General features: G+C 44.4%; 1 protein-coding gene across 2 annotated transcripts; it reads left to right on the forward strand.

The window, feature by feature from the left end:
• Positions 1-6,305: 6,305 nt before the first annotated feature.
• Positions 6,306-238,795, forward strand: FSTL4 (follistatin like 4). Of its 2 annotated transcripts, XM_075766567.1 has the most exons (16): positions 6,306-6,432; positions 11,652-11,787; positions 25,285-25,318; positions 79,798-80,046; positions 131,627-131,817; positions 135,457-135,577; positions 196,940-197,106; positions 209,862-209,982; positions 217,447-217,608; positions 218,635-218,769; positions 220,224-220,250; positions 225,520-225,638; positions 228,503-228,652; positions 228,961-229,068; positions 232,143-232,252; positions 235,317-238,795. In XM_075766567.1, exons 2-16 carry the CDS (start codon positions 11,659-11,661, stop codon positions 236,017-236,019), a joined length of 2,526 nt encoding a protein of 841 aa, XP_075622682.1. In that variant the 5' UTR covers positions 6,306-6,432; positions 11,652-11,658; the 3' UTR covers positions 236,020-238,795. The 2 variants fall into 2 exon arrangements, with proteins under 2 accessions (XP_075622682.1, XP_075622683.1); XM_075766568.1 differs by lacking the exon at positions 220,224-220,250.
• The last annotated feature ends 4,998 nt before the right edge of the window (positions 238,796-243,793 follow it).

Below are 243,793 nucleotides of genomic sequence, written 5' to 3' on the forward strand. Positions count from 1 at the left end.
TAAACCCTGCGTCGGAGCCTGCTCGTGCGGAGGGGACTGCGCGTAGCCAGTGACATTAATTTACCCTGAGGGGAAAATTCCAGAGTAAGTAAGTGGTCTCTACTGTGTATAAAACACTCAGTACCAGCGACATTTGCCTCTTCTCTTAGTGATAAAATATATTTATTTGTGAAGTAGATCTTAATCTATCTCAGAAAAGTGTTTTTAGTTTTTCACAGTAGCATTTATAATGATTGAAAGCGTAGGCTAGAGAGGACATCTTTCTGTAGCAATGAACAAAAATAAGAATAACTTTTCAGCATTACCGTATATCAATAGCCAATTATTTTTGTATGGATGGGTTCTGGCTCGCTGCTAATGGACTGACAATGAGATAAGTCTTCCAGGAGAGAAACCATCATTTTAAAGATGGAGTGGCTGGCCTTTTAATTTTAAGGTATTACCAAAATCACACCTTTCACCTTTAAAAATTGTAAATGATCACAGTCTTGTTCTAAATCATTTAATTGCTGTTTGAACCGAGCCTGACTCATGCTTTGCAGGGGTTTGTCTTTCTTAGCACTGATGGTGCCATTTACATTTCTTACTTTTTCTTGAAGAACGACGTCCTCCTTGCTTGTACTCTCCCTCCCAGCCTGCTTTCTGGCCATCTGTCTGCAGAGGAAATTTAAGGAATCTCTAGGCAATTCACCCTTGCTCATATGTATTTCTTGAACTTGATATACAGCGTAGATATGCACAGGCACAAAGTGAAACCTATTAAGTGATGAAATAAAACCCGAAGATGCTTTAGAAAACTTTTCTCAAATGCTTCAGATGAGGCAGGCTCACATTTCTTGCTGGTTTTTCTTCTGCTTTGGTGCATATTTTTTCCTCTTCACCTGTTTCCTTCATCTCCCTCTTCCTCTCCGATACAGGGAGTTTTGACGACGTGGATTAGGAGTCCCGTACCTCTGTCCGACTGCCTACTCGTCTGCTGTGCGGCCTGTGTCGGAACAGCTCTGCTAAAGCTCCTCACTTTAAACTTCCTCTTGAAACCAAGCTTGAAAGAAAGATCACCATATGCTCCAGAATACGCATCGAGACTTCCCTATGACTCGACTGTACGTACGAATAGCCAAGGAAAAAAAATCTAAACGCCGTATTATTCACTGTGCCCATGGATCAAAGTGCTTTCTTGTCTTCAGATAACCTCTGCCCACTGTCTCTGATGATCTGTGCTGTGCATCTGGGAGAAGAGATCAGCAAAATACGCAGAGATGGGTAAATTGAGGAAAACAGGCGCCATTCCCAAAGCGGCAAGTTCGGTCAGCGGCCACGGGACCTGCTCAGGCGGGTCCTGCCGTTAGCCCGACGGTTAGCCCTGCGCCTTTGGTGGCCTGGGGCAATGGAGGTGGAGGGAGCCGCGGAAAGCCGCCACAACAATTTTAATTCAGGTATCTGGGGCTATTTACTCGAACCCTCCGCATGTCCCCTACGCAGCAACAAGCCAGCTGCTCTGACAACTCCCAGGAAATAAGAAATGTGCCTTGAGTTCCTGTGACATTTTATATTCCAAACTTTGCCCAGTGGCTGATGGTTCCTTCCTCAAAGTGACATATTGATTGTGGGTACACGTAGGGCGAGTATGATTGTGTTCAGTATTTTGAGCTCATCATCTGTTATCCCATTCTCATTGTCATCCAAGGCCCAGACAGTATCAAATTGGAAGCAGTAGTGTAGAAAATTACGAACAAATCAAAAAAGACTACAGCTGTGAAATGAATCAAACCACTGTTTCTACATTTAGTATTTCCTTTGGTATAAAACATCTTTTACAATTTATTTTTTTATTATTTTTGGGCTTGCAGCTACGAAGGCAGGGACAAAGCCCCGCAATCCAGCACCCAGTGTTTGCGGGCCAGAGCAATCATTCCCTAGAACGTGATGAAGACGGAGGAGGATGGGTCACCAAGGGCAGCACCCACCTGGATCTGGGCCTCAACATATTTTGACCACCCAAAGGACATGCCACTGCTCATCCATAGACATCCCGTCGGGTAATGCCATGGGAGAACGGCACCTGCAAAAAACTCCTGCGCGTTTCCAGCTCTTGACCTTGGTCTTCTCCCTTTGTTGCATCTTAAACGGAGTGATGAGGTTAGAGAAGTTCAAGTCTGAGCTCCATGTCAGCTTTTCAGAGCAGCCCCTCGGGGTGCTGATGCTGTACCCTGAGAGCAGGCTCTAAATATGTGTGTGTTTGTATGAAGATGACCACATTAAATTTAAGCAGAAATAAATGGTAATTTAACTGGCACAGATACACAAGGCTGACACAATCTCTAAAGGTTTGAGGCTGCTATTAAATTTGTTCCTCCATATTAATTTGTGACCAAGAGGATAATGAAAAACTGGCAGCTCTAAAGTTGACATAAAAAGTAAGAGATATACAGTTGGCATGGATAATTTTATGCGCCGTCAAAGTGAAAAGCCTCTGCTAAATATATGTGGGCAAAGATACACACTGTCATCTTAATGAGCAATTAAAAGATGGACTCCTAATAATTGAATCATGACTCTTGTCACATTTGTATTTGTTTAATATCTCTAGTTTTGGTTGAATCTGGTTTCGAGTTCCTATTTTAATCAGGTCTGATTTAGGCTCTTGGTTCAAATAACTAAAAGTGATGAGCATGAATCTTGTTGTCCTATTACCTCCTCAGCTTCTTGTTTCCAGTGAATGCAATGTTCTTTTAAAAACTCGTGTTTAATTACTGCATTTAGATAGCAGGACTGGACAAGGGGTGGGTGGGTGATTCACTGTTGTTCAAAGTTTGAATTTTTAAAGACGAAACCTTAACTTCCTCTTCTGAACCTCGCTTAGTAGATTTTGGAAGTACTTCAGATGGCTCAGATGGTTACCAGTTAATTCCTTTGCTGTTAGAAATCAGGGAGTCTTGGCTATGTGCATTGCTCTGTTGTGGTGGTGTTTTGTTTTTTTTATTTAAAAAAAAAAAAAAAAGCCCAATAAAAGAAAACCATCTGTTCTTCAAAACTCTTTCCCTTAAACTAACTGCCACGGTCACCCTTGAATGCTATCGTATCTTCAGTGACACGGAGTTCTGCCTCGCCAATCTGTTGTTTAAAATTTCTCATCAAATTCCTGAAGTCGCATCAGTCAAAGCTGACAACAGGTTGCACATTTCCAGCTCCTCTCACCGAAGTACGCGAGACCGGGACTGGCCCAGGTCTCTCCTTCTTCACAGTCCTCGGATTTGCCTGCGTTATATTAAACATACTTCAGCAAGCTTCGACCCCTCCCAACTTCCAGGGTGCTGTTACTTGCTTGCTTGTTTTCTGGTTTTAATCTTTTTTTTTTTTTTTTTTTTAAACTGAGTGGAGGGGAGGATGCTTAATTCTCATTTCAGTGAACTGATTATCCTGTATTTTAAGAAAAAGAAAATTGAAAAATTGCAAACTTATTTTTCCCCTTCCTCTGCACAGGGATCTTCCCCTCCTCAAATCTGTCTTTAAAATAACTCATTTTTCTTTTCCTTCTAACACCAATCACTGTTTTTTTGGGCCTCTCCAATTCCCAGTTCAAAGGAAAGCAACACTTATTTTACTTCCTACTCATCCAGCCCTTTAGATAAGGAATTTATCAGTTTTTCATCGCCAGCCCACTCCGGAGCAAGCAGCAGTTTATTTCTGCAGCTCTGTAACAGAGCTGTTTGCTTTGCCCAGCGCGGGGGGGAACAGCAGCCAACCCCCCCCCCCAGCAAAGCTCCCACGGGTCCCTTTCCAAAACGGCCCTGGGGATGCGGCCAGGCTTCCACGGGGCTTTCAAAAGGCGTCAGGACAGATTGAAAGTGTTTGAAAAGGAGGGGGGATGGAGCTGGATGGAGGCTGAGGGTGCGAGGAGGGGTGCCTGCCAGTCGCTTTTTATAAACAGTATTTTCAAAACATCAAAAGATTTTGAACCAAAATATCAGAGAATCGCACAGGACCCAAGCGTGCGAGAGAAGACACTAAAAATGACTGTTGGTACCGAACTGTGCCAGCGGTGGGAAAGAGAAATCTGGGCATCCCGAGATAGCTGCGTGAGGAGCACGGGCACCGCGGGCACCCGATAAGCGATGGAGGAGCAGACGGGCGCTTTACACGGGCCGAACTGCCCATCGCACCCAGCGCGCAGGGTAAATGCTCTCCCCGTTCAGCCGCCAGGCTCGGGCACAGGCGTCAAAACGGCAGCGACCAGCGTCCCCCACGCAGGAGCTGGGTGAGCCCCGGGGACTCGACGCCGGGACCGGGGACCCCTCGCTGGGGATTCGGGGAGGGCGCGCACGGCTGACGGGCGCGGGGAGGTCGCAGCAGCCTTACGGCACTGCCACGCCGAGCTCGCCTCTTCGTCTCGGCTACAGGAGTCACGCAGGAGCCCAGCAGCTCCAGCCTGGGCGGTTAAAACTGCATCAGATGATGTAAAATGAGCAAAAACGTGTCTACCGCTACAAATGCGTGGTGGCAAGCGTCACCCGTGCAAGCTGCTGGTGGTGAAGAAACACGATCGCCTCCCGACTCTGCATCCTCAAGCATGTGTAGATATAAATAAATAGGGGCTGCGCGGGTACTTCAGATGTCTCCTAATGCATCTCGTGTTTATGTCGCTCTTTAACAGACACGGAGAAATTACTAAATTGACAGCACAAACATCTTTTCACAGAATAAATGATGTTGGTAACTGGGGAGACTTTTCTCCCTTCACTTCAGGAAACGGGGAAGAGTTGTCTCCATTGATATTATTTCCGATTTTTTTTCCCCTCAGGAAAAAGATCTCACTGAAGATAACATATTTGTCTCTGATTAGATTTCAGCTTTATTTTTTTAAAGCCTCAGACCTCTTAAACCTATAGGCCAGCTGTGGAATACGCACTCATTTCTTCCTTCAGGACACTCTGCGAAGCCCTGCTTTACATTGCCCGGGCACAGTTCGCAGTGGATACTCCCTGTTTTATTACATTTGTGATTTCTTTTTAATCCAAACCTTAAATCAGCAATTTCAGATCGTTCCCTTCCTGAAGAAGTCCCTACAAGCCGTTGTGCGCAGTTTGGGTAGAATAAGCTCCATTTTTTTTGTAAACACTGGAAGTATTTTGGAAGTGCTGCGTTTAACAGAGCAGAACTAAAGGTGTGAAAAATCTGGGAAAACAACCTGTCTGATCACTTGGTATTTCCTGCAAAGAAAGTCTCTTCTGGAACCTCGCGCCTAATTTTGTGGAATGATTTTTTTTTTTTAATAAGCGGATTTTCTTCCGGTCTAGACCCGGTTTCTGGGAGTAGCCTTGTGTCTTTTTAAACGTCTGAACTAATGGGTCCTGTCCTTTTCACGCCGAAGCCAATGACAAATCCAATTTAATTCAGCAGGATCCAGCTGTAAGAGTCTTTTCAGGAAGAAACACAAAACCTGGCATGTTTTATCAGGTCTTTCAGACCGCTCATCTCCTTCCGTTGTTAATTGTGGCCGTTACGACACCTTTGTGTCCAGTTTGTGCCTAATCCTCCTTGCAGCCTTTGAAACCAAACATCCTGAATCCCCCGGCAGTCCCGTTGTGCCGTCCTCTCCCGTAAACATCCAACCCTTTTTAAAAAATAAATGAGAAATGATTGTATTGATTTTTTTTATTTTTTTTATTTTTTTGAAACCAGACGCGATGGTGAAGAAGAGAATGAATGAATTTCAATGTTTGCCTTTCTGTAGAGCCACGGATCCGTGGAAATAGAAGGAGCGCTTCGCAAAACAGCGTGCTTCTGGGGTGCGCAGCGGAAGCTCGTGGCGGGTTTGCGGGGTCCCACCGGGGAAAACTGGGCGCCCCATAAGGACACCCCCGATTGATGGACGCATCGCAAGGGGTCAGGGGCCTCCTCTCGCCCAGCCCCGGAGCGGCCGGGGTCCCGCATTGCCCCGAGCGGCTCTCCCGGGGGTATCAGAGCAGGGGGTACCGGCAGCCGCACCCCGAGGCGCTGTCCACCGCCACGGGGGGGGGGGGGGGTCCCCCCGCCGTTTTGGCCCACCAACGGCCCCGTGCTTCCGGCACCCGCGCAGGGACGCCCCGAGAGCCCCCCCGGCCCCTCTCGCAGCCCCTCTCTGTGCCGCCAGGGGGGTCCCCGCTCCCGCCCCCCCCCGCTCCCCGCTCCCCGCCCCGGACCGCCCCGACGGGCGCCCCCCGCCCCCCCCCCGCCGCGTGCCCCGAGGGGGCGGTCCCTCCGTCCCCGCACAGGTGCCGGCGATTGGGTGGAATATGCAAATGCGGCGGTGACGTCAGGCGGCTCCGGCCCAGAGAGCAGAAATAGGGCCGGCCCGGCACGCGCCGCGTACTCGGCCGCCGCCGCTCCCGTCCCGGCTCTCCGCCCCCGGCCTGAGCCGCCTCCGCCGAGCCGCCCCGCTCCCCTCCCCAGGTGAGTGCCGCGGGGGAGCGCCCCGCAGCGGCTGCCCGCCCCGGGGTACTCGGTACCGCCCGCCCCGTACCGCGGGGTTCCCGCGCTGCCCCGCGTCTCTGCGCGCCCGGCGGAGCGCTGTCATCCCCGCCCGGGCTGAGGGGAGAGCCCGCGGGAGCCGCGCCGTTTCCCTTCGCGCGTCCGCTCCGCGGGGCGCGCTCGGGGCTGGGCACCTGCGGATGCCGCTACCCGCGGACCCCCCCCCCGCGTCCGCCCGCTCCGCGCCCCCGGGCTGGGCGCGGTAACAGGTGGGCGCCCGCAGCGGGGCTGGGAGCCGGCGGGGTGGGACGGGCTCGGGGGGTGTCGCCCCCCCTCCCCACGCCGCGTTCCGGAGCGTGGGGAGCAAGAGGGGGGGATTGCCGCCCGTGGGGCGGACGCGGCTCCCTCCCCTCGGACGCGGCGCGGGGCCCGCGGTTTCCCCCGTGCCGAGGCTGCGAAGCCGCCGCCGCCGTCGGTGGGGCGCGGGGCCGGGCGGCGTGTCCCGCCGCGGTCGCGAGTGGGGCCGGCGTTTCCTCCCGCGGCCCCTGGGTGGCGCCGGTGGCCGTTCGTCCCCGCGGAGCGCCCCGTCGGGGCCCGCTGCCTGCCCCGGGGCCCGGGCGCTGCCCGCGGGGCGGAGGGGAGGCAGCGGGGCGGGAGCCCCCCGTGCCCCGGGCGACCTTCAGCCTCCCGTGCCTCCGTGCGTGGCCGGCGGGTTGAGTTTGCAGGCGGCAGCGGGAGTGATGATTTTTTTTTATTATTTGTAAGAGCTCCTGGGCTCCCTTCCCGAGTTGTGTAAAACGCTCGTGTGCGGTGGAAGGCGGTGGCTCTCCGGTGGGGTTGGCGTTGGGTGCCCGGTTGGAGGGCGGATGGTACCGGGGCTTCTCCGAGCGTCACCTCAGAGCAAACCTGTGGCTGAGATGTACCGGAGAGTCACGGAGGCTGCCTGGAAAACAGAGGTTAAGCACCTTTTATGTGAGGTTTAGGAGCTTCTTGGTGGCCCTTCATCCCTGCTGGGCTGATGATGCTCCTCAAATTTCTTCTGGGAAACGCTGAAGGGTCTTGGAGGATTTAAAGATCAAACGAAATATTCTTACATGTGTTTTTGCTTAAATGAAACGTCTGGTTTGTACTGAAACATCACAGCTGATTCCTATGAGTTCTTAACGCATCAAAACTTTAGGTATTTATTTAAGATACTGTAGCTGACTGAAATTGTTATTTGGCTTCATTGTATCTTGCCAAAAGGTTATCTTGGAACAGATTTTCTCCTTAATTTTGTAGCACTTGTAGCACTCAACAAGGAATTATGGGCGTAAAAATTATTTTGCAGGCCATAGAAATGCTGTTTAGATAAGGCTGAAGCAATTGGAACAGTTGATGGCAGAGGAACTGATGACCAGATTCTTATCTGGTGTTAATAGAGTCAATTTATAGAGACGTAATGGTTTGGTCCAAATGCTTTCCTTTTGCTATAGCAACAGTCGTAACTTCAGGTAATTAAGTTCAACCTCTTTCTTCCTAATGCGAAGCTTGTTGGAGATTGTTAAAAGCTATTGTGAACTATTAATTTCTCAATACTTAAAAAAATAAGGTGCAGTTTAAGTAGCCCGGAAAACAAAACCAGTAACTGTTTTTGGCAAATTCTTTGGTCTTATTACAGTCACCATAATTGAATTCTTAAAGCTCCGGTGTTGTGGAGGAAAAAGTTGTGGGATCTCTGCAGCAATCTAGCTGTTCAGCTGCTTGTACTGCACGTCACAGAAGTACTTTAAACAATTTGTGGTGTTCTCCACTCAAATGGCCGGTGTGATTAGTCTGCTTCCTTTTTCAAGGTGACCCTTTTTGCTTGAGCAGCTCTAAAACCTGTGCTTGTATCTTTGGCTTGCCTCTCCTTGCTGTTACTCCTCTTCGGAGGCGTTGTACCAATTTTCTTGCGCGTTGAGAACTCTCCCTGTACGTTGGCGTCTGCAGGAACCCACCCGAGCTCGGGACGGGTTTGTGTTCTGCTATTGCCGGGGTTAGAGCAGCGCTTGCGGGGCTTGGCCACGGTGCATGATCCGGCCAGGCTGGGCACTGCACGCACGAGCGAGCCATCGTGTCTGAGCGTCTTCAAAGGACGGTGCGTAGCGTGGCACTGCTGTGCTGGTGGTAGTGTTTCTTGGTACAGCAATACCAGCTGTAAGGAAGGCTGTGATGCCGTTCTAGTTCAGAGGAAGAAACTGCAACCTGTAAGGTAAACTTTTAGGCTTTGCATGGTATCTTCTTTAACGTAAGAGCCAAAATTGCTTTGGAAGTAATTCACTGAAACCAAAGGAAATGCTGCAAATGGATGTGATGCTCGTCTTTGCTTGCTTTAGAACGGTTTGGTTTACCTCTAGCATCTGCATTCCAATGACTAATTTCTGCATTACACAGATTAAAGACTGTCTTGCTAAGACCAGGTGTGTGATGGACTCCCACCTCCACCCCCCCAGCTCTTGAGAGACTTCTAGTGTTAAGCCACAAATGTTGTTCACCTATTATTTTTTCTTTTGAGTACAACTGCTTGTTTGATGCAAGCTTTGATTTGATTTATCTGGGCAGTGGTGTCCATTTGGGCTCATATCGTGCAAATCTGTCGCTCATTCAAGTGAGGAAAGGAAATTGGTAGTAAAACTTGTCTGAGTTGACGCAGGTAGTCCAGATCTATTCAATCAATTTGAATTTTTTTCTGGTGACTTCAGGGAACTTTAGACTGCAATCCGGTAGCTGTATTGCATGATGCAGCTGCAGACCAGATTCTGCAAGGAGCCTTCTGCTTAGCTCAGGGTAAGGCGATGCTGAGCTGTGGTTTAGGACGCCAAGTGACATGAAAATGCTGTACGATTTCAGAGTTAACCCTCACTTGACATTTATGGTGCATATTTGTTGCTTGCTTTAGGCTATTCAGATATATAATGTGTATTAGTGTGTCCTCTTATTATGAGTGAGAGCAATTAGTGTACTGTCAGTCAGTATGCAATAAAAATAAGTAATTTCTAAACTGACTGGAGAAAGATGCTCTACAAATTCCATTTATAAAACAACCGGGGTTTCTAGCAGGTGGAGGCTGCCTCTTCAGTTTCATCACTGTTACAGGCATCGTAATCCAAACACCATCATGCTTCCTAGCAGTTATTTACTAAATATACATCAAACTAGCTAGTTGCCTGTTTTGCTGTAGGATTGTAATTTCAAGCAGCATATGAGTCAGAGGTCTCTAGAACTGCAAAGTGAAATAGTTGTATTTGCTGTGATGGTATCAACTGAGCATACGAAATACCTCTAGAAAAAAAGAAATGTGAGAAACAGTATTGCTGTGCAAGAGCAATTCATAATGTAACAATGTACTTGTCGCTTATTGATATAGTGACTTTGGTTTATTAAACATTTATTTGTAGCCCCAGTAACATTACATCTGAGGTTTCTAATTGGAATTTAGAAAGCCTAATAAATTTTGATTTCGTCCTGAGTGCTCTCAATTCAGGGTGTTTCCATTAGTGCGGAGAACAAGCAATGCCTGAACCGCACGGGCGCGCGGTGTGCGGCGGCCGCGGGCTGCGCTCGCTCCGTTGACGGGCTGCCGTCGGGCAGGTGAAATAGCTCAGTCCAAGTCAGCGCTGGTGGAAATGGTCACGGCTCCAAAATTAATAGCGACGCACCAAGGCGTGATATACCCTGCAGCAAGTACGTGGCATGAAAACGCTGTAAAATGAGTCCTGTCAAGACATGGTATGTCATGGTGACTTAATTCAGCGAGGCTTAATTTTGCCATTAGCAGGTAACTCGCCTTGCTAATGTATATTGCTCAAACCGAGCAGCAGCCTGTCACTTGCATGCTATAGAAATGCCATCGCTTGCCTCATTAAGTGGTCATTATGCTTCGTTATGGGTCTGTGTTAGCGTCCTCTGCAGCTGCCGTGAAAGGTCAGCACTTCCCTCAGCTGCCATGGAAATGGTACCAGGCCTGAAGACACCTTTGGTATTTTTAATGTGAAAAGTAGTGACACAATCCGGTGTCCTGTTCCCAAAAAAGTTCGGATGAAGAACAGAACCTTCCTGGCTGAGCTCCCAGGGCACCGGTGCGCGGCTACGCACGTATGCGACTCACGGGGGTTCCATCTGACAGCCCTTGCAGTAACTGCACTGGATTTACTTCAAAATTCGTTAAAAAATAAAACAAACGCAGAAGGCAAGAACTTCTGCTGAAAGTGAACGCTGTTGTGGTAGAAAGGTAGAAAAATCCTCGCTCGCATCTTCCCGGTGTCCTGCAGCCGGCGCGGGGCTGTGGTGGGGCACTGCCAGGGGATGGTGCTGCTGATGTAGGATGGGTCTGGGAGGGGTTGGAAGGGTCTCTCTCTCTCTTTGGGGCAGAGGCAAAGGAGTGGAGAAATCACAGCCCCAGGCAGGACTCACATTGTGCTTGGAGAAACACATCAGCCTTCTTCAGCGCAGAATTTGTTTCAGGTCTTGCAAGTTTTAGTGCGTTTGACCATCTGGGCCCACAGGGTGCCTTCATTGGGGGAAGAATGAGTGTTCCTGCGCTTTGGGTGTCAGCCGGCCGGCCCCACGAACTTGGCCGTAGCCTAAGGGGGTGGCAGTGGCTGTGTCTGCTCAAGGCAGCAGCATCCTCTGATTCTGAGGGGAATAATGATGTTTTCTGTCACGTTGCTGGAAGCCTCCAGTGGTCAGAGAAGTGAGTGTGGGTGTCTGGGGCTTTCCTGAAGATCTGCTGAGGGTACAAGTGCGCATCCCTGACGATGAGTGACCCTGTGCTGCCAGGTTGTCTGGAGGTGGGATAAAGCCACCCGTTGGTTTCTGCGGTACCATAATCCCATGTTTTGGTGTGGTTTGCTCTTGGCTGCAGTAGTTAAGATTTAGGAATCCCAGGGCTGTGGTTCTGCAGGAGCGGTGTGGGAACAGGCTGGGAATAGCGTGTCCTGTGGAGGGTGGTTCTGGGGTAAACGTTTCACAAAACTGCTGCCGCGTGGGAGTTCAGTGCCAATACACTGATGGGTGCAAAACAGGAAAATCGGTGTTTTGCCGCGGGAGTCTGCAGAGCTCCATCGGCACTGACCGCGCGTGGATCAGCACTGTCAGCTGAAGCTTCTGCCGTGCTATTGAATCTGAGCTGGGTTTTGTTGCGAGATGATGTTTTACGACTGTTCTCTTGTTTTCAACAGACGTGAAATGATGAAATCAAGAAGCTTTTGGTTATCTCTCGTATTGCTTGGGGTTTTCCCGTCAGTCACAAGGGGATGGATGGATGCAGACAGGAGCAGAAGGCTGTATTCGGATGCGGGGAGGTTGCATCAAGAGGTACTGTACACCGGCTGCTGCTGCGGCCACAACTCTTGTGTTTCTATTTTTGTGCTGTGTTCAGGCTCTCCATACTGTAAAAGCAGAAAACAAGCGAGGGCTTATCCATGTCTATTTATATTAAACACCTGCTGAGGAGGTCAGTGAAGAAACAGTGAGGCAGAAGCTCTTACACTTCTTGAGCGTACTGACACCCTTCTGGGACTGAAATTGTGCAGCTGGCTGTTGTGGAGGTGCTGTCTTTGCCCCAAAGACTTTATCGTATGCTCTGTCCTGGGGGTGCTGAGACCAATGAAATTACATTTAATAAGCAAATTTTGTCCTGGCTCTTCATTTGGGTCACTGGGCCTTCAACTGAAACCTGAAAAAAGTCCTTTTGGTGCTTAAAAAAAGGAAACCTGAGCCATACGAGGCTCTGAGAGAACCAGCAAAGTTACTGCCCGGAGCGTTTTCCTCCAACATTCTGACGTCAAACCCCTGTGAAGCACAAAGTAATCGGACAGGGACCAAGGGAGCACGGTGGCCATAGCGAGGGATGGTGATCCTGATCCGGCTGGAGAGGACCCCAGTGCCTGGTTTGGTGGGGAGGTGGGGACTCCTCATGCGTTGGTGCAGGGTAGCAGTGCGCTCTTCAGCGTTCAGTCCCTGGGCTTGTGGGAGTGGAGAAGCAGCCGGACCTGTTGTCCATGCTGAAGGTGACAGCGTTGGCTTCCGTGGCGGTGATGGGCAGTAAGCAGGTCCCTGTTCAGTGCAGGCCGTCCCAGCAGGGACGGTGGCTTTCTGGACCAGAGTGGGCTTGCTGCACAGATGTGGGTAGGCTCAGATTTTCACATGTCTGAGGCATGAGAATAAATCTAGAAATGGGACTTTTCGTGAAAAGAAAATGATGAATGCTGAAACAATTTTAGTTATTTAATTAGTTCCTGATTACCATAGGTTTGCTAAATAAGTGCTCAAAGTGGGAGATGATGGGGGAGGCAAGGGAAAAGAGACTTTGGTATTTTTTTAACTGCTGCTGCCTAGAACACTTATGTACGGGCAGACATGTGAGTCAGTGCCAGGCTAAGGATGAGCCCTTGATGGATTCATGCTGCAATTGGATCTGTTTAAGCCTCGGGATTCTGTTCGAGAATCCCATTTCTCCCAGTCACATCCCATCTACAAATACCCACAATCGTGTGCATTATTTCAATAAAGCAGTTTAAGCCAATTAAAAAGATGCTTTTTGTTGCTTTAGCAGGACTCAAAAATCATTTCAGTGGAGTTGGAGATTCTGCAGTTCTAAGTTCTGTCTCAGCTGTACTTTTTCCTTGAAGTATCCATCCTCTGTTCTGTAAAAGTGAAGAAAAGCAGTTCTTCTCCACACTGCCACTGTTCTGTACTGTGTAGACTCAGGTAGTAGTACACTGGCACGCTGTTAAATGTGTTCCTGTAATGTCTCAGATCACTTTTGCTTTCTATTAAAAATACTTAAATAGTTTGCATGCCTTTGCATTTAAAAAATTCTCATTCTTCATAATATGTATCAGTTTTGATTTTTTTTGAAAAAGTTACTCTGAGAAATTAAGTTCATTACTCAAATGATTTACTTTAACATAAATTGTAGCACTATTATACTACTTGAAAGAGATTAATTTGATCTTCCTCTAAACCTCATGAAGTTCTTGTACAAATTACTTGACCTTGCTTGAGGTAAAGGGATCTAAGCTAGGAATGTGTTTGTTCAGATTTGCCCAGAATTTAGCAGGTGTGAATATTAAAATTTTTAATGTACAAAGAATGCAGTTAAAGTAGCTTCAAGGGACGTAAGTTATAATGCAGATTTTTTTAAAAAAAATTAACTGTACAGAAAGCTTTTTCCACAAGAAAGAGTGTTTAAACAGTGTGGCACAAACACAAGATTAATCTGGGAGCCCTGAACATAGCTTTCAGGTGGCAGGTCAGTGAAGTTGAGATAACTGCTGTTTTCTCTCAAAAGGTGTTTATTTTATTTCAGAAAATAGTTTAGCCGTAATACCTTTTGGATAATAAAAATTACCTGAAATCCTCTTCTAGTGATATTGGGCTTTGCTCAGTTTGGAGCTCCTTATTCACAAGAAGTGTTTCAGTTACCATATTTGTGGTTTGATTAATATGTAATTCCATTAACACACATTTAAAACATTGAATCGCAACTAGAAAAGCTCCTAGCAATTCAGTAAAATCACTTAAAAATATGTAAAGGGTTAATTTACAGGTCAAATAATTCGAAGTGTGCTCTGATCTAAAATTCCTATGAATTTCATCAAAGCAAATACTTGGGTATGGGTCACTGACCTTCACTAATACTTGTTCTGATCTACATAGGAACAAGTTTACTGAATCAAAAACATTGCTTAATTTATGTTCAGATTGCTAAATTGATTTCTTCATGGTCTGTCGTAGAATTATTGCAGTTGTGCTTTGCATTTATAAAGGAAAAATAAGTCTTGAGGCCGTAGACTACAATATACAGCCCTTCTGCGTGAGGAATGGACTCTCTAACGCAGCAGTGGTGTATGTTTTCCTGATGCTCAGCCTTCCACCTCTCAAATTCGTGGTTGTTACTGAAGAGGTCTGTTTTCTGAAATATTTTTAGTCCTGATGAGAACAGTAATAAACATGCACACGCAGGCTGAAATTCCATGGGTGTAGAAGGAACTGAAATAGAAAACCTAGTTAAAAAAAGGACAATGTTAGTATTTAACAGAAAAGCTGCAAGTTGCCTGGTCTGTATTAATTTTGGAGGATACTGCTGTCACTTTTACGAAACTTCTCATAGGCTGGTTCCAGAGGGTGCTGGAAAGCTCTTGAAGCTTTTGGTTGCTGCACACGAACTTCTGTGGAAGTAAGAGGTGCAGCTTCCCGGGGTTGGACCATCATGGGACTAACTCCTACTGAGTGGAGTAGATGCCAAAATACCTAAATATAAAGAGCTCACTGCTCTGGGGTGATATTTTTGGACAGGTTTTGCTTCTGCCTTCAGCAAGGCTGATTCCATGCTAAAGGTGGATGTTTTAGAGGTGACCACATCTCATGGACAGCTCTGCGCTGGCTTAGAAGGGCTCTGAGTTGCCCATGAAGCACCAGGTGGTGCGAGCTGGGGTCACCTCTCCTTTCTTGAAAGGAGTTCTCAAAAAGGTACCTCTGCAAGTCGTTGCCACCAGCCGTGGCTGAAGGGAGGTTCCAGCAGGAGCATAGCAGGAGAGACAAAGAACCTGGATCCAAAATAACCCTGGAGTTCAGATGTGAAGGAGAACTTGGCCGGGAGATTCTGGTGGAAAGCCAGTGGTACTCGGTGTCTACAAGGTAATCGACACTAGTAGCTCAGGCTGGTTTTTCAACCTACTGGGGTATTTTACAAAGGCATCTCATTAGATATTGAAATGTGACAGCTAGTTTTCCTTCTCCTGCTCTCTGTGTGTGAGGGGCTGCTTCTCTGTATGTGCTGAAGCCAAGCTGGTTTTGCCATGGTTCTTGGGGCAAATTGCTCATCTCCTCAGCCCATGGTGCAGCAGAGCAGTGCTGCAGGTCTTCGTCGGCTCTTCCAGGAGCAGGGTTCCCATCTGCTGCAGGGAGCTCCTCAGACAAGTTGGCATAGCGTTGTGTCTCAAATGAAATTCTGTATTATGTTTTCTGGGGCACTGCTGGCAGGTAGCCTGAACAATGTTGTCCTAGCTGGGTAGTGTGAAAGTGGAGAATAATCCTGTGTTGGTACGTGTATAGTTGGTTTGTGCTGAATTGTTAATGGAAATGTTTGGATGTCACTGATAGCTCCTGAGCGGTCACAGTACAGGCTGGCAGGCTACACAACCAGAACTGCTCTGTGGTTTTGTAGAAATACTTAATTGCTTTCACTTGGCTTTCATGCCATGCTCTATTTTTGCCACCCACCCTCCTATTGAAGTCTGACGAGACACGTGTGCACAGCACCCCCCACTCCGGCGGAGAGGAGAGCTGTGTCCCTGGGGAGGCTCCTCCAGCACGGAGCTCCCAAGTGATGCTCCGAGTGCTCACGCAAGTACCAGTGGCTCTTGCAGATCCAAGCACTGGCACGTTTGCTTTTTCCCTGTTTGCTTTTCCCCTCTGTGCTGCAAGATGTTCACACGTCACTGATGCACCTTAACTGTCTGTTCCCCGTAAGGAGCAAGACACGGTTGGTGTGCAGTGGTATGTCTAATTTGGTCTGTGACAGCCCAGTTCAAGGGTAAACTAGACCAGCTGTGCCAATGTTATTTCAGTTCCTTGATAATTTTTACCCATTATGTTTGTTACCTCATCTGGCTTATGCCTTAAATTATATCACCAACCTCAAAGTATCATGTGTAGTTATAACAACACTTCTTTGTATGCTGATGAATGTAGCAAACATGCTCATTTCTTTAAGTACTGTAACTCTCTTACTGACATTTGGAAGGATATCCATGGTTTGACTTGTCCATTAGTTATTACTTGCATGGCACCTGAACTGCTTACAGTCTCCGAGTAATAAATGTCACCTTAACCTTCGTCATGACTGCAAGCGCTGGGTCGTACCAGCCCTTCAGTGCCATCCTGCACAGGATAAAGCATCCCTCTGGAGTCCACTCGTAGCCTCAACTGCACTTGTCCAAGGGTATCAATTACTGCTGAAACTTCTAATTACCTTCAGATTCTTAAATGCTGTTTCACTTACTGCTGCAGCTGAAGACCACGGTTGGTTATTCCAAGCAGCAGGGGAGTCATGGGGATGATTTTGTGCTCCTTCCCCCAGCAAAGTTGTATTTCCTAATCTGACTACAAAGGGAGTGCTTTGGGAAGTAAGGTTCAAAACTGCAAAGGCTTTTACCAAAGCTTTCGCTTATAATTCAAGTAGAGGCGTAATTTCAAAGCATGAGCTTGGAATAAGACAGGCACAGTGTATCAGTTTTATATGCAGTTGAAGATCTAATATCCTGGTATTATTTTAAGAATTATTATTGGTAATGTATTCTCTGCCGTGTGTGTGTTCTTCCTGCTTGTAAGTCAGTTTGGAGAAAGAAAGGAAAGAATCAAATTTGAATTAAAATCTATACTGGGCTACAGCCTGCTACTGTTTTAAACATTAATGACGGTAAAGAAGGATGACACCTAAATTTATTTTTGTATCATTTTGATACGTACTGATAATTCAGTCCTTGTTACCTGCATTTGTGGTACCTCTAACAAGCTGTAATTGCTGTTTGTAGACCATTCCAAATCTCAACTACTATATCATCCCTGTGGAGATGAGAAGCTTTTGCTCTGAGTGCTGGTTATCTGCAGTTCGAGGTGCTGTGGAACACTTTCATAATATTTGGATACGTGTGTTGGGGTCTTTCCTCTGCATCCCCAAACCCCACCTACCCCCTCCCATGTACCCCGAGGGTTTAATAAATGCTGTATCTTATGGGACAGTACCCAGGGGGTTAGTACATGCTATATCTCATGAGATGCTGTTATGCTTGAAGCCCTAGGAAATTTGAATGTTGGGTTACTGGGAACAAGGCAGGTACGGTATCCTTGAATAACAGCATAAAATTTGAAGAATTTTAGTTTACATAGATGCTTATTGTTCAATTGTGAGAGTGTCAGGGATTGTCAGGATGCATCTATAGCACGACTTAAAAGATGAAACCCTTGTGTATGCAGTCCCTTATAGAACCACAATCCCACTTCCTTTGTTTTTTTGCATTTCTGGTAAGATGCAGTGTGTTATACCTCTTGGTGGTCCTGTGCAGCCCAGCCTGCTGCGGGTTGTCACCTTCCAGCTAACCAGGACCACCAGCTGCCGCAGGGGTGCCCTCCCTGCGGCTTAAGTGGTGCCTTGGATACTAATGACCTTGAATTTCGGTGCTGTAGCTGAAGGTACCTAGTGCTTGGATGCTGTCCCCCAGGGAGCGGAGGGACTGTGGGCTTGGGGTGCCCAGCTCCGTGCTGAGCGGTGGCACAAACTGACCCCAGAAATCAAATTCCAGGAAGTTTTTCTTGTGTCACAGTTGAGCAACTGTGAAAAATTATACCTAGGTGGGGAAATGCTGGTATATTCCTGAAGCAGAGAATAAGACCAGTGAAATGTCTTGCAAATAAAAAATAATCTAAGGCAATTTTAACTTGGCTGTGAAGTGGCAGAGGGTTATGCTGATGTTCTGTTCAGATGCTACTTAACCTTGAAAGACTAAATATTGACTAATTTTTTTCCAAATGTAGCATATTCTCCCTTCAAAAAAAAAAAGGCTCTAGCAGTAGTTTTTAAAGGAAGACAGTTCTACCTCAAGTGCTTTCTACCATCAAGCAGGGGAATTCTCTGTTTTTTAGATTAGGAGGGGTACATCTGCAAATTTTGGGTTTCTAAACCAGGCATTCCGTGAGCTTCCCTATGACAATGTGGAAATTCATGGAGCTATACCTGGGTTTCTCATCTGAAGTCCAGAAATAGTAGTGAGTAAAATCAGAGATGCAGCAATTATCTCAATTAGCTACCGTATGGGTGAGCAGATGATGCTGTGTGATGTGAGACATCAGAGCTTCTCTCAATGTTTATACCAGACAGGACAAATCTAAATTGCCAGTGTCTGTCCCGATAGCAGGCTTTTTCTCTAAACAGTAGTGCGTGATTTATTTTTTTCCTCGTGCCTGGCTCAAAAAAAAAATAAAGTGGATGTTCTCTGCCTCATTAGCATCTTTTTTGAAAATATACTGTGTTCATGGTTGTAAACAGAAAATCCTGATTGTCCAACTAAGCCGTGTATTAGTCATAACCACTGCAAATGCTACAATCCGTATGCAGAGTGCCTCACCTAGCCCTGTGCTGGATGTCAGTGTAATCTTCTTGACCCCTCACTTGAGATAAGGAAAAGCATGCTCTGAAGGGGGGGAAAAAAATATCCCTGGGATGATAATCTATTAATAGGAACAGCCACTTCTTTATTAATTTGCTAAATGAGTCAGGGCTGTATATTTAGAAATTGTACAGCAGTTAGGCTGATCCTGAGAGCAGATCCCTGGAGACTTGGTGTGTGCGGAGGTAACACTAATTTAAGTGACAGACCCAGTGTGAGCCCAGCTGCATGTGCTGAATTTGATTTATCTCCTTGCACAAGCACTGCAGTCTCCTCCACAAAGTATCTGGTAAGAGGGTTGCTACAGTCCAGCAATACAAGCAACTTGCGGATCTGAAATGTGTTACCTGTTCTTCTGCATCTCTTCCATCTGCTACGTTAATTGGCTTTTGGCAAAGTTCCCTATGTTAACCTTTGCTTATGGTCATGAAAAAGGGACTCCTTTTGACTAAATCTACACCAGTATTAAAGGGCAGGAGAGTGAAAACCCTGCAGGGTTATCCTATGGATGGCTGTACTTGAGGGCGGTTGGTACCCACTTGGTACCCAACTTGGTGGCACGCGGTAAACATCGTATTTGTGGGATCAGAGGCTGCTGACAAAAAGATGGGAAATGTACAGTCATATATATGAGTCTCTGTAAATACTGGTCTGCAAGCGGAGGAAGTTGGGAAGGAGGACTACAAAGAGACACTGTACTATGAAGATTTGCACCTTAAAATACTACATTGAGCTACTGCTCAGTGATTCCTGCTTGTGATGTGTCTCTGCATGTCTGGATTCTAAACACTCATCCTCTGGTTTTAGTCAAAGGAAAACTAGGGAGAAATAACAGACAGGAACCTGTCTTTCCTGATTTCAAGCCTAATTGTGACTGTTTAATTACTAACCTTGCAAAGCGTGCTCACTTTTCTCTTCAAATTAGAATGCAGGAAATTGCATGTGGCCACATGTGGATGTGCAGGGACAAAAGGAAGAGCAACTGTTACAGAAAAATCAGGAAACAGTCCTCTTTCCCTCCCATTTGGTACATTGTCTGTGTGCATTGCATGTCATTACAAACCAAATATAAAGTACTACGTAGCTACTGTGACTTATAACCGTGCTAGGCTCTGCATGCATTTCAGAGCAGTATTTTAGGTCAGGGAGCCTTGTCCCACGCTCCATCTCTTGCTGTGCCTGGTCCGCAGCCCCACGGGGCAGTGCTGGGGTTGTCCAAATGCCCTGTGGGCAGGAGCACGTGGCACAAATACATCCCACCTAGTGTACGACAAAGCATGTGTGGCTGGGATTGTTGTCAAGCCATGGGCTATTTTAGCGTTGGGTTGGCATGTTTTTATGTAAAAGGCTGCTCAGGGTGTGTATTATACTCTGCACCTTAATGGCTGGTCCACAGTTGTAGGATCCAAGTTAACAGATTGGTTTTAATCATGCACAGCAGCTTCTGCTGATGTGATTTTATACATGCATCAAGCAATGATAAAGTCTAGGTACCTAATGATTGTTTTTAACTGGCTGTAGGTGGTTAAAGTCCAGCCTTTAGACAGGTAATATTTTCTGGAGTTGAGGAGAACTTCAAGAGCAGCTTGTTAGTGTGTCTGCATCTTGTCCCCAGTCCCACGAGTGTTTTCAAGCTTTGAAGCTGTGCTTCCTGCAGACAGTCCTGGATTAGCTTTGTTTCTGAATGACCTCCCCTTGCTCATGCTGCAATAATTATTTGGTGTAGTTAGAGCATCCACATGGCTGTTCTGCTCTGCTCGTTCCTTGGCTGGAGAGGATATGTGGATGTTATTAATAGAGACTGCCCTTGAGGTGTGGGAATTTGATTTCTGCATGACGAACAAGTCCCCACAGTTTGGCACAGCAATTGCTTGGGCTTCATAGATGGTTATTTTCCAAATCAGAAATTAGCCCTTCAGTGCATTTGTCTTGCCTGTAGTTATAAATCTGAGAGGAACAAGCATGTGGTCCTTCCTTGCCCACCTCCCTGCCCCGTTTACTGGAGTGCAGCTCTAACATGCAAAAATGATCGACTGCTGATTAGCATTGTTGTAATAAAGCTAATCTGAAGTGACGTTAACACAGAAATCAGTATTCTTAGTGTGGTGGTGGTGGTTCTACGTTTCCTGGGCTTCACTTGCTGAAGACATTCAAAAGCAGCACCTCGAAGGTACGCACAGACACCCCACGCGGCTGTCCAGCAAACCTGAGTTTGTTCAACCACAGGAGAGTCGAAGCCAAATCTTCCGTTATCCAAGAATGCAAACCCACCCAAGAATTCAGTGGAGACAGAAGTAAAATACAACATTGGAGAAAGAAAACCTTTGACTGTAAAGTGTTTTGGTGAAAGTGGGAGCCTGAACTTGGTGCTGTGGGATGGATGCCCCCCTCTTCCAGTGGGGTCAGGACATGAGGGGTCTCCTGCTTCAGCAGCAGCAGATGAGCAGAAGCTCACGTAGCCCGCGCTCCCTGCAGCAGGGATGTACAGGAAGAAGAGAGCGTTGCCTTGTGTAGCGCACGACTGGTCTCTGTGGGTATATAGGACAAATGTAGATTTGTTTTTTATATACAGAGGTGTTTAAAGGTTTTATTTACACTGCTACCAAACAACCTGAAAGTGGTTTTGCTGCTTGGATCCGTCAGTAAGGACTGTCGGTAAATCCATTTGCAGCACGCGGGCTCCCAAGCAGCGTGCTGTGTTGTGCATTCCCTCTGTGTAGTTGTATTTTAACTCTGCACAATGACGTTCGCCCCATCCCGTGTTTGTTCTGAACGAGGTCTGATTCTTCATTCCAGAAGTGCTCTGCTCATCCATGGGGCCATGATTCAGCATTAATCAGGAGCCTGTAACACAAACCGGCTATTATGTCTTGGCAGGACATCTAGATGCTGTCTTCTGAAAGACTGGCGTTCCCTTTTTGTAAGAGCAGAAAAGGGCTTTGTGCAAAACAGTTGTTAAATCGCGTAAGGTTCACGCAGGTGTTTGATGTGCAACGCACGGCAGCTACGGGGGAGCGGAGCCGTGTGACAGCAGGTGCCGAACTCTAGTTCTGATTTTTGCTTTTATTTTTGTCCCTCCTAATCCAGGTAGGATTGATAATCGTACTTGATGACATTATATCAGCTCCCATGTGCTGACACAGGGTCAGTTAGTCTTTTGGAGATGCGGGTTTTTTCCAGTAGCGACATATCTAGTGAAAAGCAATATCAGAGCAAACATACTACATTGATTTCCACATAACAATGATTAGGCACTTCAGATACAGAACAGAGGGACCTTTTATTCTGTGTTGAATTAACTAACATTAAAAAGGAGGAAAATAGGTGCCAGAAGTGAACCTTGACAAATAAAACTGTTGTATTGCATTAATGACATGCTATTTAAAATGGTATTCATGAAGAAGCTTTATAGGAGGAATGAGAAATCTGAAACAAATTTTTCCCTTCAAAGCATATGATTTATGCTGTGATAAAATTAGATTTTTAGTTAAAGAAATTTGCAGTCATTAAATGGTGTCCATGAAATAAGTCTCATTTATAACCATCTGCTTTATGGCTTCTGCAGAAAAGTATTCTTCCTCGGGCAATGCATCCGAGAACTTTAGTGTCATTTTTATCAAAATAGTTTGGTTCTCTACTAGTAACACTATTAAAACCTCTGTGTGATTTTTTTTTTTACTTGAGAGCAGTATCTTGCACTTCAAAGAAGGGGTGACTGCTGCTTTTTGTGAAGAGATTGCCCAAGTCACAGCGTGCACCACGGTGCTGTGCCCGTGGCCATTCTTGCTGGTAATGTCTTAGCGGTGTATGAGGTCACTAATAGAAAGGTCTTATGTTCAACATGCCCTCAAGGAAAAAAAATTAGCATCGTTTCTTCTTTTCTGTGCTACATAAGAGAAATGATTTAGCTGAGCCAAACTAAGAAGAATGAGAGTCCGTGCTATAGTTTCACTTTACTAGAGGGATGGAAACCACGGTTGGGTCTCTACTGGGAGCCTTTTTGTGGCTGCTCTTTAAGCCCTGCCGTGGTCGCCAGGTATTTTTCCCATTTATCTGAAATGTTGAGAGTTCTCAATGCCATTGGCCTTTCCTCCATGGAAGGGGATGTTTTGAGGGACATACCAAGTGCTGATACTCGCCCAGGTAATGAGCAGTGACGACTTGCAGCCTGACCTCGCGTTCTCCCATTGCGTTTCTAACAAGCTTTTCCTCTGAATCCTCCATCTGTTTTTTTGGGGTAGTTTACATTCATTAGAGATTATAATTATAAGGGGAACAGAGTGAAAGAAGGGAAACTTTGAAGACCATCCTTTGTTTTTCACGATGTCTATGCAGTTCTTTTCATGGAAATACCAAAAGGGTATTTAATATGAAGGAGCTGACACTTGATTTTTTTTATAGAGTGTGATTGTCTTTTTTCTTTTGATCAATGTAATAGTTGTAATTAGTTTTAGTGTTTCTAAGCTTTTGAACTGCAGAGAATTCAAACAGCTTGTTAAAGTGAGGGACTCCAGGGGAACTTTAAAAGTACTCTTTCCTTTTGCATATATTACATGTACATGGGCTTAATGATAGCAGGCTGTATCTGAATTTTTTTTATCCTGTGCCCCACCTCTCAAACTAATATTTTGAAAAGCTCAGAGAGGTCCCTGGAGTATAACCGTCTATGCAGCTCAGAGCTTTGCTGCCTGAAGAGGATAAATGCTTTGAAGTCTGTACTAATCCTGAATGCCATTTTACATATTTCTCAAGATCACTGAGGTAGCATCCTAGGGGGAATAATAATATTTTTATAAGCAAATACCCATTTTTTTGTTTACCCCCCTCAGTTGACTTGGGCACCGAGGAGACCGTTTCTGCTGTTCTGATCCTTCTCGGTTCTGGTGAAAGCTTTGTTCTTGAGAAAAAACAGCTTGCTGGTCACTTGTAGGAGAGAAGCAGCATCTCCTGCCTACACAACTGGTGACGATGAACAAAGTATAAACTGTCACCACGTTTGAGCAGAGCTGGGCCAGGAAACGTGTGATGTGGTGGGGTCCCCTGGGCTGGTGGAGCCCCTGTCTGGAGCTGGGTCCTCCCTGGGGTCCTGAGAGAGGGGCAGGAGGCAAAGACGCATTTCTGTAGGCAGTACATGGATAGCTATGGCACTGTAGCATGTGCTGTGTATAATATTACACCCTGGAATAAACCACCTCATTCTGCATTACCTGATGCTGTCTGATGTACTCAGGTGAGGGACGCAAGTCCTTCGGGAGTTAGCTGGGCAGGTATGGTTGTTACTTCCATAAGCTGATTTTTTCTTTTGTTTGTCTGTCCTCTTTCACTTTGAAAAGCGCTCTATTTTTTTATCGTGTGCTCCAGTGGCAGCTTTCCATATTTTCAATTACCCTGTGGCAGGGCAGACAGGGACTGTGGATATATTTCGTTAGATGTATGGCACTATATGTTACTTCCCTTCATCTAAACATGATCTGCAGGGAGGTACTTTATTTTTTAAAAAAAAATGAAAAAGTATAAATAAAACTATAAGCATCAGGTGGGCCAGAAAGCGCAGATGTCTGGGCTGTGTGTTATTTCCCTATCAAAAGGAGGAAAGAAACAAACCTTTTTGTTATTTCACTCCGATAAACAAAGGCCTGAGAACAGTGAGCACTAAGGGAATGAAATGAGGTTAAACAGGACACATCCACAAGAGTAAAAACCATACGAGGTTTTGGCAGGAGACTGGACCGCTTGCTCCTCTTCCCTGTGTCTGTGCCGTGGGGGGTACCATGGTGGAGATGGTGCTGGGGTCTGGTGCTGGTGGGTCTGCCGGGGTTGAGTTTGCACTGGAGTTTGCAGGGGTTAATCCTGCATCATCCCTCAGTGGGCGTTCTCCAGCTCAACGTGACTCTGGGCAAGATGGTCTTCTCCAGTCCTCTGTGATTGCACTGTTCTTCATACTGGTTGCAAGAAGTAACTGGAGTGATGGAGATTATAAGCATTTGTAATTAACCCATAAATAATGTTACTGCTTGGAATTAAATATTTATTCGTCTGGAGTCTCACCATTAGTATAAGTAGATAGTGCTGTCTGGGAATGCAATACCCTTTGAGACTTCATGCAGTGTCTTTTGGAAAGAAGTTTATTAGAGAAGATGGAGATGCCTTTCAAGAAATAGGGCAAATGATGTAGGTGTGCAAAGATTGAAATGAGCCCTCAGCTCTGAGCATGAGTAGTCCGGTTGCTTTGAGATTGTTCAGTTACTTGAACAAGTCTCTGCTAAAATTATCTGTAATGGCTCCTCCCTCCTTGATGCTAAATCCTTGGTCTAGTAGTAATAACTCTCCTAGCTGCTCCCTCTTAACATCAATAGAGGGGAAAAAAAAATCCATTTTAAAGGAAGATATTGTGCTCTACCATGTAACTTATCATGGAATGATGAATCGTTTTAGGTGATACATTGATCCATTAAATATCTGTGGACAAAGTGAAATGTATGCTTGTAACTACTGCTCAGTTATTGTGTAGAGTTTCATAGATGCTTCTCTGGGACAATGACTAATGTTTTTAGGGGTTTCTGTTCGTGCTGCCTTTGAACAATTCTTGTACTTAAAAAAAAAAAAAACAAACCACAAAAAATTCTCTTTTTCCTTCTAGGACTCCAGAAGGTTTGAAGTTACAAGAAGAAAAGGTAGGAAAAAAATACAGTTTTCTTTCAATGTGTGTATTGGTGTTGAATATTCTTGTAGTAACTTTTTTAAAACAAACATGAGTTTATACACTGGAAAGAGTGGACTGCTGTGGGATTTCAAAGAGAGTGCCTTCTAGCACTTGCCTGACAGTTCTTAGTGTTGCAAACTGTAGAGATTTTTTTCAATGAAAAGTTGCTGTTTCAGCATAGAACTGCATGATTGTATTGGGGATGGAAGTCAAGGTTTGTTGGCTGCTGGCAGGGGATCTAAACTCTGACCATGGAGTATTTCAGGGAGAAAAAGATCCAGACAAGGCTTTCCATGCATCAGCACATGGATGTGAATCCACCCAAAGGTGCAGCAGTGTTAAATGTGAGTGTGCCGTGAGCTCAGATCCTGCTGCTGTAAACTCTTCTGTGTTGGTAACTAGTTGGCTGCTGCTGTGAGTGGCTCTTTGAAGGTTCCCAGCAGCTGGAATCAGCCATCAAAGAGCTCATTCTGGTCATCATTAATGTTGATTTTGTTTAGCCGATGTTTTCTGGATCAGGCAGTTGCTTGCCTCATCTGTCTTGGTATAATGTGAAGCGGGTGGCACTCCTCTTCAACAGATTAATGCATTTGCCTTTTTTGTTCCAGTAGCTTCTTTAATTGCTTCAGGCATCCTGTATATTGGGAAGAAGTTGTAACTACTACTGTTTTACTGCATAAATGAAAAAGATCAGGTCCAAGGGTAACTTGTCATCTGGGAAAATAATCTCCTTTTGGTTTTTTTGTGTGTATTTTTTCTTTCTGTGAGTCTGAGGCAGCAGAGAATCTTGAATAAATTAACTATATGGCTGTTGATAAAGGTGAAATCTGTTTAGCTCAGGTTTCCAGCATATGCGTGTGTTTGGTCAAATTTCTGCCACTCCTTGAAGAAATCCAGTTTTATTGGACTTCCCTTGCTCTCAGACTGAGGAGGGCTCTTGGATGGTTCAAGGTTGCTTTGAGATGCAGAAGAGCATCTTGGCGTCCTGGATGTGGAGACCTTCCAGTCATGCTCTAGCTGTAATGTTTGTGGTGCGATTCATCATAGACACGGAGACTGAATCCAGTCTTCTGAAATTGGACCTCACGAATAAAATTTTGTGGAACTACCTCTAGTCCTTTTTCAGATAGAATTTGGATCTCCAAAGTTTACTTCCCAGTGAAAGTAACCAACACCTACAAGAACTTAAATACAATATAGTTAACTTCTCTGTTAGAAGGCTTCTTAGATTCAGGGACGGAGTGGAGAGAAGGGGATGGAATTTGGAGAGTTAAGGTCTATAGATAAATTTGGCTTATGCCCAGCAACGCAGTCTGAATAATCAAGTATGTCTGAAGAACTGCAAACTCCTCAGAAGTCAAGAAAATGCTAACAAACATGGTAAATACATCTCGGTCACAAAAGCCTGTGGATTTGCAGAGCTACCTGGGGGTTTTCAGCAATGATTAAATATCTTCCTCTCTGGAGTTAGTTCTTAATAGTGCCTATAAAATAATTCAACAAAAGCCTCCTTCAGAAACCTGTTCAGTATGAAAATGTGTGCAGAGCAGATACCACTCAGTGCTAGGAAAAAAAACCAGGAGGGTCAAAATGCTTGTTACTACAAATTTTGTGATACAGTATGATCTGATTTTAAGATTCAGGCCTTTTCCCTAAAATAGTAATTTTTTTGGATAATGTTTTTTACCTGAGGAAATTAGATGAGAGCTGCAGCAAACTTGCTCTGAGCCTGCTTTTATTATCCCATGCTCATGGATGAACTGGGATAATTAAAAAAGAGCTTTTGGTGAAAGGAGGGGCAATCCTGGCTTACACTTTTCAGAATTTTTCTTTTTTTTTTTTGGACAAAAGATTCGAGTCCTTTAGATTGAAAGCAGACACTTTTCTTTCAAAGGAAACAAAGCCTTGATTGTTGTCAAATGGTCCACGGGTAAATACTAAAGTGCCATACTTATTTCCTTCAACAAATAGTTCATTTAATAGACAGTTGATGGTCAGTTGTGCTGGGTTGTGTTTATATTAGATGAAAGGAGGAGATGTGAAAACACATTCTTTCTTTTTTAGCTGTGGATGAGTGTAGTTAAACTGGGAGGCTTTGGGCTTCCAGAGTGTCAGGACTATATATGCTGGAGAAATTTTGAAGCTGTTCCAAAAGCCATTTCAGTCGATGAATGGCTTTCCTTTGACTTCCGTGGGTGCTGGATCAACTGTAATTACATGATCTTTTAATTGCTGTGGTATGGAGGGGAGATGCTTCCCTGACTGCAGCTGGCAGCCATCTTCTGTGATGTATGAAGACTGATTTCCTTCTGAATTTAAATGGAAATGGCTGCGGATTCGTTTTGTTCCTGGGATGCCTAACTGGTGTTCAAATATTACCCTTTTTGACTAAAAATGATCTTTTAACCCAAAAAAAACCCTAATTCTGGTAGTTGATTAGAAGCTGCAAGAATATTTTCCTTAATTCAGTTTAAGCTCATTAAGTTGAAATTTTGCTCTCAGTGGGTCACACATATGACCCACTGCCATTTCCATCTGCATTGTGCTCTTGTAATGGCAAACAGAATATGATGTGAGGTGCCAGGAGTTTGTGGTGTTAGCTTAAAAAAAACCAAACCCAACACACCAAAACCAAATGACAAACCCAAACAAAACCCCACAAACTCAAGAAAACCCAGCATGTGGTAAATAAGCACAGGATTTGAATACCACCTCTTTGTATTGCTCTTAAACTAAAATCAGGGGGCAAGTTAGAGCAGGCAGACCTTCTTTCAGTTACCCAGTCTTCTCTTTTTTCCCCATTTCTATCTAAATACTTTTCCATTATTTACTCCATATGTTTATATACGGTTTCAGGTGTTAGCATTGCTGCTGGTTCCTATGTGTTACCTGCTCTTAGTGCACAGGAAAGGGAAACTGAGGAAAAAAGTTAACAAACCTGCACATTTACATCAGCTGCCCAGGACAATGAAATAGTGCAGGAGGACAGATGAGAAGAGCAAAACAGGAGGAGGGAGCTGGGAAAAGCAGAGGTTTGTGCAGATCAGGTGGATGTGACAGGCATTTAGTGAAAAGGATGGAGAATAGCATGCAGCAGAAAATTGGGTGCCTACAGGGTTTGTGGTAAATTGGAAGAAGCACTGGACCAAGGGAGTACCTGTGAGCATGTGGCTTGACAGTGGTAGGGCTTAATTTTAAAGATTTTTGAGTCTTCACTCTGTAATGAGTGTAGATGAATGTGTGATACTTATCTGTTGCTGTAAATTAGACCACAGAATTTATGTACGTAAAAGCCATATACATTCACATCCATGACATGCCCATGTCTAGCAGAACAGGACCTCCAGTGGCTTCCCCAACTAGTTCAGTTGCAAGAACGCAAGAACTAATGCTGCAACTCCTGGAGCTGACAAATGCTCCTGCTCCTGTTGGTGGTGTGGAGCTAAAGGATGCTCAGTACTAGAATAAATTTTCTGCTGAGTAAAACTCTATGCCTGAGTGTATGTATAGTCAGGTTAAGCATAAAGAGCCAAATCTTCAGTAGATACAAATCAGCAAAGCTGTGCGGAATTTAATGGACCACCTTTGCTTTTTTACTAGCTGAGGATCTAGCCCAAGCACTTAAAACTTTTAATTTGTTTTTGTTGCTCGCAATCATCCATTCAACAAATTAGTGTCAAAAGATGCTTTTGAAACCATTCAGCCAAGAAATGTTCAAGCAGATTGCTTCCACTCTGTTTGTCCATATAATCTTATTAAATGAGATGCAACTCCAGATTTACTCAGATGACATCACACTACCATAAAGATCTGAACTTTAACTATCTGTTTTGAATTTAAAGGCTGAAACCTCTCTGTATTCATAAGCTCTATATCGTGGATGTCCTCTTTGTATTTATATATATTAAGGACACACAATCCTCAGTGTGTTTCCTCATCGCAGTGAGGAGCAATAGAATAGAGCACACCCTGAGCTTTCCCAATTGCCATAGTTTTATTGAAAATCTCTGGGGCTGCATCAATTAGCAGTGGTGGAGGATCCAGCCAACAGCTTAAGAAATATTTCATTACTTGCCACTTGACATCAATTCTTATGCCCTAGATGAAAAACTGACTCATGGTTATAAAACAGTAATGCCCTTTAGAAATTCTATTTGCTTCATCCTTTCTTCTTGCACATTTCAAATTTCTACCTATCCATGGAAGATAAAAGGCTCTCAAAACTTGGCAGGAATGGCAAGTTTCTCTCAAACCCTTCACGAACACAATGAAGTGATCTGCTGTAATTATTTTTGTAGTAAATCACCCATTAATTTCCCATCCTGTTGTTCTTTTCCTATTGCTAGAGTCCAAGAAATCGGGTTTTATTTCTTATGACCTGGTCAAAACTCCCCAAAATCAGTAGCTGTGGCTGTATTGCTCTTTAGAAGCAGCTTAACTCCCAGGATCTTTGGCTATCCCAGTGACATCCAGATTAGATGATACTATACCCGATATGTATATCTGTAGGTATATGCTATGGACATACAGAGTTGGCACGTTCAGAAATACGCTGGATTTATCTTCAGCATATGCCTCAAGTTCAGAGGATGGGTTATACACTAAAAATACCTGGTTTGTGGGATCACAGGTAGGAATAATTTCCATGTTTATACTGATTTTAACAATTACTCAGCCTTTGCTGAAAGTAAAGGTTCATGTCTCTATCCATCTCAGCTGCTTAGTTTTCATAGAAATTTTTAGTATCTCTGGCTTTTCAGGGCATATGTTGTCAGTGAATGGCAATCTGTTACCTGGGGAAGGATGTTTGACTGGCTCAGAATATTAATCTGATGTTTAGCTCCTGCTTTTCTAAATTTGAGAAACTGCAGTCCCTCAGCATTTTTTGTACCTCCTCCCACTTGAACATTATTCTTCAACTACACGATGCAGTGGGGATGCCTAGTTTTGCAACGTTGGCAGGGGATTAGGTAGAAGTAATGAAGGTTAAAACATTTTCAAGGAGCTGCCAAAGGTATTTTTTAGCTTGGATTTTATTTTAGTCAGGCTAACCAAATTGAGGGGAGAAGGAACAAAGTTGTTCACTCCCACTTATTGATCAGCAGTGATGTTTAATTACAACTGGACATACTTTGTGGCTCTAAGTGACAAGAGTAAACAGAGGGAGTAAAACGATGTGGAGGGGGAAGAACCCCGAAAAACTCATTAGCCAGCGTTAGGTGCAGTAGTAAATTAAACAGTAATATGGGTACTCCTCGACGGTCTTAGTGTAGCTGTTGGTATTGCACACACGTGTGTGGGACTCTGGGCAAGGAGCTGCAAACACGGAGCAGTGAGTTGCAGCTCAGCCAGGGAGTTTCTGAGCAGTTTTCTAAACCAAACAGTGCTGGTTCTGGTGCTCACGTTGGGCTTCCAAATGACTGTTCATTCAGATGGATTACTTCTAAAAATATGAATGCTGTCATGGTTTAGCCCAGCTTTGCCAGCAGATATGGGAAACCCGTTGCGTGCCCGGCTCCTGCGTTGCTGGAAGCAGAAAGGTTTCGCAGGCTCTTGTAAATTGATCCATCAGTTTCTGCAGTTAAGTACTTTGGGGCAGGAGGAGGAATAAATTCTGTTCGTGGCAGAATGGGCATGAATGTTTAGTAAGTAAATACGCTATGTGGCTTTGCTAGAGCAGCAGATTGATGGACACAAAGGAGTTGAAGCAAAAACTTCTTGAGCAGCAGGAAACCAGGCAGCTGTTACCAGCAGCAAGTTGGAGGAAGGAGCTTGCAGACAAGATTAGGAAGTGGCCAGACTTCAGCTCCCTGGGTGGAGAGAGGGAGAAGATGGAGATAAGCCAGAAAACTATATGAGACTTTGAGGATTTACAGGGAGATGCAAAAAAATACATAAATGTATTCGATTCTACCATACTTCATAAATAGGTATCCCCAATGCAGAGTGCTGAGGCTGGATGTGCCTGAAGGCATCTCTCTTTCTCCATCTGAAAGCAGAATGAGCTGTACTGATTTGGCAGCTGAATAAGCCCCTTGTGCTGCCGGGGCTGGCTGCCCCATCGCGCTGCCCACTGCAGCCCTGCTTGGCTGTGGCCCACCTTAAAGAAGTCCCAGTTCCTAATTTGAGCATGTGGGGAACAGCTGGAGATCAGTCAAATTCACGGTATCTTGGCACACAAAGGGAAGCTACTAAAAAAGACCAAAAAAACCCCAGAAAAGGCAGGGTGCTACCACTGTCTGCATTCTTTGTATTTGGTATCCACGGGTGGATATTGCACAGCAATATCAGATCCTAAACCCAGACACGTAGAAATCTCAAACTGCAGTTAGCTCCACTGCAGGATAGTGGAAGGTGCTGGAGATGTCCCTCAGTGATGCTCATTTGCAGGAGGTACCACGGGGCACGAAGCCGTGTGCTGACCTGCAGCAATACAACGGCCTTATCTGCTGGCGTGGTCCAGGAGGCTCCTTGAACTGCTTCGTGTCTAGGAAGCTTGAATCACTTGAGATGCTTAGGGTTTTTTCACAACCAATTATATCACACATGAATTGCTGACTTGTGACCAAAATACACACCACGAAGCCAACTTCATCAGCAGAGCTTCTCGGAACAGTTAACAGCAAGGCAGAGTTTACTGAGCAGACTTTTGGCTTCAGGCTATGCAAGAATTTTAAGTCAAAAGCATGCAAAAAAAAAAAAAAAAAGGCTGTGTTGGGGGAGACAGCAGGAAGCATGTAGTGTCCAACCTGGAAGGTAAATCCCTCCTGCTCATCAGTTCACATTGTTTGGAAAGTTTGGAAGATAGATGAGCATATTTTCTGGAGTTAAAGGAGAGGGTTTTTTTCCTGGTACATGCCAAGCGCTCTGCCCCTCGGGGCACTGCTGGCAGTGTCTGCCCCATGCCTGTGTCCCCCAGCGTGGCATGTCAGGGGCTTCCTGGGGGGAGATCAGTCCCAACGGGTCGTGATGCTGTGCTGGTGGTGCTGCCTCTGCCAGCTCCTGCCTGAGATGGGTGACCTTGCCAGCTCAAACCCCAAATTTTGATGAAGACTTAAGAGATTAGTTTTATTCCACAGGGCAGTGTGTCTCTCTTTCTCACCTCTCCCTATAATATCTCTCTGCTCCAAGGCCTGTAAATTATTTGTCTCTCCCCAAGAGATAACCACTCTGACATTTCTCCCTTCCCTAACATCCCTTGACTCCGCAAGCTTCTCTACTTTTCCAAGCTGAGCAGTATTTTGGAAGATACCGCTTTGTCCTGGAAACCTTGTCTTGGCAGCATCCTCACCCCTAAAGCACTCATCTCCAGCTGACCTAGAGCAATAAAACAGGACTGGTTTGCACTGGTCTTTTAAGGCAACCTGTCTCTAAGAATAAGAAAATGAGAGATTTTCAGACAAACGGGCTTTTGTTAAGCATCCTTAGCAGCAGCCAGGTTGAAATTCCAAGTGAGATCTGAAGTTGTTCTGTGTGGTGCATTGCTATTCATGTGAAATACTACTTTTCTGTCCAGCCCTGTAATTCTGCTGAAATACTGTTGGTACAGAGCATTGCCTGATGTGGAAGCCTCTCTCAGATGGAGAGGGCGCATGCTGCTTGCACGTAATATTGAAAGGTGCAAATTCATTGAAAATCCAGAGTTTTCAGATGAGCTGTAAAAGAAACTTCTTTATAAGCATTGTATAAAAAAACTGGCAGCAGATGTTTGACAATGGCAGTATAATGTAATATACAAATACTCTTCAAGTCAGCTTATCCAGCATGTCTCGGAATTTAGCAAAATAAGAAACTCACATGTCAAGCCAGAAAACCTAAAGCCCAGGATTCCTTATGGGCTCAGGTTTTTGAGTCACAAATTTTGAAGGTGCTGCTAGTCTACTTAACGCATAAGACCGTGGTATATTTTCAATTACAGATTTATTAGATTCCAACATGCCATTTCTTCCTGAACTGAGCTTTAACCATAAGGCAGACCAATTAGGTTAATATTTTCAGAGCTTCAACTCGCTGCCCAAATAGGAGATAAAATAAGGCAGAAGTTGCCCTTTGTGCTCTCTTAGTTGAGGCATTTATAACCAGGTGGCCGCGGGCTCTCCCCATGGCAGATGCGATGTGTTGGGCGCTCAGCCTGGATTAGCCCAGCGTCGGTGGTCCTTGCAGTACTTACCTGGGGGTCCGTTACCTTCTACCACATCCAATTCTCACCAAACCCCGTGGGATGTGGAGACCGAACCGTTCAAGTGGTTGGTGCCATAGCCGCGTCCCTGGCTGCTGCCATAGCAAATACTCTGCTTAAATTAGTGGTTTTTCAGGGGGGTCTACTTTGTTTGTAAATGTTTCCTTTGGATTTTACATTTCCGAGCAAGATTTCAGCTTAGTAATTAGTGTGTGTCAGTATATTTCTTAATAAGAACTTATATGCCTGTGAAATGGTCCAGTTGTTCTTGGTGTTTGGGAAAGAAAAATCTACTGTGTGTAAGGTAATGTAATTACTTTTCTAAAGGAGTTTTTATTATGCACCTAACTGCACATTTACGGTACTTGATAGACCAAAATAAAACCAGAAGAGAATGAATAAGCCATTTTGGTCCATTGGGTAAATAAAACAGCTAAAGCGTTTATAAATATGTATTTAGTCAGCAGGGCTGATTGGCGACTCTGCGACTGCTCCAGTGCTGAGATAAGTAATCCAAGTTTAATAGCCTTCCATAAATATTTCCTTGTTTGTCACGAGGCAGTAGTTATTTATCCACATCATGCTGCTTGTTTGTTGTGTTTGATGAGATCTTTTGAAGAATATTAGAGAAGTTTGTTGTTTTGCATATAACAGAGGATGTTAGGTGTGTTTTATGAAGTAGTGTGAGAGTGGTCCTTGTATCTTGTCCCCCTCTTCTCCTTTCCACCCTTGTCTCTCCCTCGCCCGTGGCATGTCTTTTTGTCACTCTTTTTACTCTTTCAGTTTTGAGGAGGTTAAAACGTGCTGCCTTTCTGCTGAACTTCTAAATTCCGTCTGCTAAAGTGGCCCCAAAGATGTGACAATCAGTAGGGCTGAGTCTCAGCCCGGCTGCTTTTTCCAATTAAGTGTAAAACTACTTGACACATGTTCTGAAACTCACCTAGTAATGTGTTTTACCAGAATGAAATTAGTATGTGTGACAGGTGATTCTGGACCTATAGGACCTATAGACTTCAAAGCCTGTTCCTTCCAAAGGCATAAATTGGGTTCTGGCTTTTAGGTTTGTTCAGTGCGTTGGTCCGGGTCTGTGGAGGTGATCAGTAAGTGTCCGTTCCTGTAGGTGGTTGTGTGCAAGAGTTGGTGGAAAGGCCACGGCTGAAATCCACCTTGTGCAGCCGGCAGGTAATAGCATAAAGTTATGCTCTTGCTTGGAAAATAAAAAGTACAAGGAAAAAAAGTGCTGTGTTTTCCGTCTGCAGAATTGGAAGTTTTTCAAAATGTCACTTCTTACAAGATTTCAATTTAGTTTCTCATTGCAGCTGCAAAGCAGGTGACAATGGCATGCAGTGCCCCTTCTTCTATTTGTTTTGCTTCTCCTATTGAAATTCTATGATGTGAATTGCCTATAATGTTTTTTTCTTTGAAACATTCAAATATGAAAAGTAGAGATTAACTTTTCTCTCAGTTACTAGTTAGATTTTTTATTATCCTTTCTAAGTTGCCTGTTTTGTTTTCCATAGTATTCTTTCTTCTTTACCCATATTTATTTTTCCAAAATTATTAGTTTTCTTTATACAATAGTCATATTTAGGTTTTAGTTCCTAATGCCCATTAAATACACAAGCTCATCAACTGCTTTTAGCAGAATCAATGCTGTAGCAAACCTTATTCCCTGGGAACAGAGTCGGCGAAGCCAGAAATTGGAAGCAGCCCTATGCAGCTTCTCAGCTGTTATCAACACATCCAACTCCGCTGGCACCCGTGTCAGTGAGGCATGATCCATTGCCAGAGACGTTTGTACGGAAAAAACAACAGGTCGTGAAAACAGAGGGTTGTTGTAATTAGAGCGGATGTACCGCCGGGCGTGCGAGGTGACAGTTTCTGCACCCCGAGATGCTGATGGGACTTCCCCAGCGTGCAGGACTCGGGATCGGGGCTATAGCTCAACGCTGTCCAACAGTGAAATAACTGCACGACCCATGGAAAACCCTAATAAAGGAAGAACTATATTCTCCTAACTATATAATAAGACTTGAAACAGTGAACCTCAGCAGCAGCCAGTAACTGAGCGAAATCAGTGGATGAGCCCGTGAGCGGGTCGGGCTGATGGGAGAGCTCGTGGGCTCTCTGTGCCGTTACACGCTGCTCGGGTCGGGGGGGGGCTGGAGCGGTGTGCTGGGTTCCTGGTGCTGGGAGCTGGAGTGATGCGCAGCAGCCAGAGTCACAGAAGAGTTGGAGAGAAGGCTGATGCCATTCTTGTAAAAACAAGGCTGTTTTTGCCATCGTGACAGGGTGTATTGTCCATCCTGGGCTGCAAAATGTGTGCTGGATGCAGGACTGTCACAGCTCACGGTGGTCTGTTGGTCTCAAAACCAGTAAGTGGCAACTCCTTACGGAAAGGCACATCATGGGGAGTAAATCAAAGCCCTTACGAGTACGTTAAATTATCCTGGAAGCCCTGAGTGTTCCTCAGTACTACGAGGCATCTTAATTAGAGGGAAATCTCACATGGAGGTAGTGGTAAAGGAGCAGAGACAGCAGAAAGCCTTCTCTTTGCCTTTTGGAAATATAATAAATGCTTCCCACATTGAGGTTCACATTTGGATGACATCCCTAAATGTATTCAAAGCAGGTCAGCTGGAGTAGAGGCATTAAGTGAGCGTTTTTGGTAAGTCACAGAGTTTGCAGTTACCACTGGAACGTCCTGACGTGTGTCTGGGAAGCGTGGAGATGCTGCGGAGTAACGGGGCTTTGCGTGACCTTCAGAAAGATTTGTGTTTGAATGTGAGGCAATGCTGAAAAATTACTCCTTTACCACCTTTTAATGTTCGCCCAATGTAAATAACGTCACCAGAACAAATCGTTGCCGATCTGTGTATCGGGCTTTGCAATTCTCCCTTCGAAGGAAGGGTGTTCGTCAGGGCTTGTTTATTGTAGCTGAGCTGTGTTCCCTCTGATTAGATGACCCCATCATCTTTCGGACATCTTTAACTGAGCATCCTCTAGTATTTTAAACCAGAAATAATAATTACAGCTCTCTCCTTTCACCCCTCTGCCTTTCCAGCAGGCAGAAGCTCTAATGTGATTATTTCACAAGATGATGTTTGTTCACTGGAGGGTGAGAGAGGAGGCTCGTCGTGAGAACAGGGCTGCTGGCCTTGGGAGTGCCTGTGCACAAATGTGGACTTTTGCCATGGGTTTTCTCTGTTGGGGAAACCTGAAGGATTATTTTCAGTTTTACATACCGCAGCAATTAGTAGTGGGAATGACATAACTGAAACATTTTATTCTACTCGTTTAACAATGGGAATGTGATGAAAATCATTAAAAGTATCCAACTTGTTTTCCTTTGCATGGAGAAACTATTACTGACTCCGTACTGTCATGGTGGAGGTTCCATTTCACTCTCGTGGTTTTGTAGCAATAATTTTCAGCCCTTCCTTAAACCAAACCTGTTGTTCATCCTTTCAGTGTACTCCCGTGGGACAACAGGATTTCTGTCAAAGCAGCCATACCGTTCCTTTCAAGAAGCTAACGGGAAGCGGGGAAGAGAGAGCGGAGGGGGGAGCGCGGCTCCGTGCACGCGTGTCCCTTTTGCTGATGCGCTGATCAGCAAGCGGCTGATGTTAGTGCTGCTCTCCGGAGAGAGGCAGCTCTGCCGGGAGAGCCATTAATATCCAGCCACTCTGTCGGTGGGAGCTAAGCACAGCGCACTTATTTAATTTAGACATTAAATCTTTTTTTCTTAGCGCAAACAAATGCTCCTTTGCTAGCTTAAAATTCTCCTCTGCAGCTTTGGAGGCCGAGCTTTTTGTCTGCAAATCTGCTGTTTTGGGAAGGGCTCCGAGGAGGAGGTGACGGGTCCTTGCCTGCTCTCCTGAAGCCCTGCTGACCCGTGCTGGCCAGTCACTGCTGGGGCAAGGGGAAGGGACTGCGTGTCCGCGGTGGCTCCAAGGGCTTCAGGTCACTAAGTGGTTAAAGGTAGTTGGTGACAACTGCTCTGTTGAGTTTGCAATTGAAAACACGAGCAAACAAGGAAAAAAACCCAACCCCAAGCTAGATGTTTTTAGCTCACCCTCGCAAAATCCGATCTGCAACGTGTGAGGAGACACCCTGTAGCTTTGCTTAGAGCTAAAGGCCATATAAGCAAGCATAAAATGAACTAATAGAGCCAATAGTTATTAAAACTGGGACTTGTGCTGACTTAAATACAGCTAAGTTTTTTGTTTTATTTCTGGTGAGAAGGGATGAGTTCAGATTTTGCTTCTTCGTGAACAGAGATGAGGCTAACCATTGTGTAGATCCATAGTGAATCCTCATCATTTGATGCTACACATGCTGCTGTAGAAATAAATGGGTTATTTTCCACAAATACCACCTATGCTAGTATTGCTTTTTAATTATTAGAAAGACTGTTGATGCCACCACTGTTTTCTCAGACATGCTGTATGGCAAGATGATGATCTGAGATTTCCGGAATACGCCTATGAGTTCCTGGGAAAGTTATCTAAATCCAAAGGGTTAGGTTTCATTTAATAAGATTCAGTTAGTCCTTGGAGAGAACACACAAACTTTCTTTTCTAAATTCAGATAAAAATGTGTGTTTTCTGTGCCAGTTATTTATCAGGCACTAGAAAATGAAAGTCAGGGTTTGTAGGGAGAAGAGAGACCTTTTATTAGGGCGACTGAGATTGAAGGAGGCCAGGGAAGCTGTTGAGCACAGGAGCCGATTGTCAGGTCCAAACATTAGTGGTAATTGTCAGATACTGGATTCCCTCCCTTTAGTCTTGAACAGAATTTGCTGTTTTAAAGTTACTGCAAACACAGTCTTTTTACTTGCTATCAAAATCTAATTATATGTGTTTGCCAGCTGTTATGATAAAAAAGGCTTTCAGGTCTCCCATCCTTATCTCCCTTGTCTGTCTGATTTATTATTTTTTTTTAATCTTTTCTTTTTGGCTGAAAAAATGTTGATAATTTTGATGGAAGAGTTTAATGTGACGCCGACTGACTGTAGGACTTCAGATAAGATGGTGATCTGGCAGCAGTGGCTTTGGGGGCACACTGCTGGGGGGACATCAGTGGAGTCTCAGCCTGGCATATTTCTACTTTCTACTTTAATTATTTTATCTTTTAGAATTTAGACTTTTTGCTGTGGCGTGGTCAGGCCAGGGTTCACGCGTGTCTGTGGGTGATGTGTGCCGTAGGGAGCGGTGAGCGCTCGGACTTGTCGCGGGAAGCGGCACATGGGGGGATGCCAGCCTGGGGGCTGCAGTGGGGCAGCCGGCGGGTAGCAGGGTCCCTGCATTAGCTGTCTGGGGTATTATTTTGCCCAGAGTTAGATCTTATCTGAGAGTTAAGCTGTTAGAAATGAAAATTCACGGAGCAGATAGTGAAACCAGAATATCTTGATGTCTCGGGGGGTGATGCCGCGTTTGCGGATCCCAGCTCTGTTCTGCAGCCAGGCTGTCCCCCGCTGCCGGCTGGCACCAAGTGCAAGTGGTTTAGCTGCAATTCTTCACTTGTTTCTTGTCCTGAGACCTCATTCAGGATTTAATAGGAAATAATTCTGATAGAAGTTAAAAAGTAATAATCACTTCTTTAGTCATGCTCTTGAGTATTTTTTCCCCTAAGATTTTCTTCTTCTGCATCCCCTGTTAGGGAAACACGTGCAAACACGATTCACTGGAGTGTGAACATCGCCAAAGCTGGGAGGATTTCTGAGATAAAATCAACTTAAAACTAATCATCATAATATTTAACTACGTAATACTAGCACAAATGTCAATCTCATCCCATAGTCATGACGTGCCTGCCACGGTGGTGGCGAATCCTTTAGATTTTTGGTCAGGGTTTCGCTTGTTGCTGCCTGCCAGTGGCAGTCTGTTGTCTTTGCTGATCCAACCCTATTGACTTTGAGCTCCAAATAATTAAAATTGTGTGCGTCTACTAAGAAGAAAGGCAAGAAACTTAAGTAGCAGAATATCCTCCAAAACTGGAGTATAGCTTTTAGTATTTTCCCCTGTAATTGGGGTCACCTAGTTTTCAAGAAAGATGAGAGCCTCTGAGGGAGACGGGCTAGTATTAGTCAGAGTTGCAGTCTCACAATTATTTGTGTAATTATTTGTCTAAAAAAGGAAGGGTTATTTTACATGGCGTGAAGAAAGCTCTTCTCTCCAGGTGGGACTAATCTGTAGCATGTTCTTAGTGCATCCCCTGAAGGAAGACAATGCATAGGAAGGAGCCTCTGCTTCCATTTCTTGCTGCTGTTTGTGTTTTGGTTTTAAGATTAGGAGCACAGCGAAGTGGCTGATATGTTGAAGGCTGCGAGCCGTGACCTCGTCCCCGGCACGCTGTGTCTTTCCAAAGCTTTTGCAGAAGCAAACCAAAATGCCATGAATTGGACTCTGTTGGTGCCCGAGAGGCTCCATCTGTTCTGGAACTTCCAGTAGCAGAAGCAAAGAAGAAATTTATGAGAGCCGGTTCAAAATACTCCTTTTGATTCTTGGAGCTATATTAGTCTGAGTGATTTGGTACGCGTTACTTTCTCTGTGTGCAAACCTCATTCGGTTGCTATTTTGTGCCTTTGTCATGATTTTCAGTGAGGCGAGTTTAAAAGGAAAGTAGTATCAATTGATCTAATACAAGTCGTAAGTGGGAAAACAGGTATTGCTCTTGAAACAGCAGCAAGGACATGCTGGCTCCTCCGGGATGCTGGTGCTCCAACGCTTTGTCCTGTATCTGCACTACTTGTGCTGAACGTATGGATCTACTGGATTCGTGTTAGTTATTTCATCGATAAGTTGCTTTACGTTGGCTGTAACCAATAAGTAAACCCTATCGTTTGGTCTTAATGGGTTTGGAGGCCCTAAGATGTATCTTGACTATTATGAGCCTGATACCTATAGCTGAGCGTCTCGGATTTAGAAACCATTTGACTCCTATACACACAATTTTGAAAATAACTGGAATTAACAGGAATTCTTATGTTGACTATATGTATGTTCTCAGATGGATTTCAGTATTTTATATTGAATTTTATGACTATTGGGGTTTTACCCTAAAAGCTACTGCATTATCTTAATCGCAGCGAGTAACCTTTCTCATACGTGAAATGGGGATAACACTAAGTAAACTTAGAAACATTGCGTTGGGTGGTTGAAGTATTTTGGTACCTCTAAAATAAAGCTGTCAAAGAAACTGCGTGTGTGTGTGCGCCAGGGATACGCTTTGCTCTGGCAGGCAGCAGCTTTCTGCCCAGGTGACGCTGTGCGAGTAGGTGACAGATCGAGGCAGCTACCAAGCTGCTAAAGTTATTGATGGGTTGGGGACCACCACGATGGGTGGGTCAGAACTTGCCTGTCATTGATGTGTGGGGTTTGGATGTTCCTCGGCAGCATCACTTGCAATATCTGCAGGACATGTCTCTCTTGTTTAAGTTACTGGAACAGGAGGGGCTGGGCAGGCTCTCGCTGAGGCTGTTGTCCTCCACTGATGGAAGTGCAGAAGGAGATGGATGCAGGAGGACCGGGGCTTGCCTAAAGATGTTCTCTGCTCTGTGGGGAGCTCTGGACTTGGGGGACCAGGTGAGGGCAGTCAATTGCTGTGCTTCTCTGGTCCTTTGCCCAGCAGAGCTCCTCTCTCTGGCATAGATCCTCCATTTTATAGACTGAAGCATGCCTGATATTGTCAGGTATTAAATGTAAAATTATACAGAGACATTAGGTCTTTGGGAACCTAATTGATGTGAAAAAATGAGGCTGTTTATTTCTGGTCTTGTGTTGTACCCATCAATGGTGCTGGAGGGTGTTGGAGCTGGCCATGGCTGGGTCTGACCCACGCTGGAGCAGAGAGGTCTCCATGGGGGTCTGCCCTCAGCTGCACTTCATCTTCTGCAGAGCCTGACCCTTCAAAAGCACTGGTTCCTGCTGTGCTTGCACCGCAATATTGCATCAAACGCGGATGGGCAGAGAAAGTGATTCTTCAAGTCTGTTAAGAAAGAGCTTTAAGGCTTTCTTCTCTGGAAGTAAATTTATTGGCGAAAGGAAAGTTGAATGGCATCACTTGTGAAAGAGGAGCAGCAGCAGAATGAAAAGGCTGGTGGGGTGCAGGAGGGTCAGGGAGACACAATTTCTGCCCGTGGCAATTAGAAAGGGTGAGAGGGAGGATTGAGTGGAACAAAAGAGAATCAAATGATTTGAAAGAAAAAAGCCCCAGGTCTAGACTTACTGATCTAAATCTTGATTGAATTAGTCATTCATGGAGGTGAGGCAGTGACTGGAGCAGGCCAGGAGCCTAGGAGATGGATTTGCTCTCTGCAAAAGTTACTTACTGGGCAGCTGCTGGTGCTTATCGGTGCTTTCCACTGGTTTTCCTATGTGTGTATTTGGAGCAGGTGGTTTTCCTGTTGAACTCTATTGCAAAAGGAAGAAGCTTCACATCCTTAGGTGCGCTCATCAGAGTAAATCTAAAGGGAAGCCCAGGACATTTTAGCATTGGCATGCCATGGCAGATGTTGGCATCCCTTCAATGCTGAAAGATTGCTATGCGCTCCGCTCCGCAGGGTATTACCAGCTTCACTTCTGCATGGGAAACCCATCCTTCTGCCCCAAAGTCCCCTGGAAGATGTGGCCTCCTTCCCATCACCCTGCAGCATCGCTGTGGGCCAGACCTGCTGGAGGAGCCGCCTTTGCTCCCCCCAGCCCGTGCTGCTCGCTGTTGCGTCTCACCCCTCCGGCGGCAGCGGTGGGAGTTGCGTGCCTGCCTGCGTTTGCAAATTTGGCCTTTACCTGCTTGGTCTCCCGTTTTGTTGACGGCTGGAGAGATCATGCAGAACATACAGAAGGATGTGGATGTGTGCGATGAATAATTATTAAGTGCTTGGTTTGTGTTATTGCTTGAGCCAGGTTTGAGAGATCAACCTTCGTGGCGTTTGTGATACAGAGCCTCTCTCAGCGCAAGGGCAAGCTTAAAGAAAAAATGACAAAATTCAGCATCTCAGCTGGTACCTCCAGGACCAGCACCCTCCTGTCTGTTAGACATCATTGTGCGCCCTTCCCGCAACCCTCCCCGTATTTAATGAATAGCACCAAATATGCTGGAGGTGGAGTATCTTTAGAGGAGAACTCCGCTGTCAAAGTTGGTATGACTTTTCTGTTTAGCTGTGCTGAATTATTTTTGATAGATGTTTCTGTGGTACGGACCAGCCTCAAATGACTTTCCTCTGTACCTTGTTGTGATACACAGCTCTGTGAAATAGCTTCTTACAGCTCTCTCTGGGGAAGGCAGCGCTTTACATGGAGCGAGAGATGAGATTGCAAGGTCTGCACTTATCTTCCTTAAAAACAAATAAAAAACATTTCAACAGCCTGAGGTAACTAAGTGTTACCCTGGTATTTTGTAGCAACTTTTTTAAGTAGAGGGAGGCTTTGTTAATACCATAGTACTGGGGCAATACTCTACAGCTGACATCTGCAAAATCTCTTCAGTTTTGTATTTCATTATTTCAACAGATCTTACTCATCCCTAAAGGTTTTGGTGTAGTCTTAAGGAAAAGCAGTGGTGTGTACATGTGATCCGGAGTCATGAAAGGAGAATATGGGTATGCACACCTGCTTTTTTCTTATGAATAGCAGATCCAGACAGAGAAAAAAATAATCTGTCATTTCACAACCATCTGCACTCTTCCATTCAGTTAAGCCAAGGGACCCCAAATCCTGTGGGTGCAAGAGCCAGTGCACAGCGTGCCAGGGGTTGGGAGCTTGCACGCGTGTCTGCGCCTGGTGTGAATGCAGCAATGCTTAAGCCAGGAAGACGCAGCAGAAACCCACCTGCCCGTAATGTTTTCAGCACTGACCGTACAGGATTTTGCTCCTGGTTGCCCACCTGCGGGAGGTGGGAGAAAACTGAAGCCTCTACAGATTTGTGCGTGGTCACGGGGAACACGGGAAAGGGCATGCGGTGGCACGGGCAGGAACAGATCATGAGCACGACTCCTTATCTAGAGCTTGTGATGATTTTACCTCAAATAACTCATCCTGCTCTGTCCTTCCTATCTCTCCCTCAGCTTTGCAAAATGTATTTCACGTACGCAGTGTCTCCCTGCTTGAGCCAGTTATCTGGCTCTCAACAGCTACTTATTCTTTCAAAGTACTCTATTACTGCTAGAATTTGATTTTTATATATACACAATCATTTTGCTATTGTGGTGGTTGTGTGTGGCTGTGGATGCAGAAGCACCTTAGCTTCCTGCCTTCCCATATGCTCCATCTCTCACTGCAGTATTGGTATTTCTATACCTGGTGGTAAAATTAATTATGTTCTCTATTTATTAACTAGTTTATTGCTTTAATTATGTATTGCTATTGCAGCTGATTTGATTTAGGCAATATTTAGTTCTGTTTCAGTAACTTTTCATTTTAAAAACAAACTGGTTTGAATTCATTGGCATTAACAACCTGTTATTGATTAGTTTGGCCTCAAACTGTGTGATGGGGAAGGAATGGCTGTGTGCCATGCTAAGCCTTCAGACTTGAGCGTTAACAGCAAGTTAAACTATATTTTTCTGGGAGTAGTTCTTTGGAAAGTGTGTGAAGACTTGCAGGTGTCTAAGGAAGGTCAAAGCCCCTCAACAATTTCTGTGGCTTGAGCTTATCTTTATAGGAAAGAATAGAGTAATGGATGCAGAACTAAAAATCTGCAACACCTCCTCCCACTTTTGTACCTCAATCATGGCATTCAGGCATGCCCTTTACTAAGTTTTTTTTTGTTGTGAATTGGTAATAACACCTGTAGTGGTGAAATTCGTTCTGCTAGACTGTGTATCTCTTAAGGTCTGCTCTCCAATTTGAAGAGCTTAATTCAAAACCTATTAAAATCAATTGGAAGGTTTCCTCTTTCACTGGTACTTTATGTCATACCATATCTCCAATAATGACTTACTAGCTCTTCTCTGTGTCATTACTTTCTTCTGACTGTTCGTGATTTAAAAGACCGAGAGCTTCTCTTCCACCATCTCTGGTTACCTGCAAGAAAAGCTCAAGGGCTATACTTGAGAGCAGAAAACGAAGGTCTTGTTTGTAAATTATAGTTCAAGGTCATTGTGAAGAGTGTTTCTTGAGGGATTGGGGCTGGGGCTGATCCTTCTTTTCCATTCATACCACAGTGGCAGCCAGGTGGTCATCGTGGCCATGGCATTGGGTTTATGTTCGGCCAATATGAACTTGTGCCAAGTCCAAACCTCTCCTGGGGCCGAGCCGTCGTGGTGGTCAGAGCTCTGCTGCCCACCCACCGGAGGCTGCGGGCTCTGCCTGGCTGTGTGGTCCTTGCGTTGGGTCTGGCCAGCTGCAGTATCACGTCTTTGCCTCAAATGAAGCATATGCTTCCTGACGGATATAAAGTGCTGTAGGTCTCCTTGGTTCTCCTACCTCCCAGAGGTTGCAGGTGATATCTTTCTGTCCATGAGCTCTTTTATGGAAAAGTGAAAGGCTGAGGGAGGCTTTTCTGTAACCTCCTCCTTCCTCTGAGAAATATCCTTTATTTATTCCATACTACAGTGTGGTGTTTACAGCATATGCAGTGATATTAAACAGCTGCCACATCTCAAGCTGGAGGTAGCTGCAGCAATCCTGGAGTGCCCACGTAAGCTCATGTCGAATCCCCGGGGATGAAGGGCTCTATTAAAAATGTAAGATCATTATCACTAATCTTGAAAGTGGACCGATGCATTTAACATATAATTATAAACTTTCAAACAAGATGATTTCATCTGGTGGAGCATCTGGGAATTGTTTTTTCATTATCACGTTTCAGAGAGTGAAAAATCTTCCTATTCTCTCAGAGGATTTTGTGGGATTAGTTGCTGCTGTTTGCTGTTGCGTATTCCTGCAAATGTTTGTATAATTATGCACGTTTCTAATTCATTTTGCAGCCTTTTGGGGGGGTTTGCATTGCCTTCCCCAGTGATGTGCTGGGATGGTCCCTTTCAGATGGCAAGGAAAAAAAGGACAGGCTTTTCCCATGATCAATTTGAAAAACGGTCTGACAACGTGTGCAGGAGTTTACTGATGTGGCAAAGTACTTGCTAGCGCAATCAATTTGTGAATAACCGTACTGACTCAGAAAATCACCTGATAAAGTGATTTGCATGAATGATATTTTCAGCGTGAAATGCAATAGTAAACATATACTGATATTTTCATCCAAAGGTTGTCTAAATTCCCTTCTGAGGCCCTGAAAGCAGGTCACGCAGCTCTGACCGCTCGTTGGTGGAGGTAAGGTGTAAGAAGAGCTCTCTGTGGTCCTGGTGATTGAAAATTTTGCTTCGTGAAGGAAGCGCTTCCTCAGTAAGATTTTAAGATAAATGGTACAGACAGTCAAAAGTCACTATGAGAGTGTGTTTTTACCTGATAAGAACAGCTCATCCCAGTTTGGATTTTCAAAGTATAGGGCTATTGTGACAACAACTGATCTTAAACTTTTCTATTAGAATAACACTCAGTAAAGGCAAACCCAAGGCATGTATATTTTAAGTTAGCAAAGACTTAATTTCATCAATAGCCTTAATTCTCTCTCCCTCTAATACTAACTTTTATAGGGAAGGTTTTGACAGTGCTGGGGGAAAAGTTGGTGATGATGGCCCAGGAATATTCTCACAGTTGTTTAAAATCTAGTTCTTGGAGAAGCAGTGAGACAAATATTCATGAAAAAGGCAGGAAAAAAGGGGGAAGGTGTAGTTTGTGTGGTGCTTGCTTATAAGCCTGTTGCTTAAGAAACGTGAGTATCTCTGCCACACGCAACCTGACTGACATACGCCAGCGTTGGGTTTTTGAGGCAGGGTTTGTGCTCTCTGCTTAAGGACTGTTGGCATTGCAGCAGCAAGAACATCTGGCGAGTGAAGCCAGGCTCTTAGCGAAGGCAGTGGCAGGGAAAGGGAAAGAACGGCTTGGGAAGGAAAGCAGCCTTCCGAAGAGGAGGCTTGTTTTTGTTGCAGGTAGGATTTAGCCCATCGACTGAAGGTGGGCGATGCCATTGGGGTGAGCCCTTTTGATAAGATGCCCGTGGGGCTCTTGGTGAGGGAGCTTTAAATGGAGGAGACGGGAGAATCCTGGAACCTTATTGCTCTGAGATCCATTCTCCCAGACTTTTGATCTTTACAAAACTCGAAGGACATTAAGAGTTTAGAATGAATCCATCCTTTTCATGTCTTAATTCTTCTTAATGCAATTCCTGCATTGTATCAATAGATATCTTCAGCCAGACCGAAGGGGTTTTGTCTCTTGTTTAACTCTGAGTAAGGTACACAGTGATGGGTTGTTGGAATATCTTTGGTACACATAGCACTTGTAGGATTTGCCCCATTCTGTGTTTGTAACAGAGAATTCAATTGTAGGGCACCTCTTTCTTGTAAATAATATGACTTGTTTTTAAAGGTGATCTTGATCTTTGTTAGGTTTTAGGGTCCACAAAGTTATAAAGGTGCTGTTGGATTTCTCATTTGAATGCTAGTTCCTGCCAGAGATGCCGGCTTGCTCCTCTTCTTGCTCTGTAATTTCACTGTACATCCAGGAACTATGGGATGAGCAGGGACTTCAGAGGTCATATTTTCTGTTTAGCTGCCTGGTTATCACCCCTTACATTCAGGAACTTAACTAAAAAGGAGAAGAAGAGGTAAATAGTGTGGGGAAGGGAAGGGGGAGACGGGTGCAAATCTTAACGCTTGGCTGGGGTATTGAGCTGATGTGCCCACCAGGTAGAAGCTTTCTGGGAGTCGGAGCAAGCAAGTGTGAAAGTGGTGGAGATATCTGGTACTGAAGAATGCTTAAGTTCCTACTGAGGAAGGATCATGGCAGGTTTACCATTTTTTGCCAAAAGGGATCCACTTCTGGCCAGCCAAGCGTGTTTAAATTAGATCAGTGCATAAGGCTCTTAAATCACATTCTTCTATAGGATGTTCTAAGGGTATTACAAGTTTTTCTTGTGATACTGCTTTCCTGTTTCCAGAGGGTAGGACAGGAGATACTGATGGAGGAGCAGGCTTGCTTGGGAATAAGGGTACTCCAGAGAGTCTTAAAAGATACAAGTTAAATGGGAAATTTCTCCTTGTTCTTGCTAGGGAGGAAGATGCATTGCAGCTGCCTGCCAGGGGCAGAAACGTAGCTTGCCTGGCAGTTGGGGAAGCTCGAGGTTTCATACAGGAGGTTGATGAAAACCTGTGTCCCCCTCAGTACAGCGTTAGGAGCCAAAGGATTTTGTTAACAAAATGGAAGAACGTTTTTACTGGTGCAAAAATTATGGAAAACAGTTAAGTGTGTCTTTTAGGAGTCCCCTCTTACCCTCTGAGAAGACCACGCTAGCGGGGATTTTCAGTAGGATTTATTACCTTTTTTGGTAGAAGTGGTACAGCACCACAAGTGAAAATAGTGACGGAGAAAGAGAAACTTGCACATAATTTGAGCAATATGAGCTCACTGCTCAATATGTGACACTGCACAGTTCTTTGCCCACATTGGAAAGGTACGGCAGGGCTTGCTGGCTTTACAGCAAGGTCTCAACCAACCTGTGACCTTGGTGTCTTAAGTCTTAATGGTCTTTTCACAAACGAGATACGAGCAAAATAGTCTTTTCGTAGACTTGTAAGACTTAATTATTTTACAAGGGTAAACTTAATTAATAGAATTCATCGACACCTGCAGTTGAACTGGCTAACACATTCTCTTTCCTCAAATGTTTAACCACTAGTAATTAATACTATTTTGCAGTCTGCTAAAGCATCCCTACCTTTGTTCAGCCTTGGAGAAGCTGGGGGTTTCTTTTGTAAGAACGTAAGTGTAACACTGATTCCAACTGCCAAATCTCCACTTTTGCTTGGAGATGCTCAAGTTCCAGAGAAAGAAGGGCTTAAGATGCCTTTTTTTTTTCCTTTTTTTTAATGGGCTGGCATGGTTGCTCAGCCTGATGCCACAGAGCTCGTCTCTGCAGCTCCACATGGAGCCCATTCATTCCTCTAGAAACCCTTTCAAATAATTTCAAAGTTAGAAATTAGGAGTGGATATGCTTTGTGAAGTGATGCAATGATTTAACACTATTTAAAACAGAGGAACTGCTGTTATGCCTCTCTCTTCCCTTTGAAGCTTTTCCATCAAGAGCAGTTGAAATCAATGACTTAAACTCCTCTGTGCATCTACGTGTCTCATGGAAGGAGTGAGGTTGTTGCTGAAAATTTAAATAATGACTTTGGAAACCAATAGCAAGATGAAATGAGTACATCTGCCAGTCACTGCAGCCCCTGGGTGCAGCAGCAAAGGAAAAGTGGGCTTTAAAACCCACCTGGCACAACAGTGCCCTTACTGACATTGCACACGTAGTTACACTTCTTCCGATAAAGATAAATGTACGGTTTTTTCCAAAAGCACAAAACAAGCGATTAAAGTCAGGTTAAGTTTTGCATTTTTAGAGTGGCTTAATTATAACTTTAAAACATGATGGTTAATAAAAAGGATCAGAAGTAAAAGGGGATATTAATTTTACTTGGTCTGTAATATGGCGGCAGTTATGTTCAATCATTTGTAAGACAGAAGGTTGTAAAATACACCCAGTGATGAGGTTATAGTACAACTAAACATCATCATAAATAACAAAATTCAACTATTTATTTACTGATCTCTAAATAAGATGTGATTGGAGTAAATATGATGGGAGACATTTAATTAAACTGAATGAAGGAGTGTTGTAAACATCACAACATCGCCAATGAAACCAGAAAATTACTGTGTTGGCGGACCAAATAGTTAAGACTCTAAAATACATCTATAACTATGTCCTTTTGACAAATGTTTCATTACCTCTGTGAATGCTTTCAGATTGATTCAAGGACATCCAAGTGCCATAATATCTTGCCCAACCTCTCAGTCAGGGCTGTTGTGCTTCTTATTTTCAGTGAAAACATTGCAAGTAAGGAATATCTTCCGTAAGGATAAAACTGGCTAATACCCACAACTCTGTAAAATGAAGATACAGTTTGAATTTGAAGGATTGAGAAGTGTATTGTCACAGATGTCAAACTATTCTTCTCTTGGTAGTAGTAAATCTTTTTCTGTGAAGTGCCTCATTTCTCTTTTCGATATTTTCAGGAAAAACATCAAAATACATTTTAATTGATCCAATGTTTGCTGATATGATTCTGCTCCATTCTCCTGTTTTATTTTGGAATAGCTAGATCAAGAAAAGGAGGAGGGAGGAAGGGAGGAAACCTTGTGCACAGGGAGGAAACCTTGTCTAGGATGTGGCTTCTGCTAGAGATGTTATTTTGAATAGCTGATAAAATTCAGCCCAAAGTCTTCTGCTCTGCTGCAGTAGAGTTTATTTCTTGTCCCCCCCATACAAAACTGCTCTGCTGCCTCCATTTTGATCCCCTCTCCCTTTTTGTATCTTTTTTTTATTGTTTTTTGAGGGCAATCTAGTCAGTCATGCTCAGATTCCAGTTTCCCACTAGACAAGCTGTTGTTGTCCTTTTGCTTGTAGTATCGCCACGGGGGAGCTGCTCGGGGTACACTAATGAGTCCGACTCTCGAGTGCATCTGCCTTTCACAAAGTGAACAAAAGCAGCATCTCTAAGTTTCTTTGCTGCTTTTCGAACCAGACCGGTGCCTAATTCATGGGAAGCCGATGTGCAGTTTACACAGCTGTGTTCGCTCCATCAAAAATAAAATCAAAATTTCTTCCTGCATACAAAATAGATAGTAGGAGTTCATAGGAGAGGTGTCAGAACCACAAACTTACCAAGTTGGTAAGTACTGACTTTGTGCTTTTGGAGGACTTTCTCCATAAAACGAGGTGGAGAGGACTTGAGGTTAGAACACCAAGTACACTGCAGAGGCAGATGAAACCAGAGGCCATTAAGAGCCCTATCTCTTGAAGTGTGCTTTGTGATAGAAGTACATGAAAACCCCTCGCTGCAGGTCCCCGTCTGTAACGGTGCTAATAGAGCTTTGAATAACACAGTGCAGCATTGCTGCAGTCTCATGGTTTTATCATACATTTTCTATTATTTCTAGTTCTTCTATGGGAACCAGACTCATCCTTTGTATTCTTTCTATTTTTTTGGACATAAAATGTGCAGGACACTGCCAGGTGGGCATCCCTGCCAGGAAGATGGCAGCATTGCACTGTACCTGTGCAGGCACGTTGAATTGTCTCCTGCGGCTTTGCACGCTCCGTAGCACAGGTCTTGTGCCCAGCAATTAATTTCTGTTTCTGCTCTCTCTTCTTGCCCAGCTTTCCCTGGACCTGGGCTGAGGGGGATGTGCAGATCGCACCCCTGGGTGAGCTGGGAAGCATAACGACTTTTTTCCCTCCATGTGTATTTAAATGAGTTGGGAGTAGAGCCCCTGCACTTGACATTTTGTCAATACTGCCTTCATTAGAAGCTCACTTCTGTTCCTTAAAGTTCCCTTTTTAGATGTAATTTGTCACTTCCATTCAAGTGAGAGGGGTATGTGGATGAATGGTGTGGTTGCGTTATTTCTCGATGTAGATTCACAAAGAAATGGGCAGTATCAGCACGTTGTGTGCTGGAGTTGATTCAGGTCCAGGCTAAAACTCTACAGGTTTAAGACCCATCAGCAGTTTTGGCTGGAACCAGCCAGCTGAGCTTGAAACAGGAGTTTCACGGAGCCAAAACATCCTTCTCTTTCCTACCCGTGTCTTCCATTTGACTTGCTAGAGAGCAGCCAGGGACATCACCTCACCAAGGGCAGATTTCAAATTCAGTATGTATTTGTAGTGGTAGGTTTGTTTAGAGTCATGTTCTTTGCTTAAATCCAGTCTGTGAAACTTCACCTGATGATTCCTGTAGTGTCTTTTCTAATCTGGACATCAACATGATGACCCGTAGACTACTGAACTACAAAGGAAACTCTTAGGAATACATTCAGGCTTCATTAAAAGCTTCAGAAATGTTCAAAATAAGCTATATGTTTTTAGCTATAAAGGAAAACGTAGTTGCTTTTCCCTAAAAATGTACAATGGTCAAGCTGAATGTGGAAAATTGGATCGAAAGTCTCTTACCAATAAAAACTCTGATATTTGCAGTGCTCTAAGACTTCCCACTCCGTGCAACAATGAGCTGTTGGAGGTGCATCACAAAATGCAAAACTGAAATACCAAGTCCAAACTGCTGGTGTAGTGTGTGTACCTGAAGGAAGGACCCAGCGTAGCTTTCGCTGCTCCCTGAAGTGACTGTGCCTTGATTCATATTTATTAAGTTATGATAGGAAGGCTTGGTGGCTTCTTGAGGAAAAAAAAATACAACATTAATGTTGACAATTAACCCAGTTGTTCTACCGTGCAAAAAGGTGCAATTTTCCTCTTCATGAAAAATTAAGATCTGCTTTGATCATTTGGAAAGCGTAAAGTGAACTAATGAAGCAACTTCAGTACGTGAATTCCGATGTTCTTGGTAAGTAAATACGCAGCGTTGCTCCTCATAGGCCCAGAGGATCTAACTACAATCTCAAAACAGAAAACCACAGAAGAAATTGCAATTAAATTTGCAATGCATTCCAAGAGCTGAAAGGAGATGGTGTCACGCTTGAAAATGTATAATTTATTCTCTTTGGTAATGTGTACGGTTTTTTCCCATCTCCATCAGAGACAGCACCAGCTCTCCAAAGAAGTAGAGAAGCTGACACGCAGACACTTTCTTCCTCATTAATGAAGTCAAGTGTTTCGAGATGAGTCAAGATATTGATAGAGCAAACTGCAACGCGTGCAGGAGGGTGTCTGGGTGTGCGTTGTAGGAAGCAGAGTGGTGGTGGTCTTCTGCTGAAGAGCAAGACATGCCCACTGTCTGGATTCATCTGGTGAGAAGAAAAGCTTGCTGGGCCATGCTGTGTGGGATCTCCTAGGGTATCTGAGATAGGTGATGAGTTGGGCACTCAACCTACATTTTGGTTTGCCATAAAAGGTAATGCCCTTGAAAGGGAAAGGTGGATTTTTGATGCAAGGAGAAGTCTGGCAGAGCTGTTGGTCACGGTGCTGGCACGGAGCTGTGGCTCAGACAGCCTGCAAGCAGCTTCAGCAGGTGCTTCTTGGTGAGGGATTGCAGTTTGCCAAAATGCCTGAAGAAAAAGTCTGTCTCTGCCTTGTGTGGCTTAAATGACTCCTTCAGGAATATATCTGCTGCATCTGTTCAGGGAAAAAAGGATGGTAAATCACAATAGTGCCAACTGATGGCTATAGGAAAAGTTTATACCGCTTTCATTCTGTAAGTTAATGTTCAGTTCAACTACTGAAGTAGAACCAAGGTCTGCCAGAAACGAGGAACATTCATACCCATCAGCATTTGAGGACTGTGCTTATTTAAAAACCTTTCAGGAGATATAAAAATTATTGCTGCTGTGAACCTTGCAATAGAGCTGTGAATAACTTCTTTTTGAGCACTTACAGCTGCATCAAAATAGAATTAATAAGTGCATCCCACGGACGTGCTGGCACAGCAGAAAGCCTTACGGGCAGCTCCTGGTACACGTCCTCCTGCCTCATGACGAGCAGCAGCATTGGATGAAGCTGGGATGGGAGGACCTGTGGCACCCAGCCATGCTGGTGGTTGGACCTGAGGAACGATGTGACCAGGAGCCAGTCTGGGATGGAGGAGGTGCCCGTGCTGAAATAAATACTCCTCTCACTGAAGCTAGTGAGAAGACTCCCACTGATAGACATGCAAGCTTAACGTGACAAGATAGGACAGAGGAACAGAGCAAAGAGTACAGTTTGAAAAGGACAACTCATCCAAGGATGGTTTTGGTTTTTTATACTTCATTATATGCATCCATGTGTCTAATTGAAGGAGAAAAGTATTAATTGCGTTTAGAGAAAAGTGCCAAGATGTATTTTGAAAAGCATTCAAATATTTTGATAAGTTCTGGAGCACTTCAAGGGGTGGCTTGGGTTTTTTCGTAGCTTGACTTGATGTGATGATTATCTGCAATGTGAAAGGAAATTGTATCTTGAAAAGGCATCTAAGCTCACGTTGACTTGACTGTCATTTTCATGCTAATAGGTTATTAGAGGCTGAGTTAAACTGAAGACAGGAACCCTTTAGGGTCTGTTTAAGGCGTCATGAATATGAATACTGCTGTCTCGTCTTCATGCAACTCTGTTTTTATTAAGAAAAAAAAAGTAGGACCATCATTTTTCTTCTAAAGACCTTACTAAAAAGAAAGATTAGTATTTGAGTTTATTTTTTGATATTTTTTCCATTCTGAAAGTTTCCACACTCAGTAGTGTGGTCTTATCCTCTTTGGGCAGGCATGCTTATTTTGCACCAAGGTCGCTGACACAAATCTGATTTGATGGCAGCTGTGCTACACGAGGTCTGGCAGTGCACTGAGCTCCGGACAGCGGGGAAGGCTCTGCCTCGGCAATCCCCACCAGAACACCAGCAGGCAAGCTGTGCGCACCTTTTGCAGAAGGTTTCATTCGACCACCTTGCTTTGCATTGTCAGGACCCAGCAGCATCAGTTGACGTCTACCATCCACTGTCATTGGGCAGAGAGGAATTGGAAAGTAGGAAAACACATCTTTAGAGAAAGCTGAGTCTTACAGAATTAATAGAAAATTAGGTATGGCATTCATTCAGCTGGCAAGTCTTTTAGTTTACTTATAATCATTAAGATTTTTCTCTTGCTGCAACATGGAAAAAAAGCATATGAAGTCTGTGTGCTAGAATAGTTTGGGATGGGGAGAAGCAATCTACCTGTAATGCTTTGGATCGTGATTTCTAACCTCATCACTCTGCCAAGAATCCACTTGCTGTTGAGCGCTGTGTTTTGATAAGGTGTTCATGCACAAGGCTGGGAGATAAGTCCTTTCTCTCAAAAAATAAGTGCTGCACCTTGCCGTTGTCTGCATCTTGCTCCTCCACCTTTTTATGGCACAGTCCCGCACAACAGTTTTTAGGATATGGCTGGAAAACGTGAAGGGTTTAGCAGGATTTGTTCACTTTGCTTATGGAAACTTCTCTGCATCAAGGGTAACATTCATAACACCTACCGCATAGAGATTAAGCTAAGTAAGGGTAGTTAATATTTACGTGACACTTTGTAGGAGTATAGTGATAAATTTCCAGAGACAAACCTACCATGAAACCCATGCGTAAACAAGAAACAAGCCACAAACAAGACAAAGTGGATGGGTATCAGCATTTTGCATCCCCGGCCCTTCTGTCTGTCCTTCCCGCTCCTGCTGTGTTGCAAAGCAAAGGCAGTGGAAGTTGGGATTCTCCAGCAAGGAAAGTTTCTTATTCTTCACTCTGATTTCTTTACTCTGTACCGACCGCTCTGTCTTCTAGACTTTAGATCTGTAGTAATGGATGTTCATTCATTCTTCCGTAAATAGATCAGGTAGATAATAAGTAGTTATTTCAGAATGCAAGTCTACACACTCAGTAAAGCTAGATGTAAGGGAGACTTGCCAGAAGCAAAATCAATTGGTTAAACTTTGAATATTTCAAAGAGGTTCAGTGCTGCGTGCGAACAGAGATTAAAGATGCTGTAATGCACTTGAACCATTTTTCCCAGCTACAAAATCATATCTGATGGAAAAATAGCATTGCTCAAATTTGCAGAAGTAAACAATGCCAGGCAAAAATAAATTAGTAAAATGACTGGTCACAGTCCTGTAACAACCCAGTTCAGATGCAGAGCTTTGGTAATCTGTAAACTGTTGTAACGCGACTGGGCTGCAAAGAGAAGGGATCGATTAAAGCTTAGCCCCGCCTGAAACGCGTTCCCGATTGTCCGAATCAGTTGGGCATTGGCAGGGTACAGGCAGCGCCAACGTCGGCGCGGGTGCTGTGCTCCGGCACAGGACCTGCAGCCTGGCGGTGGGTTTCCACGGCGGATAATGTACGTGTCCCTGCCGTGGCACGAGTGAGCCCGCTGCTGTGGCGTTCAGCTCCTGCAGGGTCTCCAGCGTGGGTGGTTTCAGCAGGAGCAGGGCCCTGAGCATCGGTTTGATGCTGTCCCGTTGGGATGAGGCGCTGCGATTTGGCCAGAGGGATTCCCCTTAACGCACAGCCAAGCTGATGTGCTGTAAAGGTGGGATTGCTCCTGTGAAAATCTCAAGGACTTTTTATTATTTATTACTGCTTTCTTAAAGGCCCTTTAGGTGTGTTTTTTTGAGGATTTTTTTTTTACATTCTTCGGTACTTAAAGCTTATTAAATATCAGCATCTTTAAGGTCCACGATGTGCAGGCAAGAGCTATGAGCTCTGTCCTTGAGCAAATGTACTTCTGTTGTAGTCAAAGATATGTCCCTTTCTCTCTCCGAAGCATATTGCGGTTATACCCTGGTTAGAGTTTTAGGAGAGCTAACAGGGAGAATACGTTACTGTGGGTTTGTATTTTAATTTAAGTACGACAGACGGCCTTGGTCTGTAAATCTCCTCTGTCTTTTTATTGTCTTATGCAATGTTAAGTGCTCTTTTCAACAGTCTTTTTCAGTGTTTGTTACAAGTTCTTAGCTGTACAAACTTCTAGTAGTAAAATATATTTAAATTTTGGAAAAAAGGGACAAAGTAAGAAATTAATTTTATTCCTTATATTCTGCCACAGTCCTTCCAAATTTTGGTGGGAGAAGACATAAAATAATTTTGCAGATTTCTCTGAATTTCAGTGGGATAACATTTGCTAACAGAGCACCCTGGTTCTGGAGCTTTTCCATACTCAACTCTGCATACAGCTATGTACATTTTCTCCTTTTCCATATCCATTTCGTACTCGGCAGCAATGAATTAAATCTTTCCACTCACCTGACTTCTGTGGTTGCTGTCTCTAAATGCTTGAGGGTGATGCTTTGCCCCGTCCCTTTGGCTTACAGGATTCCCAGAGACCGACACATACAGCTTTTATAGCATCTGGAACGAAAAGCAGGTTTTAAAATGCAACTAAATACGTAAGGAATAGATGTGCATAAAACCTGTATGTTTTTTGCTGTACGTTTTTGAAGCTTGCTTGTAAGTGCAGTTGTATTCTTCTGAAGTTAAGCTGAAGATGAAAACGTTGCAAACAGTTCTCACCCATTAACCATACCCGATTAAAGAGTGGCGAACAGATACCAGAGGGGATCAGGTTTTTGAAGACGGTGGGAAGGTGGCTGCTGCATTTGTAAGAACGTGGATTTTATCTGGCAGCGCAACGTTGGGTTCTGGCTCGGTATTATTGCTTAGAAATGTCCTGATCTGGTGCAGAAAGCAGAGTCTCCCAGCTGGGCCCTCGGGATCATCTTAACCTGATGAGGAAACCAGTTCTTCATCCACAGTTGTGCTGTAAGGAAATCCCTGTTCTCAATGTGGGGAAAAATCTTCCTGTTCTTGTTTCCAGGGGCAGGAGCCCTGCCCAAATCACAGGGGAGGTACAGCACAAAAAATGTCCCAGGCAATTAATAATTTTTCTCATCCCTCTTAATCTCTTTTCCTTTTCTCATTCAGAAAATGCTACAGTTCTGGCAAAGGCTGATGCCTCTTTTGATGCTGATGGTGTCTGACACAGCATTAATGTGTAGTCAGACATGACAAACAATGCAAGTAGCATTGATTTGTTGTTTTCCAGGTTGGTTAAGTTCCTTCCTATTGAGGAAAGGGATTTAAATATAGCTTGGTAGGCTGGAAGGAACAAATACAACCAGGAGTTCTTGTTCTCACCAATATTAGTAGCAAAGTTCCCACTGCTTTCAGGGGATTCTGGATGGGACCCTTGTGATGCTTCCAGAAAAAAAGGGATTTTTAGTTTCTCTTTCATTGTGGTAGGTGTTAAATGCAGCATCTGCCATCCATGCTCACGCTTTGACTCCACTTTCATTAAATTCCGCAATACTGTACGTGGGACAAAATGCAGCTAAAGATGAGCAAAGGTACTAAATGCAGTCCTAGACAAGGAATGAGAATTACAGTTATTGGGTGTCACACTTCCCTCGGGATGAGACTGGACTATTCTCCTCCTGTGCTTCTTGTTGCGCTGTGAAGTTCTGCCCACGTGAGCTTTGCTCCTCTGCTCCAGTGATGACCCCAAGCCGAAACGTGTCGGCGGAGCTGGAGGGCCAAGGCGAGACACATCGCTGAAACATCGGTGGGATCTCTGTGGTTTAATGCTGACCCAATTTCCTTTACTTTGCTATTTTACGTATGTAGCAAACTGGTTTTGAAAACCCTACGTTTGTCCGAGGCGTGGAGGTGCTCGGCCGAGGATGTGGCGGCGGCTGCTCGTCCCTGATCTGCACAAACAGCCCTTTTTGTATCGACACTAGTTCTGGCGTTCTGGGGAGGCCAATGATAGTTTCTGGGGGTGGAAATTGGGAATTTAGCCATCAACGTAACACCGTGCAGACAGAACCATGATTTTCCCCAACCACAGTGAGAACATTTCACCACACTAATGGCTAAAGTAAATTAGATTCCCCCCTTCCCCAGCATGGTTATGTTCTTGCCATGCGAGGGATGAAATTTTACCGAGGATCAAATTCACAAATTCTCAGTGAGGTTTTGCAAATTAGTGTTTACAAAGCAAAAGCCAGTGGGGGCTGTTGGCTCCAAATACTCACGTTGCATTTGCAAAGTTTGTCTGGCGCTGCTTTTAATTAAAACTGGGAGCAGTCCGTCCGTCAAGCCTTAGCAATGGGAAGGCACTCCACTTCCTTCCTGAATTTTGTAAGGTTTTTTTTAGTCTTTTGTGTTACATTTCTGTCTGGGAGGTTTCTGGGTGTCTCTGTCCCTTAGGGATGTGTACTTCAGGGAATTGCTGATCTGTACAGTTTCTCAGCTGATCTGAAGATGTATCTGAGCCTTATACGTGATAGCAGAAGATCACAGCCTAATGTAAACTGTTTGTTTGCAATGCTTCATGTAATCTAAAACATATTTCTGAACTGGGAATGGACTTTTTAGTTGCCTGCGGATGTAGGCACTTCGTAAGACATTGCGTCACGTGCACCACTGGAAATGGGCCCTGGGTTTGCTGCTTTGGGTTTGAAACCATCATTTAAATTAGGAGGAGAGTCAACACAGGTTTTACCTGCGGAGTTGCAATGAGCTGAGCAATTAGAGCAGTCTCACTCTGTGTCTCAAAATTGAATATAAAAAAGCGTCAGCGTCAGAAGTCGGTGAAGATGTGAGTTTTCCGTGCAGCACCTTCTACCTAGTGCTGAAACAAACACCTTATATTTTAATCTTTCATGTGTTTTGAAAAGAGCATTGTTTTTGTGCTGAACAAGGGAACAGTCCAACTTCTCAACTCAATCCGCAGGGCTGAAGTGCAGACTTGTGCTGAATGTAATGGAGAATTTTCAACACGCTCCCGCTAACGGCGCGGCTGGTGCCGGTGCCCTGCTCTGCTGTGCACCGCTGTGGTTAGCCAAAATGTGGAGGCTCTGTGCCATGGGGCGCGGGTCGGTGCTATGGTGTTTTCAGCACACCTGAGCAGCAGCACTGAAGGTCTGTGATCCCCAGATGTTTTAAATGCAAAAGTCACTGCAAGGATCAGGAAGGGAAAATCTGTTCTGGGTGGTTCTGCAGGCAGCCTGTGTTAGTAGGAAGGGTCTCATGAGCAGAATCGCTTTGTCCTTAAAATGTTTTGGATTTAAAAACTGTGATTTTGACACTTCCAAAGCTTCATCTTTTGTGCTTCATTTGAAGTGAGGAATCCAGTTCTGCCGTGTAACCTGGCCACACGTTTGTTCCTAGGGACACAGGTGGCTTGTGTGAGCATGGTGGGGCTCAGGTGTGGTGGGAGCAGGAGGAGCAGGGTTGAATCTTGCTAATGCATCGCATCTGGTGGTGCTGACTGGGGAGGGGTGGGGAGCACCTTCAGTCCTGATAAATCCGGGCTCCCTCCAGTTGCTTCCTCACTGTTCCTCTGTGTAGTCATATCGAGTTGGCGTGGAAGAGGCTTGGGAATAACAAGCAGGAGGCAAAATACCAGGCAGAGGTGGGTGTCCCAGGTGAACAAGCTTCCAGTCCCGTACTGGTGCTTCCCCCCCAAGCGTGTGGCAGGAGGGTTGAGCGTGCGCTGGTGCCGTGCCCCGGGGGACAGACTGAATGCCGGAGTCCTTACGGCGGCAGAGGAAAATAGAAGTGGGATGCACGTGCTGGAAGGCGTTGTTCTTGCTCCCCCTCAAGTAGGAAAACAAAATAAGCCTCGGGCAGGTTCATGTTGGGTGATGGATGCTTCTAGCTGCTGGAGGAGCAGCTGCGTGCCCTGGGCTGTGCTCGTCTGCTCTCATCAGCTAGGTGAGGCAGAACCCGGCTCCTGCTTGGTGGGGCACATCCAAGTGCGATCAAAGTACTTCAAGGAGTAATTCTGACTTGCAATGTGAGACTTCTTCCCCCCCCCCCCCCCCCCCCCGGGTCAGTAAAGAAGTGCTTCTGCAGCAGGGGTGCTTTGTTCTCTCCTGAATGTAGTTTTGGATAACTCTTTACCATCCATAGCCCTCTGAGAGCTTACAGGGGTCACTGCAGCAGTGTCAGCCCCGTGCTGGACGTACCCTTCTGACCCTGCCGCTTACGCCAACCCTGACCTAAAACTTCCCTATCGATTAGTTTTGCTTGGGTTTGCTGTTTGTAGTGATGCATCCCTTGCTCTGCTTGTCTGCGTGGCTGTGGGATGACTTGGGAAAAACTTGGAGGGACCCTTCAGCAGAGAACAAGCTAAGGAACGTGTTGTAGCCTTCATGCAGAGATGCCCTTTGGTGCAAAAGGAGGCTGCAGAAGTCCTGCATTTGGTTGTTCAGGTTGGAGGATGGTATTTTGGTGGGGTTCCCCCTCCATGTTTTCATTACTCAGCTGTATGCTATCTAGCTCAGAGAGATTTTTATCAAGTCATTTATTTGCTTGAAATGTTTGCTGATTCCAGATGTGCCACTAATTGTAATGCTATGTCAGTATAAGGTGGCAGCAGGGACGCCGTATATTGTGTTTGTTAGTTGGGGATAACATAGTCCAGAGCTTTCACTGAACTTCACGGGTGCGTTGAGGTTGAGGTGTTCAGAGAAGCGCTGGAAATACCTGATTTAAATTCTGCTCCAGCTACTGGAAGAAAGAAGATAAATCATAAATAAACCTAAATTATGTTCTGCCTTCTTTGCGGATTTCTCTCCCCACCTCATGTAGTAGAAAAATGTGTGTTGTAAATCCCATGTGAAGCGCTTTACGCTGGCAGTTCGTGTGGCTGTGTTAAAAGGGATGCTCGCTGCCGTATTTCAACCTTGCACCTTTTATTTTCCACGCGCAAGTGTGCTCCTGGGTGCAACTGGGGGAGAAGGCGTGCAGTTTGTCTAGACAATGTGCTCTGCAAGTTCAGATAAGAATATTAGATCATGATCTAGAGAAAAGAAAAAAAAAAGGTGGGGGGGAAGCCCCTGTAGCTCAGGTGCCCTTGTTCCCTCAGGTCATACGGTGCACTGCACAGCACGCCTGGGGATGGAGACCCTTCTCCCTGGAAACAGAGAAAGTAAAAGGTACTGGTGCTGCTGGGGGGGGGGGGGGGGGGGGGGGAAGAGAGATTGAGGTCTTTTGGGGTTTGGGATTTTTTTAGGTGACTGGTTTCTGAGGCTTGAGTTCAGTTTAACTTCAATATTCTGCTCTGAAAGAGAAAAGGGAGCAGCTATGTCAGTGTTACCACTTCCCACCATACCTACTTTACTTCCCTGCTGAATCAGAGGGCGGAAAAATACCTTTTCTTGTTGCTATGTGCTCACCAAGTTTTGTGTTTCAAGAATAAACAGGGAAGTGTCTCATCATCTTTGTACCATGGAGATGCTGAATCTGCACACGGGATGTGGAAAAGAACTCTTTGACCACAGATTTGGGCTCTGTGCTGATGCTGAATTTTTTTTTTTTAATGCAGCTTAGTTATACTTGCCAGCTGAGCACAACACAAAGGGAGCAAAAAACCCTGCAAATCTGGTATTACAGCTTTAACTGCAGAAAAGTGGTATTTAGAGGGATAATGGTGTGATGGTGTCCTGATACATGCAGGGTGCTGTGAAACCAGGAGGATGATGGTGATTTTCATTAATTCCCTCGCTTTAGAGATCTCTCTCCCTCCAAGTTCTTGTGTAGTTTTTGCAAAATTCCTCCACTGAAAAGAGTTTGGGTCAAGAGCAGGGGCTGTGGATGGACTATAGGCTTGGGCTTTCTAGGTTTGGCATTCACCACATATAATTCTGCATTTGTGGACGGTATCAGGTATATTCTGCCTCTTCAGAGTCACCTCATGACTAATGGCAGAGTGATGAGGCAGAGAATGGATCGGTTGGAAAAGTTAACTTACAGGTGGGACTTCTGGCAGCCCCGTTCCCAGCACCTGACTTCACTGTTGGGTTCGTGTGATCCTTCATTTCTGGGGAGTTTGGGTTTTTCCCAGAATATATATGCTATGGATGAACCTGAGGATGGGTGGGAAGAAGCAGTCACTGTTCCAGCTTTCTCTTGTTTCAGTAAGAAATATTGACTAAAAGCTGGTTTAGATTGAACGATCAATTAATACCCCTCAGCGCACACACACACTGAATTAATTGGATAATCCCTTGTGTAAAGTCAGTGGAAAGAGGAATATTTTTTTGTTAGTTTACAACAGGAAGAAAGTGTATCCTCCAAAGGTAAATGTCACTATATTGATCAAAATTCAGAACAGCATGCATCTCCAAAACTTCGTGCCATTGCTGGCAGACTGGCCATATTTTCAGTAGAGATGCTGATAATTTTTTCCTTTCTTTCCTCCTTTTATTTTAAAGGTAGTGTCTTTCACAATTAATTGCATCACAAAACTTTTGAAGGTATGGGTGGTTTTTGCTTTTTTTTTTTCCTTTTTTTTCGGTAGGACCGAGTAGTTTGGGGTTTACTGGTCGTCCCTGGTGAAATCAAGCTGGCTGCTGGTGGGGCAGGGGTGGGGGGCTATGGAGCTAAGGGAGGGTTTGCTCTGTGCCGTAATGGAGCTAATGGCATTACGCTCAGGACAGCTGCGGGTACATCTGGTGTTAAACTACCGTTATTTAAACTTTATGATGCGAGAGACTGCCAGCTCTCCCACTTGCAGCATATAAATTATGTCAATTGCTCATGCACTTTTTTTAACCCTGATTTCTCTTGAATTATGGATGATAGACAGGGCCAGAATTTGCTTTTAGTGTTCCCTTGTGACCGTGTGTATGCTGAGTGCACTGAGCAGTCATAATCTCACTGTGTGCAGTCAGGGGATGCATCATGTAATTTGGGCTGCGACCATATAGCTTGTATCCTAACTATTAAGGGAGTTATAACATCTGAAACTCGGAGCTATTCCGGGGCAAGGTGGGTGCTTTGATGCCAGGTTTGTGCAAAAAGCCCCGCCGAGACTGGAAGGGTTCGTAGCCGTGAACTCCGTGTCCCAGATGGGTTTTTGAAAGCCGGCGTGATGTCCCCTTTCAAGAGAGCCCTCCGTTGTGGAGATCAGAGACCGTCAGGCTTCATTGTGGGGAGGGATAATAGCTCCTGCCATTAATGAAAATATTAGGATTGGCTTCCTTTGAAGTTTTCCAGCCCGTAGGGGTGATGGTGGAGCGTGGGCATCAAGCCGCGCACTTCGTTGAGCGAGCACTCCTGGGTGGGTGGGGGACAGGTTTGGCTGGTGCAAATTAAAGTAGTGTGTGCTGGAGCCGATGGGGACCCTGCCGAAGCCGCGGGTGTTGCTGTGATTTTTGACTACTAGTACTGCTCCTCAGAAAGGGAAACCTTTTAAAAAAAGATGTTAATGCAGTGTGTGGATATCACGGCGCTTTTGCAGAAGCGAGTCAAGGCACTGCCACTTCTAAGATAATTTCCGCAGCCATTTATTGAATAATGTGTGTTTTTAAGGTGCACTAACAGCAGGTGTTTGTAAATTATATAAAACAGCTATAGATGCTGACAAACAGTGTGTCTGCACTCCTGTTGTTGCATTTGAATGCTACATAAAATTTAAGACTTTTTTTTTTCCCCTTCCATGCTTAAATATGAAGAAAGCTTCACTCCCTAGCATATTGATTTTGCAAGCATTAGCTCTTTAATCAAACAGCCCTGAAGTTTTGCACTTCATTAACTGATCTTTAGGAGTAAAGTGCAAGCTATTGGCAATGGGCTGCCTGGGTGAAGTCTGTCCTAGCTGATAGCGATTGAAATGCTGGAAGATTTTAGGCAAAAGTTGTGCTTGGAGTGGAGACAGCAGAGGTTAGAGCTATGGAAATGACTGGGTGGAAGAAATGGGGAAGGTCAGGTGTAATGGCAAGTATTGCTCAGGGAAAAAACACAGCGCTTGGTAGAAAAAGTCTTCCAGGGCTGTGAAGCTGTATGGAAGTGAACCTCAGCTTGGCTCAGAGGAGATGGGGATGGGATGAAAAATCCTTTTTATGTGGCCAAATAAATCCCGATGCAGGTGCCGTGGTGCTGCTGTAGCCGGTCGTGCGTCGGGGCTGGCCAGCCTGGGCTGGTGCTGCTGCCTGCCCTGCCCGGCCCTGCCTGCACAGCGCCGCACGCCTGGCGGGCGGGTGCCCTTCAGCGGGTTGTATTTCTAACGCTGAGGGTGAACTGTTTGCACACGTAATTACGAGGGCTTATTAATACTAAGCGTTGTATAACGAACGCATTTCCAAATAACGGCTTCGTGATGTGGCCTAAATCATTGCTTTAAAAATGGCTAGAACATTACCTTATTAATGGTTTTTTGAAGTGTGCCATCAAAGCTTTATCTTCTATTTCCATTATTTTTCTGTTTCCTTATTTTTCTTTCTACATTGCTATTTTTGACATTCAGGCGTATCCAGATGGTCACCAGTAAGAGATATTAGCTAAAAATACTCTGGAATTTCTTCCAAAATATTGAGCTGTGTCTCTTCGCAGCCTGTCACTTCCAGGCACACGTGTAAAATACCGTGTTATGAGATGCGTTTAATGGCTGCAATTCATTAAAAGAGAACTGAGCGGTGGCCGCTCTTCACCACGGAGCTGCTCGGTCCCCAAGACGCTTTGCAAGCGCAGACCTCTCCGAAGGAAACCACTTAATCCTTGGGTGAGCAAATATGATGATAATGTTCTGTGCTTTGTTGTGTACTATGATCTAATTGAGATTTAATGCATTCTGCCTTGTCCCTGCTGTGGACTCCCTTTGGACCGTGCAGTACAAAGCTCGGTGTTAGCAGCTTGCTTTGCCGTATCCCAGCCGATGCAGTTGTGCTGGGAAAGATGCGCAAGAAGGGGAGAAACGAGGTCCTTGCTTTTCCTTTCAAAAAGCAATATTTGCTTTAAACAAGCGTATTGAATTATGACTCTTTCATTCTCCCAGCCCTCTGTTTAATAACTACGTATTTGCTACTAATTGTGTTAAATACATCTATGCGTCACGTGATGGTATCCAATCCCACAGCAAGATTTTACTATAAAATCAATTGAAATTGCCAGCACAAATGTGCCTAACAAACCCAGAGGGAGAAAGTCCCGGGCAGCTTTTGCAGCCGGGGTGGCCCCATACGGGGGTGTGAGCCCCCAAAGCCGCCTCGGGGATGCCGAGCCCCCAACTTGGGTGGCCCCCCTTCATTGTCGACCAGGGGCGTGCTTTGGGTTTTCACATTGCAAAACAAGAAAAAGGGTCTGTCTTCTCCCTGCTTCAACTCTGTTCCTGGGAATCTGAGTCCTGTTTCTAATGGAGAGGCATTTATAGGGGAAGAGAGCTTGTAATTTTTAATTTTTCATGCGTTTTATCCACTTAAGTGGCCGCTGTTGAGACAGTTACGACTTTAAATGTGAACTTTTGGGAAACTTGGTTTTGGTTCAGGATCGCTCCTGCCCTCACATGCTGACAGCACTTTGCTTTTTTCTTATTTTCTCTTTCTTCCCTCTCCCCTCCTCACCAGCTGGTGAGCTTCACTCCATTTCACGGTCAGACCCGAGGGATTTCTTTTCATTGACCATTTCAGACCTTTTTTGCCCCGAAACGGGCACTATGCGTGTTCTTCCACCTGAGTAACCTGGAGGCAGCCATTTAGTGCCTGCAAGTCGTGTTGGAGTCAGGAAATCACCCTCCGGGGTCCCGGTGGAGACCTGCTCTGCAAACACAACTCCCATTGGCATTGGTGAGGGTTATGAACGGGAAGAGTTTGCGCTTGAGCTAGAGACAAATATTTCCATTGAGACGTACAGCTTTTTAAGTCAAAGCTGCGCTACATTATTTAGTGCAGAAAATTTTCAAATAAAACTTTTTTTTTTCTCCTTCTTTTTCAAACATTTGCTGTATCTGCTGGACAATCCCAGCTTGCAGCAGCTACGAGGTTGTTTGAATCTCCCCACGCTGGGTGTTAATGGGAATGGGAGCGGTCGAACACATGCACATCAACAGGAGACTCGGAAGCATAAAAGTTGAATTCTCTCCCTGCTTTTTCCTTTCCTATGGAGAAAATAGGCCCCATTAGTACAGAAAGCTTTGGCAAGATGGTATTTGCGGTCCAAGGCTGGGAAGCAGCTGCCGTCTCCAGTGTGTTGTTCAGCAGAGGACTTCACTTTTCACTGCTGCCAGTAATCCTCTTTACCGCGAGCACAAAATACCAGCTGGGTTTTGCCTGCTGGATACGTTCTCCCATTACGAATGGGCTGAAGTGATTTTGTGCTGCAGTTGATCTGATGAGGTGGGGGAAGACGAGGATGCAAGGAGGGCTGCGTCGTCCGGCCGCGGCTCGGGGCTGCCGATGCTTTCTGAGCCACAGTGCGATGCGAGGAGCTACGCCGGGGGTGAACGAACGTGGGTTTTGTCTCTAAAGTAAATGTTCTTGAAAGTGAACTTTTCCCCAGGCCGTTCCAGTCATCCCTCTCTCGCCGCTCATGGGTTTCCTTTGCAAGCTGTCGGCTCCTGTATCACAACGTCGAGCTGCAAACTCCTTCTCCGCAGAGGAATTCATCCCTCGAGCTCTGTAAGCGTAGGGAAAAGGGCTGTGTCCTTAGCAGGGGACGTTCAGTGTTTGCTTAGCTCTGCTCCTCTTTCAATGAATCATACCTAGCCTGTTTGAAAAGCTTACTTTTTGAGGCTTTTTTAGCTTCCGAGACATTTTCTCCTGGATGAACTGGGAAGACTGCTTTTCTGCTGGCATAACTAAAGGTAGTACAAGCGATGGCTGTAATTTCACATACTGGTAGAAGTTGTTGGTATAGAGCCCAATACAGCGACTCTCACTTCTGTTTTCCGTTCTGGTCCAAAGCGACTGGGGAGAGCGCTGCCCCGCTGCATTTCTTTTGATCCAATTCCGCATCACGTCTTTCCCCCAAAGCTGCCCGAGGGCTGTGTGCACTAATCCAAAGGAGCCGGTCGTGATGCCAGAGACCAGCGAGTTTCTTCCATTGTCTCTCAATTTTAGAACAAGTAGATTTACTTAGTTTTTCTAAGGCACCGGGGATGGAATTTGAACGATAAGCTGGTGGAAAAGCCTGATGCCAGCCTCCAGTCTGAAATTGCCTGCCCGTTCTTGGCTCGCACCGCATGCTTCACGCCAGGCATCTCGTGTGTCTGCTTTTTAAACTGGTGGCACTGGTTTTCTGGGGCTCTGGTGACACTGGTCTGACCACTCGTGTAACTGCTGCCTTGGGCTCGTGGGTGTCTGCACACCTTGATTCGTACAGTCGTGACACATCCGTGCAGATCAGCTTAACATGTGAAATGTGCCCCGCACCAAAATGCATTTTATTCCATCGCCTTTTTTAAAAGAATAAAAAGCCCCATAATGCTGCTTTTACCCAATATACTCTGATGTTGATGACTGATGATTGCAGCTTATTCCTGCTTTTTATCCCAAGCTTTTCCTCTTCTGCTATTAAATGTGACCCTCTTGTTTTCATTTGGTGCCTTTGTGTTCAAAGGGAAACAATGTTTTGTTGATTTTATCAGTTGTTGCTTGTTTTTATTCCTTGTACAGAGCCCATTCAAGGGGAAGGCAGTGAATACATGGACTCTTTATTTATATCTACCCTTTCAGATTCAGCTCTCCGCTCTCCTGGTGTGAGTGAAGGAGGAGCGCTCCTGCTCCCTGCGTGCAGGCTGCTGTCTTCGTTTAGCAGCAGGATAAGTCCTCGATGGACTCTCGGTGTGGTTGTGGACCAGCACTGATGCCACGCAAGGGGATGGAGCTCCCGGGTTTCTGCCCCGCTGGGCGATTTTTCTGAACCAGCTACCCAGTAGTGCAAATTAACAAAATTCAGATTAAGTTCAAAACACATTCTGAAACAAAAATACATCCAACTGCAGGAAGCCTTAATTTGTTATTGATATTTTTACCTATTTTCAGCTCTTCTAGATTTTTCTTTTTACATCGTGAGTCTCAACCTGAGAAACTGGTGATGTTCCTAGTCCTTAGAATAATAAAAAAAAAGGCAGCTAATGTGTTTTAGCGCTGTTCCATTTCTGCATTGATACTCTCCAAGCCAGTTTTAACAGTATGTGAAGTTTAAAGGCTTTTTCCTTTCAAAATAGCTTTTTAGTAGGTTTTTCATTTTACCGTGTTATCCTTTCAATAGCCTATAACTCTTCCATCAGGCAAATGCATGTTAAAATGCTTCCTTTGGCACAGAGCAAATACAGAGGGAGTAAAAGGTTTGTAATGCAGTGGAAATGGCACTAAGTCTTCCGCCCCCCCCCCCCCCCCCCCCCCTCTTTTGTACAATAAGCACCGGGAGAAGTAACTGCTGGAGGGTAAGTGGGGATAAAAAAAGATGTCTTTTGTTTAATTTAGGAGCTTAAGATGCTGAGGCATATACTTCCCACCGCTTGGTGCAGGTCGGGGTGATGTGGCAGGGCTGGCGAGGGGGGTGGATGTGTGCTGGGGGGGGGTTACAGCAGGTGTAGGAAGAGATCTTGGAGCAGGATTGTTAGTCAAACTGTCTTAAGAGATAAATCTTCAATCCAAAGAGATAAATCTTCAATTACCGTTGGTGTAATTCCTTTATTGATGAGAAAGTACCATTGTCAGGAAGGGGGCGAGAAACAGATGTGTCCTGGGGACAGAGCCTCAAAGGGCTCGGTGTGAACCCCAGGCTCGTAGGTCTGGGGTGCGTTTGCTGACAGTGACCGTAAGATCAAGGTGTTGTCCTGGTGAAGGTTTCTGTGCGTTCCCACTGGCCCCAGGTGGAGCAGGCAGGGAAAGAAAATGCTGTGGCCGCAAAATCTGTGAGTGCTGGAGTATAACGTCCTAGAGTTAGACAACAAATAGAAAATTAAACCGGTGGAGAATTGCAACATTAGCATAAGGCACAGAAGAACTGGATGCGATTGCTTAGAAAATAGGGTTCCTCCTTATTTCTTGGTGTTGGAAAAGAACTTCATTAAAGATAACAGAGATGGGAAAGGGGAATGCAAATGGTTATTGATTGGAGTTGTGCTGTGGCGATGTTTCAGGCTGGCTTCAAGCTCATGGAGCATTTACTGCTCGCTCGCGCTGACCAGCACTCAATTAAAGCTTGAAGGCGCTGCGGTCTCTTGTACTAGGGGGAGGGGAGTTGCTAGGGCGTACCTATAGTCGGGGAATTTGGGGGATATGTCCTATTTTTTTAATGTTTTGGTGACATCCCAGTTAAAATTGGCTCACTCAGCCTGGCAGCGCATGCATCTGAATCCAGATTTCCCTACGTGTGTTCACTGGAGCAACAGTCTGAAAACATCCTCAGCCCACGGCCAATGCGACTTTGTTCAGCCTTTGAGCTGCCGAGCAGGTCACCGTCGCTGGGCAGCAACGTGTTCATTTAAGAGTTATTTGCAGTCCCCGTGAAACGTGTACGTTGGCCTTTTGCGACTGTCCCGCTGGCAGACGTTGGTTTTGTTTTGATCTGCTATAATTTGAAATCAAATGTACTTTGTTCCTGATAGAGTTTTTATGAACCTTATCTGAGAAGCATTGCATAATGTGTATAAAAATAATATTTGGAAGACACATCCTGTTCTTACTAATTTTAAAGGCAGTCCTCTGGTTTGGTGGGTTTTGTGGGTTGTTTTTTGGGTTTTTTTTTTTCAGTTTGCCTCTAACAACCAGCTAATTTTGAAAGCTTTCCTTTGGGCTCAAAAACCTGGGTGGGTTTTCAAGGAATGAAGCATTTGGCATAAGTTGTGGTGGCGGCCGGCTCCATGAAGCACTGGCTCTTTGCCTGTACGCCCCCCCCCCCCCGTCCCTCCCGAGGTGGGACGCAGTCCTGGACCCGCTTTTGAGCGGTGTACCCCACATGCCTGTGATGCACGGATCTCCTGTGCATCCCCGTTTGGTGCAAGCAAACTCCCAAGCTCCCCTTGCTCCTGTTTGTGCAGCAAATTGTAGTTTCTCTGGTGCAGAGTTTTTGGCAGCAGGTCTCCCAGCACGGGGTGTTAGGAGGAAAGATCTCGCCGCTAGCTTGGAGAAGGTGTGGGTGAGGCTGGGTCTTTGAAGTTCAAGTTTCTCTTTTGTTTTAGAGCAGCTGAAAAAAAATCATTTCAGCTGTGTGTGAGCCAGACCTGGGGGGGGCAGGTTTGAGTGGTGCCTTGCTCCATCTGATGAGACACTGCTTTTTGTATTCAGAGAGAGGTTTGAGTCATGTTTTGGTCAGAAGTGGTTGGGTCTTTTCCTGCAGTGGTTGTCTTTTAAAAAAAAAAACAAAACAAAACCAAAAACAACCCAAAACCCCGAATATAAGCACATAGACATACAGTTTTCTTTTAAAATGCATCCATGAGATTGTTCCAGCAGCTTCAAAGAAGCTTGAATTGGAGAATGGCCAAGTCATGGCTGGGGTGTCTGGTGGGGTTTGTGGTCCTGGTCCTGCCCCGGTGCCCTCTCTTGTGCCAGCACAGCCGGTCATTGGAAAATGCTCATCGCTTCCTCCTCACTGTCTCACTGACCTTCCCTGGAGTCCCTCTGAAGCCTTTTCAGGAGGAAATGTTTTCACAAGTTCAGGGATCACCATGGATGCGGTATACCAAAATGGTTTTTCTCCCTTTACCTCAAAGGACATCGCTCACCATATCAGCTGCTGCAGCATATGCCCAGGTCAAACTTCAGGTAAAGCCTTACTTAGCGGGATATTCTGCATCTTTTATGAGTCCTAGGGGTGATCCGCAGGCCACCTGTGATGCTCTTGGAGACCACAGAGGGATTGTAGACAACAGGTGGGACATCTGTCTGTTACACTGTACTGGCCAATGCCTCTTCAAACTGATAATCCCCAGAGCTTCACCTTTTCCCTAAGTTATTTTTGATTGCAAAGCTGAACCAGCGACGGAGAAGGTGGCTTTGGAGGCAGCAGCCAAGCTGCTGGTGATCCATCGCTGCAGGCTCCTTCTGTGGCTTTTGTCTCCTCAGACCATTTGTGTGCTGCAGTTTTCTCATAGACTGAAATTAAATGATTCATTAAGAATGAAAAGAGGGGATGTATGCAGATGAGCAAACAACTTAGATGGAGTCAGTAAGAAGGTCCCTCCACCAGTTATGTCCCTTTCTGAAGAATGTCTCAAAACTGATTTATAAAAACATCCTTTCCTCTGTGTCCCACCGCAGATGTAATACATCCTTGTTCAGTAGCTGCGTGATTGTAATTCTCCCCATAATGGACCTGTTTGGCTCAGCCTCCTGCTTCTGTTACGTGGTAATGCTCCTGCGCTTGTAATCTATGAGGCTCTAAGGCATCTAGTTGGGAAAACATAAATGAAATGTCTTGGGGGGGAAAAAAGTGAAAAGACACTGTGCAACCTCAACAGTTTCAAGCAGGAGGTTTATGCTGATTTAGATGTGATGCAGGAACGCGGCTAATCCAGTGCTGGGGCTGCCTCTTCAGTTGAGTAAAGTAGCCATGAGTCAAACATACATTACACTTCACCCAGAAATAAAACCCACCCACTCATCAAATGACCCCAGTCCCTAATTTTCACATGGCTGTCTGCCTTCGTTTATGCCTAGTACTAAACGACAGAAGTGTCACAAGTTGCACGTATGTGCAACTATTGATAGATTTCCTCTGGAAACCCTGAAAATCCTTGAAAATTAATCCTGTTGGGAGGAAGGGGCAGGAGAAGGGACAGTAAAAGACCCCGTAGATTTATTGTCTTAACAGACCAAATGGAGTTGTCCCTGGAGGTGGATTTGAAGGCTCATGCTCGCTTCCTTTCGAGGGTAAGAACTTTCCTTTGGTGAAGAAAAGCAGCTGGTTTGAGGATTTTGTTTCTGGCTGCTGAGGAGGTGTGATGGGTGTAGGGGCTCAGAGGGGCGGCTCTGCCGCGGATTCACGTGTTGAGTGTTTGTCCCCTCTGGTTCGCAGAGTTAAATGCCGCTGATGGTGGAGCAGAATCCGGCCCGTTCCTCCAAGTCACCAAGTGTTTCCGAGTAACGCTGATAGCCAGGTGGAGTATGGCAGTTACTGGAAGACCTGGTATTTAATTACTGCATATTTAGGTTGTACCCAGTGCCAGCCTCCGTCCTTTTCTAGCAGCAAGGGTGAAAGTCTGGTGGGTTTACCTCTTCTACATTTTTGGGCTGTGCCTTTACATAGCTTGAAAAATGTTTTTCAGGAATGCAACTTCATTTGTAATGTTCAAATGTGCAACGTGCACCTCTTAAAGAAAAGGAAACGCTAGTGGAAGTGCTGACGCAGGCATCGCTGTGATGATGCTGAGGTCTCTAATCAATCACGTTGAAACCTTGTGCAGTGGCACTTGTACAATTTGGTGCAAGTCAGATGATTTCTTTTTTTTACTAAGAGCAGAATTCAAGAGTAATGTAATAAGGAAAGCTGAATGGATATTAATTATAAGAGCTCGTTATCTATTCTTCTTCCAACCAAAAATAAATAATCAGAATAATGTTCTTTTTTTGAGACAAACATGATGATGAGCTGGCTTTCTGTTTCTGTTCTTTTTCCTCAATGAGCCTTATAAACTGATGCACTGAATGAGAAAATAAATAGGAAACTGAAAACATCTTTCTATCCAATCTGAAATAACATTTGGTTTGTGCATATGTAAGGGGAAAATAGGCATACAATAAACAAATGCAATGATTTTCTGATAAATGGTCTTCTTGCAAAGTAATGAGTCAAAAAAATAGAAAAATGAGAGATTTCTGTGAGACTGTAGAGTACCCCTCAGATGGAAACTTGGCATCTTTTGTTCTTGACCCGTTGCTGATATTGCAGGATGTTCTCCGCTTTGACATGGGCGTGATAAGCAATAGCCGTGCGCGTGTCCTTGCCACCGTGTGGGACAAGCAACCCTCGGGGGAAGCCTCGGATGGCGTGTCCGGGGGGAGAGGGGAGCGAGCAAAAGGCAACAGGCATGGACAGATTTAAAGCTTAGTAGCGCAGGCAAGTGGGACGATCTAGACTGTTCAGCTTGCCTCCAGCACCTCCACCGGTAACCTAATTGGAGAAATCGCCAGGAAAACAGGCAAGTCATCTATAGTTATAGTATTATTGGATTCTAACCTCCTCGTAGTCTCTGCCACGAGAACTTCATTGAAGGAATAGCAGAAAGATGCATGACACCATGTTATTGATTTCTTGTGTCTTTTATAGTAGCCCATAGAGTGCTAGGGCTTGCTGTGCTGGTCAAAGGATAAAAGGCTGCTGAAAACAAGGAGAGGAGTAAGGCAGGTCCTGAGAGTGAAGGGATGGGGCAGGCAGAAGATTGCTGAGCAAGATTAAAGGCAACAAGACTGATTTTGAGCGGTGACCTATGGGAATTTCATCACCTTCCTTCAGAAGAGCTTATTCTTCTGAAATGGAGTTTTACCAAAGAAGCCAAAGTATTAATGTGATCTGTTCCCTCCAGATCTGATACTGGAAAGTTTCTGCATTCTTCAGACTCTGCAATACTGAGATAATTAAATACACAATCAAGTAAAACACACGTGTGCGTGCCCGCACGCGCGTACACGCTCGCTGCTACCCAGCTCGCTGGGTTGCTCACGACACTGTAAATACGGGTGCCCAAGGAACACGAAACGAACTCCTGATCATTGCAGGCAATATACTGGTCATACACTAATGTTGCGATGTTTCTTGGCTAGCTGGTGGTGGGGACCTGCCTGGCAGCTTGCAGACACAGGATGAGGTGTGGTGCCACCAGGAGCTGTGCAGAACAGCAGTCCAACAGATAAAAGTAGATATCTTTGCTTGCTGCTCAGTGATAGTGTAATAAAATTGCCTTCAATATGTAGTACCTACGATAGGTAACTTTAAACATTTAATAAAGAGCAATTTTATGAATTGGTTTTTTTAGTAGCTCTTCCAAGAAGAGGACAGTCAAGCAAATTGTGCATGGTAGAGTTCCATGGCAAGGACCTAAATATGTATGGTCTCATATTGGCTGGTATTTCTTTCTCAGGAGTCTGCGTGTATGCTTTCCATGGGATCATAGAATTGTTTTGGTTGGAGAAGACCTTTAAGATCATCAAGTCCAACCATTACCCTAGCACTGCCAAGTCCAACCACTAAACCATGTCCCTAAGCACCACATCTACGTGTCTTTTAAATAGCCCCAGGGATGCTGACGATGGTGACGATTGCATAGTTGGGATCTTTTGATTTGTACATCTCTGTTGCCTCTTTTCATGTTAGTACCCTCATAAACCTCATGCTACTATCCAAAAATAATGCTTAATGAAGCTTTTGATCTCATAATGGCTGAAGGGATTTGAAATGGGGCAAAAATTAGGTTAATTACGCTAGGAATAGCGTAGTTACCTGAAATTTTCAAATGCCTTTTCATGGTATCAACTCTGATGGGTTTCACAGCCCTGACAGGTACAGAAAGTAACACTAAACCCCATTGGTTTCAGATGTGAGAATTGATGTAGAAAGTTTTCCTATGATTTTTGAGTACTTCCTTGCTGTTATTTGCAGAATATCTGCACATTGTTACTGAACTTTGGTTGAGCAGCTCCAATTTTTGTATTCGATTTTAAACTATGGACACAGATTAAGCGGTTCCCTCGGTGCTGGTGTCATCGGTGTAACTATCTGTTGCAGTACTCCTTTCCCGAGCGGATTTTCCGTTCCTTTTGGTGTTTGTTTTCTTTTTTTAAACTCTACAAGAGTTCTCCTGAAGTCATGTGGCCATCAGGGAAGGTTTGCTAGTTTTTGTTCTGAGGAGGCTTTCTGTGTTACCCTGTCTTTTGTTTCATGTTAGAGCATCTAAATTAGTAAAAGGGACTGATTTTTCTGTCCTTCCCTTCCGAGGCGGATGTGTCCCTCTCCGTCCTGCTCGAAGGTGTGCACGCACATACGCACATGCAGTTATCTCCTGCACCTTGAAAGAAAACAGTTTGCATCCGTAGCGAAATGTATGCTTGAAGCACATCTCATTTTCTATATTATTCCCCAGGATAAATCACCGGTTTTGCTTTATAAAAATAAATAAATCACAGCACCAAAGGCTAGTAACGGAGATAATGAATGCACTGTTGCCATGCCCTATTCCAGGTGATTTACCGTGGCTTTCCTGCCTCTCCACTTTCATAACAGGCGTGCAATGAAAAACCGAGAAACTCATAGAGCGGATTATTATGAAATTCCTGCTTTGTTTCCTTTCTTATTTTATTGCGGTAGTAACAACGTATGTAGCACACACATTTGCTAACCGAACGGAAGCCAGGTGCAGTAGTTGTGCGTCTGAACTGTTGTTACTTGCAGCCAGGAGTTATTCAAGATGTCGATTAAAGCTGCGCTGGGGAAGGAAGGTTTAAGGTGCCGTGCTGCAGCATCCGACTTCGTATCATCAGCAAAAGAGAAGTTGTGGGAAGGGTCCAGTAACGTGTAAACATGCGTGATCCCTGTATGTGAACAGATGTATGTAAATACATACTTGAACACACACACACCTGTCTGCATATGTGTGGTGTGTGCTGACAACCTATAGTTCTCAGCAGTAAATAGTGCTGGCAGGTGGGACATTTTACACTATCGAAGATTATTTAATGTGGGAAGGGAAAAATTTTGGAAAACCGATGTCAAGATGCTGGAGGAATAGCTCATGATGTGTTACCTCACTGGTTTACCTAATGGAAGTGACAAACTAAGGTTAGAGACTAAATATTTTTATCATGTTATAGAGGGTTTGATTTTATTTTATTACAACATTTGTAAGGTGCAGCATTGCCTTGAAGGACTTGGTGCAGAAACTTCTGGTTTCAGTTATACCAGTCTCCAGTGCCCCATAATTAAAGTTTCCAGTTTTGGCTTCGGTCCTGATATGACGTCTGAACTTTTTCCTTCAGCAATAAAACTGGATGTCCAGCTGCCTGCAGGAGCTCACTGTACTTGAAGGCAAACTGGCTTTTTACATGTAAATGCAGTAATTTACATTTCTGCAGTATATAAGCAACTTTTTATAGAGCTGTTTGGTTGTTTTTGGTTTTGCTGTGTGTGCGATGGGTTTGTCTGGTTGGTCTTAACTGAAGTCAGAGCTTGTTGTGAACCCAACCTTCCCCTGAACTCTTTGGGAGTTTTGCTGAAATGAGGAATAGGGTTGTAAGTGGGAGTTTAAAAAAAAAAAAAAAAAGTCGGTGAGGCTTAGTCTGATCTGTAACATATTTAGTGGCATGTAAAAGGTAGATGAGGTCTCTGTCTTTAGGAATTAATGAGCAGCCAGAGGATGCATTTCTTCAATGTGGCGATAACATCTTCATTTTCTCATAAAAGACTTGCTTTGAGATGAAGGCAGCCAGCTAAGCAGCCTTATGAAATTTCTGAACTCGGTTGTGTTACTGCCTGCACCAAGCTTTTCTTGGCTTTCCACTGAAATTCCACATTTCTCAGGGGCAGCCAGAAACCAATTTGAGAAGTGTTTTCCTGGGTGTATGCGAACGGGCTGCTTCTGTCCGTCCTGCTGGCTTCAATATGACAACTCAGACTTTAGCCATGTTGGGTAAACTTAATTAGTGTTGAAAAGTGGCTTGTTTTGCAAGATGGTAAATTTTTAACCTAAGGAAATGACTTTCTTTGCGACTAATAAATTAAATAAATTATGCCTTTTTCCATGCAGTACAGTGGGGCTCGTAAATACCGTGAGCAGTTAGTTGGTAGTTTCACTTGATTACCTTTCCCATTTCTGTTTTCAATAATCCTTGTAAGAGTGGGGAATTCAGTCACTTTTAATGATGTGACAAAACCCCAGCGATGGCAGGCGCGTTCCGTGCTGCTGAGCTGCCTGCCGGTGTCCTTCCCACTCGGATGCTGCCCGTGGGATCAACGGGAGCAGGAACTTCGGTGCAATCAAGGAAAGTCCCTTTCCCTGGTGCGTGGTGCTGCTCTGGATTAATTAATTACCTGGGTAAAGGCAGCAGTGCTGTTACAGTCAAATACCTTCTTTCCTCCTGGTTTCCAGTGGCTCCGTTCTGTTTCGCATCCCGTTACTGGGCGGAGGGTCTGTGGGTACGGCTGAGCGCGCTTCTGGGGAGCTTTAGTTCTTCAAAGGATTGTGCAAATAGTAATTGAATTAAAGAGCTGCTATCAACATGATCGGATTCTGGCAAAGACATCCCACGGTAACGCTCTGCTTGCAGGCACGAGGACTTGGACTAGTAGAAGCACATTGGAATTGCTGAGGACGGGAATGTTTCCTTCCTGGCTGTTTTGCGGGGTATCCTTCCTACCCCCTTACTCAGCTCAGGTGTGTGTAAACGGGAGTTCTCCGTCCGGGAACACAGAATAAACCAAACCGTGAGCAAAACGAATGAGGTATAAGTGCCGACAGCCTTTCTGCTGTTTCTCCATAGTAACCAGGGTGGAGGTAAAAAAGACAAAGTATTTTGTCTTTTTTTTTTTTTTTAATAAGTTGGTGCTTAACCAAATCCTGGCTATATCATTACAAACTTAAACCTTCTATTGCAATAGGAATAGTGGATTTTTTTTCTTACAATGCTTTGTTATATTAAAAATCAAAATACCAACAAAACTTGAGGCTGCAAAGAGGGTTTTTACTGCTGCTGTCGGGGCAGGGTGCAGCTCTGGGCTGTGACCCGATGCATTAAATCAGGGCAGCCCACTGCGAATGAGTAGGGAGAAATAACCTGCAACGAGATGCGTGGTGCAGTCCTCGGCTGGTGCTAGCTCTGAGAGATCAATTTTTAGCAATCAAGACAGCGCAGGAAGGACTTTGCTGTCATTGTATCTGAATTACATTTATATAGACAATAATAGCTCCTGAATCTTGATTTTTAAATATCTTTAGCATCAACAGCAATCTCCAAAACACATCTTTTGAGGCACGTGGCAACAGATAAGCCAGGTGCGGGTCCTGCCACCGAGAGGAGGAGGAACAGGATGCCTGGCCAGGGCTTCCTCAAGCCCTGATCCTTCGTGCTGCTCCGATCTACGGCAGACACCGTAAATGCAGGTGGCCTTGGCAGTGAGGTCTCCTGGCAGTCACAAAATTTGCATTCTTGAGGATGTTTTGCAGAAACTCTGGAACAATTAGTAAAGTAAATAAAGAATATTCAGATACTCCTTCCAGGGACTGTACTTTATGCACTGCTCAGAGATGCTTTGACCTTCTAGTTTATTACAAGTCAGGAAAAGTCAATATTTCTTAGCTTGCCAAGTTGAAGGAATTTTAATGAGTTATTGAGTCAAATAGTTAATCCTCCAATAACAGATTTTTTTTTCCCCTTTCAGATTTACAGTGATAAAAACAAAGGCTTAACAGGGACCGAGAAAAATGGGGTTTTGTGGAAACTTTTGCTTGTCTTTGTGCACACGCTTTAACTCCTTGATTGCTAGCAGATGAACGTAGCTTCAGTACTGAGGCGTTTCATACCAGCATAAGATGCTGGGTAAGCAGGGACCGTGTTGGCGTTATCGAGGTATTTAGCATGATGAAAAAGGATTGATGGATTGAAGTAGCTGGTGCCGATGCTCCACAGGTCTCCGTTACGTGTGATGACAGGGGGGTCTTTGGATGAGATCTGGTCTGCTCTCCTAGGCTGAATAGTTCTGCTACTTAAACCTTTGAAGGGCAGAGCCTTGGGTGCGTTTCGGAGCCTGCAGTCGCTGCAGGATTACTCCTGCTGGACGCTGGAGCAGTGCTTCCTCTGAAAGCTAGCGCACACGGAAACCTTGCCGTGAGCCAAACCGACATGTGGTAAATGTAGACAACGGGGATTTACTTCGAAACTGCCTCGCTGGTCCAGACCGGGTCCCTGGCGTGGGTGCAGCCGGAGGCTGCTGGAAGGCTGCGCAAGGCTGGCACGGGGCTGTGCGCTACGAAATGTTTATTCCTGCTTTAATTATGCCTTTTGCAGCTTCCCTTTGTAATTCTCAACTTTGTGTACTCCAATTAGCATAGAATAATCTAATTTCCTGAAACTCTCTTCATTGAGTATAATGGTAATTGTTGCTCTGAGTAGTGGCTTGTTTGGAAGTACCCTGTCCTGTATGAATTATAATAATGTTCTGTCGTGAGCCTTCCAGCGAGGAAACTTCAGAAGCAGAAAACATTAGAGCACAAGGGCAACTTCCTTAGCCTTTTAATAGTATCAAGCAGCAGATAGTCCAGTAATGGTCAGAACATTATATCCAACGAATTCTTAAAAGTTATTTTTCATTATAGGTTATTATTCAGAGCATAGGGACAGATACTGATGGTCACTTTTACAGCAAGAAGCATCTTCCTGTAATCTTCCCTTGACGTCACTGAAAGTCTTTCTTGGAGGTTGGTTGTTTTTTTTTTTTTTTTAAAAGCTCTCAGCAATTGTCTGTCTGAGCTTTCACTGAAACTCGTGTGAATTTTAGCCTTGGTGTTCTGCTTCTGGCTCGCAGGGTGGAAGTTAGACTCTGAATGCGGACACCGGTACAGAACCGGAGTGCCGGCAGTTAGGGCGCTTCGCTGCTGAAAATGAAGCTTCTCGTGGGCTCTCTGGCTGGAGGAGCGTAGGTTTTCAGAGATGCTTTCTGAATATAACTCACAGCCAAAGTTTGGGCACTGAAATGCTCTTGCCGGATTTTATTCTCGGGTCTAGTTTTGCAAAGGGTTAAAAGAACAAAACGCTCCGCGTCCTTTGCTTTTCATTAAAGCCCTCTCCTGTTTTGGTGAGCGAGAGCTGGAGCTCTGGGAGCACAGATGTGAAGACGTTCTCCAAAAACCACAGTTGTGCTGCTATTCCAAGGGACGTGCTTTTTCCCTCGGAAACCTTGTCGCTCCTGCAGTCGTTGTGCTGCTACGTCAGACGGGTGCGGGTGCGTAGGAAATACTGCTCACACGGACCTTTTCTGCTTTTCCCAGTGCTTTATGGGCAGGATGGCCTGCACGCGTCGTGTGAGAAGAAGTACTGCGGCCGGGGGAGTAAGTGTGTCGTGAACAAGGACACCGATCAGCCTGAGTGCAGGTGCGTAGAAGATTGCAAGTCCAGCTACATGCCCGTGTGCGGATCTGATGGCAAATTTTATGAAAATCACTGTCAACTGCATCGAGCCTCCTGTCTGCAGAGGAAGAAAATCTACATTATCCACAGCAAGGACTGTTTCTTCAAAGGTAGGGCATCATTAAAAATAAATACTTCTGTAGAAGTTTCATCACTCATCTTACCGTAATCCTGATAAATGGCCCAATGGTATATTTTATTTTGAAGAGATAAATTTTTCAAGGATGATTTATTCTAGGACACTGTAGAACATAACACAATGTTTTATGCAGCTAGTAAGCCCCTGAGTGTCATCACCACCCAAAATGTAATCAAACTGGGAACTGGTAAATAATTACCATCGCTGTATGCATTGTGTGCACTGTAGTTGTGCTGCTCAGTACTTTCAGCTGCCAGTGTAATAACTTTTTACAATCCAATTCATTTGGTAAGGCTTTGTACAAGACAAAGACATTAAGAAAAAGTAGATGGTATTACAAAAACTTTGTGGCAGAAATGAGAAACAAAAACCTACTTAGGCAAATGATACGGGCAAAGGAAAGGAGCTGTTTATGTGAAACGAGGAGTGGGAAGTGTACTGCTAGAACAGAGTTTTAAATAATTTTAAAGACAGTTCTGGTTACCAGTAGGATGCGTATCTCTTCAGCTGTTTTACTGGTTCAATAGCAAATTTCATTATCATCATTGCACCAGATCACCAAAGGGATGGAGCTCTCTGTCTCTTCCATTAATATTGTGTATGCCATGTACTGTCACAAATCAAGTGAGGCTGCAGGAGCGCGTGATAAAATGGCAGGGAGTGGAAGAAGTCGTAAATTATTTTACTTCTAATGAGAGGTCTTATAAAGGCCTCACTAGAGTGTATCTTGAAAACTCATTGCCAAATATGACTCCATATACCTACAGAAAGATTTGAGTGGGTTTTTGCAAATATATCCGGTGACATTTACGTGATCAAATACGAAAATAATTCCTTTATCTTCAGCTCACTGGGTGCTTGAGCCCCTGCGGAGCTCGGCTGTGTACAGAGCTATCCAGCACAGGTTCTCGGTTACTAACGTGATGCTCGAAGAGCCTATTTAAGAAACAGGAGCCCATTCGAAGAGTCTTATTAATATATCCTCGTGATACCCTTCGGAGATAGAAAAGCATTACTGTTCTTGTGCCTCGGAGGAAGCCTGGAGACCGAGACCAGCCCAAAATTTCCAGAGCTGTCCGGGCACCGCTTTGCCCAGCGTTGCAAAGTCCCGTTTGTTTTGGAGGTCTGGCTGTGGGTGGGACGGAGGAGCCGGTCGGAGTGTTGCCTCGGGGCCGGCTGAGCCGGGTTAGCTTGTCACAGGCACGCTCCGAACTTAGCGAAGCAGGTGGTTAGGTCTAGCATCGATAGACCTTGCACAAAGTTAATCACCTAAAGGCGTATTTGGAGGGACGGCACGTGAGCAGGTGAAGGTGAAGAGGGGTTTTTGTCACTTCATCTAAAATGGATGCCTGTGCCCTGCTCCTAGTGCTGGTGTTTCTGCCTCTGGGTGTCGAGTCGGACCAGGGCACGGATCTGGATGGGAACTGCCTCCGTCCCTGAATAAGATGCAGATGAAACTGCAGCATGAGAAACCTCCCAAAGAAAGGGGAAACCTTCATTTCAGAGGTGCTCAGCAGCCCCGACCCTACTTGATGCCGGGGGTTTTTCTTCCCCGACTCCCCCAAAAGTGTCCTCAGTTTTCTCATTCTCGTACGTCGCCCACCTTTTTACAACGATGCTTCTGGCCTGGGTTTTTATTAATTCCTTATCGCATATAGTGTTAAAGAAAATGAGTTCTCATTGCAGTAATCAGTGCTTCTGCGATGGCTGTATTATACCTAATGATACAATGTCACGCTTGAATGCTTTCCTGAACGCACCATGAAATGATGTCAGAAAGTAGTAGTTTTGTGTCCCAGTTTAAAGTAACCCTTAAACTCTTGCCATGGATCACTGCTTAAATCTGCTTTTCAGCAGAATAACAGCTTTATGGAAGGGAGGAAAGAAACAAACTCACTTTTCTTCCCGCATGAATAAATAAAAAAGTACTTCATGGCGCTGTCTGCGGAGATAAAATGTGGAAAAAAAAAAAGTTTACCTTAAGGGGGGAATAATCCCACAGAGTGGGGCTCCATAGGAATATTTGGCTTCAGCCCTTGTTTCTGCCATGCAGTCCCTGAGTAACGTTCCGCATATTTTTTTCATTTCTTTGTACTTTAGTATCCTATTTGTAAATCAAGAATAATAGTGTTTTCTTTTAAACAGAAATTTGTAGTAAGCAATTAAGCTGCAGGTTTGTAAGCAACATTATAAATGAAACATAAAGTGTAAGACTTTATGACTGGAGAAGAATGTTAAAGGTGCAGAACCTATTGTTTCGGCTGGATATTAGGTGTACGTCTCTCAGTAGGCGCATGCTTTCTATTTGTTTTCTCTCAAGTAGATAGTTTAATTATTTGAGTACAATTAGGCTGATGAGTGGGCTGTTTCATGGTCTTTTGTCCCAGTTGACTTGTTCAATTAAGACTTAAGTCCCCGCGCAGAGTTGAGAGACACCGCAGATTGCGTCTGTGTGCTCTCCCAGTTTACCCAGTTATCAGTGCCAAACTGGATGGCCTTAAACTGTGACAGAGGTCAAATACTCCGATTCCACGTCGGTGACTGGGCTAGGTCTACCCACGGTAAACTGATAACAAAGCAAACAGCAAAGATCTTGTTTTCTTTTGTGTGTTTTGGGAAAGGATTTTTTTTTTTGTCGGATAACACATTCATCGCCTGTGAAGTGCTTTGTAAATACTGGTGCATAGCAAACACTCGCGTGCGACTGGAAGCATCACTACCTCATCAGTGTTAGTATCAGGAAGAGCAGAAGAGAATTTGGCTCTGGGCAAATGACCGGTTTCTCCTTTGCCCACCTTAGAATGAAATGGCTCCTTGAAACCTTGAGAGTCCAAGAAGTCAAAAGAAACTTGTGTGCCTTCAGACATCCAGATTCCCCCATGGCATTGTTAAATTAACACATGTCTCTTTGAGATCAGTCTGGAAAATCACACAGATCTGCTGGGTGAGGGTGGGCCACACGGAGACGACAGCTCTGTGGTATCAGCAAACGTGGGTTGATTGCGTCAACGCTGTGTTCATGAAAGATTTCGTGGAGAGTGTCAGTCCTTGGTGTGCAGACTTTGGGCTGAGCTGGCCACCGTGCCCAAGGCTTGGTCCGGCTGGGCTGGAGAATGGACACGATGTCCAAGGTGGGAGCGTGTGGAAATGTGGGTGAAGCAATGAGAGGTCCCAGCAGGGGAGATCTCTCCAGGCTTCATCCTGCACCCTCTGGTGCAGCACAACTTCCCAGTGCTGCCATGCACAAAAATACAAATGCCATCCCTTTTTCTCAGTTGACCAAGCAAATGATAAATAGGTGGAAAACTTCACTTAGGAGTTTGGAGCCCGAAGGGAAATACTGCAAAGCATAAGTCCTACATCCAGAGATCTCTGGAGAAATGTCACTCCTACTCATAGCTGTTCAAATTCTCCTTGGTCTGGTTGTTTTCACTGGTACGAAACACAGTTTGGTTTTCCCATAGAAAAATGTTCTATTTAAGACTTACCTACTATGTGGTGTGGGTTTTTTTTGGTTTTCTGTATTTTCACTGTTTTGTGAGTTTCCATAGTCTTTTGATTTGAGTGTTGGTGATGAGGATAAAATGCTTTTGCTCTTTGCCAAAGAGAAGAAAGAAGTTCGTCTTCCCCCAAAGCGCTCCCAATACCCACAAAACCCAGAAAGATATCTCTGCTCATAATGACAATTGTCCCACAGATGTCCAAAATGAGCAGTTGGCCTGGAAATGTTCCTATTTGAATAAATGCCTTGGATAATGCAGCTATATCATTTTAGCATGGTGATTTGGACTGTGCTTTTCTTTCCTATAGCACTAGTCCCCTTTTTTCCACTTCTATTCATTTTTCTTTCCTTTTGACTTCTTACACCCACTTGGTCTCTTCACTCATTTTTCTCTTGTTGTTTTTGCCCAGCAAAAGCCACGCGTACGCCACTCAATCCAGTTTTTCTTCCCTCCTCATCGGAGCAGTGCGCTTCTCTAGCACCGTACATACATTAGAGAAATTCTTTCTTTTTAGATCTATGCTTTTCCATTTTCAGGATTTAGGAGTAATTTTTTCCCTTCTTTCTTTCCCTCCCTGCTCTTTTCTGCGAGATCAGCAATCCTAAAGCTCCCTTGCATCAGCCAAGCCCCTGTTATAGGAAGGCAGCAGCGTTGCTTGCCCGAGCTCATTCCTTATTTTCTCCGGTTCTGACATCCTCCCTTTATCCAGGTATATTGGGTTTTTTATAAAAAGCTCAGCTTTTCTTGCTGGGCTGTACAGCGGCTTTGTACTGCAGCTGGTCAGATGTAGTTTGTGCTCTGGCATGAATTCAATCCAACTCAGTTGACCAGATTCTTGAACTTTCCATTATGTAAATGCACTGTACCTGTACCAATCACTTTATTCATTTTTTTGATTCAATCCAACTTCTATTAAAGCTATAATTTTGAGATCTGACAGAATTTTATGTGGAGAGATGGAGCGCTATAAAGGCACAATCGTATCTGGTATTCCAGTTCTGTTCTCTTTCTTCTTCCAGTCTCTCCCGAAATGTCAGTAGTAATTTTTTTCAATAATCTCATTGCTTAAATTTTTATTATTTTTTTTCTTTTTAACAAATGCACAACAGTAATTTCCCGCCTCACACAAGGTCAGTTTTTGCCCCGTAATAAATCATATTTTTGTATAGATTTTGTACAGATTTTGGAAAGAAATCCCTATGGAAAAGCACTTGCCTTTCTCCTCCCCATCATACACGTGATCACACCGCTGGGTTTGAGCCTTTTGCTGTTGCTCAGACCAACATTTCATGGCATGAGCCTATATATAGTTTTTCAAAATGTACGTGCCTGTGTGCTGGGGCATGCGTGCATGTACACGTGTGTGTGCAAGTGTGTGTGCACGTTGAAAGAGCGAGAGTAACTTGTTACCTCCTGCCTTTTATGCACCTATAGCACAGAGGACCGAGCCCGGCTCCGCACGATGGAGGGAGAATGAGAAACAAAGGGGAAAAAGCTGAAACGAGAGGTTCAGCCTGGATGTAAGGAGATGGTTTTCCCATGAGGATGGTCAAGTGGTGGGACAGGCTGTGCAGGTGCTGCCACCATCTCTGGGGCTTTCAAGACCCGGCTGGGAACGGCCCTGAGCAACCCAGTGTGACCCTGCACTAAACGTTTAAATGCTGAGTTCTTTTCCAAGCCGTATCATCCCATCATCTCACCATTTCATGGCCTTAAGTGGCATCTTTCATTTCCAACTCCTCATCTATCTTTCCTCCAGTTCTCAGAAAGTTTCTTTCTAATTACAGAAAATGATAATCTTCTGCATGTTGACAGAAAAATTTCTATGCTTGAATGTAAATAAATTACAAACTTGGAAAAAACCGCCGAGCAGGCTAATAACTTGTGCGATGTATCGCTGCAGTAATCTCGAGCAGATATGAATTCAGCCTCAGGTGGTGGTGGTGGGTTATTTCCTCTGTACTTTATTTGTTGTCCATGTGTTAGTTCGGTGCTTTGTTACTTCCAGAAGTAATTTGTTCTAGAGAACAACGTTTCAAAACATCTCTGAGAAGGTGTTGAATGTTTTGCTCATTTAGTGGTTGCAAATCAGGCAAACCCGCTTCGTCGGCTGATTTGCAGACTGCAAAGAAATCTGCTCCATTTAACACTCTCTATCTTTCCAGCTGGAAAAAATCGGAGTGTGAACTAATGGCGTGTTTCCCAGCTGGCAATTAATATTTGCCGATTTAACTTTGCAGCGCTGCTGACAGGCCTCTTTGGTGGCGGCGAGATGGATGCGGAGCTGTTGGGAGGCATGCGATTAATCCCTCTCGGGAGGAATCTGGGGTCTTCGACATGTAGGTCTGGCCTATAATGATCTTTTCAGCGTCCAATGTAAATATATTAGGAGTTTACAATGTTGTAGAGAGAGATAGGTGCTATATATAATGGAGGGGTGTGTTTGCTCTCAGTAGAGCTAATACAGTTCTTGCTATGCTGAATATTCCTCTGAATACCAGGGGGATTCCTTACTATTCCCATACCTCTTTTTCAGCTTATTCCACTGAGTCTTTTGGGGAGGGATCAATTTTACCTGGCTTTTCAGGCTCTTAAATGTGATTGACAGCTTAATTCCTTATAAACAGACTGCATACATCTCTGGGGTGAATTATGGATGCTCCATTGATTTATCTGAGGTTGCAAACAGTCTGCTCCTACCTGTGGTAATAGGAAGTTTGTAGGAGTATGTCTGAGATCTTTATGAGTGTTTTCCATCCATTTTCATTTTAAAAGACCTTTGCTCACGCTACTGAAACTCATGGAAGGGAAATGTTGGCCCTCTAAGAGTCAGTTGTTAAACTATCCCTGATATGATTGGGCTTTCATTGGAAATTAAGTACTGATAACAGGAGAGCGTGTAAGGTTGGTGCATAAGAAAAAGAATGAAAATTACCAAAGTTCCCAAAGAAAGTCCCACAAGAAGAAATGCAAGAATTTAAAAAATTAATAATAATTTAAAAAAGCAAACAAACAAAACCCCAAAAAAACAAGTCTCTGAGACCTAACACGATAGGAAGCCTTTGAGGACCCCATGGCCATAGTGGTAACCCTGCAGGTTCAAAGGACAGCGGGACTGGAGAACTGGGACGGCCACTGCATTTGAAATAGTCAACCAAAAAGTGAATTATGTCTGCTGTAACTCCTCACACCGGTGCCACTACCTGCGTCTGCTTTGCCAGAAACAAATCTCTGTTTCCCTGATGCTCTGCGTAGACTGGTGACAGATTCAGCAGATGCTGTTGGTAAAGCTGAAATGAGGGAAAACGTACCACGGATGAAGCCAGTGGAAAAAGTGGTGTTATCTAAAGCGATCCCTCTCCAGCATTCCCGGTGTTTTTATAGCTCCAATTTGAGGCAATGGCCATTTGGGGAGTGCAGGAGTAACTGTAATGTGGCCTTTTGTTTTTAATAGGACATCGTGTAAAGTTTGTTTTTTACAACAGTCATGACTGGGGCCCCCGTGAACAGTTTTATTCGGTGACTGTTATCTGTTTCATCTTATTTAAGGACCAGTCTATTAATCTTCTCCAGTTTCCAGTCTTGATGTGTGTGGCCATAACATCTCCCATAAAACCAAACAGCTTCATATTACGTATCAACTAGTCAGCAAAGGAATTAAAGGATATTTCAGCAGCAGTATTAACATCTTTTTAAAAAAGAAAAGAAAAAATCAGAATTCTCCTAGTTTCTTTCCCCCTTATAATGTAGGGCGTACTGGTTGCACTGCAGTGACCGAAGCACACAGTTAATGAATTACGCAGCCTGTCCACCTTGCTGGAGGACCGTGCCAGCATCAAGCACTGTTTGGGAATCCCTGCTCTGCATGAACATAAAGGAGGGTATGATAGGTGATTATGAAATGGGGTTAAGGAACTGTTTGCACATTAAAAATAAAAAAGCTGAGCTTAAAACTCCGTGGCATGGAGGAAGACAACGGTAGCACGAGATGGTCTCAGTTTAAAGTTCCCGGCGTTGCAGGGTGATAGTGTTGAGGGCAGAGAAACGAGATGCAACTCGTTATTTTTTTAGCGTGGCATCTGCTCACCTGGCTCAAAGCCTGGCACTGGCGAATCGTCGCTGCAGCCGTTTCGGGAAAGCTGAGAGGTGATAATGAAATGTCTTTTGATGCGCAGCCTTAGCAGCTGTGATGGTGAATGAAAGCGGAGGATGAGGATGGAGAATCAAAGTAAAGGATGCGGGAAGAGACCCAGGGATGTGGCTTGCGTTTACTGGTTGGAGTTCCTATGCAAACTTAGGGATGGCAGGGGACGTTTGTCTTTTTCACCTATTTTTTTTTTTGTTCTTTGCATCTGACGCATGCTTGTCATGATTTGACAGCAGTCTGGACTCACTGTGTCCACCTCACTTTTCTTCTCTGCCAGTCAGGTTAATTATTGTACGTGCATTTGGGAGCTTAAACAATACTTAAATATTGAAAAGCCCTATGTAGGAAACCTTAAAGAAAACTTTTGCTTTTCCATTTGTGGAATTTAATATTAGCTCTCACTGTTCTATCAGCAATTTTCCAAACTGCTCTGGGTGGTGAATATGCTGGAGAAATGCCAGCAAAGTGGGGCACAGTAGTACAAAGCTGTGATTAAAAAGTGACACGTTTACTGAGCCTCTGCATTGCTGAATCTCTCATAGTCCAGAAAAGAGCTTGGATGCTGAAAAGTTACCTACTTTTTTCCCAAATGTTGTTAGTCTAATAAAAGATATTGCCTTTCTCTGTAATCTCTGTGCATATTTTAGTTCTTTGACCATTGTGGTTGCACCAATGCTACTACAACAGCATTATATTTTTTTTGTCTTATATTTTATTTATTTTTCAACTCTTCTGTTGCTTCTGCAGTGATTTGGAGGATTTCTAATGTGTCAAATGTTATGAAAATACAATGACATGAGGCTACAAATTTCAGAATGCAATTTCCTGAGAGGTGCTCGTGGGGAGGACTGTCCCTCACCCGGGGGTCACTCGGGGCATGTGCGCGGACAGTTTTTTGTGCAGCAAAATGCTGAGCTAGCCGAGCTGCTGGCAAAGCACCCGCTGCCGCCTGAGGTTTCCCGTTGATTCTGACTGGAGCTAATGGTAAAACTGGTGATCTGAGTATTGGGAAGGACCAAACCTATTTCTAGATACTCTATGGCCACGCTTAGCTTTGCATATAGACTCCTACTCAGTCTCTCTCCTAATGAAGCGATATTTAGATTAAAGTTTGATTTGGTTGAGTTTCTAGGGCATGTATCAAAAATTAATGGACTCAAACAAGTGTCTACATCCATGGTTTTCCCAGTGGAAGGGCAGGATAGCACGTGACATGTTATCCAAGTAATTTCAAGTGGAGTAAAAAGAATATTGCATAAAAACAGAGCAAATAGGTTTTTATACTTTCTTCACCGGCAGAGATCAAGAATTCCTATTGCTGTTTAATTCAAGTGTTTTTCTGTGTTGGAAAATCTTCAACTTTCAGTACTGAACTGCAGTAATTCAGCATTATCGGAACATTCTTTAAGTGCTTCCGCCTGGAAGAGCATCAGGTGGAAATTCAGGGTGCTGATTCAAGAGAGGGAGCATTTATGTACGTGCAAGGTGTCACCTATGGAGAACATGTCATAGAATGGTTTGGGTGGAAGGGACCTTACAGATCGTCCAGTTCCAACTCCCCTGCCATGGGTTGGAATATCCCATATTGTGATTTTTCTCCTAGGTCAGGGTTTCTCCCCAGGGACCGGTTGCCTTTCCCGGCAAACGCTGCAATTGTGGAAGAAACCAGGTCCCAGTTCCGCATGAAATTGCTGCTGCGAAAAAAGGCCAAGTAATTTGAACAGATTTCCTGTGAGCAATTGTTAGACTGAAAATTAAAACAACGACTGTTTTCTTTTCCCCTGGTAAAAAATGCTGGGAATATGCCCTAAAAATTTGGGTTCTTAATGGGTGACCACAGGAATCGGGAGCTGAGCTCTTCCATGCTCTCGTGACGCTTGTGAAGTTGCCTTCATTTCTCTAAAATTACATAAATTGTATTCAGAGAAAAATTACTGATGCAATTAAGGGCCTCACAAGTCACCTCTTGAGAGGTAGCGTGCAGTTTGGTGCCGGGCGATTCTCCGTGGGACACCTCCAGCTCTGTGCCGAGCCAGAGGCCAGGGAAAACCTTAATTAAAAAAACCCCAAACAACAAACCCTGAGAGAGACCAGGAGGTTGCTGTAAAAAGAAAACTGAAAAGGTTAAAAGGTAGAGATGAGTATTAAAGATTAAGATGGTTAGATTGTGGTAACGGGGGCTGGAAACTGAATGGAGGAAAAACAAATGTACAAAATGAATTTTAAGGCTGGGGGAGACTCAGGCGAGGAGATTTAGAAGTGCTTTAAAGATAAAAAGGACTGACACTTGAGAATAGTTGATTAAAAGCTATTCAGCACAAATGCTAATTTTTCTGGGTGCTCAGTATAAAAATCCATGGAGCAAATTGAAATTCTGAGTGCTGGGGAATACCAGCGGGCTGGATGCTGCGGATTCAATTAAGTGGCTGCAAGGAAAAAAGCCTCCGCAGCTTCCCCCAGCCCTCGCTCCTCCCCGCTCCAGGACTGAACAGCACGTTTTGCTAATATACTCGAGAGGGCTGAATCCTTCCGGAGGTGTCGTGAAGTCAGCGGAATACTATTTAAAATAAGCACTCCGCCAGAGCTTCGCAGCACGAGGTACTGATAAAGCCCGTTGTAATTCCCCGATTGCTTTTTTTTTTTTGCATATTGTATTGAAGCCGTGTTCTCGTTGGAGACACGCGACGCGACGTGACGTGCCGGCGGTGAGGTTATCTGCCTTCCCTCGCCGGTGTGAAATCAAACTGTTCCCACGAACACGAAAACTTGACGTAGCGAGCTAACGAATGATTTGCAGATTTGGACTATCTGCTACCGACTCAAAGGCATTTTGAGTAGAAATTTTTTTTTTTTTTGTAAAAAGCTGTGTCATGGAAAGGAAATTCAATCGTAAAGCACATGGTCAATTAGATGTGCAGCCGTTGCTGTTTGTGTAGGGATGGGTGCTGCGGAGGCGGGGGGGGGGTGGTTTGTGCCCCATCCCTTCGCCCAGCGCCGATTTGGGTGATCGCTGTGCAGTTCAGGGTTGCAGCATCCAACCGTGGCTCGCTGAGCTGCAGGTACTGGTCGCTACTTCACGTGAATTAACACCGACACCATCGCTGGCACCTTCCTGTGGGGTCTGCGTGTAAATCCCATTACCTCTAATTGAGCGGGGATCAGTCACAAATTAAGGAGTGAGAGGAAGGCTTCCAGGTGGGATTTAAATGGGAGTCTTTTACTGATAATATTTTGCATTTTCCATCAAAGTGTCCTAGAATGCTTTACAAAGATTAATGAATTAGACCTCGCAACACCCCTGCGTGCCAGGAAAATAGTAATTCTCCCATTGGAGAGGAGGAATTGCAGCCCAGAAGAGAGCCAGTTCTTTCCCAAGGTCATAGAAGTGACTATCAGAGCTCTTGCTGAATCACCCCAATTTTGGCTCCCTGGCACGTGAAGGATGGGCGCAGACTGGCGGGGGCTACTGAACGCAGAATCCCTGTGCCCAAGCAGAGGTGCAACAGGCGGCGGTCAGCAAAGGGGTGGTGGTGGTGCGGCACGCCTGTACGCGTGGGGTTGTGCTGCCCTTGGCACGCGGGACGGCAGGTCGTGAAACCCGTCCGGCTGCTGAGCTCGCATCGAGAGTTGCCCCGGGATCGGGTTTGGGGCTCTGGGAGGGAAAGGAAATATTGTGGTTTTGCAAGTGTAACCGCAGCCCCCTCATCTCGTAACGATCTTGCTGAACAAAAAAATCCCCACGGTAATGAACGTGTGCGATGGAGGAACCCACAGCTCATTCCTCTTCTGCTCTTTCGGTTAAAAATTCAGAGCAAAGAACCGCACAATGCGGAGCGAGGAACTTGCTCGCTTACAACTACATTTAAATGTACCCTTTGTAGTAAAAAGCCGATTGACGTGATGAGTCCAAAGGAAGACATTTGTTTTCCTTTTGGGTGAGGGTTGTTTTCACTGACAACAGCCTGATGGGCTAAACAAAAGTTCACGTGTAAGAGGTTTGCCACGTAAAATGCATGGGGTTTTCTCTTCCCGCAATGGTTGTGATCTCCTGCCAGGGTCTGTCAGAATTTTCCTCTTCCCTCCTTGCTTGCTTTTTGTCTGCCACACTGGCAATTTAGTTGAGGGTTTATCAAAAGCAGCGAAGAATTTTATTTTTTAAATTATTTCAGAGTAATACCTGAAACTTTAGTGGGGTTTTATTTATTTATCCTGCTCAGAGGGTTGGGATCAAGATGTAGAAAAGCTCCAAGGAAAGAATTTGAGCGCATCCAAAATATACGCGGGGCTTTTGCTTTGCCCTTAGAGCTCAGGCGGAGCTTTGCCGTAGCAGCATCGTCACGTCTCCGCTGCTCTGGCGCAGCATCTCGCCGGGGAGGTTCTGTGCTGGGCTTTGGCCGCGGTGTCGGTGCCCCGGCGCTGCCGCGGTTCCTCTCTGCAGGGTGAGGGCGCGTGGAAGGACCCCGCGGGACCAGCTCGATTCTCCAGCGCCGGCCGATCTCCTCACCAAAGGTTTTCCGGTGGAAGCCACGGTGCCGAATGGCAGGCGTCGTTATGGGAGGGCGGTTCCGTTAAATCTAGAGCAAGCCAAATGCTGTGAAAACATTTGCGGTGAATGTTTAGTTGTATTTTTGTATGTAATCACTCTGGCTGTGTCCGTGGCCCTTTAGTTTGCTATTCATGAATATTTTAGCAAACTGGTTTACTAACAGGAACATTGCCAGGAAGCAAACGTTCCTGAATATTTGTTTAAAAAAGCAAAACAAAACAGATTTAACTTTGTATTTGCTGTTACTTGCTGTGGAAGCCCCGTCTTAGTGCTCCTCTGGGAGGACTGACGTAGCCAATTAAAGCAAATCTTGTTTGGAAATGTGATTCTCAGATCCTGGCCGTGAAAAAACTCCATCAAAGACTGACAGACAGCTGGACCAGCTGTGGACAGTTACCCCTCACCATAGCATCTGGGTGCCTTGCAGGTAAACTGGTAGCAATAGCAAAATCTCTTGTGGGCTCGCAGGAACCTCTGATATTTGCCCCTTTTTTTGGATCAGAGCTGTGGTCGGGCTCTTCTGAGGGAAATACTTAGAAATAAATATTTTTGTTTGGGGTGTCCCATGTGATGTGAAGGTTTTTGAAGGGTAGCTGGGCTCTGGGTTCTGCTGCGTTCCTCTGGCTCGAGTTGTAAAACAGTCTAAAAGAAAATTGCCGCAGTGTTATTTTCATGTGGCCAGTGTTGGAGTATTTATACCGAATACTAGGACAGTGCAGAGGAGGGGAGTTGGGTGCTGTGACTTCCCGCTCAGCACCAGGGCTCCAAGCGAGCTGTGCCAAAGGCTGTGGCAGCGTGGGGCCGTGGGGTGGGCATCACGCTCGGGTCCTCCCGGGCGCAGGGGCTTCGGGGTGCTCCTGCACGGGGCTGGAGAGTTCTGTTCGCTCAGTGCGGAGGATCGTCTCCATCCCAAAGATCCCGTGGTTTAAGCTGTACAGAGGCATCACAGCGGCGCGTGGCGAGGGAGCGCTGCTTTCCCGCGGGCTCGGTGCCATTGCTGAGTCAGCGCTTGGGATGCCTGCTTGGGGGAAAGGAGGTTGGAATAAGGGATATTTACTATTCGGAGCATAAAATCCATGCAAACCACTAGAGCCAAGTGGTTTTGTTCGGTTCATGCACTCCGACAAGCACAGCCCTTGTTTGAGGGACAGGTTCGTGGCTGCTTCTGCTCCGCCGGGCTGGCATCGCCCTCCTGCGTTTGTCCGTTCTGTCCAAAGAACGGAGCAATCTGCGTTAACAAAACCTCAGGCTGCTGGAGCCCTTGATCATCTGCGGGTTTCTGACGCTGGATGCTTTTCCTGCTGGCTGGTACCTGGAGCGTGGGTGTGCAGTGGAGAAGGCGCGCTCGCGGTGCTGCACCTCTCTGTCCATGGGTTCCCATCGCTTTCCCATTTGGTCCATACAATGGTTATCATCAGACTTTCTTCTTCACCCTGCTGTAGGCATCTGAGATACATGGCTATTTTCCGGAGAAAATCATTCATAAGAATAGCTTCCCACAAGCAGAAACTCAGGGGTCAACCTATCTAAACGCAGCACGTACAACTCAGCATTTTGGAAGAGCTCCGCATCCCAAATGTATGTGGGATGCTGAGCACATCTGGAAAACATCTGTCTCGGGCTCATAATTTGGCATTGTCATTCTCAGAGTCACTGTAAAACAGGGCCTTGTGGAAAATGTTTAATGCTCCTGGACACATTGTGTTTTGGTTTAATGGTAAAACAGCTTGTTAGGTCCAAACAAACTGGCAGAAAAATCTTGCTGAAGCTGTGTGGTGTCGAGAAAGGCAAAGGCTGTTCAGGCAAAAACCTCAGTGCCTCTGAACCCCTGAGATTTTGGCTGCATTTTTGCTGGAGCAGAGCTGAAAGATAACTGACGGCATTTTGTGGCCCCACGCTGGCTTTCAGCTGGGTTTTATTTTACATAATGAGTCAGTGAAAGTCGGAGTGCGGTTACTTTGGGGTCACTTTAGGGACGTGAACAGGTTGCAGGTTTTGGGCTCATTGGTTATAGCTAATTCCTTTGGCTCTTTTAAAACTGAAAAGCTTCGTTTTCCTGCAGCGAAGTCAGGGGAGCCGTCGGAGCCCTTCTCCTCCCCAGCAGCCGCCTCCCGCGTCCCCTTTTTCTGGCCTGATGGCACTTTGGGCAGAGTTTTTAAAGTCAGATTTCACCACTTTCTTAAATTGATGGCAATTTCCTAATGGATGGAAATTATTCAAAGGGCTGCTTCTTGTGTTTTCAGTAATACTGCTGTCTTTTTTTTCTTTTTTCTTTTTTTCTAATGCTTTGGGCTAAGGTGTTTTTCATCATGTTATACGTACAGACATTTGGCTCAGATTTTTTTTTTATTATTATTATTTATTTCTTTTCAGTCTGGCTGCAGAGCTTGTGCTCTGGAGCAGAGGAGGCCACATTTATCTACTTAACACTTCCTTGCACTCACCATTGTTTTGCAGGCTTCAAAAAAGATCAAGAATTAGAGAAGGGTTTAAGAAATGCATCATTACCCTGTTCGATACTGTTTTGGCCATGAGAGTGGCTCTAGTGATGGCATCTGACCTGTACTGCCTTGTCTACACAACTGAAAGTCTTTGGTAACCAAAGATCTGGGAATGTAGTAATATAACTTATTTTTCCTGACTCCAACATACATAAAATACCAACAATTATCCCAAAAGAGCATGCCTTGAATCCCCAAATCTCGTCTCCTTGTTCCTCAGAAAGGCTCCAGGAGAAGCCATCGTCCCCAACGAGGAGCCAGAGAACTCTGACATTTCAAAGTAATCGGGTAGAATTACAGCATCTCTAGATATCTTTAACCTATTTACTGACATTTCATTCACATCGTCTCATAACGTTCATTGGATCAGAAAACAGCCTAGAGCCACATCTGCAAAATGCTTCATGAAGTGTTTTGATCTGGGAACACAAAATCTTTATATAAAGTTTCCTATGGAATGTCGTATTTCCTGTCTTTTTTTTTTTTTAACTTCTATGGCTTTCTCCATTTATTTATTTATTCTAATTTTCTCCTCCTTTTGGTCACCCAGCAAACCTTTACATACTCTTGGTGCCAGGCATAACTACCATGCTTTTTGGGGGAGCGATTTTCTTAACCAAGCACAAACTGGAGCCAGCCCATAAGAACTGCAGAGATCCTGACTTGGATATGTATTTTTTTTTTAAGCTGTATTTCAAACGTTGCCACTAGAGCCATTGCTGCCAGGCAGGAATGAGAAACCGCTGATGTAAATTGGGATAAAAACAATCAGTGCAGGGTCGCTCAGGCTCTTCCTCGGCTGTATCCCGCGGTATAAAACAAACCCACAGTGGCTTTGCCCAAGTTCAGAAGCGTACCTGATGGCAAAATATATCTGCAATCGATAAGTTAAAAGGAAATGTGAACAGGATTGGGGTTTTTTTTAAAAAAAGGAATATCAATATTTAGTTGAAATGCAGGAAGAGCATTTTGTAGGGGCGTCGAGAAGCGTGTTCCGACTCTGTTAGATGGCTGTGACTCGTGTCTTTTGGCAGCAGAAGGGATAATCTTTGTAGGCTGCTGTGGCTTTTGAATGATAGAGTTGGAAAACCTTCTAAAAACTCTTCTTCTAAGGAAGGTAAAAAGAAATCTAGCTTAGTGTGTTGAAGAAAATACTTTAAACTATTGTAGAAATAATGCTCTAACTTACAGTCTTGGGCTGAACGAGCTTTTGAGTGAGTAGGTGTTGTCTAAAGCTGAGCCAAGTGAGGTTTATCCCTACTGAGACATTTCAGATACTGAGTAAACAGGAGATTTATCTATGAATTAGTGTCTATGATAAGTCCTGCCTTTCTGTGCTGCATGAAGTTATGTGTGTTTCCAAGGTACCTCTTAGCACCTGAATTAATCTTTTTTTTAAAGGTTTAAAAACCCCCAACTCTTAGCATTGGCATCTATCTTCTGCTCCGAGATCAATGGTAAATAATGGGGAGTGAGGAAAGTCCTGAGCGCTTTGGAAGATGCTGGTCTTAATTTTTCTTTCGTTATTGTATTTGGCTTGGTACTTGTAACTTGAGTAGGAAAAAAACCAACCCCCTGAATGCTTCATAACAAAGAGCAGAGAGTAAGTAAGATACTAGCTATCGGTTTATTGCCATTGTATTTCCAGTGGCAGTTTATAGTTACCTTTGATGAGGAGAGCACAAGCTGGATGATGAAAATCACTTGTTGTCACTAGAGGCTGTTTGTAGGAATTTACCACCTGTAACAGGTAGAAACTGAAAGCTTTTTTTCCCCCCGCTCTGTGTCTTAGTACCACAAATTGTCCCCAAATTTTAATAGCAGCGAGGAGCCGTAAGGATGACGGATGACCCGAGCAGGTTTCTGTCAAGCCAGTGACACTTGCGTCGCAGCTCCCTGCTCACGCCGACTCTATAAAAAGTCACTTTGCCACAGTCTTCGCTCTGTGCTGCTGATCGATACAGCAAAAGGTGCAGATAAATGGAAAAATAGATTTTTGTTAGCGTAAAACAGGGAGGAGAATTGACATGCCCCTTTTTTTTTTTTTAGGGCTGATTTACGCTTTTCGGTATATTGTTCACGCAATAAGGGATCTTCTCAGCAGTTTCGATCCAAGGGATCCAGTCCAGGGATCTGGCTGCGGGACGGACGGCCTGGCAGGCAGGTGGCATCAGGCATGCAACGGAAAGCACAAAATAAAACCAAAATAGGCTGTTTATTTTCTGCCTGGGCATTATCGGCCCATTTTTAGCAGACTGTTTTGAAGAAGTTATGATTAATTGGGTATTAAAATTAGCTGCTAAATAGTTCCCTACTTGGCGAATTTAATTACTTTTTCTTTATTTCTGCTTTCTTTGTCCAAGGGAGAGCCTGTGTCAGTGCTGATTGCAGCCTCCCAGGGCTGCCTGCATCGCTGGAGAGCATCCGTGTGGGAAACGGGTTCTCCCTTCTGCTCCCGTATTTTTATTTTCAACTCTTTGTGTGGGTTTATGTACTTTAATTTTTTTTTCTTTGTAAATCTACTTATTACATGCATCAACTTGAAAAATGAGTTTCCCAGAGCTGAGTGGTGCAAGCCTTTGCACGCTGCCGTGTTTAAGCCTACCAGCAAGGCAGCAAAGGCTGATTGTGGGCAGGTTTTTATTCACTTTGCGCTCTGATGAAAGGGCTGAGGGCACCCAGGGACGTCTGTACTGTGGCTGGGTTTCTGTGGATGCTGTTCCCAGGTGTGGTGGTCAAATGCTCTAAACGGTCACCAGCACCAGGGGACAGGACGGAGTCTCCTTGCTTCTGCTGAGCCAAGGAAACACTGAGAAGGTGCTGTGCTTGGGTGGAAAACCGGTCAGAGTTGGGGGCAGGAGAAGAGGATGGAGTAGCATTTGAAGATCTGCTCCCTGTGCTCTTAGCAAATCACACTTCAGAGAGAACAGCGCAGTTATTCTTGGTCTTAAAAAGGCCTCGAGCCACCCACGGGAGGAATTTGAATGGCTGATCCAGGAGAAATCCGTCCGTGTGAAATGGGGGTTGGTGAATCGTGTTTTTGGAGACCATCACTCAACCCTGTGGCCCCAGCAGCACCATGTCACCCTGCCCTTCCTGCAGCATCCTCAAAACGGGCCGTGTCCCATCCTCCAGCGGCTGATGCTGTGATCCTGGGCAGAGACATCCAGCCGGGGGCAAGCCTGGAGAGGGGGAGGCAGAAAGCGGCATCCCGTCCCCAACCGGCCGTGAGCGCGGAGCAGTTTCAGCAGCACCTGCAAAGCACTTCAGCTGCTCACCTCTAGTTGTTAATATTACCAGGCAGGGGAGGAAGAAAGTCTGCGGAGAGCTCTCAGACAGGGAAGGCTGGGATTATAAAGCTTGTCTTGATATCTTCTGTGTATGAAAAATTAATTTAGATACTTACAGTCCTTCAGCTGAACTCTGTTCAATATGTTTTATGGTTTTATGTATCCTGGGGCAATCTAGAAGATGCTCTCCATCTCACTTTGCAGGTCCTTGCTCACCTCCAGACGTCTCCTCTGGCTCCACGCACTAGAGCTTTTTTTTTCTCTCAGAGCTATTAAGTCCGTTTTTCCAGATGGTCCAGTTTTAATACATCTGGAATGAAAATGCCAAACTCTTTGAATTCTCTGCATTAACATAGAAATTACTAAAGTAGCTGAGCACTGATCAATAACAACTGATACGGGGCGGTCATAGGCACGCCGTACTTAGCTATTACTGTCAGACAAGCGTTTTAATCCTTAACTAAACAGGGGATGGTTAGGAGATTTTACTGCTGGGAGACTGTATTCAGGTGAGGTACTGACGTTCAGAATTTCAATAAAGTATTAAATCCCTTTTAAGCCATTAAAAATGAAAAAGTTTATGAAGGAGAGTAACTCATACCTTTTAATTTCAGTTCTGTGAAGTAATTTCCCCTCAAAACACCGCTGTAAATTAATACCTCAGTAATCAAGTCTGTCGTTTTAAAACAAAATAAAATTAAAATAGTTAAAGAGCGTAAAATCAGATGGAAAATTTGTGGGGGAAAATGCAGTTTATGAAAAAATTCTCGGCTCGGAGAATGTGAGTTGTTGCAAGAAGGGATTCTCTGCATGAATAAACTGTAATAATTTTTAAATAATCGCTGCTACCACTTTTGGTGACTACCTAAGTACATGATGGCATATGGTATGTCAGCATGAAGCGCTGATTTAGAGTTTGATAGTATATACCAGTTTTCAAGCTGTTAGTTATAAACTAGAAGCAGCTTTATATAAGCAGACAGGTGGCAAGTATTCAGCAGCTTGGCGGGCAGGTGGGATGCTCCACATGCTGCTCGCGACGCAAAACCCGTCCTTTTCCTGCTACCTCGTCGGCCTCTTTTCCCCGTCGCCACGTTTTTTCGTCTCTTTTGCCGCTGGTTATTTCCCAGCGTCCTGTTTTGGTGGAGGAGCTCTGGTGTCCCCAGCCCAGCGGGGACTTTGAGGTAAGAGGGAAGAGCGTTATGGCTCTTCCTGGGGCAGAAATTGAAATTTCCTCAGGTTTGGGGGCGAGAGAGTGGGAGGAGGAGGAGGCAGCGTCGTCTTTCATGCCAATGAAAAAACTTTTAAAAGCTGCAGGTGAGCATTGCACATTAACCCTGTAAATTTTGCAGCTCAAAATGGATCCTATTTATTGTCTTAAAAAGCAAGCGCTTTTTCCTCCATGAGTGAGAAAGCTTGCACGCTTGAATAACCACCTTTATGTAGCTTTTGTGTAATTTCTTTATGCGACAGTTGCAATAGCTATCTTCTGAAGCTTTAGCAGCCAGCTTTTGAAAAGAAGATACTGGCGGTTTTCCCAAATTTCTGCCATCTGTTGGGGACGGCCTTAAAAAGTACAAACTTGCACCTGCTTTTTACAAAATTTCCAGGTGGGAAGTCATGGTAACGTAGAGAATGCGTGCAAAGTCATGCCGTATAGTAAAATATGTTACATGCAACTGCCTTACTGAGAGGGACAACTTCCAGCCGGTCCAAACCCACGCGTGGTTTGGGCAGAGCTCCTGGGGAGCATCCCCTGGATGTACATCCTGATGATTTTCAGAAACAATTTATAGAAATCGCTTCATCTACCAGAAGAAGCACCCAAGATGCTTGGAGAGGAGAATGGAGAGAAGCAGCTGACGTGGAGCATCGTTTCCCCTTTATCCCAGGGTTTTGCTTGGGAAGCTCTCACCCAAAAAGCGATAGTCCCACCCTGGTGTAGTTAACGTGGCCTCGAGTTGTTTCTCATCAGCGCAAGAGGGAACTGATATTTCTTATGGTCAGGGGGTGCGGAGATGGGGAAGGGCATCGTGAGTACCTCGCGGTATCTATTGGCGTGCAGAGCTCTGCGAATGTGAAGTCTTGTGCGTGGGAAGTCGCAGTGAATTCAGGGGAGTTTGTATCACAAAGCCTCGAGAAATGGCACCAGGGATGACGTGGAGAAGCAGAGGTTGGCTGATGTAACGCCTGGTTAGAGAGGGCAGCGTGCAGGCAGCAGAATGCTTGGTGGGAGTTTAAGAAAGAGTTTCCCCCTTCTCTCTGTCTTTTCCTTTTTTCTTTTTTTTTTTTCTTTAACTCAAGATGCTGCATTTTTTTTTCCTGGGAAACTTAACAATAGAGCTGTGCTCACTCTTGAGCAACAGGAAATCCAATCTGTGATACGAGGAAGAGCTGAAGACTTCTCAGCTGGAAGCAAAGCTCCTTGCCAGGCTCACCGCAGCAAAATTTGTCAGTGCTCAGCAAGTAACAGAAGATGTTCAGCTGCTCTCGAAGGCAACCGTGCAGGGCTGATGGATTCTCGGGAGAGGTCAGGTGAGGAGACGCGCAGGGAAGAGTAGGGTGTTATAGGAGATGATGCTTTAATACTTCCTCGGGAGGAGTATTTTTTTCGTACACCCATCATCTATTGCACACACAAACTGACTACACCCAAAATGTTATAAAAATATATATATATATAACATGCTCGTAGGAATCTCAGGTGCTGGTTATGAGCATGTGCTTTAAAGACACCGTAGAGTAAGAAGGGAGTGAGGCAATGTGAATAAATACATTTTTTTTAATGTACGGTAATAATACAGGTTTTTCATTGGGCTTGGGCTTTTGGGGCATCATAAAACTTTTGCTGAAATCTGGATTTCAATTTTTGCTTTTGTATTTTATTATGGCTGGGTTAAGCCTTAATTGTCAAGGCTTTCAACAATTGCACACCAATAAATACATGAAAAAGTGAATGTAAATATAAGTTAGAGAATGAAATGCAAATGTGTGTATTTGTGTAAAATGTGGTTGTATCTTGTAGTCAAGTTTACATTTTTAAGTAGCCGCTTTTACACACTGTCTGCAGAAACCCTTTAATATTAAACAGATAAATCTTGATCTTCAGACTGGATTCACACATAGAAATAGCCAAATATATTCTTAATACAAAGAAACTTTACAGGGTCGTGCACTCGGTCTAATACCTTGTCATTTTAATGGATTCTGGTTTAATTGCTCATATCCCACAGCTGAAACCAGGTTTTTTCCTCATTCTTCTCAGGACCTGTTGCTACTGTAAAATATTGGCTGGAGGTCGTAGCCTAAGCTAAAATAATTTGCCAAGCATTTTCCCCGCGTTTGCAGTAGGACGACGGCCGCTGAGGTTTGCAGCAAAGCTGGAGGAAAACAAGCGGCTGAGGCTGCACGCGGGGCAGGTCGGGGGCTCGCAGAGGAACCCCCCGTGCTTTGCACCCCGAGTCGCCTACAGCCTGAAAAAACGCAGCTGCTGCATCGTTGGGTTTGGGTTTGTGGTTTTTTTCTCCAGAAATCAATACCGTATGCAGGGTGAGCTCAGACAGAGTGGTAATAATACCTAATATCTCCGTAAGCCTCCACGTAACAACGAAGCTTTGCCGATTGATTACGTGGGCTTATCCCAAATCAGCCTCTGTTAAAACGGAATCATTTGGCAGGAGTAAGTCATCCCGGAGGGACCTTAGCGGGAGGAGATGGGTGAGCCAGGGAGCTGTTGGCTTTCAAGTACGCCGGCGGGTCCCAGTAGCTATTCCCAAATTCTGGCGGACACTTCAATGCTTCCTCAGCTCGAGCCGGTGTGTCTCTTACCCTTCCAACGGACAGGCGTCAGTAAGCCCCAGAGGCAGGCTGCAAGGTGGGGCAAGGACAGGTTTTTAGGCATAGCAGGAGCGGAGGCTCCCTGCTGGGTTTGCCCATTGAGCATCACGAGTTGAACGTTTCTCCTGGTGGGTTTGGGTTTCTCTCAGTACCCAGAAAACGGCTCTGCGGGCGAGCGGGGGTGTCTCGAAGCCGTGGCCGTGCTCACCGTGGGCACCGGGAGCGTGAGTCGGTGGGTGTGGGGATGGAAGTGAACAGGCAGAGATGATGTCCGCTGAAGGCTTTGATAGCTTACCAGCAACTCAGTTCATGTCGTGTCTTAAACTGCTTGTGAAGTAAATATAACTGACAGACCTGCACGTAGCAATGAACAATTTGTGCACAGAATATTTTTCATTCGAAGCAACCCAGAGGTAAAAATAGATTAAATGCTCCGAGCACCAGACTGCATACCCACGGTGTCACTACGTGTGAAGGATGAGTGACGCATGTCCTAATATATTTTGGATGGCAGTCACTCAGGCACTCCTCTGTGCTGATAATAAAAACAAAGTGACCAAATTTGTTTGGAGATCTGAAAATGGGGAAGGCGGTATGGCAGCTGCAGTGCATCGTTTCCCTTGGGACGGCTCCTCGCCTGGATTTCCAGGGGAAAGCTAGCAACAGAAACAGCCCTCTGTGCTCAGCGCCTCGCGGGGCTGAGCACCCCTACGAGAGTTTGCAGGGCAGTTAGCCTTCACTTTGCATCAGCGTGATGTACCTTTGTTTTGGGGAATTCCCCCGGTAAAACTCACGGCTCTGTGCGACAAACTCGTTTTCCGTCTCTTTTTTTTGACCCTACTCTTATATATTTTCTTTAAAGAAAGATGACGGTGCGTCGCTCGGTTCCCAGCTGTCCTCCTGCTCTGCTGGGTTACGATGTCGTGTTATTCGTGTTAGTTCTCTGCTGGGTTATGATGTCATGCTGTAGGTCTCTTGATCATCTTCTTGGAGGCTTGGGTGAAGTACAGTGCCTGTTAACGAGAGCTTGTCATTAGTGCTGACGTTATTAGAGGGCCTCGTTCCTATTTCAATAGGTGTTGGTTTAGATATCTAATATAAAAAGGAAAGCTGTACTGCGGCTAAAAATACTCCGGCATAGTGGATTTCTGGCTTTTGTTACACTTTGATGGTTGTGGGTTGTTTTTTGCTCAGAAAAATGTTCTTTCTGTTGTATTTTATGAAGAATTGGTGACATCTGGTGATCGCTTATAATGAGCCCTCTCAAGACTGCCGACAAAAATAAACCTTTTAGTAACAAAGATTTGTCTTGCGACGCGTCCAGGAGGGCGACTGCAATTAGTACGTAATCCCTACCCGCTGCTCTGCCTGGGGAAACGCTTAAAATCGCTGTCAGAGCAAATATTCTTGTTTTCGGCGTATTACAAAAAGAAAAAAAGATCTAATTGAATAAAGGCCTATCCAAATGAAAAGGGCAGCGGTGATGCTCTGGTCCCTGCGAGACGGGCGCACCGAGCTCCCGGTAATGTCAGAGGGGGAGTTGTTTGCAGGATCGATACTGACTACGTCTTAAGTGAAATACATTTATATTTGTGGGCAGTGCGTGCAAGCTGCTTTACTTCAGAGTTTCGTCATTTGTCTTTGAAGTATAATAACCCAAAAATGAAAGAATTAGAAAGCTGCCTTGGAGCGCAGCAGGGTATTGATCACGAATTGATCAGGCAGGGAGGTGATTTACCTGCTCCATCTGTACGTACGCGTAGCGCGGATCTTCCCGGCTGGTATTGAAGCGCCTAGAGCTTGCGGCTGGCAGCAGGCGCGTGGGGTCTTACAAGCAGGGTGATCTGCATCATTTGTCTCTTAGGGGATTTTATTTATTTATTTTTTTAAAATCAACTTCCCAACTGTTAATACCTTTTTAGGTAGTGTTTTTTTAATGTGGGGCAGGTTGGATTGCTGTGGGTTCCATTAGCTGTGTGGACCTGAACAGTAAAGGTGACTCAGGGGTATTTTTTAGTGTCCTCCAAGAGGAAAAAAGAGCGTTGTCTTGATTGTAGAACTTTTGTTCATAGTGTGAATATAGATGTTTTCAACGTTCTGCCTTTATTTGCAAAACAAAGTAAACTTTCAAAAGGGTTTTCACTTTAGAGTCTTTGAAGTGGCCTTGACTTTGTAAAATATTTTGTGATAGCTTGAGAATTTGGCTCTGATTTTTCTTTTTCATTCCGACATGCTTTTATTTAGTGAAATTCATATGTATATCAGGAGTCTGATAATATTTTTATTTTTTAAATGGTAACCTTGTTCATAAGAAGCTATTGTTTTATTTTTTAAAACTTTGAACTGAATTCCTATCCATAGTTAATTAAAATACTTCATGGAAAATTCAGAATGACTCCTCCTCTCTAGCTGTGCTTTGCCTTAGAGCTGTCTTACATTTTTAAACAAACAAAAATTAGCATTCAGATAAAAGGGAAAATACCCCTTAAGTAAACACCACCCATTTTGTGCAAAGCGAGTTTTATGGAAGAGATTTGGGCTCCTCAACTCATTGAACACGAGTGCTGAAGTTGGGTAAAATAGAGGCGTATGATGCAACTTTCAAGAAACAGTTTTAACTGAACTTTCCCTGCAGCATCGTGTGCGTTTCGGGGGGGGGGGACACAGCAGCTTTTCGGGTGCTTCGTGCGGTGCCGACCTGCAGCTGCTCTCGGTGAGTGCGAAGCTCTGGGAGAAACTTTGGTCAGATTTATTTTTAAGAAAGATGTCTCCAGATTATCTGAATTGTGCAAGCCTAAAGCCTGCCTACGTAATCCCCGGAGAAACCACGGTAGCTCGTGAATAAAAGGAGATCTGAAATACAGAACTAACGGCCACGGTAGCATTTCTTTTATTTTTTTGATCAAGTAAGGTCTGCTCTTGCTCTTCAGCTTTGTAGCCATTTTGAAAATAGCATCTTTCTCATCCAAACCAGAGAAGTGCTTTTTCTTCTCCGTCCGTCTGACTTTCTCTTTCCAATCCTATGAATAGATAATCGATGGAAGAAGCTCGTTGTTAGCCCTGGCTGACCCTCCGTTGTTTTCTGGTGCAGCAAACAGATGAAGCTATTGATGATATCTCTGGATTAAGTGAAAAACAAAGCAGTAGCTGGCTCCTTGCAGACACGGGGTGATGCAGACGCTGATAGGGAAACCAAGCAGCAAATCCTTGTGGGCTTTTCACCTCGCTGGCTTGCCGGGGGAGGTACGAGTGCGGGCAGCAGCTGGGAGGCAATAGTCTCTTAACTCCTGCTCTACACACTTAGGTGGGACTCAGTGGTGTGACCCTGGCGGGGAGTTTCTCAATGACCGGGGTAGGGTGGTCCTCAAAGTCTTCCTAATACCATGGACCATTAAAAGCTGGTTTGCAATAACTGGACACTGGTGTAGTGTGCTCTCTGCTAATTTCTTATTCTCTCTAATCTGTTTTGAACTTTCTGACTAATTTCAACAAAATTTAACAACAGAGGCGCGGAGACCCAGACGATGGGTTTCATCAAGTTTGAAAACCTTTTGTGGTTGTCCACAGGAGGCCAAGGCTGAAGCTGAACTTGCTGAGAGAAACTGGAGAATTGACACAAGAGGGAGCCATTATGTATGAAAATACTTGGAAATTAGCTCAGTAAGGCCCAGTGCTCGGAGCACAACTTCTCGTCTCTGCAATTGCCCAGGAGATGCCACCACGCTTTTGTGCCAGGGCTTGGAAGGAGAGGGATGGGAGGGGCTCTGCTCCTCTTGAAAGTCCCCAGGGCAGGACGATAGTTGGGTATTTGAGTATAGTTTCTGCTGTACAGCTGCTTTGGATGGGCTAAGTTTGGTTTTCCAGCCCTGCGGACAGCAAGGAGTGATGGATGTTGGGGCAGGAGAAGTTTGAAGGATGGATGGAGGCCAAGTTCAGGCTCTCCTTCTACTGACCTACAGATGCCTTGCTGCTTATTCCCTCTCAGCTCTGTAAAATTTTAGTCTGCATCTGATGGGCACACCTGGTAGAGGACATTTGGCCTGTCAGCAGCAATAGCTGAGGAAATATGGATGTTTTCTTCTCTCTCTTTTTTTTTTTTTTTGAAGACATAGGAGGACTGGGTTCTTTTTTATTATTTTATTTTATCTCTTTTCCCAAGAGATCAGTGCCCGAGCCAGGCGCCTCCGTCCCCCGCAGCACCCCCAGTGTGGGTCCCCACCTCCCATTTGATTGTTAAATTGAATTATTTTCTGCTTTATCTTTGAAAGCAAAACCATGTTATCATCTTCCGAGTGTATTTGCAGACTATAACCATTTCCATTCTTCTGCAGGATACGATGTGGCAAACCTTAATCAGAGATCTATACAGCTTGGATTTATGGCTTCTCTCAGTCCTTAAGCTTTTCCTATTAATTAAGATTTTAGAGAATGTCTTTCAGCTTTTCCCTCTGCATTTTATTGCTCGTTTTAGTAACTTCTTTTGTCCAGTGGCTGTGTAATTGTTTTGTATTCTTAAGACCTCAATCCTCGCTTGGGAGCACAGAGCTTCGTCAGCCTGTGACAAGGTCACGTCTCCGAGCACTGCAGAGGTGAAGCTTTTGGCCCAGGTGGGACCATGGGGTGTTGAAGGAATGCTGCAGAAGTGCTGCGATGTTCTTGCAGTCTGAAGTCAAATGGAAAGCTGTGTTTGAATCATAGAATGGGTTGGATTGGAAGGGATCTTAAAGCCCATCTAGTTCCAACCCCTTGCCATGGGTAGAGACACCCTCCGGTAGCCCAGGTTGCCCAAAGCCCCATCCAACATGGCCTTGAACACTTCCAGGGATGGGGCATCCACAACTTCTCTGGGCAAACCTCACTTTGACCTCACTTTATCCTTGCCTTTTCTCTCCCACTGTGTTGTCTGACTACATGTTGAAGGTGCTTCCACATTTGTACGTCTAAAACTTATGGTGGGTAGCAGGAGGGCTGCTTGGCCACGTAGAGCCGCTGTGCTGCTACCCTTAGTGCCCATCACCCCGGGCATCGTGGCGCTTAAACAAGGCGTCATTTCCAACCGCGAAGGTAGGCCCATGGCTTTTACTGTTTGATAGGATTATTCGTTCTCCAATTAATTATGTTGCCAAAAGAAGAGTTTGTGGCTGTTTCTGATGCATGGAAAACTTAGTTTCACTGCTGAAATGCCCTGGGAAAGATTGTCAGTAGTTATTAATGTGGGTAATTGCATATGGCCTCTCTTCCAGCTATGCAACTTCCCTTGTTGTTCAGTTGTTTTGCTATTCGTTAGTGGATTATGTTTATCAGCATTTATTACCTGTCTGCGCTGCCAGGAGTCAAAGACCTGCTCCAAGTCCCGGAGCTGGTGTCCGCTCCCCGGTCGTGGGCACCCCAGTTATTTCTACAGGGCCGGAGAACTTGGCCGCTTTTATGCAATGCTGACTGGTGTCCAAGCTGGATTTTGAAAAAAATGGCCCTCGTGATGTTTTTGGTGCTACCAGCACCCTCTAGATCGTGGGAAAACAGCAAAAGAGGAGCGAGAACGTGGGAAAGAAGAGACTTGCTCCCAAAACGCAGGTGGAGAGAGGGAAGGAAAGTGGGTTTTTAAGTTATTCTATAGCATGAATAGGCATTAGAAATAGCATGTATTTCCTTCCCTTCGGCCCAGTTTTAATTCCTGGTTCTTTATGACATTGAGGATGTTGCTTTGTCTCCTTTGAAAAATCAAGATATCATCTTTGGGTTTTTTTGATGAGGAGATCGTCTCCCCATAAGGGAGATATCATCTGCCTGATTCATGTCTGGAAAGTGTGGGCCCTGGAGAAACATTCTTTTCATCACATTTTAGTTATTTATTTAGAAAATGGAAGTAGAAAAAAAATACATATTTAGATTCTGTATTTCTAACACTTTTTCTGGCCAGGAAAGAAAGAAATGTTGAGTCCTCTGAGAACCGCGTGGAACACGTTTCTCCGAGGCTGCTGTGGGGGTACCGGGAAGAGACGCGTGTGATGTTATCTGCGTTGGTTCTTCCTCGTGCTCCTCCTGCGTGTGCTGGCAGCCTCCTCGCAGCGAGATGGGGTCGTTTCAAAGCGTGCCAGGTTCTGGGTCCCCCGTACTCACCCTCTAACAGGCTCTTGCTTTCTGCTCACCTGCCAGCGAGTGCCCTGGAAGACAGCATCTGATGTCCTCTAATGGCTCATTTGTTTCAGAGGTCAGAAGGGGCAGCTGTAAGTTACTATATAGCTCCTCATTCATTGTCTGGATAAAAGGGATACTCTTGATTTTGAAATAATGGTGGAAGAACAGCAGACTTTCCTGAAGATTTATTTTTTTTTCTTCATACGAGGACTAGATCCTCCTGATCTTGCTTTGTTTCAGTAAAACCTTTCTGCCATTTCTGGCACCTGTAAAACCTTCTGCTCTGATGGGATTATGCCACCAACAGAGGTGGGCAGATGCTGGGCCGGGTCAGAGGGATGCTTTGTTTGTGGCTGGTTGCACCAGGGAAAGCCTAACACCCCTGGGCATGTTTGGGAGGAAAAGGTCTGTATAGGAAGATTGTTGGAAACTTGTTATCCTGAAAGACTGCAGCATTTTCTTTATAGCTGGGAGGTGTCTGGGTCCACACAGATTGTCTGAATCCATATGGGTCGTAGCTGCCTGGATCTACGCAAACAGATATTTAATTGAACTGTTCCTTTTTCTTCTTGTTAATGCAATGTTTTATTTGTCAGCAATGAGAAGAAGCACTGAGGGAGGTGTCCAGCCAACTCAGGGCGTTCTGCTGACGATATTAGCTACTTCTGTCGTGTTTATTCCTATAGTCTCAGCCTGAAACAAAATACTCAGAGGGGTAACGGGGTGCAGCCAGGGATGTTTGCACCAGGCAGCCAGGCATGTTGTCAAGTGATGTACCATGCTGTGTTTGGGCTGCCCCACGGGTACCAGGAGCCCTCGGGCCATGTCATTCAAAATGTGGTGTCGTATAGAAATCTTTACAAACTTGCAATAATTTTTGCTATCTTTTCCAAAACTTTGTTATCTTAGCTGCAGTTTTAGCCTTCTTGAGAGTATTGTTGGTTTCTCTATACTGTTTTCTGCAGACCAGGTTATGAATTTGGTTATCTCAACGTACCTGCTGTGGTTGGCGCCCAGGTTGGCTCTGAAGCACACCAGGAACCGTCAGCACAGAGATATTTTTTTGTTACTGGTAGGTGCTTTGCCTTGTTTTATGCTTCCCACATCTCCAGCACCTTGAAAAGATATCTGCCAGCATCTCACCTTTCTCCTGAGCCACTGAGATTGTATCAACCCATGAGTGGTAGGTTTTGGCTCCCCAAAAAAATCATGTCTAGATCACCCCAACCCAAAGGCAGCTCTTCGAGAAAATCTTGGTAATTTGGAGGTACCCCAGGGCTGAAGCGGGGGGAAGCAGTGGCTGTGTACACGAACGTGGTGGTGGGTCCCAGTGCCGTGTCACGTCACCGATCACATCCTCCTCCTCCTCCTCAGCGCGTGAGCCTGTCATGCAGCGTGGTGGGGGAGAGTTGTTATTGAGCAATGTAAGTTCCTGCTTGCTTGAGCACCAGAGGCTGGATAACGGTGACAGGTATCGCCCGCTGAGCTGTTGCCTTTGTGCTGCCCTCGGTATCAAATAAACAACTATTTTACGTGTGAAGTTTGAGGACTGTGCAGGTAGAGCATAGCTTGCAGTAACAAACACAGCTCTATAAACTGCATGCGTTGGGTAGATTGTACAGGCTGGCGTGTTTGCTGTGTCTGAATAATTGCACTAAAGAGGAATCGATAACCTATAGATTTTACAGAAATGCAGTATGTTTCCTGTCTGGTACAAGTAGCCATGACTTGGGTGGACATTCAAGGATTGTACCTCTTAGGGGCATTGCTGTCTGGCAGGCTGGGTAGCTAGCCACTGAAGTGCTTGCCCTTACATTTAGTTTTAATTTAGGTCTGATTTTGTCATCTATTAGTTCCATGAAGTTATTTAGGAATTGTGATCACAGTTATTTAGGTAAGAATATATAGACAGTAAGCAAGGTATGAATAAGGCCATTTTTCATTATTTCTATCCAATTTAATGTGCTTAAGCTATAATTTCAAGATACTGATTTGAATTTAATACTGTTTAGAAAACAAATACATGTCCAAATTGGCTCCAGATGCGATTCGTTTTATTTTGTGCCTTTCAAGATGTTTTTAACAGCTGATATATGTGTGTGGTGGGACATTGCCAAAAGAGATGCTTTTTGATTCAAGTCAAAGAAGCAAAAACTCTTCATCTACAACAAGATAGGATTTTTTTCCCGATGTTTTAAAAGAACCCCTAATTAGATATTTTAATGAAAGGAAACTTCTTTCGGCTCTGCATTAAAATAACGAGCGTCAAACATAAACAGTTCTTCTGCCAAGATGCATTCGTTGCCAGGTATTGCAGGCACTCGGGTTATGAGGGACTTAAGGCTGGAAAGGTGATGGAGTGACCAGCTCTCCGTAGCGTGAATACAGCTACGTGCTCGGATGAGCTGGAGAGAGATGGATCCCTGCAGACGAACGCCATATATATATTGCAAAGGAGAAGAAAATAATTAAGCAAGTAAGTCCAAACCAGGTGCAGGGGAAGTTTTGAAAGCTGATGGTTTTGAATCCTTGGATGCCTTTTTTTGCTGCAGAAAATCCTAATGTTTCTTTCACAGCCTGGCATATAGCATTAAGGGAAGAGAAATTCATAAACTCGCAATACAGTTCCATTCCTAGGATTTTTATTTTTTAGTTTAGAATGTGGTTTTCTGAGACTTTAAACTTTCACGTGCAGAGGATGTACACTGCAAAAGCAGATGTATGTCCGAAGCGTCACACCTATTAGGGACGCAGCAGCCAGCTAATACGGTTTAGGGCACAGTTTATGGCGATAAGGATGCCAGCTCTGAATTAGCCAGCAAGCAGCTCCTCTTACTGCAGACCCACTGAGAGTTTGGCCCATATTATTGTTGCACCCGTATCCCTGTGTGTGCAATCACGTGCATAAATGTATATGAAGGTATTAACATGATATGCATGCCCTGCTGAGCTGGCTGAATTTTGGGCAATGTGTGCCACCAAGTTCAGGAGAGTTTAGATTAAAGCATTCCCGAGTTTGTAGGTCATGATGCTCCCAAACCCGCTGCTGGCCTTAACGGACAAGAGGAATTATGTAATTTAATGTCTTCATTGTCTGCACCACAATATGTGTTTGAGAGCCTTTTAATTAAGCTACATATTAAAATCTGTAAGGAGTAAAAATAATCCTACCCATACAGATCGGTGTATTTTTCAGGCTCACAACAGAAGCAGCTGATTAGTTCATTTTCATAAGTTCAGTAGTCATCAAAACCTTCAGCTGCTGTCTCACGTAGGCACTTCTCACGGTGTTTTCCAATCCACGTAATTTGAGGCGAGTTGGGAGGATTTTGCATGCAGAGGAGGACGTGCTGGTAATGTCCGCTCCCCGGGGAAAAAGCCGCTTTCCTTTCCCACAGATGTAGGCGGTGGGGCTTTTTGAGTAGTGACATTCATGGCTGTGATTGTGAAATTAGGAAGAGTTTTTAGCAGCGACTTGTGAAAAGTACAATTAAAAGGTGGCGTCAACTCCTCCTCCCCTCTTCCCTCCCAAAAGCTCTTGATACGAATTTGAGATATTTCCGAGCTCACAGGTAGCGTATCAGAAAAGCGGAGGTGCAGATAAGCAATAGCTGTTGACTTTGAAGGCGGGAGATTAGCTTCATTAATAACATCTCCTGATATCGTTAACAAACCCATGAAAAGGATAGCAGCGTTAGGAAGTTTGCCTTGATGTTGTGGGCTGCTCCCATTTTTTATTGACCAGTGCAATCTCTCCAAGGTTTGACGCTGTCTCACAGCAGTGCCATCGTGGTGGAATGATGGAGGATGTTGCTGGTGTCATCCTTCCTTAGAAACGGTCATAATCTTTCAACCTTCTTACCTCCGAGGTTTCTGCAATTGTAGTTTTTCAGCGTTTCCCTCCTCAAGGAAATACTGTAGCTGCAGTCTTTCCTTTGATGACTTGAAGGAGTCCCATCTGCAGATCCTTCTGCCAGGTGTTGTTTTATATGTGCCATTATCACCGTCTTGAACTGTGCTATTTGTGGTTTATCTCAGGTTTTTCTCTGGTCTTCATTGCATCCCTCTCCCCCTCGCGGCGTAACAGCTAAGTGAACATGTGGGAAGGGAAGTACCAGGGAACATGGCGTTACAAAAATGTGCGTTAACGTTTTTCTTCCCTCACCTCCCTCACTTCACAAATGTGTACCCATGGAAAAAGCATGCTCTTGGAGAGTACCTTTCTCAGACAAGGCTTTTCTAAATGTCCTTTGAGGAGTTTATAAGTTAAAACTGGGAAAATAAATTGATTTCAGGGTCTCTCTGGCTTTTAATCATGTTTTTTTAAAGTTCAGACTTAGGTTTCTTAAAACGTCTTTTAACCTGAAAGACCGTGGAGATCTACCTGACATGAAAATTTAATTTTTTTTTTTTGTAAGACTTAACAAATAGAAGCAAAGGAACTGTTTTGACATTTGAATCTCTCTAAGAAAGCAGTTATGCCATAATATGCCACAGAGCTCACAAGACCAAAGGTCCGGATGAAGCATTGCAGAGCAGGGCTGTCCGTTAGCAGGATGAGGCTGCGCGTGGCTCTGCCGGGCGAGCACGTGGTTTGTAAACCTTTGGGTTGGCTCCTCGTGGAAATTCAAATGCTCGAGGTTTCCCCTAATGGCTTCCTCCAACCTGAACGTACGGAGGGAACAGCAAAAGAATCTGTTGGAAGGGATTGAATGAACTGGAAGCCAAAGGCACTAAGTAACGAATTTTAAAAAAAACCGTGGGATAAGGTGATGTAGGCAGTGGCACAGTTAGCTAGAGAGCGGTCTCGGTTCTTTGTGTGTTGTAGGAAAGGATAATCAAAATGTGATGAGTGTCGTAAAAAATGTTGCTCTGCTGACATTTGCTGATTTGCTCAGGGCTTTGGCATATGTTGTGTTTTCCACGTGGATCCAGGAGGTAAGAAATGGTGGGCACAGTGATTTGCAAAGAAACAACCGCGTGGAAATGCATTTCCGTAGTTTCTCTGTGCGTCTGTGTAACACAGACATCTCGGGCTGTGCGGGCTGAGTCGCTGCTGACCTTCTGCACCCCTTAACAGAGATCCAGATATGCAATCTTACTGGATTTTTATTTTTTTAAAGTGCGACAGGGTTACATTGCTGCTACATATCTGCTCATGAATACCACCATCACATTTGGTCTATGGGTCACTTGCAATATCTCTGAAATACGAATTAGGCCAACGGGCTGTTGGCCTGTATCTTTGGGATGACAGGATGCTACCTTATGCTAGATAGCAATATAATTTTTTCACAGCTCGAAATAAATTTATCTGACAGCCATAGATATATTTTCTGCTTGATTGACTGCAGCTCAAAACATTTTGTGATACTACAAATCCCAGCATGTGAAGCATAAAATTTTAGAATATTAGTTTTAAAAGTTTTCAGATGTTTGGCTGCTATTATATTAAAAAAAAACCAACAACAAAACTCAAGAGGTTACTTGTTTGGATAAGCTTGAGCTGGGAGCTTAGTCCTATTAATGTGACTGGCCACTGCTTATCAGGGTGCATCAGCCAACAGAGGGAATGGTTAATTTGTTTTTATTCTGTTGATGTGTGTGCAGACAAAGCTATCAAATGATGGTCTGAAGCTTCTGTTTTTCCTAGAGTGGTCATTCCAGCCTAGGCAGCATAAATGACCAAACTTGTATTTTACACAGCTGGGAAATTAAACACAGAAAATGCATTTATTTATTGACTGCAGGGAAAAGATACTGAAATAAATAAGCACGGATCTTGATTCCAGTCTTCTGTGCTGCAAAATGAACGCCAAGTCCTGCAAACTCACCGATACTCCACCATCGTAAAACTGGGGGGAGCAGAGTGGGAGCCATCCTCTGCAAAAAAGGCAGTCCCCGAGAGAAAAACGCAGTCACCCTGCACCTGCAGCGTTAACACGTTACCTACAGTGCACTTGAAAAGCAAAGAGATAGAGACATGGCAGACTTTTGGTGCTGTTTTAATTTGCTTGGCTGTGGTTTTGAGATACTTGGAAGGTAGGCAGGGGCTGGAGGATGGCAGGAGGCTGTGGCACACAAGTGGTTTTCATCACCTGCCACGTGGTTTGGTTAAATGTTTAATTAAAGCTTGAACATTGAATCTCTTTTTTTTTTTTTTTTTTTGGTCACATTTCAAATGGTTTAACAGAAACCCGTAGTGATACATCTTAGTTTGTACATCACAAAACCACATGGCATATGAGAAAGACCTGACATGACTGAGGGCCTGACCCTGCTTCTAATAAATGACATTAAATTCTGTGGCTTACCTTCTAGAGCAGGAACTTTCACTCGTTTTCTGCAGCTGTTGTATTTTATGAGGTGCTAAAGACAAGGAAAAAAGCATTTGTGCAAGACCATGTATAAACTGATCTGACTCTCTTGTTAACGTAGAGTCTTTGTACGCTTGCGGGGGCTTTAGCGAGATACTGAGATGATTAGAAAAGGTTTTCACGGGAGAAACAAGCATGTTATCAACACGTCTTATTATCTTACAGAACCTGCTGCGTTGGAAGGACTTCCTTACATAAAACTTAATTACATCACTTCTTCAGAGCAGTCAGTACCCAGACCTTTGCTCTTCCTGCAGTGCCAACACAAGCACCCTGCGATGCCCAAGGTGTGTGGTGCAGCGCGGGGAATTACTGGTGCCTTGCGCTGCAGGTTAAGCTGCATCCGTTTTCCGCAAAGAAAGAAAATCACTTTGGGTACCCAGTGGCTGGGAGTGCGAGGCAAGAGCATCGCTTCTTCCTGCAGAGCCCTCGACAAATAGAATTTATGTCAATAAAGCTATGCTAAACCAGACTTACCATTATCAAAGTGCCTCTCTGAGCGAAGAGGAGCTAAATCTGTGCAGCGTTTTAACATCCTTCTCTTCTGCAATATTGAATTTTAATCTCCCAGCTGTAATAAAGCTCAGAGTTTTCTCCTCTTCAGTGATTTGAGTTTCAATTGTGTCCTGTGCTGTTTGGACACAGCTAGGTGGGATGTTGATGATCTCTGTAGGAAGGAAGGCTGGCTGTAAATCGTGAATAAGCCCGAGCCCTTGTGACACTCCGCCGTTACTGTGAGCATAAGGGCATGAAGTTGTGTCAGCAGAGCCCTGGGAGCCAAGGGATATGTCACTTGTATCTGTCACTTGTGTTATACTTAGTGCACTTGAAATAAATACCGAGTGTTATGAATATGGAGCAGAGAATGAAATGAAAAGATTTCCTGGTATATGAAACAAATTCCCCGCCGTAGCGCCGTTTGGGCGGGAAGGTGTTAAGATGGTAAATAGGTTTTGAAGGCTGTCTTGTAAATGGCTTAAACTCCTTCTTTGGGAAGAGTCTAGTGATGTGCCTTCCTTTTCTTCCCTCTTTCCTTTCCAACGCCGAGAGGCTCTCCGACGCTGGGGGTGGCTGTCGGGACGCAGCAGGACCATGCCCTGTGCTACCTCCATCCTCTCCAGCGTGGCCCTAGCACGGGGGTTTCGGCTGCGCCCCGGGCAGAAACAGGCAGCGTGTGGGTTTGCCGCGGGAGAGGCAACTCTCCTCCAAATGAGAGATGGAAATGTGGGGAGCCCCTCTCTTTAGGGGGGGGTCTACAGGGAGCCTGTTTAGGCAGAGCACAAGCTGAAGCGTTGCAGGACGGGGACAGGAGTGCCGTGCCTGGGCGGGCAGCTCCCTCGGGGCCGTCGCTGCCTGCGTCCCGGCCTGTGAATTGGGCTAATTCCCTCTCGACAGAGGCTCAGTGCAGTGCTCTCGCGGATCAAAACACAGTGATTTGTCATTTGTGCTTTACCCTGGAATATCTGTCACTCTCGGTGCTGAAAATCTTCAGGAAAAACATGTTTTCATCCCCTTATTTCTGCAGTAAGAAGCTTCCCTCTGTACTTTAGTGACATATATAATGAAAAATCCCACTGCCGACGTTTCAGTGTGGGGATATTGTTATCTTGACAGGCCTCCAGCAGATCTGCTCCAGAATTGGTACCCTGAACCGCAGAAAGGTTATTTGCGTTGTCAGCAGCAAAGCACTTCCAGTGCTTAGATGATTGTCCCATTCATCATCTATCATTATAGTGCTTAAGAGGGGGGGGGGGGGGAAAATCCCACGAAGAAATAGGAGAGGAATTCGTCCCCCAAATTCAGCCTGTTGCATTGGTGAGCTTTTATTTATTCATTCTGTTTGTGGATCTGCTGCATTTGCTCCTCGTACGTGGATTTAAAGTAGAAATGTTTCTGTTGTCTGGGCTCCGATGGGAGAGGGCAGGAGAAGCGGCATGGGTTTGTGTTGTAAATGGGAAGTCAGAGAAGATGTATTTGTATTTTTCTGTGTTGGAGCCCTGAGAGCTGTAACGCTGTGGCTGCCGTGGTGCAGGCAGGTCAAGGTGTACTCGAAGGTGTAGCTGGGTTGAATGTTGTGGTCGATTGGCCAGGTTGGTGCAGCAGGAATCGGAGTCCTCGTCTGCACCGTTCGTCACGCGGAAAGGATCTGATTTAACACGTGACGGAGTTGGGACGTTCTGTCATTGCGGCAAATTTTGACTATGGGAGGCTCTGTTGATTTCTAGGGTGGCATATATTGTGCAGGATGATTACAATAACAAAAATCCAACTGAAGTGTTGCAAACCCTTAAAACTACTACAGTGGAGTAGTTCTGACCTCATCAAATTCTGGAGGAGTTAAGTGGACTCTCACGTATACGCGTGCGTATTGTAAACGTTTCCCTTTAATCTGTTGTTGCTGGACCAGTTTAAGAGTTTTCTGTGTGAAGTTTCTTACTCCTTTATAATTTTTATTATTTTTTTTTACATTAGAAGTACTTTCTCCCTCCTTGTGCATGTTTTCCTCTTTAGAAGTTAACATTTTATAATTACAGTAATGCCCTTTAGGGTGTACATTACGATCTACTAATGAGATGCCTGAGAGGTCTCCTAATGACATGCGAACAACAGTCACAGCACATCATTATTAGACCATTACACACATCCTTAACAATAATAAATAACTCCTGCTTACTGTAATCGTATTGTCCTTTAGTGCTTAGCAAGAGGATCTCGGAGCCTTCACAGGTCAAGTGCAAGGTGGGCAAGTGCCTAAAATCAGCATCTCTGGATGTCTGTGATGATGAGGGTGTGGAAGGACACACAGTCTGGGGAGAATTATGGTGTTTTCTTAGTGCAGTTGGATTGAAAATGGCACGAGAACTCGGTGCCAGCATGTTGCATCTGCCCTCTGCTCTCCCTGTCTGCAGTCATAAACATCGCACCCCTGCTGAGTGGGGGTGTTACGGGGAGAAACAGGGTAACTGTGGTGGGTTGACCCTGGCTGAGGGCCAGGTGCCCACCAGAGCCGCTCTATCACTCCCCTCTTTCATTAGACAGGGGAGAAAAGGTACAATGAAAAAAAAAACTTACGGGTCGAGATAAGGACAGGGAGAGATCATTCTCTAATTATCATCACGAGCAAAACAGACCGAACTTAGAGAGGGAATTCATCTTATTTATTACTAAGCAAAACAGAGTAGAGGAATGAGAAATAAAACCAAATCTTAAAAACACCTCCCCCCACCCCTCCCATCTTCCCGGGCTCAACTTCACTCCCGGCTTCAAACCTCCGCCCCCCCCAGCGGCACAGGGGGACGGGGAGCGGGGGTTACGGTCAGTTCATCACACGGTGTTTCTGCCGCTTCTTCATCCTCAGGGGGAGGACTCATTGTTCCCCCGCTCCAGCGTGGGGTCCCTCTCACGGGAGACAGTCCTTCACGGCCTTCTCCAAGGTGAGTCTCCTCCATGGGGTGCAGACCTTCAGGAGCAAACTGCTCCAGCGTGGGTCACCCACGGGGTCACAAGTCCTGTCAGCAAACCTGCTCTGGCGTGGGCTCCTCTCTCCACGGATCCACAGGTCCTGCCAGGAGCTTGCTCCAGCGCGGGCTTCCCACGGGGCCACAGCCTCCTTCAGGTGTCTCCACCTGCTCCGGCGTGGGGTCCTCCACGGGCTGCAGGTGGAATCGCTACACCCCCTCATCCTCCCTCCATGGGCTGCAGGGGGACAGCCTGCTTCACCATGGTCTTCACCACGGGCTGCAGGGGAATCTTGCTTCGGCACCTGGAGCACCTCCTGCCCCTCCTTCTGCACTGACCTTGGTGTCTGCAGATGTTCTTACATCTTCTCACTCCTCTCTCTGGCTGCAAAAGCGCTCTCTAACTGTTTTTCTCTTTCTTAAATATGTTATCACAGAGGCGCTGATTGGCTTGGCCTTGGCCAGCGGCGGGTCCGTCTTGGAGCCGGCTGGCATTGGCTCTATCAGACACAGGGGAAGCTTCTAGCAGCTTCTCACAGAAGCCACCCCTGTAGCCCCCCTGCTACCAAAACCTTGCCACGCAAAACCAACACAGTAACCTGTAACCTGGAGTGCTTAAAAAGTTGCTGTGATGGAGGATGAAGCCATCCCAGGGCAGATCCTGCGGTCTGGTGATAGAAGCCAGAGTGTCTCCAGATACACAAATGTTCTTGACTCCATCCATCGCCGAGGATGGCACGCAGTAGCCTTTCTCGTACACATTGCCGGCCACTTTTCCCACGTGCACTGCGTGGTACGGATAAGAAACCAGACAGTAAGAAGCAAAGTACCTTTAACAGGCAGTCAGACTGGTGGGAATCCCTAGTACGGAGTGGTGATAAAGCACTCCTTCCGACAGTAGAAGTCAGCGGATTGTTTGGAAAGGTAAGTGTTTCGGAGCACGACAGGATCAGTAAAATTTACATTAGTGCCAGAGGGCTTTAACATTTATTAAAGCTTCCAAATAATACATTTGCTATCTAGAAGTATTTGATAGATGTGCCAGTCAGCCATAAAAAAGTGAGTATTGGTTACTTCCCGGAGGAATCCAGACAATTTTGCTTTCTCTAATAGGAATAAAGTAGAGGATTGTAAAATGTCAAACAGCAGATTGCTTAGCATCATCAACTGAAGCAGGCATAAGGAGCAAACGTACCATTCATCTAACAAAAGCCTGTTTAGTTTGGTTAATTTAAATTACAGGATGTCTGGGTTAAAGTCGTGATGAGATTTTCCGTATAGAAACGCAGATCGCGAATTGGCTGCGGTGAAAAGGCAGCCAAGGCTCTCTGGTCGCTCAGAGCAGTGGACCAAAACTCTTCCTCATGTTACCACCGAAGTGAAGAGTGAGCTGAGCTGGTCATCGCTGTACAAAAATTATCCTCTTCCAGTTCGTGGTGACAAGTGGATGTGTCACAGATTTTATCTTCGGGTGTTTCGACATGAGTAAAGTAGCACGAAGATTTGGCTTCAACATTAATAAAGCGGCACTGCCCAAACATTAATTAGGTCTAACATTAAGGTCTATTCCCTTCATTTAGAAAAAGCAATCTCGGGCGCAAAAATTAAAACTAAAGCACAACAAGAGGTGTAAAGTAACTTTTAGTGCATTGCAAAAGATTTTATTGGTTTTAAAACAAGTCTTCCTCTTGTTTACCTGTTGATGTGTGTGTGGGTTTTTTTTTTTTTTCCCCCTTGTCTCTGGTCTCCAGCCATGGATGATAGCTCTTAACTTCTTGTCCATCTCCTGCTTTTGCTGTTTCTGGACTTGAAGCTGTAATCCTTTGCTGACAACCACATCTGATGCTACTGTGTTTGTAGATAGAAGGGTCCCAACAGATCTGTTGAGCTGTATTTATTCTTATTGTTTGTATTTTGGCGGCATTTGGAGACTCTAACCCCGTGCCAGGAGCTGTGGACAGAGAGAAGTCCGGATTAGTGCAGACTGCTCCCCAACCCCACGAAAATTGCCCCTGGGCCCCACAGTTCCGCCCCAAATACTCCTTTAGTCCATCAGAGCAAAACCACGATGATCAGAGCCTTCCTGCCATTGCTGGTGGTCCACCCATGCAAAGAAACCTCTCTCACCCAGCTGTCCTTACAGCAAAAGCATGAGGAAATATCTAGAATAAACATAATGTCATTAACTCTTTCTAAAAGCAGGGGGGTTTAGTTGTGCAAGTCTGTAAAACCGAGCATGGAGGTTCCTGAAGCGTCACGTCGCGCTGCCGTGTGCGGCTCAGAAGGGAACAGCACGGGAGCATCGGGCCTTCGGGATGGATGGTCCAACCCCAAACCGCACGGATCCCACGGGTGCAGATGTCGGTCCTACGCAGTAGGATTGCCTTTAATTACCTTTGATTTGTAGAAGCTATGGAACAAAAAGTCTGGATTTATGCAGGACAGCCCTGTTTTCAGGAGCTCTGCTCAACCTTTGCTGTCCAGGAGCATGGCTTTTCGTAGATAAGTATTTTTACCTGTTGTTGTTTCTTTGTTTTGTTTTTCATATTGGAAAGTGGAATAATATGAAATAGCCCCTACGGGCCAGACTGAGCACAGCAAAGTCAGGCTCCCGCGGGAGGAAAAGCAGCGGCAGCTTTCCCGAGGACGCAGTCCAGGTGACGGTACCTCTCTGAGACGTCACTGGTGTTCAGGAAGCAAACAGCTCCCTCAACATCCCGTGACAAGTTTGCTGAACCGCTTTATTTCACGTTGCTTGGCTCTTCACCTGCTCTCCAGCCCCTTCGTGGGGACTGAGCAGGGAAAGGAGCGTTCCAGTTTTGTCTGGACCTGCGTGAGGCGAGTCAAGCGCCTTGCTGCGCTCCCTCTGAAGGGCCGCCGACAGACCCACCCTCGATATCTCGGGGAATTTGCTATTTGAGTCCTGCTGTCGCCTCTCTGCGCTTCGCGTTCCCCAAGGCAGCTGGCAGCCACGCACAATTTGATCCTCTAAGTCGGCGCTCTTCAGAGGCGCGTACAACGTACCCACTTAATTCTCCTTGGAAGTGCTGGCTGCTCCCCGTCTATGTCAGCCCTCGCCTTCCCGCCTCCAAATCCAGTCCCCTGCCAGATCCAGCCCCTCGGACCTGCGGGCAGCTCCCTCCCCGCGTGCGTGTGGGTCCCTCCTGGGGGTGGCATCCCCAGCACCCACCCGGCATCTGCCCTGACGCTTCTCTCGACTTATTTTCTTCCTTTTCTTAACCTTTCCAAAAGCCTCGCTGTCTTCCTGGACTGTTTCAATACAGCGTTCCTCAATAATTGAATCAATTCGTTAAGCTGTGAATTTGTTTTGGGTTGGGATCTTAAGTAATTGGACGTTTTTTAAGCTCATTTTGCTGTTGCTGTTCAAAATAGCTGCGTATGGCACATTTTCCTCTCCCGCTCCCCGCCCCCCCATCTGCGACTTTGGATGCTGCACCGCTAATTTAGTTTAATAGTTTTTACAAAGGAAAACAATACAATGCGAAGACAAAATGTAGTTTGGAGAGAGCATACAGCAGGCACATAGACTGGGGGGTGTGAGTGTACGTGTGCGTAAGATCACGTCTCTGCGCAGAGTGATAGATTTATAGCAGAGCGGGCTGTGTTGTGAATAAATTAATTGTTAGACATTGCCAGTTCTCTGTTTATGAATCATGCATAATTCACTCGTGATTTCAATTACTTTATTTGCACTTGCCCAATAGTTTGGATGAGCAGTGTAGGGGATACTTATGAGTTGTTTGCCTTGAGTGGGTGGCGTTCCTCTTGCGCTTTGATATTCGTGGCGTTGTTTCTTCTCTCTGCTTTGAGAAACATTTTTAATTTTTTAACACAAAAATAACAGCTAATACTCAGTAGGCAGCGAGTAATAAAACCAGCAGTAGGAATAGCCTTGCTTGTTTATGGTATCACATAGAAAACTTTCCCAGCCCAGGCACTGGTGTTAGTTACATCTTCTTTATGCTCAATGAGTGTCTGAGCATGTCTTTGGGAGTGATGTCCTTGTGGGATGCGAGCGATTGTCCACCGTGATCTTCTAGAAACCCCTGGCCTTGGCAATGGGCTCGGGCTCTCTGTGGGTGGTGGAGCATCACCTTGTAGTACCACGAAGGGTCTGATGGTGGACACGGAATTGTGGTCGAGCTGACTGCTGCTGACTAGAAGCCAAAGGTTCTTGCGAACGTGGCCATGGTCGTTTTGGTGCCCACCGTGGGATGATGAAATTCCCAGAAAAGAGGAAAAAAAAAAAAAAACAGTCATTCAGAACGTGAGCCACCTTAGTGAGAGCCACCGTGTCGCACAGCTCATCGGAGAGGACAGGTAAGGCGTGAGCTGAGCCCAGCGTCACTGCAAACCCGGGAAGATAACGTATGGGATATAGGACTGACAGTTTGATGTACCAGATAAATGCGTAACAAAATTCAGTAGATGGAAATTGAAGCTAAACAAATTAAAAATAAAATATGTTTGCCCACTGAGACTAAGTAATCATTTGAAAAATTATGTGCTTACATCAGGGCTGGAAGCCTTCCTAGGAGGTGTGCTATAGAGCAAACAAATTACGGAGCTGCTGCAGGGAAAATCCCATTGAATTTGGTGCTTGTGTAATGGAGGAGGTCAGAGTGTGCACATGATCCCTTCTGGCTTTAAAAATCTATAAATCTGTGGCACGCTGCCTAGGCGGTGATAGGCACTTGATAAATGACGTTTATCGCGCGCTTTCCCACCTGCAGGTTTCCTCCTGCCTCCCTCCCCTGGGGCTGCTCCGAACATCTCCTGCCCGTACTGCTGCCCGCTCCCTCCCGGGAAGGATGCAAATCTAGAACTTGCTTTCGGACTTGATAAACCAAGCTGTAATTCTTGGGCTTCCCGAGAAAGGCTGCAAATCCGTCCGTCTCTTTTCCTGTGCGTTTGGGTCTGAGGCGTGTGATTCATTTAGGTTTATGCAGTTTGGAAGGTAATGGTTTAAGGTAGAAGTAGAGTTTTTGTTTATAGAACTGGGAATTTATATTCTGATGCTGTTTTTTAAGCTCTTAATATATTTTAAAAGCTCACAGGGTAATAGATGGGTGCTTTTTCTTGTAATAAAATGAAATATTGAAATAAATATACGCTGAGGCAAGTTTTAACTCTTCCAGGTTGTAAATGTCTAGTGTTTAATAGTATCTACTTCATAGTATATATTCCATTCCATTTCTGTGATATATTCGGTGAGCTCCCAGTTGCTGCTAAATTATATATGGATATCTGATAAATGTACATCTTATTAACTGAAACATATCCCTAAGATAAGCAAGTTACTTTGAGCTTTTATTGTTAATTGAATTTTTTCAGCAGTAGCAGCTGAAGGATTGCTAATGTTCATGAATTTGCATGATGTTAAACATCTGCTCCTCTTAGCGGGAACTTTACCAGAGTTTCACTTAACTTATAAATTCACATCAGGAATAAAACGGGTACTCTGCCTTTGAGGGGTTTAGCTGCGGGCAGGTAGCACGGCGACAGGAGCGTGGTGCGATTAGCCAGCTTCGCCCAAATATCACGTCTGCGGCGCGCGGCTCCCTCCGTGCACAGCGGCGGTGACGATCGTGGTGTTTGGAGGCAGCGGGATGCTCCTCGCGTTATTGTCAGGCGTTACAGAAACGTTGCGGTGTGGTTCCCTGCAGTGTCACCGCTGCAAAGGCGCTGCCTGGTATTTTATGGGAAGCTTTCTCGGAACGATCAAAAGTCAAATGGTCGATATCATAACTTCTTGCAGATTAGGATTTGGGTTAGTTTTTCTTCATCCTCCATTGGTTTGCTCAGACCTAGTACTTACCAGCCTATAAAAATCAGAGCAGGGGAAGGTTCAAAACTGACAGATGTCTCTAAATTGCAAGAAATCTCTGAATTTCATAAGGCTTTCTCAATATTCTCCTCTCTCTTACTGCAGCGAGCTGCTATGCTTGCTCAGAGGAGTCTGTTCATGCAACTTGTAGAGAAAATCAGGATTTTCTTCTTCTTTCCAACCACAGAGGAAAAGTAGACAGAAAGTCCTTCCAATCTCTCCATGCATGTGCAAAAAAGAGCAATTAAAGGAAGAGGTAGATAGATAGGAGGAGACAGATACAAAATTTGCACGGAGGAATGGGGATTTGCAACGAGACCCCTGAAGAACTGAAGTCATCTTTAATTTTCCTGTTCCTGTGTGAGCCTGCTCTGTCAAGTCAAACAGGCCACGAGGCCACGGGTTATTGGTGTAAAGAGTTCACATAATCGTCTCACTCAGATTCAGCAGTCCGATGTTTTGGGACCACGTTTTCGCAGTTTAGGCATGCCAACGCTTTCATTTTGTATGCATGAAAATGGACTGTTGCAGATAGGCGATTTAGCCATAAACGGCACAAGAATTAAGGAGCCACGCTTATAAATAAATTTGTATCCCGTAATGTTTTAGTTCAGTCGTTTTCTGATGCTTCTAACAATACCAGATAAAGCTTGAGTAAAGCATGTGAAAGGATGGGCTGTTTGAAAACAAAATCTTTCTCAAATCCCTTTAATTTTCTCTAGAAATGTTATTTTCAGTAACCACATCTTTTTTGCCCCATGGATATGGATGAGAAAACAAAAGCTTAGTGCTCCCATCTCCTGTACTGAATTTCTTCCTGGAGCTAGAAAACTGCCGTAGGAACAGCCAAAAATAGCCAGCACGGTCTGAGAGGAGCTGTCAAATAAAATGACACCCCCGGTGCCTCCTGCCTTAGAAATGACACTCTTCAGCCTGCTCCAAACTGCTCTTTATTACCGCATTTGGTGGCGGGGAAGGGTTGCCTTGAAAATTAGTGCCACTGGAGTTCCCCTTCGGAGGCGGTTTATTTGTGCTGGCTTATTATTACAGTCCCCCGTGGCTGCTGCAGGTGGATTTCTGGCAGGTGATGGCGCGGGACGCCCGGTGCTGATGTCCGAACTCACCCGCAGAGATAGTGTACCGACTCTAATCCTGGGTTGGGATTGTTGGGCTTAGCAGCACGGCTGCAGGTTTTCAAGGGCTGGAGCTCAGACCTGAGAGCGCGTGGGCTGCCGTGGGTAGCTGCGCCCAGGCGAGCGGAGATGCCACCTGGGGGAACCTCCTCCAGAGTTTTTGGAGGGTGACAAGAAGTTTGAATCTCCGCATATACCTTCTTGTGCGGATAATCACGTACTTTTGTACTTAGCCTGGATGCTAATGACCGCACAGCTCTTGCCACGGATTTTATGAAGAGCTACTGGTGCCACCTGCCATTCGTGCAGCCCCTGCGGTTGTGCTGAAGAAGAGCTCAGTGACCAGTGGGGCTCAAATCCTCTAAAGACTTCTGCACACGCTTAGGTTCACACCTACTGTCAGGTTAGCTGTACACCAAGGACTTTGAGATTGGCGCTCTATAGGTGTTATCAGATAATTTTTGATGTTTAAAGCAGTACTGGCATTGCTAGTAATCATTGCGTTGTAAGGCACCTTGCACGATAATATTTTGCAGGGAGATTAGTTTACCCATCAAAGCAAGCTCTGCACTTCCTCGCTTTATTTTTATTTTATGTTAACTGCAGTCCTTTGAAGGACGCTTAATCCCCAGACTTGCTGTTTCTGTGTTATCTGCTTTGACTCAGAAGAGGGTTGAAGATTTTCAGGGATCCCACTGTAAAAACCTGCTACAATTCATAGAAACCAGGAGTAAAATTCTTAAAGAGGACAATTATTGAGGGAACTGGATTAATGATCTGTCATCACAATTTAGCCACATTCACCACTGACCTTTCACAGAGAGGATGCTCTTGATAAATGTAGTTCATTACTGAGTTCTGACATGAAAACAGAATGGCACTCTGTGTTTCTTGGCAGGCTGATCAATATTTTATCTGCCAAAGCATGCAGAAGTGCTAAACAGGATGAATTACGTAGCTGCTGCAAAAGAGAGCAAGAAACAGCATTGCTCAGAGTGAGCATGTAAATATGACAGTTATTGGCCACACTTTAACAATCAGACCTTAATACGCTGGATTTCTCTTTTACTTTTCTTCTGTCTTACTATTTTTCTTTGCCTGTCTTTTTTTTAATTATTATTATTTTAATTCAAACAGTGCTGAGCTCTTCACTGGTTTTGAAAGTGCTGTAAATGGATAAAAAGGGCTTGTTTCTTCAGAGATCTCCCCCGGCGCGGAGGGGGGAATTGCGGGCTTCCGTGGCCGGGGGTGTTGCGGCAGGGTTCCTCGCTTTCGGCTCCATCCTACGTGGCACGATCGTGGCTGCTGCAGGAGCAGGGCTTGGGGATGGAGAGGCACTGCAGGCTGCTGCTGGGGGGTGTATTTAATGGTCCATTTCTACCAAAAAAAAAAAAATTGCTAGAAATCCCTGTCTCTTGAATGTGGCGAGTATATTGAAGTTTTATCCAAAGAGCACAGGAGGGAGCTGCACCTTATGTGAGGTTTGTTTGAAAGTCACCAGCATTTTCTTCTTAGGGCTGCAAAGTCAGATGTGGAGCTCGCAGGAGGGATACGGGCTGACCACCAGCAGTGGGATGGGAACAAAGGCATCTCTGCCCAGAGCATCCGACCACAGGACAAAAGCTTCCCGGAGAGGGCTGGTGTTTGTTGTACAAAGTGTTGCTGTCAAATTAGGTTTGTGTTCAGAAAGTAGAGCGGCCATCAGTAGAAGTGAGACAGAGCCTCTTGAAATGGTGAAGGTGGCCTTTTAGGGTATTTTTTTTTTAATTCTGAAGCTGGAATCCAAAGAGAGTGGTACTATGTTAGTAAAGTTCATGTGAAAAAACCCCACCTTGTGTGAGATGATCGGTATTTTAGGTTTGATGTCAGATGCCTCTGGTATGCCCTTAGCTCTCCTCCTGGAGTCAGCAGAACAAATCATACTGCGATCACGGTTACAGATAGAAAAGGAACGTGTGTGACTTTTTTCTAATCAGCCCTTATATAAAGTAGTGAGGAAGGATGATCAAGTAGAGAATTAGTTTAGGGCATGGAAGACAGAATAGCAGTTTCAGCTCATCCCAAATCTGTGTCTTGGTTCCCCCAGCTACGTGGTGGGGATGTTGTCCTGAGCACATCAGTGGGCAGTACGGACAGGGACCAGCTGGCGGTAGTACCACACAGGCGCTTAAAACACGCGTGGTGGCATTTCTGGTGTTCAAAAACAGGGAAGGGAAGAAGTACTTTGAAACCCATCTCTGAAGAGCGGTGGTGGTCACCTCCTGGCATGCAGGCTGGGACACCCACCTTCAAACAAGCCACCTCTGGAAATACAAAACTTGTCTGAGCTGGTTGTGAGTGCAAACAGAATCCGAGTCCCCGGGAAGCCCTAACAAGGAAGCCCAGCTGAGAGACATCCATTAACAGGACCTACCGATGAGAACAATCTGAGATGAGATAAACTGCTAATGATGAGCTTATGTTGCAAAGGAAACTGCTGGTGGCACTTAGCGAACCGGAGACGAGAATGGGGGTAAGCGAGAGGGCACACCGATGGCTTTTCTGTGATTCTTCTGTGTAACAGCTACGGGTGTAATACCTGGAAGAACAGCAAACACGCAAGAGGTGGCAGTGCTGCTGGAGACCCAGAGAGACGGTATTTAGTGGATAAAACTGGTAGATCCCAGGCACAATGTAAGAAGATTACAAGTGTCATCGACAGCAGGAGAGGGGCGGGAGGGAAGGAGAGAAAACGCAGAGCTGTCCTTTGCTAGACCTATACAACCAGTTCCAAGGAAGGACTGTTAGCAGTCTCCGTAGGGAAGATAGGTTAAAAGAAGAAATAATAATTCCTAGTAAAGGAGGGGAAGGATAGGTACTGCAGGAGACGCTAGCTGTCCTTGGCATTGGCTTGCCAAACAATTCAAGTTGCCTGAATGTGTATCCTCCCTTCCCCGGTGGAGGAGCAGGCAGGGTCTTTTATAAGGGTGCCTCCAGCATCCACGTCTGGTCACTGTGGTGTTGTGTTTGGAATAGCATTAGGTCCAGCTTACACGGCAAAACATCAGCTCAAACGTCCCAAGCATGGATGATTTTGGAACTAAGACTTTGGCCAGACTTACTATGGAGTGATAGTTGCAAGTCAAACAGTATTTCCTTTGAGCGGTTTTCCCTGTTTTTCCACTACAGTAAGATTAAATATATAAATTATACATAAATACTTATATGCATATGTGCATGTATATACTCCAGTTCTAGTGCGTTTTCCTATCACTCTTTTAGTTCAGCCAAAGAAGCACAAATTACTAATCTCGTGTCCCGGGGCCAGAACTTTATTGCTTTTACTCGTCACTTTGCGCGTGGCGTGCTGCTGAGCAGCTATTCCGTGCCGTGCTCTGAAGCCACCGCGTCACCGCAACCCTCGGATGTCAGGGGGAAATGTTGGAAGGTGCGAGACTCGCAGAGTCTGTCACGTTCACGCTGCGGAGACATGCCGAGGGATCCGCTTCCAGCAGAACCGAGGAGTGTAGTTTTCTCCAGAGGGGAGTGAAGGTAATGAGGTTTTGGAGCCGTTTTAACAGGGGCCGAGAGCACCTTCCGACCTTCCGACTGTGGCGTGCGTTAACAGCATGTGAAACTGAACTTATTTTTTAAATAGGAGACATGATTGTCTTACTGCTGGTTGTCTTTGCTGGGTACGCAGAGGAATGGCATTATCCTGCCACACGGCACGGGGCTCTGCGGGGCGGATGGTCCCCGACCCTGGACACTGTAGTGGTGGGAGGGGGAAAAGGATTTCTAGCAGGATTTGGGAAACGCTGCCAGAGGCTGTCACCAGCTCTGTCCTTCTGCGGTTTCCTTCATTTCACTCTTCGTGCCCATCACATTTGCGTGGAGGCTGCAACATGGCCGGGACCCTCTGAAAGCCCTGAAACGGGGGCACCTACCTGGGTTGTGTCCTGCTGTCTTGCCGCCCGATGAGTGTGGGGTTTGGGGGTTTTTTTTTGAGAAAAGCAGTTTTGTGGTGGCTTTGAATCAGGGAGGATTTTCGTGCAGCGAGAGGAGATCGCCGGCTCACACCACGCACCGTGGTGGAGAGCCAGGGCGCATCCCCAGTGGGTGACGGGGTAGGGTCCCACGCGTGCAGGAAACGAGATGTGATGTTTGGATTCAGGCATCCACTCCTTCAGGTATTGCTTCCGTTTTGCCGTTGCATTAACGCACAGATCGTACTGGAACTTCCGTTTAAGCGTGCAGCTGGGCTTGATTTTTGGCTGAGGCTCCAGTGTTCGCGGAACTGTCGCACCCAGTTAATCCTCCAGGCAGGTCCGTGGCATCAGACTGGTGCCAGGGATTGCCGTTAACCAGAGAACTTGTCCGTATAAGCTCAATAAAGTGTGAAGGGCTGTTAGAAGAGATGAGGGGGCTTCAGAAGCACTTAGGTCCTTTTCCAGTTCTACCTTTTGTGGTCAGAAAAGAGGGTTAAGGTGGAGGTGAGTCAGGCGGCCAGCCAGAAGGCTGGGAGAGAAGTGCTCCAGGCTACAGTTAGGGAGTGTCTGGAAAAAAGCCCCAACTGCAGAAAATAAAAGGTCTGGAGGCCTTGGCATATGCTACTGGCAAAAGCTGACAGGAGGAAGAAGTGAGAAATAAAAAGGGCTAAAGGGAGCTGTCAGGGTGAGCAGATCTGGCGGCTGCGATGCCCGCGCGGGGAGGACCACGTAAGTGGGCAGCCCACCCGGGTGTCACCACGTGGCTCGCCTGTAGCCGTGCTTGTGCTCACGGATGAAAACCGTGAGGCGGAAGCAAATTCGATAGATTTCCCTGTCTTTAGTAGCCTTAGGTACGTCTCTGGGATTAAGATTTGACTGAAGAGAAAGGAAAACTCCTGGTCAGAAAAAAAACTATTATTGCAGTAGCTAAAACGGCATTTACAACAGGATTCCAAAATTCCTTCGTTACGCTGGATACGGCAATCAGTTTTTCTCTTAAATAAGCACATGATTAGAAGAAAGAAATTTCTTCATACTGCCTTCACAATAGCCATCAAATGACATAGTTGGGGGGAAAAACCAAAACCCACAGAAATAATAAACGAGACTAATAGTAGCTGAGCAGCTTCATTTTTTCCATAAAACGAGCCTGATCTCATGTGGGACTAAGAGCTCTTTGGAAGTTGTTTCGAAGAGAAGGAAAAATTTTGCAGCTGCTTAGTATCCCTGAGCAGTGAGAAACTCTCAAAACTGGAAGGGTCTGAGTTCAGGGTGGAAAATAAGCCTTGTCTTGCAGTTACTGCTCGTGTAGCAGTAGGGCACCGACCCGACTGGTGAACGCATGTCCAGCCACTGTGTCCTCTCTCACCTTCTCAAGTCATGGTGCTTTTGAAGTTGTGAGCACAAAATATGAAGGGGGAGGAAAAAAAAAAATCTTGACAGTAAATGGGTTTGCTATCAGAAAAATGCCTCCCACCTAGAATTTTAATTGGGTTTCAGTTGGAGTGGGACCAGAGGACCAAAAGTGGTGCAGCTCAGCAAGAAAAGGACGGGAACAGGAGTTGTCAGACTGCCAGTCTTCTGTTATTTTTTAGAGGAATAATGTTTGGAGTCTTTGGGGAGCTGATCCACAAGGTTATTTTATTGTCCCTTAAACTGAGGTGAGACCAGGTTCCCTCAGATTTAATCCAACAGGGTCAGCGATGGGACTTAAAAACAGAAAAGTTGTTTTAAAACCATCGTAATAGAGAATAAGGGCATCTACATTATAGAGGAAATATATTACAGAGAAAAGGGTATCTTAACGGGAACAGCTGAACTGTCGGGACTGTTGGTGGGTGACGGTTGATGCCCGCACAGTGTGGGACACCTCGGGGTGCTCCAGGCTCCGCTCCATGGCAGGGTCAGCCAGGTTCCTGCAAGGCACCAGCCGCCCTGGTCTGTGCTAAAGCAAACAGATTTGCACAAAAAAGGCAGTTGCCATTCTTCATTCTGCCAAGCTCTGCCAGACAGCGGTTGAGCAGAAAAGGGCTGTAACACCTAATACCACTTTGGGCACGTGGATATGTTTCTCCTCTAAGAGGACGCCCTTAAATCAGGGCAAGGCATTCCCCGGAGAAGGACCACGGAAGAGCCGGCTGCTGCGAGCGCAGCAGGAGCTTTCAGGGTCACGAAGGCTCAGTCTGATTCCTCCAGCCAAGCCGGAGTCACTTCAGTGAGCCGAGTGCCTTGAGGGCTCTTCCGTGATAATAACCTTTTTTTTCTGGTCAGGGGCTGAGGAGAGCGTTTCTGTCAGGCTGCAGGGGCTCCCCGCTCTCCCCCCGTGCCCGTCGTACCACCGTGGGCTGCCTTTGAGGGTTCCTTAACATCAGCCCCATGTTTGGCACAGGGTGACACTCGAGGTGCCGTTTAGTTATGATACTGGCACTTTCTAAACATCAGCTTCCCCAGGTTTATTTTTTTACTTTATAATCATGGGATAGATGAATTTATTTTATCTCTCCAAAAACATAGAGCCAATTTAATATGGGTGGGGATTACAAAGTGTGGAAGTCTGTAACTGGAGCCCTATAGTCTGGAAGGTAACATGCTGGAGAGCATCCTTGACAGCAGGATTTAGAAAAACTGCCGGCTATTACCAAAGGTAACGGCTGCGGGAGCTCCTCACGCACAGAGCTGAGCGGCGCTGTGCGTGCAGACAGCCCGTCTTTGACTGCGCCTCCTTATTTTTCCCTTTAGTAGCTCAGTCCTTTAAAAAAATCGAGGCGAACGTATGCGGTCTGGTAATGCGGTCTTCTCTTGTAGGTGATACCTGTACAATGGCAGACTACAGCCGGCTCAAAAGCATCCTCCTGGACCTGCAGGCTCATCGGCAGAGCCCACCGAGCAGCCCGGCCGAGGACAGAGTGTCCCAGAAGCGTTTCTTAGTTGAAAATATGTTTAAGCACTTGGATGTAAACAGCGATGGGCATCTCAGCAGCTCTGAACTGGCTCAGGTGGGTTTATTGTTCAATGAAAATGGAATTATGAAGTGGATTGCATTTTTCATTCAAAGTGTGAATTGAATGTAACGCAGGAGCACTCTTGTGAGAACAGTCGTTTGTAACTGTCCGGCTGGCAGCAGGTAAAGGAGGAAAATCTACTGCAGCCTGCGAGTCTCTCTGCATCTCTGGGGAGACCGTGTTGTCTCAAACATTGGAAGCTCCTCTACAAACAAAAAACATGGCAGCTTTCCAGCCCCATCCCTCTTCTTGAAAATAGATACTAATCCTCGCTGCTAACCATCATCCTCTGAAGTATTTCCAGCTAGCCGGCTTGGGGAGAATTAATTTGGATTTTTTAGGTGCATGTAAGTTAGGCAGAAATATCTTAATTCTTCCTCCCTGCCTTCTGGACCGTTCATTAGCATGTAGCAACATGACAGCAAAGTTGGAATATTTTTTAACAGGTTTATTTTCCCAAAAATCCCTAGACAGATGCTGAAATGTTGATTAGCAGAACGTAATAATGACAGAAAAGGTGAGAGCTTGGAAAAAACTTTTCTTTCTAATTATGGGCATGCTGTGCTGTTGGAATTCATCTGATTGGTAAAGCGAAGCGAACACGCAGCCCGGGCGCTCAAGCCGATGACTCTGTGTCCTGAACTTGCTCTTTGCACGCGCAGACCTGAGAAAACAGTCCTGTAAATATGAGAAGAGACATTATGGCAGATGTGGGGAGATCTTGTCTGGACTTGGCAGTGCTAGAGGTTAACGGTTGGACTCGGCCATCTTACAGGTCTTTTCCAACCAAGATGATTCTATGATTCTATTCTCTGTGTCACCCATGAGAAGAATTAAAGGCAACCACCTTTTAAGAGCCTTTTGGAAGCCAGTACCTGCCTGGGACCTGTTCCAGTGCCCTGAGCTGCACTTCACCCTTTGCTCTGCAGGAGCACTCACGCTTCCCAGCGAACGTGAAGCGCGTTGCAGTTCCAGCGTGTAAATGCAAGCTGTGAGCAAGCAGGAGGACGGACGCAAGCTCGCTCCTCCCTGAGCTCGCTCCTGCGTAGGACAGTTTGCACTGAATTTTAATCCTCAGGCTGTTGACATGATGCACGATCCTTTCTGCACAATGCAAAGCGTCAGTGTGAATTCCCTTAGATCTCAGAGCTATGAATACGTACAATACTTCATCTAAAGACGATGATTTTTTTATAAAGGCACGGTAGGTATAAGAAAACACTTTTATCTGAATTCAAACCCAGCTTTTGCATAGTGACATCTAAATGTCTGTTCTACTCTCCAATTTTTTTCCCCTTTTTACATGAAACTTATTCCATCAGGATATTAAAACTCAACTCACATGGAAATAAAGGTTTGGCAGCCTGCAAGCCATTACCATCAGGAAGAAGCCATGGCTTACATTTTAAAGGAGCAGGATTTGGTGCTTTAAGGTCTGCCACAAAGTTACTACGGGCTTCGTTTGCAGATGTGCTTGGAGCCCAGGTCTTTCTCACAAGAGCAAGCGTAGACCTTGGCTACTATTATTGTAATTCTTCCTCTTCTCACTGTTATCAGAATCAGTAAACATGGTTGCACGTCTGGAGCCCACTCCAGTTCGATGGACCAGAAGAAGTTCAGCCCTCAGCTCGGAGCCCTCTCACCCAACCATCCTCCACAGAGGCTTGCCATCAGCATTGCCGAGCTGACAGCATGATCACCTCTCAAAAGACAAAATAATGCCAGTTAATGGAGAATACAGATAAGCCATGAATGCTTTTAATCCCGAGCTGAGTGACACTGGTCTTGGGGCCCCTTGGTGGGAGCGTGGCCGAAGTCCCAACCGGGCTGAGGACACGTCTGCAGGGCAGCCCTGGGGCTCTCACAGCGGCAGCATCCACAGGTTACGTGTAGCGTGTCAATTCTTTATTTCTCTTGTTAGCCCTAACAACAAGATGATTTCCTCGTGTTCTTACACGACTGGTTTATTCACCCAGTTTTCAAGGGATTTTATTTTTTTAGGTAATGAGCGTTTTTTCATTTTCCCTGTTATAGTCTTACCAGAAGTTGTCTTGCCTTGTTAGGTAGATTCGTGATTGATTTGTGCCGGCTCTTTAACTTGAAGCTCTCTGCAACTTTAAAATTCCCCCAAAGATGGGAATTTCATTGCCCATGGGTAGAGGCAGCTGAAATGAATGTGGTGCGGTGGGATCTTGTTCTCTCTGGCTGCTGGATGAGCTGCTGCTGTGCATTTCCTTTGTTTTATTTAAAAGAAAAATAGTCTCTTGAGCGCTATAACCTTGTCTGCAAGGAAAAACTGGAGGCAGGTAACGTGCACTGCTGCAGAAAAAAGTCATTTTTAAGACCTGAAGGGGGATCTTTAGGAGGCTTATTGCAGAGGGATTCACCCCAAAGGAGAGAATCTCTGGAAGCGGAGTCCCTCCAGAGAGGACAGTCCTAGCACTGGGAGATGGTGAAGAGCTTTGCCCACTCGTTGGTTCTCCACAACAGAATTGCTTTGAGCAAAAAAATGGCAGCAGATGGTCTGTCCCCCTCTATTTAGAGTTGTTTTGCCTCCTGGCAGACCCTGGTGAATAGTTTCCCTCCGGCCCCGGCAGTGCGAAATGCCCGTGTAGTTTTGCAGCCATGAGTATGCAGGGCTATTAACAAGGGTGGTAACTGGAATGTTATTTCCATTTAAAACTTTAATGTATTTTAAAGTCAGATTCATAAATCTACTGAATTTGTTGCAGCTGAAGCGTTTTGTGTTGGTTTTGTTTTTTCCCTGATGTTAAATCAAAAGGACTAGTAAAAACTTGTCAGTCTTATGAAAAGTTAATCAATTTTCAATACAAAGGTAGACAAAGGGAAATTTCCATCTTTAGAAGATTGATCTTGGAAGTTATGGTTGATCTCACTTTTATTGAACAATTTTACTTGCTAGGTGAAGGGTCATTTTTTTAGCATTATTACTTTAAATTGCTTCAATATAATGGGCCAAGACTAGAATAGTAAATAAAAGAGTCCCTGGACTACAGCAAAAAGCCTTCCTGCCCGGAAGATGCAACACTTCAGCAGTTTTCTTCATGTTCTGCAATAAATTCAGAGAACCCAACGTTTTCACTATGCTTAGGTCTTATTTTGCTTATTTGCTAACTTGGATGTATGACTTGTAAAACTCCTTTCATTTTTAATGTAGACGGTGTGAAATGTTTAGAATACATAAGAAACAAACTGTCAGGGACTGGAAAAACACCTTAGGGTTGAATACACCATCCAGTCCATTCTAGTCCTAAAAGCAAGGAACTCAATTTTGTCCTTACCTATGGAGGAGAGAAAAAAAACAGACTTTCCTTTTTCCCTGTTGAATATTTATTTTTCAGTACATTTGAAAAGTGAAAATATGTTCCCGTGCTGCTGCTGAAGGAAGAGGCTCCTCGCCCTCACCAGTCCGTTGTCCATGAATGGCTGCAGGAATGCGAGTATCAGTTGTATGTTGATACAAAGCAAATTACGTAACAATAGGTGATACGATATATATGTCTCTATATGTATCTCCCCAAAGGTCATTTAATGGAAAATTCTGCTAGATGAGCCAGGACAAGAGTCTGTAACTTTACATTATATGTAAGATTACCTGTTCTTTTTGTACAGCTAATGAAGAAGGAGGACCTGGAAGATGATTTATTGGATTGTACACTAGAAGACCTTCTCCGCTTTGATGATTACAACAATGACGGCCGCTTAACCCTGCAGGAGCTCTATACAGCCTTCCGTGAGTCCCAATGCTTTTCTCTGTCCTGGGTGTTGCAAGCATGTGAATATCTGTGATGGCAATGTTGTCTTCCCAGACTTGGTCAGCAAAGATAATCCCTTTTTGTATTTAGTGCCATGAAAATAGTATGGAAGGCTTGTTTCTAAAGATTACTGTGCTCCAAAGGATGAGCATGAACTAGGAGGTTGGTAAAAGTGCGTGGGGCTTGTTGTTTTCTTGCATATTTTGTTGTGCTTTTTGTTGATGACTTCTTGTTGATGGTAATGGAAAGACGTTGGTGAACCGGCCAGGTCTGTAGACCTGAGTATGTGGTTTCTGAGTAACCCTGAGGAAATGGGATTGAAACTTGTCCAAGTGTCCTGTGGTAATGTGAGTTGGTTTGCTGTGGGGAAGGTGTTTTACTGAATATTCTGCTTGGAAATTATGTTTTCCGCATAAATACTTGTGTTATCCCATTTATCTTCATAACTTTATGTTCGTACTTTAAGTTAAGCATTCATTGAAATCCTTCCCTGGAAAAGGCCCACATTGTCTCCTTCACCTGGACGATGGAAAGTTTTATTGATGCGTGTCCCTTTGGGATACCAAAAAAGACAGATAGAAAATGTGGGGGTTTATTCAGTAATCAGGCTAGTGAGCTACAGAGTACTCATATGTGGTTAAAACTCTTTAAAAAAAAAGCAGGATTCAACCATTGAACTGTCGAGTGCAGGCAAAAGACCAATAAGAAGCTGGTTAACTCTTAAGCTGGATTCTCAAATCTTTGCATATGGCGTTTTATAGACAAAGTAATTTCAGTAGCTCATGATTTCATATTCTAAACCAGGACACCCTGCTCCAGTGCCTGCTTGGTGGGAGAAGCTTGGTGTGCACGAGAGTCACCAAGTGCCCCACACTAGCCCATTCCTCATTGATGCTCTTTGGCAAGCTACGATGCTAATGCAGAACCTCTATTTTTGCCAAATATCCTCTTTTCTAGAGAGGGTGGTTTCTGTTTTCTTGACTTCTGGCTTTTCGTTAAAAAAAAAAACAAACCCTACTTCGGATAATAACATTTAAAATGCTTTAAAATTAGCCCCAGTTGTCACCTTGGACCTGTTTGAACCGCATATGCATTTAATTCAACACAGCAGCACGCTCAAACCAGCAGATATACAGTAAAACATAAAACCTCATACATTAAGAAGGGCCATAAAGTGAATTAACCCAACCATAAAGGCTTGACACGCAGTTATTTGGGAGCATATTTGGATCAATGGGTTCTCAAAGTCACAGCAACTCGAAGTTAAATTCCAAGAGTCATTTGTATGAGTTTTTGGTTCAGTGAATTTTAAATAGGCAATGAAAATAAGACAAGTACGAAATATTAGCCAATGAATAGAGATAGTAATCGATAAACTGCAAAAATACTGTAACAAAACCCAAGGCGTAACAATGAGTGTCTATCAAAAGGATTTTGTATAGAAGAGAATTGTTCTCCATCTGAAGCTGAAAACCAGACTGACTTCTCCATTTTCAATTTACCCAGAATCTCCACTTTTATTGAGAGCGGTTAATGGCTCATCAGCTTTTAATTTAAAACCAAAGTTCATTGCTTGCAACTTTCAAAATTTTGAGACTCTGTAAGTGAACTTTAGTGCTTGGTGAAAGTATTCTTTTTCTTTTACTTTATTACACGATGTAGGAAAAAGATCTCAAAAATACTTGAAACATTTGTCTTAACCTACACTTTGGTTTGCAATCCTTAAGTGTTTATGAAATTTCTGTTTTATTATCAGCCAGAATTTGACTTGCAGTAGTAGTTTAAAGGTACAATATCCTGCACATTTTTCATATTTTTGGCCCATTAGGGTGATCATTTTGTTGCTTGAAATTCACCCAAGCCACTCATTTTTCCGTGCTGGCAGCAGGGATGGCTGCTCAGCAAGCTGAGGAACATAATTACCAGAATTCAGTGACATCAGAAAATCTCAATCTAATTTATTCTCTCAAAAACTCCGTTACATCTGTTTCGGTGTACCGTGCTCTGGTATAGTGTCGCAGCGTTGGAAAGGTTTGAAGATGACCTTGATAATGTGAAGAGTTTTCCAATTTGCCATTCTTGTGCTGCTTTAGAAGTTGCATTTCATTTTAAAGAGTCTCACGGCCTTTCTGTAGCTTACAAATCCGTGAAATGGTCTCCTTCTCTCACTCCGTGTGTGTCTCTTGTTTTCTCGTGACCCATTGTCTCTCTCCAAGACCAACAGAGATTCAAAGGGCATTTTTGATCCCCATCCATGTTGTTCAGCTGTAAATGAATGAAAAGTGCAGGGATGAGAAAAATCCGATCTCTTACCTTTTCTGAAGCATAGTTTCACCCTTACAAGCACTACATATAATAGGTTCTATTTTTAATAATAATTCCTAATCTTGCTAATCATTTGCTTACACATTTTAATGTACAGTTTTGGATTATGGACGGAAATAGTGGCCCTCCTACTAACCCTATCATCTTTCCTCTGATTTTCGGAAAGTTCTTTTGTTCCTGAATCCCAAGAATGCAACTTTTAGGAGTTTGCTTGCATGTATGGGGATGACTAGAAAATCTATTAACACAGGATTAAAGTATCACTTTTCAAATCGCCTTAATTGTACATAAGTAACATACGAGACGGATGAAATGCTCTCCTGGCAGCTCTGGCATGAACAACTTGTGGGAGTCTTCTAATTTCTCATTAATAAATTTTATTAGATAAGCAGGCTCAGGACCATAATTAAAAAAAATAACTCTTAATATGATGATCTCAAGATTTACACATTCCAAAAACAGAGTACTAGAAACTATATTTGTCTGGTGTCTTTTCTTTATATTGTCACAAAGATTCAATAAATGTGTAATAAATGAAAGGCTTAGTTGTCATAAGAGCTAAAGCAGAGCATGCGTCTAATTAATCAGCATGGAGATAGTCTGGTGAATTGGCAAGCACATCACCCAGCCGAGTCATACTTTAAATATGCTCAGACGAGTGATTTTTGGATATAACTTCTGGAACCGTATCTGACTGGAGGTCATTAGAATTAGGCATGTCACTTTTGGCATTCCTGTTGTCTTCCCTAATGGGAAAGTAGCAGGTTGGCAGATGTGAAAGCCTAGCCGAAGAAAAAAAATCAGTGTAATCTTCTAGATCTATATCATCATCAATGTGGACAGGTCAATTTGTAATACAAATATGTCGAAGAGAGGGAAAACATGCATTCCATCAAAATGGCTTTATCTTGTCAACATTGTTTAGCTAATAAGACGTTATTAACCCTACGATAAAATCCCCTTAAATTCTAGCTCATTGCCAATTAGAGTGCTCTCCTAACGAACATCCGCTTCTCTCAGCTCGCCTTTGCGTTCACTGAAAGCACAGAGAAGGGCGAATTTGAATGAACTGGGTGAAGGAATGAATGGAGAGCCCGGGCTGGGCATGGGTGTTGGGTCAATCACTGCCAATGCAGAGAAGCAGCAGTGAATGGCGTTGGACTGGCCCCAGATTTACTGCAGTGGTCCCAAAATCTCCGGTAGCTGTGTTCCCCACCAGGCAGTGCACCCCCCGTGGTGCAGAGGCATGAACCGTCCATCCCTGACCCCTCCAGGCATTCTTCAGAGGCTCATTAGAAGTGCAGAGTACAAAACGGATTTATTTTTGCCTATTTCTGATTTGCTGGAAACTACTCTAGGACAGAGCTTTGTAATTGTCCCAAAAGCATTGAGCTGGGGAAGAGCTGAGCTCTACCTTGAGGAAGAGGGAACAAAACCTAAAAAGGGGCTGTTGGGTCAAGTGGGAGAGGGAGTTGTGGTCTTGTCTTAAGGAAGGTGATAAATTGTGTGTGAGGAAAATGAATACCTGTATTTGGAAAAATATGTCCATAATATATGTACTCCACGCACACCTGGTGAGCCAGCTGTTCCAGCAGCAATTGCGTCTGTAAATTCCATGTTCAGATGAAGTGTTTACTCACATCTTGATAAAGCTGCTGTTCTCGATGGCGTGGCATGTAGGGTTGGGTATTTGTTACTGCTACCTTCCAGCTAGATTGGTCAAGCCTGGTTAATTATATTGGACAACTATATTGTGAGATAAAATGTTTTGCTTGAGGTGTTCTCTTAAGCAATGTTGTAGCAACAGCTATCTACAGGATCAAATCATAGTCCTAAAATATTGACAATTTGTGCACCATGCTCTGCCTCTTCAGCTGTAATCTCCCTGGTATGTGATTTTTCTTTCATGTTGCTGCAGATATTGGTACAAACTTGGAAATAATTCATTAGCTCACCAATATTGATTTGCTTCTCCTGTGAGCTATGTGATATCTAAACTTCAAACACGCCTCAGCAAGGAGGAGCGCTGGCCTCTCCTTTTGGTTTGAGGCAGTGTTAGAGGTGATGTGAACTACTCGGGAAAGAAATGAGGTTTCCTTCCGCTGGCCGAAGCAACCCATTCCTGCTTGCCTCGAGGAACGACGTGCAGCCGTGTTACTGAGGATAAAGGCAACTTATTGGGCATTTTCTGGAATGATGAATTTAATACTGCAATCTTACAGCAAAAACAAAACTAAAAGTTAAAAATCAAGCAAAAAAGCAGAAATTTAAAACTATCTAGCTGATTTCTGTAGCAGGTACAGACTGGTTGAGCAGAGACGATGGGAAGAACCAACAAGCGTTCAAGTCGCTGCAACAGCATTTAATAATCGGCGTTTCCACAGCCAAGCTGTGATCCTGCGCTGGGTTTTTAGGGTTTATTAGGTCCAAACCGGCACTGTTCCATTGTAGGTGGGCGCAGCAGCTTAGTAAAGCGGAGATGCGGAAGGCAGTGCTCGGGGGCTCTCGCTGTGTGGGCTGGTGCCCGTGCTCCAGCTCAGGGCTGAGCTCCAGGAATGCGCTTGAGGTTGGGGTGCCTTTGGTCAGCTCTCGGGTTCTCCCTGCTCAATAAGTTCTAACTTTTTAGATCATTTTCAGAAGCACCTAACTCCTTGCCTCACCATAAATGGAGTGTAAGATTCCTGGCTTTAGCACTGGGAATGATCCTGTTGCGCCTGGAAATGTAATTTTTGGCTGGTAGGACACCTCAGCTGGGGAGACATCTGAGTGGGTTCATCCTTACTCCATTCTAATGAGCAGGTAATTTTTGAATGTGGAAATTTTTCTTGCTTTGATTTTCTTTTTTTTTTTTTTTTTTCCTCCCTTGTTATCAAAGAAACACATTCTGCAAAGCAGGTGATTTCTTTTTCAGCCAGTAAAAATCTTCAGTCCAGAGCTTCAAGTCTAAAAATCTATCACTGGGCTCCAGCAAAGTGCCCTGCATAGTTTGCAGTTGCGGTCAGAGTTTGGTTTTCTTGTATATTCTCGATTGTTTTGCTGCATTTTGAACAAAGCAAAAGGCATTTTCTCAGAGGAAAAAAAAAATACCCAGAATTAATTTATAGCAAGAAAGACAAATTTAAGGCAAATTTGATGCAAAAATGCTTCAAATGCTAAAATATGGTTCCAGAGAATAAACTAAGAATGCTCAGATCAGGAAAAAATACGTTGCATGTGGATGCATCTTTAGCGGTGGAAAGAGGGACATGGCCTGAGGCCAAAAAAAAGGGAACGTTTCCATGCTGAGATCAGAGATTAATTCACCTAACCAGGTTTGCTGTTCAGTGTTGTATTCTGCTTAGTTTATACAGTTTGGCATTGTGATTTGAATTAACAGTGTCTACTGAAATAAAATTTTGGCAGAATTACTGGCAACTATAGACATGGTTAAAATTATTGTGATTTCATGCGTTTTGATCAAGAATTGCTGTCCAGGTTTTTTCAGGAAAAGGCAGAGAGAGTATCTGACGCTGGTTTTGCTGTTTGTTTCCGCGCAGACGTATCAGTTGCACGCCGGAACTGGTGCACTCGAGCGTGAATTGCCAAACTCTAGTAGTTTTTCAAATACCTCTCATTTCAAAAGATACCATCTGCAAAATGTCAACGGGCTTAATATGTAACGACTGAATAAGAGAAAATGAACTAATTACAAGTTGTTATTGGAAATCTATTGTCTACAAATTGCAAAGAAAACTCACTAGAATACAATGTACTAGTGATTTTAAAATGCTTTTCAGGGTGCATTGATTTGGTAATCTTGGTTTTAAATGCAAAAATTTGCAACATGGAGTAGTGCTTCAGAGGTGATGTAGTACAAACCGTGTCAAATGTCTACACACACTCTTGCAGGAGTGGAATATTTAAATATTTATAAGTACTTATGAGTGACTCGCTGGTGCATAAAACCAGGCAAATACCATTTCTTAAAAAATTATTTGATCCATACCAGCAATGTTCACTGCAGCAATTTCAGACACAAATAATAGTATTTTCGGTTGCTTGCGGACACAAAATGACGTCAGTAAGCAGCAAATACCAATATTGGGGAGATCACAAAATGGCTGCCAAGTCCTAGACATACATGTGCACCTTCGGAGCACATAGGTAGAGATCTAAAAAGTATAATTTGCTTTTTCAATGAGCTGGGAATGTGGAATTGCAGGCTCTCCTAGGGCTTTGTTCTGGTCTCACAGAAGCAGATGCCATTTCTGAAAACCGGATCCAGACTTTCTGCGTTGCATTTGCTTTTGTTTTTTTCAGTCAGTCTGTCTTTCTCAGGAATTTGTGAAGCTAATGCAGCATAGCCATGAGGCAAAAAAAAAGTCTTTTCACTAAAAATGGGGAAAATCACAGTTAAAATGCATGAGATTTTACATGAAATCAAAGGGGTGATATGGCAGCATCCTGGGCAGGCTTTTCCTTTCCTTTTGTTTTATTACGTACAGACTGGAACATCTTACCTACCGTTTTCTCTTGTTTCTTGTTTTCTCTACCTGTTTTTCCTAGTGGGTAATTGCTAGAGTGTTCGTTTGAGGTCTGCCTTCATCTAAGGGAAGCTGCTGTGGATGTTCTTTCTCCTCGCCCTTTCAGGCATCTCATGAATCGCTTCTCCACCTATATGCTCTTCATCTTTTCTTCGACCAGTTTAGCAGACTCATAGCTTTTAAGGCCAAAAACGTTCCTTAATGTATCAGAAGTCTACCTAACCTCTGTTTCAGGTGCGTCTACTGCAACTGCCTCTCCCGATTCATGCTGTATTTGTGTTAGGTACCTCGTGGTGCCTTTTCGGTTCGGTACCACCAGCAGCGGTGCAGAGGGTCAATCTCCACGTGCCCGTGTTACCCTTCCCCGCCATCCAGGCAGGAATCACGCTGGTCTGTGGCTGCTGTTGTGTGTTTTGTCACTTAAGTGACCCTTTTCCCCACTAAAAGTGGGGGCAGGATTAGTTACCTCGTCTGGTTTTCATTTTATGGTTCTGTCCTGCATTCCTTGTTCCTGGACATAGGGTCAATGTGTTATATATAACTCTATATGTATATAAAAATATTTTATTGTGCATGGGCGCGGGTTACTAGCCGACCCAAAAAGCTCAGTACGTCAGTCCTGCCTTCCACTCCGTTGCTCCGGTGTCCGTAGTGTCATCTGGGATTTCTGTGTTCGTTCCAGATCTCGATGGAGATACTGAACAGATTTGGGCTTTGGATGACTCTTCATGCGGCGTCACTAGAAGCAGCCCCGTTTGAGTGGTCCCCTCTGAGAAACGCTTTTTGAGATCTGTCCGTCAGCTGGTTCTTAGTTCATTTGGCACGTTCTTTATTGTATAGCACTACAGAGCTGCAGTGCTAATTTTTTAATCAAAATGCCAGAGCAGCCATCAGAAAATTACCAAGTACAGTACATATCCCCAGTGCAATGATAGAATTTATGTAGGGCCACAGCTGAGATGTTTTTATTTCATGTTCTTCACAGGAGAAAATCTCCTTGACAAATCCAGGATGTCCAGATAGAAGCTGAAAAATATAGCAGTAGGAAATTGAATAAGCTGAACTCAAAGGTTGGTTCTGCTTTAATACTTCCAAAAAGAATAAAAAAAGGTGCTAGCCTATAGAAAAAAGTAAAAAGCTTCAGAGATGTTTCAGTGGCATCAGGATTTGAGGTGAAACTCAGCTGTTGCCAATGTCTGTCTTTAGCACCATCATAAAAAAGCTCATTCTCAAGTTTCTTGATGATCAAAACTTCAGAAAGAACATCAAGAGCCATCAATAGAAATAAATAACTCAGAGCTCAGGCCTGCCGTGCCTCCAAAGCACAGCTTCTGCCGTCAGATTTTCCCTCTGCAGTATATAAACTACATTTGTAGAATTTTTGTTTCTCTTTGTGCAAACCGGTAGCACGGGTCCCACTGAACTCATGCTTGAAGCCACACTTTAGATCCTACAACTTTCACTGCAGTCCATGCACTGACATCTCAGCAATATTAGTAGAAACTTGTTGCTTAGAGAAGTAATTTGTGACTGTGATTTACCAAGAAGAAGAAAAAAAAAAAAAAAAGAAATGCGCTAAGCCTGTGCGGCTTTTTTCTTTTTATTTGTCATTCTGTTCATCATGCAAACCTGAATAATGTGTTAGAAAAGGTGATGGGTACCCCCTGGGTGCTGAAGGGCATTTGGAGCAGTGTCGGGCTCTGGGAGCGGCTGAGACCTGGCATCCCAGCCCCAAAAACTGCCGGGGTGGTGGTGGAGTGCAGAGAGGGAGGGGGGGGAGTGACAGTAATTTCAAAGCAGAGCATCAGAAAAGGAGCAGGGTGAAAAGAGAGAATGAAAATATCCTCATCCTGTGATTTCATCAGGTATACATACCTTTTAAATACGAGATTAAACGTGAGGATCGAGAGCTTGCAAGACCAGGTACCATTGAAATGACACTTTCAGGCTGTATTCCGACATGAACTGTGTGTCACAGGGTTTTCCCACGGCCTGATCCCATGAAGTGTCCCTCTGGTCTGAGGGAGCTGCTGCCGAAATTGCTTTCAGGTAGAGCCTGATTTTGAAGTTTTCCCTGAAAGATGTTGCCCAGACCCACTTTTCCTGTGTTTTGTTCTCCTGTCTGGCTCTGTGACCAGATTCTCCAACATCATTCATGCTTTGTTTTAATTGTGGGAGAAAATGCAGCGTTCCCCAGTGTTCAGTGCTGCCGCGAAGCGGAGTCGTACCTGCAGCCTGGTTTGCCGTCCTGCTGTTCACACGTGGAGGCAAAAAAAAAAAAAAAAAAAAAAAAAGCCAGATTAGTTTGCCCCTGGTCTCTGAAAACCCCAGAGCTGTGGCCAGTGGTGACAGTGATGGGCCGATTTCAGGCGGTGCCACCGCACTGTTTGCTTTACAGCAAAGGTGCTCTATGGGTATTTGTAATATACAGTCTCACAGCTATTATTTGATAGTTCTTGCAGTTAGAATCTTAAAAATTTTGCTGCACAAATGTCTACCTTCTACGTTCCGCTCACCTCCAAAAGGCTGTTGATCATAGGAATCCATTCCTGGTGTGGGGAAAAAAAACCAACCCCAAATCATTTCTGCCATGAAAAATGCAGCACTACTGCTGCTGGTCCGGGCTTAATATTGTTCTGGGTATGTAATCTATCTCCGTTAGCACAGCCCTCTTGAATGCCCTTAATAAAACTGGGGGCTGGAGGAAAACCATTTGCTAATGGTTGTTTGATGAAACTGGAGAATGACGTGCTGTGTCGCCTGCTACCCAGCGTCTTCCCAAAAACCTGGCGTTTTACGTGCCCGGGAGAGGGTTCCTCTAGAGGATGATCACTTATTTGTGGATGTTCCACGTGGAAAGTTATAATTCCTTGCAGTTTACAGCAATGCTGGTCCTGCGGAGAACAACTGTGGTTGCCTGTTGAGGACACCTTGGCTGGGGAGGGAGGCGTGGACCTTCCCGTCCTGCATGGCCTCCTGCAGCGGGGCAACCCAGATTTGGGAACAGACCAAACCAGATGGACCAAAACTCCTTTTTCTGCCCTAAAAACTTGAACAAGAGTATGGCAGTCCCGATACCTGTAGCTGATATGCAAGCATCACTGGGTAGGGTTTATACTTCTGTAGGACCTGGAGGCAAAGTTGTTTCAGAAGTAGTGATAACATCTGGTTGCATTTGGTCATTGGTGATGTCAGAGGCCGTTGCCTTCAGTCTTTTCTCTTTGGGGGACTGCAACAGAGCGAGCTCTGGGCCAGATTCCCCTGCAGGAGACAGCAGAGGTGTCTGCACTGTCTGTCGTTAACTCATCTAACATGCTGGTGGCCACCAAAATCATCTCCAGCCCCCCGAGACAGGCCCGTTTGGTGATTTGTGGGCTTAAGAACATATAAAATGGGCATGTGTTCTGAGGATTTGAGAGAGCACATATCCACTTATTTTAACACAAATCATTACTGGTTTATTTTCACCGCTAGTCTATATTCAGTGCGACACAAACCACGAAAAGCATGTGTCTCTCCTTGGTGAACTGGTTTGGAGTCTGCTGTGAGGTGTAATGCATCTTCTGGCAGAGCTAATAGAGTTGTTTTAATGCAATTTACTAACCAATCATCTGCTAAAATATTAGGTGTATGAGAGTCTAAATTTGTTACCGAATTGCTATTATCCTCCTTATTTTGTTTTAAGATGTATTTTTATGAACCCATTCACTCCAAGTCAGGCAAGATACATTCATGGAAAGACTCCAATATGTTAATTGGCATTTATTGAATACTTCAGTGTAATGTGATGAACAGGCACCGTGGATTATAATTAATACATTGACATCCAACAGCTATAGCTGAATGGAAGATGAAAGCAATTTATAATGGACATAGCACGCATTCATTTTGCAGCGCTACGCGGACACCCACCAAATCAAATAGCTTTCAAAGAGAAGGGAAATGCTTTTTTTTTTTTTTTTTTTTTGCCAGACAGGAGTTTTGAGGCAATGGTGAAACACACCGCCACGGCAGAAATACAGACGCGGGGAGGCTGGAGGGGCTGCAGATGCACTGACACCTCCAGGGAGCAGCACGTCCCTCCAGCCCTGTCGGGCTCCCATGAAGGAGAGGGATGCTTAGGATGTAAACCAACAACCTCTGCTGCTCCAATCCAAGGAGCACCGCTGATGTCTCCTCCTGCTCTCCCCTTCCACGTTTCCCTTACCCTGCACCCTCGCTGACTTGAGCTCGGTGAAAGCAAATGCGTTGGTGGGAGGGATTTGGCTCAGAAAATAGTTTTCTCCTTTCTCGAATAAAGAGAGAGTAACCCACTTACTCCTTTGATGCATTAGCACAGGTGGCCTCTTGAACGTGATGCATTAAACAAATTATATGAACTGCAAATAATATGGTTTGTATTCTAGCGCATAAACGGGGCTTCAGCAAATAAATAAACCCATGGCAAAAGGCGCTTTTCAGATTTCACTTTTCAAGCCCTGCAATGAGGCACTAATACAATTATGTCAAAAGTGTGTTGAGCAGATAGAAGTAATGAACTGTTGGATTCCTTTTCTGTGAGAGCTCTTTAACAGAGGACGTTGGGGAAGAAAAGATTTTCCCTGCAATGGGCATCGTGAGTCCAAGAGCTGTGAAAAATAAAAAAAGAGTGGCAGGGTAGCTTCGTTCTTCTGGCTCCTGGGAGAAGACCAGCAGGTCCCAGTGATCGTTGATCGGCTTTCCTTTTGGTAAACATTAGGCAGGGCAAGACTCGGCAGTGTGATCGCCTTTCAGGAGAAAGCGAGAGCGAAAAGGAAAGCTGGGGGACTCGGTACCCCATCGTACCGAGCCACCGCCTGAATCCTCCCGTCCGGTAACTCTCCAGGTTGCAGATCTTCCATCAGATTTCGCAAGCGTTCATGGAACAAAACGTGCTTCAATAAGTGTTGATTGATCCGCTAATTTCCTATAATAAAAGAAACTTTGAAGAAACCACCAGGGCCAGTGGCAAAACAATTTCATTACGTGTCTGTTGTCAGTGCACTGGATAATTTACTCTGAGGATTAGGTTGTACTGTCTGATGAAGCAGTTATACTACTGGTGGGCATCTTTGGTTTCCTATCGTTATTATTATTGTTGTTATTAGTTTTTTGTGGACGATGCCCCATAGGACCTGGATCGAGAAGCCCAACTAATTTCAAATCAGCTTCAAAAGTTGTCAGAAGAAAACTATTTAAAGTAGCTTGAAATAACAGGTTTGGTTCAATGCGGTGCAGGTGACTGGTGCTGGGCTCTGCAAGTAGCCGAATAAATGTTACAGGTGTTGTAACAGCTGTATGGAGATAGTAGAAGTGCTATCCCAGCCTTACTGTTTCTCTTACAATTATCTTGTGAAGAAGTACCTAATAATGAGTCAAACTGAGCAGGATGGTTTTGTTGTGCTGAAGCGTTATTTAATTAGTCGTCTGGGTCGTTTCGCTGTCGGGAGCCCGGCTGAGCGCCAGGTTACGTGGGGCTGCGCTGCTGCACCCGCCTGACGTGCCCAGCGCTCGGTCTCCAGCAATCCCAGTGGTGGCCGACTTTGAAGTTTGTTATTTATTGTAAATCTATTATCTCTTGTATCAAGTTTGTATCTGAAATGCAAATTCTGCATATTCCGATGGTCTTTGCCTGTTCCAGGTTTAAGCTGGTATGACCTCTGGCTGATTCCCCTCGCATACAACTTTAACCATTTTTAAAAAGCTCATTTACTTTAAGTGGAATTGCTCATGTGTCGCAATGCTCCTATCTATAAATATTCGCAGTCTCAGGTGCTGAGAAACCTCCTTTTCGATCCATTTCTTCTGCCCACTCCATAAAATCACCAAGACATCACTCATCGGGGTAGCCTGCCTTATAAATAAATAAGTAAACCACTGACAGCCCTGGAGGGAAAACAGCACGAGGAGTAACAGAAACTGCGACTTTATTTTTTTTTTTTTTTTTTTTTTATCCCTCCCTGCCTTCAGCAGGCTCATAAAGTGCCGGAACGAGGAGGCTGCACGCTGTTCCGTTGCACGCCGCAGCTCTGCCGCTGCCCCCCAGGTTTGCACGGGCAGGCAGCTGCCCGCAGCTGCCCACGGCTGCCTGTGCAGGCAGCTGCCACCTGCCTCTGCACCCCGGCACTTCGCTTGGCTGGCTCGCTCTTCTCAATTAACTCCGGGGCTTTTTCATACCTGCCTCTTTCTACTCGGGCCGAAATAAAGGGAAAGGTTTTCAGATGAAGACACAGGAGGAACACGAATAACTCCCGTTTGGGCAAATTAAGGGATTTCTATGCCTCCTCCTTGGGTACTTCGTGAAAAATTTGACTATCAGTGTCTAAGAGATGTTTCAAAGACTTTTTGATGCTTAGAAACTATTCTGTGTCAATAGCAGATGGGTCGTAGCTGTCAGGGGCAATAGCATCTCTCTTCAATTCACGGACACTGAAAATCTGGAAAGTTCAAGGGTAATTTATGTCTCTCATCTCACAGATCTCTTTCTCACCAGAGTAAGAAAGAAACCGTTTCTTCACCACTTAAACCCTTGCTAACCCTATCTGTTGCATCTGTTGTCGTGTCCTCCTCCTCTGGTCGTGGGCAGTGTCCTCTGTCCCTGTCCTCTCCAGAGCAGAAAGAAATGCATTGGTACAGTCCCTGAAAAAGGTTGCAAGTTTACTCATTCCTGTGCTACGAACTTCTTAGACACGTGCACCTCAGCATTAATTCCTGAAGTTATAGCAGGTGGAGATGTGGAAGCAGTGGTGTGACTGTCAGAGTGAATTAGGTGTCACAAGCTCTGCTATTTCTAAAAAGGGGTGCTGATGGGAGGTGTCCGTGCTCCGGTGGATGGACAGCATCTCCATGCCATGATAAAGCTTCACGAGTTTCTTTTCTCTTAAATTGGTGGGCAGTAAATTAAGAACTCCACCTGGATTTCACATGGTGTAATGATGCTCATCACATTGGTGGTGCTGGCTGGAGACTGGTGGTAGCCCCGTGGAAAAGCCCCGGCCACGTAACGGGGTTTTTGTTATCAGAACGTTAATTTGCGTGAGCTATGGCTGTGGGACTGGAGTTTCCTTGGCAGAGAACGCGTCTTCTGCTAGGCAAAGGAGAGAATCATCCATCTATTAGAAAAAGCATTCACGATTTTGTATGCTTGAACAGTGTTACAATGTCAACATCACGATCTCGTTAGATCACAGGGGTTTAGTTAAATCAAAATGACAGGAAATTTCCTTGGGTTTTACCCATCATCTGAAGAAATTGGTTAGAGTCTGAGTTTGTAGAGCAAACACATCAAAATGAGTTTGAAGAACTGCTGGAAATAGAAGACCTGTGTAAGTAACTTTCCTGAAATTTCTTTCTATTATTTAATTTCTAAAATTGCCTGCAAATTATGACTGGGAATCTTTTGTTACACTACCCAAGAAATTCGTTCCTCTTCATCTTTTTGTGAACACTTTTTCAAGTTGGTTTTTTGGGTTTTTTTGGTTGGGTTTTTTTTTTTTTTTTTTTACTTTGTTCAGCAAAGGTATTGATGGCTTCTCTGTCATAGCTGCTTACACAAGGTTTGCATTTCACGTGAGTCTAATGCTTACCTACACTTGCGAGTAATCGAAGTCTCCATTAATCGGGATTCGGGCTTCTCCCCGCGCTGGTGTGCGGCAGGACGGCAGAGCCGGCGCCGGCCGACGGGAAGGGTTTGGGTGCCGTGTCGGTCTGACGGAAGCTGTCAGCTTTCAGAAAAGTGTTTGTTGTGCGGTGGGTTTTTTAATCGCGTTCAGCTTTTTGCTTTGTCCGCCCTTCAGAGTTCCACTTTCCTATACGCTTTGTGTCTTTTAAGACCCTTTTCCCGCAGCCAGCGCCGGATGGATGCTGTCAGGGCTCTCCAGTGAGCGCTGCAGCAGGACCAGCCCCTGACGATGCCCAGGGCTTCCTGCTTTCGGTGGTGGGACGTCCCGGTGCTGGCCGTGGCCCTTGCAGACACAGATCCCACTGCAATGACATTGCCGCTCGCCACTGCAAAGGGTTTTCATGCCGAACATCGCATTTATTTTTTCCCCCTTATAAAAAGCCCGACTGCCTTCTAGTTCAAATGGAAACTTCTGAAGAAAACTTTACCTTTACTCCATTTTCAGCGTACCTCGGAGTGACTTCTCCCCAGAATGTGACCTTGCCGTCGCCGCTCGCTCGTCACCACCCGATGCGCTGGTTGTGAGAGCCGGGGATCCAGGGGAATCGCTGCCACCAGCCGCTATTTATCTTTTTCTGAAGTGTAACAGGCGCAGTCTGAGACAGCCGCCCTTGTGTACCGCACGCGAGGACGGGAGTAACTTGAAAGTGACTGTAATGTTGAGGAGTGATTTACAAAGAGGGTAAAGGATCATGCTCTGGGTTTTTAAAAGCGATGCGTTTGCTATAGGTGGTTTCTCTCAAAGCCCCCCCTTTCGCAAGAAGGAGGAAAAAACCATAGGAGAGAGGTGCCAGATTTTCCTGTGGTTTAAATGCCATCATTTCGTTGAAATATGTAAACATAACCTAATTGTGGTTGTAAAAGATAGAGGACCCTGGACCATGAAAGAAAGTATTTCCAAGAGAATATATTGTCTCATTTTTATAGAAAAGAATAAGCCATTCACCGCGTATTGGGTACGCAGCAGCTCTGATGCTCGGGGGCGACGGGTGAAATTTTTTTCTGTCTTCCTGAGCGTGCAGGAAGATGAGGAGTGTTTGGTCCTGGATGGTGGACACCAAGAGTTAGGGCACATCTCTCCAACGTGGAAAGTTGAGGGGGACATGGGGGGCTGCTGCCTCCAGCCATCACCTGCAGGAAGGGGCAGGACAGGGACGGGAGCGGTGAGAGGATGGCTGTGGGGAGGAAGGCGGAGAGGCGGATCCTGGTTTCCACAACTGACCGGGACTGTGCCGGAGCAGAGCTACACCGCTCCGGGAGCCCTGGGGTGAGACCTGCGCGGGGCACTTCTGGGCTGGCTGCAGCCACGCTGGAGTTGGCTGGTTCCACGTGTGTTTGTGGCTATCTGGGAACAGCTGTATCGGCCTCTGCTGCAGCTAAATCTGCTCTAACGGTGGCAGGAGAAGATGAAGAAAGGACTCTTGAAAAACCCTCCGAGGCTGAATTGAGTAACTCAGCCCTGCAGAATGTGGGACTGTCCAGCCTGACTGTCTCCCAGAAAAATAAGATCTCTTGTAGAAAACAGTAAGAAAGGGATTGCGGTCCTGTCTGTGCTCCAAGGCTATGTCTTTAAATCAGTGAACCTGAATTTATAGAAGTGAACCACCTGTCAGTTCCCTTGGGGGGGATTTTTTAAAAAGCAGCAATGTTCCTTTACATCACTAGCCTTGTCAGGGCACTGCAAACAGTGGGTCTTTTTCCATCATATTACCTTGCTAGAAACAGCAAATAAGAACATATGAAAAGGTTTTTTTCTGAGCAAGCACTCCTACAGGAGGGCAGGGAGGAACCCTCATCTCAATCTTGCTGGGCTGTCTGGAAAGCTTGGGTCTGGGATCTGATGGCAGTATTTCAATATTGATTGTTTTCATGCATTTGGCTGGTATCTGTTTGCTTCATCTTCCCTTCCCACCTCCCCCAGAACTGTTGGGTCTACCTACTAGTTTCAGTCACATTTTATGAGCGGTAAAAGTTTTAAATCTGGCAAATATTTTTAAAAAGACAACTGAAAAGGAAACAAAAATTGTCTTTTTTTCCCAACTGAAGGAAACATTAGAGAATGAGCTCATTGCCTGGAGACACACGGGGGAACCCACCGAGGAGAAAGCCCTGCTAACCCTCCCACAGGCAGAGAGCATCCTTGGGAGCTCCCGTCACCTTAGGTACCAAAGTCAACCCACCTTGGGCTGGTGCTGGATGAAGCAAAGCTGCTTCAGTTCCAGTGCTGATGGAGATGCTCCTTTGTAAGTGTAAGCAGATAGTCAGATGTTTGTTAAGTTACCTTCTTATTGTGTTCATTTGTAATAGCACTAACAGCAGAGTTCGCTATGAACCATGCTTTACTTTCCTTGGTAGGACATGCTAGTTAATTATGAGATATAGCTACTGCTTGTCTCTTCTTATTTCACGAAAGATTTTCAAAAACGATAGTCTGAGCAACTTGCCCAACCCTGTTTAAATATGTCTCACCACGACTGCGTTTCAAACCATTCGTCTCTGCTTTGTTCATCATTGAACGTTCAGATTCCAGGAGGTTAAACCTGCGTATGGCAAGAGAGGAAGCACTCACCTGCCTTTAAGCTGTCTATTCACTTACAGAAGCCTAAACAACTTCCTTGCTGGCCAAAACCAGATAAAATTCCATTTCATTCTTTTGATCTCCTTACATCCAGACATTGTAATATCAAATAATTAATCCTGATGCAGCTCACGCGGCAGTTTGCAGCCCTTGTTGGTATTGCTCTGTTGCTCCAAGCAGAAGTAACTTGCATGGTTGCTTAACAAATTGACTGCTTAGAATTGTTTAGAGTACTCATTTTTCTTTTAGACTATTCTTTTCTTGGGGGGATGAAAAGCTTTCAGTAGGCTGCTTTTTATTGCATCTATGGGCAAGCAGAAATATGTTAAGAGAGGACATAGAGTTTATCTTCACTTCATTTGCATAAAAATACAATTCAAACTATTTCCTTTTTCCCGTGCTGTTTTCCATATTTTTCTCTCCTCAAAGACAACTGTGGAAAAATCAAAACAGAGTTATGTTAAGTTGGTGCGTGTCGCAACATGGCAAGATCTTTCATACCGTAGGATCGTGGGGGCAAGGGCAGTGTCCTGGTATGTTCTTACGGAGTGCAGAATACTGAGACTTGGGAAAAACAGTTGACTTTGGGTATCGCTGTATTAAGATAAACTATACATCGCAATCAGATGCTATCCAGTGTTCTGGGAGGTCAACAAAGTTTTTAGTAATCTTAATTGTTCACTGCTGGTGCTGTGTAACAATTCATTAACAATTTCAGTGCCATCTTGTGTGGAAAAGAAAGAAAAGACTGAAATTTGGAAATCTGGTTCCCTGAACTTTTCAGATAGATTTAGTCTGGCTGCCGTAACTAGTTGAAATTGTTGTAATACAGTTCTTTTTTTGTTCTTTTTTTTTTTCTTTTTTTTGTTAATATGACACTTGAATAAGCATGCGGGATATTCTGGCAGCTTGAAGTCAAGCTATCCCCCCCGCTAAAACCCGTCATTTTGAGTGATTTCAGGTAAAACACCTCTCTGGTTTTCCATCTTCAGGTATCCATTTTACACGTGCTTACCTTTTCTGAAGACTGAGTCTCTGCCCGTGTTTTGGTAAAGAATGCACACAGTGGGTGTGTAAACTGTCTGAAGCAACATCTAATACTGGAATAGAAGAGTGCTTTCCCTATTCCTCCTTAATCACATTACTTCTAAGAATTTCAACAAGGGTAGACTTTAAGGAATTAGTATTTCCTCTAGCTTTTGTTTCCCTTTGCCCTTTTGTTTCCCTTCCAAAACTATAGCAGCTTTCGCATTTAGGTTTTGTGGCCCTTACTTGTTACGGAAGGTGTATGTTTTACCCAGAATAAAACAAATACTTACTGGTTGTGCTTGGGCAGCGGAGCTAAGGGGTTGGCGAAGACCTGCAGGCTGTGTTGCAGACGGGACGTGTCCCAGGGCTGAGCTGGGATTTCTTCTGCCAGATCCTCCGTCACACGTCCTAGACGAACCATTCTGCTCTGACGGCAGATAACGAGTGGCCTGTGGGCCTACGCAGCTTTGCTTGGGGATTTTTATAGTTTTAATAAATTTTTGCTGTTTCTTCAGTCAAGGGACTGCGTCACTCAGGGGTTGCTTGTGTCTGCCTAGAAACCAGAGAGAATAAATACGTACAGCTGTTTTCAACAGGCGTACTGTGGAAATACAATTAGGCACTCATGCTGTAGTTACCGTTTTATATTTACTTATTTAGGGTCTATCATCTCTTTTGAAAGCCTCAGTTCTTTACTGCTTCATTAAATGCTGCCGTCTCCTCCCAGCTCCCTCCCATCTCTATTTAGATAGATTGGACACATCTTGTTAGCTTTCTCCTGGTAATAATGGGGACCAAAAAGTCATTTAAACATATTTGGCAGGCCATACATCTTCATGCTATCCAGTAATAATTCAACGGAAAAAGAAGTCTTGTGACTGCGGGCTAAATTAAATGAAATTAGGGCTCTGCGCTCCCCGTGGGCCAGAATCCCCTTGTCTCGTTTGATGTAAATGAGATGGGCATTTGGGCTGCATAGTCGAGATGGAGAAATGATGTGCAGGGTTCTTCACTGGAGAGCCGGCGTCTGAGCGCCCGTAGGCACAGGCTGCTCCCCGTAAAATGCAGAAACTGTCGGAGAGGAACCTCAGACCCACAGCGCGGGTAGCTGACGTGCAAACCCTCCGCAAGGTGCCAGCCATCCCCGGAAAACTTGGAATCCGCTTTTCCGGCAATAAACAGGAGGAGAGAAACTGAGAGCAAACAGGGGTGACAGGCGAGGGTGTTCCCGTACCAGGAGAAATCAAACGTGGTGTTCATCACCGCTGTTGCAGGAGCAGAACTGAGGTATAAACAGGGCACAGACATTTTTATTACTGTGCCATCAAACTCTGCCCAGGGAGATTTAAGGCATTATTGCTGGGGGTAGCAGTCAGCGTAGTCAAAGCAGCGTCTAACCTCAGTGAAGAAATTATCTAAGCTTCTTGCTACAATAAAATTTATTTTCCTGGCATTAAATAAAAGGGGAGGATGCGTGCCTGGGGTGGGAGACGTGCCACTCCCAGCGCGCTCTGTGCTGCTGCCGCTGAGCTGTCGTCTCAGCTGTAAACTTCCCGTGGCAGTTACGTTACTGTCTGGGGCTGCAGCTTCTGCCGGGTTGCGTTTATTTATATGAACCGCACAAATCCTGGGGGGTTTATTGCCCAGCTTGTGGCTTACGCGTAGTTCAGGCTGCATGCCGAGCGCAGCAGGGAACCGAACCGCCCGAGAGCGCTGGGTGCCTCGTAACCAGGTATGTTCAATTATAATAACCTTCTGCGCATCAGAATTTTAGCTCGGAGACCCAGATTTGAGTTGTTCCGCAGCAGAGCGGAGGTCAGGGGCTCGGAGGCTGGCATCCATCCCTGTGGTCTCGAGCCCAAAGAGCATCAGTTCCCGCTGACGGCAGCCATACGTTTTTGAGGCGTTTAAATGCAAAGGGATGTGTAATGTCAGTGGAGCTTTTCTAATGTACAGCCAGCGTACGTCTGAAGTGAAACGCAGGGCTGCGCTGCTCGCCGTTACAAGCAGATGGAAAGCACCCGTGGCCACCGAGCAGCTAGCACGGGCAGTGATGCCAGGTAGCCTCTTCCAAGGTTGTCTTTGCTACTGTGAACTAATTTCCAGTATTGTGTCATCAATATTTGTTCTCCTCCTTCCATTAAACGCTTTCTCCATCACCCTCCATTCTGAGGATCGGTGGCTTCAGCAATGATTTGGTTGCTGTTTAAGGATTTGATCCACCTGTAAAAAGCTCCGTGACACCAAAAAAAAAAAAAAATCTCAGCTTGTTGCAGGCGTCAGATCCGATGTCAGATTCTGCAAGTTCTTTTACAAGTGTTTGCGTGGCTGTAAAAAAACCCAACAAAAACAACATCAAAAAACCTGCACAAGCAGAACCCTGAAATTAAAATGACAGCATAGGAGAATAAAGGTGTAAGAGAAGGAGATTTCAGCTCTATTGTCATTTTAGAAACTTCATTATCTAGTTATGGGCTTTGATATTGCTATTGATTTCACATAGAAGATGCTCAGATACTACAGTGATGTGAATCTCATAAAACCCTGAGACAGATCACTGCAAAAATATAATAAGGTGGTGGTTACAGCTTACATTTTTAGTGAAAACTTCCACTAATAGATAGAATTCTGTAATAAAATTGCAGATGAATTTAATTAAATGAATTATTATTCAGGAAATTTCTGATTAATATAAATCCCCTATTATGTCATACTCCAATTAAATTAGACAAGATATTATTTTATGTGAGATTGTAATTAACTAAAATGGAATTTGGCCAAGTAGCCATAATTTATACCTGGACTGTGAAGAGCTATGTGAGAATTTTAGTATTTACAGTTGATTGAGAACTTACCTGAGTTTTCCACTCATTCAGAAGACAATATTTTGCCTTTCATTCACAGTTCATACAGTAGAACTTAGGACTTTTTTCTGACTCCTACCTTTAAAGTTTACCTTCTTTCAACTATTTCGGTGGCTGTGAAGCATTACAGGTGATGTTTCAGCCAAGGTAATGTTTTTGGGTGGTAAAAATAAGAAGGTAGCGGCAATGTTTGGCACATGTGGGGTGATGCTGTGCACCCGCGTGTACACCAGAGCTATGCAGGCAACCAGCCCAGCTCAGAGAGCTTGAAGGCAGAGAGATAAAAAGATACCTGGAATCGATACTTTTTGAATTAGGTTTCTATTTTATAGGATTAAAAATGTTTCATGAGTGACCCAGAGGAAAAATATGGACTGGAGGCAAAGGAGAAATTATTACTGTACCTAATAACATCCAGATGTCCAGCAATATTTTGAGTAAAAGGGTGAAGTGCCGGTTTCCAAGACTTGTAGATTATGAGTTTCACAGTGGTGTTTTGGTGTCGGTTGATTGATTGTGTTGGGTTTTTTTAATTGGTGGAAAAGCAGCCTTTGCTGGAGAACTCTTGAAATAACTGCCTTCTTTCTTAGAGATGAATACCTGGATAAACCCGATTTTTAGTAGTTATGAAATGGGAAGAACACGGTGTATTTTCTAACGTAGTTTTAAATCATTCTAGTCGCAGGCTTAATGCTTACACAAACCAAATCTCTTGTACAGGAGTGTAAATTAGCGCACAAGGTAGTCGGACCATGGCCTGCTCTTACAGCATGGGAAGTCATTTATGGATCTTTACAGGACTTAATAGATTTGTCACGGACTTAACGTTAATAACAGCCTAATACAGTTGTAGCTCATCATCGTGGTATTTTATTTCTTCGCTGTGGATTGGCTGGTCCATCGTGGCACTGGAGAGAGGAGAAATCTTGAAAAGTCTGACGTTTGCATGTGTTTCCTAATTGTGTAAAAGTAATCCTGTGTGTGGGCCACGAATGGGATTACCTATGTGGAAGTGCCTATAGTTTCATTTTAAGACAGTATTAAATATGGCAGGTCCAAGTCATACACCTGCAGCCAAAGCCATGAGATCTGTTGTGCACAGCAACTCGTTGCTGTCAACAGCAAAGTCATTTTATAACCTCACAGAAAAAAAAATTAACGAAGATAATACTCAAAGATTAACCAAAAAAAACCCCAAAAACCTCACCCCAAAATATTAAACTTGTCAGCATATATTTGCTTAGATCCCAGTGAATAAAAACCTATTGGTTCTTTCTCTGTCTTTAATAAAACCAAATCCCCTTTCTCACCTGGCAGCTGTCAGCAACAGAGAACTTCACCCTTCAGATTATCATTTGTTGAATCTTCAAGAAATTGAATTGTTCATTACGTGTGTCAGCTGTAGTTTACCAGAACACTTCTGTCCCTCCAGGAAAGGGATGATTGCTGCAAACATACAACAGATTTAGTCAAAATTTTAGAAATCCAGATACAGTCCTAGAGCACGTGTATTCCTCCTTTCCTTCTAATATTATTGTAGACAATTTATTAATATGAGTTTGCACGCCCATCACCCATAAACCAGATTTAATTTAAAAGACAAAAATGAATTTTAATTAAAAGAATCCATTCTTTTTATGAATATTTTTTCTCTCCTGATACCCATACCTCTTAGTCCAAACACACAGTTCATGTCTCCTTGTTGATCGGTGCATCCCAAACAACCAAACTTCCTCTCAGTCTAAAAGGTCAACGGTCTTTTCGGAAGAGGAGGATTTACTTTTTACATGACTTAATACTTGTCCACCTCTTTCATGTGTTAGGCAGAGCCGGGGGTTCCTTCGCCTCCACATCTGGGTGCCGTTATCGGGTAGCGTGGGGTTATTTTTGATGTGCAGCGTGGTTGACGTTTACTCGGCATGGCTGGCTCTGACTCATCCTTTCACACATCTATCTGTCCCCTTCCGTGCGTAGGAGCGTACTCGTGGGCAGATAGCTGACAAGCGTGCACTGCTTCGTTCTCAGCACCAGTAAGCGCAAAGACACTCTCTTCCCACCCGACGTCAGCCTTCAGACCAGCAAAGAAAACGCCAGAGTGTTTAATTGCAAATATTTTTAAACAGATTACCTGATTTGTAGTGGGTTTGTCAGTTCTCTCCGTGAATGCCATCAACGGAAACTATTTCGGAGTTGGGTGATCACATATGCTGTACAACACACACCACTAGGCTCATTGTAATGCCTTGATTCAGTGGAAGATAATATTCCGCAAGCGGCATGTGGGGCTCTTTTGCAAATATTTTACGTGAAAGAATATGACTGTGAAGCTACAGGAGAGGAACCTTAGAAGGATTCATATATCAGACCTGAAAACCAGATAAAGATTCAAATCCTAGCTCATTCAACATGACACAATCCTTTTTTTACTCTTTAATGATTGTGGAAGATAAATGCTGTGGCAATAGCTTGCATAGTATGAGAAATCTTGTAAGAATAAAAAAAGGTGGTTAGTGGAAATCCCAGCAGGAACATATTCTTCACAAATTGCAAAGGGATTTACGAGGATGAGGGGAAGGAGCGAAGCTGGATGCTCTGTGCATCAGTGAAAGGACTCGGCATCACCTACGCGGGTGTTGCTGGGACCGGCGAAGGGAGCCGGGTGGTGCTTCACCAGGCACCGAAGGCTTCTTTGCTGGCAAATGAGGACATTTATATCGTGCTTTTGGAGAACTTCAGCCTGGTGCTTTCAGTAGGAGAGTGATCGTGGGTTTGAGGTTTTAGGACAGACGTTTTTCTGACCTCTTGTGATAGGCAGCGTGCGGAGATCCTCTGCTGTGGAGAGAAGCATCACGAGATTTGTCCGTGGTGCTGTGAAGAGCCTGTAGCTGGTGAACAATCGTAGGGAAATGGAGTCGGGGTGTATTTCATACCTTCGCAGAAACATCAGTGCTGTTGGGTTTTTGTGTGCGTGATGCAGTAATGTCTAATACAGTGCTGAGCAGGGGATAAAGAAAATGTAATCCTAAAGAGGATAGGTTAAACGGTAGTGGCGTGTATCAGACAGGGCATTTCAAACTAAGGCTCCCCTTGGGTTTGTTCGGATGGTGTTGTTTGGTTTATTGGTCTGTGCTAAATTGCGGGGCACCACGTTCCCCGCTGGCACAGGGCAGCGGCTGAATCAAAGCCCGATGCCGGCACTGCAGGATCCCGCGTCTCGCAGCAAGTGTTCCTGCGGAAGGCTGGTGAACAGGGGAAAAATGCGGCTTGCGCTCAGAAACATACGGCCTTTCTTGCTGCTTATAAATCTCCGATTTCAGCATCTTTGCATTGCATAGAAACTCTCCTGGACCAGCGGGATAACCAGCGACCCTCCGTGCTGCCAGTCCAGCGGGAGAAGGCACCGTGGCACAGGAGCGAAACTGCAGCAGCCCCAGCGCGGGCGATGGGTCTGGTCAGGTCTATCTACGGACGTAGCGTTTCTGTGGCTACACAGATCATCGGTTGAGGGCTGCGGAATTAGCTTATATGTGGGCAAGGCTGACTCGGTAGCGGAGGTTAAAATCCTTTCGTGGAGTTTGGCCTTTCTGCGTGTGTGGAGCAAGAGGGTGCATGTGTGTGTGACAGCCGGGAGGCAGCGCTCGTGACCCATCGGTTCCATAAAAAAGCCGATAGCACCTGAGATACGAAGATACCCAAAACCTGCCAGGGCAGGAGACCAAAGACTCCTGCTCTGCAGTGATTCGTAAGATCTCAGCTCTTCCGAGATTTCTTTTTCTGTCTCCCAACCTTGTTTTTCTTCTTGGCCTCCTTTGAACACCAAAAATAGTTTCTGTGATGGAAAAAAATTGGTTTAAGCCTCTCTTCTGTTACATCAGCAAACAGATGGATTGCATCGTGTTGAGTGCTCAGCAATGGAGGTGGTAAGTGCTGGGTTCCCAGATGCCCCAATTAACACTTAGGACGCTATCTAGCCAGCTGCAGAAAAATAATTGTCTAAGCCTCGTATATATACATGTGTGTGTATATATACTTTTTTAGTTTAGTTCTTTAAGAATTCATAATGTTGATACAGCAATCTTCCACGTCCTTCCAAGATGTTTTGTTTAAACCTTCTAGACAAGCATGGATGTTTATTTTGCAAGTGTCCACATAACCCGTGTGCCATTAAAAACGTGCGGTGATGTAGAAGCAAGAACTGTGCCCGTAAAAGAGCTGCCCCAAAGCACTTTCTGGCCATCCAGTGGCACTGAAATTTCATAAATTAAGTGCTGTAAAACTCGTAGCAAAAAACGTCAGTTTATTTGGTAAGAATTCTTTGCCGGGTATGGATTGCAAGCTGATTTCTCCTTCTCATGGAAGCCCTGATGGTGAGAGCCTGCAATGTAACCCACAGCTGCTTTCTCACTACTCGTTCATTCTAGGACAGTACAGCTGCCGTAGGACCTTGTGTATTTTTCTTATCTCGTGAGAAACATTGCCATTTGGGGTAAATATTGTGCTGTTGCTAATGGGCTTAAAATTCGTTTTAAGTTTTCCAATTACGTATTTCATTTATTTCATGAATGTGAAATGACACTGCAGAGAGCAAAGCTGTTAGCTGGCGTGCGGCAAGTTAGGAAAGGTTTCACTGCTGCGTTTTGCATTTAAACACGCAAAATTAATTAACGAAATGAAAGTTGTTCGTGTTTACTGAGACGCCTTGAGTTCCTCTGCCTAAGGTCCTGATACATCCGTACCCGTTCTGTTTTACGTAGTGGGAAGAAAAAGGATGGTCCCTGCTGGCCTAACCTAAGATCTGCTGTGCTGACCTTGGGTGATGGCTCTTGGGGAGGTGCTTTGTGAGGACAGAAGTACTTTGCGATGAGCAGCCTGGGATGGAGCAAAGTACTCTTTGTTCGTTATCTGTCTCATGCGAGGTATGGCTTTTGCTAATGGACGTAACCACAAATCTCCAGGACGCTGGCTGCGCCTGCAGCTTGCTCCGCTCCCACGAACCTCCCAGCCAACGATGTACCTTGCTCTGGTACCTGTTGCTTTAGCATCGCCTCCCGTTGTCGTTCGCAGGGAGGGTTTTCTTCCTGGCGTCAGCAATAGCTCTGCATGTCGATGAAGCGCTGCAAGACGCGTCCCAGCCCTCGCTCCTCTCTGCCGTTAAATGTTAAGCGCCCGTCTGGAGCCTCTCTGGCAATGGGGCTGGAGTCTCCACTCCCTGTAGGCTACTTGGTGGTTGGAGGCTTGGGGCAGGGCGGGGTAGAGGAGAAAAAGGTGCATTTCCAGTTATTGAGCATTTTGGCTGCGTCTACAGTGCAATCTATAGTATGGTTTTCACGCAAGTCAGATGAAGGAAAAAGCCTGATACGTTGTGACCTTCCTTGGCATAATTTAGCTCGCCTCCCCTCTCGCTCCTGCACATTTAGTGCAGACCAAAGATTGCCCATCTGCGCTTGAGTCTGCTCTCACCTTTTCCAAAACCTGGTTCAATAAACCTCTATGTAAATGGCATCTGTTGCGTGCTGCCGCTCAGCATTTTATTGCTGCAAACTATTAAAATGCTCCTCGTACGTCGGGAGGGGAACGGCGAAGCCTCGGTCCCTGCCAGCCGCCGTGGCTTCGGTGACGACGTCCGCCGTCACGAATGACCCCGTGCAAAGCGGGGGAGGAGGAAGCTGGCTTGTGCTAACCCATGCTGTCTGTTGTTCGGCCAGCGTCAGTTTGGCAAAATAAATGTTTTAGGACTGAAATAATTACTGATGGAGCATATGGAGCTTAGCAAAGCCCGAGGCAGTCCATAGACTCCTGCAGTTTATATTATAATACATATGTTAAACCTGTGACATTAAAAACAAGCTTTTCACCGATTAGCTTGCTTTGTTACTTTTCTACTTAAATTAGACACGGCGCTGCTGCTTGTGCCACGCAAGTCAGTTAAAGAAAAAGGATTACGGAAGGTTACTGAGAGTTATTGCATACCGGGTGGGTTTGTGCTCAGTACAAAAATGCCTGTGGTGTTGTTCTAACCTACCTTGTCCTCTGCTCTTCCTTGCCAGGATGTCTGGGTTTAGGTTTGGGGTCTCTTTTCTCCGTCTCTCCTTCTCAAGATCATGGGTTTATGTCCATTTTTTCTTATAACATGCCTGGCTCTGCCTACCAAAGCTCTTCCTTACTGTAGTGCAGTTCTTAAATTTATTGCAGATATAGTTTTGAAAAACAAAATATCTTCCTGGTCCTCACTCTTCGCTCCAGAGAGTGTTAGAGGAGAATACCGGGTGATATGGGCTACGTTGTTGAGTGCATTTAAACATCCAAAAAGAACATAAATACATGGTGGAAATTTAGAAGCATAAGAGCAGCTTTTCAGTGGCTTCTCAGTGGGAGCTGGGGATCTGCTTGGGCATCCTTGAAGTTCATAGAAGGTGTTTGTCCAAATCTTTAAAAATCGGAACGATGTTAAAAATGAAGAATAAATGATAATAAATAACCAAATGAGAATAAATAACTAAATCTAGAACAAAATAAAGGCTAGACCATCCTGGTTTACAATTCTGCATCGAGTGAAGCTACAAAATCCTGCCCATTTTTTTGCTGTTGATGAATAGTGGCAAATTCATAAAATCCCATTTAGGGCCTTAATATACAGATCTTCTGCTGTGTTGCAGCTGGAGACCCGAAGGTATGGGTGTGAGAACGCTGTTCACTGATTGAATTTGCAAATCAAATGTAGGTCCTGGGAGTACAAACCCGGGGACGGGCAGAGGTGGTCCGGTTGGTCCCAGCCCACCATAAAGAGCCGGGCTGTCTTCAAACGTGAAATCTGAGCGTTCAGGGGGTTTATTCTGCAGTCTGAAAAGAGGAATTAGAGTTCTTTGTTCAATGATCAGAAAAAAAAAATGTGCATGTCAGAAAAATGCATTCACATCTTTATTTTTCATTTGTGCATGGAAAGGATCAATGAGAACAAATGCTTGGTGCAAACATTACAGATGAGAAATTATTTCGGGTATCTTTCTCACGAAGTGTGGGAAGCAGTCAAATAAGACCCAGCAGGTAACTATCCCAATGTTTCAGGTAAAATCTTAACGCTCTTCTTAAACCCACAGTTCTTCCCCCGTCTAAGATGCACAGAAAGAAAAATAATTTAAGTTATTTCATCTCAAGCTGAGAGTTTTACCTTTTAAAAACTGGCAAACTGATTTACAAGGTTTCTCCTGTAAGTCCCTTAAAGTAAATTACCTGTCACGAGGGTCGTGGATCCCTGTCTGCATGTTTGAATAAAATGTGTAACAGATTTATAGCATTAATAATGGGGCTGTCTTTGGAAAGCTCTCAATTTGCAACAGTAAGAGCGGAAAGATGGCAGTTTGGTTATTTAGCACCCTGTCTTTCTTCTGAAGTTCTGAGAACTCCTCGGCTGCTGATTATTTAAGTTGTGCTCAGGAGCATTGACCTTTACTGGAAAGCCTAAAACTCCTGTTGCCTGAATGGGGAGTCAGCACTGGGAAAAGCTTTGGCTGGAAGAGGAGAGAGCTTGGGGAAATGGGTTGGTCTCCTAAAGCAGTGCCTCGTCATTAGATTTTACTCTTTTTTCTCTATGACTGAATAATTTTATCAGAAAAGTGTAGGAGGAAAAAGTTTTTGGCATCCCCAACTTTCCCTATCTGAGGAAGAAGAGTCCATCTGCCAATGCTTGTTTCTGAGGCAATCACCATACAGCAAAGTTAGCGTGCAATAAAATTAACCAAGTATTGTGGGAAAGTAGGAGCAGTCTCATCTTCAGCCCTGATGGACTTTAGATGAATTCAGAGTATCTTCTTTAGCCCAACCATGAAATGTCCTCCAGCCATCCTGGCATCTCCTCCTCTTTGGACACCCTCCCAGCATCCTGATTTCTGGATGGGGACCTCCCCAGCCTCGGCTGTCCTCCCGTAAGACTTTCCAGGCCTACATCCCCAAAACAAGGAGTTCCTGTAGCTGCCCACGTCCTGGTCCGTACGGCTGATGGTAGGTGCTGAGCGTACGAGTCGCAATGCCTGGCAGGTGAGGTGAGGATGCACGTTTTCTTTTTCTTCCCCAATTCTTTAGTTGGCAAAAAGCTCCAGATCAACTGACTGATTCAAGCCATGTGGATAAAATTTGTTACCATTCCTGGAGAAATGGAAATAACGAAATTGCTATTTTAGAGCCTCTCTTTAATAAAATACACTGTCATCAGACTAACATTGTATCTCTGCAGAAATTCATATACTCGTGTGTACATCTCTGAAATTAGACTGGAGCCCTTGAAATAAAATCCCGCACTTTATGAACAGTTCCGGCTGGGACCCGCTGTAATGATACTTCTGTATCAGACAGGGATGAGTGTCACCACAAAATAGAAGTAGCTGCTCCTCCATGCATATATAGGCTATTGTTTTATATAAATGCATGTTGCAGAGCCCCAGTGACACGGCCTGTATATCTTACTCATCTGACAGGAGTTTACATTTCATTCTCGTTTATCTGTAAACAGTCCGCACAGCTCCGTGGCAAGTGAGAGATGGATGGAGTCACTGATGGGAAATTTAATGTGTATCTGAAACGCATGCAGAGACATTCAGATATACATCCTCTTCTCTTTTTTAACCAGATCAGCTTGCTAGAAGCTTGGACAAAAGCTTCATTCTCTTTTGATGAAGGGTGGTACGTTGGCAGAGCTGCCTGCGGGAACAGGAACGCGAGGTGTCGGAGCTCGTCAGCAGCTGCCGTCAGTAGTCCATACCTAAGCTGTGTCTTCTGGAAGCCATCAGAAGAGAGCACAGCCCGTGGCTTGAGGAAGTCAGACCTTTCCATCCTGCGGGGATGAACATCTTTTTGCCCATCTTTGGCGTTTCTCCTTGCCCAACTTCATTAGGTTCCTGCTGGTCCACTTCTCCAGCCTGTTGAGGTCCCTCCATAAAGTTCATAAAAGTTCTTCCAACCCCCTCCCTTCAGTCGCTGGGTAAAACCTGCCTTGTAGAAAGGGAACTCTTTCACGTTGCATCATGACGCTTTATTTTTTCTCTTCCTATTTACGTCATCACACCTTGATGCATCTTTGGGATGAAAATCATGCCTGTGGCTCCCAGCCGTCGTGTCGCGCTTTCACCCGGCGTGCGAGGTGAGCGTCCCTGGGAAGACCACCGGGAGAAAATCACTGGAAACCCTGCGGTTTGACTGGGAAGCTTTCTCTAGTACTATTTCACTAACATCACCTCCAAGCGCCAGAGGTATTTAGGGCACGAACGTGAAGTGTGTAATGGTAGCGTAATAGAACAGGAGACACGTTTGTCGTTAACCTGGGATGCGCTGATGGGGAAAGCTTTCCTGCATTTTCAGTAGGGGGAATGGGAGGCAGTGGAAATACCTCCAATGTAACGAGGTTTTGGGAAATGTCATGACATAGAAAAGAAATTCTTGAAATGCGGTAGTTGCATTTCAAACTGGAATCTCATTCACAAGTCAATTAAATCACTATATTATATGCTCACACACAAACATGTGTAATAAGGCCAACGTTAAACTATTTTATACTTAAATTAAAAAAACAAACCAAAACCAACAAAAGCAAGCCAGAGAGACCTGAATTATGAAAAATAGGAAAAAACGTCTGGACAATTGCTACAATAAGTTTGAAAATACTGATTTAAAAAGCATTTCTTTTTGATAGAGACCACAGCAGATTTCAGTGCAGTCATTTCACCAGGACCTGACTGCATCCATGGAACTTATTTCAAAAATCAAAAGAAAAATCAGCCCAGGGACTCCCCTCCTGGGGAGCAAGGTCAGCCCGCCGTGCTCCCGTGCAGCTCCCCGCGTGCCATTCCTGCACCAGCATAACTTCAGTGCCGACGTCCAGATTTTCCTCTAACGTGCCATTAATCGCTGGAGAATTACGCAGTAGAGAGTAAAGCAACATAAATATCTTTGGACAAGGGGGATGGTTGGATAGCACCTGCTTCAGCACGGCTCTGTAAGCTCCTGTTCCTTGTGCAGTTTAAATATAGACACGTTGGCACCTGGCTTTAAATTTTGCCTCGGAGTTTTACGCTAGCATATAGGCGTATGCTAACGTATAGGCGTATGCCTAATCCAGAGGGAAGGGACAAGAGGGGATCAGGCTGGGAAGGACTGACACATCTGAAGGACATAGCAGAATTATTCTGACAGATGAGGTGACCTTTCCAACACGTCTTCGCTGCGGCGAGGATCGGCGGAGGTGCCGGTGCAAGGCTGCTCTCGCACAGAATGGACGAAGCTGCCCGGGCCAAACACGCGGTGCGGGTGGTGAGGCCGAGTGCTCTCCTCTTCGTCAGCATGTGTGGGTGCAGCGCTTCTCCGGGAGGGAAGAACCGTTATCCGACAGGTCAGTGAAGGGGAACGTGCACACAAGGTTTCTGTCTTAGTCGTCTGACCACAAAGAAAATGAAGGATGTGGTTCTGAGTTTTGCAGAACTGGTATAGTTTGCACCTCGTTTGCTTTGCCAGACGGTTTTGCTGCTTTACGTGTATGGGTGTACTCGAAGTAAAGGCTGTGGTTACACTGGGTTGGAAGAATCGTACTGATGTGAGTTAGCCAAATCTGAGAAAAAAGTTGGAACAGTATCGGTCATCTTCGTGCCACTATAGATGGTATAAACTTTTGCCAGTGAGCTTTTGCCGGTACAGGTAACGGGATTAAAGAATGACACTCTGAACTGCGATGGTGCAGACCGGTCTGAGGACGGTCCTGTGCCATCCCGCTTCTTCCGCAGCGTGAGGAAAATTCAATCCGAAAGGAGCTCTGCAGCGTCTTGCTGTGCTGGGCAGTGATTTTGCCAGCACTGATGCTGGAGTCGCACCTGTATTATCTGCCGTGTGGCAGAGCTGTACTTAAGAAAAAAAAAAAAAAAAAAAAAAAAAAGGAAGCTAAAACCACAGATATCCTTAAAATTGTTAATGCAATCTAGAAAATTTTAATGGAATACCAACATTAATATGATTGTTTCAACACTATTAATAGTCCCAAAGTACTATTTCTGTATCATGCTATTTAATGAAATGGCAGTGCTGGGTATTTTGGCTTATTTGCAAACCTCCTGCCACCTGGATCTGAATTAAAAAAAAACAAAAAACCACTTCCAGTGGAGTAAGAAATAAGAACTGCATCGAATATTAAATTTCCACAACAATTTCTATTACGTTTTTTTTAATTACATTCGCTTTCCTGCCACGTAATTACTCTGCAAATGTATTCCTGAGTAAGAGATGTGTAGATTTGTTTGCACTGCTATCTTGCATTCCAAAAGTGTAACAGTACTTTTTGGGAATCTTTTATATGTGCATAACTTAACTGGGAAATTTGTTAGAGCTTTAAATGCAAACCATAATTCTAATAATCGTGTGTGTTCTTTGGCGAGTTGAGGTTGCTTTTGCTGTTGCTGATTGAATTGCTCAGTTCACACTGGGCTGCAGATTTCACGTGGAGTGCTGTACTGGCCAGGAAACTTTTCTTTTCCTAAGAAAATAAGCAAAAGGGACTTTAAAATGAATGTACTAGGAAGGTGAGCTCCGCTGCCGTTGGAAAAGGGGAAGTTCAGTGAGGGGGGATGATGATATACCGCAATTAAAAATACAAAACCATAGGGAAGGATACACCTGGTATCGACTCGGCCTAGTGCAGAATCAATCCATTGATTTATTTTCTCGGTTGCACCAGCTTCTAGCGCGTACGGTTGCTACAATAGGTTTTTATCCAAATGCCGTGTTAGATGCAGCATCTAGGTAACGTCTATGCGTGTTACCTTGCAGAAATTTAAGATGAAGTGATACCCATAAAATGTGAAGCTTGCTTGGTTGGCTGATGTCTAGATTAAATTATCATAATTTAAAATTAGACTATTCTGATCTATTAGACCCACATGCGGAGCTGTTAATTTAATTTCATTACCTTATTACTTGTCCATTCAAGTAGCATGTATGGTTCTTTCCAAGGAGTGTGACACTAATAATGTAACTACAGTGAGAAAGGAAATTAGCATTAAGATTTGATGTGGTTTTTCTATTGATCCTTCATTAGAGGTTTTCAGGGGGGCTGCTGCTAACCCGGGTGGAAATCCTGGACAGAGGAAATGAGCTGCGCAAGATCTGGGAAATCAAAACTGCATTTAGCATTTGCAAAGCGTAAGGAGATTCGGAGCAAACTTTCCTCTCTGTTCCCAGCGGTCTAATACATGGCACTGTATTGTAGAGAAAGAGCTAAATTGCTCCTTTAATTAGTACTCAGGTATGATTCAGTGATTTTGGTAGAAAAGTGGACGTTTAGGACTATTAAGCGTGAGTGTCGGACCTGGGAACATCAAGCGGTGAGAAGCGTTGTACTCCTGCAAGAATGACCTTGCCCGATTTTAAAGGCAAGCCTTAACTTTAATAATTTTTGGAGTTCTAATGCTACGTAGTTAATAAACTATTTCTGATCCTCGCCGTGTAAGTTTGGGTCTTGATATACTGCTGCAAAAGCAGCGCCGTGCTTTGCCCTGTCTCCGTTCGCTGGGGAGGATTTGGGGATGTTTTCCTTACTTGACCGGTGTCTGCACTTACCTTTCCCACCCGCCCTGCACCTGGGTGGTATTTTCCTGCTGTTAATTTGGAGGTTTGCTCCTTTTTGCCCTGGTGAGCGTTTTTCCCAGTCTTTCTTGGGCTGTGCGAGCCAGCGTCTGGCTTTTTTGGGTCCAAGGAGCTGGAGGAGGTTTCTCTTTCTCTGATGTGGGTTGAGTCTGTCTATAGGAAACATCCGCATCCTTCCCGTGGGATGCGAAACGCCAGTGCAGCGTACCGGCAGCATCAGCGTTACTCTGAAACGCTCTGAGATCTTGGATCGCTTTTTGTTATAAAACCGTTTTATTCAAGGCTGTGCAATTAGGGGGAAAAAAAAAAAGTCCAAAATCTGTAATTTACCTCCCAAGTAATGTGCAATATTCATTCCTGGGGTTTCTCTGTACTCGTACAAACTAAATGAAAATAAGGTTGTAATATCCAGCGGGGCATTAATGCTGAATTGCTGCTTTACATATATTGCTGGAATTTAAACACTACGCAAGAACCATAACCAGAAAGTTAGAGGCATGCTCTGCTTAAGCAGCAGTCTGCTAATTAGATCTCTGAGCCTTGAAGTAACCTTGTCTGGGTTTTTGTGTAGGTTTTTACAAAGAAAATCTTTAAAAGCTTCCTTCATAATTTAAGTGTTGAATTTGCTTCAAAGGGCTTTGACACAGCAGTAAAAACCACACTATAATATTTGTAATATTAAATTTACTGTGTGCAATAACATTTATCACTGTCATAGTGATTATCTGCCTCTAATTAGGAAAGAGCAGAGAAATCCATCAGCCCTCAGTCACCACAGCAGTCGCGGGGGGGGCCGGTTAACCTCCCGTCTAAACCTTTCCCGTGGAAATAACGCTTTTCTGCTCAATCCATGTGGCGCTCTCCTGACACCTGCAAGATGCCGGCTCACAGAAACTCATTAAAATGCATTTTTTAGATTTCTGATGCAAATTACTGTGAAGTGTGCTTCATCAGTTAAAAACGGTAAGTGCGTGCATCTTGTTGCTCAAGCTGTGCAAACATCCCCGCCCTGCAGAGCCAACGTGGGACGCGGTCCCCGCGCGGGCTGTGGGACGGTCTGGGCTCCCCGCTCCCCCCTGAGGGTTTGATGCCGGCATGTTGCACAAGATGGTCATCGCACGAGACGGTTGTCCTGAGGATGAGGAGGCGGCGTGGTGCATGAGTGGAAATTTGGGGTGATTGCAACCTGGTGTTCTCAAAATCCTCCTGGGACGGCAGACGCTGCTCTCGCCCTCTGTCCAACCTCTGCACATCCGTGGAGGTCCAGCCAGCAGCGAGTGGCACGGTGTAGTGCCGCTGACTTGCTAAGTAGAATTAGAAACAGCAATTTGCTGCTTTCTACCTGTAATTTATGTACAGTTATTTGGGCACAGGAGCTATTTCTGATTATTTTTCATTGCAGCGAGTGAGAATCCTAATAAGGGCAGGTCCCTCGCCTGAGCATCTCGTGGTGTCCTGCATTGCAGGCATGCCCTCTGCTTCAGGGGCTTCGCAGAGAGGCTTTCCGTGGCGCGGTTTGGCCCATCACCAGATCCTTTCGTTTCGTCGGGCGAAGCCGTGGCAGCAGTGATGTCCCTGCATAGAGGGAGGCATGAAGTTTTCTCTCTAATAAAAAGCAGCGATGCTGCTGGAGAGTCTTGCATAAGGTCAAAGCGGGAGTTTGAACAGCTGTTTTAAATAGTTGTTGTTCTGGAGACCACAGAGGGAAAAAGCTTTTGGCTTTGATTTGGAAAGACATTAAAATGCGTGCCTTAAATCCGTCCGTATTCAGCAGCCAGTTGAGCATTTACCTGGGATCAAAACCTAAGCCCCTGAAATGACACTCCTGTGTCCGTCTGGATGCGGAGGGCGAGCGCCGGAGCGGGAGGGAGCAGAGCAGGCTTGAGTGATGCTCAGATGGGAAAGAGGCGCAGGAGCCAGTACGGTTTTAAATATTTCCACAGATTTATGGAACAGGATTTGATTTGTTTGTTGATTTATTTCAGTCTACATAACCATAAGCAAAAACATACCTAGGGCTTTGCTTTAACAAAGTGAACCTCACCTGCACTGAAACGATCAGTGGGGTGGGAAGCGAGCCAGGCTCGCGCTTTGTTTTGATACCGCTCGCTGTTTCAGGAGAGGCAGGGGGTGGCTCCAGCGGGCATCCTACCCTGGGAATGACGTGGGGCGGGGAAGATGCGGGATCCCTTGCACGCTGCGGTGCTGCTCAGTGTTGTCCCAGCGTGTGATGAGGATAGAGAGCCTCACGCACACCACCGAGGACTTCAGACCTTGCGAACACCACTTTTCTCTCCCTTTTTGGAGCCACCTGCCATGCCAAGGGGCACTTTGGCTTGCTTGGCTCTCGCTCCGGGCTGTCAGGAGCTGCATCAGTGCAAGCTCAGCCTGAGCTGGTAGGTCCAGGCGGGAGATGAGCTCTGTGGGCTGCACGTGGCCGTATAGGCATGGCCATATGGGGAGCCCCAGTGCGCCGGGAGGAGAAGGGAGCGGAGCCTGGGAAGCACCAGCCACTGGGACAAGCAGCGAAAGAGCCACCACGTGCGGACACGCCACTGCGAAGTGGACTGAAGTCCTGTCGCCAGCAGGATGCAGAGCTCACGCGCTCCCCTCCGAGGTGGGCGATAGCTGGACGTTGCTTTGCAGCTCTGCACGGCAGAACGCGATCGCTGCCGAGACCGGGGCTGCTCTGGAGAAGGTTGTTGGTGGAATCGTGCTGGTCAGGGTGGAAGGTTTGCTGTAATATTTTTATACCTGGAATAACCCCGGCGTGGATGCATCGGGCTCAGCACATTAGAGTTTTGCTGGGGTAGGTATTTCACTGAGGGCTGGTATAAGCTGTACCAGCAAAGCTCATTTTATGCCCCTATAAATGGCAAGCGGACGAGGCAGATTTGCCAGTGTAGCTTATCGCTGCTGGACCTCTGTCAGCAGACTTTTCCTAGCAGGCACCTATCTTCAATTTAGACTTTGTCCCTGAGCCCACTGCATACCCAGAAGACTTTTGAAAATCTTGGAATAACTTGCTAAAGGCCTTTTATCCAGCACTGCTTTTAAGCACTTAATATTTAAATACCTTTTAATCATCCTAATATTCTTATTATCGCCTACACATACTGCTGTTCCCTGGAGTCTTTATGGATTCAGGTTGACGGGGAAGGGCCCAACGACAAACCACTCTGCTTCCACCGCGATGCTGGTCCTGGGTGCATCACCCAACGCAGCGATGCCGATAGGCGACAGGGGTTTCACAGTAACAGGCAAAAACCCCTTTTTAAAGGTACACCCAGCAGAGGGTGGAGAAAATGCAAAGCAAGATATACTGAGCTCTTCCAATGGCTGTTAAGGGATGAAATATCATTTATATTTTTCTGGAGTAGTACAGTGAGTTACATTGCTGTATGAAAATGCCAACAAGGCTACAGTATTCCATTAATAATGAGCATGGAATAAATCATCTGCAGATGATATTTTTTAATTTAATTGCAATCTAATATCCCAGTAATATATTACAAAAATAAGAATATTAGGATGATTAAAATATATTTAAAGCTTGAGCCAACTGAAATGCTAAGATCCGGTGCTGGGTAAAAGGCACATGATATATGTCTCATTGATTTGCAAAAATGGGCAGGTAATTTGGTGGTGTTTGGCTCTGCGGTGTCATAAAGTTCCTCTCTGATGTGTGCTTGAAGGCTGTTTGTTGTCAGTTTTAAACGTCTCTTCACAACAGCAGCGGTACTGGGGGCTACCTTAAGTGCAAGCATAAGACACAATACATTTTGCATACGTCTAAGCAGAATGCATAGGTAACGGTCGTGTGGGAAAAGCTTAGTTCCTTCTCTGTTTCATCCAGGAGAAGACCAGGCACTCAGCATCTGAGCCGAAATCTTCTGGAGCGAGTGAGAGGGTTTGCGTTGGTGTTGGTGAATTAGTGAAACGTGTTTCTACGCATTCAGGATTGGTGACTCTCCCTGCATGACTTGCCTAAATACCATGAAGCCAGCACGGGACGCGCAGTTAGGGAGCGGGTTGACTCCAGTGTGATGTAAATGTCTTTTGTTTGCCCTGGAGATTTGATGAATCACTTAAACCCTACGCTTCGGTATAACTCACGCGATTCCGTCACCCATCACGTTAATTACTGGCAGGTAAAGCGTTTGCTGTGAAAGCTGCAGGTAGGATGAACACCTCACTGGCCCACGGTGACTGGTTGGTATTAGTTACCTTGTCAGCTTACTTCTTGTTAGCAGAAATGCAACAGCCTGCGAAGTCAAATACATATAAAATATATAAATTTATATGCAAAATATATAATATTTTATATCCATGTAAGTCCTGAAATGGACTTTCGTGCTTGGCTTCAATAGGAATAAAGGGCACAACTTTGTTAAGCGCATCCCTTAGGAAACTCAAGGGCGATATGCAGCGCCCCGCCGGCAGCACGGCACGGTGGATCCCAGCCTCTTCCCCCCCTCCACCTTCCTTCTCTCCTTTTTCCTTCCATTCTGTATCCAAACAGACCATCCTCCCCTGGGTAACACAGGAAAACCAGGAAAACTGTCTGTTGTGCAGCTTTTCCAGTGCCGTGAGGTGCAGTCCTTGAGCTGGGAAGCACAACAACCTTCTGTTGCCACAACGCGTTATAAGATTTATTATGCCTTAATTGATCTTTAATCGGCCCGCCTTGGTTAGCACTTATTTATTACTGAGTAACACGTACTCCAGAACCCATTGAAATAAAACCTATTCCAGGAACGAAACTGCTGACTGAAGACTCCAGCTACCAGTCACAGGGGAAAATAGCACAGACAGAATCCCGTTAGATGAACGCCTATAAAGAAAAAGCTGGCCTTCTGTGAACGGAAAGATAAAACGCAGTCATAATTTAAACTGTTTGATATAGTAAACAGTTAGAATATGTTTTGCAAATTCTTTACCGTAGGGGTGAATCACTCCCAATTCACTTACTGCACAAATATCAGGCTTGGCAAAGAAAAAGTATTTCCTGTGCATTTCCATTTTGGAATTAAATGGGTTGGGGGGAAGCGCGTGTACCGAGGTGTGCTTTAGGGGTGTAGAGCTGTGCGTGCATCTCTACGTACAGGAGACCACACATTCGTATGAAAGGACTTGAAAATCATCCTGCGCCACATTTGCAGTTAGGAAGAATTAAATGGGGTTGCAGGCAGCGGTAACAACCCCAAGCCCCTGGTCATCAGCAGCCTTGGAGCGCTCGGTTTTGATCGCGGAAGCAGGCTGCTGGTGTTGAAGCTGCAGGGGCAGCCGGAGGCCGTTATAGCCGTGGGGGGAGCGGTGGGAGCGTGGTCCAGCCACCGCCACCGTGATGGGTCTGGTGGACTGGAGAGAGGCTTGGTCATGGAGAGGGGAAGGGATGCGGGGCCGGAGATGGAGGAGAGGACTTCCCAGGAGGTGGGTTGTTATGCCAAAACTTTGGCGTAATAACGTGGTTTCAGAAGGAGCTAGGAAAGGGCAAACAAGGCAAGAAAAGCGGAGAGTTTAGGAAAAAGATGGAGCTTTCCGCTCCCGCCCAGCTCTGCAGGACTGCGGGTGCCGGCGTTCCCTGTGCCGCACGGTGCCTGGGGCTGCCTGGCGGGGAGCAGCCTCCCTTCGACGCTTCCCATCGAGAGACTTTATTTTCAGTTCTTATGCCTTTGCCAAACCGAATCTGTTTGAGCTGAAATGCTCCATGCCAGGAACCCGCTGAAAATGAATTTGTCTTTTTTATTTGCTTTCTGGAAACCGCAGTGAGAATTGCTCAGCAGCTTTCGGTAACAAGATTAGAGAGATGTCCAGCGTTTAGTCCATGCTGCAGGAAAAAAAAAAAAATCTTATTATTACCGCTGTGGTGTGAAGCTCTGGATATTTTGCAGTATTGGATTTAAACCTGGCAGTTGGGCTGCAGGTGGAGTCAGGAAAATTTTTTTCTGAATTTGCCACACACATAAAAAATTTACCAAAATTCAAGAAAATTATGAGTCTTTGACAGTGTTACTTTGTGTGTGCAGACCAAGGTGGTCAGCAGCGAGAGAGAACCTGGCAGGGATGTATCCTGACTGACCGTTATCCCATAGTCTACATCGCTGTTTAGTGACTTCTGGGAAGCTTCATATCACCAAATTTTATAAAACAGTCACTAAACAGCAATGTTCCCTTCCCCTCCCAAATTTTCTTTTTTTTTTTTAATTTTCCGCCCAGAATTACACCGATAGTAAATTCCCACCTAGCAGAGCAGCAGGCATCAAGTAAAATCATTTATGTCTCATTAGCGTGGTGCAACTTCCATGAACACGGAAGATAATCATCTCAGTTTGGAGAAGCACAGTGCTTACAACCTTTGCTTGCACAGAGATGCTAGGGTTTAAAACTGCATCGTTGGAGTGATAAAGGTTATTTCTACACCACCTGCAAAGGGTTCAAAAGATTTAGTTTTTAGTTTCTCGAGGAGTCGAGAATTACAGTCTGTTGGGGATCTTTGACAGTGTTTGGGTCATGGCACTTATTAAGACGAGGATATTGGAGTCGAGTCGTGCTTTGGGGTGCTGTGTGGGAATTTCTGTGCCTCTGCAAACCCAGCTGCTGAAATCCCCTTTCTCCTCCTTCCCAGGGTATAATAAATAGACGTGACAGTTCTTGAGGTGCTCACGTATTGCAGTACAAGGAGTTTTCTAGGTACTGCTGGATGGAAACCGTCAGATTTACTGAATTATTTCACCAAGTATAAAAACCCGCTGGCGGTGGCAGGTTTCAGTGAGAGCCAGAATGAATCCTTCAGTCGCCGCAGACGGGGACGGCTGATGGCATCCTACCATTGAAGTGCAGCCTGCTCCTCTCTAGGAAAGCATTATGAATAATTACATTTTTTAATTATAGCACCACTCAGAGCCTCACATATGCCCTTAAACAGGACTAAAACTCCTTGACATCCTGCACGGGATGGTTCTCTGCCTGGTGGTGATTTCAGGGGATTTAACTAATTTTATAATCTCCCTTCAGCTTAAAGCTCGAGAGTTAGAAATAAGCCGAAGGGAACCACTTTTGTGCTGTTTTCCATAACAAAATGTCCTCAGTCTCCATTGCATAAACACTCAGAGGATCCCAGCCAGGTCCTGACCTTCTAGGACTACAATTAACTCCCTTGCCACCCTGCCTTTTATTTCAGCTTTTCTGGTGGGCAAAAAGTTTCCACGCTTTAATTTGTGAAGAGCCTGGGAGCTAAGGAACACAACAGGGAAGAGAAGAAGCAATCACGGCTTTGTCATCTGAGGGAGAGGCTGACCCTGGTGTCCTATCAAATTTAGTCTTAAATATATTTTACCTTTATTGTAAAACGCCCTTCAGCTGGCACAGGAGTTCCTCGCGCCCTGAGCTAATGCATTCGACAGCGCAGGCTCTTTAAGGTGAGAATTGAATCTTGTTGCCCCTTGACAGAGACGGAATAATAGTGTAATGCAACAGAACATTTCTGAAGTGCTAATACTTGCCACCTGCAACTTAATTTTATTTTTTTTCTTATTGCCTTTTTTTATGACATTTCACAGTCCCATAGTCTCAATAGATGGATCTGCATCATAAAAATGACACACCGATGATTTAAGAAGGATAGTCAGTCTGAGGGAAACGGATGGAGTGCTTTAAGAGTGTCAGTTTAGCACCTATTACATAGGGTCAATGTTCATTTTCAATACATCATTAAAGCATCCTGCTAAATCACTCAGAAAATGTTCATGTTCTCCTTTTTGAGCCACCATGTTAGATTACAGGGATAATGAAGTGTAACTGCACATAAATGGTGGTATTACACAAGCATATTTTATTGTTTTCAGGGCCACCGTTTTAGGTTATTCTGAATATGAAACATTAAAAAATCCACAATGAAATACTGAGTACCTCCTTAGGTGATAGTTCCCATACTTACGTTTGCAGTCAGCTACCAGCTCCATCAAATTTGATATCTAGTGAAGTCATTTTCCCACTCTATCAGTTTTACAATATACAGTGTTCACTAAACTAATATCAATAAAATCAAAACTGCCCTCAGCCTGGTAGCTAGTTCTTAAATTACATTACAGAAGATGTATTTCTATTATTTTGAGCAGAACCTGGGAAGCTCAGTTATTTCAACAGAAGTCACTTTGCCAAGGTCATTTCAAGTGCAAGGTGATTTTTGCTGGCTCCAGATGCTATTATCAGAGCAGTCGCAATGATACCTTTGTCACAATTAAAATTTTCATTGTCAAGGTAAGGTTAAAAATCAGACTTTGGAAGACAGGAGTCAGGACCCTTCCCACAATACATGCTGATAACCACTTGGCATGAACCTGGCTGTGTGGATAGCATGTGCTAATACTGAAATGGGAACTTCTGTTGTACTGAAAGAGGGAGCACAGTGCTGGCTAAAGCTACCTTCAGCCTAGCAGGGATTGAAAAAAATGTCAGGTTCCCTCAAGCTTATATAATATTTATTTTCTTTCATTGCATTTTGTAATGGAAAACATGACTTTTATTTACAGAAAGGTGATGCAAGTATGTTCCAAGGCACCCGTTCTTCATCCTACCTAATCCAGGACATCTAACTGAGGGGCTTATATTAATTCCTCGGTTACTTTGGGCTTTCACTACCTTCACTAGTCAGAGGCAGGTACCTCTGACTTTCTCTCTGTTAGGTATGGAGAGAATTTCCAGTTTCAAAGTCCTAACTTGTAGACCACATGTATCAGGAATCATCTACTCTATTGGTTTGGATAGTGTCATTTTGGTGTATTATAAAAAAATAACATATGAAGGTAGAATGAGTTGTGATGTGGGAATAGAAAGTTTTGAAGATATCACTGTGGGCGGGATGGGGAGCGGCTGGAGAAGAGGGAAGGACGTAAGGGACAGCTGTCCCAGAGGATGGGAGCAGACTTGGACAAGATCTGGCAGATAATTGGGCCATATTTTCAGGAGAGCATTGATTTGCCCAATTTTTTTCTGGTTGACTTTTCCTTACATAGAGCTGCAGTTGTTGGGGGGGTCCTATCATTTTCATCCTGTACATCAGGCAGCTGAACATGCTGTAGGTCACAACACGGTGGACACCTTCTAGTTTTCTAATGTTCTTCTCCAGTCCAAGTCAGCGCAGATGTTCTCTTTGTCTGCAGTGCAGACAGAAAGGACCTTCACATGACAGAGACTTTGCAGAGACTAGGAATCATGATGGAAAAGGCTCCGGGGTGGAAGTGGTGCAGGTGAATGGAGGAGAAGGTGGCATTGGCCATTGTGACATGGAGCTGCGGACAGTGGAGTAGCTTTCCAAGGCAGCTAATGATGCAGGCACTGCAGGTCTTTTAATGCTTCAGTTGGGAAATTCCTACCATTAACAAGACGTTTGTCTTAATGACAGGCTTATTTTAGAAAACGTTCAAAGCTAATAACTATACTCAATAATGATAGTGAACATTATTGAGTTTTCCCCATTCACCTGTAAAGGATTGTAAAAGGCTTCTACCCTCCTGCCAATAACATCTTCTGCAGGCTATATATGCTGCTGCTCAGCTCCTCTAGTCCCACCTTCTTCCCAAGGCTTGCAGGGAAACGTTTCTTGAGAAGGTGCTGGTTCACAAAACAAGGAAGAGTTATGGAAAGAAAGGATACTTGAGTAAAGGGTTTTCCCATTACAAATAAAACAAGTGTGATCTGCAGTGGGAAACTGTTATGTGAAGAGCAGAGGGTCATACTCCTCATTTCTGTTCCTAAGAGCAGTGGGTATTTAAGCGCCGGGTATTCCTTCCCCAGGACAGATTTACGTGCAGATTTTTGAGCATCCTCTCAGGAGGGGGACCGTGGCTCTGCTGTTCTTTTTCTCAGATCAGCTCCCAGCTGTGGTTCCAGGTTGGCACAAGTCCCCTGCCTCTTGTCCCCCTCTCCTGAGCTGAGGGGAATAAGCCCTTCAGCGTGAACTGGGGGTGGGGGGGAGCTCCCTGCTCTCCAGGTAGGGGAACCTTCAGTTGGGCCCAGGGAAGGACATCCGTACTTTTGTGTTTTTAGAGCAAATTGACTTTCTACAAAGTCAGTAGAAACGGTCCCACGAGCTATGGAATTTGGTCCTGATTCAGAGACAATTTTCATGTCCTTTCAATTTATTTTCCAGCTTTCCCTTTGGAAACAAGCCAGAGCTCCTTCCATATTCTTGGCTTCACTTAATTGCCTGAAAAAAAAGAATATTTTTCAGGATCTATTTGGTTTATTTTATGAAGCTGCTCTGAGTTCTCCAGACTGCCCGTATTTCCTTATTATAACACTCGAACTCTTCACAAGTGTGGCAATATATCAGCATTATCAGGTCTCCAATCCTTTCACATTTTGAAAGCTTCAGTGAGTAATCCCAATATTTCCCTCTTAAATTAGCAAGGGCTTTATTTATGACCTACCCTCAACCTTTCAGATCTCGGACTGGTTCTGGGGCTGCAGTATCGGTTTCACAGGGCAGTGACACTGTGCTCCTCGCCACGGCCACCTAGGTACAGTAAGCAAGAAGAGATATCACAACGTTTTGTTTGTTTTCTTGTGCCATTATAGCTTTACTTTGGTTTTCTTACTGAGCACTAAATGGTAGTCTCGAAGGTTTCTGTTAAAAATTAATAAATTAATGCTCAAGTCCTGTTGAGTGTTGCACATGACTGCAGCAATTAGCAGCTGTTCCCTCGATAGTTTCTCTGCTCATGGGCTAATTATTTCACGTTTGTCTGTGCTGATCAGCAGCTGATTTCTGGAGCTGCAGTTCCTTGTGTCACGCCAAACTTCTGGAAGACAGCTCTAGCCTTCCTCATGCTTTACTTTGCTTCTAGACTTAGGGAAACCTCTTGACCTTTGCAGTTTTCTGTTGCACGGAGAAGCGACCACACTTGCCCCAGCTCCAGCATGGAGTATGTAGCCCCAGATTTTCAAAGAACTTTGCCCTTGGCGGACAAATGCATTCCTTCCTCCTGCCTTCTCCCCCCAAGGAGGGCTCTCCCCAGGCCAGCACTGGCCATGGCTCATTTCATGCTTTGTGAAGCTGAGGGCCCCGAGGGAACTGCAGCAGCTCCGTGGCCATGAAGGTGTACACACAGGCTGCCATGTCCTGCAAACGCCATCGTTAGAGCATCTGGAGCACAGGAGCTCCTGCAATAAATACAGCCAAAGAATTCAAGTATTACCTTGAGGATTACTGTACGGTCTGATTTAATTCTTCTGGCATTTTACTGACACGTCAAAGACAAAAGTGATTCTCTTAAGAAGCTTGCACAAAAATGCTGCAGCTGAAGCTTTTTAAAGGATCATTATTCAACCTGTTGTATGCAACGCTGTACAGCCATCATTCCCTCTAGCAGCTAGCCCTCAAAACATCTTCTGTAAACCTTTGAACCCGTGACTTGTATGATTTGTCTTGTCGTTTCTGTGGCAAACCTTGTTCTACAAATGATCTTAGCATGAAGTAGTCAGAAGAAAACACTGTACCTCATTTAGTACAAACACAAGATCCTGAGCACTGGCACATTTTGGTTGTAGGGGCTCAGACGTGGCCTGATGGCTTGGAAAAAATGGCATTTGTGTCTGTAGGTCAGCATAGCTCTTCTCCGGTGAAACCCAACTGAACTGAACCACTTTGGCCTGATTCATATACATGCCTGCATCTGAACGTTATGCCACTGTAAAACAAGATACTAGGGGATAAAACTTTAAAGGTTGGTAATAAAAAGGTAATAAATGGGGATATACAATAGGCTGATGGGAAACTTCATTTATTTCCCTGAGTTACGGATGACCTCATAACTCATGAGTGGTGGAGCGAGGCGGAGTTTTGAAAGTCAGGAAAGGTCATCAATAACAAGCGGAAATAAATGAGTTAGTCTATTGTATGTTCTGTTTGCACGCATTGCCCGATGATAAATGTGACAGAGATGTCGGGGTGATGAGGCTGGGAGGGAGCCCGGCAGGAGTGGAGCACCCCGTGGCAGCACTGCTGGGACCCCAGCCCCGACCTGCCTAGGACACAGCGCCATCTTCTCCATCCAAAATGGGGGATGAAGGAAAGCTTCTAGCTGAAGCAGAAAAGAGGTCAGGAAGGTGCCAGCACAGCCACGGAGGTGACTTCTTGTCCTGGTCCTATAGGCACCGTTGTCACCCTATTTTGCTTTTGGGAGAGGTACCTGGTGCAGGTCTCCAGGGCACATGGGAAGACCGAGCAAGGATCAAAAGACTCCAGCAATACTGACTCAGATGACTGATAGTGTAACATAACAGCATGAAGGTGCAGAAAGTCTTCCGATGACGTTTCTTGTGGTGTTAGGCTGGGGTCATATATTTTAATCCAGCCCCCTCTGAGACTGCTTTTTTAGGTTCGATGGTAAGTGTCCCCACTTTGCCCTTCTGCAAACCGTTGCAGAAGCCAAGGTCAAACCAAGGCATGACGACCACTGAAAACTCAAACCTTGCTCACATTTTAAGACTAGAGCTCCAAGAAGGCAGCTGCATGTGTGTAGCTATTCCACCCATAATGGGATTATAAAGTAATCTCGGAGAGGCTGGAAGAGTAACCTTGGGAAATAAGGCACGCGTCTGGTTCTGGTTCAGATACGCTGTGTAACTGCAGCTAAATAACGTCTGTCTCTGCTTCAGCTCACCATCTGTAAAGCAAGGATTTTTACGTTCTTTCCATAAAGGAATATTACTGGGGAGAGAAAAAAAACAACCACAGCTATGAATTGTGTAGATAGTCTTGTCCTGGAGAACCAGCCACAGAGCAGTACTCGAATGGAAAGTCACTAGAGGAAACTAAAAGAATAGTGTTTTGATGAGTCAGTTAAAGAGCCAACACTCTTCCTGCTGACAGAGTATTGAACTTCAAAATTTGGTTAGAAGGCACTGTTTTGCTGACAGTACTGTCTTTCAAAGGACATGCAAAATCAACACCTGACCATCTGTAGTCATTTAAGATTCACCCATAACATTTTTTGTAGTGGAGGGGTTGTTGTTAACCTTGACACCCTGGACAAACGCCAGCTTCTCCCACTCTATATTAGCCATCAAACATAAACTACTCACATCCTCTTCTGTCATGAAATACCCTTTTGACTTCTTGGACATTTGCTGCATTTCATGCCTCAAGAGCACGTGCAAGTTTGTGTCTCCCACTGCCATTACAGCAAACTGTAAGGTTCGGTGATGTGGTCCACAGAGAGTGGAGTGAGGCCACTTCAGACCTAAAGCCTTCCCAAGGCTGTGTTCACAGGAGACCAACCCATGCAGGTTTTTCCTTTAGTGCTCTGGCTGGCATGACAACCAGGCTTCTCCTCGGGGCGGTCTTCAAGGACATACATGGCTGGTATGTGGAGCCCGTGTGTCATGGAGTAATGAGATACTAGGAAGGAGGGCTCTGCTGACTTTTACCTTCCAACCTGTGTAACCCCGCAGGAGATAAGCATGCTTTTTCGTAAAACGTGTAGCATAAATTTTGATGAGCAGTTAATACCCTCAGGTATTGCTAAATGAGGAAGCTAGGAGAAAATAGTTTAAGCAAGTTTCCACACTGCAGTAGGCAGTATTACAGAAGGTCAACGTGAAATATTTCTGTGCCTCCTTGCTTGAAAATATTGGGGAGCACTGATTTACCTGGTTCAGTGTCCTTGGTTTTTCTCCTTCCTTCAATCACTATTATCTGTAACTTGGGAATAAAGGCTCCGTTCAGTCTGAAAGGAGCAGTTCTGCCGTGGTTTATGAATGCTTTGTTTGCTCAAACATCTGAAATATATTACTCTGAATCATTAAGAGCCTTTTTTCACAGTATGTCCCTGACTTCAGTACTTCATCCTTGACGTTTCCTATGTAAGCATCGCTCTTGATTTATACTGAGTTAATGATTTGCACTGCACGAAGTATAATGAGATAGCCATGTCTTCAGAGAGGGGGATTTAAAATTACAGGCATAGCTTTAACTTGGGGCAAAGAACAGAGATGCCTCTGCAAGCCAGTCCTTGGTGCACACCTTGAGGCACCACTGATGTTCTTTGTTTTCGGGTGCAGTCCGTGGCTTGCTGCAGGGCGTCAGCCAAAGCACAGATCAGCAGGGTTCATTTCACAGGGCGCTTGGATGGTTCCAGGACCTGGTCCTATACTTCTGCTCCAACCTATTCGGCGAGGTTCATCAAGCATTGCCCACGGCCCTGGCTGAGATGAGCCAACCGACCATGGCTTTGCACGGCGTCTGAAGGATTTTTCCTGAAAAGTTCCTATTGCCCATGGTTGGAGGCGAGGCGTGCCTTGCTCATGGCAGCACTGAGCATGGCTGTGCTCTGCTCTTAATGAAACGAGGGTGGAAAATTGTAGTCCTCCTTGATCCAACCTGGCTGGAAGAGCAGCGTCTCTCGGTTTTTGGCACGCGTTGGAGGCATTTTCATTTGCGGGATGCCCTTTTTATAGCATCAGTGGCAATCTTCTCAATTCCACATGTTGGCATTTTGTTGTCTTGCTCAATGCAGCCTTAGGGGAAGGGAGAAACAGTAGAAAAGATAGAGAAATTAGAGGTTTGGCAAAAGATGAAGTATAACTGTAAGACAAATGAAAGTATATTTGTGTCACCTGGTTCAAATAGCATCATTTAGCTAATGCTTATTAAATTCCTTCCACCTGGGATTAACCACTGCCAGAAACACTCACTCAGGCACCTGGTGTCTTGCCAGAGACAGAGGAATCCCAAATACTTGTAGCTGACTTGGTCACCAGAATTCAGGGATAAGATACAAACAATTCTTCCCACAATAATTTATCACATTTTTTTCAGGTTTTGGCAGTGCTGCTCACGAGCGAGGAGACAAGGTTTGCTCTGTTTGACGCGAGTCATTTTACCTAACCGTGCCTCGGTTTCCCATGCCGGCTTCTGGCACAGTTGCGTATTTCCATTGCAGCTCTCTAGGGCATGAGCCTTTTTTTCAGTATATGTTTGAACAAAGCTTTGCCCCATGAACCCCTGATCATGGTTGGGCCCTTTTGGCGTGCTGTCTCACCAGCCCCATATCAAATCCAAACCAAACTTTGCCAGGTATCATGTCTGGCGCTGCAACAGTGTTGAGACTAATGAAATAATAGCTCCATAAATTGCTGTTAATTGTTGAGCCAATTAAAAACGTGGGATTTGAGATCACTTTGAACGGATATAAGCCACAAAGGACTATACATCAATTAAAGTACTTTAGACGGCTTTTCACTGCATGCCCTGCAGGTACGTGTTATATCTTGGTGAATGAATGTCATGTTACGTTTGTGAAAATCATTTCATTATCAAAGCCATGATTTACACAATGGATAATATATACTGACGTGTACAAGCCAACCGCTGATCTTAATACTTGTGTTGGCTGCAGGTTTTACGTGGGAATTTTTTACTTTTGACGTTACCATTGTTGAGCAGTAGCTACACTTTAATACTGTTTTCTGTGGTTTCCCTGTTGCAGAGGTATTATTTAGGTAAGATATTAGCAAAAGCAATTGAGCCATCAGTGCTGATGTTCTGTGCAAGACAGCGGCTTTCTGTGACATGCTAATTTGTACCTGACCTTTGGTGAGCGAATGAATATATTTTGGACGTTGTTTCTCTGTCTCTACATAAAACAGAGGGGGAGGAGGGTCTGGCCGGAGCGGGTGAGGAAGGCTCTTGGGCAGGGAGAACCGGCTATGAGGAGGGACACCGCTTCAACCACTTCTTGATTGTGGTGGTGGTGTGATGGACTTGCAGTCTGAGAGAATTTCTGGTTTTTTCTTCGCTTTGAGAGTGAATTGTTTCTTGGAAAAACAGAGCATCTGGTTGATAATATTTGTGATGAGCACTGTGCTAAAGATCTTAAAAAGAAACTATCCCCAGACTCTCGATGTGCTGAATATTGTTATTTGGGGCACTTGGCATATGGTGGATATGCTGGCAAATAATTTAGCATTAAACAAGCTTTCGTTTGGCCCACTCAATTTCTGGGCTGTTGTAAATTAAATATATGTTTAAAGATTGTGTTTGTATTGAAGTTATAGACTTAACCGGCAATAATTCATTATATATAGTGCAACGTGCATTCCTCAAATGTTCGCTTTATTGAGCTGATTTTAATTTGTGATCATTAAATGTAAACAAGGCATGTACCTACTGCAGTCAGCCTAAGAAGTCAATATTTAGCAGCCATTACCGAAACGGTGATATCTAAGATTGTGTTCTGTTAGTACAAGAGAAATCTCCGTGTCGTGGTCTGTAATCACTTGCGTAGGGAGGAGGTGGTGGGTGGCACAGAGCCATTGAATGTCGCATACAGAGAGATAAGGAGATACACTTGGTGGGAATTGAGAAGGGAACAATTAAAAAAAGGGAGTGGGTGGGGGGGAAGACTATTTTCGTAGGAAGAAGGGAGATGGGAACCAGCTCTCCGTGGGGCGACTGGAGCTCGGCAGGGACGGGAGGTCTGGGCCGGGTTGGGGGTGGGAGCAGCCTGGAGCTGAGCAGAAATGAGGCAGAGGGGCTAAAAATGACTTTGTGCCCAATAATCCCTCTCTGAGGCCGCACAACTCACTTGGAGCGAACATGTCAAAGGTGCTCACGAGCGTTTCTGAAGCGGATTTAACGCTGAAGGGTGTTACAGAAAAATCCAGGGAGAAATGAGTCGTTTCTGCCTTCAGAGCTACGTTTGAATAGTTGAAAATAACGTTGAGGATATAAGATAAGAAAAACAAAAGAGTGAATAGCTGCTCTCTAAATAAGCCCTGTCCTGTGCAAAAATAGTGTGCGCTGACGGAATTAAGAAGGACGCACGTGCGACCCAAGCGATGCCGGCTGTCTCTGCTCCCCTTTCCTGCGGTTGCTTCCCTTTGCAATCTGAATGTTCTTCTAATGCCAGGGGGTTTTATGTGACATAAGACTTATAAGCCTGAATGATAAAGAACAGCTTCCATAAATCATTTTGCTCTGCAGATTTAAAAGTTTCAAGAACCTAATGTCGGTTGGTACACAAAGTATGACTGGCCACATTTGATTTTGCCAGCGTATCTTGCTTTTCAATATGCCTTTTAATATGATAGTCTGGATGATTTGTTTTTCCTGTTACTTTCAAGGATGCAGCATTTATCATTCTTGTATTACTGGAATTTAAGTTTCTCACAGCAGTAGCTGCAAATCTGTGCTTCAAAGTATTTTTGTGTAATTAAATGTCAGTTTTATATGTGGATTTTATCTGTGAACCTCTGAGGGGTTTTAATGAGAAATCCACAGACACGACATGCTTGTGGGTATTTGTGTGGCCCCTATGACCATAGTTGCTGAGAAATCTTTTCAAACATGTTATTCCTAGGATGGCCCAGAGAGGTCTTTCCCATGGGGGAAACTGAGGCAGAGCAGGGGCCACTGTCTGGGCGAGGACTTAAATCTGCTTCTCCTGCCGTGGCCACTGCTCGTCCCCATCTCTGGAGCTCTCTGCAGGGGTTTCCACTCCACCTCGGTGCCCGTGTGAAGCCCGTGCTTACCCCTTCCCTGCTGATCCCTTCGAAAACTCTTGCTGTCCATCCTGCAATTCCCCGCGGAGACTAAACCCAGGGAAACGCCGAGCTGCGCCGGCTTTGAAATGCTGATTCAAAATTTGGTTAAAAAGTCCCAGCTGCCTGCCAGGCATCGCGCAGGAGCGCTGAGGAATTACCCGGCCCTTTCTGTGCGGTTCTTAAAAGGCTTTTAACTGCAGGGGATTTGGCTTGAGAAGGTTTAACCGAGAGAAAACCTGCCCACAGCAGTAGATGTGCTGATAGCACGAACCAGGGGATTTTCTTTAGGTACCATTCTTTGCTCTTTGGTTTCCCTTCACCCCCCTCACCGAAGGAAATGTTATTTAATTATCTGTTTCTTTGCAAATCCCTGCTGCTTGTCTGCACATTTCTGACTTTCTCCTAAACTTTAGTTAGGTGGTTTTGAATATGGAAGGGCATGGACGAGAGCGCTGATGCAGAAGTTTTTATCAACTAATGTATTTTTAAAATACAAGATGTTATCTGGATAAATGTTGCTGCAGAGCAACCTTGCTGTAACCTTGCATGGTCTCCCCAGCCGAATTTGCACCGTTCATGCCAGCTCCGGATCTATATATCACTGCAGCACGCATTAAACTGGTCCGAAGCCTCACCCTCCAAGGCAGGACCGGCAGCATCGACATCAGGATGAGGAGAAATGCATCCTCGAGTGTTTATGTCCCTAATCCTGCTTTGCAGCCCGGCAGGCAGCATTTCTGAACGATATTATGCAAGTCCCACGTCCAGCCAGGGGTCCACGGCATAAATATCTGGGTATGCCCTATAGCCACTCGCTTTTTGTTGCGTTGTTTTTCCCCTGCTTATGTAACTATAATTTACAAATGAAATGTGCTCTGATTTTATACTGCTGGCCTGGGACCCGGGAAGCCGTTTGCAAGGAAAATCACCAAAAGCTTTGGAGGGAGACTGACTTTAATGAGGCAAAACCCCGATGGGCAGCGGCTGGAGTGGAAGGCGAAGGAGGGGGATGATATAGCTGAGGTTCTGGCTTGGGACAGCGTGAGCACAGGAAAGCAGAGTCCTTGCATTTATTAAATATCCTCAGCGTTGCTACAGTCAGAAAAGATGCAAAATCCATATAATCGCCACGGCTAAATTTGCAGTCGTCCATAGAAAGAGCAGTGAAAGCTCCATGAAAAATATTGCTAATGCTTATTTACAACTGGAAAGGTATGCTGTCACTGATTTGGTTGTTTATGAACGCAGTAAATGTGGGAATATGAAAGAAATAAATACGCGTGATTTTAAATGCTTGGGATTTTTTTAGAAACCCTTAATGTGGGGTTTAGAAGCAGTGTGGGGCTTTTTTCCTAGACTCCTTGTTTCCTGGTTCATGCATTTTTCAGTATATCACATTCATTGCAAAATGCTGGCCGAGAACTCAGAGTACAATGAAGGGAGAGTGAGAGATTGGAGCAGTGCGACGGAGCCATTTTTGATGTCTCAGTGGTTTTAAACTATATGTGAATGCTTCTTGAACCCCAAATACCCTGTGGCCTGACTTGTCTCTATTTTCGAAGTAATTTACCTACTCATTACAGCAGTTCCCACAAGTCATGCTGGACTTAATGGTCTGACAGTACTTCCATGATAAACCCTAGGGGTTTATAGAGCAGCCATAAAAATTCACTCCAGGGAGAAACTTGGCATGCCACGTCCTCCACCAGAAGCTATCTTTTTCTGCCTTAAATCAGGTATAAATCAGTTCAGATGCTGTAACTTATAGAAGTTACAAAAAAAACTTTAGTGGTTTCATATGGTTTTTGGTCCTCTGGAACTCTGAAATACCGTAGTTTAAATATAGATAGTGGCTGTTCATATAGGTAGTGCCACTGCTTTGAAAGAACCTGCCCGTGCTAAAGAGTTCTCCTTTTCAAAGCTAAGGAATTTCTGAAGGACTGGGAAAACTTTTAAGCTTCTAGAAATGCTGAAATAAACCTTTTACAAGAGACAACTGTTGCTCTTGTGGCATTGAAACAACTAATTATTTCTTTCAATTCCAGTAGGATAGAGAGTGCGAAACACAGGGAGCAGCTGTAACACCTCGCATCTGTCCCAAAAAACCACAATATTCCTTTTTTCAGTGAGAGATTTTCATACTGCTCTCCCATAGTTATTTGCAGAGTATGCATGCTATAGTATATAGTATATATAGTGTGTATATATATAGTGTGTATATATAGAGAGTATACCATATTATGGTTTTGACTCTTCTTAAGAAAAAGAGACAAATCTTTTGAGTCAAGTGTTTAACTGATGTGACTACCAGAAGTAATTAGGTGAGCCTATTAGACCATTAGCAATTTTACTTTTCAAATGAATAAATTGACTGGGAAGATGCATGGCTGTTACAATCTAGGCAGGCCACTGTTGACACAACATGGGAATATTTTATCAAAAATTAATCATACCAACATTGCTCTCAATCTGTGGGAAATAGGAATTTAAAATAAAAACAAATGCATTTATGTAAACTATTCTCTAAAATAGACTACTTATGCCTATTTACATAATGAATCCATCACTTATCACCCTCAGGAGATTAGATAATTAAGCACTGAACAACTTATATTTATTCATGTACTTTCAAGAATGAATGAATTATCCCTTCCTGCAGAAACTAAATGTTCTCCCTCTGATGAGTAACAGGAGGGCAGTGATGGGATTTCATGATGGAAAGTGTGTTGCTTGTTTTCTTTAAAAAAAAAAAGAAAGAAATTGATCTTTAGAATACAGTCCATAAAGAAGCTGTGTTTGGTTAAAAGTCAATATAAATGATTTTTAGCAAATTTCTTAGCTGTGTGAATGTGCTTGATACAAATTCATATGGGAAAGCTGGGGTTCTGGTTTTTGAATGTGTATGATCTTTTGAAGGAACTTGTGTCTGCTTTAGACCAAATTCTAAGTAGCTGTTTGAGCAGCATTTGCCTCTCCAGCTGCAGACGTTTCCCATGCAGGTGGCTCCATTGGAGTTACGCACCTGAAGTTTCTCTGTAGTCAGCGTGAGCCGTTGGCCTTCCCTGGAGGAAATCACCCCATCCCGCAGCACGGCCGAGCCAGGGTGACCCAGGACCCACGCAGGGTGAGAGACCGGCTCAGAGCTGGTACCAGCCTCCAGATCTCTGAAGTTCAGGAGATCTGAATCCATCCTTGCAGAGCCGGGCAAGAAACGTCCTCGGTTGCTCTCAAATCCAACTGGAAATGATGTTCCCTCCTCCCCTGAGGCACTTCTTTGCTCTTCCAGAGGGTCCAAGGGAACATGCAGGGATTTCACAGGAGCAAGGGCAGCTTGGTCTACATGTGAAGTCCTAATGCCTCTCAGTTAGAAGCTGGACCAGACTCCGATGTAAGATTATTTTTTTTCCTTCCTTCAAGTTAAGCTTTGTTTTATTCGGCATATTATCGTTATCTAAATAATCAACTAATTTGAGCAACCTAATCTAGTGAAAGATGTCTCTGCCCATGGCAGAGGGTTGGACTAGATGGTGTTTGAAGGTCCCTTCCAGCCCAAGCCATTCCGTGATATGTCAGTGATAGTGTGTTGTGGACACAGGTGCTGAAGAAAAGTAAAAAGTGTTGTAATATTTAATTGTTTAATAGCTGCTTTTCTCTTGCATTTAATCTAAAAGTCATGGTCACGCAGTCTAGAAGAGCTGTTCAGCTTGACAGGGATGAGAGACGGGGTCTTGTCCTCTAGCACCACGCCAGACCTGAATATCGCTGGTGATCTGCACACATTTATTCTAAATTCTACGACAAGACAGGTTTTAGCTTTCAGTGCCAGGTTGGGACCTACCTCAGGGAGCCATAGCCTGTGGCCTTCAAGAGTAATGACAGGAGAGGGCTTGAGGCACTAAATTCTTTCATTCTCTTAGAAATATGATTATGCCTTTTTATGACTTAGAAAACAGCATTACTAATTTAGTAGAGAATTTACAATAAAATGCTTCCTGAAGTAGCACACCCAAGGTCCTGAGGATTTATAAATTACAGTAAGAACTTGAATTATTGCAGTTAGAAAATAAAGCTGAGATATGAACATTTCTACTTAGCTTTAGAAATCACTTTATTATTCACATTAGTAAGCTTGCAAGCCTTAGAGGAATGCTGGATTGTGGCACCGCTGTTTGAGGGAAACCAAACTCCTCGGATGTTGCCCGGAGGCCAGCTGGACAGTGGGGGGGTCACTCTGAAGGTGGCCGGAGGCAGAGCCAGCTCTTGGTGGTGTTTTCCACAGGTTGTACAGCCAGAAGCCTCATCCCCATCACCTGCTCTGAACTGATGCGGGAGCCGTAGGAATTCTCTGGGTTAATCAATTGTGAACAACTTTAATCATGTTCGTTAACAGCTCTAATGTTGTTAATTAATAGCATAAACATTTTTAGTTGGATGACTGGCTTTCCCGTCATCCTAAGTTGGTGTTCAGCAAATGGAATTTTCTTTCGGGGCTGGGTGATGGATAATCCTTTCACCTGACTCTGGGCAGGTGAGAAGACAGCAGATACGTCTAGGTAAGACTGGCTTGTTGAACCCTAATAACCACCAAAATGTGATGGCGTGGCAACAAGTCTTCTGGAGATGGCCCTAAAACCAGCCGGTGGGACAGCTGTGCAAAGGCACGCAAACCCGGGGTGATTTGTGTACTAAGGTTTTTATTAATTCATTTATTTGGTCTATAGAGTAGGGTAGAAACTAAATCACTTGCTAATACGAGTAATTTATAAGCATATTATACAGTGCTTCACAGATTCAGACCCACTGCGAACTGCCCTTCATTTCGTTTAATCTCTCTCTGCAGTGACTAATTAGATGACCACATCTCTCCCAAACAGCATCACCGGAGTCACTCTTTGGCTGCCCAAATTTCATGTTCAATTGTGTGTTTATAAATACATCTCACATATAACACGGTCATTTTAAAATCAATTAGCTGCAGTCGGCTCAGATTTAAGAGGGCCTAAAATTGCTCTCCCCTCTCTATGCAAAGCTAAATACGTCTCATCAAAAATATTGGGGAAAAAATAATTATAAAAGGTATTTCCTGGGTTTTCCTCTGATCCATTAATTGGTTTGATTTTCTTGATTCAGTTAGCTCCTCCCCTGAGAACACATTCAGCTAGAGAAGACTCTTTTGAAAGAAATGCTGAAATCACCATTGACCTTCGTGCTGCAATATTGGGCCACAAGGCAATAAAGAGATTTCACTAATGCAATGCGCAGGGTATAAACACAGCTGCAGGACTTGGGGAGTTGAGCGGAGGCTAAAGTTTTCACCCCATTAAATCAATCCTGTCTTGAACCATTCCTGGAGAAACGTGATGCGTTTAGGGCTGCGTTACCCATGCTTCAGCTCACAAAGAAAAGGTCTCTCTGCTCAGGAGCATTAATTTGGGGGCAAGAATCTGTGCTTGAGACTTTCTTGGAAAGTCATCCTCCCATTGCTTCAAACAAGGCTGCGTTTTGGTTCATTGCCTCCCCCCCTGAGAGCAAGTTACAGGATTAGGAAAGTATTGCCTTGTCCCCTAAGCAGAATCTAAGCGATGGAGTCAGTTGCTCCGTGTTCTGTTGTAGCAAGGCAAGATGTCCGTGAACAAATGTAACGATGATTAAAGGTGGCAACAATGTATTAAAAAGTATATTTCCTTTAGATTTAAGGGAAAAGATCTAATTAATGATATTAAGCACTTTTTAAAGCGTGAAATCTGTTTCTGTATGTAGTGCAGCATGAGCAAAGCCAGGCAGGCAACCGACATTTCCTATGTAAATTATCTCCACGCAGTGCTAAATCAATGAGTTTTTCTCCATAGATGCTCATTCCAGGTTGCTCCCTGTAATGACCTCAATTATACATGTCTTCATTGTGAAATTATGATTGCCTTTGGCGGGCTGCAAATGACAGCAGAGGAAAAGATTTCCGTGATAAAACGGCACAACAAGTAATACCTGCTCGCATTAGTATGCACAGCTTGCAAAGGTGCAGTGCAACTCCAGCTTAGCACCTTAAGAAATAAAATCGGAGCGGAGGAAGGGCCGAGGAAAATGTTCGACAATATCCTGACATTTTTAACAAGCAAAGGAATTAGTAAGACTTCACGTTCTCACGTGTCACCGTGGGACTTGGTATCGCAAGAAATTTAGCGCAAGAACGTGGGTACGGCTACACCTGGGTTACCAAAGGTGCACGGCGCTGCGCAGCCTCTCCCGGACCAAACGTAATAGCAGAGAGAAAAGGGGCGAGAGCCAGGGCAGAGCGGTCCTTCCCCTGAATGACCCCTTGGCACGCAGGGAGCCATCCCTCACCCTCCACACCGGGGAGGACAGGTTGGAAGGTGGCACTGCCCGAATTCCGAGACCTGCACGGTTTTCGGGCACTGAACTGCTGCCATCACCAAAGGAGAGTTTGCCGTGTCCTGGCCGCCTCTTACTGACCTTGATTTTGTTCTGCGTTTGGTACGGTACCTGATGAGAGGATACTCCCGCACCTCGGATGCACAGAGCCACCATTACACCCATTCCTTTGTAAAAGTGATTATTACGAAGGCTTTGCACCTGCCTGGAACTAATAAAAGTTGAGTCAAAAATGATCGCATCCCATTCTCTGATGACAGAGTAGTTGCCAGGAACATTTTTTTATTTCTGGCTGGAATAGACTGAGGAGTTACTTCAACTGAAATCCCAGAGAAGAGTATCAGGTTTGACATGACTTGATAAATGTGATCAACTAGGACTGATACTGCTTGAATCTATTGAAGACAGAAAGCTATTCTGCATGCATCGTCCTGCAGAATTTCCAAATGAACACAAAATTGCTCAATTTTAGGACCAAATTCCATTCCAGCCTGTGTTCTGCAAGCGAGTGCACTTTGAATATTACCCATTTGTTCCGTTCAGTTTTATATGCGTGGTAAAAATCCTTTTATCTCCTAAAGGTTTTTAGAAATAAAATGAACAGTGTTCAATACTTAATCTAGAGACTCTACACAAAATCATTACGGTGACTTGAATAATTTGTACACATAATCCAACTAGCGTCAGTGTGTCTCAGCTCTATAACTTAAATACAGGATTCTAAGGTTTTTTTAAAGATTTTTAAAAAGCCCAGCCCTCGCATCCTCTTAGGGAATCTTTGTTTCCTCCCCAATACACCTGGTTACGTAAGGAAATGTTTTCTGTTGATAACAATAAAGCAAAGACTAAAGCCACACAAAATAATCCTGTATTAGTGGAAAGGCTTTTAGATGTTAATACGATGCCCTCAAACATACTCCATAGAAAGACTCAAAAAAGGAGTGTGTTTGTATTGTTAAAGTGGTCTGTACTAATTACATGCTGTAACATAAAAAGTCATCTCTTGGCCTGATGTGGTTCATCCAAGAATGGCAGCCATGCAAGGTGTCTTCTTAATTAAAAGTTAATGTATTTTTCATTATTATGCTTCTAAGACGTAAAAGCAAAGCCTCTTTAGCTGTCATTTGGAAGATGGGCAGGGAGCCTGCGACAAAACACTCACAAAATGTTGCTGAAGAGGGAGGTGATGGGAGCCCAGCGTGAGCCGGGGAACTCAAGGCAGTGTGAGAAACAGCAGAGGGAATTAAGGAAAACAGCAGTAAGATGAAAAAACAATTCTCTCGTAAATGAACGACCCTCTATTTCATTTTCCCTCATGAAGAGATGTCCTCATTAGCCCTACTCTATGCTACAAATTATTGTAATTATCAGTTCTTTATCCTGTCAAGTGCACTCCAAATATTTTATTCATAAAAAGGAGCTCTCTCCTGTGCAGCAGATACCGACGTTATTACCCTCCGTAAAACGTGCTGTCGGGGTGCTCCGTGCAGCTGGACAGGGGGGTGGGCTGGAGCATCGCCCCTTCTGCGGCCACGGTCCTCCCACGGGTGCTGAGGCCCATGCGATGTCACGATGTGTCATCCATTCCTGGCTTTGCCGCTAACCTGCTCGCTGACCGTGGGTGGGTGATGTTCTCCTTGCCAGTCCTCCTCCGTCCCCCCGTTTGGCTGCGAGGTTTCAGGTGTAGGAACTGATGGTCTGGCTGTGTGAGACCCTCTTCTCATTTAATGCCCGCGGGAGCCACCACAACCCAAATAACAACGGGAAGTTGGTCAAATGTTCCTGGTTTTGCTCAACCGTGTATCAAAGCTATAGCTACCGTTTCTTTTCAACAGCTCGTGCTCTTTCCAAAACAGCACTAGGCATATTAAGCGGGAGAAGGGCTGGCAGACACAACGTGCATTGCTGTATTGATCTTCGCAGCCCTAAGTCAGCCTCAGATCTACAGTGGAGAGTGCAATTTGTGGCACATCCAATTAACTTCTCGCTTAGGTGGAAGACGCAGGAAGAGAAGGGAGGCAGAGCTGGTTGGGTACCGCTGCACAGGCAGGTTTTGCATGAAGTGTTCGCAGTCAGTTGCCAGACCAGTGCACTGAAGTGGCTTCCCAAGGCGACTGAAATGGGCTCAGTATTTTAGTATTTAACAGATTTACTACTCAAGAGATGTTACAGCAATTTTTTCCATTGGAGGGTATGAAGAGATGGAAAATGATACTTGCAAAAGTAGATGCTAGGGTTTTTTTTATTTTTATTCCATGTGTTTCCATAGCGTGAGCCCCGTAAGAGAGTGCAAGATTTTCCCACCAAAGCTCTTAAGGCAAAATCACATCTTAAGCTGTGAAGTGACATGATAAAAATGAGTGTTTGGAATCACTGAAAGTCAGCGCTTCTTCAGAGGGCTAGGAGAAAGTGCACGTAGCATTTAGATCTTACCAACGCAGATACGCTGCGTGTGATGCGCACATCTTCCGCGGGTCATAACGACAGAGATGAGGAGCAAGCCGGCAGGACGAAGAGCGATTTTGCCAGCTGACGGGAGGGAGCAACCTGACCCCAAATGTCATTTTCTAGCGTCAGCACAGCTTGAAGTGGTTTTTCCCAAAGTGCATGGCTTTGGTGAGGCAGCGTCTGTCTCGCTGATCCCTGTTTTACCGCAGTCAATGCCGGTGGACGCGAGGAAGGAGGGGGCTTGGGGCCAGGAGCGCGTGATGCGTTCCCCAGTCCGAGTTTCAGAGGTGGCCGAAGCAATGTAACGCGAAAGGAGCTGGGAACGTTCCCCGTTCATCTGAACGGGCCATTACCTTGAGAGACCAGTTCTCATCATTTATATGCAATATCATTTCAAGGATTTCTTATTTCAGAGCCTGCGAATAAGTAAAAAACACCACGTGAATGATAAAACTGTGAATGCAGCAGCTTTGACAGCGTGGCCTGAGTGGCCTGTTACTGGCTCCCTGCTGCCGAAATGCTCAATATCGACAATCTGCACCCACGGTCATTCTGGTATCAAACGTCTTACCTACCTGCGTGGCCACACGTGGCAAAATACGCAGACACATCATGTGAGCGCTGGCCAGAAGGACGTGGTGTGACGTTGGTGTGGTTTCAGAGGGATGTTGGTGAGGTTGCTGCTTCAGGTGCTTCTTTTGTGTGGTACGGATAAGTCAAAATAACTGAATTTTTAAATTTAAATAAAATATGAGAAAGCTTCTCACTCCTTGGCTGTAAGAACATCTGTATCTCAGATGCCGTATGTGGCTGTATTGGTAAAGGAGTTTTCATGCTTGGTGACTTCCTGATATTTGGGCAATTTAATACCAGGTTTATTTTTATTTCAGTGACAACATTCTTACCTTAATTCTGCTTCTTCAAGGAAAGAACCTGACTCATTCTTCTGCCTTTTCAAAGGACCTTGGCAGGAGTCCTCTAGAGGAACAAACCCAGACAGTCTCAAGCAGGAGAGCCTTTGCGTGTCCTTGTAGATTAAATATTGTGGCCAGGTTTGCCAGAGGACCCATCTAACGCCACAGCTACTGCTGGGTGCCTCAGGAAAATGATGTAGGGTGTTAGGTGGTGGCAGATTCAATTGCTATGTCTCTTACTTGGCTTTATTGTTTGGGGTTTTTTTACAACATCGATATCCATCTCCTTGTCAAAATCCTTCAAAGTTATTCCTGGAACGGAGAAGGAAGGCAGAGGTGGGAGAAGGGAACAGCTCCCCTTTGTAATATTTGGTATTATTCCTGTTTTGTTGCCTTTTGCAGAGGTGGTTCGGCTGAGCCTGCCGGAGGACCAGAAGATCAGCGTTACCACCATCACAGTTGGCCTGAGCACCGTTCTGACGTGCAGCATCCGCGGGGCGCTGCGGCCCCCCATCATCTGGAAACGCAATGGCGTCATCCTCAACTTCCTCGACTTGGAGGATATCAACGTAAGTCCTGAATTACTCTTGTCGTTTTCTTTTTAGGGCATCGAATATGACTTCATTTAACAGATGATAGTTTTAAGGGACAAGTTTTATCTTATTATTATTATGGAAAACTGGAAGCTGGCACGATATTTTGCTTTTATGGGAATATGTCTCGGGAATGCAAGCGAAACAACATATGTGCAGCTGAGAGTACGAGTATTTGCAATATGTTATTATGAAGTTAAAACGCAGTACTGTAGTAACCCGGGACTTAGCACTAGTACTTCATCCCTTGTTGCTCGTTCGGTTTGGTGCAGCCTCTCGGCAGCAGCCCTGGAAAGCCGGGTCTCCAGCAGCTCCACAGACCATTAACTCCTCAGGGATCTCCTTCCCAGCGCAAAGAAACAGGTTCATCAAGAGCACGGAACAATACGTTTACGGTTGGCAATGAAATCTCTCCTCTATCTAAATCAAATAATACGTTTTTATCTCTGTTCCTCCTGTTTCACTTGCCTTTCAGCCAATTCTCGTATCTCATTCCTCCACTACTGTTGCTGATGAGCATTTTAAAATACAGGATTATTCGGCAGGGTGTGGCACTACCCTCGCAGGACAGAACATGAATCTCTTTTGATTCAGCACTGCTCTGATGTGTGAGTCACAGTTTGTAGTAAAGACAATACCTGAATAATGGTATAAATTTACTCATTTATTTAATAACATTTAATTACGGAGAGAGTGGAAAGTAGTGTACAAAAAATATGGTCTGTATTTCATTTCTCTTTGCATTAAAGTACACAGTAAATCAGGTTTTATTTTAATTACACTACAGCAAGAGTTGATTTATATTTTTGTTCAGCTCCTGCTAATTTGATAACCACTCAGTTCAGAGTTGTTACAGTCAATACTGCAGCTCCCTAAATTGTCATGTATCCAGGATTGCTGAAATGTGAAAAATCTTTGGTTTACTCTTCTGCATTAATACATGAAAATTACAGCATACAGGATAGAAATATGTGTGCTGTAACTCTGTACATTATTTGTTGACTCTACCTTAGCAGGAAAATCATGTGTATTATATCTAGGTGATTACTGTGTGCACAAACTTGGTAATTCATCTAAACATTGTTTTATTTCATCAAAGCAAGTATTACCCTTTTAAAATGCATTTCTTGTTGCTATTTGGAGCATGACATTGAAATGCAACATAAAACCAGCAAACATCCCGCTGCAGGATTGGCACAGGACTATACAGGAACCGTAACGAGGATGCTCAGGATTGCAGAGCCAGAAGCCGGTGTACCTGACCAGACTTCTTATAGACATCCATCAGCGCCAGGGTTAGAATAATGACCTTCGGGTCACTGGCACTAAAAATACATGGAAACCTGCCAAGCTGCGATGCGCAAAGTCAATCGTTCCCTGCTGTAGTCGGAGCGTGGCGCGGCGAGCCGTGCACGTGGTTGACCTGGCAGCCTACTGCCTGTGCCGCCTTGTGCAAATATTCTTCGGGACAGATCTATTCCTTCACACAGGTTAAGCTTAGTAAAGATTACACACACCGCCAGCCTGCTTAGTTTAATCTGTAGTGAGCAAATTCAACAGCTTTGTGTAATCAGAGTCTAGGAAGAGCCTTTTCTTTTGGCAGTTTATATTCACTAGATAGATCTGAGATGATGTGGTTTTAGGCTCAGTTTTGTTGCTGGGTTCAAGATGGAGCTGGGGTTAGAAGTGAGGTTCGGCTGTTCAGAAAACTTATTCCCATGCACTCTGGAGGTTCAAGAGCAGACTTAGAATTTTTTTTGGCCAAAAATAATGAAAATTCCAAGTATTTTCTTACCTTTATTGAATTTTGATTATGATCACATTAATCTTAAAAGATTTGAAGTTCATGGGTGAACTGGACACAAAATGTCCAGGAATTGGAGTACAAAGATGTCCTTGAAGGATAGACAGCACGTGGCTCTGAGGCTTCACTTGCAACTCATACTGTTTTAAATAGAATTTTGAAGACTAAATTTTCAGGCTGAAATGCCAGTTCCTCCCTAATTTAGTGCTGGCCCAGGTGGATTTCTGGTTTACTTATAAATAATTCTCTTTCTCATTGGTTATTAAATGTTAAGAGGAGGACTTATGTCCTTGCACAATGACTGGTTCCTGAATGATTCGACACCCCCTAGGGCAGTACCATGCAATACAGCAGGGGAAAAAAAAAAAATCACTTTTTGATCTGTTTGAACTACTATATCACTGAGAAACTATATCAAAGGAGCACTCCAAGATTCTTACAAGGAGGAAGAACAGGATTTATGTCTCAATTTTAATGTTTCACCTGTCAGTTTATAACCTCTATCAGCTTGTCACCTAACACTGCTACTACTGCACACCAACTTTTTTTTATCTAATAAACACCTCCACACCTTTTTCATCTTTAATTAAACAGTAAAGTTTTTTATGTTCTGTATATCTCACTGCCACCTGTCTTCTGGTCTGGTTACTGGAGGTGACACAATTTGGGGATTACCGTAGTTTGTTTTCCCTCTCCCACCGTGGGCAATCTGTAGGACTCTTGAGCTCCGGTGCGACCCCTGAGGCACTTGTTCAGAGCAGGGATGAAGAGATGCTCCTTTGAAAACTAGTATATAGCCATTATTTCCATTCGGAGACAACCCACTAACTCCTCATCCCAGTGCAAAGGCTGCAACAACTAGTAGACGGTCCAACTCATTCCTTCAGCTGATAAATCCAGTCTTTTAATTTAGATTAATCGCAAGTTTTAAAAAAATTCCATGCTCGTGGTACATGAGCCACATTCATCTGCGGTATGGACACACGGGTATTTGGGGTTGATACTTGCGTGTAGCGCGGAAGTTGCATCGACGTTCGCTTTGAGGTTCGCAACGTGGAAATACGTGCAGCCGCGCGTGCCCGACGGCACGGGTCGGGGTGGGTGGCAGCAGACGGTTCAAAGTTTCAGCCTCTTGCGGGTACAGAAACTCACATTAAACAATAATCTATTTAAAGGCATCGACAGCAGGAAAGTAAAGGCTGTGTGCTTCTTAATATACTTGAAGTCAGTTAATTAAATTACTTCAGTTTTCTTTTAGTACGCCTCAAGCAGAAACTCGATTGCATTTCTGCTTTTCACAATAAGGTTAGCAATTTGGCTAATTGGAAGTGCAACAGGAGATTAATTGTACCTTTTTAACTTCAAGAAAATCCTCCCTGCTCCTGGCACAGTGGTAATCACATACAAACCTACAGGAGAGTCACATACTCAGAAAATTCCTCATATTATATTTCAATTAAACTCTTTCTCTTCTAAATGCTAATTCAAGAAATCAGATGAAAATAGAAGCCCAACTCTGGAGAAAACAGAATCTTTCCAACAAGGTGTGAGAGCAGCACAGGAGAGGCTCCGCTGAAGAGTCCTTGGTGGCTTTATTCTCTCCAGATTCTTGACAAATATGATGTGAGAAGGTTGGCTGTGTTCCAGATTAATACTAGAAGTGACAAAGACGGTCAACAAAAACCTAGATAATCCTAAATTTACGCATAACCGAAAGGTTGAAGATTACTATAGAGCCTGGTTGTTTAAGTGCATTACTTAAATCATTTTTATGTGATATCTTGATTGGCAACAAAATATTCATAACTTTTCATTGCTCTCTTAATCAAAAGCTTTCATAAGCAACATATTAATAATTTGTCTTGTCCTGTCTGTGAAGAACTCTTGTTAATGAGTTGTCACATAGCTGTTGCAAAAGAGCCATCTTAATGGTACATGTAATTAAACCATTTTTTTGCAAGCATTCAAGATTGCTTTTAGCATAAAAATATTGTTTATCCATAAATTACCCATCCATATTATTTATCCATTAGAAGTCCCTTTGCAGCTATACTTTTAAAAAGTCAGATCAACTTTTCTCATGCAGAAAATAACTATAATGTAGCTGAAACTGGTAAGATTGTGATAGCTATAAATTGATTTCTGACTACAAATAGTGAAGTGCTTAAAATGTGTCATCTTTCAAAATAATACACTTTTGTCCCCTAGACAAGCAGAATGTTTTCCCAAATATGCGATTATGAAAGCATTGCTCAATTTGAAAATAGAATAAATTCCTCATGGTGTCAAATGTATTTATACAGCATTTATAGGATATTGTTTCACATGATTTGACATTATCTCCAGAGAAACGTACATACGTTTATAAACAAAATTTATAAACAAGAGTTTATCCTCCAGAAGCATGGTGAAAGCCTATGCAAACAGAGAAGAGAATATTACCATAGAAAACAAATGCTACCGAATATAGTTAGATAAGAATTTGGTGAATTACTGAGTGTAATGCAGGTAGCTGTAGCATATTTTCATTCGTATCTTTCATTATGCATTTCATATTAATCCATACACTTTAACTCAAATCTGTATTAGCTTATTAGTTCAAAAATATGCTTTTCATTACAGATCATTGAAATACAGGTTTCTTCATTTCTGCCGATGCAGAAGGGGATTAAAGGCAGGGGAGTGATAATGCTTTGCAGCGAGTTTATAACTTCCTTTCTCCTTGTTTGATGAAAAATCAGTAATTGCCCTTAAAAAGCATGCCCCCAGGAGCTGACAAAATGCAGCGTATCATTAGTTTACTATTGTCACTTGTGTGTCTCAATCAGCTCACCTTGCACAAAGTACACGGAGGGATGCCCAGTGAGAAGTCCGCATGCCAAATTCTCCAAGAAATCTTGTGTGTCCCCCCTGCACCAACTGCACGCGTGTTCGGGTTTGTGTTACGGTGTCAGGATGGCACACAGGCTGAACGGCAGACGGGTTGAAGCTGTGATGAGACAAGTCCGGGGTCGGGGGGAGAAGCTGTTCATCACGAGGACCAAGTCCCCATTCTGGGAAAGGTCTGAGCAGCAGCTGATGGGAGCGCAGCGGCGTGTCCTGCTAAGGCTCGCCCACTTCCCAGGCATCTTCCTCTTCTCAGGGGAAGGAATCTCGGTTGGAGACACCGCTGCTCTCTCTTTCAGCCGTTCTTGCCTTTGGTAAGGCCCCGTGAAGAAAGTCTGGGGTTTTGCTGCAGGGGTGTCTGTCGTCACACAGGACCCGGAGGTGCCTGAGATACGTAGGCTGAGCTCGGAGGTGTAAGTCCCTGCTTGGAGGAAAAGGAGCGATTCTCTTCTCCAGACAGGTTTTCCTCCTCCCCGTACACATCTCCGTGCCGTACTCCAGCTGAATCCAAGCCTGCCTCCACCTCTGCCCACCAAACCTCTGCCAGGTCTACGGTGCAAAGAGCGTGGGGAAGTGGCAGAAGTGAATCTAGGGGCGCACAGACCACTTCCTAATTCATGGATTGCTCATATTCCACATCTGCCTCTGCACCCGGGAAGATTCACCTCCGTGTATATCCATCTCTCATGGCTCTTACAAGATCTGTGCCTACCCGCCTCGAGACCCGTTTCCTGCACGTTCAGTTAAATGTCCATTTTCCATGTATAATATTTGAAACCCAAAGCAAATGGTCAACCTTTAAAGTGCAAGTCACTTGGATTAGTTTTCTCATTAAAACAGGCTGTATGAAGGCGATATATTCCTGTTGATGTTTTTAATGTAGTTTCACTGTTAAATAATAAAAAGATCATGTGCGAATAACCCCACTTAATACCCTGCTAATAGAAATCGGGCCGTTAAAATGATCAAACCCTGTGTCATCCCAGATGCTGCAGTAATAGAGTGATGAGAGTAAATTACAGGAAGTTGTGTGTTTAAAGCCAAGTTTTTTCTCTTTCAAATCAAAGTTTAAGAAATTGCACAGTGCTTACAGTATCTTAGGTCTTTGCAGGCTCTAAAATAGAGGTTAAGTGGAAAATTAATACTCGCAGTATTTTCAGAATATATAATCTCTCACTTCACTGTAATGAAGATCGCAGAACTTATATCCTCTTGTGCCTTCAGTGCAATAGCTCATTTTTGGGTCACAGACCAAAGTTGGTAGGTGATTATTAGAAATGCAGAAATACCTTCGTGGAGATAATAGAGTTGTTCACCTGATCCTAAATAACTGGTGGAGTATGAGGCTTCAGTTTCCTAAACATCCCGTTTTTGTGGAGGAAGATGTTAGTCTGGAGCGGTTTGGTTTTGGTTGCAATCTTTAGATGCGTATAGGGCACATACTTTGTGAAGTTTTTGGGAAACCTCAGATTCTAGATGCAACGCTCCTAGAGATGAATTGCACGCGCTCAGTCGGGGGGTTATAACAGAAAAGCAGAACTATGAATACAGAGGGAATCTTCTAAAAATGAGAAGGAAGAAAGGAGTGAACCCATCTGCTGTGAAGTATTAAGGTAATTAGACAGGCATACTCAAAAAATGCATTAGAAAAAAATTGAGAATGAGATGAATTGGGACTCTCTGAAATCAGTCGTACTCTCCCGTACCTGCTCTGACTGTTGGAACTGATAATCGAATTACAGACCCAAATCCACGAATCCCAGTTACCTACCTCTCTACTGTAGGGAGAAAGTTGGAGTTTATGAATATAACTTCCTCCCAAGATTGGTGCTTACCTGTTTCCGAAATGTCTAGTAGATCCAATTAATATAACCATTTCCCTAAATCTCTGGTATGCTAATTCCTCCTTTCCAACAGCTCCAGCAGGACGACCTACCAATGATTTTCCTCATGATATTGTCTCTGTGAGTTTTTCAGGATATAAAAGTCATCCATTTTTATCTATATTTTAATTGCACAACTATCTAAAAAGCTCATTTCCATATGTTCAAGCCAAAAACTTTTTTGGCTCACCAGCAAAGTCTTATGTTGTGCTAAATTCTTTGAGCAGCAAAACAAGAAAAGATAAATTAATGCCCCATCAGGCTGTGTTTGCAATAGTTTTCTGGCATTTGCTTAAGGCTGAATTTTTCTCCGTGTAAATTACTAAAGTGATAGCATGTGTAAAACCAAGAACAAATAATATTAATGAAGCATAAGTTCTCAGCTTGTCTCTGGAAATGAATTATTAAAAGCACCAAAGAAAGTGATTTAAGAGCCCATGACTAATTTAGTTTTTATTATTTTTATATGAATCACTCATGAATCTATTGTAAAAAAGATCAGAGACATTTGATTAGTGAGGAGAAATCATTTTCAAAGTGATAGCCATTGTTGTAGATTTTGCATAATAATAATCTCATTAAACGCTTGGGTACATTTTGTTTTAAAATCCTGTAAACATTATCAGAGAGAGATTTCTAGGACTCTGAAGATCAGGCAGGCTTTTTTAACGTGAACTAGTTCGTCCATTTTTGTTGCCGTGCTGGTTACTCTGAAATTGTGATGGCGTTTCTCTTCATCTACTGGAAAACCAGTGACACCAGCCAGCCCCAGTGCTGGGACTGGTTTTGTCAGTAGGCACTGAACCCACATGGAGAAGGCTCCCAGCTTCCCTGGGCTTGGCGGAAAGGGCCGGGTCTGAAAGTGAAGCGAGTTGTTATTTAGGAAGAAATCCCCAAATCTGGTGGGAGTCTCCTAGGAGAGCAAACCCCTCGGGGAGCTCCATTCCCTCTGTCCTTACTTCTGAAATCAGCAGGCGAGGGGGTGTCGACCGTCCTAGGGGCTCACCCCCAAAGCATATTGAGAGCGTGGTTTTCTTTTCCTTCTTCCTATGTCTATTTTTATATTTATTTTTATATTCCTATAAGGCAAGTCTTTTTTTTTTTTTTTTCCTCTCAAATAAGTGGAAATTAACCTAAAAAATTACAAGCCTGAATCTACTTTGTGCTAATTCATCTTCAAACTAAGACTTCCTGGAAAACAAGTGATCCTCTTTGCTAAAAATTTAAAGGGGTTTAAATATGTTTCCATTCTGGAACAACCCCAATTTAAAGGGGTTTGAATATGTTTCCGTTCTGGAACAACCCCAATGCACATTTCATGAAAAAGCAGCTGAAATGGGCAAAAAAGGCGGGCGGCCAGTGCCCCGCACCCTCCGGCATCGCCCCCGGCTCGGCAGCCCCGCGTTAATGTGGGTCCCTCTCCGCCGGCTGCATTCCTGGGTGTCAGAGCAGGAGATTTGTGGCATTACAATCACATATTGGATTTCACTTGAGACAGAATGTGAACGAGATTTACAAGCAATATGCAATGTTTTACACATTTCTAAGCGCGGTGTCTCCGAGCCGCGGCAGATTGCATGACCGGGGAATGCATTAGAAGGGAGGAATGGGATAAATAAATATGAAAAATCTTCTGTTTGGAGAGACCGATGCCTTGGGTAATCAGTAGTGATGGAAAGGAAATACAATATGAAAAAAAGTACATATCCATTTTCTAGGATCCGCTTTGTTATTTTTTGAAATTGACTGTGTGCAGTAGCAACTTTTTTATTATTATTTTTTAGATTACTGAGCTCTTACCAATTTAAAATGCAGAGTGGTGCATTTTTTTAATCTTGAAAAGTTAAAGCATATTCTGAGGTCACTTAATCAGTCCTTTATTTGAAAGGTAACTGCAAGACAAAAGAAGCTCATGAAGGGCAGAGAACTTTTTATTCCATAAGGGGAGAAAAAACATGAGACAAACTGCTGGAGAAGTCAATTTATCATCTGCCACTAGTCAACTTATCAATTATGAGAAATTATAAGCATAGCTTGCGGAATGATTTTTTTTTTTTTACCAGCACGTGTAACATTATTTTATAATGAAATTCATAAAAAAGAAGAGATGAACACCTTACCCTTATCTGGCCGCTTTGATGCGAGGCTCCTCAGTTTGTGGGGTTGGAATGATTTCTGCCTTTTGTTCACAGATTTTCATCTCTTCCGTTTCTTCCTCTTCACAAGAAAATTCACCTTCAGTGGTAAAGGCAGAAAACCATGTCCCACAAGTTACTTTTTTGCCTTTCTCCTGGTCGCTTATGCTTTTTCATGGGACGGTACATAAACGTGTCTTTCCAGTTCAGCGTGGGGGTAGGAGCAGGGCAGTCCCAGCTCCGGGGGTGCAGCGCTCGCTGCAGCTCCTGCACAGCCCTGAGATATGCTGCTTTAAAAGTGGGGTACTTTTAGGGAGAAAAGAATTAGGTTACGTCGTTTTTATAGTTGTTTATGGTTCCCCGTGACTGCTTTCAGGCCTTGTGGTGACTTGGAAACCTGGCTTTGCGAGCAAAAGTCATCGGAAAAAAGTCAAAGCACGTGAAACGTTTCCTCTGCCTTTTTCCAGCGTGAATTCTTGCCGTTCCCTCTGCCCACCCCAAGCAAGCTTACGTGTGCGTGTTTGGATGGAGGGACGGAGCTCAGAACCTGAGTCTCTCCAAATGTTAAACAGTTTCTGGAACTTTTGTCCGAAGAGCTCCCGCTTGCCTGATACACATTTTTGAGAGGCAAGAAGTCCTTACTGACCCGCAGTTCGTCTCAGCTCGATAAAACAGTGTGCAGCACGACGGTGTTACACCCTGTCGAGGACAGCTTCCCAGCAAACCAAAACAGCAGCTAAACACGCTATCGGTGTTAACTTACACCCCGGTGAATACAGCGGCGGTGGCAAGAGATGCGCCGGAGCAGCTCGTGCGAGCTCCCGAAGGCAGCGCGGTGGGAAGGGAACCAGCGCAGGCAGGTACCTGCAAGGCGTAGAGTTAGAGGCTGTTAAGGAACCAAAGACTCATCATTTCCTAGTGCTCTAGGGCTTGGGTTTTTAAAGCCCATCCAAATATACCTTTATAAAATATACACAGAAAGTGGTCGTGCGTAAGAATGCATGCATATATATAAAATATAACTGTGAAATCCTAATGTACTAATTATATCCACAGGGAAACATAAGGAGAAACCGTGAGCTGCGATAATAAATACACGGAAAGTCTCCTTGATTTGTTACAGAATTCAGTAATCTTTTTGTAGCAGCAAAAGGTTCAGTATTAAGCCTGAATTTCATAATCTCTTTTTCCTTCCCACATCTGATGCCGGCCATTCTTAATAATGTTGTACTCTTATGTGAATTTACTGTGTGTGTGCAAGTCCTAATACAGGGCAGATAATTTCCTTCTGTGCCTGACATAAATGATATGGTGTTAACCTAAATCATCTTTGATAACCTTCTTCAAGTGCTAGAAGTCAGAAAATAGTTTTTAAAAGTCATAAACCATGCTTTTGCCAATAGAAGCTTCTCTTTAAAAGAAAAATGCATTTGGAGAGGAAGACTACTACCATAATCTTGCATCAGTTTGTTTTGCAAGGGTCTTTACTTCTATTAATACATTTGTATGCATTGGAAAAAACAGATCGTCCATAAAAAGACAATTACAGAGCACAAACCAAGCATTCATAATATTTTTCTGAGATATCTTAAAGGAAGCAACATACTTAAAACAGTGAAGATTTTATTGTCCTGTTTTTCCACAGCTCCTTATAAATCATTCCATAAAAGTAGCCATCCTGCTTTTATTGATCTAAACTCAATTTGAGTTGCTTTGGGATTAACTTTAAAAACTGTTATTAAGTTCCCTCCACCGCCAGCATTTTCTCTATCATCTCATGCAAATATCATTTGAACAGGGTTGATATCTTTTCTATTTGCAGTTACTCATGCATCTTTGCTTTCCAGCAGGAAAGATCTAGCTGACCAGAAAACAGGCAAATGACTGAAAATGGGAATTTTTGAGTAGATATTTGTAATAAGGTGTTGGGTAGCACAGCCAACTTATCCTGTCGTGTAGATGCCAAATCTGCCTGACACCCGAGGTGGCAGTAATATCTGCTTTTGATGATAGAAAATGAATTTCAGGAACATCTATGGATTTGCTCTTATTCTTTATAATTGTTCATACATTTGCACGTTGGGGCAGCACAGCCTTAGGGTAGCAGACAGCAGAACCAGGGCTGTTATGTCTGTCCCCTCTCAGGTCACATCTCTGCTTTGGAAAGGGTTGTTGCCCTGCCTGTAAACTCTATTTCTCGGTGCTTACTCTCAGTCTGCCTTGTAACATGTCTAAAATCTAGGCAAGTTCCCAAGCTTCCTGCCCCGCCGCCAGTGCTGGGCTGCCGCTGAGAAGGGAGGCATGAAGACATTTCTCTGGTGCCAGACTCAAGTTATTGGAGAAGAGTCAAGAGCCAGCAGAAGTAGTGCAAGATCAATCCCATACTGCAAGAGATGGGCTACTTGGTGCTTTTCTTTAGGGGTGCCAGCTGGCATTGCAAGTCTGCATCAGGATCTCAGCTTCCTTCGAAAAATGTTCAAAGCGTCATGGCTGGGAAGGAAAGCTTCAAACCGTAAAGCAGATGCACCCTGAAGAAGCAGAAAATGTGAGATATAAGGAGCCCCAAATGGTTTTGATTTAGAAAGCAGCCCATCCGATGATCAAACAACTCTTGTTCATAATTCCTGAGCACCTGGCCCAGGGGGGTTGGCAGTAACAGCGTGGATGAGGATGGCTCCTTGCAGCATTGGACCTGCCGTGGGCGCAGCAGGGAAAAGGAGCGGCGTCAGCACCTCTGTGCGTGGATTCCCGTCCTCCATCACAAGGAAGCTGGGATCCAAGTTCTTGACTCCCAACCAGCAGAGCAAATTTGCATTCCTCTTTCGTGCTGTCCGCCCTGGTAGGTTCAATGAAGTCGTGCTGGAAGACCCTGGCTGTGAGTTTTCACCTTCTCACCTTCCATGTCACTGCTGGTGGCCGTGCTGGAGCGGTGGCAGCAGGCACAACTGTGTGCAGGGGCTTTCCTCATCCGCCCCTTGGCTGCAGGCTGGCTTGCCACCTACACAAGGGAAATTTGTACAAAAAGTCCTTGGGTTTTCACGAGCAAAACCACTCTTCAACGCTCACCCTGTCGTACAGGTTTTGTGCCACCCTGGTTCTAAGTCAAATTTTGCCATTTTTTTTTTTTCAGTGAAATTCTGCAGAGTTTAGTGAAACATACTTCATGCATGGAGCTAATTAAAGAAAAATCGTTCTTTAAGCTCATGAACTGTTTTTTTAAATGTGTCCTTCTCGGCTTGCATAGAACTACAAACATTCTGGGGCAGCAGAAGTCTGAACGTTAATGGAGTAACAAGAGAAGCTGCTTCGTGTACCCATCAGTGCTATGGTTCTGTTAACTATAATTTGAAATAAATTCCTAAGTAGGGCACTTGTACAACATATTCAAGTACCAAAACCTCTCTACTAACTCATATTCTCCCCATCTATAATCAAAAATTGAAGTAATGCAAGCGCAGATCTAGGAAGATGAAGGGGATAAAGAAAGATACTTATCAAGCAGTTGCAGATCAAAACAAGTTTCTTTGAGAAGATGCTTTTTGTCTTCTTCCTTGTCTTCTGCCTAGGATATTGTCTGAGAGAAGTGACAAACAGTTTCAGTTCCGTCTCATCAAGTCTCAAGGTTACAGTGCATTTTCTAAGAAGCGGCATGGGTAAAGGGGACCTTAACCCACCCCGAAGTTAGCCTTTTCTGCATCTGAGGTTAATGGGTAGATATTAAATACCCCCGTAAATTAAACAGCTGGAGATTGCCATCTTTTTTATGTGCAAAGAGCACCTTGTTAGCAACCAGCACAAAAGTTCACGTTCTCAGATGAGTTACTTTGCCTTACTCTTAAATTGCCGCTCATTTTCTCCCTGCATGTTGATTTATGAACTTTAAAACTTACTGTTCAAAATTCAAGCTGTGTTCCCAAGCTGTGATGCTATCAAAACCACCAAACAGGTAGTCTCCCTTCATGCAGTGTTGAAAATATTTTTACTAAATAATAAGGCACCTTTTCTGTCTTTTGTTACGTACAGGATTTTGGAGAAGACGATTCCCTCTACATCACCAAGGTAACAACTATTCACATGGGCAATTACACCTGTCATGCCTACGGCTATGAAGAGCTGTATCAGACCCACATCCTTCAGGTGAATGGTTAGTAAATGGCATATATGACAATCCACGAAAACGTTCCTGTAAGCAAAGTTGCGTGTTAATCTCATTGGCACAGAGATGTGAAAAGCCACACACCAAATTGTCTTTGTGCGAGAGGGTTTGCTTACTCGTGCTATCACACAGGCAATCAAAAAGAAGGGTACCAAGGGGGGACGTGTACGATTACCTGGGCTGTAGCAGGTATCCTGACTGTAAAACAAGCTGCCGGTAACATTTCTGTAGAGTTAAGAGTGGTGTTTCAAAGCGTTCCTTAGACTAATGACCATTTTTGTCAAAAGAAGTGTTGCTTCAATAATTTCTTCTTCCAGAAAATCATTTCTGTTACATGAAATAGCCCGGGATACGTAAATAAATACAGCGCAGTGTTTCCAAAACTAGCTATCTAACTCCCAGCTGTGTATCAGAGTATTACCTGGTTGTAGTCAGCTTGGTTCGCTGAGGGCTGTTTACATTGAGTAAAGATACGGCCCACTGGGTTGCAAAATGAGGGCAAACCACTTTACAGGTGAGAGAATCACACGGGCCGTATTCCAGCATTCTCATTCACCTCCATCCCCTGGACCACATTTGTGCCTGGTGGAACTTACACTCAGGCATTTCCTATCTTTCTTCTGACCTCAAACTCAGTCAGAGGGATTTAGTTTAAAATTACCTTAGCTTAAACCGGCATTCATTGAGGGTGGAGGATCCACCTCCCCAGCAGCAAAGTCGTTATCCAACTTGAAACCCGTATTTACCTGTGCTAAGGTGACCAGCAGTATCTCCAGAATAGGAGACGGGGTAATCCGTTACTCACTATGGGTAGATTCTGACGTACTCTGGTATGAGATCATGTAGTTTAACAGGAAAATTCAGTAAGTTTATTACAGGGGATGCCTTATAAGGAAAATTAACACTTAGCTCTTTCTCTAGATGTGCGCAGACCTCTACAAAGGAGAGCTGTCAACTGGTGAGAGCAGATAGCTACATGCAGGTTAATAGAGAGAGGCTGACACGAAGAGAAACAGTAAAAAGGGATATTTATGCACTTTAAAAAGCACCGTGTTGGTCGTGGGGTTTAGGTTTGACTGCAGCTCAGGTCTTCTGGACGTGTGTAAGTGCTCCCCACCCACAGCGAGTACCTGGAGGAGAGCACGAAGCATCCAGTTGATTTGAATGAAAACTGACTCAATGTTTCTACATAATAATTTGTCATCTTTTGAGACAGTAAACTGTAAAGTCTCAGCAATGTGGATAACAAGATTGTGCATGCTGCAGCTGGGAAAATAGGTTTACTTCCTCAAAGTGCTATTTGTTTGATGAATGGCAGTTGAAAGAAACGCAAGCTAACAGCTTAATCCCGTGTATATTATGTGATATATTATGAGGCCTGAATGGAGTTTAGCTGGCAGACAACAATGTAGACTTTATCATCACTGAGCATATAAGGCCCAAAGGCTTTGAAACTAAAACCAGAATGAGAGGAAGGCTAGATGGAGCGCGGGGAGGGGTTGATTCCTTTCATACTCGTGCCTGCCACTTAGATCTAACTTGTTGTTGAAAGATCCCATTTTCTTTTTTAAATGGAAGTTTCAGACCACAGCTGCATGTGGTTTTTCTTATTAATATAAGAACACTCTTATACCAAAAAAAACCCCCACTGTCCATGTTGGCTTTTTAATGTTGCTCTATAGTCACTAAATACTGCAAAAGATGTCATGCGTTCTGGTATCAACCCAGTCTTGCTAGAAAACACTGCAGAGGCTAGAAATCTTTGTCTTACAGCATCTGATATTCCCAGATGAGCCATTAGGCTTTGCAAAGCTGGGGTTTTGCAGTTTTTGATGTGGCTGGCTGGCTGCCCGCATCACTAAATTCTCTCTTTTTTTTGCCTGTGTCGTGTCTTCCTCCAGCAACTGCTGTTGGGGCAACAGCACCGATGACAGGACAACGTTGCTTACCTTCGGATGCATGGTGGAGTTCCCAAGGCAGAGCCCTGCTCAGGAAATCCTTCTTGGTTTTTAGTAACTTAATGGACAAATCGAGGAATTTCTATTGACAGGAGTAGAGGGAAGAAACTGAGCTGAGCTGAACTGAGTGAAGATGCCGAGAATCTAAGTGTAGTTGATGGGCTCTGTTCAGCGCTGGGGATTGCCTCTGTCTGTCTGTATCAAACTAAAAACTCCATCTTCGACACGGGAGGGTTTTTTTCGCTTTTTCGTATTGGACTAAAACGCTAAGAAAATGTGACAGAACCAAGTCAGCCAGAACTCAGGTGTATCTGCTCTCCTGTCTCCTCCAGGGAGGGACTCATACACTTTTAACATCAAAAACACGGGGGTTTTTATTCTATGAAAACGATCAGGATTATTATTTTTTTTCTTTTTAATAGAGAAAACTCAGCTTCTCCGTTGGGAAAGAGCAGAGAAAGAAGAACAAACTGGAAGTGAAAGGGTTTATCCCCAACCAAGCTCACTCTGTCTCTACAGGCAGGTCCCACCTCTTAGACTGCGTTCCAGTTAATCCAGTGTTACGCGAAGCTGCGGTAACTCTTCCAGTGTCCTTTGATCCTTTTTGTACCACCCGGGCCATCACTCCAGCTTACCAAATATTTTCCTTTTATTGACTTTTTCTCCTTAAAAGAATCTGATCCTAGTTATATGCACCCTCTTCATCTGCTTTTATCCAACATATTCTCTTTATCTCACTTTCTCCTCTATCTCTATTTAAACATAACACTGGCTTGTAACAGCTCATTGTTTAGGTGATATAGAAAATGAGGAAATACAAGCTTAAACAGAAAGCTTAGAGCCCAATTTTGACAAAATTAAAAGTTTCTGGGATTCAGAGCTGTAGTTGAATATATTGTAGACTACTCACATTTATCAGAAGTTTACCCATAGAAAGCCTTGCTTTCGTCCCCATTTATTGTCACAGTTGTTTCTTTTCTTGCCCAAGGAAAGTAAATTCATTTCATCGCAGTCAAATCCTGCTGGCAGCGCTTCCCTTTGAATCAGTTGCTTCACAGTATCAGAAATAACACGGGCAGATCCAGACGCTCATTTTGACAAGCAGAGATGAGAACCCTGTTAGGCAGAAAATGTGACGACCGCCAGATGAATGCCCCAAACCGCTGGCTTACAGCTGGGCAAGGAGCAGCAAGCACACGTGAAATGCAGCCTACACATGACGTTGGATGTGGTAGGTTTGGGTTGAGCTCATCAGTCTTTGGATTCAGTGGTAAAATTGAAGTCAGCATCTTTATACAGCTGGCCCTTAATGTCTTTGGAAGAAAAGAACGCGCTGAAAGGCAGCACAAAGTTTTAAGAATGAAAAATTCATCTCGAGTGCTGGTATCTTTGATCAGGAGAAGGCAAGAACAGTAGGAAAATTATGTTCTCTCCTGCGTATGGGTATTGCTTGGGAAGTGTGTGCAGCATACACTAACTGTAGGGAGGAAAAGCAATTTATCACTTTCAAGAGGAAAAAGAGTTGCTGAGGATAAAGAATCTCATAAAATTGTAATCAACTACAAAAATTGATAGTTTGCAAATCAAGAGACTGCTGAGTGTAGGGCATCGTTTTCCTTGGTCTTTGTACTCTGGAAAACATCAGCATAAATCAGAATATTGTATTTCTTGAAAACAGTTTTAAAAAGCCATTCAACCCTCGGCCTGGTTACAAGGGTCCAATAGGACAAATTTTCCAGTAATAGAAGTTTTAAACACGGATGTTTTGTTCATGTGGTTTTTCAAGAAAAAACATAGAATGCTGCAAACTCCTTTCAAATCATAACTGGAAAGATTAAAACATCTCAAGGAAATGATTAATCTAGCAATTATTATTAAGCCCTGGAGTATATAGGTCCTGTAGCAGCAACGTATATCTTTGGGGCTTGTTACCGCCATCTGTGCTCATCGTGTGCTTTATCACCTGAGCTGTTTTATTGTAAGGAATTGGTCTGCTCACAAGGTACTATTCAGTATGCAGGAGTAGGCAATCTACCCAATCTCTTACTTGTTTGAATGCCTCTTTTTTCCTACTTTGCTTAAGATAATAGCATTTTTATATTGCCTTTGGCTACAGACACAGTAATGGTTAGCAATGATATATATTCACCAAGGGAAATAGCAAAGGATAATCCATATATTCCGAAGTCTGGAGCTGAAATCTTTGCAAGTTTAAAGTAAAATGTGCTTACTTGGAATGTATTAATTTGCAGCGAGGACAATAAAAATGCATTCTGCAGTTTGCTGTTATCACAAGGCAGTTGCATGCAATAATTTACCTGTGCAATGAATTATGTAAGACAAGGGAGAAGAAATAAAAAGTTTAAAAATGGAAGGAGCAGGAAAATGGTAAGAGAGCAGGAATGGAGGTGCAGCACATGTTTTTGTAGCTGAAAACAAGCGGTTTCCTTGTTAATCACTCTCAAAAAGACACCTTGCTATAATTTCAAGTTACGCTAATTTTCATGCAGAACGCTGATTCAGTGTCTAGGACCCCTGAGCTCCTTTTCGCAATATAAATCTATTGTGTTTTCAGCTCTGCAGGTAAAATATGTGGATTACTCACATGCAGGCTATCATGGTGTGAGGCAAAAAAAGCGAGAGTTGCAAGTAAACTCTGCGTTGTGCAGGAGTGCCCTGTTTCTGGGGAGCGTGATCCTTGTGGCAGTCGTTGGGAGTGCTGACATGAGTGTCCGTGTGAGGAGGAAAGCCTGAAGCAAATCATTATAGGAAAACCTGATCAACCCACACTGCTTTTGAGAGCATTAAGTAGGTGATGTCTGGGATGGGTTCTATCTCCGTTAAAAGCTGGTGGGTGAGAAAACACAACTAGGCTTGGAATAAAACTGCTCCGGTGCCTTTGGCCGTTTGAGGTATGTTAGAGAAGGGCTTGAGCCCGGCTGGGGGATCTCCATCCCGCCCCGAGCCGGGCAGGCGTAGGCAGGCGGCCGTATCCTGGCAGGAGCAGAGCTCTGCACGGGGCACGGGACCTCACCGGCTTTGCTCCGGAGCTGGTTTTCATGAAGCCAGCTGCAAGCGTGGGCACACGAGTCTGTCCGCAAGAGGCTGGGGCAGGCAAACCCCCGGGCAGAGAGGGTCAGCATTGCTTGTGCGCTGGCAGAGGCAGGTTGTGCCGTCTGGAGAAGTAGGAAGGTACCTGGGGACATCAAGTGCTAACTGCCCCTTGACTTCACCAGGATTTGAGCATCTAACCTGCTTGTATTGTAAGTTTTTTCCTATGCATCTGTAGGAGACAAACTGCTTCTCATCTATGAGTCTGTATAAATCACATAGGCTTTCAGTGGACCTCAGTTCCTAAATCATTTCATTCTAAAAATGTTACTAGTAGCAAGCAAATCACAGGTGAGACAAGCATTGAGTGCAGGACCTTCATAAAATTCTGTCAAAGTGGACAAAAATTACTATCTTTATCCTATCACGCCTGGAGACACTGACTCGGAGAAATTTAAATTAATTTTCCAAGGTACAGACAGCATCAGAAGCTCCTGACTCTCAGTCTTCTTCCCCTGAATTGCTTGGGCACTGTCCCTTAAATAAATGCAGGGATGGCTCTGGCAGCTGCCAGCCATTCCCTGCAGCACATCGCCTCCTTTGCTCTCCTTCTGCTTGATCGGCCACCTCCTGAAGTCAGGAGCTGTGAACCTGACAGTGACGGGAGGAAGAGAAGGTAAAAAGCTAGTAAATGCTTTTATTCTGAATTTGCAATCTCAGTTTAATAAAACAAACCTTGTCTTTTTGGTAACCTCCTGATTAAAAAGCTCTTGCATGGTGTTTTACTCACTGCCCTGCATCTTACATCACGTTTTCTTTTCTTCTCAAGTAAAGGAAATAGAAGATGAGGAAGTAAATCCACACGTCCAGTGCAGAAGTGGAGTTCAAAGCCATTCCCTTGCTAGAAGTCCCCATTTTTTTGTCTCTCCAGTTGCTCCTAGGCATTTCCTCTCAGATTACACTTGAACAATCTCTTGCTTTTAAAGCTATAAAAAAACAAGTAGACTTGAGGGCTTTCTGTCTTGGCTGATTTCCTTCCAAGGTGATGACTCAGCTCTGGTTAATACTTGGCAGCTGGTAGGTAAGACAGAAGTAAAATACATCTCTCTCTGGTAAGGCCCATAAAAAATAGAAAGATGGAAAGTAGATGCTAGTGAATGTAATTATTTAAACTATCCCCATATGGATATATAGACACATAGCAAGCTGCAAACACAGATTTCATTTTATTCTAAAGCAACTCTTAAGTCAATTTAATTTTGCCAGTCCTGGAGCCTAATGATGGACTATATAAAAATGCAGCAGTGAGTTAGGTACCGTAAACCAGTGATTTCCAGTGGAAGTTTGTTATTGACTTACTCAGGCTTTCTGAAAAACCCCGCAAATTTTCTTCAGTCCTCCACTAGTGCTAGCAGAGGTCACTCATTTTCCTAGAGGAAGAAGCTGGGCCCCTACATATCACACCCACGTTTGACTCTGACCGTGGTTTTACAAAACTGTACACCTTTCAACAGTTACATCATGAGTCCCAAAATCTCCTAATCTGATAGAAAAATTGACCACTTGATTGTGAAACACAGCGGTCCACGGCCACCCTTCAAATACCATCAGCCATGGTACGGCACATCCTCACGTTTCCTTTTGTTGTGTCCCCTGAGGTGAAAGGAAGGAGGGTCCCACTGATATTTTTCACTGATATTGCAATATTGCAAATTCTCTTTAAAGTATACGAGTAAATTGTTAAGAAATAGTTAATGTGTGATATTAAGCCTTGTTGATTTGCGCAATGAAGGCGACATGATTGAAAATCAATGAACTTGTTTGAGATTGTAATATAATTAGTAGTTCTGCCATTTGAGTGTATTAAATAGTTCAGAGGGGCCTTCCTGAAACAAGGTAAATCACATTTTGAAAACCTCTCAGAAAAAAAAACAAAGCAATTTAGAAACACTTTATTTGTTCAGAATAACAGGTAGTGAATCTACAGCTATTTCCTGATGGATATTTAATTGAAGCTGAATAATATGCTGCTTCTAATAGGCAAGAACTCCAATTCCTTCCTTACTAGATTCAGTGAGGGTTTGGAGTTTATACTTTAATTTTTAAATATGTGAGTACCCGTCGCAGGTTTTAGTCCAACTTTACTAAAGTTCAATCAGTCACTTAATGAAAGAAAGCAAGAACAAGCAAGAACGGTCTAAATATAAAATCAGATATCGAGGTTGCTCCCTGGCGTTGGTTTATGCGTTCACTCTTTTCTATTATTATTTTCTGTTGAGGTGAGCTGTAGAAAAATCCTCACCGTGGCTCGCACCGAACGCCAGGACGTTGCTGATTTCCCCGGTGCTCGGAGCAGAGCTCTTCCGTGGCGCCGGTTGAGGCACCGGCAAGGGCTGGCACCTGGCGGGTGAGTTTAAAGTGGCCGATTCCTTCTTTCCCGCAGTGCCGCCAGTGATTCGCGTCTACCCTGAAACGCAGGCGCAGGAGCCTGGCGTGTCGGCGAGCCTCAAATGTCACGCCGAAGGCATCCCTAATCCCCGAATTACCTGGCTAAAGAACGGCATTGATATCGTGCCAAAACTATCCAAACAACTAACGCTCCTAGGTAAGAACAGAATTTTGATTAATTAAAGTATTGTAGACGGGGATTAAGGGGGATTATTTTGCACTTTAAACTAGAAGTTCTTGTACTTTCGGTAAGCCACAGTTGTTGGAAATCGTGTTACAAACCCCCTGTTCTTCCTTTTTATCTTTTTCTCCTGTGAATTTCTCGGGAAATACAGGATTGATTGATATAAGTGGCAACGGCATTCTGTTAGAAGACAGTGTGCCTGGTTCTCCGCTGCCTTGTCCTTTGTGTACAGCTGTGCAAATCAGAAGAGAAATGCGTTAAATGATTTGTTCAGGTATAACGCTACGTCGGCTGCAAGTCAGCTGAGAACCAGGCTGCAGCTCCCCTTTCTTCCCACCCCGCCTCTGCAGAGGGAACCAGGCTCTTGACTCCTCTTGGTCCTTGTTCAAATGAGGGTGCAGCAGACGCAATGAAAGGCAAAAATATTTGTTTGTAATTTGCTGTGGGAAAATATTTAAAACTTCCCCACAGCCGCCCCCCCCGCCCCAGTCTGGCTGAGGTGCATTGCAGCCCTCAGCCAGCGTTGGCAACAGATACCCCTGCGTGTTTGGGTGCGATATCTCAAAATCTTCCGAAGATTTTAGGTTTTCCCATTCCAGAAAGCAAAACGACAGGGGGAACTGTAGAGAGATCCCTCCCAAACGCAAGTTTTTGGTGATCTGATGAAAAACAGCTTGCAAAAACGGAAGTTAATTTCTCTCCACTGAAGCCAAAGCTTTGGTTTTTTTAACAAGAAGAAATAAATGAAATGTAATTTATTGTTTGCGCTTGGGATTGTTCTTTGTTCGTTTCCAGCACAGAACATGTATGTGCTAATGGAAAGAAGCAAAACATCGGCTCTCGTGAGAACCCCCCCAAATACCTCTATTTATGTACAGGGAAACATTGTGCGCTGAATGTCGAGCCTCATCGGGCGGCTGCAGCAATAGAAGGCAATTAAGGGCAGTAAAAGCAATTAGCAGCAGTGGGGAACACTGTTTATGGGTGTCTTTCTTACAGCAAACGGAAGTGAACTTCATATCAGTAGCGTTCGATATGAAGACACTGGTGCCTATACCTGCATTGCTAAAAACGAGGTGGGAGTGGACGAGGACATATCTTCACTTTTCATAGAAGATTCGGCAAGAAAGACCCGTAAGCTTAATTTTCCGTGTATTTATTTTTTTAAAGTGTATTTAAGTGTAGTGGTATACATGCAATTTAATAGTTCTGTCCATTGCATGTGGTATGTTGGACTCTTACTCGTAAGGTAATGACAATTTTGTCTGCGCTTTGGTCAGAGGATTGGATACTGTTTTGGGAAGGAATTGCGTGAGGAAGGTAAAATCTCCTTGTCCAGAGCAATGATGCCTTCCATGTGCCAGATGTGTACTGGGTGTGGTACGGGAAACATCTTTACTAAAGTAACAAATTGGTGATAGTTTTAGATATAACAGAATCCAAAACCTAATGTTTTGTCAAATTATATGTGGTTTCAGAAAATAAATTTCATTGATTTCTGTACGAGACTCCTTTTAAAGCCAGTCACAAGTCTAAGTTCTCAAATATTTAGATGCTTGAAAAATGTTCTGATTGAATTCTTTATTTTACCTGTATTTACATCACTAACTAGAAAACTAGGTTTTCCTTGCTGTGAAATTATCTTCCCCTTCAAAGACAAATATTGTCCCACCACTCTTAGCGCACGTCTCCCGTAGGAGCACGGCACTGTTACCTTGACCGCGCCGTCCCCAAAACGCAATTAATGAAGGAGGTGATTAGTTGCCCCAGTGGAAGAGCTCCCAGAGGCCTGATCCTTCTTAATTCTGCTGTTGTAACTGCTTGGGAGATCGCCGGGGTTCATGGCGATACTAAAAGGCGAGGTGCGAATGGGAGTTTTGCTATGGTTCTGGCTGTTAGTAGAGAGCAAGAATTGAAAACGAAGTTAGCCATAAATATGCGCTCTCGTGGCGATTCTTTGGAAAATATATTTTATTCCTCATTAAATAGATTTATGTACTCTTGTTAATATTGGTCGGTTTCCCTTGAATAGTTGAGTAAGGGAAATTACAGTATGTTGTGAAATAATTGGATGTATCCTAAAGAGAAATTCAAATGCAGGTGTACTTTCAAAGAGTATTTGAATCCTAAAAGAATGTAGTTGCGTGAAATTCCAAGAAGAAATGCAGCAAAGTGCGTAGCTGCTGTAACTGCCAGTCCCAGGCTTCTGAAAGATGTCATGTTTGCTTATTGAACCTGTACAGAAAATCACAGCCTGTACCATACCTCCAACTACATGTGAAGATGACATCTTCTCTTTAGTAAGACTTTCATCTTTGCACAGGCTAAAGGTGGCTTCATTTCAGTGAGGATTTTTCCCATGTCAACATTTCAGAATTGTCTCTAGAAGGAGCAAATGTATTTAGAAATATCTATCGTTCCTGATATTTTATTTGAATGAATGTTACAGAGCTTTCACAAATTAAACAGTTCATGTAAAGATGAGTATTAATTCAGTTACTTGCTACAATGAAAATTTTGACATTGTTTTGTTGTTTTTTTTCTTTTCCTGATTATTTTCTGGCTTTCCCAATTTTCTGATGCTGCAGTTGCAAACATACTGTGGCGAGAGGAAGGTACTGCAGTAAAGTTCTTTTGTTGTAGTGATAATGTGCTTGTCTGCTTTAATAATTCCATGATGGGCCATTCTCCACTGACTTGCCACTAACTCTATCAACTTTCACAGTTACCAGATTAAGTACAGACCAGACATTTAAAAACTAAACTATTCAAATAAGAGATGTCATTCTCGTGATATAAATCGTACCTATAACTTCTTACATTTTCCCACTATGAAATAATAGATGACCATAAAATATATAAAAATGTGATTTTTGTATAAACTGCCACCGATGTGAGTAGCCCGAGATTCTCGAGCTGCATTAACAATTGCACAAGTGTCAGAAGTGCTCCCAAATTACCATAATTGAACAAGTAAGACATAAATTCAATACACTGCATTTTTAAGCAAGCAATTCAAGGTCTTCCTCCTCAGTAGCACATATTGATGTGTACTAGGTGAGCAACAAAAATTGTGGTCTTGACTGTTAGGCAGAAAAAAAACACAACAGGTTTTGCTTCCCTCTATCCTTAAAATCGATGCAAGGTAAAGGTTGCCCCATTTCTCCTTGTTTTAATTGGCAGTTAAGATCTCTAGTTTGATTAAATTTGTAGCGTGCCCTGCACAAGGTCAACATCTGTGTATCTTGGAAGCCAAATTAGAAAAAAAAACCCCATCCTAAACAGCTAACTGACTCAAAGATATTATGGAGGCACTTGAAGTGAAAATGTATTTGATTTTGTGCATGCTTGTGCTGTCATAATTTCCAAAACGCACAATAAGACGCACCATGCAAAGACCCAAGGAGCTCTGCCGCAGCTCGCCCGTCTGCCTCTGTAGGTACGGTGCGCAGGGGCAGGGATGGGGAGCCTCCCGCCTCCGGGCTCCTGAGCAGGGTGTCCGCTCACTGCAGGAAGGTTCTAGGATTGAAGTTCAGGCATAAGCCAGTTCTTATATCTGCCGGTTGCATATGAGGAAGCTGGGACCTTGGTGTCCTTCCAGCCTTGTGGGGAAGGTCTCTGTACACATCCACGCTGCTCTCGGCCGTGTCCCCCCTGCCCACGCAACCCCCGCTCCCTCCCATTGTTCCTTCAGGAAGGGCTGCACACCCACGCTGCGGTTGGAGGGTGCAAAGACCCTTTCATAAGTAGTGCCTCCAGGTACCCAAAATGGCAGTTGTGCTTCATGCCCTTGGCTTGGAGCTTTCTGGATCGCCGTGGCGTGGCCCAAAGGATTGTAGGGGCAGAAGGGAAGTGCCAGCCCTTAGTGACCGGCACAACCTCAGGCAGGTGTGCAAACCCCTGACGCATACCTGCTGGCTGCAGGCGCGTACAGGCAGCAAATGCATCTGGCTGGAGGTCGTGAGATGGGGCACAGCCACCTAAGACGGGTCTCCAGCACTTATTCCCAAATACGCCACCTGCAACTGCCTGGTGCGCGGCAGTGAGGAGCGTCTCGTTACTGCTGAGGTGCTTGTAAGTGGCATTGTGGGCACTAGGAATTGCTGTTTCCCTGCTGCTCGGAAGTGAAGTCTCCAGTGCATCTAATCAGTCCAGCATCATCTGCGTGATGCTACGTGGCTGTTTATATACTGCATCCCTTATGCTCCTTCTTAAAGAAAGTAGTTGGATAACCCTACCAGATGTAGGAGTATAGTCATATTTAAAGAGCTACTAAGAAGTTGGTTGCAGAAAGTCTTATTATAATTTTGCTAAATAATACGGACTTACTGCTTGTCAACCTTTCACATTTTAAATAAAAGTATGAGCAATGTACAGGGGAAACATGGGCAGTGAAAGCTGATTTACTATTGATGTTCCTAAACAATTGAGAATCTTTAGAGCAGGTTTATTGCCCTGTGTTGTTCTGTAGTATTTGACCAGCACATTCATTCTAAACAAAGAATCCATCGAACAAACTTTAGCATGTGAAACCTTGGCACAGACGAAGCTGAAAGAGAGGAATGGCATTTTTGTTTTTACATTTTAATGTAGTTTTGAAATTCAGTTAAAATGAAAACTTAGGTGTAAGTAGCAATATCAGCAAATGGATTGTTAGACTTGAGCTCCTTTAAAATGATCACATCCTTATGCCCACAAGGTCTGCAGTAACTAAAGCTGTTGATAGCCTAGACAGAATATTGCGTAGAACAAGCTTTTGCTGCAAGCTGAAGGTTTAGCACAAGTAGTTGGTCATTTTAAAAGTCAGTCTATCAGTCTGTTCTCAAAACTTTTCACAGACCATGCACAAATAAAACCTCAAGAAATGAGTGCACATAGCGTGACCGGCCAGTTAAACACAGAACTGGAAACACATGCAATATTTACTCAATGTACAAACTAGTTTTTAATTCTCTACAGAGAAAATTACAAGTAACCTGAATGTAAGGTAGAGATTTGTCTTCAAACAGTGTTCATTTTTCAGCAACTGTTGCTTTCTTTATACCTGGATAAAGGGAGCATATCACACCAGCAGGCAATCATCAGGCAATGAATGCATGCACTTAAAAAGCTGAAAGCCTTTTTTTTACCAAATTTCAGTTCTAAAATACTTCCAAGCATTTAAATTAAGTTGAGGAAAATTATTCAAGTATCAGATCAGAAGAGAGTATTCCACAGTGACAAATTTGCCCTTGGATCTCAAAGGAGGGAAACACAAATGTACACTCAGGTGGAGACTGGATTCCTCAAATAAAGAAAACTCTTGTTGTCATCAGGTGTCCTCCTAAATTTCAATCTTGAGCCAACAAGTGTCTGTGTGTTATTTCTTCTGCTGATTAAAAAATAAAAAATAAAGATGTTAGAGTCAACTTCATCTGAAACGGTTCAAATAAGAACCGTTATGTTTAGGAGACCCTTCCCATTCTTAATGGGGTTTTTGTTATATTCGTTTTTGTTATACGGATGAGGTATGTTGCCTTTTTATAAAGCCTTTAGTTTTTAAACTAATCATCCAACCTGAAATGTCTTCAATTAAAGAAAAACCCTCCTCATCCATCATTAGTCCCCTAGTTCCCAATCTAGTACCTGCCTCACTAGTATAAATAACACAGAATTCTCCATTGCCCACCTCTCTGCTGAAATAACTCCCCAGACTGAGGAGCTGCAGAGGTACCATCAAGAGTGGAGTCTGTTTTACCGATGTCCCTGAGATTGTTTAGAGATGTACCCAAATCAAGACTTGGCAAATACATCGTAAGTCACAATAAACCACCTAGTTTGTCTAGTAGAAAACCTGCTTTGTCTGAAAATCAGAGTGAAGATTACTCTCTGAAAAAGTATTTTAATTTAAATTGATTTTTTTTTTTAAAAGAGGGTACCTGAATGCTATTAGTAATTTATATCACATTTTAATCAGTCAGCAGAAAATCTTGCACTCATTTTGCTGTAAAATAAGTGGTGGGACTTGCCAAGTCACTAACTCTAAACCTGCTGGGGTAAAATTATTATCAAAGTATTTCTGTGACTAATTAAGGCCTTAGTTCTGAAATACACCCTCATTGTAATAGGATCATCAGACAAAATCACGCTACTGTCGTGCATGAAAATAATAATAAGCATCTTCACAGTGGTCATAATTTGTTGCCTGCCTGTTTCCACTTAGGATTAAAATCCTTGACTCATGAAAATATGTGCACTCATTCCAGCCAGGGTCAAATTCTGCCCTCTGACGTATTCACTCAAATCCCATTGAAGCAGGTGGGAGCTGTGTGCATGCTGTGAGCGTGGATTTTGGTCCAAAGTGCCCAAATGAAGTGTTTTCACAATGTACTCGTGAAGAATTAGCCCTTAGCCAATAAAGATAACATAGTTCTGGATGGAAGTTCAGTAGCTTTTTTTTATCACGTGCATGATCCCTTGCTGTGGCATCACATTTAAGGATCACGGCTCCTGTACCCGCCTGATGCCCTAACTGGGGTATTTCTGTGGGGTGGTTTAGAGAGACTCAGCTTGAACATTGTCAGTACAGCAAACACCACAATGCTGAGAAGCTGTACTCTGAAGCCACTTATTTGGCACAAGAGGAGGGTTTTTATAGCACCAAAAAAACCCCCTCCTAGCCTTACTAAATACTATATATTTTATGAAATTTTCCAAAAATACATTTATCCAAATTATACATGTTTTTACTGTGGAGGTTTCCTAAGATGACTTAGACCTCAGTCCTGCACACACTTACGAGATGTGAGAAACTCCGTAGACGTGAGCAGTGTTTAGAGCTGCCGCCACAGGACCAGCCGGGGGAATCGTAACGCTGAACATCGTTCAGATTTGTAGAACCGGGACCTTATTACTCCATGGGTAAAATGTAATTAATTAGAAATTACAAATTATCACATTACCATATCGCTGGCAGAGAAGTACACTATCAACATTAACAGGGATGACAGTGGTCATTGCAAACACTTATTGGTGGTGGTATGAAAAAGATGAAATAACGCTTGGATCTTTCTAACTAGAGTGTTTGAAAAGATCCTGAACATTTCTTAAAGATGCTCGTTAATGCAATTGCATGTAGCTGAAGAACAACTAAATTATCAGTGGTTTAAGGCATTTCTGCATGACAGAAATGATAAAATACAGTCTCCTAACAGCAGAGCAATGACAGTCAGACACTTTTCCAAATCTCCTGGAATGCCCCAGTTGGATAAATGAGTGCTATTGCGATGCTGAACTACACATTTGTGAATTACAGTTTGCAAGATTTCAAAAATGTATTTGTTTTGGTGGCTATACTTAGCTCATCCAGATAGTTTAAGAAGATCAAGAATATATTTTCATTTGCGGAACAGATGGAACAGTTAAGCACTTCCACTTTGCATCACAGTTGCAAGTCAAGTTACCCGTAACAGGACAACCTTCAGATTAATTTTAACTGAAGCTTCTCTCTCAGGTCTCAAATTATTAGCAAGATATTTTTAATGAAATCCTGAAAAACCAAAGTCATAATCTGAGGGGGTTACAATGTGATACAGGGGCTTCTTGTAATCAAGTCCTGCTTTGGTACATATGCGCAAGACCTGAACATAGTCACTTGCGTACAACCGCCGCCACCAAGGCAATGCATTTTTGAATGTGTCTGTACCTCTTCACTCCTTGAAGCCCTCGTTGTGACATGAAATTTGATTTTGTGAATGCACCGACTGCATCCAAATGACCAACTTTTATGTAAGGCAGATTTTGTTTGTTGGGGGAGGAGGGAGAGTTCTTTTAAAAAATCCTAACAGCTATGGATACCTTAAAAAAAAAATTAATTCTACTTCTTTTGCTTTATCCCCCTTCAAGGCCTGAGTGTTGGGAATATGTTCTACGTCTTTTCTGATGACGGGATCACAGTCCTTCAGCCAAACGAATGTGAAATCCGGAGACACATCAGGCCCGAAGAGAGGATTTTCACAAGTTATGTAAGTCCTAAACCCGGCAGCTACAGCCGACAGCTGGGAAACTTTCTCTTAATCCCTGCAAAGGTTGTTATTGCTAAAGGACGCGTTTGACACAGTGGTGCTGGAGCTCGGTGGGTTTCGCGTGCCATCCCTGAGGTGTATCATCTTCTCCTCTTGAAAATTAAGGGAACCACCTGTGTTATAAGACTGACATGGAGGATTACTGACACACTGCAGAGAATTTGACTAGTTACCATGTCGAAATGTAGGCAAAGACTTTCACTTGTCCCTATTTACATATCCTTGCCCAGAAGCTGTAACTGGGCTGTAGGGAAGGTCCAAAAGTCAATAGCAGAGAGACGCACACATCACTCACTGGTGCTAACTGGCCCCTTTTACTGAGCGGGAAAGGAGTGGGCTACTTTCTGCTCCTTAGAAGTAGTTTCCCAGGTTAAACCACAGCAGGGAGGTGAGTAAGATTGCACAGAAGATGGTCGTGCCATGCTGGTCATCTGCATCTTCTGCTGCTAAACTGGAGACCCGCACCATCCTTGTTTGCTGTCCGGCATTTTCTGCCAGCGCTGAGTTCACCTAACACTTGCTTTAGGAAATCGCAAGGAAAATTTGTTCAGGTGTCAGTGACCGTCAAGCTCTGGCTCGTACGCAGTGGAGCGCAGCGTGGCAAGTGGGATAACACGTGCCTGAAGGCCCTGTGAGGCCAATGTTTTCAGTGACCTGTGCTGTGTCCTCTTCTGTAGTAATACACATCGTATACATACTCGTGAAACTATCAAATGTCATAACATACAGGTGCTGAAATACATCCAGAAATGCTTTCTCAGTCACTTTTTTATTTAGGTGGTTTTTTTAAAGGCTGAGTTTACAGGGGAAGCTGAGAATGTGGCTCCCTTCTGAAGAAAAGGACTCAGCCTTGCTTTCAATCTTGGGAGGAATCAAAAGGGAGAATCACTATCATGACCCTGCAGGCTGAGTCAGGCTCTGCCATGGGTCAAGATCTTCAGAGTCTGTATTCAGTATTTTTTAAATCTCAATAAATTTGTGGTTCATACTTGGTTTTTTTCCACTGAGGTTTAATATACCTCAGTAGAAATCTAGACTGATGCTCACCCCAAGCCTGGCCCTTAGCATGGGCTTAATATTGTTAAGCCACACTTGAGTTGTTGCTACTCAGAGACAGAAATCTTGTGTTTCTTTTCCAAAGAGCTGTAAATATTGAAGAGGTGGTTCTGGAGAAACAGCTTGAAAAGAACAAAGCAGAGAGGGCACTTAAGGAAATAATGTCAGCACAGTGGTGGGCATAAAAGGGATTTTTAACGTCATTACTTGGCTGCCTTTCAGAGAAACCTCTGAGGGCTTCCTACAGTTATCATAGGGCCGTTTGCCTTGGTATAGGGAGGACTGACTTTTTTTTTTTCCCTTCCTTTTCCCTTTTAGTATGTTGAGTGTTTGCCGCATAGACAGTGACACCAGCCTGCAACTTTAGGAGGATTTCTACAACAAAGCTTTCTTCATTTGCTGTTAGAGGGCACAAAAGCAGATAGAGCGGCTGCGGCTGAGCGCAGTAGCAGAAAGGCCAGTGACCTTTCCCTGCTCCTGTTGGTTTGGGTGGATGCTGTGTTGCGAAAGCCCAAGCTGAGGATGAGGAGGGCAATTTGGAGGCTGTCAAGTGCTTGGCTGCGTGAACGGCTGCTGGAAGCCCAACACTGGGCTTTTGTAGCATGCTTTAGTTTGCGGTAGTGTAGATCCCCAGCCCAGCTGGAGAGCCAGAAAGGAAAATGCAGCCAGGCTGTTGAGTCTTGTATCTTCAACCCTTACACGTTGTCTCCACCAAGGTAACAGACAAAGTTGGGCTGCTTAGAGGTGAGATCTTTTTATCCATAACCATCGCTCTGATACAGACCTGGTGTTGGCATTGCTTTTGCTTGTACCTCCTCTTTCCCTGAAAAATATCTGCTGCTCTAATTGCTTTCCCCTTAGGGAGGTTGTACCATTTTTTAAAGTGACCCGGCTGTTGTATTGACAAGATTTAAAACCAACAGTTGTGCTCACTGAAATATGTATGTATTCATTTAGTTTTACCCTCGTTTCCACACCACAGCCTGGTCCCACACAAATGCTCTTTCACATAAAGCAACTCGACAGAAGGAAAAGCGATGAAGAGTAGTCAACATGCAGAGGCTTGTTGGTGAGATGATGTGTGACTTCAAACTTAGGTACCGGTGAGCTCCCACTAAAGCTAATACCAGTTTTGCATAGGACTCAGTGAGTGGAGGATCAGAGACAAAATGCGGCATCAGGCAGTTGTGAACAGGATTTGGTCCAAAGCAAGAGGATCCGGTTCCTTTTGAACGGGGGAAGTCGCTATGTTGGAGCAATGGACTGTAGGACCCTACTTGGTTTTGCTACTTTTTTCCTGAGCACAAGCATCGTAGAGCACCCTCTCCTGACCTGAAAATGAAGACTTTATGAAAAATATAAAGCTCTGATTCAATTAATGTAGATCTCTGGGTTTTTTTCAAAGCACAGAGTGATATTTCTATTGCTAATAAATGCTGACAGCACCGCAAGTCTTGATGAACCACAGTGTACTTCAAAAGATAGATCCATAGACTGTGTGGTTATTTAAATTCAGTGTGAGTTTGCAGGAGGTACAGCTGTTTAATGTCACTGGGTAGAGCCAGGCTGCAGTGTGCTACCTGATAAAATAATTATTTCATATTTTCCAGGAAAGGGGAATAAAAATCATCCTAATGGAATCCCCATGGAATTTTTTTCTATGATTTTCAAGGCTAAGCTTCTTGCTGCTCCAGGCCCTGAACTTGTAAAAATTAAACCTTTTCTCCTTTTTTTTTTTTTTTTCTCAGGAAGAGATCTGTCCTAGAGTGGAAGGTGAAGGCACTCAGTCCTGCCTCTGGGCTTCAGCGGTCAATGTCAGAGACAAGTACATTTACGTGACGCAGCCTAAGCAGAATAGAGTAATGATAATTGATATCCAGACTCAGAAAGCCGTGCAGGTACTTACAAGGGGAATACTTTATTCAGTGATGGCAAAAGACTTTGATAGGGGACCAGAAAAGTAAATCTTTGCCCGGTGGATCTGCTTACATCCCTAAAACTCTGGGCCTGTGATGCTTTCACCCATGGGGTCACGCTGTTTGTAACCTCACCGGCTGCCAATCCCTCGGTTGATTTGATGGTAGTTGTGCAAAGCTGCACAAATGGGCGTAACAGCGGTACACGGGAATGTCTGCAGTAAACTAATGCAATATTCGTCATGTGCATTTGGGTCACTATGTAAATACCTGTCTCTGGTTTTTTTAAGTCCTTGGCTGTTGACCCATTACCAACCAAATTACATTATGACAAGTCCCACGACCAAGTCTGGGTGCTTAGCTGGGGTGACATGCGGAAGTCCTCACCGACGCTGCAGGTAAGTCCTTATGTGCCTGAGCCTTTGCCCTTCCTTGGCTTGGCTTCATCAATAGCAAGCTGGTGGCTGGTTGGTTGCAGGTAATTAACGGCATTTAATGGTCTGGATATAAAGCTGCTCTTTCATTTGCATATCTAGTGTGTTTTATTCATTCCCTCCTCCGTCCATCCTCACATATTTTCCTGCTGTTTAATTTGTTTTTGAGCAATGACTGTGCCGTAGGCTGGCAGCAGGACTGCGTTGTTGCCAAGGTCTGTTTTGTTTTAAGGCCGATGACAGAGCCAAGTGCCATAAAGTCATACAGCAAGGGCTGGCAGCTGACTGCGAGCAGTATGAGCCTGCGATGCTCCGAGTCATTTCTGCAGCCTGCGTGAGTGCAGCTTCTCTTTAAGTCGATTGAGGTCTAAAAGCCGTGGGTACCAAGAAGCCACAAAGAACACACTTTCTGCATAGAAATCTGTTACTCTTTAGGCTACTGGTAGTGTTTCATCCAAGGTGTAAGTCAGGCTGAGCACACATCCAAGGACACATCCAACACACCCAAGGTAGGGACTAAGTGTGTGTTCACTGCAGAGCTGCAGCGCACCCTTCTCAGGCATTATGATGACCTGCAAATTTTTCTGTCTGCAGAGTTTGGGGGCATTGCATGTAAAAAGAAACATTAAAAGGTGAGTGCATTGTCCAGTGCCTCAAGAGTCATACCTCTTTCAGGATTACTAGCCTATCACCCTCGTTATGCCTTGAGGAAAACCGCCCTCTTCTCCAGTTGGGTAAAAGCATTTACCTCTTCTTATCTTCCACATAGAAATCCAGTTTTTCTGCCAGTGCACTAAATTGCCACTTATTTTCTTTAAACTCATTTTGTTACTTGTCTCTCACAAGCCTTCAACCTCCTTTTGGATGATGATGGAGCACAATGTGGTAGAATTGTTCCTCTCACAAGAAAACGCAAAAAGGCATGAAAAAACCCATAAACAGCAAAAGTAAAACCTCAGGGACAAATTCTGTTACTGGCTGTCAGTGACTCCACTGGAGGGGTGCCAGTGAGGTCCCCGGAGCTCAACACCATCAGACCCACAGTGATACTGGGCACATAGGTTTGGGCAACTGAATTAACTTCTGTTTCTGAATTGCTCTGGAGGATTCACTCTTCTGTTGACAGTACAGAAGCACTAAGTGTAGACATATAATCGGGCATTTTGCTCCTGCTCTATGTCATGTGACAGAGTTGACACCAGAGCTGATTTGATCCATCCAGACATACCCTTCTCTAGTAGTTATTTTCTGGCATTTGCCACCCAACCTTTCTGGAAACATAGGTGTCATGCAAATACTCCTTCTACCAGAAATGTTTGCTTCTAAGCCTGCATTAAAGCATTCGCCAACAGGCAGAGAAAAACAGTGGCTGTGATTTCTGACCTAAAAACCTACAAATCTGGAGTCTATGTTAGTCATGGGGTTGCCCGAGGCTTTGCTGGAGATGCTACTCCATGAAGGTAGGACGAGCCATCCCCGCCAGCCCCATGCTCCATCCAAGATAATGGCTGCAGCCTGCGGACTTTCAATAATAATTGAGTGGACCAGCAACTCAACATGGGCATTTTCAGGAAGAGATGCCAGAAACAGAATGAGGGCAAATAAATGAAGGTTTCTGAGGCAATGGCACCAGCTTGTCTCACCTGGGGATGAGCAGTTTCCTGTACAGGGTATAAGGAGACAAAATGGGCTCTCTTTACCCTTTCTGACTTAATTTCTTCCATCCAGCTGTGAGAGGTTTCTGTAATTAAAGGAGAGATGGCACAAGCGTGTGATTATTAAGAAGAACACACCATCTGCACAGCTGGAAACTTGTTATAAGGCTCCAGCTCTCAGATAGTCCTTTCTGTTATCTTTATGAAGTGCAGTTACACATGTAGAGAATGAGATTAGCATCAGCATCAGCAGATCTTTTCTATTTTCCGACCTTCTTTCCCAAAAGGTGGGCAGTGACTAGTTTGGCAAAGTTCGTTCTTAAAACCTGCAGTGATTAGTTGCAGACATGCAATAAAATATCCTCTTTTTTTTTTTTTTTTTTTTTTTTTTAAACAAAGATGCTACTGCAAAGGTTGATCTAAATTTCCACTCGTGCTTTGGAAGTCAGGGATTTATCAAACAGCCCGTGCAGCCGACTAACGGGATGCTGTTGTTTAGCCATTACTGGCTTCTGGGAAGCAAATGTCTGGCCTCGTGAAAGCACTGTGCAAGAGCAGGCATCTTTCTTGAGCAATCTAATTGGAAGAAATCTAAATGGCACGACCAGAACAGCTGTCTGAGCTAAACCTTGTAGGGTTTTAGCATTTCCTTAATGAATTATGTAGCTATAAATTCAAAGCAACTACGGTTGCACAGTAGAGCAGCTGAAGTTCCTAATGGATGGACTGGAGTCATCTTGAACCGAGCAAACAGTTTGAGGATTTAACATTTTAATTATTGAAAACTTCTACCTCTCCTTTTCCGGAGCGGTGGAGGAGGTGAGTTCCCGTGGCCACGGAGGTGTGCGCTGTGCTGGAGGACAGCACGGGGGGACAGCCAACGGGCCTTTCTCTGCTCCTCCCTGACTTGCATATGGTGCGGTCCATGGATGAACAGTTCTTCCCCTTCAAAGTGATAATTACCTGCTGTGAGTTAGTGTTTGATCCTTCAAGCTGGTAAATTATCGCTGTGCATTTAAGTGAGATTAATAAATATGACCATGAAATAAATGTTTATTTTAGACAGTGAGGAATAAATTATTGTGGTCTTGGTGTTGTCATACTACTTCAGCTCCTGCATGACTGCTCTTTCTCAAGATAAAAACATCTTGTGAAAGTAGAATTGTGTACTTACCTTACAAATGTCAAGCCTCAAATACTATTTATTAGCACACCTTTTTCAAGACAGCTACACCAAACAATATTTTGAAGTCATTAATCAATCTGAGTCTGCTACATCCCTGGGAAAAGCCACTCGGTACTGTGAATGACTGTAATCTGTATTTACCTTTCTGCCTTACTCGCTGCTTTTCCTGTACTCAACCTTGTGTGTATTTATTGTAGGTAATACCAGAGGCAAGTGCAGGGGAGGATCAGCATGTTATCCGCACGCCGTTTGAAGGAGTGGATGATTTTTTTATACCACCTACAAATCTTATTATTAATCACGTTAGGTAAGGAATGATCTTAATGGATAGCAACAGTGACCATGCTGCTCTGTTCCAGTGGGAATCCTTCTCATCATCTTACAGCACTTTGCAAATGCCAATGAATGAATCCACAGTCAAGCTAACTACTCTTATCCCCATTTTCACATGTGAAACGGAGAAATAATTGAGCAAATTACCAATATTCGGTGAATCGATGTAACAGCGAGACACAAAGCTGGACTTCCCTTAGACCATGCCCGGGCGTTCAAACCCCAGTTTGCTCAGCCATGCCTCCTTGCAGCAAAGTATGACACGCTGCCCCAGCTTGCTTGTGCCGGGAACTCGATGACCAGAAAGTTGACTTCCCTGCCTCAAAACCGCTTTATGGATCTGGGCAGAAACGTATGTCAAAGATTTATTACCCGAAGTAGTAAAAGTTTATTCTGCCTGAAGCATAAAGTGTGATTCTTCCACGTGTTTCCAGCTTGTTCAAATGCTGGATCTCTGTGTGAGGTGTATGGTTTGAGCAGAAATGGTATGCACTGCATATTAAAAAAACCCCACCTCTATGAACCATCAGTTTTGAATGTTAATGTGATATAGTGGTTAATGAGATTGTATAACTAACATACTAATAACTTGGAGTAATACTGGCTGCTTCCCAGCAGGCACAGGAAACCTCCCATTAACATTGTCAAAATTGATGATAACTGCACAGCAATTTATACTATTCTTACCATGTTACAACATAACAACTGTTTAACCATCCTCTGTCCCCAGTACAGTTTAGCTAAGTTAAACACTCAAAACCTCATAACGTAACTCCTTAGGTTCCCTACAGTGAACACTGAGTGCAGGGGAGGGTCACACTTAAGTGATTATGTGTTGAATCTGATCCAAAATAAATAACTTTGCTTCCTGAAACACAAAATAATGAGGCAGACTTCATGGCTGTCTTTCTTAATTTTTCCCTACCTCATTTTTCCAGTTTGTTTTCAAAATATCGTTATGACTGATAGTAGTGCCAGGAGGTAGATGACTCCGCTGAATGTTAGAGCCTGAGATGAGAAGGTGTGGTCTGGAAGGTGGAACAACTACACTTTTTTATTGTCTTTTTGCTTCAATGTGATTAATTGGTTGTGTACAGGTGATCTTCCTTAAGAAATATTAAATGTAGAAAATAGTCTATAGTTTTCCACGTGCAAAGCAGAGGATGCTGTGCCTCATTTCCTATTTCATTTGTTCAGGGCCAGATCTTTGTCTGTTCTCTCTCACCCTCAGCATGAAAAATAATTGCTCACAGTCTAATGAGACTTACTGAGATCATGTTCTAAATTCTCCACTCAGAAACAATAAATGGCAATACCAGCATTTCCCAGGAAGGTGAATATTTAAGCCATCTCTTCCGCAAGCCAAAAAAATATATGTATGCAAATGTCCCACATATGTATTTCAGCTGCCTGTTATTTCAGATGGATATCTGGGAATGTATCCATTTTTATTAGTTCCCAGGGTAGATTGTTGTCTATTAAAAACTCTCTAAGTGCAAGGTTTTCTTTGAGATTTCAGATCACAGATTTCATGCAAGCGCTGCGCCTCTTCGGCAGCTGTGTGCACATAAAACACATTCTGACCCACTTTTTTTAAATTAAAGTTTATGATAAGAACCATTTTTTAACTTCTTCGGGCATTTGGCCAAGTATTAAGGAAGTCTTGGGAAAAAAATACTGTAAGGGAAAGCATTTTTTAAAGTGTACTTAAAATGCATTCATCCAGGAGAAATACAAGTGTCATATCCAATTTCCCCACACACAGTGCACTACAAATCTCCACTGCAGATACTTTCTGAAGTCTCTAATGGATGTGAGTGTAATGGGAAAATGAAAGGCTTAGCCCAGTGATTTTCATGGGATCATACACTACGTTGGCTCGTTCTTTCGAAGTGAAATCATTGCCGAGCGTCTCATTGACAGACGGATTAAGAATAAAGAAATAAACCCACTGTTTTAAGCAAAATATGTATTATCTGCACGCAACCACGTTGTCCTCCACATTTCACAAAGCAATTTTACATCTTTTGAGGAAGAGATACAAAACTAAGCACTCACTTCATTTCCTTCTGTCGGCATTGAATGGATGAAAAGATACTCGATGTAAAATTAGTTTTCGTAAGTCAGTATCAGTGACCTGTGAATCCAGGGGAGCACAAACGGGCTGTTTCTGTGGTCTCCCTCTCAAATTAAGCAGAAACCTTTCTTGGCTATTCTTGACCTTTTCTTGTCTTCAGCAAAGGTCAGATGTCCTGAAGCATATGTCTTTTACAGAACATTTCTTCTCTGCTCACTGTTGTCTGCCCTCTCTTGAGACAGAAAACAGAGACCCCTTTTCTTCGGTGCACCCTGGCTGGTTATGTTCCTTGACAAATGTTTTACACCTTCCCGGGGCTGGCGGGACGGTGTTTAACGCAGTCTGCTCTGTGCCTCAGCCTTGCCAGCTCCTGCAGTGGTCCCCAGGCACCACAGGTAGCAAACGCACATCACAGCTACCCTCTGATGCAATAGTTTAGGAGATGAGGCTGGACATGGTCTTCACTCAGTGGTCATACATACAGCTCGAAGTTGCTCTCTGGCCCCATCCTGGGAGGGATGTGCTTTATTTTGAACAGTTTTCTATTCTGAGGTTGAAGAAGTCTTGAGTATACATTGAATTACATCTCTTTAGGGCTGAAACAGATTAAATACAAAATTGGTCAACACTAGCCTACAAAACACCCAACCTTGGTATTATTCCTATTGTAAATTGGTCTTCCCAATAAAAGGCTTCAGCTCTTGAAGATGTTATTCAAATATCCAAGCACATATCCAAGCTTGCAGGATCATGTTGCTAATTTTAACTGAAATATATACCTCCTTTTAGCACTTTTTAGAAGCACTAAAACAAGGGATTTCTTACAGAAAAGAGATGGCATTATTGCACAAGCTTCCAAAATGAACAGGATAGAGTTTCCCCGTTCTGCTGACTTTCGTCTTTTCTCAAGCATATCGCCATGTCTCCAGAGATGACTTCAGTGTCATGTTTTCTATTTCAGGTTTGGCTTCATTTTTAACAAGTCGAAATCCGCAGTTCACAAAATTGACCTGGAAACTGTGACCCACATCAAGACTATCAACTTCAAAAACTATAGCTGCGTACCGCAGACCATGGCTTATACCCACCTGGGCGGTTACTTCTTTGTCCAGTGTAGGAGGAATCGGTCGGTGGCTGCGTCACCGCAGCTCGTTATTGACAGTGTTACCGATGCCATCATCGGCCCCAACAGCGATGTGTCGGGCACACCTTATATCTCACCGGACGGACGCTATTTGGTTAGTGCGGATGAAGACAGTGGCAGGATCAAAGTCCAGGCTCTATCCGTCCGAGGGGAAATCAAGTTGATTTATGACTTACAAACAAACATACATGTATCTGATCTGACATTTCAACCCTCTTTCACTGAAGGCAATCAGTACTATATATATGCTACTTCACATTTGCAAACAGATGTGCTTTTTGTAGAGCTGTCAACGGGGAAAATGAATGTACTGAAGAATTTAAAGGACCCTATCACATCCAAAGACTGGCCCTGGAGCAACTACAACAGAATTATGAAAGACAGTGGATTATTTGGACAGTATCTCATTACACCAGCTAAAGATTCATTGTTTGTTATAAATGGGAGGCAAAATACGTTACGCTGTGAGGTTTCAGGTATAAGGAGGGGTAACACAGTGGTCTGGGTTGGAGAGGTATGAGAGGGCAATAGCAGTAGAGCCTTTGGCAGGCAAGTACCGGTTGGACCTTTACACTGCAACAAATGAGCAGTAGCATTGTATATTTTTACACTGGGAAAAAAAAAAAAAAAAAAGAAAAAACAAAAAACCCCTGTATAGGCTTCATGGTACAACACTGGTCTACTTGCAAGTTTTATAATATAAGGTATGCTCTGCTAATAGGAAGTGGTTTTGAAGGGATATTTTTTATTTGGGGGTATGATTTGTGGTTATGAGAAAAATGCTGGGAAGCGAATATCTCCACTGAGATATCGTATAAGCCACGAAACCTAGTGATTCTGCAGAACAAAACAGATTTTGAGTTTCCATGCTGAGGAGCTTTTATGTTATGTTCAAGCCATCGGTTTTTCTTCCCTGTATACCTTGCCCGTTGGCTGTGCTGACTACCCCACCCCAACACAGAGAGACCACAGAAGCAATGATTGCTTAAGTTAAAATTCACCTTTGGATGATGAGGGAAACTAAGCATCAGAGAGCGGTTTTTCAAACCACAGAAACCTAGGAGAGCGATTTAATGAAAACTGATCAGTTTTCTCTGCAGGATGGCTTTGGGAGGATCCACGGATGTGATTTCAGAAGGAGGCATAACAGAAATAGTAACTGTCAGCTCGCTTTCTTCTGCGCTTAATTTTGCTCTTGGTACTACTGAAGGCAACGTTACGAGTCCCCCCTCTTCCAGTGCATATCTGTGTGATTGTATTTGAGAAATTTGGCATGAAATATCCAGGCCATTAGAGTGGGTAGAAGCCAGGAAACACTGAAGGGGAGGTGTCAGTTTGTAAAAATTTTTGTTGAGAAGGGGGCATTAGCCTTTCAGCACCTCTTGAGTGCAGTCAGCTTGGGCACAATATGCAAAATCTGCTCTTCAGGGGCAGAGAATTAGTTACGGTTATTCCCATAGGAGGCAGCAACCCTTCTAGAACTTGTTGGTTTCTCTCATTAAATATTTAATAGCACTGAAGTCACTTGGTTCTTTCTAAAATAATAGCTACAATGACAGAGGGTATTTTTAATAGAAAACTCACTCATTTTCTAGTCATAGCCTTAATTTGCCTATTTCTTTTCAGGCATCCAGGGAAACAGTTTTTCTTTGTGATTTTTTTTCTTCCCATTTATAGTACACTTGTTTATAGTCAATTATCTTTTAGTTATGAGCAAAGAGATTGATGTAAAACCAGCTGGATTACCCTAGAATGCAACAGCTGGCATTGAGAAATTTCAGTTGAGTTGCCATAAAAATATAGATCCATTTGCACATTCGGAAGATATAAAAACTTTTCTAGTTGCGTTTTTGTAACTTTCTGTATGCATCACCGTGAAGTAATCAGGGCAAGAGCAGCTGTGGCTTGCAAAGCAGTGCAAACCAGGTGAGCACCACTGCCACCACGAACGGGCGCATCCGAGGGGTTGTATCCCAGGAGCCGCTTTGAAAATGTGGTCTTGGGGTGGGTGAGAACTCTCTCCGAAGGTAAACATCTGTTGCATCGGAGCCACCCGTCAGCCTTTTGAAAGACCCAGCTCGTTTTGCGAATGACCTTGTTGCCCAGAGTTTGTACGAAAGCAGCTGCTGAACCAACACGTCCAGTGATAGGTAGTGGTGCGGTAATTATTTTCCTGCACAAATGCTTAACGTCACCCATTTCACAATGCACCCAGAGGGATTTTAAATGAGAAGAATGCAGGCTAGCACTGGTAATCTTTGCTTTAAATGTTAAACTTTTACCAAAAGAGTAGCATTTTAGCATGGCTGTAGATCTGAAGTAATTTAAACCATTTTGGTTCTATACAGAATATACAAAAATCTGTTCAGACAGACAATGAAGGGGAGCTGAATCCTATGAATTCATTGAACATGGAGTCCTTGAAATTGCCCTTCAACACCCATAGGCTGAAACCTACATCTCTTTTATGAGCCATAGGGGTTAGAAGAGACTATCCCATCATTGCAACACAGACATACAAACCAGATTGGCGTAGCCTTCCTTCAGCAATGCATGGTGTCCATGATTTTCTACTCATCTGGTTAGGAAACATAGCCGTGTCAAGGAAAGGAGAAGACCAGCTTTGTAAGTACCTTTAAATATGCACAACTCCTTTCTTGAACAAAGCTGTATCCATACGTTGCAGTCATCCTAAATGTGTTTTACGAAGGCCAAACACTGCTCTCGTGTTATCTTTTATGACTTCTTGAATATTTTATTATGCCTATGGTAAGTTTCCCAGTAGAGGCGTTCATTGTGTCATAGATCAAGCAAATATTACTTTTTTAAGAATATTTAAAAAAACTGTATATATCTGTTCAGGTAAATATCCTTGAGGCTGGTTTATATATAGGCTGTGAAAGATGTGTAACAGACCTCACTTCTTCCTGTTTGTCGCAAAATATTGGAATAGCGTTCACTTGAAAACTCCCACTTGGACCTTCCAAAGATGTTCCCTTTCTTCCCTCTTCAGCCCAAGTTCTGGTGATGTGTTTTCTAAATTATCCTAATGGTTATATATCATACATAGAAAATGAAGTACAACTTAGATTGTCCACACTACTTGTGAACAGTTCCAATGACAGTCAAATCTGACATTAAAGTGCTGCACATTTGTTACTCTGATTTTATTTTTTTTATGACACAGAAATTTTATATATACTCAAAAAATGTTTCAACTCGTTTTTGCCTTTCAGCTCTGTCGAAAAGAGACTACATTTCCTTGTTTGCAGTTTCTTTCCCACTCTCTTCGTGTTCTCCACCAATTCACTACTAATACCTAGCTAATAAATTAATTAATCACAGTGATTAATTGGAATGAATTTAAACTGAATTAATGACCATTTGGTTATCCTATATCACTCTTATATCAGTTGGGTATTCTTACACTGGAATCGTGGGAAAAAAATAGTCCCTGGTTGACAATAAGACTCTAGTCCCAAGATGAGATGCATTTTCCATTCATTGTTGAGGTTAAACAGCAGTATAATGGAAATACTGTTTTGTCTTAGTATTTCCCTCAATGTTTTCACTTTCTGAATGAGTGAGAGTTTTTACTTAACATCTTTAACTATGCAGTTCAGTGACTATTTAGAAACCATCCACTTTTAAATTGGAAAGAAGACTCACGAGTGCCTTAATTTGGAGTCTCTGACAATGATTAACATATTCTTATCATTTAATACTTTGATTATTTTTTTTTTTACCACTACCAAAAAAAAAAAAAAAAAATCAAGAGAAGTCCCAAAAGCCTTCGGTGGGCAGAGATGGGCATGTCCGCAGGATGGGTGGGAGGCAGGAACCTCGCAGGGCTGCAGAGGGGACTTGGCGAGGGGGGGCTATCGAAAAACACTTCACCCGCCTTGCAGGAGTTTGGCCATTCGGCTGTGTTGACCTCCATGAACGCGGCTTTGCCCGAGAGACACCCGAGTCCTGATGACCTGTCGACAAGTACTTATTTACTTGATTTATACCATGATTAGGTCTTAATTACTAGAGGGCCCGGTAGTGTGCGCGGTACTGCGTAAAACAGATAAAAAGGCCGAGATCTCAATTCTGTGAGGAGATAACAGCTAATTCCCCACATGACTTTACAGCGGGTCGGCACAAGGGGCAGGACAGCAGGACCTGAGGTGGGGGAGACGTGAGAGTTGACATGAGTGCAATAACCTGGTTATCCATCAAAGATACAGGCGTGCCATGATGCCCGTATTTTTTTTTCCCCTCTTTGTGCCTCCCCATCCAGGGCTTTATTTTAAGTGAGCATCCCATAGCTGCTGCCTCTCTTCATCGAGCCCCTGGGACAGGGACACTCAACCCCAGGGATTTCCCTGCCTGCTGCGTACCCTGACTCGCCACCTCACGTTCAGACCATTTCTCCCTTGGAAAAGCTGGGGGTAAATCCTGCTGCTTGTAACAACGTGCATCCCGCAAGGCGAGCAGCCGGTGCCTGGTTTCCGTACTGGATTACAACTCCCAGTCTGCCTCCCGTCTGAGCCCTGCGCTCGCTGCCTGACTCACTGCTTTGCGCAGTTTCTCTTGGGCCGACAAAACCAACGCCCAAAACCCCTCAATACAGTCAGATTATGGCAAACAAAGCAGAGATCAATGTGATATTTACCTCTTCTAGTGCTGCTACGTGCTCCTAAGAGCTGATTCCCCCCCCTCCACCCTGCCTCGCGTGCATCTCCCCTGCCAGCCGTGTCCTTTCCAGCGGGCACCGCCGGCTCCTGCTCCCCAAACGCTTTGAACCCTTTTCTGGATTTCACCCCTGCTCCCCCCTCCGTGCACCTCTACCCTGCGGCACCTCAGCCGCGTCGCGGCCGCAGCTCCTGCGGCATCGCCATGGTGTGCTCCCACCCAGCCTCGCCCAATCCCCCCCTGGAGCAAGGGGGTTCTATTTATTTGCTTCCCTTGTTAAATTTTTGAAGCAGAGTGAAATAAAAGGGAAACCTCTCCATCTGGAGAGCAGGAAAACTTGTGTGTTTCTTTTAAAAAAGAGATGGCGCGATGATACTTGGTGTTCAGGACAGGACAAATTCCCAGGTGAGCACGGTGAGCCCGAGACGAGAGCAGTCCTATCTGCTAGAGGGTGAAAAAGACACCTGAAATCGCACCTTTCTTTTTAACCTGCCTCCACAAGAAGGTTGGTTCTTTTTTAGCACTGGTCTCTAAAAATAAAGAATGAAATAGCAAGGCTATGAGGATTATTTTTTTTTAATGACCCTGAAAACGGGTCAGGAATCCCACCTCTGCTCACGTCTGGTAAAAATTGGGATGCCCACCCCCCCCCCCAAAAAAAAAATGCAAAGGCGTTGGCTCAGGGCTCGTGCCCGAGCGCTGGGACTGAGCTGCAGCCCAGGCTGGGGCCGTGTTCCCAGCGATGAAGGGGGCTGCACGTACAGAGCTGCGCTTTCTCATTTACGTTTTTTATTACGTGCAATGCAAGCTGGCTGTTGCAGCCCAGCCTAATCCGTTTGCTAAAATACCTCAGGTGCCGAAATCCCACGGCTGCCCAGTAGGGTGAGGTGGGATTTACAGCCGGTGAGGTGGGATTTACAGCCTGTACAGGTGGAGCAGGATGGTTGGAGCAAACCAGTGCATCTTGTTACGTTCTTGGCCCGATCCGCGCTCTGCACCAGCCCGTATCTCGGTTCAGCGGCGCGTACGGCACACGAGGTCGGCCCCGCGCAGCCCGGGGGGAGGTGTACCGGTGCCTTTGCACGCTGCTCTTAATGACCCTCGGCACCTCGGCTCGGGGTGCTCGGGTGACTTACGGTCCTCACAGACATGACTGGTTAGTAAAGAAGCTCTATTTTCCTTTGGTTGTTTTTTTTCTTTTTTTTTACCTTCTTGTAATTTTCTTTGTCCCTCGTAAGAAAAAATTCCTGGAAAAGGGGTGAAAACTCATGCTAGTGGCACTAAGCCCAAAGGTGAACAAGGCTCTTGCAGGTCTCATCTTAAGTTTGGAAGCACAGGGGGGATTATGGGGCGTATTTTCCAGTGCTTGCAGTTGCAAGACAAAAAGCAAGACCAAAAAGAGTCATTATGCTTTTTTTAAACAGTTCCCAATACTAACTTTAAAAAAAAGAAAAAACAAATCATCCCTGCTGCGGTGCTTCTACCATGCAAATTGCCACTGCCTAGGGGCTTGTTTAATTAAGCACTTCACCATCTAACCCTTGGCAGTCTGTGGTGTCTTTGACACTTGTCCAAAGCCATCAGACAAAGGCAGTGAGCGCAGCGGAGAGCAGAAAGCCAGCTGCGTCTAGTAAACAAGACAAGCACTAATCCAAACAAGAAGCCCATCCCAATTTACAACGGTCAGAGCACCGGCATTTCCAGAAATAAAACTCCAATTCCTGGATTAGCAAAGGTTTCTCCCCACAGCTGCATGCGCCCGATGGCCGCATGGCTTGATGGCCGCATCGCGTTCTGCTCCATCGGACGCCCAACCCAAGAGCATTGTGCTTCCAGTTAATCCTTAACTTCCAACAAGAGGGTGCAATGATGCTGGCACTTCAACCGCCCCGTCATCACGGCAGAGCAGACAGTGGAGCATTACCTGAGATTTCTTTTTTACGGCAAGGAATGTTGCAGAGGGAGAGTTTTTAAAGTTTTATTTAAGGCCACAGTAAACTCAATGTTAATTGACTTCCAGAAAGTGGGGGGACGTTTCTGCATAGGAAGGTGCGTAATTTCTGCAGAGGATTTGCTTCGAGGGCTTGCAAAGCCTGATCTGAGTGGGGCAGGTCTTTTCTTAGGCAGGTCCAACCAAGCTAGGAAAGAGTAACAAGGCGTCTGCTAGTAATTTTTATTTTTTAAACAACTGTACTGTTTTCTGCTTTCAACCCTCATCTGCTCTAGCACTGACACACCTGCAGGCCGGTACCTACTGCACCCACTGCGGGCGGCTTCTGAGCCTGGAGCATGCAGAACTGTCCCATCACCAGCCCTGAACACCCTGTCCTGGAGACAATTCAATGTGAGCGGCTATATTATATTTATCTGTATCTGGAGTGCTTCGCTGGGCTCCAGTCTTGTTTTTACATGGAACCCAAGGCAATTATTTTAAAATAGAGTGTCAAAAATATTGTCGGACAACAAATAGAGGATAACTACTGACTTATTAATTACCCTCTCTAGCATCACTTTCTTTCAAGTGGCTGAAACAGTCTGTGTCCCACCTGATAGCTAAGCTTCGAGTTGTTCCCATCATCCAGCTCATCAGCACATCTAGTCCTAGCGCAAATAAGATTCCCCGCTGTGTCGAGCCCAGCTGAACTCCTCCAGGAAGATACTACATATCGACACAGAGAGCAAGCGCCAGCAAGCCCCGCGCTCTCGGCAGTTTTCCACGTCCCGGGCTTGCTCAGCACAAAGTCAGCTCTGTATTAGACACAGCTTCAGCTTGGAAGCTGGCTGGCTCTGGCATCCGGCCGCTGGCATGCAGGATGCCATCTTTATCCCATAGCCAAAATTAGTCAGTATTTTCTCTCTGTAAAATTATTTCAATCCAGTAGATACATCAGTTTCTTTATGATTTCTTAAGCAGATTTTACTCTCTCAAGGCAAGGCATTTTCTCAAGCCTGAAAACTCATTAAGGGATTCTTTTTTTTTTTCTTTTAATTTTCATATCTTCAATAGCCTTTATTTTTTTGACGGGGGGAAGGGGGTGCGATCACACTTGTCGACAACATCCCGGTGCAGCATTGCCCTTTCCCCCCTCACACATGGGCCACATCAGCACAAACCCCAGCAGGTACCGCTGATTTCTAAAGCCGATAGGGCAGGAAAAATGCTGGAGCAGAGAGCATAGCACTGCCCTGCACTGCTACCACCACCAAAGAAACGCAGACCGAAATGCAGACCCGTGTCACGCACTGGAACCAGCAAGACCGGACTAGCGGGCCCGAGCCCACTGCTGAGTTAGCTAAAGTGTCCTGCATTAAGCTAAAACCCCTCTCCATCAGCCAGCTGGCGTATAGCAGAACGCTATATGGGGAAGGGGAGAGTAAGAGGATTGATGCAAATATAAAGGTTTGGGAGTTTTTTAGGTTTAGAAAGGAAAGCAGCAGTTGCCCTACCATCCCGTGCTGGTGGTCCATGGCTGGTTCTTCCCCTCACCCAGCCCCACGAGCAGGAGCACCGAGCCTGGCACCAGTGTCCACACCGGTGAGGAGGTGGTGAGGCCACCGGAACACGGACTTGACGGAGTCAGTTTGCTGGATACTTTATATTCGCATGGTTTAAA

The sequence above is a fragment of the Balearica regulorum genome, chromosome 14, assembly GCF_011004875.1.
Source record: "Balearica regulorum gibbericeps isolate bBalReg1 chromosome 14, bBalReg1.pri, whole genome shotgun sequence".
In the NCBI taxonomy this organism is placed as follows: Eukaryota; Metazoa; Chordata; class Aves; order Gruiformes; family Gruidae; genus Balearica; species Balearica regulorum.

Bases quoted from the DNA above. Each gene is read 5' to 3' on its own strand.
- FSTL4 (XM_075766567.1), top strand. From the start codon at position 11,659: ATGATGAAATCAAGAAGCTTTTGGTTATCTCTCGTATTGCTTGGGGTT. The intron at 218,770-220,223 runs GTAAGCTTAATT...CTGATGCTGCAG, and splicing joins AGATTCGGCAAGAAAGACCC to TTGCAAACATACTGTGGCGA. The intron at 232,253-235,316 runs GTAAGGAATGAT...TTTCTATTTCAG, and splicing joins CTTATTATTAATCACGTTAG to GTTTGGCTTCATTTTTAACA.